The 243,793-nt window shown below is 33.9% G+C and overlaps 14 protein-coding genes and 1 long non-coding RNA gene across 18 annotated transcripts; 9 read left to right on the forward strand and 6 right to left on the reverse strand.

The window, feature by feature from the left end:
* Positions 1-11,802: 11,802 nt before the first annotated feature.
* On the forward strand, positions 11,803-147,990 carry LOC110994242 (LIM domain transcription factor LMO4). 2 transcript variants are annotated; one of them, XM_022260787.2, is made up of 5 exons: positions 11,803-11,932; positions 92,888-93,246; positions 113,235-113,393; positions 113,701-113,878; positions 146,480-147,990. In XM_022260787.2, the coding sequence occupies exons 2-4, from the start codon at positions 92,957-92,959 to the stop codon at positions 113,831-113,833; spliced, it is 582 nt and encodes a 193-aa protein (XP_022116479.1). In that variant the 5' UTR covers positions 11,803-11,932; positions 92,888-92,956; the 3' UTR covers positions 113,834-113,878; positions 146,480-147,990. The 2 variants fall into 2 exon arrangements, with proteins under 2 accessions (XP_022116479.1, XP_022116478.1); XM_022260786.2 differs by lacking the exon at positions 11,803-11,932 and adding an exon at positions 64,730-65,025.
* Positions 142,235-146,212, reverse strand: LOC123689520. Its single transcript, XM_045629873.1, has 2 exons — positions 144,443-146,212; positions 142,235-142,295 (listed from the first exon to the last, which is right to left on the reverse strand). Exon 1 carries the CDS (start codon positions 146,200-146,202, stop codon positions 144,877-144,879), a length of 1,326 nt encoding a protein of 441 aa, XP_045485829.1. The 5' UTR covers positions 146,203-146,212; the 3' UTR covers positions 142,235-142,295; positions 144,443-144,876.
* A 6,256-nt stretch (positions 147,991-154,246) lies between the features above and the next one.
* LOC110994250 (cuticle protein 7-like) lies at positions 154,247-155,635 on the forward strand. Its single transcript, XM_045629874.1, has 3 exons — positions 154,247-154,355; positions 154,756-154,833; positions 155,031-155,635. The coding sequence occupies exons 1-3, from the start codon at positions 154,338-154,340 to the stop codon at positions 155,526-155,528; spliced, it is 594 nt and encodes a 197-aa protein (XP_045485830.1). The 5' UTR covers positions 154,247-154,337; the 3' UTR covers positions 155,529-155,635.
* Positions 155,636-156,165: 530 nt separating this feature from the next.
* LOC110994262 (endoplasmic reticulum transmembrane helix translocase) lies at positions 156,166-164,195 on the reverse strand. The gene is made up of 10 exons (XM_022260810.2): positions 163,723-164,195; positions 163,561-163,650; positions 162,996-163,202; positions 160,945-162,894; positions 160,294-160,546; positions 159,740-159,936; positions 159,269-159,411; positions 158,091-158,223; positions 157,701-157,844; positions 156,166-157,086 (listed from the first exon to the last, which is right to left on the reverse strand). The coding sequence occupies exons 1-10, from the start codon at positions 163,987-163,989 to the stop codon at positions 156,976-156,978; spliced, it is 3,495 nt and encodes a 1,164-aa protein (XP_022116502.2). The 5' UTR covers positions 163,990-164,195; the 3' UTR covers positions 156,166-156,975.
* Positions 164,196-164,883: 688 nt separating this feature from the next.
* Positions 164,884-166,712, forward strand: LOC110994175 (DNA primase large subunit). Its single transcript, XM_022260694.2, has 2 exons — positions 164,884-166,336; positions 166,422-166,712. Exons 1-2 carry the CDS (start codon positions 165,106-165,108, stop codon positions 166,661-166,663), a joined length of 1,473 nt encoding a protein of 490 aa, XP_022116386.2. The 5' UTR covers positions 164,884-165,105; the 3' UTR covers positions 166,664-166,712.
* Positions 166,647-171,342, reverse strand: LOC110994174 (Golgi apparatus protein 1). Its single transcript, XM_045629875.1, has 8 exons — positions 171,021-171,342; positions 170,072-170,857; positions 168,304-170,000; positions 167,803-167,950; positions 167,502-167,728; positions 167,245-167,428; positions 166,984-167,090; positions 166,647-166,897 (listed from the first exon to the last, which is right to left on the reverse strand). The coding sequence occupies exons 2-8, from the start codon at positions 170,823-170,825 to the stop codon at positions 166,733-166,735; spliced, it is 3,282 nt and encodes a 1,093-aa protein (XP_045485831.1). The 5' UTR covers positions 170,826-170,857; positions 171,021-171,342; the 3' UTR covers positions 166,647-166,732.
* Positions 171,343-177,426: 6,084 nt separating this feature from the next.
* Positions 177,427-181,888, forward strand: LOC123689521. 2 transcript variants are annotated; one of them, XR_006750472.1, is made up of 4 exons: positions 177,427-177,559; positions 178,254-178,336; positions 179,268-180,392; positions 181,448-181,888. It is a non-coding gene; the product is annotated as an uncharacterized LOC123689521 (long non-coding RNA). The 2 variants fall into 2 exon arrangements; XR_006750471.1 differs by having other exon boundaries at positions 179,268-179,473.
* A 1,575-nt stretch (positions 181,889-183,463) lies between these two features.
* Positions 183,464-190,972, forward strand: LOC110994212 (transmembrane protein 18). Its single transcript, XM_022260747.2, has 4 exons — positions 183,464-183,827; positions 184,007-184,124; positions 184,661-184,809; positions 186,910-190,972. The coding sequence occupies exons 1-4, from the start codon at positions 183,771-183,773 to the stop codon at positions 187,021-187,023; spliced, it is 438 nt and encodes a 145-aa protein (XP_022116439.1). The 5' UTR covers positions 183,464-183,770; the 3' UTR covers positions 187,024-190,972.
* LOC110994187 (L-threonine 3-dehydrogenase, mitochondrial) lies at positions 190,486-194,887 on the reverse strand. Its single transcript, XM_022260707.2, has 4 exons — positions 194,643-194,887; positions 193,177-193,701; positions 192,608-192,874; positions 190,486-191,653 (listed from the first exon to the last, which is right to left on the reverse strand). The coding sequence occupies exons 1-4, from the start codon at positions 194,740-194,742 to the stop codon at positions 191,517-191,519; spliced, it is 1,029 nt and encodes a 342-aa protein (XP_022116399.1). The 5' UTR covers positions 194,743-194,887; the 3' UTR covers positions 190,486-191,516.
* Positions 194,888-202,819: 7,932 nt separating this feature from the next.
* LOC110994186 (protein artichoke) lies at positions 202,820-210,051 on the forward strand. Its single transcript, XM_022260706.2, has 4 exons — positions 202,820-203,179; positions 205,054-205,250; positions 205,634-208,257; positions 208,343-210,051. The coding sequence occupies exons 2-4, from the start codon at positions 205,111-205,113 to the stop codon at positions 209,842-209,844; spliced, it is 4,266 nt and encodes a 1,421-aa protein (XP_022116398.2). The 5' UTR covers positions 202,820-203,179; positions 205,054-205,110; the 3' UTR covers positions 209,845-210,051.
* Positions 208,953-211,316, reverse strand: LOC110994189 (inosine triphosphate pyrophosphatase). The gene is made up of 2 exons (XM_022260710.2): positions 210,396-211,316; positions 208,953-209,050 (listed from the first exon to the last, which is right to left on the reverse strand). Exon 1 carries the CDS (start codon positions 211,018-211,020, stop codon positions 210,439-210,441), a length of 582 nt encoding a protein of 193 aa, XP_022116402.1. The 5' UTR covers positions 211,021-211,316; the 3' UTR covers positions 208,953-209,050; positions 210,396-210,438.
* A 153-nt stretch (positions 211,317-211,469) lies between these two features.
* LOC110994188 (26S proteasome non-ATPase regulatory subunit 7) lies at positions 211,470-213,109 on the forward strand. The gene is made up of 2 exons (XM_022260708.2): positions 211,470-211,838; positions 212,237-213,109. Exons 1-2 carry the CDS (start codon positions 211,664-211,666, stop codon positions 213,043-213,045), a joined length of 984 nt encoding a protein of 327 aa, XP_022116400.1. The 5' UTR covers positions 211,470-211,663; the 3' UTR covers positions 213,046-213,109.
* Positions 213,110-213,290: 181 nt separating this feature from the next.
* Positions 213,291-223,592, forward strand: LOC110994185 (myosin-VIIa). The gene is made up of 11 exons (XM_022260705.2): positions 213,291-213,411; positions 213,477-213,734; positions 214,277-214,461; positions 214,583-215,790; positions 215,900-216,141; positions 216,955-217,779; positions 218,075-218,419; positions 218,941-219,149; positions 219,441-221,770; positions 222,043-222,536; positions 223,011-223,592. Exons 1-11 carry the CDS (start codon positions 213,388-213,390, stop codon positions 223,206-223,208), a joined length of 6,318 nt encoding a protein of 2,105 aa, XP_022116397.2. The 5' UTR covers positions 213,291-213,387; the 3' UTR covers positions 223,209-223,592.
* A 5,451-nt stretch (positions 223,593-229,043) lies between these two features.
* On the forward strand, positions 229,044-230,730 carry LOC110994194 (inactive peptidyl-prolyl cis-trans isomerase shutdown). Of its 2 annotated transcripts, XM_022260715.2 has the most exons (4): positions 229,044-229,221; positions 229,314-229,611; positions 229,694-229,893; positions 229,971-230,730. In XM_022260715.2, exons 1-4 carry the CDS (start codon positions 229,178-229,180, stop codon positions 230,692-230,694), a joined length of 1,266 nt encoding a protein of 421 aa, XP_022116407.2. In that variant the 5' UTR covers positions 229,044-229,177; the 3' UTR covers positions 230,695-230,730. The 2 variants fall into 2 exon arrangements, with proteins under 2 accessions (XP_022116407.2, XP_045485816.1); XM_045629860.1 differs by lacking the exon at positions 229,971-230,730 and having other exon boundaries at positions 229,686-229,824.
* A 687-nt stretch (positions 230,731-231,417) lies between these two features.
* LOC110994195 (protein l(2)37Cc) lies at positions 231,418-233,213 on the reverse strand. Its single transcript, XM_022260716.2, has 5 exons — positions 233,056-233,213; positions 232,809-232,893; positions 232,559-232,720; positions 232,170-232,351; positions 231,418-231,980 (listed from the first exon to the last, which is right to left on the reverse strand). Exons 2-5 carry the CDS (start codon positions 232,891-232,893, stop codon positions 231,588-231,590), a joined length of 822 nt encoding a protein of 273 aa, XP_022116408.1. The 5' UTR covers positions 233,056-233,213; the 3' UTR covers positions 231,418-231,587.
* Positions 233,214-243,793: the final 10,580 nt, after the last annotated feature.

The raw sequence follows: 243,793 nt of genomic DNA on the forward strand, positions 1-243,793 counted from the left end.
CTCAAAATTTCGTAGGGTGCACGGGTTTCTGTTATATTAGCTTTTATTTCAATTTAAAGGGTAAAAAGTCAAAATAAAAGTGATTTTCTTGTCGGCGATGACATGTTCTCTATTACTTGATTCTTGAATTTCGTTCTTAAAACTAACCGAACGAAATATAATTTAACTTGTTATATGAAGTTTTAAATTAAAGATCGATTAAAATATAGCTGATTAACAAACACTTATTTAAACCGAGATAAGTGTGTTTTGCGTGCTGTTTTGTTTACACAAAAGTGAACCACAAATACTAGCGTTTTGCGGGACATCAAAGGATATTTTCGACAACGGGTTGATCCGTCTGTATATGAAGTCTGAAAACAAAAGAATTTAATATGACCGTCAGTAAGCTTATTATCGTCTGGTTTCCCGTCACCAAGAATATTTGTTTTGTACATGTTTGGACGCCAGTTGCGGCCCCCGAAGAGTCAATAGCGAGTTTGTGCACCCGTTTAAACATTAAAGAGCCTCGCAAAGGCGCAAATTAAAATAGGCTTTATGCGAAATCTAATTTGCGAATTAGGGAACCGAGTGCTGAGAAGTACCTGCCGTAAAGGTGGATGTTTGTGTTGGTAATGGAATTAATTCCACTCTTAGCTGAGAAGAGTTTGCTTCGCTAATTTCAGAGCTCCAGTGTAAGCCTTTTAAAACGTCTATGACAATCAATTCGTGTTTGTACAAGCTGAGAATTGAAGGAAAATTATTCAATAGGAAAATCGGTATTCTGGAAAACCAGACTATTTAAATATCGAATAGAATATTTTAGTCACTGCGTAGTTGTCATATCAAGTAGGTATATATTATCTTTATATATTTATATAAATCACGTGTCAACTTGTTTGTCCACGATGGAGTCCTAAACTACCGAACTGATATCAACCAAATTTGTACACCGTGTGCAGTTTGATCTATCTTAAAAGATAAATTATCAATTTATACCCGCAAAATTATTTTATTGCAAATATTTGCTTATTATTTTATAAAATTCTAACAGATGGCGCTGTGTTAAAGGTACCAACGTTTCACATAAGCTCCTACCGTTTCCCTTGAATAGTTTACTACGGCAACGCTTGTCTGCTAGTTAACATATAAATTGATCATATTTCACTAATAGACACTGTTGGCACGTTGCTTGCGAAGATTATTGGTAGATGGACTTTGATTCTGGACTTCTAATAGCGTAGAACGGCGGCACACTAAATTTTTAATTGTTGTGTTTTTATATGTTTTTATATTATATGCCTTGAGAGTGGTATATAAAACGAAGAATCAGATTTTGAAAGCACAACACCATCAGACACTAGGATGCAATAATAACACACAAAATATAATTAGCTAATTAAAACTTTATATTAGTGTTTATGAAGGCTAAAGAGTGAATTTCTGAATTCATAAGTTTTCATATCATCAGAATTCAAGTAATTCGAATTCCAATTCACTTTTTTTGCGTAGTTTTCAAACCTCCTTCAGTTGGACCGCTGTCACCTATTAATACGTTTTAATAACAAAATTAAAAGCACAAATTGAATATCAAAAACTTCCTGATTAAATATTAAACGAGTAAACATTAATGGAAGTTTAATATAGTTAGAACTAAAACATACAATACGAGTAAAATTAACCCTTCCCTTTCAAAACACGGTCACTTTCTGAATGCTTTCAACGTTGTCGTTAAGCATTCCGTATAGAGTATTTCAAAGTTTACAACTAGCATTAAATGAAAATGTATTAAAGATTCAGAGAGGTACGTTAACACCAACCGCAGAACTACTGCCCTCTGAATTAGTCGCAAGCTTTTTAGAAGTAAAAAGACGTATAAGACATTTACATAAACTCAATTTTATTTGGATTCAAGTTGTAAATATAACATTTAGAACTCTCGATGATTCATGTTTTTTTTATAGTGCTGAATAATAATAATCTTTATTTATTCTCTCACATATATGTGTGGTATCGTATATGTTGGCACATAACCAATATGTGAAGGAGAAATATAATTAAACATCCATCTCAGGCAAGCCTTGGAAAACGACACATTATTTAATTCATATTAAATATAATGTAAATGCTTACAGGGCATTGACTTAACCTAGATAATAAATGCAATGTAAGAACGATTGCGCCATATATGTAGGTATCTACATATACATACAAGGTTATTATGATTAAACTAAGATGATAACATTTTGATGTGTATGTGAGAGACTGGTGTCTGTAACAGGAGACCTGAGTGACAGATTGCCAGCCTCTTCACCACAGATGCGGAACACATACAATAAGGTCATTGTCATAAGATACAATAGAAGAAAATAAGTAAATGCTAAAATATTAGTACTAATACCTTTTAATATTTAGATTAATTAAATAAGTATCGTTTTATTTACAAATTAGCCTACATTGCTATACGATAAAAACTATCTAAAAATAAAAGCTTTTTACCATCCTTTTCGCTTAGATTGAGACTTTTTTCTGTATCTGCGTTTGTTTTATGAGTGCACTTGTATTTAAATGTTTATTAATTATTTACCTCTAACTTAAGAGTAATGTTATTACCACTTCAGAAGTTGATAATTTTCTACAAAATCAATTTTCATTAGTTTATGAAAGGTAGGAAATTTAATAAGTTTAGGTGGGTCTTGGCACGAGCCAGCTAATCGGTTTATCTGACCACAGACCGCGGCTGGTTCAAAGGACCTTCGCAAAAAGCCTGCCTTTGACGATGTCTTCAAATATTTGCACTGAGCGCCGCAACCGCGCATTATTTCAAAATAAATATAATAATCCTTTGTAAAATAACCCCGGAGGTAATTACATTCTCTCTTGAAATAGCCAATAACATTTATATGTATGTAAAAATAACATAAGATATCATAGCTAACTTTCGTGAGTTCGGAATAGGTGATTTAGAGGAATATAGTCCCAGCAAATCAAAATACATACAATATATTTTTATAATAAAGTATATTCCGTGTCAACTTTGCTGTAATTTTTCCTTACATAGAATTGTCTAATCGTTTTTGATGATCACATTAAATGTTATTTAACTTAGGTTTTTTTTAAATAACGTAGTACCTTAATTTTATGGTAAATTACACTAAAACACTTAAATCTTCTACAAACTATCTAAGTAGACTATTCACTTAACTATTAATTACTCAATTCCAATGCACGGTGTGAATTTACCGACGGAATTACAGCATATAAACACATTAACTCGATGAGATTTAGTTAATCGAAACACGAGTGAACTATAAGCAAGGTGTTTATTCGCGGGATTTACTTTAGTTTAATATTGATAGCAGATGCGGTTCTGTGTGATAGTGAGGTGCGGTGAGTTTGTCTCGCAACTAGTGGCTGTGAGAACATTATAACTAGTGAGATTTGTTACTACATAATTAGTCAGAAAAATCCCTATTAGATTACGATATATATGTTCATATATGTATGTAGTATTGACTCAGTTTCCGCATTTATTCCATTTCCCATTTGGTCCATTTGTGCGTTACGTTATTACTTATAATTTTATTGATTGATATATTTTTATTATTTAAAATACACTGTGTACAAAAATATATGGTCTTCCCTTCTATAGTTGTGTGAATTCATTCATCAACCTAATAGGTAGAGAGTCTGAATCCTTACAACAGCGTCACAATAGATTAAATTATTTAAACATGCTGGCAGGACATGGGCTGCTTCCCGGGCACTGTCTACCTACTAGAGAGTCGAACTGCCTCGACCATGTTTTTCTGAAATTCGATAAACTTAAGAGCTCTGCTTTTGTGGCTGTCTTGACTACAACTATCACGGACCATGCCATGGTAGTATTAAACCTAGCACAAAAAACTGTAACTAGAAACTGCCATAGGTATTCAACTTCTATTGACTTTGAAAACGCGTGTAAAGACTTATTTAACTCAGACATGTCATTTTTCAATATTTACAATGATCCGGAGACCTTGGCTAATAAATTTATCCATGAAATAAAAACCATATTACTTTGTAACACTAAAACTAAGACAATCTCTAATAGCAAGCGAATTCTTAAACCTTGGATATCACTAGGAGCCCTACGCTGTATTAAACTTCGCAATAAAATGCAACTTAAACTAAAGAAAAATCCTTTTAACGTAATCTTAAAAATAACATTTAGACGCTTTCGTAACTTCTGTTCAAACTTAATTAAAAAACTTAAACGACAATTTCATAAAACTCAAATAGCTAACTCAGTTAAAAATCCTAAACAGCTTTGGATAAAAATTAATGAAGTAACTCAATTTAAAACCCCCAAATCCTCAAATACATGTCTACTGAATATTACTCCGAATCCGCTTGACTCACTAAACCGTATCAACCAATTCTTTGTTAAAATAGGGTCAACTTTAGCTGAGGACATTTTACTTAACTTCGGTAACCCAACAACTACAGACATTTGTTCTCGGGTGTCTTCGTTTGTTCTTCTTGAGACTAGTCCTCGTGAGGTGGATGCTATACTCATGGGTCTCGATTCTGGGAGCGCACCTGGTTGGGATGGTATACCCACAAAGTTTTTGAAAATGTCCAGAGACTTTATTGTCCCGCTCATTAGCCAGCTGGCTAATTCCTGCTTCAAAACAGGAATATTTCCAGCCGTATTTAAGAGATCGTTGATTACGCCTGTGCATAAGAGTGGGGACCTGAACGACGTCAATAACTACCGTCCTATATCCGTACTGCCATGTATCTCTAAAATATTAGAAAAGTTACTGAACAATAGACTGGTCAATTACTTAAATAAATTCAAAATTTTATCCAACACACAATACGGATTTAGGAAGGGCCTGTCTACACAAGATGCCGTGACTGCACTTACTAATGACATAATTGATAATGTAGACAGAGGTATTAAATGCGTAACAATATTCTTGGACCTTAAAAAGGCATTTGATACCGTTTCCGTTCCCATTCTTCTGCGCAGGCTGGAAGCCATAGGAATTCGTGATACAGCTCTCTCCCTTTTTAGAAGTTATCTACAAGGTCGAAAACAACAAGTTAAAATTAATAATTTGATAAGTGAAGAAGAAACCGTGGAATATGGCGTCCCGCAGGGAAGCGTGCTTGGCCCGACATTGTTCCTGATATATATAAATGACCTTTGTAATATTCGGAGCAATGGCGGACGGATCTACTCATACGCGGATGATACCGCGATTGTGTACACGGGAGCGACTTGGATGGCTGTGAAATCCGCAGCTGAACTAGGTCTGGCTGAAGTAGCTGGCTGGCTTAATACCAACTTACTTTCACTTAATGTTAATAAAACAAATTTTATATGTTTTACTGCGAATCAAAGATCTCAGCCGGGTTACGACTTTGGAGTTAGGATTCATAGGTGTGGTGATCCGATTGCCCAGAATTGTAGCTGTCAGACCATAGAACGTGTCAACTCTACCAAATATCTTGGAGTTACAGTGGACCAAAGGTTATCATGGCACTTACACATCGAAACAATTATGGCCCGGGTTAGAAAACTTATTTGGATATTTAAAAACTTACGCTACGTCATGCCCGCGTCATTGCTTAATAAAGTTTATCTAGCCCTGGCTCAATCTATTATAATATACCGCATTCCCGTATGGGGAGGAGCAACTAAAACTAAGTTTTTAGATTTAGAGAGATCTCAAAGGGCCCTTATTAAAGTAATGAACTACAAACCATATAGATACTCTACCGATGACCTTTACAGAAATAGTGGCTTATTGAGCGTTAGAAAATTATACATTTTGCATATCACCCTACGTATGCACAAAACACTACCATTTAGTCCAGGTAAACTAAAGAAGAGACGTAAAGATATTGTAGCATACGCCCCACGCGTGCACACAGTTTTTGCTCAACGTCAATATACTACACAGGCTGCCTACATCTATAATAAACTGAATCAGAAATTAAATATATATCCGATGTTATTATATAATTGTAAGAATACCGTAACTGGGTGGTTGAAAACTATCACATATGAAGAAACAGAATTAATTTTGACGAGAATCAGATAAACACACACACACACACACACACAAACACACACACACACGCTCGCACGCACACACACACACACACACACACGCACACACAAACACACACACACACACACAAACACACATGCACGCACTCACACGCACGCACGCAAAGACCGTGCGTTATTATTTGTTTAATTTAGTTAGTTTTTAATTCAAAAATAAATAAATAGAAAAATAATATATTTTGTAACTAAGTTTGTCAAGTCATATTTCAGTTGTTTTGGTCCAAACATTGTAATCTATAATTTAAGGGAAGTTGCGAGGTTGCTCCATCACAAGTATTATTTAACTTACTGGGGCTACCTCAATTTTACATGTATGTTAATGTTTGTGATTCAATAAAATACTTTTTACTTTTTTTTACATATAATGAAGTATGATGGCCCCAAGATTGATAAATATAAGAACCGTTAAAAGGCACAATTAAAAATCATGTTAAAAATCATGTTAAATCATGTTATGTTAATTCATATATTTTGACTTACATTTTAATTAGATTATAATTATTTGATTACATTTTTGTTTTGAAATACGGGGGGTGAACATTTGACAAATTAATTGAAATAGTGTGTATGTATGTAATTTAATTTAAATTAGAATATATAGAAAATAAAAATAAAGTTTTATATATGCCCTTGCTGCTACAATAACATGTCGTTGAATATATTATTAATAAATTGTTTCAAGCACATATTCCATAATACAAAACCGCACACCAAAGACTGACCGTTTGTTCTCAAGAATTTCTCATTTTTCCCAAATACCGCCATAATTCAAAGGATAAAATCCACTTCACCCTTCACTCAAACGGATGCCTCGACATGCCAACTTTCATAAATATCAAAGCAGGCCAAAAACAATTTCTATCTACGGTTCACACGTCGCTCCATTGCCGGTGGCTAACACAATTTTATTCGAGCATAAAAAAGGAGCTCATCATGCAAACGCCAAAGTAGGACGTGTCTCCCGCGGTAAAACAATTTATCTGCATCGACTGAATTACGAGCGGCGGCGGCGCTGCGATCTGAATAAAATATGTCGCGAACTGTCAGTCAGAAGATGACGCTAGGGGTGCTTGATTTTGCTTAACAACTTAAGCTTACGGAAGTTTACTAGAACTCTACTCTAGACCTCTACTTACTCTAGAACTTTAGTTTTGTCACAACATTACGAATCATGATAAAGTACGGGTAAAATAATTTACACTATCGAACAAACATAATTTTTGTGAATTGATGAAAATATTGTTGATCATAAATTTGTAAAGTAATTAAAACCTAATTTTTATTTAGACGGTATTCCTGTATACTGTCGGAAAACCTTCAGTGGGAGGATTAGGAAATTTAAACTTAAATCTGCTATAAAATTAAAAGATAAAAATCTAAATTGTAAAATTCTTAGATTACTTTATTCGATTCAGAGTTCATAGCAGCATTACTCTTGCAAATATATTTCACTAATAGAGAATGGTTGCAATAACAATCATCTCAGGATGTGAGTGATAGCCCTGAATAATTTGATAGACAGTAGGATCTCGAAGAATTACATACAATATATTCACTTTATTTCACCCAAAGTTATGTTTCGACAATGATGACTTTCGGACGTGGACATGACATTTGACTTCCGTAAGGGTCCTAATGTCTCCGGGGGTTACATCATTTGGGTAAGAGCATTCATAAATATTCTTTTTGCTACATTTAAAAACATTTTTAATAATCTTCTTGTGTTACAATTTTTTTGCTTAGCTTGTTTTACCGAAAACGATAGCGGTATATAAAATAAAGCCAGTAGAAACATAAACAAAGCAATGACTTTAAAAAAAATATTTTCTATGTTTGTTTAACATTTCAGTATACCTACGTAAAAATACGATACGGAACACGCTTTTCCGTTTTTGTTTCTTGTTGTTTATATATACATATATGCTATGTACAGATATAATTCGATATCAGATTTTCAAATGTTGTTTAGTGTGTAATAACTGTATGTAATCAATCTGTTTTCTGTTTTTATACGTAAATGTAAAAATAAATTATAGTATATTTTAGTAGGTATATATTATAATTAATTTCAGTACTTATTAACACTGAGCGTTTGCTAGTACCAATAATAATTAATATTAAAAGCTTAATTTTGTTATCAATTTTATTAACTCACTAGAAAAATACTCCATTTTAAACGCATTCACAGAGAATAAATCATGCATTAGTTATCCCCAATCATAAATGCGACGTTAAATATATGACAAGTGTATTTCCCGGTCGATTAGACCGCCGCCTGAATGTCAATCGTCTACTTAGCATTCGGCGGCGAACTTCACGCGGGACTGAAAAAAACTTCGCTTCGAATTGCACCTCGTTAACGTATTATGTTAATACTTGAATGAATGGAATGGTTTATTATTATTAATAAACAATTCCATTACTTAAGATTATTAACATTGTTAAATTACGCACAAATCAATTAAGGGAATGTGATGAGTTTTTTTATGAAATTCCTTTGAATTGAAATAATTATAACACTCGTTATACCATAGAATCATTTAGAGAATATAATTGAGAGAACACCATAGAGTATGTATACTAAGAGTGAACAACTGAAAAAAAAAGACAGGCGGGGGATTTAAAAATTAGTCTGTTGAACTAATTTTATTTTTGGACTGCTTTTAAACTGATAATATGAAATGGTATGGAATTTTACTGTTTTCTATCTTTATTAATTAAAAATGCAGATTTTATATATCGTGTCCATAATACAAATGATCGTCTCGAACTCGTAAGTATCACTGATATTGTTAAGATACTATCAAAGTAATGTCTTTTTGTAACTTCAATAATCTGTCATTCCTTAAAATAACAGAATTGTCAAATAAATCAAGCGTAACCTCGCAGCTCAATGGCTCTAATATTCAGTTGGTAGACTGACTTCGTAAAGCGTTTGAATATTGATAAAATAAATATTGAATTACGTGACCGAACATTTCATTGTCTACCTGCTGTTTGATCACGGTGACACAATGGAGTTAAATTTTATAGATATTCAGATTTGAATTGAAGCATTTGCGAACTCCAAAGAACGGCTTAGATAAATAATAAATTAGAGACTGTCTGTTTAGCCGCTTGTTTAAAGACAATGTAATTGTATTTTATTTGAGTATTTTCACTTGCATTGCTTGCTCAAAGCATAGCGTATCTGTATATTAAGATTTCGATTCCAAAAATAAATAGGACACAGAACAACTTGCCTGAAAACCTAACATAGGGGCTGATTCAAAAAAATGATTAATGTAATATTAAACTATCATATTATTATTCAAAAGTCAGGTAGACTCAAAAATAATAATAATATCGGTTAGAAAGGAATAATCTTTGCAATAAAAAAATGCCCAGGACTTCTGGGTTCGTATATGCATTAGTTAAAAAGTCATATTTCTTTAAATTTAAAGTATAAATTATATATCTATTCGAATTCGTTATCGAAACTAAATTATTTGATAAGGATCTTTTATTTTGTACCCCGCCATCTTCATTGTAATATATATATATATATATATATACTATTATAAAATGTGGGCTATCAAAATATTATAACCAGCAAGTCCCACGAAAATTAGTAAAATTAACCAGAATTTTCATGTTCTATAGAATATTGGAACAAAGGCCGCTCAATATACAAATTGCAAGGATGTTTGTACCATAGTTACAATAGCAAGTTTAACATAAATATTTCGAAATAACAATGCCACACAAAAGCTACAATAAAATGAAGAAACAATTTTCCAAAGTGATTTAAAAGCCTTTAGATCGCAACCTTAAGTTTAAAGTACCTCAGTATTATGTAGTAAAATGTATAATATGTTACTGTTACTTAAGAGAATTATACTGTCTTAGTAACGACCGAGTCAAACAGTTCATCGTCATAAAGACTCATATTAGAATAATCTTTAAAGGATATGCTTTATTCATGGTTCATTTAATTATTTTATTTCATAACAGTTTATTGCATGTACATAAATATATATATTTTTTATTTATTAACACTTCGTTGCATTACATGAAAGAAAAAAAAAATTGAACATAATTTAATGAAAAGCAACTGGCGGCCTTATCGCTTTCGAGCGATTTCTTCCAGACAACCACTGTGAGTAAAGGAAAAAAAAACATGGATTAAATTACATAAGGTAGGCAAGAAGTGCAAAAATACATAATACAAATACAATAAGAAGGAAAAAACATACTTAACAGAAACAAAAAAAATAAAAATTAACTAAATTGATATAGGATAAATAAAAAAAGATACATATACAATTCGGTTCAAAGATACTTTATTTCTCAAGGAATTACATTCACTTAATGAGAAATTTTAAATAATACTAATAATGTACATCGTTTTGTTTAAAAATAAGCTATATAAAATAAAAATATAAATTGCTAAGAATGTTCGATACATTTTACAAAAGTGCAGGTAGGTTGCATCGATGTTACAATGCACATTGTGTGACTAATTAATAGTAATATTTTTAAGCGCTCGTTCACAGATATAAATAAATGGTAGAAGTAAATCTTTTTATGTTTAGTTAATAGGTACATATTTATGCTATTAATTTATATTAACTGTTTTATTGCAAAAATAAAATTATAAATTAAGTATGTAATTACAATTTTGTCGTTTCGAAGATATTATATTTACAACTGTAGAACGTATATTATTCTATTATTTTAACGTGCAAATGTTACTGTCTGTAAAATATCATACATTTTTTCGGGTATAAAATATTGCATTTTAAAATGCGATAGTCTACCTGCTGTAATTATATATTAAATTGAACTGTCCATCGTAATTAATTTCATGTCAGGAATAGTATAATACTTGGAGATCACACAATTACAATCTTTTATAACAAAATTTGGGACGAGAGAGTCTCTAGGCATTTCTTTTGCTCTACTGGTAAGCCTTTCGTGAACTGGTTGCACATGAATTTAGGGAGATATTATCAATGTTCAATGTACAAAAGTTACCTGTATGAATAAGTGATATTTTGGTTCATAATTTAGCGAGCATATAACATAGTTCTACTTTCTCTTTTCGATTTCTGTAGGAATTGGATCCGAAAGTGTAAATCACTACGGTTCTGCCAGACAGCTTCCGTCCCACTGTTTGCCCTGAAATTGAACAGATATTTTAAGTGGACTAACTATTTACACTGACCAGATAATCCTTACACTCACTGACACAAATGTATACCTATATACGAAAGTAGTTTATATTATTATTTTAGTTACATTATCCTGTATTATTTAGTATATTGTTAGTAAGTCAGTGAAAGTAATAAAGTATTGTAATCTAGTAAGAATACGAATATAATATTAATAAACAGATATATTATTCATATCAAATAAAGTCAAGTGAAATATAGATCTGTGGTTTAATTAAACACGCACGTACCCTCCAATTTTCTTGTCAATGAGACATTGAGGCTTTTATATCATGTCCTCGATTCTAATTGAAACTATTTTGGACACAGGACAATGCTGCATTGTCCGCGTGTCCAGCGGTGTTTGCCACCTTTATTAATTCAGGTGGGCGTATTCGCGAGTGGGCGTGGCGTGGGCGTGGCCGGTGAAAAGTTCGCCCACCGGCGCCGTGTAGTTAGCGTTCGTTGTGATGTCTCTCAGTCGCTGAAGTGACGCGGCCTCCGGTGCTCGTTACGCGGCCGATTGTTTGAGTAACTTCGAAACGACGTCGATATATAATAGTTTTAAATCAGGTGATTTTGTGGTTAAGACTATAAGACAGTACCAAAAACTTGCACAGCCACCCACACACGCTACGTAAGTAGTTTATGTATAATACCGTCCTTATAATGTGGAAAATACAAAAGAAAACTTATGTTAATAATTTAACGTCATGTTAAAAGTTTTCAAAGACCAGATTAATGTTTATTCATAAAGGTGATTTCATTATGTTAATAAATAATTATCTAGAACTATTACACTGATACAAAGTACGATGGTAATAGAACTCTAAATATTTACCTTAATTTGCGTAGTAAATACTTCGTATTAGAATTGTAAACACTTTAAGCAAAATCCTTGGCAATAAACACAAAGTAATAAATAAATCACTTCAAACATGTATCACAAATCGAATTCCAATTCCACAAATCAATCGTCATCTATTCCAATCTATTGCAGTTTTTCCGAGCGCGGGATAAAAATGTCCTCCCGCCCAAACCGTGTTATTTCCCCCGCCCGTCCGACTCACCCCCGCTGAAGTCATTGCTGACTCTGTAGAGGTTTTATTGGCTCGACGATCTTTTTATGGCAATTGCGGTGATCGCTTTCCCATTCGGTTCTAATAATGGCCTTTGAAATTCCGTTTTGTTTACTTTTGCCGATAAAGCGGTTTCAGATGTTTTCATATATAAAAAGATTATTATTATATGCGAATTTATGTTGAATTTCATAAATTATATTAGGACTTACCTGTCAAAGGATTATACTTACAAGTATGACTTTTAATTTGAAATTAAATGAATGCAATAAGATACCTTTAGCAATTGTGTATGATTATCAAAATATTTTTTTTATTTCACAAGTTATTCTATCAATAACATTTTCGTCGTCCGGACAATTTTCGTGGCAATTTTTTATATTTTCGTCTAATGTATTAAGTGGAAGGTAAATTCAATTTTAATATTTTGAATTAATTTGAAATAAAATTTTCCTATATTACACAAATTAACTACAACATATAATTATAATCAAAATCTATAAACATTATATTACTTAGTATAGATTATAGAAACACGTTTTATTCACAATTTTTTTTTACTTAACACATTAAATTTAACACATTTAATTCTTTGTTCCATATTTTAAAATAATCAAAACGTTCCTAAACATTCGGCAGTTTTACGAGGACCATTTAAATTCAATAGAAAACCGTGCAACGATATTATCGTATAATGAGTTTGCGATAACGAAGCCGCTCGTTACGCGGATTAGAGCGAGCGTGACACACTTAGTGCTCACCAAATACCGATCTGATGCAAATTGATGCATTTACACGGGAAATGCATGTCGAATTATATCTTGTTTAGGCTCCATAGTTTCGACAGACATCTTTGTATGGTAGATAATAGGATTTTTGTAGATCCAACTTATTGATAAGCGATATTCGAAATTTTAAGAATCGTAAGTTGTAGACGTGATTTAATTTATATTTTTTTAAATTGTGATTTTTAAAGTTTTATAAATCAATTAATATCTGGACACTGATTAACCTCAAAAACAGAATATATTAGAAGCCAAATATTTATTATATATCATTGCAAGGCAAATAAAAAAATATTTTATGTTATTTATAATTAGTATCGAAATCACTTTTAATAATTAAACACAAACAGCGAATTGTATAGTAAACAAGGTAATATAAGCGAAGATTTAAAAAATCATTAAATATAGAACATAAATTATAATAAAAATAATTACACGTCAACACTTTCGTTTCTAAAAAAACCCTTTGTCTGCGCGTACGTAGTATGTAAGCAGCGTTCCCAGACATAAAAAATACAAAAATATCCTTCACACGTAGAAATAAATTTAACTAAATTCATTTGATAATTTAGTATAATTACAGCCCGCATTACCATTTTAATGTTATGTTTAAACATGCACACTGTATGATCCCATCTAATACTTGATCGTGACAGTAATGTTGCGGGGCTCGTGAAATATGCCCGAAGTGCATTGTTTATACTTATGTAAACGTCCAAAACGAGAAGGCTTGTGGCTTCAGCGTGCGACTCTCATTCCTGAGGTCGTAGGTACGATTCCCGGCTGTGCACCAAGATACTTTCCTTGTGGACATTTATGATTCGCTCGAACGGTGAAGGAAAACATCGTGAGGAAACCGACTTGCCTTAGACCCTACAGTGTGTGTCAGGCACAAGAAGCTGATCACGTACTTGTCTATTAGATTAAAAAATGATCATAAAACATATTCCGATAATTATACTTCTTTGGCGTAACAAGATAAAAATCTTGTAATAAATTTTTGAAAACTAAAAAAAACTTAAATGTTGACTATAGCTAAATTCATGGTGTTAGATTTTTGTAACCCTGTGCGCGCGCATCGTAAAAATTACACTCATCATTTTTCTCTAACGCGCCAAAAGAAACTAACTTCAAAAAACTTTGGATACTTCCTACTGAGAATATAATATACATGAATACCAAACGCTACAAATATAGCGTTATTATAATAATCCATGGCACAGAGCATGCCGACAACCTAATTGAAGTGATTACGCGGAGTCATACTTTCTATAAGTCTGAATTGGTAAAGTCATTTTATTCAACCTTAAGAGGGAATTATTGAACCGTTGAATGATACAGTATAGTTGGCGTAACTGCACCTGTATGAGCTAAACAATTTGCTCAATCAGGCTTTTTTACTTTTATAAGCGTGGCGATTTCCTAAATCGTCGTAGTTAAGCTCCGAGAGTATAACCAGACGAAGGCTCTCTCTTCATTGAAGTAAGTGCGTCTGGTATCGCATATGTAACGAATGAATGTAATGTAACAACTTGTATTGTTGTTGTTACATTGCATTCATTCTTTACATAGCAAGAAACATTTCATTATTTAGCCTTTATTCTATTGTCGTACGCGTGCGGTTAATAAAATCCTCACTACAATGACCCAGGCAACCGTACAGCATCAGTGGCAAAGTCTAGATGTTGGCTAAAGGATCGGAAACACATTGTCAGCGCGATTCAGGGTTTGACGTCGTGTAGATTGAAGGTGTCGCTACAGATTTTTGAAAGCTGTATCCGTGGTTGGTGTTACGTTTTGTGCTTGTCGTACATTTTTTCAAGGTACACAAAGTGATGATAGCTATATATATCACATATGAACGAGTCGAGTGAAGGAATACCGTTCCTTTCATAGCACAATATGTCTTAATATTAAGTATGAAGCAAATTGTAGTTGGACGTTAATAAAAGGTCTGAAATTATAAGCGTTAAATAGAATTCTAAACTATTCATTTAAAATGGTTTAAGCACAGAAAATGAACGAGATGTCGAACACGATTACAAGAACAATACAAGTCATTAGAAATGGAAAACTAAAACACGATATTCTACCTGATTTTGCAGAGAACTGCACCTAACAAGTGAATACGAAAGGATTCCCGGGCACATTAAAACTAGATGAGGGATAAAAGTCCCGCAAATGATGCTAAATGATGCCGCAGACCGGCGGTTATGGTGCGGTTTTATAAGTATTTAGTACACTGAACAAACAATATATATTGTCATAAATCTATGTTTTAGGAGTTTTGTTTAACTAGTTTAAAAAAATATATTTCTCCTGTCTAGAGACTATTGCGACGTCAAAACGTTTTTTTTCGTTACCTGTATAAAAAATAATTTAAATAAATAAAATATCGTACCTAAAGCAAATATCACCAACAACATCTTCATAAAAAACGAATTGCAGTTTTTAAGAAAAATACTATAAAATTTATCACACCCAGAATTTTTAAGATCAAGTCGCAATATATAAGTTGTACAGTACAAATTTTCAGCGCGTTTCAAGCGATCGAAACGCTCGTTTAAGCGTCCAACACGGCCGATTGGTTTAGTTAGCAGTGAGCGTGGCGCCTCATTTGCTTGCCGCGACAACCCGCGACTTTGTTAGCACTCTTTCCATTCTAACTATCTGTCATATCTTTACACTCTTGTGTAAATCGGTGTCATATAAACGTCGTTTTCGATGAGCACGTGATATAATGCTTTGATTCAATGCGATGTTCTATGCCCTGGTAATTGCTAAGGAAAATGTTAGTGTATGCAAAGCTTGTAAGGTTTTAGTTCTGTGTCTCAGGTTTCTGTATCTGCTTCGTAATCATTTGTTTTTTTCTAATAGGGAAATATTACTTTCGACTTGGATCGAAGCTATGCCAGTCTCCTAGCGAAGTTTTTCTTCAACGTACCAGAGTTTAAATCGCACATAGACGTCAAGTCAGGGTACACAACCCGGTTTCGAATCTACGCTCAGAGTCGCACAGCCACCACTAGGCCAACACTGCTTTTCATGTAGTAACTATTATATAAATCTATATTTTTAGTTTATTTAATTATTAATAATTACTTAATATGTCACGTGTTGTGTAATGGTTGCAGCTCCTTACAAACGTTGTGCAGAACAATAAACTTGGCGATTAAAAATAGTGGTGAAGAGTTTATTGCCAGTTGTTCTCTTCCGTTCTACACCCTTGATTTGAGAACTGGTAGTAAATGTAAAATTAGCAGCATTTGATATACATTTCTGTTTTTGACGTTCATAAATGTACATTGTGTTACCTATAAGTTTGAATGTTTTATTGAGGTGTAGGGAATTCACATAATTGTCACAACACACTAAACCTGGTTTTTGACTTACTTAAAAAAACTTGAATGAAGACGTAGTAGTTATTAGTAATATTATTTATTATTACTAATATTAAAACCCTATGTTGCAATCATAAGCAATAGTTTTTGGAGATTTTATATGAGAATGAGAACTTTTCACTGGACTCGAATAATAGATTGAAAGTCTTTCAGCAATCTGTTTCTTTTCAGTGTTGGCCAAGTGGCTTAAGTATGCGACTCTCATCCCTGACGTCGTAGGTTTGATCCCCGGCTGTGCACCAATGGAGTTTCTCTCTATATGCACATTTAACATTCTCTCAAACGGTGACGGAAAACATCGTGATGAAACCGGCTTGCCTTAGATCCAAAAAGTCGATGGCGATGTCAGGCACAGCAGGCTGTTCACCTACTTGCTTATTAGATTGACACATGAAATCTGAGGCCCAGGCCTAAAAAGGTCACTGATTTATTTTATTTTATTTTTACCCACGCTTAGACCGTTTTTGGTCAAGTATTTTAATATTATAACGCTTTTGCAAGATTTACAAAAATACTCATACTAACTATCGTATCACTATCCCTATTTTTAAATAATAAATAAGCAACATTCACTGTAAAGGAAAAAAACACCTAGTTATAAATAAACAAAAATTCGCACATATAATTAATTGATTCCAAAAAAAAACACATCCGGTGTAGGTTAAATAAAACTATAGCTTTTAAATTTAAATTTATTCGTTTTTGCAAATGTAATTTAAATATGGAATTGTCTTGCAAATGTAATTTAAATATGGAATCTTTTAAGTGCTTACTTAATAAAAATTAATTAAATAAAAGTCGGTGTGATTATGCAAATAACCAACATTAAATCCAACTTAATTATAATTTATAATACTTGTATGTAATTACTCGACTCGTATTATAAGTGATTGTGAAAGTTACCACATTTTTTTGCACTCGTCATTAAAACATAACTGAAAAAGCTTTTAAAGTGAAATTCTCAGTCATTCATCGGCATGCATGTTATATTAGTTATATTAGTTAATAAATGTTTAGTGAAGATTTATGCTTCCCCTTTAATTAATTAATTTTTAAAATTTAATTAATTATTTTTAACAGTCAAATAATGTGTATTGTTAAATAAATATGAGTAAACGAAACATTGGTAGGCGCCTATAGTGGCTACGAGTGAGTCAAGTCAATAGAACAATTGGGGGGAAACTATAGCTAAGTAGTGCTTACAATTTTCTTATTTAGTGATTACGTCATCAGATTTTTTTTTCTTTTTTACCCACACACATTGTCTATGCTTGAAAATGAAATGCATTTCTGAGGAATCCAACAAAAACAAAATATGTTTATGTAATATTATTTTTGACAAGTTTTGCTTACTTTTGCTGACATATTGTCTATGCTTGAAAATAAAATGCATTTCGAGGATTCCTACAAAAAAAATATGTTTATATAATATTATTTTTGAGAATTTTTGCTTACTTTTGCTGGCAAGCGGAGGAGGGGGGGGGGATTTATTGCAATAAACTTACTGCTTACTTGAACGGCCCCTTAAAACGAGGATTACAGTAATTTGGGAGCCACAAGGATGAAGTAAAAAATTACAAAAGAGAAGTACAGTTGGTGTTTTGTTTATTTAATGTATGAAAATATTTCTCCATTTTTATACATAAAAGAGTTGAGTTTAGCGAGCCGTGATTAGAATGAAATGGCGCGCCATCGGACACGAGGGTTGTCGTTAGCGTTTAATGATTCCTTAATGACCCCAGACCGACCCCGGACTCTCCAACAAATCTTTTTTTACATTTCAAAATTTTATTTTTTAACTATGAATCTTAAATATGCTTCAGTCTATCGTAGGGTTATATTTTCCAGTCCATTCCTAGAATAAAAAAATAGGTAATGCGAGTTGCAATTCCGATTCTTCCTTGACCATATTATTTTGACCATATATTGAATATACACCATACAGCGGTATGCTGTTGTAGCAGCCTGAATTAATTATACAGACAGTTATCGAAGTTATATACTTTCAAATTAATATTATTTATGAATTGTCCATTAGCCAAGGGCTCTAATATATATCACAACACCCCAACCAAATAAACAAAAAATGACAAGGAAAATCGTGGGACACATACCTATTTTATTAAAATTAATAAGAAAGATTATATTTGTTTTTTGTTAAAGAGGCGTAATCCATATTGTAACTAGATTTTTGAAAATTTATTATTTAAAAATTTGCAAAAACATACACCGGTTTAATAATTGAATCTTGAAAATTTTAAATAAAGTTAATTAGGATTCTAAATTCAGTTTGATGCTATTATAGGCTTAGCATATTGAAACTAAAAAGATTTGCTTACAACTTTTTGGATTTTATTTTATTATCCATTATCAGTAAGGATAATGTTATACGTTATGTGATAAAAAAAAACACAAAAATGTCGGCGATCACAATACGCATACTATATTGACTTAGCTAAAATAAAGCAAAAATGTGTTAACGAAAACTCTAAACATTTAAAGTATTGTAAATATTGAAAAATGTTTGGTGCTTGTAAGCGGGATGCCCATGGCACTGGGGCCATTAAAAATAATCGATGCCTGCGAAAATATCGAGATTTTTCCACTAATGACATTGCGCGAGAAAACAAAGCGAACGGGGTCGCTTCGCGGTGCACCTTCCTGTTGAATTAGAAATGTGTTACCATTTTTTATGTACTTTTCTACAATCATCTTTATAAAAGAGTTTGAGGTTTTATATAGTTTAAAAGGAAATTATTATTACCTACTAGTGTTGTGAAATGTGATTTGGTTAAAACCTGGTTTAGCTGTTACGTTATTTGTTGCAGATGCATAGACTACACAATTCTAAAACGTAATTTATGAGCACTGTTGGCTTAGTGGATTAGGCGTGCGGATTCCATTACTAAGATTCAAACCTAGGACTAATGGACTCTCTGCACTTGCCTGTGCGGTAAAGGTAACCATTGTTAGGAAACCAACGTAAGGCTTAGACCTAAACCGATGTCATGTGTCAGGCACAGAAGGCTTATCGCCTACTTGTAACGCACTAAAGATGCGCGCAAAGTAATAAACTGTACAATCATATAAATAACTAAAAAGTTATATAATATGATAATTAAGTAATTACTGTCCTGTTATATTCGAATTTATGAGTAATAACCAAAGTTTATTATCCAAATTCTGTGTTTAACAGATTAACTCACTCGAATGATACCGCGCCCGGGGCTCGTTGTTTTTCTTCAAAATGAAATTATTACGCGAATAAAATATTTTACTGTCTGTCAATTTTGCGTTATATTAAGCAGGGGTTACAATTTTATTTGTTGAGTTACTGCGGAATGCCGACATCTCGTAGTGATGTACCACAGACTAATGCAGCGGACTAAATATTTTCAGTGTATTTAGTTTAATTTTTATTTCGATGAGCATAAATTATTCAATTTAAACTTTACAAATAATCAAAAACAACTTAAAATATATATGAAACACCGTAAATATATAAACATGGAGTGTTTTCTAAAGAAACTTTCTTGCTTTCTCGTTTCATCAAACGCAACACTTCCAGGTTTCCGCACCACCCTGATGGTCTGTTTCGTCACAGTCCACTTAACAATAGATTCTCTTTAACAACGTAGCGAGCTTTGCTACTATTTGAGATGTCTTCCCTATGAGATACGATCTCCAACGATTGACCTATAGATCTTACTCCTTCCTCAAAGACTGGAAACGCGGCTAAAACTGGGGCTGAGATAACTGTCTGTCACGCAGCCCAATGGGGTCCGTATGTTTAAACGTATATTGATTTTAAAATAATATATATCAAATCCGAATGCGAATCCGAAAAACACGTAAAGTATATTTATCGGTTAAGGAACATATTTGTTGCTAAACCAGCACTGACCCAAAAAGTACTAGAATACCCAATGGTCAAATCGCATATAGTCCTCAAAATCTTTTCCATAGGTTAGAGAGCATCGTATTGAATCCGTGGGCTGCGATAGAGCAGTTGTATGCAACAAAGCTGATGTAATTGGTGCATTGTGCAGCCCCGGGCAGGCATCGTTAGCCTTTCTTTCGCAGACGCGGTTTTGTCCGCCTGCTTGCTAATTAACTATGAAAATTAATTGATGCAGCAAAGTTTCCGACTGAAACTTGAATTAATTGGCACGTCCGACTTCAGTCTAATTAGGAGCCTGAGGCTTTTCAGTATCGCACTCGTTGAAGCCGTGAAAAACACACAAAAGTGTTGTGAGCGAATGGTTTGTGCGCACTGCGAATTTTCGAATCGGAGTACCTGCTCTCTTCCCTAATTGCGGCCGCTCAATTGCTTCCATCTAATTGATAAATATCATATTCATATGTGTACTTTTTATATAACGAACGTCCAGTTTATATAAGACCATTTCATTGAATTTACGGTAGGTATTAACAACGAGCTCAGAAGTATTTCTGTGGTAATTAAATGGAGTAAAAGGTCCCGTTGTTTTCCTCGCATCTCATTTTTTGATTCAATTATTATTTTGTTCCCTTTAGAGTAGACTGCTGGGCCGTAGGGCTTACACAAGTGGTAATTAAATATTTAAGCTGGGGCCTGGTAGACATTACCGGTGCCCTCATACAAAAACATATTCTGCAGTTATTTAGTATTTTGACGTGACAACGTCTTATTATTTGATGGAGCCGGCTGCACGCACGAAAAAACATGACGCATGCGGCGTTACCTCGCTCTAAGGCGTTCCATTTAAGGCTTGATGTGCAAGCGAGAGCGCGGAACGAGCGACAAAGAGGCACAATCGGCCTCCGCATTCGGTAGCGTTTCTTCGTTAAAAAAATGACGTAAGTGTATTTATGCGTACAAATAAATGTAACTTGATCAATTGAATTGAAAATGATTTCTATTGACGGATTGCGATTAAAAAGTGCGACTAAAAAGAGTGGCGGAGCGTTTATTGCCAGTTCTTTTCTTCCGTTCTACGCCCTTGATTTGAGAACTGGCAGTTAATGTAAAATTGGAAGCATTTAATGTATATTTCTTTTTTTAAAGTTCATAAGTGTACATTATGTTAGCTACATGAATAAATGATTTGAATTATCATCCGTACCATATCTCTATTCTCTATATCCATACAAAATATCTATCAAACAAATAAAATAAAATTTATTTTTTGAAAAAATGCAACCATCCCATCAGTATTTTCATGTTGTCACAACTTTACAGACAACCGATTTTTTTATCTGGGACAATTGAGTGATACAATTGAGTTTTTAAAATTACTTGAAGTTTTATAAAACAGCCTTAATATATAAAACATATCTATTGAATGCAGCACGTATTTTCGTAGATACTAATCTTGCCAGGGGTGTCCTGGGGCCGAGAAGGTACCATAATTAACATACATTATGAATTATCGAAACGGCCGTCCGATAGCCGTAATAACACGCTTGTGTAGTCGTAACAAATATGTTGTTACATTCCTTCAAATTACATGGCTGTTGTAAAATTATTGTTTTATTACAAGATAATTTAGTTTATTAGGTACTTGGATATAATCTGTATAAAAATATACAAGCTACGAAATATAAAATATATACAGATAAAAAAAAAAGTTTATTGTAACAAGTTCTCAAAGTCTTGCACAATCGAATGGCAGTGACGGTGAAGAAAGAATTGAAAAACATAGATCTATGGGAAGGGAACAGAAGTTACCGGCTATGAGATAAACGAAAGAATAGATAGTTAAATATACAGGAGTCCTCCTATTTCTTTTGTATCAGAAATAGGAGGGAAATAATATGACAGCTACGACGTTGACGGCACTTTAGATTCTTACGGTATTCCAAGATATTATCAAATTTATGGATTCCATAAATGAAACATATGCACAAATTCTGAAGACGTTCAAGGGCGTAAAGTTGACTTTTATTAAGATAGCATAATTCTAGTAGGATAGAAACATTTATGTCATTGATTTTTGTCATTGATTTTCTTAAGCCACACTTCGTCGTATTAGGGTCTAGGTTCCGGCTTTATAAGAATGTTTCTCGCTATAACAGCGAGTGTTAATAGCGCAAAAGTAGACATTGGTGTAAAAATTAATTTAGATTGTAATTTTTCGTAATCTGTGGGATGATGTTTCAGACTACTTAAACCCTAAAGCCTACATAAAAACGTGGTCTCAAGTTAGTTATGAGTATTTATTTGTTACAATGGTTACCATTTTTTAACGTCATAACTATTTGTAACAAACTTTACTAACTTCATGTAAGTTTAATAGGCCCCGTTAAACTTCAATTATTTTCAATTCAATTGTTTAAATTAAACTATTGAATTTTACAAAGATGAGCACAAAACCTCGACGTTCTTAAGAACACCAACGCTCCTGTTCAGCGAGTCGAAATACGTCTTATTTAAACGTTTCTCACTCAATAATTTTAATAAAAATATCATTCCCTCGATTCGTGTTCCACAAATATTTCCACATGAGGTGAAACATGGAATAAGCTTGTGCTCACAGTCGTTGAACATTGACAATGATCGACTACTTTGCTTTACGGTCTTGTATCGGCGAGAATTTACTTATCACATTAAGGATTAAACTCAATAAATGTTTCGTATCTTGTAGAAGTAAAATCATCTTGTTTAAATTTGTATATAAGGAGTATATAAATGATCAAGTGAGTAAATATTATCTTTTATACACACGTCACAAGAACGCTTTATTGAGATTTGAAGAAATGAAGTTTTCTTTGAATAACCAACAAACTTTTTTTTATCATTTAATGTAAGTGCGTGCTCCTATTTCACCATGTTTGGTGATAGATAAGCGTACTCCTCCCTTAAAGGCCGGCAACGCACCCACTAAAAATGGGTGTCTATGGGCTGCGACGACTGTCTTCTTGGGCGTCCCGCAGACTCGTTTGCCCCTCCATTATATAAAGAAAATATGAAAAATCTTTGTTATTTTATTATTTTTAATTAACTATTCCTTATTTAAAATGTTATGTGGAACATGATGCACACTTATGCAATGGTTGCAACTCCTTAGAAACATCGTGTAAAATAAAAATTTGGCGTTTAAAAAGAGTGGCAGAGAATTCTTGTTTTCCGTTCTACGCCCTTGATTTAAGAACTGGCAGTAAATATAAAATAAGGATTTAATGTAAGTAGAATAATTGTAAGTGTACATTGTATCTATGTAATTTTTCATATCAACTCTTTTTGCAAGAAGCGCATTCGAAATTTAAATCCCCTCTTTCAATTAAAGGAAGCTTCGTGCGCAATCGACAGTTTCCGTAATGAAAGCAATATTTTTATAATAAAATAATCACCGCAGTGTAGTGACCGTTAATGACCCTCGGGTTGCAGAATCACCTCGTTAGTCGAGAAGAGCCTTTGTCGAAGAGTTCTCGATTCTTACCGAGATAATGCACTCACCATTTCAAGTCAAGATTTATAATTATTGTTAACGTTTCGTTCGTTTATTATAATCAATTATTACAATGTATACAAGCGACTTTATGTAAGCTTGTCCCGGCTTCACACAGATGAGAATATGTTTAGCCTATATTATTCAATAATATACATTCAAATGGTTAAATGGATTCAATAAAAATTAGAATCTTTGACTTGAACATTTCTACAATATTTCTTCTACTTTATAGTTTATAGATTTCACGACAAAATGTAAAGTGAAATGTTTACATTAAAAGATATCGATTCATTACTCGAAAGGTAGAAATAAATCGATATATTTATACAACCTTTCGAAATTAACTTACTGTCGGTATCGATCTGAACACCACACTACAGAGTAATATAATATTCATAATTAACTATTATAAAAAAAATATTATATTATTTAGTAATAAAAGAAACGACACTAACAATAGAAAAAAATAAGTCAGAGTGTCGGTTTTTGTGACGGAGTGCGCGCGCATCGTAAAATTTACTCTCATTATTTTTTCTATAACGCGTCCAAAGAAGTATATATAACTTCAATAAATGTAATATATTATAACAAATAAATCAAATCGTACAGTGTGATATGTTAATTAAATTCAAAGCGAGTACGAACTAGTGCCGGTAAAGTGTGCTAATGTATGCGGGAGTAAATATACAACGAAGTTCCCATAATAATATTGAATGTCTAACAATTATTCTATATGGCGTAATAGTTAAATTTCATTCTAGATATTAAGAAACTTTTATACTAGAAACATTTTTTTATCTTACCCAATTCGTGCTTTTTACGTCTACGAGAATTTTAAAGTATTATGGCGAAAGACATCGTTAATAAATATTAATGTTTTTACAATTTTCATTCAAAATGTAGCGTTTGCGAGGGCAAGTATCTGTAGCTGTAAATATAATAAATAAAGTGGTTTACCAATGTTCGATCTTTTTTTTCTTTTGTAAAGCGATGATATTAGTATCAAATAATGCGAGCTATCTCTGGCCCTTGCAGTCTTAATTTTTAGGTCGCAGGTTCGATACCCGGTTGTGCTTTAATGTACTTTCTGCGCATTTAACATTGGCTCGAACAGTGAAGAAAAACGTCGAAAAAACGGCTTGCCTTAGACCCAAAAAGAGACCCAAACGGCTGAATTTACTTGTCTATTAGATTTACAAAGTCTGTTATAGGAAGGTCTATTATATATCCACAAAGTTGAAATAACAGTTAAATATATACGAAGGGAAAATTTGTTTGAAAGTCGAAACGTCCAGCGTTTCAGGATTTAAATGGCACTTAAATTTTAAATGACAACACGACACGCCATAATAACAATAAAATAAACACAATAAGCCATTAGACGAGTTGAAGAAATTTTCCGGTTATTTTCGATTCACGATTGTTAGCGGCGTGGCTATTCCGAGAGCCATAACTCGACTCACGCGCCGAGTGGGGTCCATGGCCTATGACACCATACAATACCATGTTTGTACCATTTGCGATAGTTATACGTTTAGAGATTTATTACGTGCGTAATTAATATTAAATTTACGTGATTTATTCGGTCTAATGAGGAGTGCCGAGCGAGTTATTTTTAGTTTAAAAGTCGTATTTATTGGCTCGGAGCAGTACTAAGTATAATCGATGTTTATCTGTCATAAATTAGTATAAATATGGTGGGGCGAGTGCGCCGGCGCCGCGGGCCCGCGTAAATCACGCGCAACCGCTTATTAAGTTGTTAGGCCGCCATGTTCGGTGCCCACGCGCGGTCAATGCAATATGTCCACGCCCTTATATTTGTGCTGGCTATCTTGTACCTTCGCGGATATTTACAATGTTATTCCGCTTCATTTGTATTGAGAATTCTTACTTTATTACAGACTTTGTTTGAGAGATTTCTTAAGTTATTATCATCATTATTTTTTTGCTTGGTAATGAAACTGTTGTATACTGAAAAGTGTTCTTAGAATAGCTGTTGTTGACTTGATAGACTTTGTTATAGATTTGAAATTTGGATGAAAATGAACATGAATTTTGTTTCAATTACAATGTAATTAAAAGGATGGTAAATAGTATTGAATAGTATTTAAGAGTGATATTATTCACATTTATTATTATTTTTATATCAAGGCAAACAAAAGCGTGAAAATAATTTGATCTCTCTTATCTATAAAAATATTTTCAGTTTGATCATAGGACAGGTTCTTTAATTATTCATTTATTTTTTTACACTTCGTTAACTTAATAAAAAAGGATACAAACGTTATCAGGCAACGGCCTTATTGCTAAGAAGCGAATTCTTCCAGGCGACCCTATAATGTAAAAACAAAAATGAAAAAATAAAAATACACCTTCTAAGAGGAGACAAGACGTGCATCAATAATGATCATACAATTTTAACAATAAAAATACACAAACTAAAACTAAACTAAAGTATTAATAACATTATAAAAATTAAAATTAAATTATTTATCAATCGTAATTTTTGTGATAGAAGTAAAAAAGCTAAAGTGAAAGCTGACACAACGTTGAATAACTGAAATTAGCTATTTCTTTCAAGTTAAGTATGAGGTATTGTGCATCACAAAGATCCTTTGTACGGTCACAAACAATGAGCCATTACGAATTAGCGATTTATCTCCGAATGATTTTCACGGCGCTGTTTCAATCCACGCCCAGCGCTGATGGAATCGATTTTAAATGTTTATTACTTTAAACTTTCTCGGAATAAGATTCTTGTGTTAAAATATGAAACAAAACAATAATCACGAACTGTTTAAAACAAAACAATTAATGACCTATAAGTTACCGTTATTTGTATGAACTTGAAATAACGCCGTCTCTAATTTGCATATGTTAAAGAATACACAGACAGATGGAGTTAATGGAATTAATAAATAATTATTAAAAAATATAATCTCAAATAGTTTTGCTTTTATCCACTATTTCGTTTTGTAATGCAAATATACTAGTACATATTTACAAAGCAGGTACTTCATTATACATGATTAGTATACAAATATGTATATAATAAATGCAATATACAAACATGACATTAGCCTGAATAAATAAGAGCCCACACCTAACAAATATATATTAAATAAAATGACTGTAAAATAGTTAGATAAAAATCTACGTCGACTTCCTAGGACGAATTCTTACGGATCACCGATTTTTAACATATCTAGAATCCTCTTATAGTCCAAAATGGTAGCGTAGATTAAGTACATACGAGGAGCCTTTCTCGTATTTCTGTTACTGTCAATAGAAAATCATTGTACCGCCTAAATAATTGTACTCTCAGAAACTTCTTACGACGCGGACGTCTTGATTTTACCTAAACTTGGAGGGAAACTCCGCAAGATAGCATCACTGAGTCATAAGTAACATAAGTTTGTAGCAGAAGTGTGACTGATTAAGACCTTTTTATACATAATTAGTTAAAAATCGGTGATGATCCGTGAAAGGATTTCTTCTTGGAAGCAAGTTGACATGATAAGAATCTAACTATTTTACAGTCACTTTATTTAAAGATATGTCAAATAATTCGAAAAATTTAAACTCCGCATCCCGAGCGTGGGAACCCTCATACTCCCAGAGAGAAAAAACCTTATTATCTCGTGAAGTATCGATCATTGGGCAATTGAGATTGACCTCGCCGATTTGTTTAATATCTGATACAATCTTATTATAGCCGTTATACGTGCTTTAGAAAAAAAATAAGATTAACAATATTCGATCAACATTATACGTCAGAAATAAATGTATGTCAAAATACAATATATTTTTCACATATGAATGTCGTAAGAGTGGCAGTGACGCTTACGTCAAAAATGTATTAAATTTTGAACCTTAGTTATAAAGTACTGAATTTTGAAAAGTTACCGGCTTACGAGTTCAGGCACAGACAATAGATATCTTTTTACACTCGTGGCGTTTAGAAGTGTAAAAAACGTATTATCAAATTACAAATGTGGTGGAAGAGTGTAGTACAGAATGTAGATGTTATTGTATGACTAGACTTATGATTTTAACTGTCCAAGTGTTTTAAAAACAAAGAAAGATTTTAGAAACATTCAAAAAACTAAATAAAGTTCATCAAAGCAATAGCCCACTCAAAAATATTTCTATAGACACGAAAAATGTCATAACCCTAATGAAGATTCACTACCATAGTAATACGCGATCTCAAATCGCATTCACTTAAATTTAATTTCTTAATTAAGATTAAATTATAATTAGGTCATTAAAACACGTATTCTCCTTACATGCCTCTTTACTCCGCCAGTCATCGGTATAAAAGAGCTATTTGACGACAACTCGTCAGCGTAATCAGGCTCGTTACACATGTGACGTCATTACGCGGGTTTTTTCGCAATTTGTCGAGGAACATTAATTAAAACACTCCCTCGGTATTTGAGACACTGAAGCGACTTGCGTTATACCGGTTTCACAATGAGCGCAAGTGTAAAAAATTCCATTTTTGAATTATTCATTGCATTTTATTATTTGTAACTTTTTACTTGTGTTTATAATTGACGTCATCAGTTATATAAGTGCAGTAGTTGAAGAAATCGCTCCTTTTGTGGTCATTGTTGCCATTGTACTCAATTTGTTATGTTATCCGACATTTATGGTATGAGAAACGTTTTGTAAGATAATGCTTACTTCCTTATCTTTAATATATTTTTATTACTCCGTTGTGTTGAGACGCTTTAAAATATATATATATATATATATGCCTGAATAGAAAAGATATTAGTAACTTATTGTAATTATTGATGCTTAATAATAATAGTTTATTTGCAAGAATATGAGACAAACAAGTAATGGTGGTCTAAAATAAGCCTTTTCTGCCACACATAATGGCGTGCAAATTAGTCTTAAAAGGAATTTTACATTGAAGTTACATACATTATGAGTCATATCATTATAGTCAATTCTTATATATTTTGTAGGGAATTTGTGCCGGCCTTTTAAAAATTGGCTCTTGAATAGTAGAATTAGTTGGGAAATACTTCAATGGGCAGCTACGTACCTTTAAAACATCAAACAAAATAAGTTTTATATTTACGCCATACATCGCCGTTGCAAACAGTATTAAATATATATTTCAGATTATATTATTCTGTAAAATAAATAATAAAACAATGTACATGGTTGACCCCTTTTGAGGCTTCTTCTGATAATTTTAATTTACGGACTAATTAACAAATGCTGGTCCTAAGTCTCGGTGTACCCAAAGCTTAGCACATCGTCATTTCCTCGAAAGTAATTCAAATGGAATCGTGTGCGCCGTTATTAAATATTTCATAACTTACCTCGTCCCCCCCTGCCCGCGTCTCGCGACCCCCTCCCGCCCGAAGACCGCATATTAAAGTCATAAAAAAGGGTTGTTTGATCTATCCCCTAAAACAATTTACATATCTCTGCTCAGCCCGCCGCTAAATTATTTAATTAAGAGAGGCATAAGTTTTTATTATTTTAATATGGTGAACATAAAATTGTGTTAATGGAACAACGCCGCTATGGAATTTTCCTGTAGAGTGGCTGGATTATGGAGGCTGATTTCGTTAAATATATGGATAGGTTCATTACGTTATATGAGTATTGTATGTATAGCTAAAATTAATTAAGAGAAAGCTTTCCATTTTTAATTATTATTATTACTATGAAGGTTATGAATATTGTAAATAGTCTTCAGTTAATTGTCATTGGTATTGTAAATTTCTCTATGCTTCTATGATTGGTAGTAAAATAAATTAAGTGAATTGTAATACATAGCAAATAATAGATCACCATACTAATTTACAATTTATTTGAATTTCTCTCTGTTTTTGAGTTTCAATAGACGATAACTTTTACTATGTATTATTGAAGCTGTGGAAGCCATTCGCCCCAAGCCGAAGACCAAGTCTCGTAGGAGACGTTTTTGAACATGTAACGGGAAACGTCAGAACAGCCCGAACTGATCTGTCAAAGCCCTTCGGAATAACACCGCGATTACATTTATAAAAAGCAACTGGGTTCTGCGGCAAAGTCAGGGGTTTCAGGTTAGAAGGACAATACAATATCCTTCCTCCACAGGCTTTTAGACCATATTAAAATACTTATGTATGGCCATATTTTACATTTAAATCTAACAATTGGTTCGTGTCGTTTATTCTATTGAAAAACGGAAATGAAACCTTAAATAACCTCGTCACCTGAATAAAATTTCAGTTTTCAAAGTTTAAAAAAATAGTTACAGTGTTTTAGGCGGTTAGGTTGGCGTCTTTTAACTTCTCGTTATAAGCTTTGCATATGTATTTTTCTTTGTGCATTACACTTGTTGGTACGGTGATTGTAAACAGCGGGACTAAAACATCGATAAAGAAGCCTGTTAAATAACTTTATGGTATACATTTTTTAGTATGTTTTATTTCGTTTAAAAATGTATAACTTACTTTATAGTTAGGTGACATTATTATTTTTTTTCCACTGTCGTTGACTGTCCAATTACCAACATTCATCGTTGTCAAAGGTCGCAACGCAATCGCGACCCCATGGGCGGCAGTATTACTTAACATGGTTCTCTACACACATTACAATTATATAAAAAAAATTATACGTAATTAATTTGTATGATATATATAATGTTCTGTTACCTATTCATTTAAAATAATAGTTATCAAATAAACAAATGAAAGGTCAAGTTCTAGAAAAGATTTTCATCGCCATTAGATAATTTATTAGATGCGAAACAATAGCACTATTTAAATAAAATATTTCATTTGGCGAGGTCGCAGGGGATAAAAACTAAAAGTACTAGACACGTGCTGGGAGGAATGTGAGGGCACGTGAAGTATGTTAAGCAGACTGTAATGAAAACAGGCGCCAAGTATCGAATTACGCTGCACCCAGATCTTTGGGCAGCAGGTGCTACGCTACGAACAGGTGCGGCGTTTCGCTTATGTCGCACATTGACATTCATTTATATAATTTACATGAAAAAATATCAACGATAATTATTTGTGATATGGTTTTGATATTGTGACATAAATCTTTAAATAGTAAAGACATTTTTGACACATCCGTGCATTATGAAACAGGATTCTTCAAATGACGTCAAATAAAGAGAAGAAGAAAAAGTTTGTTGTTTGTCTACACTAATATTATAAAGAGGAAAACTTTGTTTGTTTGATTGTAATGAATAGGCTCATAAACTACTGGACAGATTTTAAAACTTCTTTCACCATTCGAAAGTTACATTATCTACGAGTAATATCATCAAAAAATCAACGAAAAAAGTTACTTATTTTGCGTACCCTGCCTAAACTATTAAAGATAGAACTATAAAATGTTTTAAGTAATTGTAGATCTTATAAATATCTACAAAAAAGTCCGCGACACACTATACCTATCTATGTCGAGTGAGGCACTATAACCATAAATGATATACATGGCAAAACGACGTTTGCCAGTTCAGCTAGTTAAAAATAAAGAACCTATACATGAAAATTATGTTTGCATTCGTTAATAAACAGTTAATTTCTTGTAAAAAGCCATTGAAATCTGAAGTTAAAGAACTTCCACTGACCTGCTTAAATCAGTCGTATAAAAGGGCTATTTAATTTCTTAATTATATGTTACATTAAAAGAATGACGGAAAGTATATTGCCAATTCTTCTTCGTTCTAACTCTTTACTTGGGAACTGATAATATCAATTTAAAACATTTTTAAATATTATTTTGGTATATTTCTAAATTAATTTACGATAACAATTAGTAAAATGAATCGTTCTAATAATTACTCAAACATACGGTCAAACGTTGCACAGTATTATAGCGAGCGCAGAATACACGAAGTGGACAAAGCGGGTGGCAGTTTCTGACCACCCCAGGTTAATGAGAGAATTTTTATGTGCTTTAACAATGAGGAATGCAAATTTGGCGGTGGTTAGTAGCGCGTTACACTCGCTATTGTTTTAATGTCTTCGCTTTACTGACCCTGCGACTATTATACGTTTAAATTCATTAACTCGACGGTATTATGCGGTATTTAGGACTTAGCCTTTTGTTCTGTTTTTATGGCTTTAAATGTAAACAATGTTTTGGCTGTTTATGTACAGCTTAAATGTGGACTTTAGAATCCTTAATTTAAGCGCATATAAATAAAAGTTAAATGAATCTAAATTTAAAACATTCTCCGTTTCAATGTTGGTTATATAAAATTTACTTACGTTGCATTTTATTTACATTTAAAGTAATATTTTGTATGAAATTTTGATCTGAAAGTGATAGCGCCGCACGTGGTCACTACCATTGCCAGAGAGCGAGTGCGTTGCTGGCCTTTTAAGAATTGGTACGCTCTTTTGAAGGGCCCTAATTCGAATTGGTTTGGAAATACTTCAGTGGGCAGCTGGTTCGACAAAGTGGTGGTGCAAAAACTGCCTTGAAAATCGCTCAGTTGTGGAACGGCGGGTTCAAGGCGATACGGGTGGAATTTCGTATTCTGCCTCAACTAAAATAAAACGTCAAATGGGTCTAAGACATCTCCGTTCCTTATAACGTTCTTAAGAGCGTATGTTAAATGCGCACTTAGACAGATCTTTATCTATATTTGAACACCAAGGCTTCAAACTAAAGAACTAGACTGACCGCGTGGTTAAATAATAAATACAAATGGATAAATGAATATTGCGTGTCTATCTTTATATAGAACATTTATAATAATGTTCTTCAAAACGTCAATAAAAACTCCGATCACGCAACGAGTTGTTTACTATCATCATATATAGACAGTTACTTTCACACAAATTATTATTTTATTGTAATCAATCAGTGACTTGTGTTCACCGTGTCATGGCTAGGGTTGTCACTATGAAAATATGATTTTATATTTCCCGTAGTTGGCAAGACTAGGTGAAAGTTCCCTTAGTAGTAGAGTAGTAAAACCATATCTACCTTCATTAATTTTTTTAAGAACAAAATAAATATTAAATAAGAAATAGTGATCTCAAGTTGGTGCTGCTGCAAAAAACGCTGGCCCCACAACAGTTTTTGGCCTGGGCCTCAGATTTCTGTATCTGTGTTATGATCATGTAATCTCTCAATTTAATAGACAATAGGGTGATCAGCCTCCTGTGCCTGACACAGGCCGTCGACTTTTTGTTGGGTTTGCCAAGCAAGTTCACCATTCGAGCTAATGTTAAATGCGTACATAGACAAAAAGTCCATTTGTGCACAGCCGGGAATCGAACTTACAACCTCGGGGATGAGTGTCGCACGCTGGTTAACACTGCTATGTAAAGAAAGCTTTACTAATTTGTGGGAGGTTGATAGTTAAAGAGCAGTTTTATGCTTCTTTCAAGAGATATCACATATAATGTTACCACGACGACAGGAGGCTGATACTGATACTACTGAAATGATACTGCATATTTTCCGTAGCTTCAGCCCTCTGGAGCGCCAAATTGCTACAGTTTCCGCTCGTAACGCAGTTTTCATTTTTTATCTACAACTGTTTTAAATACGAACGTGCTATTTATTTCAAGCGAACGATTGGTTATGCTTTTCGATTTTATAACGAGTCTCATCATCACCATGTTTGTTATTTTATAATTCGGGAAGTAGTTGCGTGTCATTTATAAACCTTCGTCACGGTTCAAAAACACATGTCGAAAATCCTATGACGGAAATGATTGGCGAAATCGATTTCCAACAATTTCCACAGAAAAAGTTGGAGAATTAGAGCCGGCAGAGTTGTGAACTGCCTCGGGGCAGGTTCAATTACGCGAGTGCGCAGCGCAGCCAATAATTGGCACCAGAGTCCGCGACAAAGCGGCCACAATGGGCTCTGATTAATTTTCGAACTACACCCGAATTCTAACTAGCAAACACGCGAGTTCCATGAAAGGGGCCCGGGAAAATTACTTCGCTTCGCTCACCCAATATGTGGACCCGACATTGTCTGCTCAGCTTTTTGCTATTTTATATTTATTACTTCATTTTTAACGATTTACTTGATGATCTTTATTGTAACTACAGCCAATGCTGCGATAATGCTTAGACAGATTTCAAATATAGAATTTATATAATACTTTAAGAGAGAGATTTATTTCTTTTAGTAAAGTAAAACTTGACTGTATTTAACCAAAATCATTTATCTTTGTTTATCGTGTGTTGGATACTAACAAATAAATTTTGAGACGAGAATTAATTGGAAAATATTTTTTTTTATCCAAAAACAACGAAACATTACTGCAAATCAAACACGTGCGTTAATCATTATGTTTTGAAGACAAAACCCCAACGAGAGTTTAGGAAATTAAATCAAGTAGTTTATTAGTTAAGTCTACTAAACTGTTTACCGATATATAGTCTATTGAGTGGTGTTAATTAAATCAGTATCAGATGAAGCCACGACGAGTTTCAGTTCTAGTTCAGTCGCGCAAACTGTAGGAAATTAAACGCCGCTTTCTTCCGACTAGAGAACAATGCTCATTCTATTATCTTTGAGATTTATCATCTGCTATCAATAGGATATTGATGCTTTTAATAATTAATGACTTGAGACCAAAGTCGATCAAAGGGAAAAGTATAAAAGTATTATGTAAAGACAGTTAATATTTAGAATAATCATTTATTATTTGGACTAATAAATATGCTTTGCTTTCTGTAGTAGTAATTTTATACAATAACTGGCTGCCCCTACGAACTTCGTTTCGCCTTAATATTATGATTATTTAAGTCTACCTTTTTAGTATACGTATATTATATATTACACAATATGAAGCATTCTTTTAACAAATTTTCATTCCATAAAAATCTTATCTTCAATAAAATACTCAAATTGGTCCAGCTGCCTTGAACATTTGCGTTTAACAGATTTTGCGATTATTTTTTATTTATATAAATTTAAACGATTCATCGCATTTTATCCGGTATCCTATCTGCGATATTTAAATAAAATCAATAATTAAACATACCTACGTTTTATTAATATGCAAATTGTATGTTTAATTTTATCTCTTCTGTTCTAATAAACATATATTTTATCCAATCTACGTAAGATAATTTAGATCTCGTATCGTCTCTGGAAATTATATTACGTACACAACCAAAGATAAGATTGTCTTATATAAAAAAATATCAAAAGACAAAAATTCTTAATTTAAATTTTAAAAATTAATTTGTTTTTAATTTAAAAAATTCTTTGTAACCTATTTTTTTTATCCGTAATTGAAACTTTCTGAACAAACACTTGTCCACGTTGCTAAGTAAAAATTTGGCGATGTGCAAATCTAAAACGTTATTTCTTCCCTCAGTGAATTGGTCACAAACGCTTGGCGGCGTCACCAGGAAATTAAAACGCGTGAACATCTCTGCCTTGTCACGTCACTACGGCTCTATTAACTAATCGACTTTCAACATTCTGTTTCGATTGTGCTTAGAATGTCTTTAGAAATTCTAGTAGTGAGGACACGGAAATACTGCACTCAGATAAAATTGATCTACTTAATATTGAACGTATGTTTTGTTAAAAAATTAAAGCGTAGCAATACCTTTAGGCCAGCAACGCACTCGCGACCCTCATAGAGAGTGTCCATGTATCACTTAACAATTTACTAATAATTTATTTGTTGAAGTGTGTGTGGAAATGTGGGAAGATTTATAAGTGTGTTTTTATGTGATTAAAATTCTTAAATATTCGTTATAGATACATATTGTCAAAGCGATTTTCATTGCAATATTTATGTTGCTTAGTTATTAGTAGCAATAATACGAAACTATGTAGAAAAGACTTAATTTTTTATACTTCGTAAGATTGGTTTTTAATCATAATCAACCAAATGCTTTACCTGCAAATTATCAGGCGGAATATGGAAAAAAGGAATTAATAATAGGGTAATAAAATAAATTTTCGTAGTATGCAAGCAGGTATAAAGGTTTGTAGACGCGTGTGCGATGCCCACATTTCTCCCCAATTAGAGAAACGAGCGGTTAATAGGCCGTTAACACTCGCTACATTGCACCACAAACCAGCGCTTGCGCATCTTACCGCTGTTTATCTGGCCGACTAGATAATTCTCCAATTTATTGCACTTGTTGCTAATCGGTGTCCTTATGCTATTAAATTATACAGTATCGGAATGTTAAAAATGTTTAATGACTGGAATCGGTATTTTAATTGGATTAATGGATATAATATTTCTTTTGATGATTCTTCTTCTTTTTCGTAGTCTTCATCATCACTCCTCCATACCATTACCATTTCATTACTGTTTATTCGAGTGGGTTGTAGGTTATAAGTTGGTGGACTCAGTTTTCGCACTTAAAATAATTGACTAATAATAATTAATTGGTGGACTCATAATTGGTCCGTTGTGCGTAAAGTCCTGGCTAATTTAGCCAGCCTAGCTCCAGAAGCACAGAAGTATCCTGGGACTTCAAAGGCTTTACGGAGCGACCTCACAGCTCCGAGGATTTATGTACGTTGTGTAGCCACAGCCTCGCTTTACATGACTACATGGATGACGCGCTGAAACAACTTTGCACAAGGGTCTGTTGTGTCTAGGAAAAATGTTTATTAGGGAGACAATGGTCCGTGATTGTCCCTATCATTGTTTTGAAATTGATTCTATTTAAGCTAAGAAGTCGCTTTGGTTCCCTACTTACAGAGCCACTTTGGTCTGTCTGCAGTCCACATTTCGCGACCATCGCTGATGTTGGAGGTCAGCAGATTTCTGGCGTAAACTAGCAAGAAGGGCATTGGAAGGAGCGCATACGGGCAGCAGGCATCATACCGGAGCCTCTTCTTGCATAATCGAGTGGGTTAGCAATAGGCTCTTTTTTTTAATAATTTTTGTTGGATGTTCATCTGATGTTAAGTAACACTCACATTGCGAGAAGGCTCGCAAGTGTGTTGCCAGCCTTTAAAAAAATCTCTTAAATATTTGCTAAGAAAAATCGCAGTAACATAGGATTGAAATAGACAGTCTAAGTATCACGTCAGTCACCATTCACCCCATTTACGGAAACGTTCGAATCGAAAACTGTTGCGCTGAGCTAGACTAGCACGCGAGGAGATCGCGATTCGAGAGTTTCGCGTTAATTAATTGGATATTTTCACACGTCAACTGGCAGATCTAACCAAATAGATCCACACGCCGTCCTTAATTAGCTATATCTGTTGGCCGGATCGTTTCGCCCGTACTCCACGCCAATTTGGCTCTGCTCTTCGCTAAGGAATAGCTGATAAGGGCTAGAATGCTAGGCAATAACCTCATTATGAAATAAGTGGGCTTCTGCCGTTCGATTGTGGATAAAATCTCGTTCGTTTGTAATGATCGCTGTTTCGTGAGCTTATCAATTGTGGGAGTTTACAATAATTATTGCGATCTTTTTGGTCGTGACCGTATTGTACCTAAAGCAGTAATAACTAACCTGTTCAGTAAACAAAGGACTTACAAACGTCATAAGGCCGTAGTTTAAAAGCCGGCAACGCACTGGCGAGTCTTTTGGCATTGTGTCCATGTGTGGCGGGGTGGTATTACTTAACATCAACTAAGTTTAAAAAAATTTACAATAGTGTCGTTACAAGTTAGTTAAAATTGTAACGACACTATTGTAATTTTTTTGATTATGTATACAGTTAATTAATAATATTAGGTATCCCGCCCATTTACCCGTGTTCTATATAGAATACATCGTTCATAATTATCTCTACAAAAAACTGTGTTATAGAGAGTGACTAGCGGCATTGCGTCGCGTTCGCACGTGTTACCCACACCATTGAGTTTGTTCAGATTGATAGCCGTCGGGAAACAATTACCTTTTTGTCGGCAAGACGATACCCCACTAATTACAATAAGTGATCATTGGCTTTTTTAATTACGCCATTCATTGACGCGTCGATCATAATTGCTAATAGTTGCCAGTCAGTGCATTTAATAAAGCCCGCAGCGACTTCGGAATGTTCATAGTTTCGCTCGCGGAATTCCTATTATAAACTCAGACATTTCAAAGTATTTTTCAATATCGAAACCGACGCTGAGATTACGTTCTGACGAAAACGATAAACATTTAGCTGAGTCGCGACAAAAAGTTACGAGCATTAAACGTGTGTATTTTATGTGTGATGACGTCATGTATGATGGCGGAGTTGTAACCTGTTTTTGCCGGGCAATGGATCGGTGCATTCCTTTCATAAATACGTGAGATGCGTCCCGGGCCGCGGCCGGTACGGATCGGGGCATCGCCCGCCCCGTGAGAAACGTATGTTCCCCGACCTTTAATTACGTTTATGCGATATCGCCATTTAATTAGCAACATGTTTCCCATTTCGAAACATTAATTAATATTTTCATCAGAGTTCTCCGCATTTAACTGTGCTTTTATTACTCGCTCGAGATTTTAATAAAGATTCTCGACCACCCTCGTTGGGGTATTGTTTGGGAAGTCGTTATTAAGTTTTTTCTTTGTTTTTTATTGAACTGTTAATTTAATTGTTGACAACTTGACTTGATAATATGTGTCGGGATAAGAAAACCTCACAACGCAGTATACTGCTCAAAACGCCGCAGACACTCCATATTGCGTTGCGGGTTTTACCGGTTTTTGTTACATTAAATACGCGAATTCAGCTTATAAAATAACTATTTAAGAATACGCCCCACGCGCCTATTGAGAGTCGGATGCGGAAATTGAGTCCACAAACCATACCAATAATTTAATAAATTAATTAGTAATTCTTTTTTAATTTATGTGTTTATATTTTTAATTAATTTTCTGCCAAATCAGTTTTAGCCATCTGTAAATTTTGAAAAAAAAATCATTTTGCTAAGGCATCATCTATACTAATTCCTGATAGATTTATGTTACAAGTTGTGAAATGTAAACTTGAATATACTTTAAATTCGAAGGTTATATTGGCTTGAAATTTCAAGTATGAAAATAAAATCAAAAAAAAGAAAGTCAAAGTCTTGGCCTCAGATTTCTGAATCTGTTTCATGATAACACATACTTGCTTAATGATAAATCTATTAAGCAAGTAGGTGATTAGCCTCCAGTGCCTGACACACGTCTTCGACTTTTTGGGTCTAAGGCATGTCGCTTTCCTTATGGTGTTATCTTTCACCATTCTAGCAAATGTTAAATGTGCACATAAAAAAGAAAGTCCATTGGTGCACAGCCGGGGATCGAACCTACGACCTCAGGTATGATAGTCGCACGCTGAAGCCACTGGGTCAACACTGCTATAGTATAAAGAACAACATTATAATTAGAATTCGTGTATAGATAAACAGAGTTGAGTCGACTTTCGGAAATTAATAAAATTGTAAATGAATATTACATTATGTTAATAATTCAATCAATGAACCTCAAATAACTTCAAGTATTTAAGGAGAGCGTGAGAACAGAACTCGTAAGGAAACTAATTACACTGAATGTGGCTACGGTCTTCAGTTAATTAGAGACAGTGGTTCAACCCTCCTAATTAATAGACATTTTGGCTAGACCCACTAAAGATTACCTTGAACTCTGTATAACGAATAATATATACTGATAATTAAGTTAATAGCTTTTAAATCAGGTTTAAACACTGTAGTTATGTTTATATTTTAGATAAAACAGCTAATAGTTCATTAAAGTATGGATTGTACTAAAAATTTGTAGATAAGTTTGACAACAGAAACATATCTTTTTATCCTGTAAAAATTATGTTTTATGGTGTAGATGTGTTATGAACTGAGTTATTTATACTTTTGTTAATATAAATGACGTGTACGTGTTTAATAAATAGTTTCCATACTACTTTTTAAATTAATATACTTATTAGGGTTTATCAAAGCGGCTAAAGCGGGCTCTCTCTCACCGTGGTCGTGCTTTCAAATTCAGGCCGTGCTCAATTGCATTTTTGTATAACATTAACACGTTCAAAAAAATTATAGAGGAAATATCCACAATAAAGCAGATGCAATCTGATATACGTCATAGGGTTGTAGTTATTATTCTAAGGGTTGTTTTGCTGTACAAAATATTTTATTTTATAACTAGCGGACCTGACAGACGTTATCCTATACACACATCTTACATACGAAATTTCATACTAAAATCATACATCTATATAATGATGTATGTATATTTAAGTATAATTGTAACAAATTTCGGATCCACCCATTTATTGCATTACGGCTTTGTCGCCTTGATCGTGACATTGTTAATGATAATATCACTACGGTAAGCTCAAAATAAACACATTAACCGGTCAACTTCAAAACTTCTAAATGTCCAATTTTCTATTAACTTATACTTAACCATATTTAATTATACTTAACCATAGACAGCATTACGTTGTAGCTGTAAACGTCTGGTTATACCATTTTTAACAAATGAATGGCTAGACTGATACTTTGACTAATAAACTTTACATTTTACTGTTTGTTGAGTGTTTTTATATCACGTTTTATGTCACGTCGCACGGAAATAGGATAAATCGTAGCGTCTCCTGGTTCTAATCTTTCTCCGCACCAATTTTCAGCCAAATCGGTTCAGTTCTATTTGAGCTATAAGTGTAACTAATACGACATTATTTTATATATAGTCAAATTCAAAATAACTAATATCACCGCATACACGAATTCAAGTACGATTCAAGATTCAAGCACCACAAGTAGGAACCCACCATTTTAGAGAGAGTGACAACCCGACGTCGCTACAAGCAAGCACGACGATCCTTAAAATATGAACTTGGCCTACATAATAAAATAATTATAATACTAATTAAACTGAAATAATTTGATACAATAAAGACAATTCTTAACTTCGTAGGGGAACATGCGTAGTACAACACAACTTGTCTAATAAAACAAATGTAACAACTTGAATTCCTTGTACATAGACGAGATTGAACAAATCAATAAGTGAGGTATTTATGAGGTGTCAGTATAGTCGTAAACGTGAAATTGTCGTGGCTAATGCCTTTAATATATTTGTGTGTATCGTGTACCGTATTTAAACCTGTGTACATTTCAAGAACATGGCTCTTCGATTAACATAAAATCGAGACGGCTGAGCGTGGGCGCAGGATCTGATAGTATACGCCGAAATGTATTAGATGTAAACCACATAATTTAAGGCTTTTACGCGGAAATCATGACCTAGGAGTATAGAGATTTCAACGAACAAGTTGGATGTTACCCATTACCCATAATACACATATTACATAGTTGTTTTAACAGCGAAATTTATGACCGTGAATCAATAAAAAGTCTGTGTAATTACTAACAAAAGCAAATATTACTTATTGTGAATACGAGGAGAAATACACTTATTCGAAATTATATTCATTCCGTTAATTGACATTATTATTATTTGAGAATTATTCAAAACGTTTTGTCTCATTCTTTTAATCACAAAGTAACATAAAGTGATAAGGATAAAAAACATTGTTCAACAAGTTTTTAGAATCAAGCGATCATTTGATTTGTTCCATTAACCATTTCGAAATTCAAAACTCAGTTATTTTTATCTAAACCACAAATTTGGTTGTATTTTAACGTACAATAATGTTTAGCTAATCTTTGAAATTACGGCTTAAAATGAAAAATAATTAGGCCTTATAACTAAAACCGCACTGAACAACATTGACCCGTCTTAACTTGCGAAATCCTACTTTGTGCATTATCGTCATCATGCAATAAAATTAAGAGGAAACTCATGTAACTTCATATCAGAGGGATATTCAATCGATATATAATATAAAGTACAAAAATTAATTTTATTATTATATAAACCTGTGGTCGTAAATGGTTTTTGTTTCTGAATATTAATTCTTGCTTGATTCGCTTGCTTTGTATGAAACCAGAATTTTTATATTGGTTCAGACTTATCAACTATCAGTTATTATATCCATTAATATGTTTTATACAATAATTATAGTAACATCAAAAGTACTGTGCAAAAAAACGATTTTTTTTCAAACGACCCATTTAAGGAAATAGGAACTTTTTCTAGTGATCTTCATTAAATCTTTAGAGATTTGTTTATGATTTTTTAATATTATTTACAGAGTGTAAGAGTACAGATTCCGCGCACCATTTATGGAGGAAATAATTTAAATACGAGTAACAGTAATTACTTCGCTGTTTAAATGTCAACGTAAAACATAATGAATGTTTTTATAACAATAATTTACAATTACGTGCCAATAAATCATTTCCAATTAACTCATTAATGAAGGATGCGATCGTGAGGAACGAAGGTATTATGTTTAATGAATGTGTTCAATAAATAGTGGTTTACAATCATCTGACATGTCTGATGGTGAGTGCCGATGTACTGATAACATTCCGGTCTGGGATTCGAACACGAAATTCTCGACGTGGTCAAATCTGAAGCGAGCTTGAGGTAACGTTTGATTGAATGCTAGGAATTCCCGGTAAATTTGAAGTGCGTCTTCCATCGATCTAGAGCTGCCAATCTAGGATTTCGATCGGCTAGTTAGCCGCGCAATGTACCGAATTCCGTTGCTTGACGACGTGGCATATTGGATGAGGCCGTTGGGCGATAGCATCGTGACAGAGAATTCGTCGATCGGCTTCTGGAATGCGAGCGTTAATTGATTTGTCCTGCGTAATCGACGGAGCCCGATTGACGGCTATCGAGACGTCATCACTCTTAAGCTCGTATTCCGATGTTAGTTAAATTTACTTAGAACTCTGGCGAAATATTTTAGTATGGTCCCCTGCGAGTCTGTTAGGTAAGTATCAATTGATTTAGCAATGTCTTTTATGTGCTCCTTAGTTTCTTAGTAGTAAAAGATGTCGATGAAAAAACTTGAAGGTACCGTTTAAGGAAACAAATTTTATTTGAGGCCTACACACAAACATAAGACCACGATAGTCTATGAAAGTATTTGTGTCTAAGCCATGCTTCTTTTCTTCATATAACACAGGGAGAACAGGGAGCAAATAGGCAGGAGATGTACATCACTAGTGATAACAGCCATTTACACTCACATAGCTAGAGTGCTGCAAGTCGTGGCCAGTCTTTTAAGAATATTCTAATTCATTGAGAACCATAAGAAGAATTGGTTTGGAAACATTTCAGTGTGGTACGGGGCAAAAACTGCCAAATGCTACAAAGGACAACAACCTATAGGTATTTAAGTATGTTGAACTTATAATTAGATTGTGGTACGTTTTCCCATTTAAGTTGGCCATGCCAGTCTGACCTTTGCGATACTTTATTACCGTGAAATTAAAATGAGCAATTACGAGCAATAAATACTAACAGGGAATAACTCATTAATAAATTAACACGACCGTTTGATTAAGTGCTTAGGGGAAGTGAAGACGTTCTTATCATTTATTCATCGCCTTATGGCCATATTAGTTTTTAAAAGGAATTTTTAATTTCTCCTGAAATGACTGTTACATTCATGAGATAATGGAAATGATGTTTTACAGAAATCTTAATAAACACACATGAATAGTTTTCTATCGTTTCGATAATCAATACTTTATATTAAATAAAGAGTATTAGTAGTTAAAATTAATATTATAAATTCCTGCTTAATATGAGCCAAAACAAGGCATACATGTTTTTAATGATTTAATATGTACTGTGCTAGTTTTTAGTGGTATAAGATAGGTATTTGATTTTACGTGAATTAAATTTATTATACAAATATGTTTTTAAAACTAAATGATAATAATATAATGTAACTAGAGTTGAGGTCGTAGGTTTGATCCCGGCTGTGCACCATTGAACTTTGTCTGTGTTTGTCTTTATACGCGCATCTAACATTCTCTCGTCAGGTAAAGTAATACATCATAGTAACAGACGGAAAAAGTTGACGGCGTGTGTCAGGCTCACTTTGTCTAAGACATAAAAATGATCAAATATTATTATATTTTTATTTGTTTTGAAATAAAGTTGCGGGTCCAGCTAGTACAAGGTTATGGCAATTTAACGCACGCGATTTAACTGGTCCAGGCAAGTCGTGGATGTAACGAAGCGAAGCCAAACAAAATTAATATTCATAGCCGTTGTATTTATTGGCTTTCAATTAGTATAATCTTAATGGAGCATTAACATATGCGCGGGCGGCGCGTTCGACTCTTGTGTTGCTAGTATTAATGGGTTAATATTTGTCTGTTCGATATTGAAAACACAAATATTTTGAAGTATAGAAATGTATCGTTTGTTAGTTTTTCAAATACTGACATTATTATATATTAAATACGGCATGACTTCAGTAAAAAGGACTAATAAAGAGGTGATGGAGATTATTGATGCATGAAGATGATTGATATAATTATTCAATGCAATGTAAATAATGTCATACATTGGGTTTAAAACAACGACTATGTTGTACGAGTGAAAATGAATATGGAATATACTGGATTCGAAATTTAAAAAAGGCCATGCCTGCTTACTGCTATATCCCGTAAGTCTAAGCGACCGTTATCTAACTAGGTCTGAAGTTCCAGATCACACGAATAATTATATAAATGGGTAAGTCAATGAGGTCTAAGCTGGCAGCCCAAGGCAGACGATGACCTCAGACCGGTTCCCAAGCCGACCCTCCCTCCCAGCCCCCTCAACAAGCGAGACGTTTAATTACGTTATTATTATATTAAATGCTATAATGCACATTGTACGCATTAGTCCGAGACGGTTTGAGTGGATAATTCTGCGCTTTTTTTATTTCTTTCTAGGGAACTAGTAAAGATGGATGGTAAGCAAATCTTCTAATGTGATTAAGTAGGTGATTAGGTAGGTAAGGTATTAAGTAGGTAATCGTAAGTCTGAGGAAAAATTTCCTCAGACTTACGATTAATGGAATTAAATTAAAATTGTCATTATTGTACGCATTCTATTATTTATTATTCGAGTCCAATAAAGCACACTGCATATATTTTTTTATTTTAATTTTAAGGATTCTATTAAATTATAATTGAAGTTACAATAAATGATATTGAATTAGTGCTAATTGAGTGGAATTTTAAACAATTTTTTATGTACATGCTATATTATTATTATTATATACTAAGATTAATTAAAATTGTAACCTTATTTCAATAATATTTTGACATCTTTAATACATTGAAAGGTTTTCGACATTTACTAATGTCTAGATATGTATGATATATTTGAAGTTAATTTATTATATACTTGTGATGAACAAGTCAATTACTCCTGATCAACCTTAAAGTATTATAAAAAATCATTTAAAAACCCATATACAGTGCCAGTTAAATAAATAATTTATGATTTTCTGTTTAGAAAGTTATTTTTGTAAAAACCAGCAACAATGTAATTTTAACCTTTGATTGTAATCTAAGAACATATTTTTATTATAGAGGAAATACTTTATGTTTATCCTCTATATATATTTATAGTCTGGCTTTGTCTTTGCGAATTAAGTTAGTAGGCATGAGAGATCTATAAACTTTTGGGTGTGGCAAACTGGTTTCGTTTGTACATAAATCGTTACTCAATAAAGAGTTAATTTTTGTTTAACTTAAGTCTTTTCAAAGACCCATTTGCTCTCGAAAATATTATTAGATAATAATAATAAAATCACAAAAAACATAACAATCAAAAGAGAGTGTTAGTATTGTTATATTTTCCCTTCTTCATGCATACTTCGTGTATCGCAGTATTATTTCCTTTTGGGTAGAGGTGGCCTTCTGAATTTTCCATTTGAATCAGTTCTTTGCTTCCTCCTTTCATTTAGTTATTAAGACAAATAACTATTACAGCAACTTATAAAAATACAAATGAACTATTAAATAATGAGCATGATTAAAAAAATATATAAACTTCTCACAGTTTTTTAATCTAACTCCTCTTAAATGGCATGACCGGCTTTTCAACCTTATTATCTTATAATTAAGATTGGATTTATTTTTTGGATATGGCATTAAAACCCTTCATTGTCACCTTTCAAGTGATATTAGTACTGTCTTTATATGGCACAACAACATTTTTCGAAGTTTATTTATTCAGTGTCTAAATTGTGTTAATTATTTAATTGTACGATTAGCCTCGGTTCCATATTCATTATAGACTCTCACGAGTCGTAGATTAATCCATTAAAACAGAATTTATTCAAATAAAATTTAACATTTAGCTAATTGGTAAACTAGGCTATAAAAAATTATATTTTATCGACAATAGATTTCTACGAGATAAGTAATTTTTACACTCTTCTACAAATTTACACTGCCTTTATATACATATAGTAAGTACAAGAAAAGATATCTATACAAATACACATACATCAATACAATATACTGAGTGTATACTGAAAAAGTTTTAAAAAAAGGTTTTTATATTCAGCGAGAGATTTATATATAGTTAGCAGCAATAGCTCATACCTACATATTTTTTTAATAGTTTTGGTTGTCAAAGGATCTGAATGACAGAAGCCGAAATTGCTCAAATTGCCGTGATGCCTAGTGATGCCAATTTCAGAACCGTAACTCGCCCTTTCCTTTCTCATATGAAAGCAAAGAGTAGTTTTCACGATAGTTTGAAGGATTTTGTTGCAGCCATCAAAAATAGGATTGGACAAATATATTTAAATTTTTAATTATTTAGATGATATAAGTATAGATTCTTTTATTTATGTATTAGTTTCATTTTTTTGTTATTTAAGGCAAGTCAAGACAAAACATTATATTTTATGTTCTAGTGTTTTAGTGAACAATTTTAAGTACAACCTAAATTAAACCTAAAAAAAAGATCTTTCATTCATTTTCTCTTTCATGAGCCGTCACGGGACGTCTAGCAGATGAAAGATCAAAATTCTTTTTATTCTAGTTAACGTGTATGAAGGAATAGATTACGAAAAAAAATGTTACGTTTTTTTACAGAAAATGATTTCAAATTTAAATATTTAGTACCCAGTACATAGTGCATATACACACATACTGTTAACACGCTTTATGTTTCAGATTAAATAATCTTAGTTTCACTATTAGGAAACTGCTACTTATCCTACAATACTTTATCAATCATTGTAATAATAATAATTAAAAATGAGAAAAAAAATTACTGAATTTAAAAAGTAGTCCTGTACAATAATCACCCAAACGATTAATGACTTGTAATGAACAAAATATATACTGTACTGTAAATAACTATACATTTATCCTGAACACTGTGAAAATAAATCTTACTTAAACTAATTGATAATGTTAAATCGTAATCCCGTAATTCAAGAACACAAATTAATCTTTTTATGGGTGACGTATTGAGACCATAATTGACGTGGAATAAGTGATACCTAGATGATCTTATGTTCCAAAAAAAAAAAACATTTTTATGTTATGGTTAGACACGGACCGCATCTTATACTTAATGTTACTACAGATTATCCACTTCTACGAAGTTAAAAATAAAGGCTGTAACGGGTCATGAGGGAGAGGGTTCAAAATGAAGCCTAATATCAAAAGTATGATATTACATCTCCTTGATCTCGCCGTGAGTTATTATGTTCTTTTCTTTGTGATTTTTAGAGGTCTGTGGAGTGTCAATTTTCATAAAACAAAATGTACTATCAAATAATTAAATTAACCTATAATTTGTATAATCTGGTTTACCTTTGTTTTACAATTCTATAGTAACGTTTTCCTTAGAAACATTAAAAAAAACATTTGTTATGGGGCCTTTTTGAAGTATGTAATAACTTCTTATAGAAGGGTAAACCGCTTCGTTACGTAACGCGTTACGTCGCCAGTCTTTCTAGATGCCTTTTCTCTAACGCACACGGCAGCGGTAGGCTCCACCTCTTTTACTAACACGATGTTTTCCTTCGTACGACCAAGTAGTAAATGCGCACATAGCAAGAAAGTCATTGGTGCCGAGAATCGAATCTACGACCCCGATGAAAAGCCATACGTAAAAATCGCTAGATTTACTATTCATCTGCATTTATAATGTGTATACGGAACTCAAACCGCACTGCGTTTTCTTTTTGTTTGTACCACTGAGTACGGGCCGCTAAACGCACGCCGCAAACTCGGCCACAAAATGCATCTTATAACTCGTGTGTAACCATCCTTAAAATCAATACTCGGTTTAAGTAATAACCTGTGGTTTGTACCAGCTTATATTAAGATTGGATATTCAAGTTTATTCTATCTACTTTGTGGAACGTATTGTAAAAACCATCCTTTTTTTTCAAAACCTCACATTGAGCGTAAAAAATCGGTCACATGGTTTTCATACAAAATGGTTCATGCAGTAATCATTAAAATTATAACCTGTATCTAAAGGTTGTATTGAACGACAACCAAGATGCATTTATTAAAAAAACATTAACGCAGTATCCTTTGTATATTGGAGTTCCTACTTGCTATATTTGCATAAATAAATAAATATAGTCTTTATTGAAAATCTTTTATTATACATTTTATCTTATTTCTACTTTATTACTACTAATACTTATTAACGAAATTTAGTTAAGGTTAATGTTAATATTATCATACTATTAGACACCGGTTTCTTGATTATCTTGCTTTTCAGCATAGGCAAGTGTTGTCCACAAAGATCTATCTCTTGCTTTCTTCATCCATGTGGCTCCTGGCTTCTATATATGCATAAATACCGCTTAATGTTCACAAATGAAAACAGAACATAATTTTCAGTACATCGCTTTTAATATAACCACTAATAACCAATTACACAGTTAAAATATTAGTTTGTACCGCAATAGAGTGCGTGCTACCGTTTCGACCAATTTATTCGCCGGGACGTCAGATTTCGAGTGCCTCGTTACGACTAAGCCTCCAATTAGACTTATCCCTAATTAAGAGATGCCAATAAATTACCCTCCATCACGGGCTAACGAAGACGCGTACTAATAACGCTAATTGATTTTGAGTAATGAGCCCGAGTTTTGATGGAGCTGATTGGAGAATCGATATTATGTACTTCACTATTTCTTTATGTTTTAGATATTTCGATTTGGTCTGTTGGAATTTAAGATTTGCGACCTCTTTAGTGGTTAATTAGCCACTTTCAAATACGTAGTTGATTATACGCTGGGTGTGTGTGCGTGCAATACATATTCACATACACTCACGCATACTAACACGATTTTTGTTTTATTGACGTTATGAATACTTTTTATTAAAAATAAAAAAATAAAATAAAAATAAAAAGTTTCTTTATTTGACCCAAAACAAATACCACATTACACATATTACAACATTAATTTATTAAACATTATTTATTTTTTACATTGTTTTTGTTTTAAAGATGCACAATTTAGATCATAGGGGACTTCATAGTTCGGGGACTGAATCATACACATAAATCTTGTATACCATGAAAACAGTAAAAAATAAAAAAATCGGGTGAAATCCGTTTTTGGGGTCAGGAGACGGAGCCGTATAAGATATTTAGATTGTTTCTAGTAAAGCAGTGAATATTCTGAAGTAGTTGTTTAGTTATATGACCACAATAATTTAAAATCAACAATTACATTTCCTTGACACAAAATATATCTGCGTGTGTTTTACCGAATTCGTTAGGTTTTTGGAGAGGTTTTCTTATTTTAAACAACTTAGCGATTAATCAAAGACACATCTAGCTATGTTATTGAACAAGTCACAGAGGCGAACAAAAGGCTAATATAGTTACTAAATTTCTACAATATTAAAAAAAATCTTTAAAAAAGTAAATGGCTTTACTTTGTGTAAAATTTTTGTGATAAACTTGGCAGCCTAAATATTATGGGCTTACAATTTTCCTGACATAGAAGGCCTACCTCTGAAGTAAACGTAAGAAAATTACTTTGTACCTATAGCATTTAAACGATAAAGTCTACGAACAAAATTAATGTATTAATTAAAGTTTCCATGATACAAGAATTGCTCATTGGAGTGATAAGATAGGCAGAAATTTCACGCGCAACCTGCTTTATTAAAATACTGCGGAAGAGAGCAATCGTAAGTTAGTATCAACAAGTACGCGCAATTTCCTTTAATTGAATATCATTACCATAGTAAAAGCTTAAGTTTAATTACTGAGACCGAACGTTGGTTTCGCTTGAAATATTTCCTGATAGGTAAATATCATTTAATATGCAAATATATAATTAGATTCATTTCGGTGCGGCCGGATCCGCGTTTTATTTCATTTAATTAGTTTTTTGTTAATACTTTTTGCAGTTTAATTTTCCTTGAGATGTTTATGTTAATGTAATTTAAAAACTGTAAAGATTGTTGTAGATATGATAAAAGGGGTTATGTGAACCGAAACGGTGCGTTTCGCTTCATCGTGATTGGCTTAACGAAATTACAGATTTTGTTGTGATTTGATTAAGAAGCCACTCAGAATGAATCAAAAACTACTATAGTTTTGTTTTCTTAAACACATATCAGACATCATACCGAATACGATTCATCGATGCAGTAATATTCTAAGTAAAATTATATTTTGTTTTTCTTACAAAAATCGTATTGAGCTTTCAAAACATTTAGTACCAATCTCATGTATATTTATATCTACGTCAATAAAATGGATTACGTGTTAGTTTCTAATCGCTTAGTTACCAATAACGTTTAGTAATTCATTTAGATAAATATGACCCAAACAAGTACTCTTCAGTTAAACTATGCAAATAACCGTGTCCCGAACAAGCACGCATAACTGTTTGGACCACTATCATTGTTTATATGTATTGTGCGTACATGCGTTCTTGGTGTAATTTAAAACAATAATAGCTGTACTCACAGTTGTCCCTTAAATCATGTTAAATCAATTACGAAATATTCATTTAAAAAAAAGAAAAAAAAACATAATTCCTTAGCTTCTACATTTAACGTATTTCAGTCTTAAGTATGTTAACTCTTTATGAAGGATTAAAAATGCCTGTGCAGTAGAGCAGAAAGATATAATGTAACTAAACCTCAAGTATTTGATCCTAGTTTAATGTTATATTCTTGCCTTCCTTTATGATTGTTTATCTAAGACCAAGAGAATATCTTAATTCACCTCAAATCTAAAGCAATTCAAACCTGTAGTTCTTGAGATTACCGCGTTCAATCAAACAAAGAATCAGCCATACCACAATGAATAAAGATATAATATCAAACTTTTCTGACATACTAGCCTTAAGTAAAAGCATCGGAAAAGCATGGTCACGTGTCATATACGTTAATATGTACAGCCATTGACGCGACGTTAGCCAGGCCTTAGAATTCTGTATCTCTTTAGGCAAGTATGGAAGCAGCCTTCTGTGTTGACACTTGACTTGCCTCCACTTGCAATGGATTTAGAGGTCTAAGGCACGCAACATTTGTTGTGCACTCTAACAATGTGTTCTTTATACGTACGAGTGTTAAATTGCGAAAGAAAAGTCAATAGAAAGGTGCATTGCCCTGATTCGCTACTAGGCTAAAAAATTGTCCTGCACAGGTATTGTTAATTCGAATTATTTGTACAGTCAGGGCAGATAGCAAGTTAAACATAATTATTACATTAAATCTTGTACATGAATATCCATTTATGAAAGTTATGTGCAAGGTTTGCGTGTTGAATAAATAAATATGTTAATATAAGTTATTATTGGCCAGTGGGGTACAAGATAAATCGATTAGTGGAGTTAATATGCAGTGCGGCGAATTAACAATAATTTTTATAATGAAATAAATCGACATGTACCTCCAAGCTCATGCTTAATTAAGGATAATAAGTCTTCACAAGTAAATTATTTAACCAGAATTTGGTATGATCAGATTTTTTTTAGATATTTTCATAATCAAGGAAGAAGATAACTTCTAGTTTAAGACTTGTTGAAGAGTTGGTGCTGCATTAAAATGAAAAAAAAAACCAATAGGATATAGTTTCACCCGTAACTGATATATTTAATAAATATACCTGTGAAATAATTGATCTATATAAGTATAATATATACCGATCAATTATTAAACAGTTTATCGCTGACGAACATACAATAGTTTTAAAGAATGTCTAATTAATTTAACTTCTTGAGACCCCAGGCATAGTGAGGCCAACCATGGTGGTGAATCATGCTGGTTTAAAAAAAAAGATGTCGTTTTGTCGGTAAAAGTATACCTTTGTGTGACACATAAAATAAATAACCCGTCCAACAAATATTACTAGATTCTGTAAAATGAAACCACAGAGATGCTAAAACAAGGTCTAAAAATACACGACATAATTATTGACGTCCGTTATAAAATATTCTTTATAAATTGAATTTCAAAAGATCGTAAAAGATAAAGTTTGCTTTTGAGTGCGTTTATTTCGTTATTGCATTTATATTATGTGTAATCTGATATCTTTGAATCTATACTGCAAATTGATCTTATAAACAACTTCTGTCCAATCTGGTTTTATCTGATTAACGAACGTTGTTTTTCTTGTTTTTGTTATGAATACATTTTTAATAACTCTGTGACTATGCTAAAATATGGCACAAAGTACTTAAGTGCATTCTTGTTATTAAATCTATACATTTTATCTAGGATCGATGAACTTGTAACATTACCTTCGTAGTTAACAATTATATACAATTTTGTTCCTTTTAACAGATACTTTCTTCTGTATGTCTATCTGTGTGTAATTTAGTAGAGACTGTTATTTTCTGTGTAGTGATAAGTGTAAATCGATCGATCAAGCATACAGTAACTAATCAAAGATATATTTCGGACGATATAAGTACTTATTTTACTTTTAAATTGTAATTAATTTCTTCACTTTTGCATTTATATTAAGCTCTAATATTCTGTAAATAATTACAGTCAAAATAAAAAAAATCAAAAAGCTGTTTCTAATTTTTTTTTAATAATTTTTATCCATTAGCGTGTCATTTTTTATAGTAGGTACAAGGGGCAAATGGGTAGAAGGATGAGCTGATGTTCAGTGAAACCGCTGCCCATGGACACTCAATGCCAAAGAGCTCGCGAATACGTTACCGGCCTAGATCGAATTGGTTTGGAAATACTTCAATGCACAGCTGGTTTCACATAGTGGTGGTGCGCGGCAAAAATCTGCACTAAAATCGCTGCAGATATTAATCTGAACAACTCCACTGATCACTGTTCATGGTAAATGCGGTAGAAGATGCAGAGTGACCCTATAAATGCAATCACAGACTTTTTACCCGCACACTTTTACACATATTAACACACCCACAACAATTCATACTTTAGTTATGTTTGTTACTTTAGTTAAGTCACAGTACGTAGTTATGACTGATCTCTGTCCAAAATGGAAGACTGGTGTCTCAGGACTTCTATAGTCCAATTGAGAAAACCCCTAAAATGTAATATTGTGAAGAGGTAAATAAACAAGACTTTACAGCTTTCATTTCTTGGTAGTTTATTGCATTAACGAACGGTTAAATACATAGTGACAATCCTAATTCGAAATTCCTTCGAATAAGAATATCGCGTAGTATTTGACAACCCTAATCTAATACTAACAGAATGGGACCCGATCTATGACGTTAAATAATGAAGCATCCGTTCGCAGCACTTACAACACCATTACTTACCATAATGAGAGGGCTTAGATAAGCGTAATGTACTTAATTGGATAAGTTAATGTTGGTTGTAATGAATTTTGTGCTGACACACTATCGGAGTGAAAGCGATCTATCATTTTGATAGTGGATGGATTACAAAGACGAATAGCTATTGTCTAACGGGCTTCGATTTTTGAATTAACGAAGACATAATATGCTTGTAATTTGACTACGATGACGCGTTTGATTGGTTTGCAGTGAAGAAAGTTGACTGCTATATAATAAGAGTAATTACAGATGAGACTTACTAATTACTATACTCTACTGGCTATCATATCATAATCGGCTTTTAATTTTGATCTAAGTTGACTTTGGTAAATAATTTATTTTACGGTATTTTTCAAATTTTATACTAATCACACGTGGTTTTGTAATTTTACAATGAAATGTAAAACCTCTTTTCGTAAATTGTTAACAATCCGTGTTTGCTTTAGCCTATTAATCTGTGCCAACTTTCGTCATAATTAGTAGAATTTTTATATAAAGACTCTTTTAAGCGAATGAAAAGAAAAAATATTAAAAGGTTTAATATTCAAATTGCGAGATGAGGTTAACTACCCGCTGTAGGTAAATTAATCGGAGGTTTTTCTCGGAAAAGTCCGAGTCTTGCCTGTTTCAATTACGTTTACTAATGACTTGAGTTGTGCTGCTAATTAGCATCGCTAATTAATCAACGAGTTTTAACATGAACGCTGCCTAATAATGAACGAATCACTGTACGCATTGAAATTATTCTTAATTTACATTAATTAAATATTTAAGCCAATTCATATGAACGAGTGAATGAATACTTTTGACGTCTAAAGTATATAGAAAAATTAAATAGGATGTGATTTTGTAGGAATTAAATGAATTTTCCTTGTAAAATATTAAATGTCTTTTTTAATAAAGATGGAATCAAAAGAAGATAATATGATCTTTTCAAAGGCATTATGGGTTTTTGTAGTTGTAATATAGACATAGAAATAACATTTCTGTTTGTAAAATACATTTTACTGACTGTTTTTGACTAGAGAATAATAGCTGTGAAATCTATATCAAAACCATGGCTGATTCGGTTTAAGATTGAAGCGAATATCAAATTAAAGTGCAATAGGGTGAAGGTATAAAAGCAAAAGATTGCATACCTGTGGCACTTTGCCGAAGGATAGGGATGCGACCCCAGTATCGATACTCTATAATTATGTCACTTGAGTTTGGAAAAAGATCTGTCAATAGCGTTAGATCAATTTTGTCACAGCAAATTTTTCTGTGTTGAATAAAGTTTTATTGTTATTATTATAAACAAAGTAACAAATAATTTTTATAAATTAAATAAAAAATATAAGTACGATGTACTACTGGATATGTCAAAATTTTCAACCATTGAAAAGAGGAAACAATTATTTCACTCGAATATGATTCACGTGTTCAATGTGTTAATTAAAAATTTTATGGAGTTAATGCAATAAACTTCTAAAATGTAGTAGCTCGCATCTTTATGGTTCTTTTAATATAACAGTAGTAGAAGAAATTTATAACATTAATTAAGATGTTAAACAAACTTTAATTAGACGTAATAATGCAAAAATCTTAAATATGTTGTACGTGAATTATTGTGTTTTTGTTAAATAACTCATATAATTACAACAATAAAACTACACTACTTACAACACTAGACATTAATAACCAGGCAAAGCCTTAAAATATAAATTGTTGAAATACAACAATTCCTTAACCAAAATGTTATAGCGTAAAATGACGTGCTCTATCAAAATTTGCTCTTTGAAGTTGGTCCACTTATCGAATCTCGAATGGTCCCATCCCTACGGCCGCCCGGCGGGGGGTGTTCAATGATTGATAGCTGGCCGGCTGCACGACGTACTAGAGCAAGACAAAGATACATATTGGGATCGGATCTCTCGTTCTCACACGCAGCGGGCTCTCTTCGTAATTGAATGGCAATTACCTGGGCTGTAAATATGACACAAGCGCGTAATTGTAGGAGTGGGACGCGTGAGGCCGACCGCTTTACCACGTAGGACTTTGAGATGAAATATTAACTCTATCCCAACTTGAAGTTTAGGATTTAGTTCAGTAGTTACAATGAAGGGCGACGAGTATTTTAAATTTCAAGTTAACAGTATTCCAGTTCATACTTAACAATGCGCTTGTAGAAAACCTTGATTTTTATTACTCTGCTGAAAAAAAAGATAAGCACGTTGTAATGTCTCTTGTTTGTTTTCTTTTCTTAAAGTCGGAGGACTCTTTGAATTTTTTTTAGTTATCAAAACCTTATTATTCTATATTAATATTGACACTATGAAAAATAATTTATCAAAAAATCCATAATTAAAATATATACGATTTGTTTAATTAGACACAAATTAAAAATGATAATTGACACGTTAAAAGTCATCTTGCGAAGAGAAGCTTTTTGGCAATTTCTTGAAATTATGATTGTTTGATTCCATTTTTAAGCCTATGCGTAACAAACTAAAATTAACAATTATCGTAGGTTTTTCGCCACTAATTATTACACTGAAATTAATATTATAATACTTTTAAATAGCCAATTAAACGATGATATTTTATAGGCCAATTAAATATTTTTATTTAGAAACACTAAAAAAATAAAAAAATCATTTATTTCAGACCAATCAACAAGTCCATATGTTGTTAGTATAGTAAAACTTATAAGACTTATAACTATGTCAGTAAAATTAATTATTATTATTAACTAAAGACCATTTATGTATTTCTTTGACATGGCATGACTATAATAATAAATAAATAGAATATTTTTTAACAATCAGTGTTGCATGACCGCTGGTGTCAAGTATAAACCAGCGTATTCAGTTTCTTTTGTTTTTTACACAGAAACAATAATACTTTTGGTTTTTTCATAATACTCTATTGTCATACACGAGTCTCAGACCTTCGTTTTAAAAATGTTTCATAGCTACTTCCTTCATAGACACTATTTGTATGAAATTTCAAAATTGTAAATTCTATTTTGAATCGATTATAAGGCGATGTTATACAAATTTTACTTTTATTCTTTTACATAATTGCTTAAGAAAAAACAATTTTGTGATCAACGGCCTGCGATAAAATTTAAACAAATAAAGAAGAATAAACAAAGAAATGGGCACACTTTTTCAAATTTGCGTTATGGCTAAAACTGACTTGTTTCCGGATAAATACGCGTTAGCTACGCGTTAGCGCAACACTAACTTTAGCTGTCACTAATTGACAATAATTAACACCTTATTAATTTTAAATACCACAGTCGGTACAGATTTACAAAAATATGAATCTTATTAATCTTAGACATCTAGACCAAACATTGCATATGTTTTTATATTATATTTGTGTGAGTGAGAAAGTAATAAAGAATACTGTGTATTCAAATGGAAATTCACGAATGGCGGTTTCGCCTGCGGCCACCGCACCTGTCTTCGTTCAAATATGTAATGAAGACCTGTAAATAACTACTCACATTGTTTTTATTACGCCCCGACCTACTGCTACTAATTTAACCATTCTTATTCCAGCCTGTAATTGGTATGAAGCTGGCATTGCCAGTCATTATTATCAAACGTTGATCAAAACAGTTTGGTTCATTAAATTGAAGTTCGACGCCCACAAAATTATAGCCGCGAATTTTTTTTCGCTCTAAAAATATATTAGAATATCCAAATTTTCTAAACATTTTTCCACGAAAGCTAACATTATGCTTTAATGTTGCTCTTAAGTTAAATCTATTTGTGAAAACCGCGTTTTGTAGCAGTGTTGGTAGCTATTGCTTGACCCTGCTATTTTGCCTAGGAATCGACGGCTCTAAGCAAACGACTTTTTCGTTGTCCGTAAATAATACACACAACATTGATCCCACAATGAAGGCAAACATTGTGAAGAACCTAGTACGTCGTAAACTCAAAAATCGACAGTAAGCGTCAGGCAACGACGACTGATCGCCTACTTGTCCAGGGAACATTGTAGCGTCAATGAATGATGATTCTGATTTAGAATGCTATCAAATATGTGTGAGATTTTTTTTAATAATATCATTAAGTATAACATATATTTTGTTCTTACAAATTATTTGTTTGTAACGTGAGTTGGTGGCGGTTGTTGTATGTTTAGATGAATGTTAATGTAACAACTGGCTTTAACTAAGATTACATTAGGGGTGGAGGTGGGACGCAGGATTAACAGAAAACTAACTTGACCTATTGAAGAGTTCATAAAAGTAAGTGACACTCGAAACGAGAATGTTAAATTACAATTCATGAGTGTGGTAAAAACTAAAGGGCTCATATTGCCTTCAAGAGTGCGATGATTGTTTACATTTTGTTTACGCCTTTAACTATATCTTATATTAATTATACAAATATGTAATTAGCAGTGTTGGCCTAGTTGCTTGAGCGTCAGCGACTTTCAGAGGTCGTAGGTTCGATCCCCAGCTGTGCACCAATTTACTTTATTTTCTATGTGCAAATTTAACATTCGTTCGAACGGTAACGGAAAACATCAAGAAGAAACCGTCATACCCTTGACCCAAAAAGTCGACGGGGTGCGTCAGACTTGTCTATTAGATAGATAGATTAACAAATGATCATGAAACAGATACAGAAATCTGAAGCCCAGACCTTTTACTTACCAATATATGTAACTTAACTAATGTTAGGTTACATAGCTCGTGTTATTATAAAAAATATAACTATTTTTGTAGATAAAAAGATACGTACTAATCAAGTAATGGTATAAAATTACTGTCAATTCGACATTAACTTTAACAGACCTTAATAACAAGTGACAAAAATAACATATGTTTATTGCGTATAAAAAGTCCCAGTAAAAAGTAATTAAGCAAGGTGCAAGAGAATTCGCCATTAAAAATATAGCCAATCATTAGCCTGCTATATGTTTTTCTGTTTATATTAAGTCGCAAGTGCGTAGAATTATGACGGAATGTTAATGTTCCTAAAAAATATGAGACTTAGATTTTGTTATAGCGATCGAAATTTTAAACTATTCTATATATGAATAGCGTCGATAGCGTCGTATTTATCTATCTGTCATATTTCTCTATAAACATTTAGTAGCAGACAAATATGCAGTAGTTACAATATTTTAACCTAATTATATAGTTATAATAATAACAGTTATTACAGGTCCCTGTAGTAGTGTACCTTTAATGCTGTAATTTCCTCGCTGTATTGCGATACTTATTCGTTAAGCGAGGAAGGCACCAATTCTGGGAGCACCGGTACTATCTACCAAATTGGCTCTTTAATTAATGCCTATGCACTTAAAGCCCGCTGCGCAAGAGTCTCTTCTTCAAATGGACTAGACTTACTTATTAATAACGGGACTACAAAAATGTCACTAAAGATTATCAATAAGACGTGTAATCCTAGCAACAAATTACACTTAGGAAAGTGTTAACGTGGTGGCTTTGGGTGTGACTCTCATTTGAGGTGGTAGGTTTGATTCCGGGCTGTGCACTTGATAGTTGTATGTGCGCAGCTTAGAGTATTAAGCCAGAATTTCTGGCTTAATACTCTAAGGTGCGCAGGTAACAGTCGTTCGTATGGGAAAGCTTCGCTAGCGGCCGTAGACCACAAAAATCGACAGCGTGCGTCAGGCAAACCTTGCGTATTAGAAAATGAATTACAAGACTAAAACTCAAATCCAACACACTGATTGTAAAGATTGTAATTGTGATGGATTTATTTGTTTACTATATATTAAATCATAGTTATTTTATTATGTATTAATGAGAATTTAGATACAAAAATGGAATTGATTCTTAAAACACAATTCGAATATAAAACAAAATTCAAATATAAAATTACTTGTGATTGGAAAAAAAACAAAATTTTACTCTAAAATCGAAACGATGATATTGAAAATTCATATCATTAAATAAAACTTCAATTGGATGTGCTGTTATGAGTGTGTCGGATAACAAACTAACGAGTAACTCTAATGTAGCCAGCAATATGACAAAAGCTCCCATTCACGTTTTAATTGGCGCGAGCCGGGTGGCCTCCATCCAATTTTTCTCACACCCTCACGCCAACAGGTGGTTAGATGAACTGACAAACAGTCATACATCGCTATAAATAATTGCATCTGATCTTAGTTTAACTATTGCTTACCAACTCGAGGCTTTTATTGTTTTTTTTTTTTTTTTATAGAACAGGGGGCAAACGGGCAGGAGGCTCACCTGATGTTAAGTGATACCGCCGCCCATGGACACCCTCAATGCCAGAGGGCTCGCGAGTGCGTTGCCGGCCTTTTAAGAATTGGTACGCTCTTTTCTTGAAGGACCCTAAGTCGAATTGGTTCGGAAATACTTTGTTTTGTCGAAAAGCAGCTCGACATCCATCGTTAGACAACTTATCGTTTTTAAAGGTAGTATTTGTCGCGTACCACCACTATGAGGAACCAGCTGCCCACTCAAGTAATTCTTAAAAGGCAATTATTTGCGAGCCTTCTGGCATTGTGAGTGTCCATGGGCTGCGGCTATCACTTATCATCAGGTGATATTCCCCCCGTTACATAAAAAGCAAAAAAAAAAATGTTCGTTCTGTTCACTAAATTACATTGCGTAATTTGTAGAACATTACTGTAAATTTAGCCATCTAAGAAGGTATTCTATCTGTGGGACACAGTTTAGAAACAGGTGAAGCATGAAAAATAACGTAAGATAATTATGTCTTAATTAAAATGTATGCCGTGACATAAGCCAGTTGTATATAAACCCTTCATTAAAGCGAGTCCTGTACAATCGTTCATTTAGAGCGTTCACACGCCTCATTAAAGTCTTTTTCGTTATTCGGCGACCGCGTCTGCCGTTTCCCTGAACACAATGAACGAATGATTCGGTGGCGAATAACGAGGGCATTTTGTCCGCCGCCTCTCACGTCCGACGCCTTCCGACGCTCAATGAAAGTTTACCTGCAGCCGTAACGAGCGATTTGTCCCCTGGCCCCGCGCCCCGGGCCCAAATCAAGGCCCATTCACATCTGCATGCCAGTACAATGCTGGCAATTAGGCCGCACTGGGCCCTACAATCGAATATAATGTTCGATTGCCGCCGAGCCGGTCGGTCCTGTCTCGGATTCCGACTTTCTTGAGCTTGTTGCTTATTTGGAATACCTGCACGGTTATTACGCGGTGACAAATTCGCTGATTGATTAAGCGAGTTGGGTAATGGCGGCCATTCATCATTTCTGATAATACTCCAATTAGGTTCACTGATCACGACGAAGCTTTACTTTACAATACTCGCTCCATTTGGGTTTATTTATATTTCAATGACAATACAACGTAATGCTTTCATTTCCTATACCATTACTAAGTGGTACTTTAACCTCATATAGTTTAAGTGCTTGCACACTAAGAAAATGTATGATTCTATTAATAATAATATAATAGTGTATTTTTTTATTATTTATATTTTCCAAAATTATATATGAATATGAATATGAATATACATATTGGCTTGTAACATATACTGTAGATTTGTATGTAGGTATCATGTTGAAAAAGCTTTTCATTTGTCAATTACATTAAAATTCATGAAAATTAACTGTCAAGATAAATTTATTTGAATTTAAAATCAAAATCAAAATTTATTTGAATTTAATTATAAACGTCATGTTTCTTAAATCTAATAAAATAAAGTAAGTATGACATATGCCAATTGAGCTAAATAATTATAATCCAGAGTTCAGGTTCACATGAGCTAATTCAAAGTAAGAGAAGAAGGAAAGATAGTATTGCGTTTCCTTAGTGTTATTATATGAAGAGGCTAAGCGGGGTCAAACGTTTTGTGCGGCGTATCATCGCTCCCTTTGTGAAGGTAATTTGCAGCCAGAGGTCTGGGTCAACTGCACACAGTAAATCTTTCCACCTGCCTGTGTTACAGGTGTTGGAATTTCTACGTAGTTCTTTAATATGAGAACCTTGTATTAGTGCAGGGAAGGTGTTTTGCAATTTGTGGGCCTAAGCGTTATCTAAGAGGTATTTTTGACTTACAAACTAAACTATTATATAACTATGTCTACGATAAAGCAACAGCTCTCAACTCGAAGCTATATTTAAATATGTCACATATTAAGGTGTTAAAATGAAATTAATAGTCTTTAAGACTTAATATCTAACGGAAGCCTTGAGAATCGACGTACAATAATGCTAAATTAACAAGTTAACGCAAGTGTGGGTGATGCACACACAGGCACATCATTAAGGAGTATTCAGAGAGTCCGACAATATTCTTCATTTGCGTACGGCCGTCATTTGGCGCATTGTGATGGACGGAGCTGGTACCCTTGCAGATGCAGCCTTAATTGTACTCTTGTTTGCATGCAGGCTGCAGAATTTACACTTCACTTATGTGCGGTTTAAGCTTAGGCTCAATACAAGAGATTTGTGTTGGGAATTCTGTCTGGATGAGATTAGTGTGAACATTAAAATAATTCCTTGGAAGTTTTGAGATAGATTTTGCGTTTTTAGAAAGAATTTACAAATGTATATTTAAATGGGTGCATAAATGCATTCAATTATACCTACATTGAATTATTTTTATTTAAAAGCCAGTGTTTGCAAAAAAAATCTTCAAAACTACCTATTGTTATATGAATTTATATATATTTTTTTTATTTATTTGTCCCATTTGGTGTCGATTCCCTTGGTCCGTGGGATCATAGCGCTATAAGATTTAAGGAAATCGCAAAAACGTAACTCGACACCACTGGAGACCGAAGAGCTGGCAGCTACCTCGGACAAAGAATTGGTCTAACTTGGCAAAGACGGAACGCTGCCAGTATCTTCGGAACGTTGCCTGAAGGGACTCCTTTTAAACTCTATCCCTAATTTAATTCAAAAAGAGGTGAATATATAGATTTCTCGTTTCACAGTGTTTGTGAGCTTGACTGATTTTTATGATATTTTTTTAAGTTTGGTCGATCTAGAGTAGGGTAAGTTTTATACCCTAAGTTTTCTCCTAATTTAAAATATATTTTTTGTAAATTCTTTTTTATAATTTGGTACCAAAAATTACCATTCGGTTTAACCATACCCACTTCTACAGGTCAGGAAGTGGTTATTTAGAAATAAATCAGCATAATATGTAAGCCATAAATTGGACGCACATATATTGTTAAATTATTACCTAACAATTTATCCAAACATTCAATGACAACTCTACTAAACGCTTTGTATAAACAAAAAATTGAAACAAAAGAATTACCATCAACCAAGGATTCCGTTACTTTCCATAACAATTTAAAAATGTCATACATTGCCCAATACTGCATTAGTAATGATTCTTAGCTTCAATGCTGCCTGCTTCCAACCTTGACGTAGAGGTCATACTAAATTTGAAAACAAAACATCATACAATGTTTTTTTGTTAAAGAAATATGTCTACATTTCTGTATCTGAAAGCTCACCACAACTCCATATTAATTTCGATTTAAATGCTAGCAAACCACGTAAAGTTTGCGCCGAAAAATATTTTTTTTTTTTATGATGATCCGTTATGATCATTGTTAATGAATTCAAAGTCAAAAATAACATTGATTGAATGTGTTCTGTGGCGATTTATGCTGTGACGAATGCACGTATTGATATAATTAGTATTTTGCGTAATCCAAACAACCACCCAGAGCTATATTTAATTTGCTTTTGTATAACCTTAGGTACGTTCGAACCGTTAATTATTGACGTCTCCTGTATCGCTGTAATTAGAATTTTAAGTGAACTCCAAATATCCTGACGAAAGAGGTTTACAATTCGACGTGTATTAATTATTTTGTTAAAATATTACACAAAAATGTATGTGAGTGTTCTATAATGAAAGTCTCGCACGTCAGAGTTTGGAGCCCTTTTTTTTATTTCCATTTCAGTTGGGAGCTTTTTAAAGACCCAGCTACCAAATTTTTAATTAAAAATCCCTTGGTGAACAACCAACTTCCAAGCTGCTTTCATAGACATTAATGCTTCATTTCATAAATTTAAATATCAAAAACCATTTAATTTATTAAAATAAATAGAAGGTTACAAACGTTGCGCTTGCGCCGAAATCAAAACCATTGCTTTATAATATTGATAATAAAAATTAAATGCCGGTCTTGTAACCTGAAGCGATGTGAGGTTTCAAGACTCAACTTTTGTATCGCGAATTTTTTATTTTATTATTTTAAGTGATTTTGATGACTTCTTATTTTTAAACCTGACTTCTCTGCCTATATTATATTCTATACCACAGTTTGTGCAAGTAAGTAATTTTTAGGTAATGTACTTAAAAACTGAAGATTAAAATACTTGTCAATTAATCGATTTGAGTCCAAGAAATTTATGAACCATAAAATTTGATTACATATATACGTAAAGTTAACATTTGTTACATTATTTATAAACGGGTTTCTCAAAACTATATATGTAGTAATATGAATTTATGGCGATTTACCTAAATACTGGAAGGTCTTTATACTGTGTCGCGATCAGAGTAAGTAAGAAAATAATATTAACGGTTGATCTCAGCCGTAATATGTTTGCTGATACCTGATTTTTAATTAAAAAACCTCCTTCAGTAACAATAATTGAGAGAAGCAATTACACATAAAATCATATTTCTCGTTTCATAAACTGCATACGTAATAATTTCACCGTTACTTTATTATATTACCCGCACTTTATTATACTTTCTTTATTAACCCGCCATTTGCCGGCATTCGCTACGTCAAAATAACTCACTCAGACTTTATTTTACTTCAGTATGCAAATGCACTCCAATTAGCGGGACTTATGTTTCTTCGTTGGTATTACTCATTATTTCAAGCAGGATTTTTTGCTGTAGTATCACGGCCGCCGTAATTAACTAAGAACGGGACGGATCCTTCAACTTTTTGCTTATTATCGTCTAATCTCGGCCGTTGTCAGGCGGTTTTAATTAATTCAATTAAATAATTAAGCAGTATAGGTGAAGGCTCTTATTCAAAATTTAAAACTAACGTTCATCGTCGTAATGACGACTCGCCGAGTACAAGGGGAATTAATCAAATAATACGGTGCGGTGCGGGGCAGGGTCGGCCCCCTTCCCGCAGCTGCCCCGCGCCCACCCCCCGCCAACGACCGCGTGCTTCAGTCGCGACCGAAACGCTGGAGGGGAAGTGTCGTCATTCCCCGCAAACAACTACTTTTTTCGAAGTTGTCTTCATACACAGTTATTGTTTTAAAGTTAAAAGGAAAGTTTTTGTGCTAAGTCTTTTGTTCTGTCGAACTTGACGAATACAAGACTTCATTCTGTGTAGTTTGAGTTATTAAGTTTAGTGATTTTTTGTTGTTGTTGATTTTTTTTGTTTGGTGCATCGTGCCGATTCGGAGACCGCCGGCCCCACGAGGCACTAAATCTGGACTTGCAAGTAACGGACCTTTGAGAACAAAAGCCTTCAGGTAATAGTCATAAATAAACGATAGTTTTGCCATTACCTTTAATGATGTTTTAGTTACAGCTGTTTTGGATAGGTATACATAGATTTCTATAAGTTTCTATAAATGCTTCAGCAGGTACGCCTAGAAGTATGTAAATGTGTACACGTTTATACAAGAGATAAAAAATTACCACGTGCTACAGTAACATATTTCATTTCAGGGTCTAGTCTAGACTAGACAACAAGGATTTGGTAATCTCGCACGTTGGTGCATATTAACCCAAGGCAAACACCACGTACATTTATTAAACAATAATAAATATGTATACACATTCTATTTTATAAATGAATTTTATTAGGTTTTCCTTGTTTACTTTTGTAGCAATAATACTTGTACTTAATATTAGTTATTGAGGTAGTAAGATCTTATCTGCAACGGGCGGGCATACTATTATTACTAGGTCTACATTCCTTAATCTTAAAATTAATCATAGATTTAATTAACCTTCTAATAACAAGGTAAAACTCAATTACGGAAAGATAATTAAACCATTCCAGATTTATTTACTCTGAACAGCATTTTCTTTAAAATAAACCTACTTTTAATTAAACAAAAAACAAATAAAGACGGGGTCTTGTAACCCTTCAACGTTAGCTTAAATCGGGGACTGCATTAAAAGAATTTTGCCAGTCTTTTTAAATTATATAACATCAATATTGGTAACATTAATAAAGCAAAGTGCAATAGTTATCTTATTTACGAGATAAGTTAAAATTATTTTTTACAATGTATCTAAGTAGTACCACTTCAATTCATAGCAGCTTTAATTAAAAACGAGTGCCCGCTCCCCTCCCCCTTTTCGGGTTGAGCAACCCCCCCCCCCCACACCCGTCTCGCTCCGCTTATATTTAGATAATTGTACAATCATCTAAATTAATGAGACTCTCGTCCGGTCCTAGAATCTATTGTTTTATGTTTACTCTAGCCATAGAGTAAACAGTGACGTTTCGATATTGATTTTGACATAATTAGTTATTTATTTATATTTTTTTTTTACACGTACAATTAATTAGCATAATATGCAGTTTTTTTAATTATCTATCTCTTGTTTTATATTTCCTCTAAATCATAATAAATCATTTATTGGCAAGGATTTGTTAAATATAGAAAAATTTAAAATAATATCTAAATAACATATCGTAAGATAACTGTATAATTATAGAAAATTGTCTCAATTAAAAATGCAACCAGGGAAGAGGCTAAAGTAGATCTATTACCTTTTAAGTAAGTTTTAAACATTTTTATATATTTAATGAGTATAGTTTATAACTTTGTTGACGACACTGACTGAGCTGAATGCAATTAAAAGTTTCACTACGTGCGTGGAAGCCTGCGATACCTTAATTTATGCCGGCGATAAGCTCGAGTTATGAGAGTCAATTAATAACTTATTTTAAGTAAGACTAGTGGCGGACCAGGCTTCTCACTCCTTAACACACTATGTAACTATTATTAGTCTTAAGCATTTGTTGCTGGCACCCTACACATTTCTTTTAATTAAATAATACTAGTGCTAACTTAATGTTATTAATATGTTTCGTGATCATCGCTCCCTGCGACACAGGAATCTTCTGCTATCATTATTTTCTAATGTTAGCTCTTCTTGTCCAGAGAAGAGAAGGTAGACAAATACATACTTATAAAAACGTTTTATAGATTAATTCTTAATAAACAATTTTAACATGTGGCCAGTATTTCAACAACAATAATGTTTGAATAAAACCGTATTTATTGTATAGTTAGAAAATTTAAACAAATTTAAAACGTTTTGTACTTGTGGCAGTATACTATTATCGCTGCCAACATTTTCTCGCTGTATTGCTGTATTCGTTGAGCGTGGAAAACATCAGCTCTGGAGTCACCTGTACTATAAACCGGGTGATTATTAATTAGCGATAAGTTACATTATAAAACTATTAGAATTGTACAGACATTTTAATAGATAAAGCTATTTTCGTTTAAGATGCACTTCCTTAACTCAGAATTAAGATTGAGGAAGTGTATGAATAATGATAAGCGTTGTTATTATCTACATAGCTATATTATTTCCGCTATTAAATGTATATATTTGTTACCAATTTTAAAGGAAAATTTTAATATTACTCTTATATAGGAATTTAATAAACTCTTGTAACCCTACCCTATTTTAATAGAGTTGATTTATTAACAATAATTGCGTCAAAAAATCCAGGATCGATCTTAGGACTGTACTATACTGTACTTTAAGTTAGGAGTCTCTTAAAGTATTTATGTGCTCCATTTACGAGCAAGAATAGACCGTATCTCCAAACACAAAAGATTACAATTGAAAAGTGTTCAACAATAATCTTGCAAATATTAACTATGTATATAAATAATTTCTAACAAACATAAAAAGGTTCCAATTATATAATGTATATCAACAAACGTTATGTTTCGTATTAATTGATGTACGTGTTTTCTTACCAAATTAAATGCATGACCCGGATGGATGAGGGCAGAGCCCGGCATGCCCCGGGCGATCTAATGAACCTCCCTAACGTCTGATTTATTAACAAAATGCAATCTTATGCATTACTTCGTAAATGTTAATTACATTAATGAAGAATTTTTACCCTGATGTTTATTTAATTAAGAATTGAAGAAAGTATTTATCTGAAATTCGTCGACAATTTGCAGAACTAGGAATGTTATCAAAATCATCTTGTCTTTTAGAAAAGTGATCTATGGAATATTGAAAGGTTTCCTCGTGCGACATTTTGGAATAAATTTTGATTTTTCAGATGGCGTAGTCGTTAAGATGTCATTTTTTCTATTAATTGTCTCTGCTTTTTTAATACATAAATCTTACAGTTTTATGTATTAAAAAAGGATATTTAACATATTCAAAGTGTATAACAGTTCTTATAGTCTATTAAGGGAAAGATACTCTGTTCTTGTGAACTATTTTCTGTTATTAGATAAATTAATTAATTTTAATTCAACTTATATTTATAGTGATAAGTCAATAAAAATTGGTACACGAAATACATTAGGGTACATTTAACTCGCCAAAAAGTACAGCTGCACATTTTTCCACAATAGCAGTCACTTCCCGTAGGCAACGCATAAATATTCAAAGATTTATTACTTAATAATCCAAGTATAACGCAGACATATGCATGAAAATATTGAGACGGTCCCATATTATTGTTGCATCCATTATTCAAGCCGGCCCGGCTCGGGACCGCGCGGCTAAATTATTAAAGATGCGTTATAAACACGCCACCCCAAAACTTGTTCCTGAATCTATAATAGATTCCACTTGATGGGAGAATTATAGCCGTCTAGGATCTATAGACATTTTGCATATTTTTAATCTGTACTGTTATATTCGTTTGCACATTTTTTCCTTTTTTGAATAAATAATTAAATATTAACATCATAGTTACAGTTTTGTAATTGAATTTAATATGCCAATATTCTTGCATAGCGAAACACAGACTTCAATTTGTCGTAGGTCTATTGTATAAGATATAGATAATGCACTAGTAGTCGATTGTAAAAACACGCTCTGACAGGAATCGTGAGGATCCAGTTTGGTAATATAATTTTAATTTTATCAATTTAAACATTTATTTGTATTAGAAACATTTAAGCGCGCTTACAATGCCGCGAAAAAGTATGACGCCTATTTTATTTTGTTTGTAAGTTTTATTAATGTAGCATTTTATGCTTTCCCGAGTGGATGGTTACTTACTAAAGTAGTTCATGAGTCATTATATTTCATAAGTACAGGGTACATAATATATTAAGTACATTCACATAAATATACGAATTTGTACTGATAATAATCAACATGACGGAAGCTAGTACATTTAAATTAAAACATTACGGAAGGCGGATATAAGAATAAAATTCCGTCGTACACTCGTAATATTGCACAAATTGCATTATTTAAATGCAACGAGCAAAATAAATCTCTTAAACGCTTTATATGGTTGAATTGGAATTCTCATTGAGTCAGTAGGCTCAGGTACACCTGCTTTGATATCGCATACCCTCTCTCCGTATAACCGGTTTTGAGTACCAGTTACCATACTTAACTAAAGTTTTAAAGCGAATCTTATTGATTTAATTTTTCAAATGTTGATAAGTTAATTTAACACAGGTTAAGATTATTTAAACTATAATGGCATTATGTTTGAATCACCTTCAAATATGTACACTCAAAACTCTTGTCAATTCGATGGATTTTCTATAGGTTGGTGTAGTAGACCTACATTGTACAAAATTTGTTTCTTTAAACAACTCCGTAATACAAAGAACCGAAAATAGGGAAATGGAATCCACGTTGTCCATGGCAGGTAAACCATATATTTACTTAGCGATTACAGATTACCAAGTATTCTCAGAAGAACCAATTTAGACTTAAACAAAAATAAACATTCACCCACAGTTTATTTGTTCTGTTTGAATGACGGTCCCCTGTTACGGAAACTAATAATTGTTCAAATAAATTAGGGTCCACGAAAATTGTATTTGAAATTCATTAGGATGATATAATGGGATGATTTCTGAGCAAATGTTTAAAATAATTTGGTAAATTATGTTTTAAAATGCGTTCCGCTATTTCAGAAGTTATTCATTATACGCCTTAAAAGATGTTGAATTATGTCTATGCACAATACCAGGTAAAACCGTTGACGTCAATGTTAATGTGTCAACTGTCAAGTCAAAATAAGGAAATGTGTGGACTCTAGTTTTATTTATTTATTTAGTTTTTGTGTTCTAATTATTGAAATTTTGTATCCAAAACACGATGATTTGATTACATAAAACCCAGATAATTGAAAAGGAACAGGAAGTGTCAAACATGTTACCACAGTAAACATACTGATGATAATGCTATGAAGAGATGAATATTTGGCGTACGATTTCCTTCAACGGGAAAAGTATACATCATCGAATCAGTCAAGAAACTATAACTAACTTGTCAAAACATTTACAACGTGCAAACATGTATTGAATAATGCCCTACGTTGTATAGAAGTATATTATACAATCTTTATGGATATATGACCTGCATGTTGACCTTCGTAAACTATCCGAGCGCTGGCAAATTTTACGCGGGAAAAAGCAATGATCCGTTTTGACAATTGACAGTATGCGTTAGAGGATTTTATGAGGTTGTTTTTTAAAGATATGTCTAATCAAGTTTATTTACAATTCGTGGAAATTCAAACGGGATCATGTCTGTTTTTATTTATTTATTTGATATTAAGGTAGTTTGATTCGTAAGACTATTTCTATTCGATAAGTAACATTTTATGGAATATATACGCATTGGTTCTGATCTTCGTTTGAACACATGATTATCGAAATTACAGAAAATTAAACCGTACTTACTTAATTGATTTTAATAAAGTCTTAATTTGATTATCATGGTCAATTGATACGTCTCGCATAATATGTGTCCTAAAAAAATAGTTTTTAAGCGCGAAGGTTCACTATTTTCAAGATAGTTTTCGTTTACGACATTCTACCTAACCATATTATAATAAAATAATCAGTAAAAAAAACTATAAATTTGTATCAAATAAATCAATGAAAGAATTCTAAAACTGCGTCACAGCATTCACAGCATCAAACGTGTGGGGTCAGTCAACTTTAGCCAGTCATTCTATTTGATTGTGGAGTTTAGTATAGTAATTGCTATTAATTATCATTTTGAGGATCAATTTGTGGTGACGGTTAATCAATATAATGGATGATTTTAATGAAACATAAGAATCATATTAAGCTTCCATGGTCAGTATTTGTGAATCATGAAGGACATATACCTTTATTAGAATTATGCTTAGTAGTTAAAATAGTTTTTTATTCATTGGCTATAAAAATAAATCTAGGACTCAGATTCTCTACATCTGTTTTATGAGTATTTGTCAATCTTATTGGCAGTCTAACTGTCTCCTGTGCCTAAAACACGCCGGTTCGATCGAATATTAAATGCGCACATAGAAAGTCCATTGGATCACAACCGGTATCAAACCTACGACCTTAGAGGTTGGAGTCGTACGCTAAAGCCTCTAGGCCAACACTGCTCTCTGATTAATTGACTATATTCCCTAATAATAAATATCGATTCCAATAGAACAACATGAATATTTAATTAAACTTCAAACCTCAAAATGTTTGTAGACAGTCGGTAACTCACTCGTTGCTATGGCAACCAGTTCCAAAACATTCTCTAGAAATGGCCAAGTAGGGACAGCAAAGTAAAAGTTTACTTACGTATCAATAACTCAATATAATTATCAAATTTTATTATATGTTTGTTATGGCAATGGCACCTCGTTCAACGCACCTTGAGATAACCGGTATTCTAAAAAAAACATAACCGTGATCACGATTAATACTTTAATCATTCCAACTATTTCGATCAATTTTCGTGAAGCTCTCTTTTCTTTATTACCAACAAACGTAAAACTATTTCATAAGTGTAGCTTCAATTTTTAACTAATATAAACCGATAAGGTCTATTATAGTCTAAAACCATCAAATTCGCTTACAAAAAGATGTATCCAGCTAGTATATCAATTATACATTATATTTTTTTATGTAACAGGGGGCAAACGGGCAGGAATCTCATCTGATGTTAAGTGACTACCGCCCATAGACACTCACACTGGTCACAAGTTCGATTGCCTTTTAAGAATTGGAACGCTAATTTCTTGAAGGAACCTAAGACGAATTGGTTCGGAAACATATCGGTAGGCTATACTTATTATAGAACTAGTCTAACCAATCTTTTTTTATCATCATTAGTGAGAGAGCTTTTGTATAATTTGTCAATACAGAGACATCAGTCACGGTCGCTAGTATCTTATGTATGGTGCACGCCCCTAAGTTAACGCGCAATAAATAAATCTGTATGTACCGTCAATAAAATCGTCATTTGCAATATGTAGCTTCATTATCGCTAACAGCAACTAAGTAGATAACAATCAGCTTTCAGGCTTGTTCGAGACACGAAATTAATTAAAACAAGTTTGTTCGCGGATCCTATGCAGGGTGAACAAAGCAGCGCTGAGTCACTAGGTAATTACACTGGCAGACGGCGTCTCAAATCTAACATTATCTTTAATGTAGCGAAGTAATACAACACGGTCACTTAGATAAGATATTAATAGGCACTTTGCGTAATAAATCGGCAATTAGAAAAATATATTGGTTTCCATTAGTTACAATACTGAATTAATTTATAATTTAGGAGTACCCTCAGTGATTACCATCACAAATTATATCTAAACATAGTTAGCAAGTCACTCAGATAATATATTAAGGTACTTTGGGTAATTAATCAAAAATTTTAAAAATACATTGATTTTTCTTAAGTACAATAGTGAATTTATTTTTTATTTAAGGGGTAAATACAAATTATACCTAGAAATCGAGCTATATTAATACTAACTACCCGCTCAATTTTGCGTTTAAAATCCACCTAAAATCCTGTTTAAGCATATAGTTCGCGGAGATACTATGTAGACACTAAACCTTTCTTTTGTAATATTCATAAAAACTGTTCCGTGGTAGATCGAAGGGTACTGCGGCAAGCGCCCTATTGGTAAACCTATGTAAAAAGATTGTCTTTCTTTCTTTTTCGTCAGTGTTTTTCCAATTTTCCGCAAACACGAAGACTTCTGACAATTTACAGAGGGTAAAGGATTGAAGTTTTTCATGTCATCTAATCTTTAACGTGTCATCGAGAATTTTTAATTATAATGATAAATTATCTTATGAATTGATTGATGAGACTTTTCAGTGTTTCATTGTCTTCCGTTAATTGCGATTTTAACATCATACTTTGTATTCCTTACGACTTTTCACTGAGTCATCTTCGAAATTAAGCGAAAACAATAGTATTAATGTAATGGGCTGACTCATTGATAACCTCTAATTATTTTGATGCTTATCTAATTAAAATTTATTAACGTGCTAATTTTTAACTTCCCGTCCCCCTTTGATTTAAGAATATTTTACATTTAAAAGCCTTTTTGGGACTTGGTATAAATGTCCAATTATAAAATATGGCTATGTTAATCTTGTTTATAAATACAACAATGTTCCAATAACTAATCTTAGATATTCTGAAAACCGAAATTTTTTGATGTGATATGATGAAACTGTTTGATGACGCGTGTTTTGGGTACCTTCTAACCTACCACCTTCAAATATTCTAAGCATACTTTCCATAAAAACCAAATACTAAACCAGTATAGTACACGGAATAGTAACATCCAGGAGATCCTTTTCAGCCAAGCAATACGACAGAAACATTTCCGTTTTGATAGCATTACCCATTATTCATATTAATTTAATTTATGCTATATTATATTAGCCTAATGAAAATTACCTTAAAATATCTGATTTAAAACGTTTAATAGTCGTTTTCCTTCGAACTTGAGTTTCGCGTCATTATTATAATCTAATCTCAGGGCGCGATATTTGCACGTTGATAATGTGGCAATTGACCCATAAGTTCTTGTGATTTTATATTTCTTACTAAAAGTCTTTCATAAGATAATTCGAAGTAATAAATTAATGTTAAAAGAAATCGTTTTCAGTTATATTTAGAGGTGCTGAATTGTACTGTTTAATACCCAGCCCTTTGGTAACATTAACCTTGTGACATTGATATTTGACATGTTAGTTAACTATAGACAATCTGACTTCGTAACATCGTAGTCTCTTCAACAATCTTTAGTCCAACCACAGAATCTGTTAACCAAAGACAATCAAACGAAATGCGACATCGTTATGTCTTTCGTTTTATATTTATAAATTCCTTGTGTAAAGTAAATATTTTTAATAATGAGTTTATTAACGTGGAAATTTTAAAGTGCTCTTTTAATTCTAGATGGTTCATTGGCTCACTCACTCACACTCACTTTTATAAAAATAACTACTAAGTTTATTATGAAAGAACTGGAAACCCTGACAGGTATTTTCTTACTGAAAAGGGTTTCCAAATCTTACTTTTTATAATGAATTGTTGAAATTATAAAATTAAATTATAACTAGTCATGAATGTAATTCTGGTAAAAATAATACTAGAATCTATATTTTCTGTTTCCATTTTAAGGCTTATTAACTGTTATTACGTCATATATAATTTGACTTAATGAATTGATTTATATCCTCAATGTTTTATAATATTGGAACACTGATTCCAAATGTACGTAGGTAAGGTAGGTGTATATTCGAACTGCGACCGCACTTCAATGTTTGCCTGCGCATGATTTAACAAGAAAACGCATAATCCCCACAAATTTGCTCTATTTCTGTTATTTACTTGTAGTTCGAACACATGGCATTTATATAAAATAAATTATTCTTAATTAAACAATATTCAAAAACTGAAATGATTTCCGGAAATATTAAGTAATTAGCCGCAGAAAATTATCAATGCCTTATTGGTATTTCCAAATAATAAAACTGTTGTAGTTTTATTAATGTAAGTTCAATAAACGGAACCCCGATTCCATAGGGTGTTGTCTAAATTGGCAACGTTCACAAGGGTGCTTCGCGCGCGTTAAATACGCAATTTGGAGTCCCATACAATCAACTAAATGAGCGAGTGTCAATGTAATCAATTACGCATCTTTTTACATCAATATATTTTTATCTTTCGCATCACCTTATCACAGTTTCGTTTTACTAAAAAAATAGTAGATACATATTTTAGATAACCGTTTTTTGGGGTTAACTTTGTTTGTTAATATTATACAGAGAAAAATGTTGCGTTACAACCTTTACTATGACACAGATTTTTGTATCCGTTTGTGTTTTCTAAAAGGCATGTGTCGCCCTACTGAACCTGACACTGTCTAAGGTATCCCGGCTTCCTCACGATTTCAGGGATTATAGTCGCACGCTGACGTCACTATGCGAGCACGGCCCAAGCCGAGGTTCGAGTCTCACAGGAGACGCCCTTGCGCGAGTCGCGCAACCCCCCTTTCCGGCTGAGCTAAGCTCGCCAAACAGCCCGTGCTGAGCTGTAAAGGCCCTTAAGGCCAACAGCGAGATTCCATTAAAAAAAAAAAAAAAACGATGCGAGCGCTGGTGAACTGCATCATAGCGCGCAAATATTTGGAACTTACACTCAAAAATGCTAAAAAAATTCACCATTACAATGATTTATAAATAAATATCCTTGCGTAAACAGCCACTATTAAATTGTAGAATGTGTTAAATCATGATAAAATGTATTTCTTTACGCGTAACTAGAACATGCTTATTCCAAAGTTATATAAAATTCGGATTGTGTAATATTGTGTAATTAACGCTTACTTGCTAATGTATATATCTACGCATTACATAATGTGGACATGCGAAAATTTTACCTACTTTAATGGGTATTTTTCACGTATACTTGGTCAATAATTTAGACAATTTTTCTATCTTTTGAATAGCCTGCAAAGCGTATGTGAATGAGGTCGGAACTGGTATGCATATAGCAGTTACAGGCTTTATAAAAAAGCCTGTAACTGCTAACTGCTAACTGCTGCTTTGATTTCTTTTAAAGAACAGGCGGAATACGGCTCTTCTTGTGTTAAGTGATACCGCCGCCCATGGACACTTAATACTCTCGCGAATTAGATTTTGTTCCCGTAAGAGTAGAGACTCTCAGGGCTTAGGGTTCAAGAGCACAGGCCCTTATTAAAGATTTAAGTTGGCACCTGGTAGATAGTACCGGTGAGCCCAGAGCTGGTTTTTCCTCGCTCAACGAATAAGTATCGCAATACTTTATTTCCTTTTGTTTTATATTTAACCATTTTTAATTATTGTTTGTTTGCTATGTAGGTTTGGATATTGTAAATACTCTATATTTGTTTGTTATTAAGTAAGAGAATTTATGGACTATGCCAATAGAATAAACCAAGTCCGTTGTCGCTCTTACTGTATCGAATTCAATTTTATTTTCAAAAATGATTAAAATAATAGTAACGGCGTCTCATAGTCTATGGGGGAAGCGTGGGGTGAGGGAATCCCGCTGTGTTGCTCGTTAACTACACAAACACAGATAAATTATTTTTATCTGGCAATTTACCCCAATCTACTCTATTGTCAATACACGATGACAGCTATCGTTTAGCGACAATCGATTGTGAAGTTTATCTCGAGAATTAGCGCTCTTAAGTGGTATCTTAATGCCCTTTTTAAAGAACAGGGGTCGGCGTCTCATCGTGGAGGCTCACCTGGTGGTTAGTGATATGGACACTCAATGCCAGAATGCTCGCGAGTGCGTTGCAGGCTTTTTAACAATTCGTACTTTCTTTTCTTGAAGTACCCTAAGTCGGTTCCACAGTGGTGCGCAGACAATACTGTCTTAAATACCTTACTTCAGGAACGACGGACGTCGGGATAATACGGGTGGACGTCCGATGATGACGTCAGCTGCAGGTATTAATCCGAATAGAGCAAAGAGAGATATAATTGAGACATTAATTTAATGGTAATTTTATTTTCTATTGAAATATGCAGAAATTATCCACAATTTGTAAAACTTTCTAAGAGAACTTCAGACATTTAATAAATTATTACAATAAGCTAATTGACAGGATTCCTATCGTTATATTTTTTTAATACGTATATAAAGATATAACAATGTCAACGTATGATATAATGGAAATCCGTGAACTTTAAGAAAAAAACATTTACTATAAAACCTATTACAATGCAAAATTTCCTTAAATATTAGCATTGTTTAAATGCAACATATAACTGTAATCATTTTTATAAATTATATTATATAAGGATTTGTAAATTATACCGTCCGGTGCCGCAACCTTACACCATTGTGCGAATATTTCTACGTCTCTATCATGAAATATCTATTAATAAAGTAATTGATCAACCCTTACAAACATGTATCATATATATTAAGTGATAGACGTTAAGCTATTTAACTAATAAAGGGAAAATTACTAATAATAAACAAATTATCCTTCATTCAGTTCATGGGGGATAATGTTTAAAGAACATTTTTAAATCGGCCCAGTAGTTTCGGAGCCTATTAAATGCCAATAAATATGATATATTTATGATATGATATATTTTTTTTATAAAAATGTCTCTGCACAAGGACATCATTTAACATTACGCTCTAGCTTAACTTAGGACTAATAAGTAATATAAACTAACCAAATTACTAAAAATAATATTAAACATAAGAAATTGTTCAATAACACTACTTAAAGTCTCTCTGTTCTTGTAAACTTACCACTGTTTAGCACTTAAGACTAACGTGCACTCATACTAATTCACTCATTCGAAGTTTTTTATCCTTTTCCATCTTCTTCTTCACTACCCATGGTGTCAAGAAGTTGAATAGCCTTAACATTTATCAGACAGTAAACGTAAAATTAGAAGCATTTAGCATTTGATGTGTATTTCTTTTTGACGTTCAAGTGTACATTGTGTTAATGATTTTGAATTGGTTTGCTTCACATCTTGGTGAAGTATCAGTATAGAAAAATGATTGTCCTTTTAAACAAAGCTTGAAAAATTCTAAAATATTTAATACATATATAATTATATACTAACGCATTTGTTGAATCGGACCCTAATTCTATGATCGCTACGGGCGTATGCGCTTAAATCAACCTCACGAGCCGTATCTCCTGCCACAACAAAGCCTTATCTTATCATTACTAATAAATTAACATAACACTCATTTGCATGTACGCGTATTATTTACGAGTGGGAGATGACGGATTTTCTTCCGTTTCCCGGTGCGGGGGGGAAATTCCTTTGTCTTTTTTACCCTACAAAACATTGCTCAATATAAAATTTATATCGTTGCATTCGAAGAATTTTTTAATAAAATTTTGCAGTTATTAAAAATATTGTTCTGTGCCGGTACAAATGTTATCATACCGGAAATTAAGTGATTTTATTGTTTGGATAAGATTATATATTATTACCTCGCTATTACTGTAACGTTAATCCTCACCACCAGTAGATAACTTTACTATACAGCTGAAAAATAATTAAAAGACATATTATAAGACACATAGACATATTATTTATTATAAACAAAACACACACACATTAACACAAAATAACAATAATCAAAGAGAAACATTAAATAAAAGATATAATGAGAGGTATATAATTTTTTTTTCTTCCCATTCGGTTCGTCTCAAGTATGTAAAGCGTGTGTGCTGTGGCTGTAAATTGGCTCAGCATTATGTTGAGGAGCAGAATGTTCCACAGCGCTGGTCATTCTGTACACCTTTGTGTAATGCTAAAAAATGGTCTTACATAAAAAAAATGTTAATCATCAACGCGGTTCACAGATTTCGCGTTTAGCCCAAATATTTATTCAACAAAATTATATTTAAGGTAATATAAGACAAATACATAGTGTTATTATTGCGATACGTACAAATAATATTCACCTCGCCGGTAAAGCGTTTAAGTGCCGCTGACCGTATTGTGAAACAAGTTGTCGAAACAAGTAGTTGCCAACGAAACTATAGGTATATACCTACTTATAACGGGTAATGAACTTTATCTAATCATTCTGAGTTATAATTCCTATAATTATTCCTTTTCCTATGTACTCCAAGCCTCAGTACAGAAATGATTAATACTTTTCATGTTTAATATTAGAAAACCGTTTTAACGAAAGTACCCAGTCTTCTTTCATCACATCGTAAACACTATTTGACAGAAAGAGACGACAGAACACTTTGTTTATATGAGAATTTTATGAATGGATAGTTTTTATAAAATTTATTCGTTCCTGTTGGCTTGATAAATCAAAACTCCTGCAACATATTGAAACTAAATTAGATAATTTACTTGCAACGAACATACAAAATGTTCAGTTTGTAACACCTCTTTGAATCTGTATTTTTTTAATTGTATTACGTAACCAAACACTATTACACTCATTATATTCGTAATAAGTAGATTTCATTTGATTGCACTGACAGATATTAAGGCATCATATGACTCATTACGCAAACACAAAAGTATTCTGCAATTTCACGTCAAAATATTCTACGAATGTTTTTATGCCCCGAATGTTTAGATTAAACATTAAAAGCACTCAGATCTATACTCCCGTCATATAATGTTTTAATGTGCACTCAAAATTAGGGAGCACTGATAAAATGAAGCAAGTCTTAAATTACTCACTTACAGAGTAGTTATCCGAAAGAGCTTTTAAATCATTCACAAAACACTAATGGACGTAGGGGGTAGAGGGGTGGGGTGGAGCAGATGTAGTCCCAAGCGAGCAATGAAATGGAATGGAGATATAACAATATAAAGGTGTGTATGAATTAACGTGGATTGCATTCGCAGGACGCGCGAAACCTGGGGTTGTTACACGAATCAAACGCTTCACACAAATCTCTCAGCTTAGTTTATTTCGCATTTAAGTTTAAATCGTGCGTATTCTAAAATCTATAATATGTATATATAGGATTTGTTTTATCTGTTTTAGGACCCAAATTGTGTTGTAGGTCTAATATGTTCTTATTTCACGCATTTGAGTGGAAATTAAAATGTTTAATCTTCAATTAATAAGTATTAAACGTAATTGCACATACAATCCTTCATTTCCACGTTGAACAAACTGGAGAGCATGGTTCCGGGGTACAGTTGCAGGAATAATAAATGTCGAGGGGTCGACCAGGGGAGGCCGAGTGCCATTATTATCGGCGGCAATTTAATTAGATCCCCTACGTTATTACCACTGATTCGTTTTATAATACCGCTCTAATATAATGTTTGTTATACAAAATACGATTCAAATTACTGTTATTGAAAACTAATTAGCGGGTATATCGTTGAGTATCCACGATCTCACGTTAGTCCGTCTTGGAAATGATTACTGTAATTTTCCAAGTTAATAACTCACATATTTGCAGACCGTATGAATATATTTGTCATTTCTAAAAGCCGGTTGTTACATGGCGTTTCACTAGCGTTGCAGTAATTTTTGACTGAGTGTTAAACTATCGCGATAATATATAATCAACTCTGATAACCGAAATTGTCTTTAAAAAGCATAAAATTACTTTCCGATCTTCGGAATTTGTTCAGTGGATGCAATCACCCGCGCCGATGCTTCCGGCTCATCGATATTCGTAACGAATCGGCGAAATTCAATAATTATCCCGAACACGACTTCATTCATGAAAAAAGACTTATAAAAAGGTGTGAATGAAAGGAAATTCGATCGAACCGAGCTGCGGGCACTTTTTGTGAACGATCGTTTGTAGTTTGTTGTTTGGTGCCCAAACCGTGCTCTCCTAGATAAGATTTTAAGTGGCCAAGTTATCAGTGCATGACCAGTCTTTTCAATGGGTCTCCCATTGAAGTTCGTTCATTGATTGATATACTTCGTAGTTTTATATAGTAATCGAAGAAGTTTCTCAATCTACAAATACACAGGTTACTGCAGGGTAAAAAAGACGTGAATAATCACGTAAAAAATTGAAGAAGTAGGGTGAGTGAGACAGACAGAAATGTCTGCCCTGTGTTATATGTGTTATTGAAATCCACATACTATTAATAGTACGTCGACTAATAAAAATAATAAATAGAGTAATAAAGTTAATTGTTTCAGGGACCTGCTAAATAAAGAATTTGCTTTACAGGATTATAGAATTCATATAATATAGAAAACTTCATTATGAGTTAACGCTTCGTGATTTAATTATCTTTATATATCCCCTTTGATCTTAAACAGGTCAAATCAAAGAGTTGGAAATATGTTAGATGTATTTTTATTGCTCGTAATAAATTTACGACTTGTAGGTATCCCTATGCGCCCACGCAACTCGCTTTGAAACTCGGAAATGTGTGCAAGGACGCGATCGAAATTCAAACATTTCATTTAAAATTATTTTGTTTAAATAAATATGTATATTAAAATTCGTTATTTAATATCAATAAAGTTTATTAAGAGCTGCAGAAATACGTTTATTAGTGTTATATACGTTAACAGGTAAATTATACTTTTAAATCTATAGGTACCCATTATTAAAACATCTTACGCTCGAACACAGCAAATATTTAAAAACGTTTATTAACTATGCTATATCCGTGAAATTAATGTTTACATAATGTCATAAAATACACACAGTTCTGAGCCAAGTGCTAGTTTATAACATCCTTGGCCTAATATTAATTTTACGCTGTTTTTCGTCTAGCTAACATTTTTTCTAAATTCATCTTATTATAAATAGTAATTAGCACTAGTGAAAACAGGCCGCGGAACTGTTTAATTTGTGTTGAAAAATTAGTTTTTGATTTATGTTCTATTAATGGGTAAAGTATTATGACTCACTATTTTTAATGAAATTTGTCGATAATTTTAACAGTAATAACTTAATGGTAGATTAAGTTTTTAATATCATATATGAGTATGGCATTTAGTCAAGGTGTACACTTTATTTATTACGTTAGCTATGACAAACTGTCGGGTGGGTTCAGGAATGCGGCCTACCTGCCATGGGACCACCACTAATCAATTTAGCTTTTATTATCACACAAATAACGCTTTATTACAATTTTTAATTTGTTCCTTAAACAAACCTCATTTTTAATAATGTTAGTGTGTTTTTTAATTATATTTGCTAAAATAATTTTACAAAACTTTTTAACAATATATATCAAAATTTTACATTTAGATAATGTATAATTAAATTGTCCGTTTGTCTTGCGTCACAGCTTGAATGATCATACGGAATCCCTCTCTACCCAGACTACACATTTTTCACAATTTCAACGAAAACATCCCAACCATAAAACCAATAAAGGTCTTAAAGTATAAGTTTGACATACATTTCTATGTAAGTCTTTTTAAAATAGTTTCTGATATTGAACTCAATTTTTAAATTAATTAGGACGCTAAGTCGGTTACAAAACTGTAGGGGCCACCTGGCAACCGCTTGTCAATCCCATCGCCCCATGTATTGTAACTACGTTTTAATCCACACGTCAGACGCGCTGAAGCGTAATAGACAATGCCCGCTGTATGCTAGATTTCTATAACAGTTTTATTTTATTGTTATTAGCGGTCAACCGCCTCTGATTTCGCTTTTTATGAGGAACCATTTTAATTTATTAAATGGTACTCTCCTAAATAATGTATTAATAGTCGAAGAACTTTCCCGTAGATTAACTGTATAGGAAAAATCACCTAAGTTGCACCGATTTATGTATCCATGTATATATATCCAGTTCAAATTAATATAACGTTCAAGTCGATTTGGACTACTGTCTACTTCTCTCTGTCACTCCCTATCAGACATAAGTTTTCGGGTACAAAGACACAACGCAGAGATCACCAGAACTATACTTTGTTGGCGTTTGGAAGTAACATAAAAAAATTACTTTTTTCTTAAAAAAAACGGTCATGTACTATGGACGGACAGGTACAGGGACTCCCTAGCGATAGATGATTTTTCTCATAACCTATTTCTGTTATGAATAAAGTTTTTTATTTATTTATTTAATTTAAAATTAAACTTCATATAAAGTATATCATATAGATTTAATGACGTACAGAACAATCCTAGATAGTAGAACAGTCTATTCCATACACGTAAAATATAGATTATAGCACCAGGAACAAAAAGCTACCTGCCAATCTCGGGCGGTTAATCTGACAGCTCAAACGGATTTTCAGTTACGATTGAGAGGAAAATAGTAAATTAGAAACAGTTAATATTCCGGACCACCCACCAGTTAGCCGGTGTCCATCAATGTCACTGTTCATACGTAGAACAAAAAATGCCCATCATTCTTGCATTTGTAAAGCTTGATTTATTTTTATAGTCATTTTATGATATACATCATTCAGGTTATGTAATTTTTATTAACATTGTAAATTAGTTGGGTATTTATGGGTGTCGGAAATGTACTAATTATAATTTTATCTTGAGAGGTGAGAGGCTTTTTAGCTTCATCTGTTTGATAAGCGTTTATCTTTAACTATATTAATAATTAAATCAGTATCACTACAACCTTTTTAGGTCTGGGCCTCAGATTTCTGAATATATTTCATGATTATTTTTCAATCTAATATTCAACGTAATCAGCCTCCCGTGCCTGATACACGCCGATATTTTTCTGGGTTTGAGACAAGCCCTTCACGATGTTTTCCTTCACCATTTGAACGAATGTTAATAGAATAAAATAGAATGTCCATTGGTGCACGGAATCGAACATAAAACTCAGGTTTTAGTCGCACGCTAAACCCACTAGGCTAATATTGCTTGGCATCATCTGTATTAGTTTTTTAAAATGTACGTTTTGAAATAAAGTGTCGCCATCTATTATCAATGTACTACAAGTATTTCATGAGTTTTGACTAAACTAACTTATTGTGTACCTATGATGTCTTATGTGTATGGAGAAGCTGATAACATTGTGTACTAATTCTGTATGAAAAGAAGTGTTAATAATAATTGAATAAAAATAATTTTTAATTTCTAATATCAGCTGCTGCAAATACCAAATAACAATTGTTTAAATATAAATTAATCTCTGATATAATAAAACACGCCAATTATACGTATAATGACGCAAAATATCCATCTTACAACATCATTATCTTAAATATCAAAGAAAAGTTAGAATTTCAAAGGACCACAAAGAAATCATAACTTTCCATACACGTGTAGCAATTATAATGGTAGAGAATATTTAATGAGTGTTGTAAAAACAGACCCGAAGTATAATTAGTTTAAGAACAAAGCATTACGATGAAATGACATCGGTGCCCCTCGGCGCGAGCTAATGATCCCCGATTAATACCGTTTTGATTTGAATCGTGTGGGTAGATGTATTCAGTTCGAAGCGTCGAGTTTAAATCTATGAGCAACGTTTAGCCGAACTGACTGAATGGGATTTGTTTCTATTACGATTTGCAGGTTCGTGGCGTGAGGAACAAATTTGACATCCACAAAACAAAGATTAGGTCCGTTTTTTTTGAAGGTATACTTTTGGCGCGATGGAGAAAAATGATGAGAGTGAATTTTTACGATGCGCGCACACACCAACACCTAAATTCATAGTAAAGTTAGGTCTAGGTGGCATGGGAATCGATAACTATGTTCAAGAATCTAGTATTTTTATATTTAGAACACGTGTTTTGTAACAGCACAATGAAACAGGGTGAATAAATGAATGTTGTTTTGGTGTTTTTAAATCAATTTCATATACGACGCTGATAGTATTACTTACTAATAATTTATTTATTAAAAAAAAATCTTTTTGATAATTTTTATATTCATCGTTAATCACTACTGCATTTTAGTTATTTTAGTCAAAGAAGTATAACTTCTAACGCGTGGACATAAGTACACGCACTCTTTTTATTTATAAGGCCTAAAATAACATGTATGCTAAAAATTTACACGAAAATATGACCACCAATTTTACACACACATAAATATAGTATAAAATAAATATTTCAAGTTGACAATGAAGAAATAAACAACAAAAAATTAATACGTCATTAAGAGCGTGATTCACAAGTTGCGGTAAGTAGGAAGTAAGAAAAGATTTTCATCAATGTACTAACATTTATTATGTTGTAAGAGCGAGATAGCCTATTCACTGGACCATTAAAAGTAGCAGATAAGTGAGTCGCAGTACATTGATCACCTCGTTGCCTTACAATGCATTTCATTTTATTTATTTTAACTTCGCTGTATTAAATTAAAAACAAATAACATAAATTTTTAGGGATGCAACAGGCGGCCTTATCCCAAACATGTGATATCTTTCAGGCCATCCTACTAAGGAAATAAATAAATAAAATGCATAACCACATTAAAATCAAAAAAATTACATGTACCGTATATTACAGAAATGGTCCGTGCAAGTCAATTAGAATTGAATTTGAAAGTAGATTGATTGCAATGTTGCAATCGTAAATCTTAATTTTGATAGTTGACATACAGAACTGTCACATCATACGAGAGACAAATCAGTGACTTTTGAGGTAAATCGTTAATTAAACAAAACACGAGTAGTTTACTAGAAATGTTTTAATTGTTCTCATATAAGAAATTTGTAACATTCGTCAATGTCCGAATATACCGAACCAATACAAAAACCTCTTATACTGAAAAACTCAAGGATACCTGGGATAATGAGATGTTAGAGTTTAAAAATGCTAAAGGTGACCTTTAATAATGAGGCTCGGAAGATTTTTAATCCTCTCATTAATTAAAAGTTTAAGCCTTTGTAATTACAAACTTTTTACACGTTTTTTTATAAAACGATATTGTTGATTATATTTTAATGTCTTAACAATTTTGGGTACTACATTTTTCTAAATAGCACTTTTTGTGTGTCTTATATATTTATATTTTGTCTTGTTATAACTGAAGCAATGTTAAACTTAAACAAACTACACATAAATATCATTAGGCACACACAATTTGATAGTAATGTCCAGCATACCTTTTTTAACATCTTATAAAAATCTATGTTTATTATTAATCAGTGAAACTAATAAAACACAGAACAGTCAATAGAGACTGCAAGTACATTGGATATTAATGTTTAAAAGCCAGAATAGTTAATTATAGATTAATCCTAACCTTGACGAAAATGAAAAACCATTGGCGGTTATTAAAAAAAAACACCTTATAACAAATTAAATTACCGCCCATACAAATTTTAAATGACACTTATATTACTTTTAATGACTTCGCTGTCGTGACTACACCAAAACGATAATGACTACGGTAAGACCAGACATTAACAACACCAATTGAGTCATTTGTTAAATCTCAAAGAACGCCGATGTCAGCTAATTAGTAGTATTATTTGATTGAAATTAGCTACATTTATTATAATTGAACCTTTTATATTCTCAATAGCCGCGGGCAATTCGATCTCAAAGCCGTGTAATTAATCGTTCTTTATTAATAAATTGTATCCCATAAATTACAATATAAAAGATATGAGAAAAATTGCCAGCGTATAATTTATTTCTGGTATGTATTAAGCTACAATTAAAATGAGATTTTGATTTGTGTTTTATGAATGGGGTATTTGAGATAAGGATAATCGTTGCTGTTAAAAGCTGAAAGACATTTGAAATGCTTCTTACTCTTTCATCTGTAGTTTAGTATAGTATTTATAAGGAACTTAAAAAATATAGTTTATATTAAGTTGCTATAACAGCATGTATCAAATCAATATAGCGTGCGGAAATTTAGTTGACACGTAAATTACTTAACATTTGATATACATATGTCATATACATATAAATAAATGATACACCTACTATAGATATACTTTGTATTTTAATTCTCACATACAAAACGTTCGATATTCAAAAATAAAAAGACAATCCAAAAGCAATATAATTCTTAATTTCTTAAACTTTCTTAAATAAAGAATGAAATTTAATTCCAAATTTGAATTGTCTCAGATTTCAAAGCCCCAATCCAGTTATAAGATTAAATATCGCGGTTGACATCGCGCGCGCAGTAACGGTCGAACGTCATTTACAGCGTAAAAACTGTAATTTTGCAAATTTGTCTCTGATTTGACTATATATAGACGTATTGTTTAATTCAAAGTGTTTATGGCATAGATAATACCATTTTCCACCTGTTGTTTTAAGATCATTTTGTTACTTGAGCTTAATGTTAAAAACTAGATTAGTTTAGAAAGCGTTCGACGGCCTCCCTGGTACAGTTGGAAGGAAAGTGGTGAATGCAAAGCACGGGGAAGCGGTCATACTAGAAATTAATAGAGATACAGCAGTGAACGTTTACAGCCTGAAACAAACGAATGTTTCTGCTCCCGTTTAGTCAGCTTCTCAATTTTTCTCATACAAACGGATCGAGTTTATATGGTAATGGTTATAAAATTGTGCTAAGTGCATTGACTGTCTGAACAACAGATGCACTGTTATCAGCTCGATTTCATTTCGGATATTTGATATACCTTTTAATAATTAAAGTTTTATATTATGTACATAAATACTTAAAACGCAAATTTCATACGTTTTTGTCGTGTTTCAACTCTCGAAAGCGTTTCGTATTTACTTAATAAAAAATAATAAATGCAATATATAAAAAAATTTGATTATTGAAAACGTTTAACCTGTAAAACCTTTTTGATCTTTGTGTGAGACGCAATAAATATCAACTACAGCAAGGTACAAAGATTTTTTAATTAAAATGTAAACAAATGCTCTTAAAGCGCAGTGTTTGCCTAATGGCTTGAGCGTGCGTCTCTCTTTCTTGAGCTCGACTCTCTTTCGATAACCAGGATGTAAACCAATGGACTTTATGTCTGAGCGCTCGCATTCGGTGAAGGAAAACATCGCCAGGAAGCCTAAGACCCGAAAATCCGATGTGGCGGGCACGAAAGGCCCATTAGAAAAAATAAATGATACCGAAATCTGATGCCCAGAGCCTAATGTTTCTCGTTAAATTTTATGATCTTTTTAAGCAACTGATAGCTAGCTTCTAATATACTAATACAATTCGTAAACTTATGATGACTGCGTGAATAAATAAATCATTAAATTTACCTTTTTAAAAGTAATAATAATTTATTTTTATATACTGCTTTTACATAAACGATTTATACACGAATTTATGTGTGTCCTGAATGCTTTTCAAAATTCGTGTTTGTGCACATTTCTTAAAAAGCACTCATAACGTTAAATAGGGTAAAAAATGCAATCAATTTGAGTTTATATTTTAATGTGCAATGCCAGTAAAAACCAATTTTAGGTGACCAAGGCTGGTATAAGCCTTATCTATAAAACAAAGATAAAATACGCCTCGGCCCTTTGTAAATATGAGTTATTGTTTGCATCTATAATACGAGACTATAATATAAGGTTTTAAAATTATTCTTTGTTAGTAATGTCTAAAAATTACATATCTATTTCACATACATTTTTCTATGCTATATCTCTTCAGAATTTTCCTGTACTATGTGGGTGAATTTAAATAAACTTAAATAATTCTTGTGTCGTTAAAAAAACATAAAACATCAAACTTTAAAACAGATTTATTAAATTCGCAAAATACGCTTTTAAAAAACGAGGCGATAGATCGCGTCGCTTGACTGTGATTGGTCAATACTACACCAATCACAATCAAGCGACACTTTCTGTCATTTCCTTTTTACAGTTAAGCCCCTGTCTTCTTTCGTAGTGTTCACTGGCTTTTATTTAAAGAGACGATATACATTCTTTGATAAATAACTGATTTAGTTTCTAATGAATAAAAGGTGAAGCTTGCCAACGCTTGGCACATTGATAAATTAATAGAGATTGAAAAATAAAATACAAGACTTAATGAGAGAATTAATATGACAAGCACTTAATGGCAAACTTAACAAAAACGACGAGTATAATTATATATCGATTCATGAATACTCAAGCAAAGAAAATTTTATCAGAATGATCTGGATATCGGTTAGCTTTAGCCAAAATATGTTCCTTTGAGAGGTGAGGGAAATGGGATGCCTAAGGTAATGATACGTAATTTATGGGTATACGTAATTTAGTTTAAAATCAACAAGGCAAAATCTTAAACAAAAAAGATTTGTCAATTAATTTCCTACTATCCTCCAATGACAACATCTCAGTGCTCCAACTGATCGTCTTATGGCAACTCTTTTTTCGAGATGCCACTAGAAAGAACTAGATCCCAAATTATTTATATTAAGTCTAATTATACAGTTTTAACTACACATAAGGATTTTATCTAATTATATTTAGGTCCTGTTTCACAATGTCCGGATAAGTTCCAAATAAGCTATTTATTATTTATTGGTAGGATAAACTAGTGTCTGTTGCGTTTCACGACTGTCAGATAGCGCTATTCGTCATGAAACGCGAAGTATTTTATTCGGAACTTTTATCTTCCAAATAATTTATGTGTTGCATAGATATTTGGTACTTTATCCATACATTGTGAAACAGGCCCTAAAACTATAAAAATATACTAGTACATATTAACGTTAAGATTAGTCAAACATACCAATCCGACGTATGTCTTGCAATTACGACGAATTGCAAGGTAGGATAAAATATTAATTTAAAAAGTCAGCGGTATATTCGAACGGTTCTTAGCTGATTCGAGGTCACGTCCGATGAATAATGCTCGGGACATTAGCGGTCATTATATGCAAATAATATAATGTATATTCTCTGAATACAAGTTCATTGTATGGTGTAAATAAATTGAATAATAATTGCATGTACCTGTGTTTAATTTTAGAAGAAATTGGTGCACCAACTGCCTCAGTTAAACTTCTTAATATAATAACTAAGGTCTCTGAGACAGGGTTAGAGGTACTAGGAATTCATAAGTATGTCAGAAGGAAGAGACTGGCTACCCACGATACAGGAATATGTATATCCCCCTAATGTGGAGAAACTAATGCGGAAGAAGCCATGAGTAAACATATATAATAATCTCTGCCCATTTATATATTTATTTGTGACACGATCTATTACGTCGTTAATTTTTCGGGTGTAAAGGAAACCAACTCGCTGTCCGCACGATATATTTAGAGTAATTTTTAATTACGCATTGAAAAACTTATAAATTCAGTCTGAATTGAATGAAAATTGAAACACTATTGCTTTAAAAAGTAAACAACACAAGTCGCGTTTATTAATAAAATATATTCGCCTCAAAAACATTCCTCCTACGAAGAATTACACACTCGTATCGTACAGAATTATTGAATAACGGACGAGGTCCTCAATGCTAGATATTTTATTCTCGTCAGCGGAGAGTGGGCTCCAATTTGTCCGCAGTTTTTAATTAGTATGTGAGAGAAAACGAATTGTTATGCTTGTAGAGCGGTTGTTTGTGAGTACGGGTACTCAATTGTTGAATAGCCTGTTACTTAATGGAATAGTTTTTTCAATCGTAGAATTATGGAAACTACGTAGCTGAATATTTTTATTCTATTGTAATTGGAAAGGCCGATTTGATGTTTAGGTAAAAACTTTTTTTAAACAAAATTAGTACATCTATGTCATTTGGAAGAGCTTTAGAAATCGCGTGATACTTGCGGTGTTCTTGTCATTTTCACACCCTATTTAATATGTATCTATTACCTTACTGCATTGTGACAAAATTGGTTTACGGTTGGTGCTGAAAAGCACTTAAAACGACGTATATATATTTCCATACATTAATGATGTTTACTTCCGTTAAAGATTTTTTTAAATTTCTTAACCAACTTTTCGTACTGATATATCTCTGTATAATATAGCACGTCCCCGTGACCTGTTGGATTAGGGGTCACAAGCGACCCCATAGCCCGCGATGAGACGCGTCTTCCGCCCCAGGCTCTAATTAGCCTCACATTCTCATTCCGTTTTCGAGTTTAATTTCGCAGGCGGTTTCGCCTTAATTATATTATTCGTACGCTGTTGTTCTTAACTGAAGGAAACTACTGTCCGATTACGAGGATATACTTTTATTCAAGAAATTTACACTACTTTGTGTGACTCAATAATAGAAACTGCCTATTAAACAACTACTTAATAGATTAAGTTAATATAATAGGTATTATTATTGAATTGCATAAAAACTTAGGTAAACTCATTTATACGCCAGCAAGTTTATTAAAAAATATTTTTGAAAATACAAAAAATCTAGTACAAAATATGTATGTACAAACATAAACACCTAAACAGTTACATCAGCAAATGATTCCAAATTCAAATTTTAACCTTAATAGAACACTAACAAGATGACTTTCAAAACATTCAGGTGCAGTCCACAGTAATTGAAAAAATCACTTAGGAGGGCGAGGAGTGCCTTTGTCCGGTGGCTAATAAGATTTTTAAACGCCAACAAAGTATCCAATCAATGGAGCTTGAATAATGAAAATGGCACCTGCCCAGGTTCCCAGGCCACCCCCAGTCTAAACACGCATAGGAAAATCTACCAAACGATTCACGACCTAAGTAATAATATATAAACATTAGTTTTCTTTGCACGTTTTAATGTAATTTGTACTCAATTATATCATTCGAAATTTGAATTTTGATAGATTTTTACCGTAAAAATAGGTTAGTTATGATAGTTTTATGGAGTTCAGGACATACTATGGAAGCCAAAAACAAAACTGGTCTGAAGGGCCGGCAACTTATCCTTAACTTATCGGGCATCGAAGGATTTATTTGTCCTTGTCTTCGTTTCAATCATTTAAAGTTCTAGAATAATAGATATTTATTATCTGTTAGTCACACTGTCACAACCAACCAATCTGATGTTCTGAATTTTATTGAAATAAACTCAGTGTAAAGAATATTAAGTTATAGCGACCTCTTGCCATACAGAAATGTTCCAATCACAATCTCCAAGACACTTGTAACCGAACATGTGTTCACAAAATTAACAAAACAGACATAAATCTGGTGTTTTCAGGGTTGTCACAAATTTTTCTTAAAAATAGAAACATATGTAATAAATTTGTAGAAATCCTCAATATGTAAAATAATAATTATAGCAACATGTTCGTTACTGTTTAACCAGACAGTTCAGTGTCAACTGATAGAATTTAACACTACTAAATTTGACTAAAAATAACCAATTGAAAATATATTTTCATCACGGCTATCCGATACCGATGCGTGCCATATTTGAATTTAACTCGTTACTTCCAACATTCCTTTGAACAAGTATTGGGATGATTTGGCGGGTTAACAAGTGGCAAGTGGCAACCCTGTGCGTATCCCGGGTGCGATTTAACGAAGTACGATAGGCGCACGCGACGCCTGCTCATTAGTACGCACGCAACTCGACCGTGCTGTACACGCCATCAATACTAGGCCCTTATAACCTTCATTAGACATACCCGACAACCAGTAATGACTTGCACCTCGCAACAGACATGTCTAGATCGCTCACGAACGGACCGCCTTATTATTCCGCACACGTCAAACATAATCCACCTACCTACAAGCTTAGTACGACGGACAGAAATTAACCAAATTAGATTCAAAGCAAATCGCTTCAAAAGAAAAGGGCTACTGAAATAATTGTCTACTTTACTCTCGGAGAAATAGAATTACAATCTAAATTAATTACGCTTTTAAAGCGTCCGTTATTCTTAATTAGTTTCTGCACCGCAGCGGAAGCTCCGCGCCCGCCTCGCGTTCTCTTAATGAAGGGTAGTTTCAAATCAGTGCGTTTGATCAACTCTGTGCAGTCTTAATTACGGCACCCGTTCTGCGCGGGACAATCCTGTTATTTATGACTACATAAGCTTGATTATTCTTTAATGAATACTTGTTTTAAAACGTTTAATTAAGTTTTATGGCGACGGGATGGCTCAGACGTCCCGCCGCTACGCCGGCCGCTGGCTAATTGGTTAGGGTTGACACCGCCCGAACCCCGCAAAGGACCGAACCCCGCTACGGTTCTAATTGTACGAAATTGTTAATTGGAAAATTTTATAAACGCGCCCGTCCGCGGACCATGGACGATGCCGCCCGGAAGGTCAAACAGAAATTAATTTTCGGCTGAAACGCTTCCAAAATAAAAAAAATATAATTAACTGAAATACATTTCTGTATTCAACTCTGCATTCGGACAATATTATTTAATATTTATTTCTGGTCTAAAATGTTTTTTAACACTTACTATGACCTACTATGTAAAATATATTAACTTGTAAAATCAATTACAGATTTAACAAGTTAATATATTTTACATTTACGTAATCTGACTAATTTATAAATATTTACATTGTTACCTACTTTCCTAATAGTATTTATACTTGTATTATAAACATCTAACCTAGATTTATTTGTGAACAGGGCGTGTAGTTGCGGTGGTACGTGCGAGCGGTCTCCGCTCCAACCGTCAAGCTGGCGAGCGCCCTGAGTATGAACCCGCACTATCACGGGTACGCGGAGCTGAGCTCGCCCCACCCCTCCTCTCCGGAGGCGGCCTTCGCCAACGGACACGACTACCCACACAATAACAATAACCCAGCACTCAAAGAATGCGCCGGATGCGGCGGAAAGATCGTAGAAAGATTCCTCCTCCACGCCCTTGACAGATATTGGCACCATGGTTGTCTCAAATGCACGTGTTGCGGCCAGGCTCTTGCGGATATGGGCAGATCGTTCTACTTCAAAGGAGGGATGATATTATGTAAAAGCGACTATACAAGGTGAGTTTTATAAATAATGTTTTTATTATAGTTGAATTAGTCTAATAAAATCATTATGCTCTGTTATCATTGATTCTGTGTACAAAAGGGAGAACTTAAGAAAATAATTGGCTCCTTAGTAAATCTAGTTATCTGATTTCACAGAATAAATTGTTGCTACACAGATTTAAAATTGCACTTCCCTAGTTTTATGTTCGGTAGTGTTATAATATAATTGTATGTATTGACTATTTAAAATCATTAAGTAATTGATATTAATGTTAAATTTAATCGTTTCTATGCAGTTAGCATAAATATAGACATAACGTTTATTACTAACGAAACACACTCACAGAAACACAAAATAATAATAAAAATTATCAAAATAGAAAAATAACAAAAAATAGGCAATGAATAAAAAAGGAATAAGGTACTTACATTTTAATTGTTTGTGCGTTGTGGTTGTAACTGACCCTGAGTCAGAATTATATTGTACGTGTTCCACGTCTGCTCCACAGTACAATTCAGCGCTGGTAATTCTGCCAGAGACCACGACAGTTATTTTGCGCCTTAAACGCAAAAAAAAAAATATTGTTATTAAAAATAGTAGAAAAAACAATTAACAATGGAAGATTTGTGTTTAAAAGTATATATGTAAATAAAACAAGTAAAACATAAATTGAACATCATTACACATTTCATTGTTTGTCTAGGCGATTGAATCTATAAAAGTCTTGTTGTAAAAACGACAATAATATTGCGTGTCTTCTCATTAAAGCGTAGATGATCTAATGAGAACATAAATTTGTTCATATTACGCCATTAAGTTAATAAATTCTGTCTGAAGCCACTTTAAGTGATCAAGGAACTGCGTTCCTTTACCATGTTTGAAAAATGTTCATTAGTGGCAGTCTACTCTGGCATTCGATGTCTGATTCCCATCGATTGTCAATAACTTATGTTTTTAGTTCAACATCTAACCATGACAATTGCGTCTGTCAAACGTTTTGACCGAAAAAAGTATACCGAGAAAGCCGCGGGCGCATTGTTATGAAAATGCTTAGAGCCGTATACCTGGGTGTGTCACAAAAAGTACTTTTGGGCCGATCGACGGAATCTCTAACTAAATTGGGAATTAAAAAACGCTAAGGGCTAATTTCGATCGACAAACGAAGTTTTTAGTTTATTTTCTCACTAATTAACTGCTGTTGTACCGTCCCGCGTCTGTTCTCATTTATAAATCACGATGCGTTTGTAATTTATAAAGAGAAACAAAAGAAATGTCATGTTTTAGTCACTTTTGACTTATACAACGAAGATGCATATTTAGATTGATGAGAACTGATATACAAGTGAGTCTTACTGTCAACTAATTAAATTCTCCTAAATTAAATTCAGCCTGATTCTATTTACAATGTAAATAAATGTTTTAGTCCCTTTATCCTTTACAAGCATCCCATTTAAAACTTACCATTCTCTTGCAAAAATTGTAGGGAAACATTAATTAAAGAAGTTGTTTTCTGAACGTCAGACTGAAGATATTATGAGTTATAAAGTTTTAGAAGCATTTAACTTGTTCTTTTTAAACTGTGTATTTAATAATTGTACGGCTTACGTGCGTTGTTAGTTGGCAAATCGCACGTGGACCGCAGCTGCCTTCAGGCGCCGCCCTGCTAATTAGTGGAACGCAAGGAATCCATCCCAATTAGCTAGTCCAACTATCTCTACCTAATTGCGTATCGCAACGTATGTACTATGCCACGCACAGTGAGATTCCGCTAGTCTAATTTGGATTATTTGAGATGAAAATACAAATTCATTTTACACTGATTTCCCTTGTTTACCGGTGGTTGTGAACCTAACTAGGAGAGAAGAGTGGGCCAACCGCGAGGTTCGTGCGTCGTAGATTCGATAAAGCTCGTCTCTCAGTTGACAGAGACGCGGCCTAACGAGTGGGGGTGAGCGGTGCGGGGGCGAAGGGGGATGAAGAAGTGCGGTTCCGTGCATGTCTCTGCTGATTGACCCGCGTCACTCGGCAAACAACAACTAACGAGTCGACCCCCGCGCCTCCAGGTACGGTGATTCGCTTGAATCGCTCCCGCGGCGACCGCTCGACTTTACGTACACGTCTTCCCTGATTGAGACTCCTTAACGAAATTAACGTTCTCTCACGCAAACAGCCACAACCCCCTTTTGTCCCGATATGATGGATTGCGGCTCCTAAAAGACGTGTTACTGATTACTGTACACACAAAATTACGCGATGTACTAACAGTGTTATAAATAATTTGATGCTGCTTAAAATAAACATTTGTATATGCGTTAGATTAACTTTTAAAATTCGTAGCAATCAGAAAACTCTGCGCTTCGGGACTTTAAATATTCAACGACATGTTCAGTCCGATTTAGTCCTTATAGACATTTCACATTTAAGTTTAGCCGTATTGCCGTTTCTATGGGTTATTAGATAACTAGTGAAAAAGATGAAAAATTCGCCTACATCTAAAAGATCGAGACGGTGAAGCACGTCCAGGCTCTTGAAGCAGGTTCGTTAAGCTCCGTCAATCAAGGCAATTGCTGCTCAATCGGCAATCAGGCCCGCCGCTAACGAGCCGCCTCTAAAACCAACTTCTTACTCCCTCACACTTTCGCATTGTTAACTCTCGCGCTCGCCACATTTGCAACTTATAGTCCAACTTCTTGAATATCATTTCTGATTATAATAATATTGAAGTCTCTCAATTTTACTTGTATCGTATTTGTATAGGTAATAAAAATTGCTCCACATAAAAAGCCTTAAAGAATGCTATCGACTCAATTATCGCCATAAATATATCAAATGTGACATTAACGAACCAATCAGGGAGGTCTTATCATCAGATAATCCGCATACATGCTATTAAATGGGCAATCAATCACTAATAAATAATTACATCAGTGATATTATCGTGCTAAATATTTATTACATTTTATTAAGCTCTTGTCCGAGCTTCCAATTTTGGTCGCTCGTTAACGCAAAAGACGCACGGTTTAATTGCAACCGCCCGCCTCTAATGAGGCACTATGTCCCAGAACGTTTCTCTTGTGCAAATTGACATTGTACGTAAATTGATGTCGACAAACTCTCATCAAGATGCCAAAGGTTTATATTTTGCTGGCAATTTATATTTAACTAAAAATTTATAGTTACATATAATATGTTAATTTTATTTCAATTTTTATCACAAAATCTCGTAGATTTAGAAAACTTTTAACGTTTTCTGCCACTCTCCTCATAAAAATGCATCTATAATTTGAAACTCTTCAGTTTTTAGAACTGGTCCCTCGGTATCTTAGTAAATCAATCAAATCAAAATATCTTTATTCATCTAGGTAAACATGTACACTTATGAACGTCAAGAAAAACAAATAAAATTAATTGTAAATTTACATTTGCAACCAGTTCGCAAGTCAAGGGCGGGTAAGAAGAACTGGCAAGAAACTTTCCGCCACTCTTTTCAATCGCCAAGTTTTTAATACAAATTGTTTGAACTGGAGCAAATCAATCCCAAGGATTAGGATCATTTAAGTATTCGTCACATTTATAATTTAATTTACTTTTAACAAGGGCTTTGAATTTATTTAGTGATAGTTCTCTAATTTCGCTTTGGAGTAATCTATAGATGTCACTACTTTGTTTCATTCTAAGTCAGAAAGATCATTATGTGTATAACAAATATCTATATTCTATGTGCAATTAACCCATAGTATGTAACTCAAGCAGACAAAGTCCGTTTGATATTAGCATCCACAAAATCCATGTGCAAGTTTTGATAAAGTTTCTTGTGTTCGGTTTATTGAAGTAAAAGGCGTGTGCCGGACTAACGAAGATTGGATTACGCCGACATGACCCCAATTAATTTCGTTTGTCTCTTTGTACCGTCACAAAGACTAAACATCGATGTTAGTCCACGATCTGTGTGTGTAATTTGATTATCGATGACCACTTGTAAAGGCTGTCTATTTCGTCTATGATCAAAGTTATACGCAGTGATATAATATCAGCCTGGTTTTAGGTTTGCAACGTTGTGTTGCAACAGTAATTTGTTGCCGTTCAAAACCAAAGTTTGTCTTAAACAATTGTTTTATTATATACTTAATAATTTGTATAATAATTTCGGTATATATATATATATAAAATATTATAAATATAGTCTGTAATATATTTTTGTAACAAATAAATAAATGTTGGGACAATTTATTTATTTTTCAGAATAATATAATAAAATCATAAACTGTTACCTTAGAAAACCGATGTGGTTTGTATAAATGTAACTCATTATAGTTTAGTTACTTAAGTAGTAACCAAGGAAACCACGCTACAACCCTATTTAGGTGGGTCAGATTTCAGTACCTGTTTCATGATCATTTGTCAATCTAATAAGCAAGTAGGTGATCAGCCTCTTGTGCCTACGCACCCTCGACTTTTGGGTCTAAGGCAAGCCGGTTCCCTCCTTTTGTTTTCCTTTGCTGTTCGAGCGAATGTTAAATGCGGCCATAGACAGTAGTCCATTGGTGCACAGCAGGGTATCGAACCTATGACCTCAGGGATGACAGTCGCATTCTGAAGCCAACACTTCTCTTACATAAGTAATAACAATAATAAATCGGTAAATATAAGATTTTAAAAATGAGGTCAATATTAGGTAAATATGTACTGTATATTTATTTGTGTTGTACATATATTTGTGTTGGAAATAAAAGATAATATTCAATTAAACATGTAAATCTATAAAAGTATGAGAAAACATAATATGTTATTAATACTCTTTTTACGAAGGCTAGAATACAAGTTAATTAAAAAAAATCATTAAGCCTATCGTGTACTGGCGTTAATTAAGTTTTCCTTTGACCTAAGCTAGCTCGTTGACCTCGCAATATAATAATTCATAACTTCCGCCACACAGGAAATATCATTATTTCAATTATCATTTTTAAATCTCATTGCAATGTAGCGTAACATTGTATTTCCTTATTTCTATAAATAGTCATCAAATACATATCTATTTATGTAATTAAAATTAATAATTACGAAACGTTTATAGACGCATAATACAGACAGCATCTACAATATATTGAATAGGCTGCAAATATCTACCCGATTACCGTTCATAAGTTTATAATACCAGAGTTAGAGATTCTCCTAAGACCTAATATAACCTAACCCTCATTCAGTCAAATGCAACACACTCATGCACTCGCGAGTGTTACACGTCGCGTATACTTTTACTAGAACAGTAATTGCAAGAACTATTTTTTTAATGGAATAAACTATTAATTTTTTTATGGAAGCGCTGGGTAACCTGAGGTATTTTAAACTTAAAAGGGCGCCCAAATCTTACACATTTTAATGCATTATTATAAATAAACACTTTTTTATATTGTATTTTAAACAAGACAAATTAATCACTTATATTTTATGAATTTACGTGTCTCCGATCCCGTGTCGAGCATTACGATACTAAGACAATAAAATTCCTTCATAATGATTCCTCCTAGTGTATCGTTCGCTTCTGTAACTTTAGCCACAAATCCTGGAAGATATTTTTTACTTAGTAATCTTACCATAATAATTAATAACTTAATGAAATTAGAATAATAAAAATACGTTTAATTAAAACAATACGAACATGGGAAGGTAATAAATACTTAGTTTAATGTAAAATGTGTATCGTTATCGGATAAGGCCTAAATGCGACGGGCATTTGTCAGTGATAATTTAGCAGCCAGTCTGGAAGTGACATCAAACGGCCATACTGCACTTCAATAAAACAATACATGAATTTGCCTAGTAGTTATTTATTCAGCTATTAGAGATTTATTTGAATTAATAACTAAATAATTTGTAATCATTTTAAAGTGAAACTTTTATTACATCGTCTCAAACTTTTTGGTCTGTGTGGCGCATGTCGCGTGACGGTCGGCCGGGGAGTAGGGATAAAGTGAAAAGCGCTCGTCATAGCAGCCAAGAGCAATATGGCGGCAGTGCACCACGCTATTTCGTTTGTCAGTGTTTGTTTATTTTATATGTGTATATAATCTATATTGTTAAATATTATGTATATCGTACTCTCAAAGACACGGAGTTCAATAAAAATATTCGTTGAAGACTTACTTTTATTATTTCCTTTTTTCAAATTTTCCAAGTATAACATATAGATTGATAAAGCGATTTTTATACCCTTAATGGAATATTATTCACACTATCCTTTTTTTCTCTGCCCTTTTCTCTATATTATACACTCAGGCTTGTTTTCCCTTAGAGGCAGAGACATGACCTCCACTTAGTACGGTGCTGACTCGTCCTTTCTGGTATCTCCTCTCTCTCTCCGCTTATATGTTCGTCGGTTGTAGGTTGTCTAGATATATATAATTTGATGTTAAGAAGTTTTGTTCGTAGTTTAATGGAATAGCATTTCAACATTATCAAAGGCCAAAGCTTCCACGTCTCCTTTCAAATTGAACATTTATTTTCTTATAAAGTAATGAATTATGTAAGATCTAATTCTCCCATTTAAAATATTAAGAGGCACATCAAAGAATGTTTATAAAAGCGAAAATCTTGAAACATATGTAGTCAATAGAACGACGAGAGGGACATGTATTTCCTCGTGGAGTTGACGATCTCGTGTCTCTGGAGGTAGGAAGCACCCATGTCGCTTGTACTCAAGGCTTTGTTACATAAATTGACTTCGGCTTCTTAATTGAAATCTTGTCTTCAAACATTCCACGACATAATACCAGAGATTTTTATCCGATATAACTCTTTATTGCTTAATTAAAAAGTTTCATTGCACACAATGTCAGTTTTAATACGTCACTAAACGTGATAATAGATTATTAAGTTTTCCAATTAATTAATATCGTAGACGAGAGGATCCTATGCACGCAGAGAATGGGGCAGTGGGAGGGGTATGTGTGCAGGGGAGGGGGTGGAGTGATGTTAATTAATAACGTCTGTCTCACGAGCGCTAACGACGCCGTCACGACTACATTATTTAGCCACCTGATTAGTTCGCAGGAGGCACCTAGCCCGCAACTCTAATTAGTGAGCGGCTCGCACAGGACTCAGTTAAATTTGATTTGCCTGCACTATCTCTAATTGGAACTCATTTGTAATTAATGATACACCATTGATGCGGTCGATCAACGCTACGCTTCAATATTTACATTTAAGTTACGAACGGCTAATTCATCAAATATTCGCGATACACCGTTTTCATGTGCAGATGCATCTGTCAACAGAATCGAATTTTTTCTATTCTATTATTAAAGCGTTTAATTTAGGGCAACAGTTTTACACACAAAACGATCAAAACGCAATTTCCCCGTGCCAACCGAATAGGATAGGAAACCTTTTCGAAATTGATATGGGTGGAGCACGGCGCATTGCTGCGTCGCGCCTATGCAGCCTCGTAAACGATGCCCGCTCGGTGGAAAACAGAGCATATACACTCTACCAAACGTACAATATAAAACTTTATCGCATTGTTCTAGAGCATATATTAGAACAGTTCAGATCGCACGGAGTTCCGATGGGTAGAGACGAATTTGTTAATAAATAAAAGCAGTGCCCGGCGTCCAGCCGTCAAAAAAAATTAAAAACAACCAAGCGAAAATTTGGCGCAAGTATGACAGCGGTACTCGTACACAAATCATTGATAGCCATTGACAAAGGAATTTTTAATACAACTAGCCGAGATTCGCCGGAATGCCAGTATCAAGTTGTCAGTTCAAAATATATGGAAGATATGTATCGAACTCAACAGGCTTAATTCGTTTTTCATATTCTGTTTGTGTTAAAACTGCGTTTTCCTTTCAAAGCAACGTTTTTCCCGCAGTTTCCATGTGTGAATGTGTAACAATTAAACAAGTAGGTTCATTGCTTTCGGCGGATCTTTTGTACCTTTTTGTGTAAATTCATTTTCACTAGACTCGTTTTCACATAATTAAAATTAAAACAAAACGGATTCGTTTTAATGAACAAATGTCGGATACGTAATTAGGCTTTGTTTGAGTGAAATTAAATATTTGGTACTCTTTTGTAAGAATGTAAAGACTTGTAAAGGATTAACTTGTTTTGAAATTTAAATTTTAGAGCAAGTTTTTATAAAATAACAAAAACTATACAATGACTAATGAGTAATGTATCCTCGCTGAGAAAAGGTAGATATTAGGAGTTTTCATATTCATCGTGAAGGGGTACACAAGAAAGTTAGGATATTCAGTAGCAAGAAAAAAAAAATTTAAAATAAAAATTGGGCCTTAATATTTTTATTTAGGCTCAATTTATTATTATATATATTATATATATATATATATTATATATTATAATATATATTTATAAACAAATGCAATGTATTAAAAAAAACGTTAATAAACTTTCGTAGTATAGCGAAGATATATGATTAAACCCTTCAGTCAGTGACGAGGATCAAATCATGTCAATTAATGTCTCGGTAACTCGCGTCAAGTGGTAACTGTTTCCGATAGCTCTGATCTTAATTAACCTCATGTGTTAACCTTGGCTTACTATGTTGCTCAAGTTTATATGATGCTGTAATTTTCAGTTTTTTTTTTTCATATATACGGAAATTATGATCTATATTTTTTGTGTTTCTTTACTTTTTTTACGCGTAAGGAATTTTAAGAATCATAAAATTATTATACCTGTGTACACACCGCATATCCAAGTTGTTATTTGACTAAGAAATTCCGGTATTCTCATGATCCTTTATCGTACGAACGGTGTTAAATGTAGACAGAAAGTCCATTGGTGCCCACCCGGAATTACGACGCCAATTGGACAATGAAATCATTAGACCTGATGGTATCTAATCTGCTCCAAAATTATATTAGTACATACAAAAAATAACGAACTAAATAAAAGGCTCTCGTGTGTGTTGGCGGACTTACGAATCTGTAAGGTCTTTCAAGAAGCTCCTAGAGCTTCTTGAAAGACCATAAGTCGGAAATACGTCGACGGGCAGCTGGTTCCAAATAGAGGTGAAGAATAGCTGAACCAAAACGATTTAATTAACTACCGTCAATTTTATAGAAAAAGTTTTGTTATAATACATTTATACCGTAAAGAAGCGATCGAATTTCGTATTAACTGTGTAATTCTTATCAACGATTAATACTTCGTTTAAAGGGTAAAAACACTAATTGCGGACACCTTACCGGCAAAAAAGTGAGTGGAAACGTTCGCGTGGAATGTCAGCGCGTTCGCTTTTAGTGCTCTCCCATTTTTTCAATTTAATGTGTAGTATATTAGTGTTGTTATTATTTGCAGCATCCCTCGCGTGCCGCCCCACCTGCCCCACTCGAATTAGTAAACAAACGTCTTTACGAGCGGTTTTACGATCCCCACGATATTTCGGTCTCGCACACGCTCTTTTACGACATAATGAATTTGTTGATGAACTACGTACTAGAAAGTTTCGAAATAGACGCGTCTGGTGACCGCTACCGTATGAATCTTGGGAGATTTTTTTAACGGTCCTAAAAGAATTTTAACTGTATGTATTGGGTTTTTATGCTCCCACAAAAACAATACAGACGTCAGAATATCGAGAGTGATAGTGTGAAGCGGGATCTTTAATAAGTCAGACGGTCGCGGTTCTTTAAATTGCCTCCACTGGTTACAACTTTTAATGAGGCAAAATTCCCCGTCCGATTCGATGACGTCGCCTTAACCTGTTCGTTAGCGCAAAAACGGGCTTCACTAACGCAGCATTAGAATACACCCCCAGGCCCTGGGTATACCGATGACAATATTATGTTTAACTTAGTCATAACCTAAAAAACACATACATTTTTAAAATATGTTTTTTTACATTTATAAATTTTTCGTGTATCAGTCGTGGTGGTCCATCACTTGATTACAATAAATTATAGCATGACTTAAAAATTTAATTATTAAAAATGCTAAAAAAATCGTATTATACTTAAGTGGTTTATTATTATTAATTTTATTAGTTTGGTTGATTACTTTCCATCCAGTGTATCCCAGCCTTAACCCAAAAAGATGGCCCCTGATTTGTGGCGGACTTTCTCTCTGTTGTTGTCACATTAGCAAATAACTGCGAGGCTAACTTTGCCGATACGTTAATGATGTCGACGGGATGTCTATTACGAGAAAAAACTCTTTTGTGGCTCCAAGATGCCGAGTCTCCTCTATTAACGGACAACCACGTGACTTGACTTAAACGCGCCAAACTTTTTCAAGTTAAATAAATTTAAAAAAAGAATATATTATATTTAGTAGACTGTTTGAGTAGCTTTTTAAATAAACATTCAAAATTCAAAATGTACACGTACATTATCGATCAGGGCAATTAGGAGTTTAACGGGTACAAATAACGGATTTATTAGGAAACAATTCTGAAAAGGTGGAAAAGGTCAGAGGGGTGTTAAAGGATGGGTGTCTAATTAGGGAGGGGTGCAGGTAATGAGCCGCGATCGCCGAACCGATAGAAGAATATTTACGCGGTGGTCGCTCTGAAAATTGCGAGGTTTTGTTTTAAAAGCGGTAACCGTTTGAGTTTTGCGATTAAGGAGTTTAATTAGATCGTTGTTTACAACCTCATTACTGTAGGTATCCGTAGAATGGGTTCTGATATCGTCTGATATAATTTATTACAATGAAAATTCAGATTGTATAACGTAATCAACATTTGCGTTACTGTTTATTCTGAATTAATTAAAAAACACTTATTTAATTATGTTTGAGTACTTACTTATTGAAATCCTTTTTAAGTTCAAATTCAAATAGGGATGGAATAAGCATTTGTTAATGTAATGTATTTGATTAATCGACTTAATCAAAAATAATTTCCAATTGATTCTCATTTCCAGTCCTGTTAGGGTGCATGCACAGAGCACCTGTGAGTGCACTGCATCCGGTCTGTCCAATTACTGAGCCCTTTACCCTAAATAAAGCACCCTAACGATCCTCGCCGGACACCGCTTAAATGTACGTCGAGATTCATTAATGATGCAAAAATATGAATACCCTCTAAGTGCTTTTACTGAGCTCTCATGAGCAAATTTAGCATCAAATTTTACTACAAAATAAAGCGAAGTTTCTCACAATTATTCAATCCATGCCATCAAGCGTGTATCGATGAAGAATTAAGTGCTCCATCCCGATCCAGTTACCTAGCGCCATCCATCTCGGTCCTATCGTGAAGCCATACTAACGAGACACGTTGGCCACGCGAGACGCGATCAAAAAACAATCGAAATAAAGTTCGATATCGTATTGCGGGATGAGTTCGCGCTACCGATTAGATAGCTGCAGTTTTTGTTTGATATAGCAATTTAACGCTCTTATTTAGTCTGTATTAAAGGTCATTTTAGCTATGTGTATATCGTTAATGTCGCGAAATCGCGATAAAGATCAACGCAATCGTTTCGCATCGGCACCCTTTATTTATTTAATCAGTCTGAGCGACGGACAATGTGCTATTGTAACTTTTGATATTGTGTTTACCGCTGGTCTAAAATAGGAGCCTAGACCGCACTCGTTTTATATGACAGATAACAAGCAGGTATTATTTATTCTCAATATGTCCTTACACATTTCATTAAATAGTAACAAATAATAATTTATTAATACATTTTATTACAATCCATTTATCAAATCCAAATCAAAATAAAACATTTGAATGTAAATTAATTACAATAATCCCATCTCTATTTATTTAATATTCAGTTAACGTTATTTTATGCTTAGATCTTAATTAAAACTCGAAACTCAGGCGGGTGCTTCAATTATTACCGTAGCAGCAATAATAAGCATATAAATGATGAATTTATTTTATTAGCATAGAAATGAGTTCGATGGCTAATCGGTGCAGCGTCAAAAATGTTTAATTAAAAAGATTGATGCTTACCGGTACCGGGGCGCCAGAAGTACAGTGAAGTTGCAAACTTATCTAATTAGTTAGCGCGCACCCAACCACCCGCCCGCCCAGCGTAGGGCGGGTGACGGTGGGCGCGCGGGGGCAATTAGCGGTGATAGTCGATTAGCTCATCGTATGAGCGCGGCTTTTGACAAATGTTATGTGCAATAATTCATTATTATTTATGAGTGTAACAGATAATTGGTGTAATTAATACGCGAGCTCGTGGCCAATTAATTTTGATGCGTTTGACCGATGCTGTTAGTATAATTATAAGCGTCTATCGTAATTAGTATTTTATCCTTTGTTTACCTGCAGTATTTTACTGCAACACGCTACACATAAGATAATATAATGTTCGGCTGTTAATAGTTTTTATTCGTGACACAGAACATTGAAAAAGCTCTTCCTCCCACCAAATAGTTGAACATAAGTTTAAGATTATTAATAAAGTTGGCGATTGCGAGTAATAACTAGATAATTGATTTTAGCAAGTTGATGGATAAATTAACATTAATTACAAAACTTTCTCCCGGCTCTTCGAACAACAGGTTTTATTAATATAACTGTTTGAGCATTTATACGTATACCATGTTTTAATTGAAACTGTAAATGAAATAAACGCTTTGTAACGGTACATAGTATCTAAACTAGCAAGCAAAGGACAAGTTGTAAGAACATATATAGGGCGTCTAATTGTCTAGGAGAGCCGCAATCAGCAGGACCCGCCCTTAACACTTGTTAGGTTTTTCCTCGCCGCACTAATAGTTTCGCTAAGCGACCACTGGAGTGGAACAAGGCGTTTAATTAAAGAACGCTCACCTCACGGCCCGTTGTCGGCCGGCTCATCGCATGCGCCTTAATTAGTTTCAGACCGCCCTAACGGGCTTATTTTGTTTTTCTCGGATAATTTTTAATTAAACGCTTGATTAAAATGAAAGTTTGCGTAAGTAGCGAGCGAGGAACAATCGGGCCGGAGTTTAGGATAATGAATTGATGGTGTTACTTTGCTCGACGCTCGCAAGGGACTTAATTAAAAATCGCCGATAGAGTGTGTAGAGGGGAGTTGGAACGAGTTTATGGAACTTAGTCCGGAGCCTCTGTTGTTTTACTAGCTATGTCAATTTGAATACTAGATTGCTTCACAGCTACGTGTTAAGGTTTGTTGATGATATATTTTGAATTTTTCAAAAATATCGCGTCAATCAACATCGTTTGTTCGAAGAAATACCGGCCGCTTAAAATATTTATTTTATTAATATTTAAATATGCATACGTTTTCTACTAGGAACATGTATACATTACTTTGTCTGCCAACGTAAAAGCAATAAATCTTTACGAATACAATTTACTGATTAAGTATTTACTACTCCAATAAAGCCAACAGGGATTATAAATTGTCTGGTCTTTAGCTTTCGATTTCACACATATGTTTATTAGTAATCATAACAATCAAATATAAAGTACATATTTACAATTTCCTTAACCTACATACTTAATAGAAAAATAATTACAACACATTTAAAAAGTTTAGTCCCTGCCGTGTTGTTTCCACGAGTATGTAAGTGTGTGCTCATATTTCACCATGGCTCCTCCTGATAGAGGACAAATGTTTGTTTTTAATTTATTTTACTATTATTGAATACTCAAAATGTCACATGGAACATGGTGTAATGGTTGCAGCTCCTTACAAACGTTGTATAAAAAAACCTGGCGATTAAAAAGAGTGGCGGAGAGTTTATTGCCAGGTCTTCTCTTCTGTGCTACACCCTTGATTTGAACTGGCAGTAAATGTAAATTCACAATTAGTTTAATTTTTTTTGACGTTCATAAGTGTACTTGTTTACCTATATGAATAAAGATATTTTTGTTTATTTGTTTGAATGTACCTTTTACATTTTACCGCTCAGTCAGACAATAATTCGTAATATAAATAACGTATAAGTTCAATAGTCTAAAGTTATTCCTAAAATTAGCACCTTAAACAAACACCTCAACTTTATAATATTAAGTGTATATAAATTTAATTTATGATAAAACATTCGCTCTCGCGCATCCTATGAACGTATCAATCTCGCAAGTTAAGACGGCCCGGGCGGCATGCGTCATTAGCAAATTCTTGACTTGTCGACGCCACGCGCCCACTAACGAGTTTCTTGCTAACGACGTGCTAACTTGATACACCTAACATGCATTGTGATTATAACGACATCCGATAACACCTCTACTTTATGCCTAGTTGCCGTAACTAGCGTAACACTCGTTAAATCTTTGCGATTTCGCGACTTGTTAGGGATTCTAGAAAACTTATCCTGCAGTTCTGCATTTCTTGTTTTGAATATTGTAGCTGAGTTAACATTGTCAAAGGATAAAGGTGTAAATCCTCTCTCAACTTTCAAATCTCAGTCGCTAATTTTGGTTTTACGATAATAAAGTTATCCTATATTGAGTTATAGTATGATTAGAACTTGAACATAAATGGAACATAAAAAATTGATTTCGCAAAATGGGAACATAAATTGGTTGTTAAGTATACATTTACCTATAAATTATTACCTATATATTATGCTATTTTCCGCAACAGGTGTCATCAATATAAAAATACCTAATTGACTGTACCAATAATGTTGTCAACATTTTCTATTGTTACGATGTCTTCTCAAGACTTCTTGGTAGGTACTATGCGGTCCTTTCACTATTTTGACAATGATATATACATAGTTGCTTATTTGTATACAAACATGATTTTCAAAATCCACAAAAGTTGATAATCTTGTAAAGAGAGTTTGTTTTGTTAAATTTACAATTTGACTGTAAGATACAATAATAAGCGGTACATCATAGTATGATGTACCTGTGTACATGTACCTACATGTGTAGTTAGTATGATGATCATACATACGTTTTGTCCTTTTAACAGATCAGTGTTCTGTTAGCATTTGCTAACTAAATTGTGATACTTAAAAGACTTACATGAACGAGCAACTGTTTTGGTGTCACCAGTGTTGTAGGCCCTAAATTTATTCTCAAAATTTAAAAGTCTTATTTATTTGAATGATTTTACAATCGCCCCTAAAAATACAAAAGCCTCTTAGCCATTATAAAACACTTTCCTTTCCACCAAGCGAATAAGTGGCCGTAGATTGACAGATGACTCTGCTCCCGGTTGAGGCGTCTTCGAATCGACGCAACAAGTACGCCCGAGAACACGATAGATTTATGTATAGGCTATACAGTATAGCACCTATTTTCCTACCTTCGATTAGAGTCTGAATTTTTTATTAGTCATTTGGTAGATTACGTTACATACAGAACACATTGTACTTTCGTTACAGTGAAGTACCCGGGTTTCATTTGTTTTATTTCATGGTTTATTGGTAGCTAAACTATTAAACTAAAACGTGTTTTAGTACATTTATTACGTGTTGGTATATTTGTTAAATTGCCATTCAAGAATTATTTGCGACATATTGTTGTAATGGAAAAAACGAAGTACATGCATTGTAAATCTATTTAAATAATTGGCCACGCAGTAAAGTCTTTAGGTAGACTAATTTCCTCTTTAGATAAAGTTTTAAAGACGTTTTAACTATTTTCAATGAGAACAGTGCTGGCCTAGTGGCTCCAGCGTGCGACTCATACCTGAGGTCGTAGGTTCGATCCCCGGCTGTGCAATGGACCACCAATGGACTTTCTTTCTATGTGCGCATTTAACATTTGGTCGAACGGTGAATGAAAACATCGTGAGGAAACCGACATGTCTTAGACCTAAAAAAAAGTCGATGACGTGTCAGCCACTGGAGGCTGACCTACTTGCCTCTAAAAAAATGATCAAGAAACAGATTCAGAAATCTGAGGCCAAGACCTAAAACTATTTTCAATAGACTTTAAAAGAAGAGGATATTAAGAGCCGTTGTATGATTATCTTAAAAACGTTTAATATGGATTGGTCATTTGCATTTGGACCGTAAACATTGCAATTATCCTTCCAAGAAACGTTATTAACTTTTAGGTATAGAGGTTAACTACTCAATAAAACTTCAATACCAATTACTTGGAAACTTATTTATTTACACTAGAATTCATTTATTCACACTTAGGATTCGAGCAATATTATACAGAATCCTTTCACCTTTATTCCTCTCACTAATGATCTCGCTGAGAGGTTTTAAATTATGTTCCTTATAACAATCTGAAGTCGACGTATACAACATTCAGAACGGGAACGTCTCCGTAATGAATAAAATAACGCGTCAAGATACAGTCTTCATCTTAAATTAATGAGAATTCACGTATTCAATTTTACACGTGATGTAAGGAAATAAACTTCGACGAAGTTTATCATACAGGATTCTAATTAATAGACCTAAAAGTTTTCGATTAGGAATTCTTAAATAAATCACGAATGCGAAAGGATTCCCTTTATCAGTTAGATTAAAGTTCGAATGAGATGAAAACAAATTCATGTGTCCTTTAATGTAATGAAATGTTTCAGATTTTGAAAGTTTCTTAGTTTGGTGTAATTTGTCTAAGATGTTCAGAGTTTCGATTTGTTTAATTAAAAACATCGTATGTTAATATATTCACATTTCGTGATATATTTTATTTTAAAATTGTCAAACTACTGAACTTAACAGCAATATACATTCATATGCCTAAAGTTAACTTACACTTAAATATATAAATTAAACGTTTAATTATATTTTGTTCTTCTAATCTTAATTCTCTCACATTAGTGTTCACATATAGTGTAACCACACCTGGAAATAAACACGACGAATTTGACTATTTAATGAAAAAATGTATTAAGTCCTTCAATTCGAAATATTGCGGTCCCGATAGAAAGCAAGAGCAACTCCGGAGCTTCTGTAACATGGCTTTGCAGGAACTACTCGATGTGATTTTAGTGGGTATTGCTCACCCTACCCTAGTCCCAGGTACCTGTGATTGAGTGGGTACGACCCACATATCCCTGCAACTTTTGGCAGGTATGCGCATTTCCATCTCGGATGTAAAAAAAAATATATATTGTTGTAATTGTTTCTGTAAAGTTGATACTTTTGTCTTCGTAAAATGCGCAGAGGCAAAGAACATAGAGAAACTGGCGGTGGTTGGTAAAACAGACGGCAAAAATCACGTGGCCGTTCACTAACCAGATGGACCGATCAAGTTAAAGCATCATCCTCAAAGCTTTACACTACAATAAGATAGGCGAGGACAGAAATCGGTAAAACACATAGTCCGTCTCAGATGTTTTCCTTGCTGATCTCAATGCTACAGATTAGGAGAAGGAGATACTTTTTAAACATCGAACATGGTAAATGATATCTTTGAAGTGTGCAATTTTACATAAGGGTAAATACGCGCAAGAAAATAACTCCGATAGGCTTGACAAGTTTCACGAACTCCAACATATTTGCGTGTATCGGCTCCCGCGACCAACACAAATAGATTCGTATGTTTGTCTTGGCTCGGTTTAATTAATTTTACCTTCATACACCGATACCTACTGTTTGTCGGTCGTTCCTTAATTGAAAACGCTCTTACCGGAGTAAATGAAATCCTATTTGCTGCGAGTGATTGAAGCGAATTTATCTTTTAAGACTTTCAAATTTATCTTTTGCCACAAATAATTTTCAGCACGAAGAGTCAGGTAATTAAATTTTGATTGCTTTTGGGCTGATTGTTTCGATTTATTAATATTCCGTCCGGCTGTAAATAATATGCCGTCCGCTAATGGCTATTGCAATAATTACTCATTAAGTATTAAAGAGGAGTATTAAACGGAAACAGCTGCATCGGTGTTCTCGGCCGTGGGGTGACTATGAGCGAATCGACATGTATATTGTATGTACTTACGTACAATTTACATCCTAAATTCATTCCATAAAATTATAACTAAAATCATCCGAAATTATATTTAAAGGTTATATTTAAAACAGTAACTATTATAATTACTGATTGTCATTTCAACAAAACAAAAACATTCGACGATCGCTCATAACCAAAAAATGTCGCCTCGTATAAAATGATATAACAAAACCCGTTCAACACAATACATGCGCCTTTTAATCACTATGGTAATAACCAAATAAATTGAAATCATTTACAATAACTCTGCAACACGATCAGTTTAATTTGACAATACAATTAAAATTCAATCTTTGCGAGTAATTAGACTGTCTGTTGAATTCAAACATTAATTGTACATGGATTTTAATTAAATAATTTTCTCCTACATTATAATCTAAATATGAATTATTTTACAGTTGTGTTCGTAACATAAAACTATTAAGAAAGATGTAAAGAACAATACATATAAATAAAAGCAGCTATATTTGGAATACTGAAGTATCATCGAAGTATCACAGAAGAATCATACATATAAAAAAATATCTTATCAATATAAGTAACCTAAAACGTTCCGAGTTAAGTTCGGTGGCGTTTGTTGTATATACTCAAATATATAAAAAATGAAACACTTTAGTGGCTCCAGTGTGCGACTCCATACCTGAGGTCGTAGGTTCGATCCCCGGCTGTGCACCATTGGACTTTCTTTCTATGTGCGCATGTAACATTTGCTCGATCGGTGTGGGAAATCATCGTTAGGAAACCGACGTCTTAGACCTTAACAGTCGACGACGTGTGTCAGGCACTGGAGGCTGATCACTTGCCTTTAAAAATGCGAAATCTGAGGACCTAGACCAAAAGAAGTTGTAGTGCCGCTGATTTATTTATTTACTTGTCATTATATTATTTTATGAACAATTTATCAAAGTTTAACGGGCTATAATCGTGAGCTTGTTACCCGTTACCGCTATCTTAACATCAAGCATTAAATTTAGAATTCTCAAGTGAACCGATAAATTGAAAGCTTTCCTTCCATATTTCTCTAATGCGAAAGCTTTGACCGATCCAGTTCTATTTTCCTCATATATTAGAATGTACAAATCAAAAGACCTTGGGAACATTTAATCTGACCCTTTAACAAAAATTCCAATAAATCTTGCAAAATTTCTTCAAATTGTAACAATAGAGAAAGAATTCTTCATAAATTATTTATTGATAAATAACTTGTATTATAGAACTGTTTTTCACATCTATTGATATGAATAAAAAGACAGAGGGGACTGGATACTGTAAAATTTTATTCAGATATAGGAATTTTATTTAGAATATAGGAATATCGGAGTTTTAACTTTTTTTTATAATATTACTGATGTGTCGCATGTGATTTTCATTATAATTTACATGCAATATAATACAATATTTAAATCAACTAATTAATAACAAAACAAACAAAATAACCTTGAAATATTAAAAGAAGTCCCACTAAGCAAGATTCCGAAGATGCTGGCAGCGTTCCCCCTTTGAATAGAAAACCATTTTTTTTAAACCCACAGAGGTCAGGTGTAGCTCATAATTGCCTTTAACTGAATCGGCTATTAACAATATCCAATATGCACATTTACATACTTTCAGTTTATTCTCGTCTTTCTAGACATTGTATGTGCAATTACTTCTAAAGTTTATTGATATGAGACGTTTGTTATTAGTATCTTAACGTATTTATCGTTCACTTAAATGTCAATTAAAACGAAGGCGTGACCTATTGGCTATAAATTCGTGATCGTGTTCTAATAATATATTCAATGGAATAAGGACATCAGATCTTTTGAATGGCATCATCGGAAAACACAACAATCAATATAACTGTTCATATGACAATATTTTATATTTAATTAAAAATAAAATTTAAGACTTAGGGCCTGTTTCACAATGTATGGATAAAGTGCCAAATAGCTATGCAACACATAAATTATTCGAAAGATAAAAGTTTCAAATAAGATATTTCACATTTCATGACGTATAGCGCTATCTGACAGTCGTGAAACGCAAAAATACTATTTATCCTACCAATAAGTAATAAATAGCTTATTTGGAACTTATCCGGACATTGTGAAACAGGCCCTAAAACTGATTAATGTCTGGTTATACTTTGAATAAATTATTTGTCGTTATTAAATTGTAAAGATTTACATTTGACTTCTCTACTTCCAGAATGTTCGGTTCCGGCGGCGCGTGCGCAGCGTGCGGGCAGGCGATACCCGCGAGCGAGTTCGTGATGCGGACGAGTGCACCCCAGCAACCTCTACACGTCTTCCACATAAAATGCTTCGCATGTTCTAAATGTGGCTCACACCTCATGCAGGGCGATAGGTATGTTTGCATTCTCTTCATCTTTCGAGAAGTCATTATTTATAATATTTTCCTCGTAGCTGGTGTAACCCTTGCTGCTGGATTTATCCTCCCTTATGTCACTGTTCATCAAAGATCAGCAGACTCCTTTGCCTGAACCGCAAAAGCAAGCGTAGAATGCGCCATCTGAGAGACACTAATATGGAGACAATTCAACTTACCCATCCAAAACTATTGTTTCGCTGAGATTCATGATCAACACATGATCACGAATTATATGCCAGGAGTGATAATAAATATACTTTAACTGATTATACGCCTACGCCAGGTACTACATGCTGGCGGGTTCCCTAGTGTGCGAGCAGGACTGGCAGAAGCTAATGAAAAGTGCGAATGCAGCAGCGCCAGGGGCGCCTGTTCGCAAGGGCAAGGTGGGTCGCCCCCGGCGGTCGCGGGAATGAGCGCCGCCTGCCCCCGCGCAACACTCGCACAGTGATTTTGAACAGGTACGTTTTACTACTAAAAAATTGGTTGCCTGTAAAGTCGGTATACGGGCGAAAGTTTTACGTGACAACGACTTTGAGTGGTAAAATAATTTTAATGTGAATATTCACTCGTATAGTAGGAAGAAGGATGAATCACTTTTTATGTCTGTCTCTCTCGCTCTTAGGCGGGCTAACCATGCCCCAGTGGAAAGGACGCGTGCCTCTCACTCGCTCTCATTGTGAGCGCATAACGTGAGCGGAGCGTAACGCAGTTTCTTGAGTGTCACCCGGCAAACCAATTTATAAGATGTTGTCACGTCAAAACATAATGTCTTAAACATTTTAGAAACTGCCTAAACTATGACGAACAACTCTACCGAGGTATAGATGTGTAAACGATATTGATCGCTAGATGGCGCTATGTTGTATCTGTCTAAAATATTTGTTATCTGTTTAAATATAGTATGTGGTCGATATTGGCATTGTAAATAAGGAAATATTCACAATGAAATATCTTTAACAATATGTTATTGTAAATAGCTATTAATAAATTATGTTATCGGTTGCTTTTGTTATAAATCTTGTAACTTTCACTGGGCACTTTCTATTTGAAAACAAGAAATATCTATTAGTAATTTACACTTATACAGGTGGACATTTCTGATAGACCACATTATTAAGCTTTGTTTTACTAATAATAAATATCCACTGAAATCCTTAAAGATTTCACATTTTTTATCATTATGGTGAGACACGACCACGTAGCTCTCTACAGAGACTCGTAAATAGTATTTGAATTAGGATCGTAAAAACGACTCAACAATGACGTACGTAGAATATCAAATTTACATAAAATACTTATATGTCATGCAATTTGACACAGTTTTGTTTTACAAAATAAAGAAGAATTTCCATAGAGATTACACGCCACATCATAAATTAGTCGAAAGGCCTCATCCAGGTACAAAATGGCAATTTCTATAGTCTATAGCAGATGTAACTTACCTGTTACTTAGTATAGTCATTTGCATTATGATAGAGTATGAAAGTGTACATGTTTTTACACACTTTCATAATAAATACACGTCAAAACATAACAATACAATTTCCTTAACAGATTAAAAGCCTATATAAAGTTACACTTTAACAGCCAATTTGCCGTTTACTATCTACGTTACATTGAAATAGGCCAATTGGTACTATTGTTATTAGTAATTATAACAATACTAAAGCTCAGTTACGTAGATTACACGTAACGGAGACTGTGATTAATTGTCTGTATTGATTAGCCGGTGATAGTGATGATAACGCGTCTAATTAATTGTAATGTATATTTATATTTAATTTCATAGAACATATCGCAGTATTTTTCTTAGATCACATTTTTTATGTTATACTTTTAAAGTATATTTAAAGTATAACATAAAAAAGCTGTTAGCTTTTAGCTTTGCTACTTTAACGTTTTTGTAATCGAAATTTATACTTACGTTTTAAGTAACTGCTGTTAATAAGTGAACATATTTTATATATTATCGTAGTAAGTGTATATACTTAGGGTATGTTTAGCCATAGCGCTACTCATAAACGTATTGGATTTGACGTAAGGGAGTGATACTACTGCTTAAGTTCGATCTTAATTCACTTAAAGATACTGATTGATGTTTTAAGTGCATGTAAAAGCTTATAAAACTTGTGTGCGTACAGCACGGGCTTGAATGTCGTTGTAACTTCATATTCAACCATTTTTATATGAATACGGGTCTGTACACGTTATACATTAAATATATGCCATTTTTAAACACAACGTTTATAACATGAACGAAAAAAATATTAAATATGCTACGTTTTCCTGTACACCATTTATACACAAGTGAAATACATCTAATTATAAAGCTTAATTAATGTACACGACAATTAAAACCTTTGAGTACATCTCAACTAATGATCGCGTGAAATGTAGGAACACGGTCTGACCTTTAATTAATTAGCGTTTAAGTCGTGACTGAAAGTTTGCTTCAAGAAATAATTAATATTGATCGTCTGTTACGCTAGATCACATTAATTAGTGTGACATTCTGATATATTTGCCTATATTTTAAGTGCCAATTAGCTTTAAATATTGTAATTGATTTTGATGTTTTTGTTAACAAACTGGGATCATTTAAACGCGTGAATGCAGGATAACAGTTTAAAATAATTGTTTCGATAGATTTTTTATTTCAGTAGTCAACAGCTTTTTTAGTAATCACAAATGAAATATAAACTAAGAATTGTCAGGAATGGCCTACCCTAGTTAAATACAATATTGGTGTGGCTGAGCGTATGTGTTTGTGTGTGTATGAAAGAGTGTATGTGTGACTTAATATATTATTAAGTATATCATTTTCTAAGATAATGAATATGTATATCATATGTCTACTGATTGAAAAAAAGAAAGGGTGGGAGTCATTCTTCAAATCTCTGTTTAGTGCCAACTGAAACCATTTTTCTACTTGACTGAAGTTTCGTAACCATGTCATTTTCGTTTGTTTTATTTTTGTTTGTTGAAAAAAAAAAGTGAGATATATAAAGTCCCTGGACACGTATCTACTTTACAGTAAAGTAAAAAATATTTAAAAAAAACCATGTCATTTTACTCGCGGTTAACGTTTACCCGCAATTCTTGGTCTTCTAAAATGGATATACTGGTTACGTTGATATATAGACTTTCCACTGCTTCATGGTAAGGACTAGTTCTGCTTATGAAGGAGATATGTCGGGATGATAATCACAAGTCAACAATTACTAGAAATGAGAGATTTTTTAGTGTAAAAATATGACAATTTTGCATTACAAAAAAGTATAAAAACAAAATTAAATTTAACTGGAAATATTATTGATTTAGTTATATACATGAAGCTTCCAAAATACAGTACATAATACTGCACTTTACTTGTTAATAATAAAAATTTCTAATTACCACAAAGAAATGGCTAAGAAATCCTATTAATCTGTTCATTGAACATCAGATCGGTCTTTGTTTACGAGTTCCTTGGAGTGGAACAAACATAGTATTCTTATTTCATTTCAGCCTAAATATTTCATTATCCATACATTTTATTTTATTAAATACTTCATTTATTAATTTTCATAACAATACCAGATTCATTTTTATTTTGTCCGTAACGGGCGCGTTTATGGTCAACTATATGTTTCTTGTTTAATGAATGGCAAAAAAAAATACAGGAAATTTTAACATTATCAGTCGCATTGTGGTACATCATACTTTGCATCCGTTTCAGCCTAATTTCTATCATATGAACAAACTTTAACTATAAGCGGCTCATTCCAAGGGCATTCACATTTTGTGTGAAATAAATTTTTTAATAACCTATCAAAAAATATTAAACCAAAAATATGTTTAATCTGTATAAATGTAGAATGGTCTTGGAATTTCTCCCTGTCGCATACTCGAAGAATGACTTTCAACGCCCACGTCCGGTTATTCTGTCGGTAATTATGTGTAAATTTAACACAATATTGACGGAAACATTATACAACCTTCATTATAATAAATCTTCAAATAAATTATTATGTATGTTCGAAACACTCACTCCGATGGCTCTGTGACCCAATAAGTGTCGTAGCCTATTAATTGGGCTTTCAGTTACAGCAGGGCCACCTCCTCTGTGTCGATCCAACTTTCCTTAGGCCGACCCACTGGTCTTCGACCATAAGACCAGCTCTTGTAAGCTTCCTTCACCGCCCGATCCACTGGTCTTCGACCATAAGACCAGCTCTTGTAAGCTTCCTTCACCGCCCGATCCACTGGTCTTCGACCATAAGACCAGCTCTTGTAAGCTTCCTTCACCGCCCGATCCACTGGTCTTCGACCATAAGACCAGCTCTTGTAAGCTTCCTTCACCGCCCGATCCACTGGTCTTCGACCATAAGACCAGCTCTTGTAAGCTTCCTTCACCGCCCGATCTTGGCGTTTGCGCTCCCAAATTTAATAGCAGAACATAATAAACGTAACTTTGAAGTATGTACATTAGTAGGTTAGTTAAAAATAATATTTCAGGATACGTTCGTTAACAAAACGTCGTATCGAATCGCTTGATTGTGATTGGTCATCAGCGACTCAGACAAATCACATTCATAAGGTATAAATCGTCTCTTTCTGTAATTAAACAATTAAACGTATAAACTTATTATCAAGTATCTATATGCGTCATAAAAACTTGCATACTCATGTAAATAAAGCGTTTAACTTCTTTGTCTAATGTTTATACGTAAACCAAATAAAATCTACTATATCCTAACATAGATAATGATATTTATTAGGGCTTTGAAGCGAATTCTAATTGGCGTACTTCTCGAGGGATAGTTCATGAGTTAATTATCTCGTAGTGGCGACCAACGTCCGAACGCCGCGGGCGCCACCCACTCGCTTACGGCGTTTCACAAAATGCACTGTTAACCATTTCCAAAGTTTAAGTACTCTAAACTTATTTTGGAAACTAATAAAACTATTATCTAACTCTTTAATACATTTCAATATATATTAATACATAATACAACACACCAATCAAACTTTTTATTAATATAGTATATCAGATGATAACAAATTCCAATTGATAAACAATTACCAAAGTCATTAAATGAAACTGTCACTAACAATGACACTTTTGTATTTATAATTTAACTATTTTATTAAAGGTTTCACAGCATATAGGGAGGCGCGAACTACTGCTTTGTGCCGGTCAAAGCGAGTTAATTGGAAACCATGGCCATGACAGCACCTTTGCATTTGGTAAAAATGAGGGCTCAAAGACTTGACCGTTCACCAAGCTTTGTAACACGATTACTCGGACTTGTCGAAAGTTAATTAAATAACGTTTTTCCAAATTACCCCCTGGGCCCGACATCAAAGTGGTCTCACTTGCTTTGGGAATCTTTTCACAAAGGGCTAGCTCGGGGCTAGTCCTGTCTCTGATCTCGTCTGCCCAGGACAGGTGAGAACTCACGTCAAAGGCTAAGTGAGCGGGTAACAAACTCACTTTAAACAACAACGTTTGTAATTTTAAAGCAATCAAAGGCTCGAATTAATTTGAGTAAGAAACGTTTAATATAATGTACTCAAATAAATAACTGTCGAAATTTTACTTGCTTAGGCAGTGTTTGTACCACTGTGCCTTACGTTTAAATCCTAGTAATGTTTTCACTTAATAAACTTTAAATTTCTTCATCAAAAGGACGGAATTGAGGACACTTTTTGTTCATTATAATAATCGCCCTTCGTGACGATCTCACGGGCGTCGAACCCGCTACCGTTGCGTGTTGCTAATGGTCTACTCTCGCCTTAATTATTTTCGTACTAATTACTCGTTTCTAGCTAAAAGTAGTTGTAAACAGATTCAATGTTTAGCGTGCCTGATCGATTACCGAGATAATTCTTCGGTTTACTCTTAGAATTAGGTTTGTACCTCTAGAGCTCTTAATGGGTGAGTAAATTTAAAATTGATACTTTAAATTAATAACCTTCTTTAAAATAAAATGCGTATCGTAAATCACATAACCGTTACTACTACTACGTCTACGCCTAATTGAGATAAAGAAACATTATACATAATAAAAAAATAGTTAAAAAGAAACTACTGCAACCTTCCAACCCCCCCAACCCACACACACACGCACACACTAGGATTCCCTGCGTCGGGGGCGGCTAGTTTCTTACTTTTAATCACGAATTTGCTACTAATATAATCCATGAGCATGAAAAGTATCAAAATTAAAACTTTATAAATTGCATTATGGGCAAGGTAATCCGCTTCAAACAAAGTATGTCAAGAAATTAGTATTTAATTTATTCATTGGACTCCGGTTCGTGTCTGGTTTAGTTATTACGATGCTAGTTAAAATGAGGTTTAGAAATTAATCAACTCCTGACAGTAAGGTCATAGTATACTCATTATTTTATTTTCGTATCGCAACATCACTGATAATAATAAATTAGACACTCAAGGCTAACGTCATTGGAGAACAGAGACGTTTCGCTATTTTTTGGTTCGTAAAGTATATTTTGCGTATAAATAAAAAATACACAACTTGGGTAGATTAATTTAAGCATTCAATGTTACCGGTAAAGTATTACCGTAAGATAAATAGAAAAAAAAAAATCTTTATTGTTTATGAAAAAAATCATCTATATTTGTCTAGATTAATGCGTGAAACGTAGCAAAACGTTAGAATAGAATTAAGAATTTGCCTGTTCTTAATAACAAGCAGTCAAAAAAGTAATAAAAGATTAAAGAATTAATCTAAACTCGGAAACTTTAATTATCGCCAATCGTTCACATGTGGGCACAATTTACGTCTCAGCCTCTAATTTAAAATTAATACCGCAGCGCGCCGCTGGAAAATTTGAAAAGTTTGTACAACGTCGCCAGCGGGGCAGAGGCCCGATTGCATTTTTATACGAGCAAGACAACCTCTTAGCTTATTAGGGAAGCCAGTTAATAGACGTCAGATATTCCTCTGCGGGCGCGCGGTTTTCAAACATAGCTCCAGTTAATTAGTTAAAGTCATTCCATAATTACGACTACAATAAACCCACATTCTCTTCTTTGATATCGAGATCGAGGAAGCGATTTGAAGCTCCCAAATTGAGAGCGCGCCTCGCCGCAATCGAGCGTCCGAATGGGGCCAGTGATGCACTTATGCACCGGCACATTTCCCACAGCCTGCGCCGGATTCGCTGCACGCGACAAAGGACATCCGGCCACAATAGCTCCATTAAAATAATGCAAGTAAATGAGGATTTGCGGACTCGAGTTCCCGAATCCCTTCACAATGCCGGGAAGGCCTAACTGCAACGACGCTCGGAACACTATGCACGAACATGTTTCATTAGCTAAGTGGGAGGCTTTTGGTGGTTGAATCTGTGTAATGCACCTAGCTAGATGCAGCGCTTTTACTTAAACGCCGTAATTAAAACGTCCCCTCTTCACTAAGGGTGCAGTCCAAAACTCTGTTAAAGTTTGAGAGGCCAATCTAGCTTTAGTGTTCCGTGTATTAATTGTATCTACTTAGCGGCATTGTTGGGTCACAATGGCACTCCAGCAGGTTTATTTAGTTAAGGAGTGAATTGCTATTTCTATGAAAGCATACCTCGAGATTCTAATAACTTTATTGATCGCTAACGAGGAAAATTGATCGACATTAACGATCTTAATCGTGGCTGGCAATCGATTCATTGCGTGTCGATGCCCGTTCTCGAGTTAATTTAATTGAAACCGAGTTGAGTAATTAATTAGTGTCGAATGAAAGCTTTCAGTCGGATGAAGGCCCCTACTACTGTTTACAACTCATACATATTGAGCGAGACGCAGCGATGTCTTCGACAAATTACACCGGTTTTTGCTAAATGGTTTTCTTATGCGATATAAAGAACGAGTATTAAATTGAATGGACCTTTATTTTATTGAACTTACGGACCAATCATTTATGTTATGTGTCCTGTTAATAAATATTAAGACATCTTGTAAATAAAGGAACACAAAAGAATATTTTATTTTATTTCAAGATTTTATATTGAAAAGTTTATTTAAACTTACGATGTGTAATTATGTTTATTTTCTTATCTTCACTGTCAATCTAATCAAATTTCACCAAAACCTATTTAATCATATTAAATTAGTAGTTTCCATTATAGATAACTAAATATCGTATCTAGAAAAGAGCAAGTGAATTCGAAATTCGATAAACACTTGTTAGGTAATCGAATATTGCTATTAATGTTAAATACATATTCATGTCATCTTGGTACAGTATTTGATTGATTCAGTGGAGAGCATCACATCACAGATAATAGCATTTAATCCCGCTAAAACGCTACGCGAACCGTCATAATGAATATTTATTCAGAAGTCGGCGCATACTTTTATGACGAATACATATTTTAGTAGCCGACGTAATTCCGCTGATTACTTTCTTTAATTTTTCTGAAAACGTTATCTACTGGCTTCTGTGTAGATAGGTGAGTGTATTAAAGCCGGGTAAAGCAAACAGCCGAATGGAACGTTAAGTAATACATTTTATGTTCATTAACTTAATTGTAAATACGATCGTGGCGCTTTTCTACTTTATTTCGTTTATTGATGTATTTTAAGATTTGCATCATATGAGGGTTGTGCGTAAACGATTTAGTGGCGTCTCTTTTAAACTCATATATCTCTCTGTTTTCCTTTTTAATTTTACTTAATTCCAATCGCCCTATATTGTTAACAAAGAGCAAGAGTCGTGTAAATCCTATGCAAGAAATTAAAAAAGTTTGTATTATTAAACAAAAACGAAGTGTAACTTTAAATTATGAAAAAAGTGAATAATTAGTAGGAAGTTTGGGCTGTCACAGGAGCCATTATTCACCAGGCTTATTTATTAATTAATTAACGTAACAGCCGCTCTATGCGGTCTCTGGCCCCAACGGTCGTGTTTACATTAATTTCATCTCGTTAACACTCATATTAAACCCATTAAAATTATATAATAATTAGACTTTCATTGCCGACTAAAATTGAAATTTATGAGATGGAATTTGAAAATGGAATGTAGAAATATTAAATGTTTTTTAATTTCTATCTTTTATCGCATGATAGATACATCAGATACCCGTAGATACATATTTAGATAACAGATTCAATAAAAAAATGTAGTAACTGATTAGATTGTAGATGTATAAAATAATAATAAAAATTCTATTAAAAAGCTCATTTATTGCTTAAACTTAAAACCAGTATTTCTTTGAACGAATACGCGTCTCAAACTTTATCTCGAATTACTTAATTACTTCAAACATCGCGTGTTCAAACACCGTCCTTAGTAAAATAATCGCGAAAATGTCTACACGTTTAATAAGTTCGTCGCCATACCGAGATCAATTAAGATAATTTAAAGATCGTGTTCCGCTCACAATAATTGGCAAGATAATCTCACAATTGCCGAGGTCACCCTAATTATAATAGACTATTAATTACGGCTCTAGAACATTCTTTCGTAAGCTTTATGTGTAAAGTTTTAATTGAAAGTAATAAAATAGAATTATGTATTTAATTTCACTTGATACGACTTCGTAATCATTACGTTTATGATATTTGACATTGCCAATTGGTTTAGTGAACGTAACGCACTCATGGTACGAACACGTTCGTAAAAACTGTGGTACAAAGGGCTGCCATACTGGATTTAACTCTCAGTCAATCAAATAACTGATTTTTATATTGATATTGTTGATTGCAATAAGCAGATGTCTGTATTTAATGTGTCCCCGTCCATTAGTTATATGAAACATGTGCCAATACAAATGATATGGAGGTTTATGAATGACGGGCCGGTGGGGCGAGGAGTGCGGAGGGCGCCCTGAGGACGGTAGGGCAACACTAATGGATTACATTCGAGCGAGTGAATTAGGATATTGTCGTACGATCTGTTCCAATGCACTCCTTTATAGCCCCTTCATACGTTCTAGGCCGCTGATAAATTAAATATTTACAAGACGAAATTAGATTTTAGCTCTAGTAATGTTAAGATTAAAGGTAGGTACTTACCAAGGTCTGCGTGTATCGCATTGCATCGGCTATCGGCTTTAAAAATATTTAAGTTATTACAGTATCGAAGTTCAATAAACATAATTTGAATTTAAAGTAAATTTGATTGAGGGACATTTTTTTAATTAGAAAATATTTTAGAAATTGTTATAGTCAGTATATTGCTATAAACTTTTTGTATATTGGCGGTGTTTTAAACCCTTACAAGTGCTGCGTAACGTACGGGATTTAATAACTAGAAGAGATTTAATTAAAAATTATTATCGAGTTAATTTCTCATTTTAATTAATGTTATAAGTACAAAAATACTTCACACACACGTTCGTATCACATTTAATACGTGTCAAATATATTGTAGGAAAGTCCTTTAAACATTATAGTGGTTTAATGAAAAAATGTGTTTATACCATATATCCCTATTGGCTTAAGTGATCGAGAAATTTTAGTATTTAATAGAAATCATAAAAAGTTTAGGCATAATGTATTTTTAGTATATTTAAAATATTATTTAACTAAATCAAACCTCTCAGGATCTCGAAATTTTATTTTAAGCTACAGAGGTGAACTTATATGGTTGCTGTATAATACATTTTTTCCATTGATTCAATTTTAAACGTGTTTCGTATTGTGGAATATTTTAATGTTCCATACAACACAATAATTTTCTAAACGCGCGAGTATTAAAATTATACTTCAACTAGTAATAAGGTTTCACTTACAAGAGAAAGCAGCGTTCTCATAAAATCGTACTTTCGACAATCCATCATTTTCTTTGAATATTTAATGTAATTCTATTAAAAAACTTCTATTATAAATCGTATTAAAAAACTACCGAAAATTCTTTTTCGAAGAAATTAAACTGAATTTACTTTACATATCATTACTTCAAATTATACAAAAAATACACCATTATGATAAATAACAGCTAACACTATATATTAATTAATGTGATAGCAGTCGTGCATTCAATTTTTATCACTGATTACTTATAAACAAAAATTTAAGGAAAAATAGATGCGGAAATTTTTACCATAGAAAATTGTTGTACCTGTGATTATTATTAGAAAATATATGAGATTATAGTCTAACTAGTATCAAAATACTGTGTATCGCTAAAAATATGAGATGTAGGTAGAAGATAGGATGTGGGAACGACGCCGTAGCAGTGGCAAGTGGAGGCTACAAGGGTTTCAACTTATCAATTACACCGTTCGCTACTTACCGCGCGGAAAGGGCCAATTGATTTAATGTTACCAGAGTGCTTTGACGAATATTATTAACGTCTTTTTACGGCCCCTCCATTGGAGACGCTTTTGTTTTGCTTACACTTATCCGTATAAGCATTACGAATTTTTGTTTTCGTATACTATTTTCAAGTCGTGATGGACTTTATAATTTACTTTGTATATTTGTAGATTTAGTTAGTTAACATTTATTCCCAATTGAATTTATTAATTCAGTGGTGCTAGAAGCCGTGGGCCTCGGTATGTGGAGGTAGGATTTTTGGATGAAAGGCCGGTTTTCTCATGATATTTTGTTTCATGTCTTTAATGCGCTTAGAAAATGAAAATTATGAATAGCTGTGATGCGAACTTTCGAGCTTAAATTATTTATTTATTCACAAAAATATTACTATCCATCAGCCAATACGATAAGTTCGATATTAATATAATATTTTTTTTAGTTTTAATTAGTTCTTTTTTTTATTTTTATTTTCACTAGATTAAGGTTCTATAGATTAACATAAATATATATATAATAATAAAATATACACAGTATCGCTGCTAGGCTAACAGCACTGCACCTATATATTAATTAAAAGCAAGTAGTGGAATGCAACAATAAATAGCCGTCAATAATTGTCGGGATTAATAAATACGGATTGAAGTGATCTCATTAGAGCGCCATAACTCCTCATTAGCGGGATGCTAATTAATGCGACGTTTACGACAACTCGTTACACTCGAGCCTTACCTATTTTTTACGTCATTTTTCTCTTAATTAACATTTTTTATCTCACAGCCGCTTTCTTGAATTATTCATTGAGCGTTAGTATAAAATATCTCTAAACACATTTGACTGCATTTATCTTGAAAGGTACTCTTAAACGGTAAAGATATGGCCTCCGTGTTAACATATTGAATAGTGTTTAAGATGTGAATGACTGGTTCTACTGATTGAAGCATCTGGTCTGACTTTGAAGATATTTAAAGGAAACTTATCTTTAGTGAATACCAATGAATGTATATAAAGTCTGGACTCTAGAACTTTGATCGATTATATACTTGAACCAGCGTCGCTATGACACCCATTACTTAATCTAAGTAGCATGTTTAATTACTTGCAGTGTCTACCCTATTTTGTAATATGTAAATTGAATTTATACAATTCACATATCAAAATTTAACTCAATATTAAAACGCCTTTGCCAAGGAAAAGTAATAAAATTAAATTTATATTACTTTGTATACCTAACACCAATATTATTAATATTATTAATCTAGACATTTTTTAAGTTTAGATTTGCAAAATAGCAATAAAAGTTACCCCCGGTTTTCTATCATGAACCAAGTTAAAACATTTTTGTTTGGTTGGAAGGTAAAATCGCTGTGGCGTACGCACCATACATTCGTATTGTGTTCCACATTCAGGCAGTACCGAACTTAGTATTAATTACGACTTATTATATCAAATACTATCTAATTAATATATGAAGTACAGATCCTTCAGTCGTGCTCTTCATTTCTGAAAGTCGTTTTAGTGGTGCCACTTCTTCAGTCTCCCTTGTCTTCGGCAAGCCTCGGCGCATGGGTGTGCTGTAGGGCCTTTACTTGATCTGTCCAGAGAGTAGGTCTCGGCCTATAGGTCTCATTCCCTTCTGCCAGTCACGATATTTTTTTCTAAATTAATAATCCTTTCTACAGAACATTCTAAGTTTTGCAATTAAAGCCGCAGTCATTAATCTACATAAATTCTAGATATATACAAACATTGATTACAAAGTTTTTATATGACAAGCTATAACATAACTGCGTAATTAGAAAATATTCTCTCGTCTTTAATTAAAAAGCTGAAATAACGATAGCTATATGAGGCAATTTAATTCTTTTATAGATATGGTACTTAAATGGTACATTTGATATATAGATATTTGAAAAGGCCGGCAACGCACTTGCGAGCCGTCTGGCATTGAGAGTGTCCATTGGCGGCGGTATGACTAAACATCAGGTGAGCCTCTTGCCCGTTTGTTCTATAAAAAAAACGAAATACGAAAATTGTTAAAGGTTGAACTTATTATGGAATGCATAGAAGTTTATCTACATGAAGAAAACCAATTATAGATAAAATACTAGTACTATTGTATTTGCTTTGTTTAGGCTAGAGGAATTTACTCTATAGTAAACGTTATATCAAATAAAAAAAATTAAGGAGTAGATATATATATTGCATCCAATTTATCTATTATTATGTTATATTACGTAAGCCATAATAACGATGCAATTTGTTGGGTTAACCGTAAATTATTTAATGTAAAAATTGGAAACACAATAGAATAATTAATGAAAGCGCGCAAGAAAACTTTCCTACTACTTGTTACTAAACTTCCGTAAGTTAGCGCTTTTCCTCACAATCTTATACGTTTTTCAGTTTCCAGCTCACTTGCTATTTATTCCATTTTCTAAGCAATTTAACTTTTTTAAAAACTAACGTATTTGAAAAAAAAATCTTTTAATAAAATATTGGTTGAAATTGCCTGGAAATTCATTAAAAAAATTGCGATTTTCATAACCCTAATTTCAAACAGTAAAAACCTAAATAGTTTTAATTTATTTTGGTTATGGAAGATTTACGCCTATACGAGTAGTAAATAGAGGCCTGAAGTCTGAAGCCTAAACAGATAGCGACTCAGTTATTTTTAATTAATAGTTAGTTTAATTCGTATATCGCAGATACTTCCTAGACAAGCGTCCTCTCCGATCATCTCCCTTAACATCTGGTAGTCCGTTCTTTTAATAGAGATACAGATGTTTTCCGATTAGTATTAATATATAGCTATATATAAGCTTTACAATTAAAAGTTATAATTGAACATAATAATGACGTAAATGAGTTCAAGGTAAAATAACAGGGATCGGTATAATTAAGCTTAGGGCGAGACTTGCACGTAAAGATTGTAATCGCTGGCATAATTTAAAATCAAATTAACACTTACCGGAGGTCATTACAATGAAAGAATATGGAGTCGTGACCGTACTTGTATATCTAAATAGGCTGTACTTTGAACTTGGTCCAATCAGACTATAAACAACTATAAATATAAACGCATTTTATTTTAACTTATTATACTTACAGTTTACGTCAGTATTTTTTTTTAATTATAGTATATCTAGCAGTGTTAGCGGTTTCATCGTGCGACTCTCAATCTTGAGGTCGTAGGTACGATTCCCGGCCGGGGAATATAATAATGGACTTTCTGTCTATGTACGCATTTATCCTTTGATCGTATAGTGATGGAAAACGTAGTGAGGAAACCGGCTTGCCTTAGACCCAAAACGTTGACGGTGTGTGTTAAGGAGGATTACCTACTTGCCTATTAGATTGACAAATATTCATGAGGGTACAGAAATCTGAGGTTTAGACCTGAAAAGGTTCTAGCGGCCTTTTTATTAAAATCTATGTTAAATGCGGTTATAGAAAACTGACAAAAACTCAATTATTTTTCGTACGTTACGTCATGTTATGTTTTGTAGGGTCTAAAACAAATAAATGAAATAGTATTATGTTTAAAATATTTAAATAGACTGTGCCATGATCTTATCTCCGAGTTCGACGGCTGCATTATAATTAACAATAAATTTGGGAAGTTTTTCGAAACGGTCGATGAAACCTCCATAGCTCGAATTACGATCGAAATCTTAATGGTTAATCCTTTTGCGCAGCGTAAATTAACTTTGGTAAGGTTATTAAAAATGGAAACGCTATACCAACATTAGCATACCTACTATACAACAACTTTATTCTTTAAAGGCCTGCAACGCACTCGTGAGGCCTCTGACATCGAGTATGGGCGGTATTATTTAACATCAGATCAACCTCTAACCCGTTTGCCCCTATTTATAAAAAATAAACTTTTATGTCTTACATAGACAGAAATAGCTACGCGGCCGATGTGTTCGGTTTTCATCGATTGTTTACGAAATATGTTCTGCATTCATTTTTGTATGTAAAATTAGATTACATTAGATAAATTAGTTGGAGTAACCTGACCTTGGTTACTCGACCTTCACAACAAGAATTAGCCAATTCTTAGAAATCTTCATATGAAAAACACCAAAAATTCACCCTACTCGAGCTCAGCTCCGTTATCTCGTTATCCTAATGAAGTCTACGCTAATGACGAGTAGGTAAATAATAGGGCGGCTAATGGGGGCTTTATCATTCTCGAGTGCGCTCCAGGTAAGGGCCAATTAGAGGCCGCCATCGGCCCATATTGTTCGGCGCAATGTTCGCTTCGATTACGATTATTTCCCAACGACTCTGGGCAGAGATAAATTGGACAAACTATAGTGAAATGACGTCCGCGGTTTGCGGCTCTACTTTAATTTTCTGTTAAATTGTCGAATAATACGCTTATGGTTGATTTCATAGCCACTTGGTAATTGATACCGACGTGTTTTGATGGTACTGTGTGCGGTGATTTAATTCTGTATCGTGTTTTTGTATGATTGTATAGGGTTGATATTTTTTCTTATGCAAGATAATTGTGTTTATGATAACGAAAAGATAATTAATTTTTTATTTAATTAAAAGAATCGATATTCTTTTAAATTAAATAAAAATCTTATCGATATAAGATCTTGAGCTAGTATATACTGAAGATATATGAAGTATGAAAAATACTATAAATATATATGTGACATATATTTTCTTACTTAAAACCAAACTAAAAAATTCTTAAAATTGTAATTGCTTTTGTCAATGTTTACAGTATTTTTAAGGTCGCTTTACAGTATCATTTATTTAATTTAAACTATAATCTTGTCAGTTAATATTCCCGTCAATAAATTTGAAGGAAATTCTCGATATTTTCACATTTTAATTAATTCTCATTTACACAAAAAATATGCATGAATTGGACACAGCCCACTATCCGAGGTGCGGTGATATTATGCAAAAATGTTGTTCGAAAACAATGCTATCACCTCGTACAATCACTTGTGGAGGTTGAACTAATTATTACAGACTCGATTACGGCCCATAATGACTCGAAATATTCGACATTTTATTTACGAATATTACTGTAATAAGGAAACGCTTTTACAAGTAATATTGTACCGCAAATGTAAATTATTTTCTGTTTTTACGGTTAACAAAATTAAACTCTTATTAATATTCATACATAGGCAATATTATAAAGTTAATATACCGGAAACTTCTCTGGTAAGTTTGATGTGGAAATCACTGACCTACCCTTATTACATATTATATTGACGTCCGAGTATATGAGAAGCTGCGGTATTGTGACGCTTTCAAGACTGGTCAGACGATTACTAAATGTGGAAGCACATTCTTTAATTTCAAATTTAGTTATGGTCATGCTATGTGAAAATTACCTGATTATTCGTAACTACCTACTAAACATTAAATATATTTTATTCAAGGCCTAATAGGTTTAACTTTAAATACAAAAACTAAACAGGAGAGCCAGTTCCCGCCAGGTCTGTGTGTTAGAATAGATTCTAGTAAGATATACAGACTTGCCAATATTCTTGCAGTTATGTTATTAAACAGAGACACTCACTCTTACTCTCACAAACACACTTATAAAAATATTTTCGTAGTATGAACAAAGTTTTATTTCATAAAACTGAAATAGCATTATGAGAGCAATAAATAAGTGTTCAAAGAAGTACGAAGAGCGAACACGGCAATCCTTTTAGCTAAAAACTATTGGAGGAAGTCAATCCGTGGTGAAATTGTAACCAGTCCCTAAACGTATTGTCTTGTCACCTGACCTCATCAGCTGTTGAATGGAAATCGCTTGGAGCACTTCACCCTTTTACTAATTAATAGTTAAAACTTCAAAATGATCCATCGAATTGTAGCTTAGAATTTATATTTTAAATCAAAATAATGGTTTTATTAATAAAAAGGAAATATGTAATTTTCAAGTTTTATAATCTTTATAAGTATATCTGAAATAAGGAATATGTCAAATTATAATTTTAAATAAATAGTGTTTAAAACGCTTGGAAAGTATTGAAGCTTTCTTATCTTAGTATATACCAAAAACCAACAACAGAACAAAAACACTTAATAAAAAAGTTAAAATTCGAAGTATTGTAGTGCCAAACAAAGACCGGTAACGCGGCATCCTGGGAATCCAAAGAATACGCCAAAATGTCTCAAGTTTCTTCGAGCAATCAGCTCTTAATGTAGTGAAGTTCAAGTTGGGAAATTATAGGACGCCGGCGGGCGACGGCCGCGTGTCATCTCCTAACATCAAAAATGCATTTAAATTCTGCGCAATAAAAAACAGCGTTGAGAAGTTTCACTACGACCAAGGGATTGAGGCTTCCAACCCGCTACCACACTTTGCAATATAAAATATGTAGTGACTGTTCCTGATCGTACTGTGCGACCTATTTAAATTCTGCGGTAAATAAAAGAGATTACTTCGTATCTGTCTCTCTGTCTTATGTCTCTTCATATTGAACACTATTTTGTCTTTTATCTTGTGAGTGGTGCAATCTATCTCAATGTTTTTTGTTACACATGAAGATTTAGCTTTAAATATATGTTTAACGCCCATTTTCATTGCCTCACATAGACGATCCTAACGATTTATTAGGCTAGCCTAAAATCAAATGTCATAAATAAAAGCTGTGTATATTAGTCAGTGAGTGAATTGTAAAGTGAAAGCTTACATGTCTACTAATTAAAATTAAAAAAAAAATCTACTAATTATAATTAAAATTATAACCAGAAGTAATAAGAACTCGTAAAGGGGTGCCTGTAAGGCCAAGTATCCCGCGAGCATTAATTAGTGTTGAGGATTCATCAAAGTTCACCAGTTAATTAGCAGACCCCGTCTCACTCACCTTTTGTGATTGTGAAAATAGACTACTCGATCACGTATATCTTCAAACTTTGCATATATATATTTGAATAATTAAATATATTTTTATTTCGTGTTTTCAAAATTAAGTGGTAAATAGTAAATACTTACAGTAAAGGAATCGATGGTTAATATTTAGACAAATATTATTCGGATACCTCAAAAAATATTCAAATCCGAACCACTAAGCATTATAAAATTAAACAAGCAAACTCCATAATTCCTTTTCTATCCAGTCGAATAGCGTGACGTTAACAAAGAACGTAGTACCGCAACCGACGTCAATTAGGCTAATGGACACCACCCGACCTGCATTCATACTCGAAATCTTCCAAGCTACAGCTAATTTTCATCTTAAACGTCTCAATTTTATAAACGGACAGCTCGAACTTTATAACTCGAGATTTTATCAGATTACAAATCATTTTTTTAAGATCTGGTGTGTTTATATAGGCTATAATAGTAGCAGTTAAAGGGGGTAAGGTGATTGTTAAGGTCAACTTGATTGTTAAAGGGAGCAAAATAATTCTTGATTCTAAAATTCACTCGACGTTTTTTCATGATATATTTTGAAAATATAGTATGTCTTTCGTTAATAATTTGCAACAAATTTCATTTAAGTTTCTTATTCTGATTTCACATGCTTACTCTACATAAACCACGCTGCGCTTATAAAACTAAGAAAGCCTGAGTGAGCAAGTGCAACCTTGGCTTGTTAAGTTACTTAGTTGTAAAGGGTAAGTCAGTCACTCTTAATTAGCTGTAAACGGTATTAAAATAAATGCATTAATAGTTTTTATTTCTGACTATTAAGGACATGACTGAAGCATTTAAATTATGTTTTAACGCCTTATTACGCCTTCGATAAGTAGACTACAATTTACGGAATGTATGTTTCAAAAGGTAATTTAATTAATGAAACAACTTTTTATTTGTAACACCTGTATTGTGCGTCGCGTCTTTGTTTCAATTGCGTTTTCTAAGCGTTTTTAATTCGCTCGTCTAACAGTTCAGTCCCGACATGCATCGCGACTCATTACTCCACTAATGGAGGCCTTAATGAACCAATCTAACAGATTGCCCTCGAATCTCCTACTTAGAATGTTGATTTGAAAGCTCTGACGCGTCACGTATCTTTTCTTAATTTAATTACACATTTACATTAGCTTAATTAGATTATCTTTTTAAATATATGTTTACTTCCTTACTAAGGGCAGACGAAATATTTAATTGATTGAGTGACTTCAAGATAACAAAATATTTTAGGATGCAACATAGTTCCGAGTACCTAAAGAGTAACGTTTTCAGATCATAAAAACAGCAAGTGTTCGTTAAAAAATAGTATAACAAAGCATGTGCGCAAATATTGATTATAATCAACTCCGGCATAAAGTTGCTCCGGCAGTGATATTAAATTAAAACTTGCTTAATTAATGTAGCTCAATACGCTTAATGATCCGCATAATACAGCGGCAAATTAAATTTGTTCGCCAGTTGACACGCGGCTACTAATAATCGCTAAGGTTAAAGCGTGACTTGCGAACTTGTTCAAGAACTCCAATTTGCGTTTGAGCGACTAGAAGTTATATTAAAAGGTCTACAGTAATTTGCTTGACAAACACAATGAATAAAGAATGCGTGTAGTTATATAAAATTCGGAGATCAAGTTCCGTGCATTCCGCTTCCACTGTTTGTCTAGCTTAACTCTGTGTGTTTTTGCTAATTGTGTCACGTATGCTCCACACATGCTCATTATAAATATAGATTTCAAATCGTAAGGAAACTCTTTTCCGAGTTTAATCAACCCGATTTGAACATAAGGCGCAAGATTTATGATCGACACAAATCGAATTCGCTAACAAACAATATCGTATTCGAGGCGAGGTAGGATACGATACGAGTATATCAATATTGCAGGCGCTATTAATACGTCCGTCTCATGAGCTGAGGGGGGAGAACCTCCCGCCCGCCCGCACTCGCCGCTCTTAATTGAATGAGGAGCGGGAATTGTTTCCCAAAATGAAACAATTAATTGTGCAACGGCTATTCCGCCTTACATGGATAATACGTTCGTTTATGGCCTCCTAACGCGGCTGCGCGTCGTCCTTTATTGGACCGACTCTAGGAATTTGTGTTCATTGGCGCTCGTATCCAAAATTTAATCGGAAATTTATAAGATGCGGTCTCGTTTGGAGAAAATTGCAGCTGATGCCTATTTAAAAGACTTGTAACTTCGCGGCACTCGAAATGCTCTCAGTTTGAATTGCGTTTAAAATTTTCATGGTCAGATAGCATGTATAATGCGGTTTTCCGTGGAAATTCAACACGCGAACGTGTAGCGCATTCAACTTGAAGACGCATCGTAAACTTTACGCCTCGCTACGAGAGCCCCTCAAAACTTTTCATATTCCCCGACCGTAAAACCAACCAAAAAATACGAGCAGCCAAAAACATTGTAAACGTTCGCCGGTTATCGACACAACCAGCTATTACCCTGAAATTAGTTTTAAAATATTGTCTTAACGATACTCGTTGCACCAGCATTTTGTATTTTCAAACATGCTTACTTAGTTTCACTTCAAATTAACATTCATTGGCTGTTCTATTTAAACTTACACTAGTTAAACACTGCGTGAATAGGATTATGATTAGTCTTGTATATAATTGAAGGTTATAAGTACTTATTATTAAACAATAATAGCTATGTTTAGAGATATTTTATTAAAATCGGAGTTATGTTAACAGTAGCTAAGTAACATTTGTATGTATATTTAAGTAATAATTAGAAGCGCAAACGATATTAATAATTACTAACATTTGGTTAGCAATTAACGCACACTTGAAGACAAAATGAGCCTTTTAGTTTTAAACACTCATAAATTGATATAACATTCTCCTTTCCGATAATGTCTAACGTCGACAACACTTATAATATTATTTATAGGTAACATAAGTGTTACTTAGAGTGAACCCTTCAACAAGTCAAGTTAGTTTTTTATTAGCATAGCGTTTGTACCACTACCTTTATTATTATACATCTTAAGTATAAGCTAAACTTTTAAAGCCCGTTGACACCCAGCTTCAAACAAATATTCTCATTTATAAAATATTTTTTATGATTCATATACATAACTGCACTGCACAACCGCCACCGAACATAACTGAATTTATGAACTGAACTGAACTGAACATAGCATTTAGCTTATTATGAACTTAATCATGAAATTGACACAGAATTAGACCTTTAAAAGAACATAGGCAAACCAAGTAGCTCAGCTAGTTTGCTCAATTATCCGAGAATGAATCTAAGTCATTACTTAGCTGAGCGAGAGGAATGGGACGGGGTGCAGTGGAAATTGCATAGGGTGGGACAACATTCATTTCTGGTGCAGACAACTGCATATATGATTGTGTTACTGTATCGTTATACCATTAGCTTGCGAAGTTGAGAACGCTTCAGATGTTTACGAGATAAACATCCAATTTGTAATTACAACTTGCTAACTAAATTGTATTATCAATTGTGATGACTACACGGACTTATGAACCTTCGTTAGTTACAATAATTCCTAAAACATGAATGTGTTAGGAACAAAAAGATTTAATATTTTGAGCCTTTGAAATATCTTAGATAAACCCTTTAATGTACTTAACAAATCTGTCTCCGACAACAATTCAAACCAAACCAACCTAAAGCTTGTATGGCGTAAATGTATTGAAAAAACTTTGTAAAGACCTTAGTGCGATTACGAATCTATTTTAAAGACTAAAGTGTTTTGTAAAATGCTAATTCAAAAATGTTGAGTACGCGTATCACTTCTTAACGCATATTAAGCAAGCACTTAAGTATTCACTAATAGCTTATTGCGAGGAAAAAGATACCGCGCGGCGGGCTCAATCACAGGAAGTGCGCCATCTCATCGCGGAAGTGGTTTCTCTTGTCGTCTCACTCTCACATGCCTCTGTTTTGTAAACTCGCACGTTAATGGACGTATACGATGCGTCCCGATTGAATGCATTTCGCAATGGAAACGGGCCGCGTCGAATTCAATCTTCTGAGCATTATGGAGCGTCACTCGATTGCTGATGTTTTTAATCAAAATATTGAGTAACGCGCTGGGTTTATTGAATTATTCTTTAGTCTATTCGGTGTATTGACGGAAAATTTGTTCGGAATTTTAAAATTACAAATGTACTTTTCCTTTAATTTTTCAATTAGCTAAAATACACAACTGTTACCTTAAATATAGAAAAACGGGATTGGTTTAAATAAAACAACATTAAATAGGTAGATGGATTTACCTGCTGTAATCTCGCTGTAAGATCTTTTGATTCATCTTGCAACAGGTCTGCATCCCGCGTCAAGAACTATGTCAGAAAGTCATCATACCGAAAGTGAAACTGTAAGGCTTAATCCGCGGCGCAGAGGAGGGCGCTCGATTAAAATGAATCACAACGGTGCTAATTGGGCCTGCCTGGCCGCTAGCTCATCCAATTAGCCGCGACTTAGAAACCCCAGGCCGCAAGCCACCCTGTAATCTACCCAGGCCACCCCACCGATATGAACTGATGGAATGTTTCATTCACGTGCTTATGACGCCAGCACTGCTTGCGGTTTGATATGGCTTAAACCAATTAGGCACAGAGTACTCTATATTTATGAAACATGACTTTTTAACAACGTCTAAACGTCTGCCAGCGATCAAATTAAAATCACTACAGCGTCCTATCTTAGAAGAGTTTGTTTGGAAAATAATAGCGCAGTTGTTTAGACAAGCGATAACGACTCGCGTAGAGACTTCACAACGCCTTTAATGACATCGAGGGCAGTAGGCTTCGCGTGCGCAGTTCTTGTTATATCTTTATTACAAAGGAGTGCCTCATTAATTTGGCAGCCCTTCAAAGTTGAGAGTTGCGAACCCTTGACCTCGTTCACGAGAGCGATACTGAACCGTTTCGAATTGAAACGCACCTTGCGATACATAATTAACGATGCTCATTACTGCGTAACAAATACTCTTCCTCTGGGCTCTCCACAATAACGCTCTCGGCTTCAAACGAAAAGAACATAAACGTCCAAGTTAGATCATTCCAGTAGAACACATAATTTCTTGACTCATTCTAGCTAGACAGTTTCTATTATCCTTAATAGTGGTCGTAAGAGTTTTAAAATGGTTTGGATACAAAACTTGTTCCGCTCAGGAAGTGTTTCCAGGGCACAGGGAACGGTTTGCGGAAGTTCGATATTGAATGTCGCATTTTATTGGGTAAATTCGATAATCACGGTCCGCGGCGGAAGAGTAATGTGCATCGGGTTGCCGGTAATAGAAAAGTTGTGTCATCGAGACGTATACTTTTGCGATTTACTTTGGAGGGCATGTAAAGAGGCTAATGAACACATTGGACCGTGTCCGCGGACTCGTGCATTTTTAATGGCTCACGCTAGCACACTCACTATTAATATTTACCGAACACGTCAAGAGGGTGCACTTTACCTTTTAGTTAACTAGCGTCCGGCCGTTCATTAAATTTTCACGCGCGTCAGTTTCGGCCGAATTTTCCGCGGCGCTGACCGCCCGCCCGATAACGAGCGGGCATCGTTACCGCGTCTCGCCCTGCCTTCCCACCGATGGCACCACACAAAACCGATCCCAATTTTATTAATAATAAACTGTTACTTGGCTAGTCAGAGTAGCTTTGATATAAAACCTTCACCTTGCTACCTTCAAATATTAATATACTAAGTTTTATCCTATATTTTCGATATTCTATAATTTCAAAGAGTATACATATATATGTACTATTAGTAAATTATATATAAAAATATTTCACGCAAACAAGGAGACATATCAATGAAACGATTAGCATGCACCTGAAACTGAAGACGAGCGATGATTAATGCGTGGAGTTGTATCGCATCGCGTGCATGCCCAGCATGAATAAGGAATGAACGCGGGCGCACGCGACGCGACAAACGGCCAAATCGCACGCTAACGCCGCCCGCCCTACGCCGCCCTAATTTATTACTCCACCCTGTATTATCACTCGCCTATCTCTCTATACCATATCTGCGAATGTACGGATTTTCTTCACTAATTCGTAATTGCACGAACGGTAAAACGAGTAATGATATCGTACTAAATAAAGTTTGTGCATAAATAATACGATTAAGAATATTAAATACATTCGAAGACAAATGACAATCATTTGACTTCAGCACAGTAAACAATGTAAACCACATTTATATTAATTAATTATTCAAATATTTAATCGTTCAATAACAGGCGATTGTTTGCTAACATCTATGAGCTTAGGACTATTAAATTATTTGGCTGTGTTCAATGTATCTAAATGTGGGTATTGTCTCGCTACGTCCCGCACTCGGAACCTCCAATATAAACAGTTTTGTTAGTCCCTTACGTTTATCTCTATTAAGAGGTGTGCCCACTGTTTCAAATTTTGCTTAAAGCTAAATTTATTAAACTTTACAAAGCACGTTTTCGTCCGATGTTTAGTTTCTTGGCTTGCTCACTTAACAAGGCGCTGAGGTTCTAACAAAAACAGTCAGAGAGTAGGTAATATTGTTATCACTCTTATAATGAGTACATTACCACGATAATAATACTAATATAAATACTATCTATATACATTCATGAATAATTTTCACATCAAGTTTTCATACCACAATTAGATCATATAAAAATAAACAATAATATCAGAACGAAACTTTCACTTAATAATTAGGTTTTCCAAATTAGAAAAGGAAACAAAAATATAATTCCTCCAATATTTCTAAATTGCAAAGCCCTGAGCACTATTTGTGTATAGTCCCTCTTATTTCAGGGATGCGTCGGGCATGTTTGTCGAACTAGTTAATGGAATGCCGATGGGCTGTAGACCATTGTACGCGTCCAACCACTTTCTATTCAATATCTACATAAAGCTAAACGCATTGATTGCCACATACCAAAACCTTAATCCTTCATTGGCTTTGCACACAAATCATATTTGACATACGAACATGATTCTAGTTTTCAATTATGTCAACCTTCGCCAAAAACAAATGGTTACATTTAATTACCGGTTTTACTGCTATGATCAAATTATTCCAGATATCTTAAGCAATAATTGGTAATAAAACGAAATAACAATACACAAGAAAAAACACGTTGAAGTTTTGTTATTTTTTCTTTTGATGTCGGCTACTACTACTACAAAAAAACATTTGCGATGTATTTTTTCAATACACATAACAGTATTATTCAAGTATTAACAGAAATGAAGGCCCATGCAAAATGAATACAATTTATTTTGTTACTGACTCAGTAATCAGTAGAAGCAATTATGAAAGTTTATAGTGGTCAGGATCCGGCCTCTACGGTCTTGAGTCTTGCATAATGATCGAAATTCGACTCCTTCACTGACCAAGATACGCTTCGACGTTACCTACATGTAACGCTCTTCCAATGGTCTTTCTGGAAATTTCTAAATCCAATCTAAAACGATACAATTTTAGCTGAAAACGTGAATAACTGAACAAGGGTAAATAGTATATATATAAAATATTCGTGTGTTAATTTTTTTTATTTATATTTTAACAAAATAGGCCGGATATTATTACTAAAGAAAATAGAAAGGAGCATGGCAACGTAAGAAGCGGCGTTTTTTGTAATATTCAAAAATTATCTGAGACATGTGTACAATAAACTTTCTTTTTATAATTTCACTGCCAGACTTACGATTTTATTTCCAAAAATGAAGCTTTACTTGGTTAACGTTGCTCGTAAAAGCCATGTAGGTCATTCAGACTTTTACAATAATTTTTATAAACAAATTACCACGACTAGGTACGATAGGTAGTGTGTCGGCTTGAGAACATAAACCACTTTTCCAATCTATACTGTCTGATAGTTTGTGAACTAAACAAATTGTTGTTTATTAATAGGAATGTTCATTGGAACATTCCTATTAATTCGAGTTTGCAACAATTAAGAGTATTTCTAATATTGAAGAGAAACATTTATGAATATTTAAAATTAGAATAATGATTAAACTTGCTGAATACCAGCATTATTTAAATTCAGAACATCGTTCTATTAAGAACACTGTACATCAAAATGACTATTAAGAACAATCCTAACTATAAAGAATGTCTTACCCAATTATACCTGTACAAGACGCCCGAGGGTCTTCTTAACTAATTAAATTAAGCGTGTAATGAAATGGTTTACCTCTGGGTAAGCTGTATTGATGTAGGGGCCGCGTCTAGACCAGAGATAATTAATAAATAGGCTCGAGAATAAATGAAATGAACAATCGTGACTTCCATTAGTAGTTTAAATCCCTTTCTTTATTGTGAGTAGAATATAATTTTGACGTGATATTTTTTATTTATAGGTACGATATGCACAGGCGTAACAAAGACTATGAATTCCATAATTTCTCGATTTATAAAAAATCTGTACAAATAATAGTAACAAAATAAAATGTTTAACAGATATATGATAGTACTAACGTAAAAGCGACACGCTCGGTTTGTTTTAGCTCTATTATAGAATTCAAAGCAACACACCGCACTATGCTTGTCTAATTGATAAATCATGTAAAATACTCAAATTCCAAACACAAACAGATAATTTCCATGGAAAGCTTGTACTGTACTGTTTCCACGGAGAATAGCACATACGCCCGGCTAAGTTTCAATGGCGTCCGTATTAGTTTGAAACCTAATTGTTACGCGAGCCCGCGGCAACCGGGGCCGCGCGGGCGAACGAAACGCTCGCCCACGAATATTATGCATGTTTAATTAACGCCATTTCTAATTCATAATCCGACAGTGATAAATTAAAGCCCGTCCACCCGTAATTAGGTACGCAATTACGGCCCGTTTGAATTCATTATTGCCGAAAGTACTAGGTAAGCGTGATTTATTACTATGTCTCAGCGTAATTAATATCGCGTTACACGTGCGTTATCGACCCGCGTCGCCCGCAGTATCAATCAAATGCCAACTGCTTCCTGCGGACTTGAGGTGTTATAATTAATCAGCTACGAGATCCTCATATTGTTCGCCGGTATTATTAGACAATAAGCGTTCACCGCGGCCGCGCGGACGTAATTGGAAACTCTATACGGCTATTTAATTTACCTAGCGGGCCGCGCCACCTGGCTCGATGGCGAAACAATTGCCGAGCGCCTAATTATATTTTAATCGCAACATGACCCCCGCCCTACGTAGACGGGCGGCCGCGGCGAGCGGGGGACGGCACCACTAATTCATTTGTGCGGCGAAACTCGGGACGAGCCGCCTGTAGCGATTGTTTATTCTCATAGGAGAGTTTAGGTCTCCTAAAGCAATAGCGACACTTAAACATATTAACCACGTTTACGTGAACAGTTAATTATTCTCTATACGCAGCGCAGACACAATAACACCGGTTTAATTAAGTTGTACATATTGTCTGAGTCGCTTTGATGAGAAACTTCTGGACGCTCGCTCTTTTTAATAATGAGCATGTCATATCCTCACGATTACTCTCGTAAGTCGTATTTTACGTAGGTAATATTACTTGCACTAACTTGCCCGAAGTTCATCAAGTGCAATAAATATTAAAGTTACAATATCATTGTTAGAACACTCGCTATACGCGCAGCTGTTTCCGCGAACTATTGCCAATTGTGTGGGGACCTTTGTTCGCAACATCAACTATGAAAATGTTATAATAGCCTATTGAGCCCATAAATTGTTAGGAATCCTTTTGCTACCACAAAAAACTTTTAGTTCGCAATGTACAGGCTTATTATTTGAAGAGATCTTAAGAGCAGAAGAAGTTTGCATAGATCTGTGTCAAATTTTCATTATACTTTTGTTTACACTAGTGTGGAAACAATTTTTGCGATGCAGATGTGACAGCAAACTGGTCGGGCGCGTACCACATTAGCTTGAAAGCCTTAAGAACGGGAGAGGAAACTGCGTATTGGCCATTAGCGTGATTAGAGGACCCCAAGCCACTCGCGAATTCTTAAGGCCTACTCATCTCATAATACCCACCTACATATTTCATTATTTATAATAAATAATAATATAATAAAATCATTTATTTCAGACCAATCAACAAGTCCATATGTTGTTAGTATAGTAAAACTTATAAGACTTATAACTATGTTAGTAAAATTATTAAAAACATTTAGTTCATTAGTCTACGTTGATTTGAGACACCCGGCACACGGGCATGTATATGAACCCAGTGTCTCAAAACAGCACATTCAGGCTTATTTGCTATAACCATCAGGATATTGTTGGTACTCGCACGAACCCCACGCATCAGTGAGGCGTAACCACTGGTGCTTTCGGGACAGCCAATCATAAGACTTGTCGAAGATGCTTCCATCAGGTTGGATGCACTATACACCAGCCATCTTACACAGATTATAACAATTTCTATTTTTATTTTAATTAATTAAAAATTTATGTTCAACCATATCCCATATTTTAATTATAAATTAAAACTACTTAGCACAGCGGTTCGACGCCATAACATGAGATGAGATCCAATGCTTGAGAATCGAACCGTCCATTCTTTGAGCGACAACTTGCAGAATGCTGCTCACACTGCCACGCACACGGCACATCAGAGACGCCACTCGTTTACGAATTATAGATGGAAAATCATCTATTCGCGCTTCCGCAAACATGCCTGATGCGCTACAAAAACGCGGCAGCCCCAGCAGCATCCTGAAAGCATTATTATACTGTATGCGAAGAGCGCTGAATGCCCGTTGAGTATAGTCGGTCCACAAGCTGCATGTGTAAAAGCTCTGGCAATAGGCCCTAAATAGTGTAAGCTTGACATTTTTAGAGCATTTAGCAAACCTACGAATCAACATGTTACTCCTGACAGCCAGCGCCCTTCGCTCCCTTTCAACATCCATATCGTCACTCAGTGAATCAGTGACCCAGTGTCCCAGATACTTAAAACTAGAAACTACTTTGAGTACTCTGCCTCCAAGAGAGACAGGCGGTATTTGTTGGTGCTGTTTAGTTCCCGCCTTAAATATAAGCAACTCACTCTTAGCAGCGTTGTATCTGAGACCATGGGCCTCCGCATAACGCTCACAAATGCTCAAAAGTTTTCTTAGGGCACTGATTGATGGGCTCAACAACACCATATCATCAGCGTAGCTTATATTGTTGATGATCATCCCATCTATAGAGCATCCTACCATGGAGTCATTGAGCTCACCAATCAGCCTGTCCATATACAGATTGAAGAGCTTTGTTGACGTTATCCCCCCCTGTCTTACTCCACACTCCATTCTGTATGTTTGTGATAGTGATCCTGCCCACCGCACAACATTTTCTTGAGACCCATACCAAAACTTAAACAATTCTATAAGCTCACAAGGTAAAGTTGTGTCTTCGTACAGCTTCTGCCATAGCTTTCCATAAGACACTAGGTCGAAGGCCTTGGACAGGTCAAGGAAACATGCATAAACAGGTGTTTTCCTGTCTGTATAATACCTGACAGTGTGCTTAAGACAAAGCACAGCTGTTTCAGTGGAAAGTCCTGTCTTAAAGCCAAACTGCGCATCATGGAGACAAAGATGTTTATTAAGGTGTTTGTCCAGCACACTATCCAGCACCCGAGCAACAATGGTGGCCAATGAAATGGGTCTGTAATTATTGATATCGGACATATCACCCGTACGATTTTTTACAATTGGCACCACCAAAGTTCTCATCATACTACTAGGCAAATATGTGTGCCGCAGACAGAAGTTGAAAAGCATGGAAAGCACTCGAGGCAAATGAACACCCGCATGCTGTAGATGTTCAATGCTAAGAGAGTCATGGCCCGGCGACCTGCCACGTGCCATACCTTTCACTGCAGCATCGACCTGACTACTAGTGAAGAGGACTTGAGGCTTATTAGTGCAATCTCTAGAGTATGACAGTTCCTTAAATGATTTCAGCGTGGACTCTACTTTGAAATGACCTCTAAAAAGTTCTGCAATTTGTTTAGGATCACTAACACCTCCCACGCTCACAGGCAAGCCCGGCTTAAGATTAAATTTATTAGCTTCTTTCCAAAATTTTGCAAAATTTTTATTTGAATGATGTGATGCTATGATATCCATCTTTATCTGTTCTTTATTATTCTGACACCATTTTAACTTACTTTTAAACTCTTTTCTTGTTGCCAACATTGTTTCATAGACTGGACCAACCTTGGGCTTACCTTGTAAGTCCCAATTTTGAAAACTTAACCGAGCCTGCATATGAGCCTGTCTAACGTGCTTATTCCATCCTATCACATGTTTCTTATTGGACCGAATGTTGTAACTAAGTTTTGATGACTCCAATAATATACTAATAATTTTGTCATATAAATTGTCAATAATTTTTAAATGCTCAGAATTGTCACAAAATTTGTCACTGCATTCTCTTAACTCAATCGGGAAGTCAAGATCTCTTAATTTACTATTACAATATTCTTTATAACAAGCTATTTGTTGGGGGTTTCTATCGCCCCACTTAATATGATTATAGGTTTCTATATTGCTCATCATTTTAGAACCTAATACATTAATGTCACAATGAATTTCAAATGGGATATGGTCAGACCAATAAATGTCATAACAAATTTTAACATTTTTTACAGCCTTCCGCGCAACCTCTGACACCACACAGTGATCTAACCACCTTGTTGTGCCATGTACATCACTTACATATGTGTAGTTGTTAGAATCACGACCTAGCAGCTCTAAATCTGCACATCGCCACTTTTGTTCTAAACAAAAATCATCAAGTTCCAAACCAAAACGTTCACCAGGATGAGCATTATAATCGCCCAAAGCAAATACAGAGTCAATATTACATACCTCCACAATAGCAGCAATCTCACCTAGGCATTCGGTATACTCAATAAGATTTTCAGCCGAGTCCGTAGGCATATATACCGAAAACACTAGAAGCGAATGCTCAGGTAACACTAATTTTATGGCCGCTAGACGATCGCTTTTACACTGAATCACTGACACAGATGAACATAAGCTTTTACGCCAGAGAATAGCGACACCACCATACGGCCTACCTCGCACAATACCCGCACTAGTATCCACTGCAGACTTTCCCGTGTATTCAAAATCTTCGTGAATACTGCCCAGGAACGGAATATCATGTGGCATCAACCAGGTTTCTTGAAGTGCCACTATATCTGCGTTTTGACATAAACCCCTGATGCCGTCCACCGACCGAGTCACAGATTTACAGTTGAAACTTATGAATTTCAGCTTATTTTTTCCACTTGAATCCATTAAACAACTTGGTTATGCCTGGTCTTGTCATTCTGTGTCACCTCATCACTTTTCTTATAATTACTCTTAGAATAATAATTACTTCTATTTAAGTAAACAAATCTACGAAATTGAATGCCTTCCGGCCACGTCGTATCGTCCAAAAATAATCCTAATTTATTTTCTGGTACAAATATTTTATACGAGTCATAGTGCTTTTCAACCTTCATGTTTATCTTTTTAATTAAAACAGACACATTTGTTTTTTGCTTTATGTACTCAATTATATCACCCTCGCTAGTCTCCTTATGAACTTTGTTTACGAAAAGCGGAATTTTGAGGTCGGCAGCTTTAAACTTCACATCTGGTAATGTCGTTGCTTTTCCTTTTGCACCTATAAAGCGGTTTCTTAATCGTTTTTTCTGCACTAGGAGCCATTGGTCTTCCTGAGTAGGCATATCACATTTATTGCACGAAGTTTTGTTTACTTTAACAACCTCTGCGCACGACCTTGACGCGGATTGCGTTGACATAGTAGACAATTCAATTTCGTTTTGTTTATCTTTCATCTCGCTCACTCTCCTAGTGTCGACTTGTTCTGTTCCAGCTGTCACAACGAGTGAATCCGATCGCTGCACTCGGTCTGTTGCGTCAATGATCGGGTTTTGTTGTTTCACTCGCTCCCTAGATGGTGAGGGAGACGGCGATACTATGCGCGCAGGCGCACTCGATTCAAATTCGAAACTCTCAGCCGCTGGCGCCGAATTTGGAGATTTATTTGAAATTGGAGGTAGTCCCATGTGTCCACTATCTAAGCATTCACTATCTAATAAGTAAACACCTCCTCTTTTTCGATTAACGTTAAAATCAAAATTATTAACGATTGATGCTTGCTTTAGATTCTTTATTTCACATTGTAGCTCCTTGAACTGTGTTTCCGTTACGTATGAATTCTTAATATTTCTAAGCTCGTTCTGCAGAATTAAAATGTCCTTTAATAATCTCGTCGCATCTATGTGGTCAAAAGTAACCGGTGGAAGTTTTTGCAAGTCTTTTGCTACAAATATGGGTACGAACTCGGGATCAGTCTGTTTGAAAACAGATATGACATCGTAGAGATCTCGTTGGGATTTGCCACTTCGTTTTCTTGTCACATTTCTTTGTGTTGTCGTAATCGAGTCAAATAATAAGTTCTTTGCTGCTTCGATGTCACCAGCCGAGAATGATGATGTACACAATCTCACCAGGCTTTCTTCGTCCATCACATCTACCTTGTTTTGTATAAATGCTAACAGCTCACATATCACTATATTACAACTTTTACATTTTACAACACTGGAGGCCATTGCCCTCGACTTAAAAAAAATGAAAAAAAAAAAAAAAAAAAAAAAAAAAAATGTTTATGTAACCACTGTTTTACTTGAATCTACTCTCCCGGAGATTGCGTTCACAATATACATAAATATGATCTTTGACTTGCCAAATTGCGCTTCTAAATTATAATGGTACACTTTGTTAGATTATATTGTCTTCTTTTTTGTGAAACAGTTTTGTTATACAAACATACTTTATATATAAACATACTTTCTAATGCGATATAATGAATGATTTAAATTGTTTCAGATGATGGCCTGCTCATATTTAAGTGCAACGACTTTTAAGCCTGAACCCTCGGCAAATTCCTGGACTCCCCCGCGTGGAGAGCCAGACCAGAATGCGTTCAGACTTGAACCAGAAACGGAGAGCATGGAGCCAGCCCTAGATCTTACAACATCGTTCAAGTCCAAGCCGCCCAGCGATGACTCCGAGTGACAGTGTTGTGCAAAGACAATTGAACTTCAGTCGAAAAATACCTGCGGTGTCGACTTAATTTAATCATGATTCAACAGTCTTCGTGTGAATGCTACTTTGATATCAGCAGCATTCACAAATGTTGAATATGGCGGTTGTACTGGTATTTAATTTTGGTTGTGAAATTGCAATTTATGTAAAATTTAATCTGCTATCATTCGATTCTCCTAACTTGTAAGATGTGTTTAACACGAGCGTGTTGTTTCTATTTAAATTGATGATGTATCGAAACTGCATATCGTAATAATATCTGTTCATGGAAATTGTAATATACCTAATAAGTAATCGGATAAGACGCTTGTACTTTTTAAATTTTACCCAATTTTATATTCCATTATCGAACAAAGGCAACTTAAGTATTTCGGAGTATTGATTATTTAAGGAACTTACGTACATTTGGCGACGTGTTACATCATGTTAACTCGTTTTAAGTTTACACATACGTTTAAGGAGCACACTTTTTTCAGTGTCTCAAAACAGTGATGTACTGATTGACCATAATCAAAGAAATGTTTTATTAAACGTCGTTCGTTTCGTTACAAAACATCAATGATTTTATTTTATACATATTTTGAATGCCTCTATGTAATTCTTGCCAGTGGTGAAAAAATCTTAACGCAACTCTGTGATTTCCAATCTTTGTAAATATTTCTCGAATATTGTTATTTCGTTTTTAATTGACGACCTGTTATTTTAACTTCGAGCCTGTAACAATTTGTACATAATAGTATACATTTTAGTTGTAAGTAGACACATCTTGTACCTTTTAAGAAGCAAAGTAGCAATAATTACGATGCCAACATCATGAATTGACGAGTTACTATGTATATATTACAATATTAACGTGTTGATAAAATCAAATTTTAAAATATTTACAATATGTAAGTAATATTAAACGCTAACATTCCTTAGGTTCATAATTTCAACAGTTATATTAATCATATCAAAAATACTGTTAATACTACGTAAAAAACAAAAAATCCGTAAATGTCTATGATATTTTTCTGAAGTTTAAATATAGAAATGTATAATTTTCAGATACAGATTAAAAATCACTAAATATTTTTAATCTGTTATAGTCGTAGCTTCATTTGTTCAAAGTAGGTGTTTACATGTCTAATGTTAGCGTTTATTCTTGCCATTTATTTGAATTCAACTTGATGGTCTCTCAAGTATCTTATAACATTAAGCAAATACACGTAGAATTGCGGTGTTACCAGTTTAACAGAAACTTTCATCTAGCCTAAGTATGGCGACGGGAGAAATTAAATTTTGTAAATTAATATGTTGTTTTAATTGCTTACCTAAACTATTACCTTTCACTACAAATTGCGTAAAAGCAGTTAATTATTTACGTAAGAGGAGGCAGAATATGCTGTATCAGAAAAAGACTAACCTAAACATATATATATATTAAGGCCAGGATTCGGTTTTGAACCATAAAACTAAAACTACTGTTTCTCTACACAATGAAATTCAGGAAAGTTGATATTTTGATTTGTTTAATTTCATAACACCGTAAGCTTTCTTAATATTTACAAAAATATAAGTTATTCCAGCAGTGGTTTGCTAATTCAAATCTTTTTTTCATCTCAGAGCATGGTTAGAAGTTGCCTGCCTTAAGCAAAAAGCTTTCTCGTTTGCCTCTTATAAAACAAAATGTCAAGAAACATTTTTTTTATATTATTACTTACGACAAGTTCCATATTGTCATTCAAAGCCAATCAGCTTCCATAAAACATGTTTAATAAATCTTCTTCATACTTCGTTTCCAGTTACGATAAAAAACGCCTATTCAATTATTATTAGCAGAATTACCAACAGACATTACAGTCTTAAACATTTATTACCGTCTTATTTATGTTTATTGTTCGCTAAAGAACTTAATAAAGCCATAAATAAAACGTAAAAGGCAGAATGAAAATATTTTTAGCATTTAGCGTGTTCCGATACAGAAACGTCGCAAGGACATACCTTTTTGGCAAATGAGGTTGAATCTCTTAAAAAATTACAAGAATTTAATTTTATTGAAATGTAATGCAACAGCAGTGAACAGAGAAAAACTGTATTGAATTAAAAAGTAAGAAACCAGATGGCCAGCGCTGTTTAACATTGCAAATTGAATGATTATGTAAACAAGCCCCAAAGAAGCCTTTTTAACTGGTGTCATGGTGAAATTAGTGGACTTTTGATTCAATAACGTTTGGGTTTAATTCATGTCTGGAGTTGAATTTAATTTAGAAAACGATTCATACTTAAGGTTCTTAGTACGGAGGACAAAAAAATAACAATTTAATAATAAAAAGCGACATTATACAACAATAAACTTAAGAGAAAAATGATAAAACTAATAAAAAATTGTTTCCTACTTTTGTTTTTATTTCGGAAAAGCGAACAGTCTCAATGGGATAGCATTGCAAAATGATCCTATCTTAGCGGTTGAGTCCGCGGGGGCAGCTTGTTTAATACACAATACTCACATCAATTAAATACATACAATATATGAAAGCTGTAAAGAAATGCACAGGAAAGGTATGCTGAAATATTGTGCTAATTGTGTACCTACTTTGTTATTTTATAAGTACAAGATAATCATATTTTTACCATAAATTATACATAACAATACTATATTATAATGCTGGGTTTTTTTTTATTCGTGACAGTAATTGTGAAAACAAAGTATATAAAAGTTTATCTATTTTTAAAGTTCAAATTTTTCGATTATTAGTCGTATTTTGACTTACGTTTCATATTGAAATATATAGTTCATCAAGCAATGTTTAGTAGAAACCTATATCCTACTCCTGGGATCTCTATCTAACTGTAAACAAATAATACACTACGTTGGCCCTTATATCGTTGATTAGAAGGTTCAACATAACATGTCAGGTGTCTTACGATTTTGTCCTTCGCCCTTCCTATACTCGTAAGTATGTGTTAAAAAACATATACAGAAAAATGCCACATAACATTTGTTTTATTAGCAGAGGGATCTATTGGCCAAAATACTTAAATAACGATAGAATACGAACAGATTTTTCCATTCGAAAGCACTCTTCGCGCATTGAACACGAGTTTTGGACATTGCGACAATTGGATTATCGTGTTGTGTGATCGCTTCACTGAATAAACACTCAGGGGAAAATAAATACGACACAAGGATTTTAATACTCACATATCTATTTATACTGGATAGTAGATTGATTGACTACCTAGTAGTAATTGAGTATAGTAGGTATTATTGAAATTATACTTGTCAAATGTCGATATGGTATTGTCGTTAATATTATTAACTATACGGTTTAACACTATCTTTGTCTCAGTATACATCTAATAAGGTCTGAGAAAATTGATATGTACGATTCATCCAAAATTTACTTTTCATAAAATTACTACATATCTCTATGTATTTATTTAACCTAAATCTAGTTCTAATAACCATTTCTTTCGTACTTCTAAGTTTGAAATAAAGACTTCGTCCTAAATACGTCATATTTTATAGTTGTTAGCCCCAGAAAGGACACTTTCTGAGTCGGTTAAGGAAAACTTTGTGAAAAAACCGATATAACTAAGACATTAATGTGATCAATGACATACAGAAGTCCTTACCCTTACACTCAAAAATCGACTTTCTGTGTTAGGTTCAGACAGTTAATACCTACATACTTGCTTTAAAAACAACTGACGAAATGTGATGAGATAAAAATAAATAACTTTTAGTATTGATAAAAAATCTTGAACAAGTTTAATTGGACAAACCCAGTCGCCACAATGTCACTTCCTTCCTCACATCAGCCATCAAATATGCAGTCCCACTAGCAACGCTGAAAATAGTCGAAAAATGGTGGCAGACGTGTGGACGCGATGAATGAATGATGGGCAGGCACTGGGCACTAATCAATATCTGCCTCAGGGTACATTGTACCTTGTTATATGCACCCACAGGGGCCTGTTAACGTGTACCTTAATAAACACATAAGTTTGCAATGTCGTTATTAGCATAGCCAACGTAATAAATAATTTAAGTATACATGGAGATGTCTATCTCATTAACGGTATAATTCATAAAAACCCGTTACTTAAGTAATTTTAATCAGTTCACAAGTTCATTTGGAAGTGGTTATTATTTTACTGAATATTTCACCACACTTTTAAAATCTCCTTCATAAACTATGTTTATATAAATAAAATATGCTTCATTAAATCAGTGACCTTTAATATCATATATCGTAGGTTATATATGTTATGACCATTTTAACTATCTCAATATATATAAATCTCCTGTCACGATGTTTGTCCGCGATGGACTCCTAAACTACTTAACCGATTTAAAATTTAATTGGCACACCATGAGCTGTCTGGTCCAACTTAAGAGATAGGATAGCTAAGATCTTTAATTATACCCGCAGTTTTATTTTATTGCAAATAATTGTTTATATTTTTTTTTACCCTTCTAACAGATGGCGCTGTGTTAAAAGTACAAACGTTTCACATGAGCTATCTATCTACCTTTCACATTAGTTCTCCAACCGTATCCCTTAAATAGTTTAGTACTAACAAAAACCTTAGCCACAGCAACGCTTGGCCGAGTCTACTAGTTTACTATATAATTGTGGTTATAGATAGCCCGAATAGTCACCGAATATTCGTTGCAAGTCTACTTCAGATACTTGAGATTTATATTACATTGGCTATTTTCTGTTTTCTAGTTTTACCCAATTAGCATAAGGAAAAATAGATTCGCGACCTAACAGGTTCCACTGGCCCCGAAGGCTTGTTATGTTGTTAGGGACCAACGTAATGTTTCAGGACGGATGGACAACGTATAATGATGTATGCTTACGGGGTATCACAATAAGCTACATAAAATTATATAATGGTCAGTAAATTTTCAAATAAATTAAAACTTGTATAGCAATGTTGCTTGAATCGATTAAATTTTTAACATATTCTATTAAATATCGTTAACTGTACCATAAGTATTATTTTTAAATATGAAGTATTTTAGGACATATCTGAACTTACTATATTTTACGTACAATTTGTGTATCTGTGCTCATTCCTGATTAGGTTACGTTTTTATATTTATATGTGTTAACACAAAGCATGCATAAGCACTCATTAGTAGTGATTACAAAAGTATAACAATAAATATTATAATAGTAAAAACTTATTCATTTACACTTTCTATGGAGAGCAGACATCAGTTGGTTAATAACAATATTTTACGTTTATACAAAGCATTAATTGCATTCTTGCCGCTTACTCATTTGATAGTCATACAGGTATAACTATTAAAGCAAGGATTTTAGCATTTCCCGCTAAAACCACGCGTAATAATCTAACAGTTTCATTTCTGTGTCTCCAGCAATAGCTAATTAAGCATATAGCTACTTCTATGTACATTATTATCAAAGCAAATAAGATAAAACTAATTAATGAAAGCGTTTCGTTAACTAAGACTCATTTATTTTAGAGTTTTAAATACTAAATAGTACAATAAAACTGCTTTTATGGAGATTTCATTAAATTAATACATTATTAAAAAATAATACTGACACCAAATTAAAGTAAGATCATTTAAATGAAATCTATATAAATACATATTTAAAAATGAATACCTATTTTCCTTGAAAACGCTATCACGCGTGAACGACTGGACCGATTTCGTTAATTCTTTTTTTGTTGTTTGTTATTGTCAGGAGAAGGTTCTAATTAAATAAAAATTAAGAATAATTAACCACAATATAAAGTAACCCTAACTTTTTTTGAATTACTTTTTTTCGTTGCATAGCGCTTTTTCAATTCAAAAATCTAACAACTTAAGGTAATAATGATTGCCGTGTTTGCGAATGTAAATGATCCATTTATTATCACTGACAACTTTCACGTGCAGCAAATACTTCCGAATTCCAATAAATTACCTAAATTTTAATTAACATATCCGTTACGTTACTAATTATATAATAGTAAAAACTGTTAACAAATAGTTTTCAATTACGTATCGAAATTTACATAACAAGTGAACGAACCAAGTATAGGCAAAGTTTTAATAGCGCGTTTATCCCGCAATCAAGTCGCTAATAAATTAATGCCATTACTAAATTATACTTGGCTAGATTAATCTAGAAGTCGGGCGCAGTCCGTGGCGGCCGCTCTTACATTATTACAGCATTCATTAGAGTTCGCTAATTACTCCTTGCTTTAATGAATAAGCTCTAATGAACCACTTTCTGTTAATTAAAGGCGGCGTGGGGTGGGTTTGGGCGCGGTGCGCGGGGTGGCGCCAACTTTTCTCCGAGCTCTGATTGCAAATGTGAATTTGTGTAAGTCTGAGTGGAAAGAGTGTTTCTACTGAAAAGAGGTAATGAGGCGGTCGAGAGAAGCCGAATTAGTTGCAATTGCATCGTATAAATTACAATTCGCTCGCTAAAACTGTTTAATTATAAGCTTATTTCGTGTGAGATGTCATTAAAGAATTAGATTTTTCACATGATTAGATGATTCACAAACCAAGTAAACATCCTTCAACGCAATAGAATTAGCATTTATTTTTGTTTATATTATTCTGAAATCGCACCGTACTTGCGTGTAAATGTATACGTATTTCTTGTTTTCCCGAGTGGCGCATGGGATTATTTTTATGTCAATGTTTTTAGGTAGAGATCAACTTACAATAAACGTCAAGTAAAAGTTATATATGTCAGAAATAATATAACACACGCTGGGCTTTCTTTCTTAACACATATTTACCATCTACTTTGTATGTTAAGTTTTCTTGTTGTGTTTTTACTATTTGCTAAGTTCAATTGTAAATTCTGGTGCTGTTGAGAATTAATTTAGTAATCACAAACCCTATCTCTCTAACAGGCACACTAACAAAAAAATTAAAATGCTAAGAAGCGGTTGCAGAAACTATTACAGTGCATAATTTGTAGCGAGGACCTGAAACTTGGAATAAATGAATAATTTCATTGAGTGATATTTGTGCAACACTTTCGTAACACAGAAACCTAATTCACTAATTGGTTTATTAACTTGACACGCCAAATTCATTGCACATACAATAATTACTTCAGACCTGCCAAAAATCAACCAATCGGAGATTACGTATCCGATAATTTAAAATACTTTGAAGTATGAAACTCTCCAATTAAATATTGCGTGTTAGCTTATCTATTGCGTTCTAATAAAATACAATGTTTAATATTACGATTTTGTTTTTTCCATATGTTCGAATCAAATCATTACAGATCATTATTAGAATGCCTTCACCAAACTAAAATTTCAGAAACTGTTTTTTTTTACAAATCTCGATGCCTTGTTCATACGTTTAAGATTTCTAAGATTTAAGACTAGTCTGACACGATATCCAGTTAATCGAAATGTTACTCGTAATCACATCTTCATCGCCTGGACCTTTGCGCGAAGCCCGTGGAGGACGCGTTACACAGCCCGGGCATTATTAATTTTATGACATTACGAAAATAAATCGAATAGTCAATAAGCGTGAACAAAGGATAGATTTACCAACGAGGAGCTGAAGCATGTATAAAACCGGACCAATGTTATAGTACAGTACACTGCTACTGAACGTTTTGTTACGTTACTTGTGTGAAAATTGTGTAAAATGTTTTCATTTATCGCGGTAAGGAATTGTTATATTAAATTAGTCTTAGGGTTCCCAAAGCAGACAAACTGTGTTCAGCAATTATGTCTAGCATAAGCCCTATGTCGAAGGTCAGACTTATGAACTGAGAGAAAAAACAGTTTCTGTCGAGTTAATCATTAATCTAATAATAAATATGTTAAAAGACAGCAATAATTCACATTGAAAATGCGAATAGAAAATCGCGAAATTATATTATTAGTTTCATATTCCCTAGTATTAATTATAAAATTATTATTGAGATAATTATCCTTCCTTGCTAATTGGGTTTATCGAAGATGCGCGAATAATGTGCGTTATACGGACTTCAGAGTATTATGGTGTTTATTATAAAAATACACGTGTTGTGTTAGTAAGTCTTTACGAAAAAATCTTTCAGGTTTCTTGCCTCATCGTGGCAGCCACAGCAGCACCATATGGAGCTGCGATTGGGGCCATTTCAACCATAGATAGTGTTGTAAGTATACTTTTTTTTAATAAATAGTATTTGTAAAAGTATCGCTCAATGAGTATTCATTCTATAAAACAGGGATTATAAAAAATTTAACAAGATTAATAATATCCTTAAAGATTAGTCGGGTTTTCCTCTTAGCAATGTTCAGTTGTACTTTGATTTCATGTTTGATTTTATAATAAAAGTGCTAATTGTTATAGTCCGTGCCTCGTTACAACTTCAACTACGCTGTAAATGATCCCGTAACCGGTGACAACAAGCAGCAATCAGAAACCCGCGAAGGAGGCTATGTCAAGGGCTCCTACTCTCTCGCTGAGCCCGACGGCACCATCAGAATAGTGGACTACACCGCCGATCCTGTATCAGGCTTCAACGCTGTGGTCAGGAGAGTCGGCCACGCGTCACACCCACAAGTTATCCGACCGGTCGTCACACAAGTCGCCACACCAGTCGTCGAACAAATCGCTACACCAGTTGTATCACAAATCGCGCACGCACCTATCGCCACACCGGCTGTTGCAACCAGCCAGATAGGATACGAAAACGTTGGCTACAGCAACCTCGGTTACGATAACTATTTAGGAGGAAATCTTGGCTACAATGCTGGATATTCTGGATATGACTTGGGGTACAGCGGTCATGGCTCATGGAACCTAGGTCACGGAAGCTCATTCGGACATGGATACTACAGACGCTAAGACCCCGTACAACTTAGTGATAAACTATTGTTTTTTCGCGTAAGCCTAAGGCCAATTGTGAATGACCAATAGTTATTAATGGTCCTAAATTAAATGTACATACTGCGTATGACGCTTTTATTTGTCTTAAATACCATTTTCTATGTACAGCTCTTGTAATGAACAAGGATTATATAGCCCAATATGTAACAGGCCAACGTCTGTGAATTTTTATATATGTTGTTTTTTTAATCGATATAAATCGACGAAATGTTTTAAAACACTTCGCAATCACCTCAAAAAATTTGGCAATATATGCATAAATAAGAAATGCTAAATGCGATAAACCTGGACTTATTTTAAGATTCAGAAATGAAAGAAGTCTGACTCCCCTACGTCAAAAAGGGAATTTGTTCGGAATTCGGAACTTCACCCATAGATAGTTAACAATACTGCAATCACATTAGCTATTATAGGTTCTTTTATGAATTCCTGTCTATAAAATTGTTAGTCTATACAGTGACCTCAGTTTCTTAAGACCATGTTCTCATTCGTATCTCAAGTCAAAGTTCCTACAGACAAAATAGTTTGACAGCTCCTTAACCTAGATTAACGTTCTAGACTGTACTAAGGGGATGAAAGAATAAAACTCAACTCACTCAATTAACTACACATTTATTTTTTATAATATACCATAAACACATCCACACAGTAAATGCACGTCTTATTTGAGCGGGCGTTCTAGCTTTCACCAAATATGGTAATAAAAATAATTTATCTACATACATTTATACATAGACGCAGTGTTCATATTAAAAAAAAATCTTTATTAATATAATTTTGTAAAAGCCTTGAGAGATGCTCCAAATCAAACGCGTCACAAGTCCTGCCAAATTAGGTTTAATATGAAAATTTTAATATGCCTGAAGACAATTATAGAAAAAAGTCAAATAGATTATTATGAATTATCCATTCTATTTTTTAAATTAAAGTTCTAAATAATGAAAAAAATATAAACGTGACAAATGGCACCCCCAATCATTGATATAACAAGTCACAAAAGGTCTTAAGCGCCTTATCACAATAAAATACTCATTTCAAAATATTTTTCTTTGATTTGTGACTTTCTGATTCGGAATACATATTTAGATTTGAAATTTCGTTCCATTTTGAAATATTATTTAAAAAAATTACATAACGGTTCTAATTTCAAATGGAAAATCATAGTGTCATTATGTAATGTCAGTGTACATTTTGATAATATTGTCTATGTCCAGCGAAATTATGGAATTAATTTATTATGGAAAATAGAATGACTCAAAGCAAATTATTATAGTATTGGTTATATTGTATTGAATAAGTATTTTATTAAAGTTTGACAACTAAAAAATCAGAAGAACTGTCTTCATACAGAAATTTACAGTTTGAAAATCAATTGAACAACTGCGTATTATAAACATTATGTACGCTACGTTGGTGAGCCGACGCGACCTTCACCGAACAGCCAGAGACAAACCCGGTCTGCCAGATAGGCAAACAACATATCCGCTACCAGCACTTGTACTACGATTAGTCGATACTGAAACAAATATAATAATTTAATATAACTTTATACAACAACTTTAAACAGATTATACTGAATAATTTCATCCTGCAATGGATTTTTTTATATTTATTTGACCTACTATATACTGTTACTTCGCTTCAACTTTATTTTTTATAACCTATACAAATATTATAGGTTTGTGAGGTTGTAGGGTATAACAATCTCTGGATCTATTGAACGGATTTCGAAAATTCTTTTACCAAGTCACATCATTATCATAAATACTAGTATAAAGTCACATCATTTGCGACTGTCATATAGCTATAAATTAAGCCGAAAAATTTAAAGACTTTTTCGTGTTAAATATTTGTAAACTCGGAGGAAAAACTTTCTTTTCGTTTCTTATCAAACGCTGCCTTATACGTACATATATATAATTGAGTTTTAGCGATAATACCTAAAAAAGTATTTTTTTAATTCCTTCGCCGCGTCTTTCTGTTTAAACATGTATAATAAAAATTAGAAAAAAAAATAATTTAATTTTTTTTTAATTGTCATCTTGTGAAATACATAGATTAAATTAATGCATTTTATAAAAAATAAACTATTCAAATCTATATGATAAAATTAGAAGCCAAGATACTTACGTCAGGCGGGAAGTAGACAATTTCGAAGAGGTTAGAGAGGTCCGGGAAGATACCAGCGGCCAGAGCGAGGACAGCTGCGCCTGAACACATGATGCTGTACATCAACGGCTTGTTATCACGCAGACCTTCCATAAACGGCTCTCCCTGGAAACAGTTTTTGTATAAATTTTATTACACTTTTTTAAACCACTCATTAAGTTATGTCTATGACAAAAGTCTATGGCGGCACTAGTTCTTACTAGACGACAGCTTTTAAGATTTATAATTAAATGTTTTTTTTTGTATCTAAAATGAGTAGGACACTCATTTTAAATACAAAAAATATCTATTCAGATTTTAGTAATCCACTGAAGCCTGTTAATTAAATTGTGATAAAACAACAATATTTACCCTATAATTTATAGCGAAAGTAGATATTTGTAGAGCCATAGAGATAATGTAGACAGTACTATTAAGAAGATCTGGCTTAAAAGGACGTTCTTCATCTTCCTTTAAGTCCATGTCCAATTTTGGTGTATTGTCTCTGAAAGTGTCAAGAAACTGGTAAAATAAAAAAAACAAAATATGTATATTGTAAAGGATAGTGTGGTTTTATGAAACCACGGTAAAAGTGAAACTTTTTTCATATTATAGACATTTAACTAAAAATTTTTTAGAATAATATTCCATTAAGGGAAAATTGGAATCATAATGGGAAATAATAAGTAGACTAAGTTACCAACGAATATTTTTATTGATGTCTGTGTCTTTGAGAGTACGACAAACATAATACTTAACAATTATTAAGATTATATACACATATTAAATAAACAAACATATTAAATGAATAATAGTGTATACACTACACGGTCGAGCGCCGCTCTACTGGCCTTGGCTGCTATGACGAGCGCTTTTCACTTTATCCCTACTCCGCAGCCGACCGTCACGCGACATGCGCCACACAGACCAAAAAGTTTGAGACGATGTAATAAAAGTTTCACTTTAATAATATTTAAGACATAAAAACTCACTGAATTTCAGTAAGGGTCAGATCTAGACTTAACTATGTATGTCCAGTATATCAAATACAATATGATTATATGCAACTATAATTTTGAACGCTGTTTCAACTATTAATACTACCCTAAAAACCTTTCTACCATTTCTATAGGAGCAAGATGGATATAGGATTTGTTTCTCATCAAAATTATATATGTTTCGTGTATTCATAGAAGGCTGACTTAAGCATTTATATGATAATAAAATATTGGGATATGTCAATAGTGTCATTGACTGCGTTTATTTCTTAAAGTGTTATATAAATATTATTTTTGAGTCAAAACTTAGCGCGTCCTTTGAATTTAATTATTTAATAATAATTATGAATTTATAAATATTATGATTTTCATAGATATATTATGACAAATTAATATACCACAAATGTTGTTAAGGTTATACCCATATATTAAAAAAATGGCGTGCAGTCAGTCGCCCTACGTTTGACCGTTTCTTTCATACAATAAAAAACAAAAGAAATCTATAAAAATAGTCAATTTTAGTGAAATAATGAAACATTAAATACTACTTACCTATCCGGTGAGCGGAGTGTGGCCTCTTGTACGAGGTAAATGAGGCAGAGGAAATGCACCGCAAACTGAGTCAACACAGTCATTATTGTATACATATTAAAAATATTCGGCAGAGGGCGCTGTTTTGATAATTCTTTCAACGGCTGAAAATAAGAAAAAAATATATCAATCAATGTAAACGAACAACCAAATGACAAAAGTTCATTTAATTTTAATAAGAATGATTATTAAAAAAACGTTTTAATTTATACGGGGTTTTACCCGTGAATGGGTTCCGATCGACTGTACTGAAGGTAGCTAGGATATATTATAGATATGATAACCAGATAAAAATAATGTATAAAATGTAAAAAAATATCTAAGCTGTATATATTTCTTTGTCATGATGTGAAATTAAACGGGCTTTATTATTATTATAAATAATTATATATTTATAAGGGTATTTATTTATATATAGAAATAATAACTCACTTTAGACCGTGATATGAAGAGGAAACACGAAGCAAGCAAAATACTCTGTAGAGTCGCCTGAGTGTCACTGAATTTGATACCATCGAGATACAACACCGACTGGCTGTACGCCAGTATTAGGGCATTGAGTGCCAGAATTTTAAACATTTGGAGGGTAGTCACTAAAGTACAACGACCCTGCTTGATTATGTGGCATACTGGAAATAAATTATAGATTTGTTAATAGAACTATATGAGACAATTCCGTTAAGTATTTTTCTTCTAATAAAAGCCAAACATGAATCCAAATACGCGAATCGGGCGCGATATCAGATAAGGAAATTTGTTACTAACTATAGACTATAGAACCTCACTACAAAAAATCACAATAGAAACTCCTTGAATACCAACTTCGTGGCCTTTGACCGTTATGAACATTATTGTTTGTTGTCTTTGTCAATCTAACAGACTACCTACAGACTAAACCAGGCTAATTCAACAAAATCGTTTTGTGCTTTCAAGAATTATTATTATTAATTACTTAGGGGATTAAACTTAAAAAAAACTGAACTTACTACAAAATATGCTAGACAATCTGCTAGTAAACGGCGCGGCGACACTAGCGTCTCCCAATCTCACAAATTGCGGTTGGTCTTCCTCTTCTAACTTCTTCATGGCCCTGCGCAGACGCATAGCTGCTTCAGCCCTAGCTTCAGCGCGAGGGTCTCTGGGCCCCGTCAACCGACGTGGAAGTTCAGGTTCTGGTTTTTCTTCTCGAGGTTTCTCCTTGGCCCTTTCAGGTGCGTTTGGCAGAATTGCAACACCCACCTGAAGCATTAATTTTATATAACGAAATAACACGCCAAACACATTCTTTTTTAATACCTTTTATAGTATATAGTATGTAGTATATGAATTTATAGTATACAAACATAGACATAATCAAATACATCTTAAATTCCATTTTACAAATACATATATACATCTAAATCTAAACAATTCTCGAATCCTCTTAAAAATTTCAAACTCACTCAGTCGTTTTTGTCGACAAAAGATGGCGTTAATATAGCAACATTTCCATAGAAAAACTTAATAGAAATGAAAAAAAGAATTCGAAATGTCAAGCTATGCGAATATTGAATCAGGTTCGACTGTAAATCAAAGATAATATTACCAAAATATTTTTTTATTTTATTAACTATATAGACAATTAAGGGTCTACTTACATCAGCATGCTTCAGGGCACCAACATCATTTGTACCATCCCCACACATTAGTGTCACATAACCAAGAGAATTCAGAGTCACTATAACAAATTCTTTTTGTTTTGGTGCAAATCTAGCAAAAACTTTAATATATGGAATGATATCAATCAAGAACTTATGATATTGTTCAATTAGGAATGTCAAACCCTCCCCTGTTATACATAAATCATATTTGGCAGTCAAGTCTTTGGGTGTTTTAAAATGCTGCACTGGCAGTTCTATACTATTGTCAATAGACTTCCAACCCCACTCATTATTTGTTTTGCTCAAAATAAGCAGGTCACTTTTCTGAGTAAACTTTAGTTCTTTAGCCACATGACATGCTGTCAGAGGATTATCCCCTGTAATCATTACTACGGAATGAGATGCATTCACTATCTCTGCTATTGCCTTCTTAGAGTCAGTTTTCAGAGGACATGATATTATTACAAAGCCAACAAATGTTAGATCTGATTCAACATCATCCCTTGATAATTCTCTTATATCTTGAGAACTCATTTTGCCTAAACTTCTATAACCTAATGCTAACACTCTCGCGCCTCGTCTGGATAAGGTCAAGTAAACGTCATCATAATGTTCAGGAACTTCTTTAAGCATAGTTTTTATAGTTTCTGGTGCTCCCTTGACACTGCTTATATAGTGTGTTTCTACAAAACCTCTTTCATTGACCTGATAACCTGCTACTACTGACATCCTTTTCAAAGCACTAGCAAAATGATTTCTGTGAACAATCTTCAGGCCTGGAGATTTTCCCTTCTTTGGTACAACAGCATCACCTTTAGTTAAATTCCATTCTGCTGCCTTTAAAGTTGCTTTTTCTAGAGGATCACCAACTACTCCATCGTCTAATTGAACTAGGGAATGACAAGTTGCTAAGACTTGAATTGTCTCCAAAGGTGCTTGTGACAAAGGAATCACAGTTGCATCAGTGTGGTCTGCTACTCCTGCTATGCCTTCCACCACCAAATTATCACTAGTTAAAGTACCAGTTTTATCAAAGCAACAGATTTCTACTTTTCCAGCAAAAGGAATTCTAAAAGGCTCAGTACAGAACACAGCTAACTTCGATAGAGATAGTAGAGAAGTATTAACAGCCAATGATAACTCTATGGGTAGTTCAGGAGGAACAACTGATGTCAATATCAATGCACATTCCAAAAATAATTTATATCTATTTCTTTCTGGATCTTCAGATCCCTTAATCCAAACATAGGCTGCAGCAGCAATGGCGAATATTAACAAGAATAATATAAAACCAAAAGTTTCTAAATTGTTAGCAGTTACTCTTTTAACTCCAAATAAAATGGTCCTCAAAAGTTTTCCTTGTGATGTATTGAAACCGTTACGTATAACATAACCTATACATCCATTGTCTGGTGCTTTAAGACCAGATGACACATTTTTGCTAGGTGAAGAGTGTTGTACAATTTTTGTGCCACCAAAGAGAACATGCAATTTGCCATCTCCTTCTGGGTCTAAACATAGTTTGGTGTCCTTGTTGTTTTCTAGAGGTTCTTTCATTTGAGGCACACTTTCACCAGTCAGCATTGATTCATCAACTATACAGGAACCTCTAAGTAAAACAATATCACATGGTACTAGGTTATCATTGACAGAACGAGTGAGAGAAACAATATCTCCGGGCAGCAAGTGATCACTCATAATTTGGCGCCATCTCCTATTTCTATAAACATTTATATTATAAGGTTTATTACCCATTTTTCTTATTTCAGCCATATTTCTTAATTGTTGTTGGACTAATGTGCATTCAAACATCACGAGCATGACAAGGGTAAATATAGAATAATACCAATATTTGTCCAAACACCAGAGTCCAACACAAAAAACTTGAAATACAAAAAAGGGTGCAGTTGCCCTTTCTTTAAATAATTCCATAAATTCTGGTACTACCTAAAAATAAGAGTAGGCAGTTAATTTTATTTATAGTATTCACAAACAAACATTTTAAAAACATAAGCACAGATAGTTTATTTCTAGAAAACATATTTTACCATAATCATTTCATTTTTTCCAAACTCTTTTTCAGCTAAATCTATAGATTCATCATCAGAGTATCCTTTTGAATCTAAATACTCTTCATGGGGTTTGTTTACAGGAAAAACCACAGATTGAAATGATTTTTTATCCCAATCGTAAAGATACTTGCTCTTTTGAAAAACAAACCACACATCTGGTTTAGTCTCACCTCTTTTAGTTGACTGAAAAACATGTTTAGTCATACAGTTATAAACAAAACTAAAAATTAATAAAGTATTGTCGGAGTCTGGATAAATATAATATGAAATTCATGGATCTTGGAAAGTAAATTGTATATTAATAGGCTGCCTTTATGTTAAACGAATTAAAATATAAGTTGAAAAGATACTACTGTTTTATTGATGTTCTACCTTAAAAAGATGTAACTACAGTCAAAATCTGTTATACAGACACCAATGATACATTCTACTAAAGAATGTTGTCATAAACAGTTTTGACTGTATTTTGATTAAGGTACTTAAAAATTTCAAAATTTCATCAAATTCCTCTTGTTTCTCCTATATCAAAATCATTGCATACCTTTGTATGATGAAGTCTAACAATTTCTGGAAATCCATTGTTAGATGTTGGTACCACTTTTACAATCTCGGCACGAATGGGATCACTTTCCTTAAAATTTACAAATAAATAATTATTCATTTATTCAATATTTAAAGTTAAGGAATGATTTGCGCAACTTACCGGTGAGCATGAAAGAAAACATTGTATGTGAACACTCCAGTAACAACATAGGCATATTAAAATTTGTATGCTTGCCACAACAGCAACAGTTACAAATCCAGCCTCAAAGTTTTCATCAAAATTGTATACAAATATCCAACAATAAAATATTATAGGATAGATGATTAGAAACGGCAATATAGTTCCTTGCAATACTGTAGCTACTGGTTTAAATAACTGTGTATATTGAACTAAATCATCGAGCGATGACTGCTTATTTAATACCATTTTTTTAACTTTGTGAACTAAATTAAATTTGAGATAAAAAAAATGTTTACACTAAAATCAATACTAGCATTAACATGTTTCTGCACTTTACGCACCTACTTTAATTCAAGTAAACTATAAATCATGAGGAATTATAATTGAAACGTATCCAAAACCTATCTAATGTGTGACAGTATTAAGTGGTAGCCACGGTATGAAGGACGTCTATATTTGACTTATGACCACTGAGTATTGACATGACATGCACATGACATATACGTAATATATTTCGATGCGAGCAGCAGTTCCGCACAAATAACTACCTATGTCGACCAAAAGCAAACTACGACAATCTGAAAAGAGTGCGCCATTAAGAATAAGAATAATTGTACCAAGTGTAGGTATTATTTAATGTCATGACCTACAACTTTAGGTTTCAATTTACAACAAATAGTCTAGTCAGGCACTTCACATTCACTACTACTAGTCTAAAGTCTAATCGTAGGTTAGTAGAGTACGGCCCCTCCACACTCTACGAGGCTACGCAAAGGGACCCAAAGGTAAGACTGTGGACAGCGCGCAAGTATCCTCTCGTCTTCCCTCGACACTTTTTTCTGTAGTTCCACTTTGTTTCGGATTTTCGGGCGCGAGTCAAAGGACGTGAGTGGGCTAGGCAAGAAAATCAACCACACTCTTGCGCTCGCTCATTTTACACAACGGAGTGCAGTAACGCTTTAAGTACTTACTTTAATAAATAAACTAAAAAAACTCTATTATGGGTGTCTTTAAGGACACCTAAGAAAGAAAACAGCTTAGATTATATATATTTTAACCTGCATTATGTTTTATTTATTTTTTATATATAACCAAGCAAGACATTATAATTTATAAGGCACTTAAAACGAATGCAGTCACTCCAATCATGGAGTATGATTGTAGATGTAGCGAACAACTAAATAAATCGAGTGTGCTAACGTGTAGCGTGCGTTTTTAATATGGCGTTAGCCACCTGTGGTCTCTTAATTCGTCTGTGCACTTGACGTTTGGTACAGAAAAGCGCGCGAATCGTAGTTACTACAAAACAAATGTCAAGTTTTGTAAAAAACAGCAACAAGATATTATTCTAATCACAAAATCATGGATTTTAAAATAAAGAGAAAATCTACAAAATCTGCTATAGCAAGAGGGCTTTTGGAGACTTATCCGCATGATCTCCAAATGTATAAACTCCCACCTGTCGGAGATATAAGCTTACAGGAATTTGAAACTCTAGCTTTGGAAAGACTAACATTGTTAAGATGTTTAGCAACTGCAACAACATTAAAGGGATTGAGACTATATTCAGAAGAATGGTGCGATTTTATTTTGGGTGATTTAAGAAGTCAAGGATTAAAATATTATGTCAAACTTTGCGAAAAGTCAGGTTACAGCACCCAAGACGTAGATTTACAAGCAAGGCGAAAGGATCATATCGCTCACTTTATTTTGAGGCTAGCTTATTGCAGAACAGAAGAATTGCGGAGGTGGTTTATTTCTAGAGAAATAGAATTATTTCGCATGCGTTTTATGACTATGAAAGGTGATTCTGTAGATAATTTTTTTACTATTAATAATTTATGCTACACTAATATATCAGAAGAAGACAAAAATGAGCTTATTATAAATTTACGAGAGTCAACACAACATCCAAATATTGATATGATGAAATTCTATAAGGTAAAATTTTTTGAAGTACTTGATTTGGTTAAAACAAGGAAAGTATATTTAAAGGATGGGTATGCATATATTCCACATAAAGATTTTATATCTGTATTGACAGCGCAATACCGAATACATTTAAGACAGAGTCTTGCCATTGCATGTCACCATCTTGGTGAGGTAGAACAAGATGAAAGGTTAGTATCTTTATTAAAAGGATTACATCAATCATATACTGGCAATGACTACAGTGACTCAAAGGCCGTTATTCCTATAGAAAGTCTTGATTCATTGTCTGTAAAGTCTTTTCCACTTTGTATGCGTCAACTACATGAGTTTCTTAGATCAACACACCATCTTAAACATGGAGGCAGATTACAATATGGATTATTTTTAAAAGGTATTGGTGTGACACTGGAAGATTCTCTTAAATTCTGGAGAGAAGAATTTACAAAAGTTATGGATTTAGATAAGTTTGAAAAACAATATTCATATAATGTAAGATATAACTATGGTAAAGAAGGAAGTAAAAAGAATTATTCACCATTTAATTGTTTGAAAATAATAAACAATAATGTGGGCCCTGGAGAATGCCATGGGTGTCCCTTTAAACATAGTGATGCAAATGTTTTAAAAAATAAACTGAAAGGATATGGATTTGAACAACAAGGTATTTTATATAACATTATTAACATTTTAATGGAATAGTTAAGAAAAAAAATTATGTAATTATTGATTTATGTTAATTGTTCCAGCTCTACATGATGTGGTTGATTTAGCAAAACGAGGCCATTACCAAATAGCCTGTAGCAAGTATTTTGATGTGGTACATAATTCTACATTTGGTTTAGGTATTAATCATCCCAACCAATATTTCGAAGAGAGTCAGAAACTACTTAAAGGAGATTTAAAATTAGAGCTCAAAAAGGATATTAAACCTGAGGCCAAAAAGGAGAAAAATGACATAGAAGAAATGGATTTTGATGAAAACTTTTAATTAAAGTAGTTATGTTTTTAATAAAGATTATTTGTCTTCAATTACTTAATTAATTTGTGCCTAATTTATCTATTTCCTTTTTACATACATAGCTCTCTTTGTTATTCTACCACAATATAATCCAAATATAAAAATTAAACCTATAATTGAAAAACCTACAACTAAGAAATACTTTTTTGAAGGTGAAGATGAGATTTCATTATAAACATCTCCTATATTTTCTACTACATTTACCTGAAAACGAAAAAGTTATTTATTTAAACTTAAAGGAATTTCTGGAACAACTATATAAAAAGGATTACAAAGACTCAATTACTTACAGCTGCCACATATCTGTACATTTCTAGTCTACTTGACAATTCTTTTTGACATTCTGATTCAAGCTTTCTACTACTATCATTTAAAATGATCTTTAAGCATTTTAAACCTGAAAATATGTATTATTTAAGTTTATAATAATAGTAATAAAAAATATTATTTAGTCATCCTGCTTATAGTCTTAAACAGAAACTTAAATTTGATACAATAATTACTTTAGAAGATAATTCTCTAATGTATGTATTAATATAAAATTTGCTTACGTCTTCCTGCTCCATGCTCTAAATCTTTACAGTACTTGAGTAGGTCTAAAGCACAAGCTCTTTCCAACAATGGGTCAGCCTCAATATCTACTTCTGTTTCTTCTATAATTTGTACCACCTCTCTTGCACACTCTGCTGATACTATTTTGTGATTTAAGAGAGCATTCTTTAAACATTCTTCTACCTGAAAATATAAAACAGTGTTCCTTCCATTAAATCCTTTTTCTATACTAAAAATATAAAAAAATATTCACTACCTGTCCATCTGAATTTGTTATTGAATCATTTGGAATAGCACAAATAGTTTGAATTTCTGCTTTACAAAGTTTTCCAAGGAGAGGATCAAGACGGTAGTTTAATGCTTGTTCTTTAAGAACATTTGCAAGCTCATTCTCACATGTTTTCTCCAATTTTAACTCTCGAAATTTTTCTTTTAAACAGTATAGTACTTTTCCTTGTAATTCAATATCTCGTGGCTCATTTACTAAAAAAGAAAAAGTTACAATTTGAAATAGGATATGTAACATTAATAATTATGCTTCTATTAATATTACTTACATATAATTGGAGAGCAATATTTATGAATATCTCCTTTGCAAGCATTTTGTAAGTTGTTGTTAAACCGATAATCCAAGTTTTGTTCAATCATTCTGTTTGTTACAACATACTTACAGTTCTTATTGAAATCTGTTTCATCACGATGTGCCTTAAAATGAACAAAAAGCTAGATATACTTTAACTTAACAAAATAAAACTATTCTTAAGTTGTCTGTGTATCCTTTAGGATACAACATAAAAATATTTAGGTGTACCCTTGCACAAATTACTTATTTCTTCACATGGAAATTAAATGTAGCTTATTAAGCTTTATACCGTTCTTTGTAAGAACAATTCCTCAATGCAAGTCCTCTAAGATTAAGTTACAGAAAAAAATGTATATTACATTTCATTCAACTAGTAGTTACTGTCCTGTCGACTTATTTTTTACTTATGCCCTAGTAAGATTAAGCTTTATTATTTTAATACATATATTTTTGATTGAAAACAAATTAAGTATACCTTTAAGCAATCTAAAAGAACTGTAGGCTCTGTATTATGACAATATAAATCTATCATATCGCTACAAGTAGTTATTAAATGATAGTCTATTGCATTATCTGTAAATTCTTGTTTTCTTACTACAAATATTGCTTTTTTACAAGGAGCACTTAATCCAGACTTCGCTGTCTGGAGGCATTCTAAAGCAGCTGATTCTCCATGAGGAATGTTAGAACAATATGCATTTAAGTCTTTTTTACATGCTTCTTTAAGTTCTGGATCCAGGTCTACATTTTCTTTTTGTTGAAACAGCTGACTTCTTAATTGTTGACGACACTCTTTATAAATTGTATGCTTCCTTTTGCTCAATGTGTCATTTCTGACTATTTCACTTAAACAAGTCACAACCTGACTTTTAGTTTGTGCTTTTGGACAAAACCTTACTACGTAAGACTTACAAGCATTTTTAAACTTTCTGGTAAATCTGTAATTTTTCAATGAGATCAACTGTTCATGCTCGATTGCTGCCCTGCACTTTAAATTTGCTTTTATTTCTGGATCATTCTTATGCCTGATGAGACAGTCTAAAACTTCATCATCGTCTGATTTACTTTTAAGTTCAGATGAACATAGCTTTTCTATGGGAACTCTACAGTTTGTACCAACTATGGCATTCAGTTCAATATGACCACTTTGAGTCTCAGTAAAATTCGTCACAACTTCTTTACATTTAGATGACAGTTCTTTGATTTTACTTTGTAAGCATTGTATTTCTTCTCCTTTACCTGTATTTTCATAGCAAAGATTTGCCAAATCATCCATACAGGTATCTGCTATTTCTGGTAGAAGATCAACACTCACAGCTCTTTGTCTCATAACTCTTCTAATTTGTTGTTCACAGGCTGGTTGTAATATTCCTTTTAACTCTGAGTCATAAGCATAATTATATAAGCATGGTAAGATAAGAGGGTCTTTTTGAGACTGATGTTCGCTGGCATCAGCCCACTGTAGTTTAGCCTTACATTGAGTGACTGCATCATATCTACAAGCCCTGTATAATTGTGGATCCAGCTTAAAATCTCTTGATATAAAATATTGTATCTGTATCAGTGCTGTTTCACATTCTGCACTCATTAAAGCTGTGCCAAGTTTTTCCATAAGGCATGACATTACTCTACCATTTCCCCCATTAACTTCTCCACAAACTTTATCAACAATTGGTTTACAAGCTTTGCGTAAAATTGGATCTACTCTCCAATCTTCTCCTGGGTTGGCCTCTTGTACTAGTATCTCTAGTGACTTTTGACATGTAGCACTTATTCTTCTTTCTTTACGTTTCCTGGGTCTTGCATGTTCCATTAAACAATGTATTGTCTTACCACCACCTTCAACTCCTTTACATAGCATTGTTATATCATTCGCACAACTTTGCATCAACTCTGGAGATAGTCTATAGTCATCCATAAGCATCTTTCTGTGGTCTGTCATCTCAGCCACACATTCTTCCACTAAATTAATAGTGCCATTCCTTGCAACATTTTCTAAACAGAGTAAAATTTGAGCAAGACGCACATCTTTATCATCAACAACCCCTTTGCGACAATGGTATCTTCTAATATCTTCTTTACAAGACTTTACCAAACCTTTGCTCATTTTATAATTCAATACAATATTTCTTTGAGCATAAAATAATTGATCTTGACATCTTTTTGTCATACCTGTAAAAAAAAATTAACACTAAGAGTAACAATTTTAAGTATATTTGGTTTTATAACAAATAAGGTTTTACCTTTTTCATATTTATGTCTTATGAGACATTTATACATTAAAAGGGATCCAGGAACTTCATCGGAACAGAAGTTTCGTTGATCAATATTACATACAGCGAATACTAATTTATCTAATAGTAGAGAATTGTATTTAATTTCTTCAAGTGATGTGATTTCAGATTGACATTCAGGTCTTAATTTTTGTTCATGATTTTGAATACATCTTAATGTATGCATTTGAGAAAGTGTTTTTGGGTCTGGAGGTATTCGACCACATGATAGTGCTTGTATATCATCATAACAGTTTTTAACAAAGGTATTTGTTATCTGCCAATCATTAAACATCAAGACCTCAATTTTACTAATTGTTTTAAGACATAATTTATTGTTCACACTTGGTTTTCTTTTCAACACACAATCAACAATATTTCCAATTGAATTTAAACAATCTAAGATAATGGGTTCCTGCTGACAGGCTTCTTTCAATTTAGTTTCAAGAAAATTGTTGTCATGTAAATCTAATTGATGGAGCCATATCTTGTGTTGGCATATAAATGGCAACTGAGTTTTGTTACTTCGAGTAATGTTTATAGTACACGACAAAAGAGCCAAATCCTCCTCTAAATGGGAACACTGTTTATCAAAGGGTCCACAATCTCTTAAATCTTCCTTATATCTTTCAATGGCCGATTTCAGCGTTCCATGCTGAGCACTCAAAGCACATAAAAAGAAATCAAAAAACAGAAAAGACCAGATATTGAAATAATTCTGCATCTTATGGAGCCGGCAGGACCCTATTCTTACGTCTGAAAATTAGAGATCATTACTTGTGTGATAAATATTTTGATTTTTCGAAATGATAAAAAACCTATGCTTCTTTTACTCTAACTACACGATAATACTTTTAAGAAATGTAGAATGAAAAATTTATTTTCATAAATATTAAAATACAAACACAACTATACTAACGTCAAACATAATATTTTGCTAAATTGTATTTTTTTTTTTTTTTTGGAGTTTATGGCCTGGTATCTAGACCTTTAGGCCAAGTCTTGAGTAGTTTTATTTGGTTTATTATAATTTTCCCACTGTATTTTTGATAAATTTATATAGAGGCACGTAATAAGATCTATTTTTTAACATATCACTCAGGCGGCGGGAGGGATCTTGCACTATCACTTGATTTTTCTCTATGTCATTAATTTCACTTACAAGAATCAATCTGTCAAAAGAAAAGCACTCGCATACAAATATGAAATGTTCGATATCACCAACAGGATTATTGCAGAAGGTGCAGTGCAAAGAGTATATAATCACTACCGTTTTAAGAGACGGAACTTAGAACATTGGTTTTTTATCAGATTGCGTGCAATGTGCTACCAACCTCATGGTATAAACGTCAAAGTGACAAGAAGTAGTGATGTGCAGGCTTTATTATCGTAACTAGTGATGTGTATTAATATATCGATATCGATGGTTATATAAATTTTTTTCGTAGGATTGGATGAAATCTAAGAAATGTTATTTCAAACTTGAGAAGAAAAAAACACCAAAACAATATTAATAAATCTTTATTTTCACGAGACTAGTTGAACGTTTATATTAAAAATTAAAGACAATTTCAAAAACTTCGTATTCTACACTAATATTAAGCCTAAAGCCTAAAGGTAGACTGGTAGATAATGCCTCTGGCATTAAGTCCGCCCCTGTACCATTTTGTGCATTAAGTTAAATAAATAAATAATTTTACAAAGAAGAAAGATTTGGTTGCTTGTTTGAATTGGATGGGCACCGAAAGTACTGGACCTATCTGAAAAATTCTTGCATTTTTCTGGGTAACACAGGCTAGGCCAGCAGTTTCGCCCACGTGTAATTCAGTCATGTCGCGGTACGTTAATCTCTACGCGGGCGAAGCCGCTGGCGGAAAGCTAGTATATGAATAAACTAAGATTTTCGCCTGCAAATACGACATTCACATTTATCAGGAAACTGTAACAGCTCTTAACTCAAACTTTCATCAACAGTGGACAACTATAGGCTGGTGATGATGATGATGATGTTCTATTTCAATAAACATAATTGAAGAAAAGCTGCTGCAAAATATTTGTATACTAAAGTACAATTTCAATATAATTCTAACTAAAAAAGTTGTACATCTGCAAAATATTAACTGTATTTGTGATTTACTAATTAGTGGATGTGGATACATACATATGGATAGAACATACATCCTATATTGTGATGTTAGATAGAAATGTACTAAAAGATGAATGTTTGAGAAAACAGAGTTCCCATTTCATTTAAGGAATGGCTAAAGAACTAGTCGTTTATATTATAATATGACAGTCACACTGACAACCTCCTTTTTTTGAAGTCTATTAAAAATAGGAAAAAGCAAAATAATAAACTATAAAAATAAATTATTTCGCTTTTCCCTGTTGTTCAGCTCTTTTATTTAAATTTGCCAAGTCTTCTTCTTTTGAAGCTAATCCTTGATTAATTCGCTGACATTGCCTTCTTATAAGTAATTTGCTGGTTTTTTCAAATAATAAATTTCTTACACTTTGTGCATGAACATTACAACTTAAAATTAAATTTGGACTGTGCACATCATACAAAGTACAACCCAGGAGACTTATATTACTTTCATGCATATTATTAACCAATTCACTTTCTGTTTTTTCCACTAATACTTTTACAGTTTCACATAAATTATACGATGGGTAGGTTAATGACATCTTATTTTGCCACCATTCTCTTAACATAATGTAACTATACATTGGGTTGTCTTCTGGGTTGTTTACAATTAAATATTTTTTGCACTCTTCACAATCAATTTTTTTTATTATTTGTTTAGCCATGTAACCAGCTACATAAACAACAGGTTGTTCACAAATTAATGAGAAATCGGTCTCTGCCATTTCATTGTCAGGTAAACTATATATGATTTCATTTTCTTCATCTATGTTAATTGGCCCTAAAAAAATTTCTTTTTCTTCATCTTCAATATCTAGTGTATCTTCATCTTCATTTTCAAATACGAAATTGTGAAAGTCTGTCAACAGCTTTTTATCATCTGCTTCACAGTTGGCCCCTCGGCTATGTGGTGCAGTTAGGCCTGTCACAACCGCCGTCTTTAATGCTGCAACAAAATGGGCTGCAGTGGGATTTCTATTTGTTGGGCTATGTTGCCTAATAACGCCAAACAAATTTTCTAGCGCGTCCTGATTTAAATTTCATAAATTTAAATATTTAAATCCTATTGATTGCACTCTCTGCCAAATGGCTCGTAGACTTTTTAATGTTATTAGGTAACCTTCTATGCATTTAATATTTGACTGAATTCCTTTATTAAGGAATTTCATATTTTCAATTTTTTTAATATAAGCAGCCCATTGGTCCATATGATTAGTTTTTAGGGAGACATTTGTGCGAATTCCCTTTTTTTTATCTTTTGGACCAGATGGACCATTTGTAATATCAAACAGTTGGTCCAATTCTCGCACTACTTTTGCTGTCTCTTCAACCTCCGCCTTCTTTTGTGGTGTTTCAGCACGGGCCATCAGGGTTAGCACAGCTGCTGTAGTATTGCTTAACAATTGCGCTGCTAGCTTTACTTTCATTTTACCTCTGTATTTAGGGTGAACATGAGCTGACGTTATTTTACTTAAAAATAAAAATTTTTTATTTTCTTCTTCCATCTCCACAAGGTGCTGCCACTTTGCTGTGGATCCGTTAAAGGTCATGCTTCCCCAGTTAAAAAAATTATTTCTTATAGATTTAAACAGATGTGGCACATCATAAACAATAAATACATCATTTCCTTTAACTTTAAAATAATGGTTTGATCCATCTTCAGTGGGCCCGGACGCCTCTCTTAAAATTTTTAAAGCTCCCATGTTTGTTGGACCTTGGTCACACACTGTATTTATAACATTAAATCCACAATCTGCTACTTCACTTATAATATTTTTAATTATAACGGCTAGTTGAGTCGATGACACAGTGCCTTTTGCCAGGTAAAATGCAATAGGCTGCTTAAATTTTCTATAAATCCCTTGTAATAAAAAAAGTAAGGCATGATCTGCCACATTATTTTTTCTGCCGTGCTCGCCAAGGTCTTCAAAGCCTTCAACTTTATCGGATGACTCATTATATAAAAGTCGTGACTTTATCGCCATCTCGTCAAATACCAAGCAGCACAACTTTTCTTTATCATTTTTTTTGCTTGAAATATTTTTTAAATGTTTTAAAACAGCAGGGTTGATTCCAGTCTGAATTGGAATTTTTTTAAGTATATTTTGCAAGGTTCTTGCGCTGGGCAATGGTACAGCAGAACTTAAATATGCATAAGTTTTCCTTGACCTCTTCATTATGGCCAAACATGACAGTTTATGCTTGGTAGACCAGCGACGTCCTTGAGGTCTCTTTTTTTGATTTTTACATGCATTTACAATTAGTTCCCTTAGTACAGGAGATTGAATTTTCTCTATAAATATTGCACTCTTCTTAAGGGAGTTGAGTGTGCATTTGGTTTTAGTGAGTCGTTCTACCAATTTTTTCTTTCTGGGTGTTAATTCTGAAAAATAAATTTTTATGTGAATTAAAATAGTCAAGTTACAAAATAAATTTGTACCCTAAAATGTGGAACCCTAAATTATACGTATTTGTGGCCGGACACGCGCCTTGTTGGTTTTTTATTTAAATATGTTAGTTGTCTTACCTTCATTATCTGGATGCTGTCTTTTAACACCCCTCGATTTTTGTGGGTCTGGTATGCTATCTGCTTTTATCTGCTGATTTGTAGACAGTACAGGTTCAATATGTGTACCTGAAATAGAAAAAAAAGTTACAGACCCATTGTTTATAGTATAAGACGTCACTATAGTTGTTTGTTGTTTAGTGAAAAAATAGTTAATTCCTTTGGCCATGTTGGAAGGTTGAAGTATCTAAATAAAGTTAAAAAATTAAGTCAATGTAGAGAAAGTTTTTTATACACAGCACAGTAATTTCTGTTATTTTTACATACCTATAGCACTCTGTAACAATGCAGAAGTGACTGGGTTAGCGGCAACCAAGGTACTTGTGTCACAATGATCTTTTGAGCTGGTGGAAGGTGTAGGTTCAGTATGTGAATCTGCAATATCATAAATATGAATAAGTAATAAAAGAGAGACTTTTACAGCGATATTAATATTTTGGAATAAAAATAGTATTGATTTTTTACCATTTGAGAAATTAAGCCTGATTCTGTAGGGTCACAGTATCCATGTTTAGTCTTGGGCCCATAGAAAATGAGGTAAATCATACTCTGATATGAAATGGTGATTTCACATACCTATTCTATCCTGAACTGCGCCAGGGACAGAAGTAGCCGTAGCTGTAGCACTTCTACTAGTGGTTTCAGTAGGTTGAACTGAAATAAGTTAGAGAGATGAGATGAGAGAGATTTAGAGAGATGAGATGAGAGAGATTTAGAGAGATGGCACTGAGGTTGCCACCATCTCTTAATTATCAATTGCATTATATAATGAAATGTTACATTAATTTCAGAATTTAAGTAATTGTTTACTTACACACATGAAGTGGGAAATCAGTCATTTGGCTACTGCTTAAAGGGGATGCTGTTAAGTTTAAACTGGGTACAACACGTCTCTTAAGTCGGTTTCCAGTTTTAGTAAAATCCTTTTTTCTAAAATGGCGTTCACACACATATTTAGTTCTGTTCAACTTTTCTATTGGCAAATAAACAAGATCCCCATTGCCTGTTACTCGTACCCATTCCCTGCATCTGAAAAAACAAAGATATATAGGTATGTATTTAAGGTTATGTCCTGGTTCAGAAGGCTATGTGGCAACCTAATGGTTTTTAATCACAGTTTTTTTGCCACATGGACATATTAATGTCCATGTGACCAAAAACCTTTAGATTGTACAAAGAATAAGTATGAACTTTTGAAGTGTAGATGGAATTTATTAAAGTACAACTTTTTACGAAATTTAATAGAACCAAAATCAAGACAACACTTTCTTTTAAAATCATATAAATTTATGAAATAGTTTATTTTTATTGAACTATAAAAAGGCAAGCAAACATTATCCCCACTCCGTCTTTAGTCTTTTGGTGTAAGCAGACAGAAGCCTATCCTTATGTTGTTGAATCTGCACTGCATTCAACAAATATTTAGTGAACATTCATATCTCATATAGAGCGTTCTTGATTGTTTCGATGTGCTTGCTCCCAAACTTAATATGTTCTAACGCTTCATTTTTACTTTGATCTCTTGGAGACAAAATTAACATTTGTGACTCCGAGTCAAGAGTAGTGGGACGATTCGGCGTTGTTTGTCTTATACATATGTTTGTAACGCTATAACTCTCGAAAGGATTAACCGATTTGGATGAAATTTGAAACACAGATAGAAGGCCCAAATCGAAATCGATTGTCGTGGGGAATTTTTGATAAGTGGGGTATTTTTGGAGATACTGGGGGTGACAGGTTTTTAATATTTTCGCTCGATCTACGTTCGTAAACGGCGAACACCTAGTATTACAAACCAATTAAATTTTTCAAGGTATTAGTCAGTGAATTATTGGTATTTTTGTTTGCAATGGACAGATGACAGAAGAGGTATAGGTACCAAAGAAGAATTTCTCACCGCCGGTATTTCTCCCCTTACCGATTTTCATCCAACGGAAAATTTCCGAAAAACAGTGGCTCCGGTGTATGAGCTTCTTTGATGCCACATATTTCACATGTTCTGCGAGCTCCTTTCTTCGACATCCTGACTATATTGACGAGATCACACGCTCATAAATATAGAACACCAGTATAAAATAAAAGTACTTAACAAAAGAATATTAACAAAAGTACATCGGTAATTAATGGAGTCTCTGTCTCAAGCACACACAACACTGTGTAGTAATAAATGGATTCGACGGGGGAACAAATGCTCAACTCAACGTCTGAAACCCAAAATTAGCAAAGCAAACCAAATAAACCACTGAAAAATACACAAAACAATAACTCATCAACCGCAACAAGATACTGATGACGTGTCAGACATTTTATGCAGTGTTGCCATTACTAACTTAAAATTCATTCACACTCGTCAATCTTGTAAAATTTAGATAATCTTTTGATTAATTTTATAAAATTATGTTCAAATATGTATAAATAAAATATAAAATACACACTGCATATATAAAAGTTGATTTTTATCTCACTAAATGATTTATAAATTCTGCGTTTAATTTATTTTCAAACTAATGAACTTGGTTACTGGCAACACAATGTTAATTTCTCTAGGTTGGCACATAATTGAACACAATCTCATGCAAAATATTTTTTGTATGAAGTTTCCAACCACTGGTGCAGTGGCTGCTCGCCACTATGCCCAACCTAGCCAGGTGGGCCGGGACGGTGGAGTGACCAAAACGCAATCTGTTTATAGTCGTTATAAAGTCGCGACTGGCCATTTTCAGTTTGTTATACCATGGTGCCACAGGTAGATTTGCTTGAATATTTCCATACCATTTTCCTTTCTGTTCTTGGTCTTGTTTCCAAAATTCGATCCATAAACTGTTAACCTGGTTGTTAATAGATTGATAACAGTCGGTCAAAGGTACTTTTACTATGGAGCTAACATCCAACATGTTGATTCCATCACGTGCAATTTTATCTACTATCTCATTTCCTGTTATGCCCCTATGTGATGGAATCCACATGAAAGAGACCTGTATACCTTTTTGTTCATAACTAAATAACAAATTTTTAACATTATACAAAATATAGTTTTTTTTATAGTCAAATCTAAGATTGGTTAAACTTTGGACTATACTTAAACTGTCTGTTAAAATTAAGAAATTATTAAAACTATTTATATGTGCGATCCTCTTCAAGGCCTCGAGGACCGCATATACCTCTGCAGTGAAAACACTGCATTTAGGGTCCAGAAGAAAACTTTGACCAAACTTGGATTGGGGATCATAAACAGCACTGCGCACAAAGAGCTCACTTTTACTACCATCTGTATACAAAGTATAGTAATTATTTTCAGAAAGAAAACTTAATAATTCACAATTGTTAAAAATTTTTTTAGTAACAATATTGATCTCAAATATAATACAGGAATATGAGTATGAGTAGCATGTCCACTTTGATTGTTTAATAACTTTTTTAAAATCTTCATTCATTTGCAGTACAATGAGAGGGAGAACTGGGAAATAACCTCGTAAGAGCTCACCTCCTGAAGTCAGCTGGGCCGAGCATTGTACAGGAAAAGGTACTATTTTTTTGAGAACATTATCATTACCAGATAACAGCTTTAGTAAATATCTCTCTATTAGCAGAAGTCTTCTAAGACAAAGTGGCATTATTTTGGTTTCAACTTCCATAGCTCGTATGGGAGTTGAACACATAGCCCCAGAAATTATTCGCAGAGCTTTGTTTTGAATTATGTCTAGTTTTTTTATACAACTACTATTTGAGTAGGCTAAACAACTGTAGTCAAAGTGGCTTCTGACTATAGACTTATATAACATACTTAAAATTTTGGGGTCTGCACCCCAGTTCACACCAGCTAAACATCTTATAATATTTAAACCCTTAAGAGAGTTAGTTATAATGTGATTGATGTGCATATCAAAACGAAGTTTGTTATCAATGATAACACCCAGGAATTTATGATTAGATACAACTGAAATTGGATGATTATTGTAAAGTATGCCATTAGAGGGAAAATCTTTACTAAAAATCATGGTCTTGCTTTTATTGGGGTTAATCTGTAGAGCCAACCTGTCATTATAATATATGTACAATTGACCTAAAGCATTATTTATACTATTTACAGCTCTATCTACATTATGGTCTGTACAATATAATACAAGGTCATCCGCAAATTGTAAAATATTTACACCTTCTATATTTACAAAATTAAGTATTTGACTAGTATATATATTGTACAGCAATGGAGATAATGTAGCTCCCTGCATAGTACCCTTAGAGACACTTCTGGGACCATGAAGATTATTATTATGCCTTATATACAAAGTTCTATCTGTTAAAAAATTAAATAACCACTGGCAAAGTATGCCTGGTATACCAATGTCAGAAAGAACTTGAACCAAAATGCCAGGGTCTACATTATCAAACGCACCTTGAACATCCAGAAAAACACAAACACTGGACTTATTATTATTATTGCCATATTTCAGATCTGACAAGAGAGAGATGAAGCTGTCAGCACAACTTCGCCCTCTCCGGAAGCCATATTGAACATGTGGAATGATGTTATTCGCCTCTACATAACACTCAAGGCGCATCTTTATCATGTTTTCATTAAGCTTTCCAACACAAGATGACAATGATATGGGACGATAAGAGTTAGGTTCTTCAGGTGGTTTGTCAGGCTTAAGTATAGGTATTACACACTGTGTTTTCCAAGATTCTGGAATTTTTTTAAAGTGCCAAAGAGCATTAAGATTAGCTAATAGTTTCTTTTGAACGGACTTATTTAGATTTTTGATCAAAATGTATGGACAGTCATCTAAACCAGGGGTTGTGTTTCGTCTGGATTGTAAACTTGTACAAAGCTCACTCCAAGTAAAGGGTTCTATAAGAAAACTAGACTTCTGAAGGCTATTATTAATTTGAAAATAACTTTCTAGATTATCAATAACCCTACATTCATTTTGAGATAATTTATCTAAAAGAGGGACAACAAATTCGTCTTTATATGTTCTATTATTGCATTTCATTCGTTTAAATAACTTGATGTATTTCCAAATAATACTAATCGGTGTAGTTCTGTTAAACGTATTACAGATGTTTGCCCAACCATTGCGTTTATGTTCTGAAATTGTCTTTTTCTTAACAGCATCAAGTCTTTTGTAATTAATGTAATTATCAATGGTTGGATCACTTCTGTACTGTTTTAAAGCTGAATAAGTTTTAATAACACTCTGTTCACATGTGTCATTCCACCAAGGCGCTGGAGGTTTGCAACGATAGTTATTAGCTTTGACAAACTTTGGCACAGTATCCCTCTTAAGTGTATCAAGCCTTTCGATAAATTCGTCATATGACTGTAATGGATTCTCATTATTAACTTCAAAATTAGAAAACGCAATTATAGATAGCTCATTGTATTTTGCCCAGTCTGTCTTGTTGTATAAGAATTTTTCAATGGGAGGATTAATTTGGTATCTATCAACGGACAATAAAACACGAGTAAGTGTAGGAAAATGATAGCTCCCCATACAATCATCGTGCACCCACCATTCGCATAGTGGGGTGATTGGAGCACTACAAAAGCTGACATCAATAGCTGATGGATTACGGTTAGGATAATTAATAGTAGTGAAGCTACCATTGTTAAGGACACATAGATCAAATTCATCAATTAAATCGTATAACTGATGACCCCGACTTTTCGTGGTCATACACCCAAATGCCACATGATGTGCATTGAAATCACCAGCCACATATATTGGCTTAGGCAAATCTCTAATTATATCACGCAATTTATTTATTTTGAAGCTACCATTCGAGGGAGGACAGTATACACATAAAATCGTTAAGTGATTACCACTTACATATAATGATAATGCTATAGTCTGAATTTCTTGGTAAAATCTGGTCTGAATAATGTTATATTTAAAATATGGTTTGATCAAAATTGCTACTCCACCATGCTTGTTTTGGGCATTATGATAGTGGGAATTATATCCAGAAATTTTAAAATGCTAATGTATCTTTCAGCCAGGTTTCATTGAGTAGACAGATATCAACATTTTGCTCAGCTAAGAATTTAGACAATACCGGTTTTTTCCCATGTATGCTTTGAATATTGTACTGAGCTATACATAACTGCTGTATGTTTTGTACTTTACTATCCATTAATGTGACAGATTTTTTAAAAGTAAGTCTTTAATGAACAGAGTAGTCACGGGCTCATTGTCTGATTTATTACCCAATTCAACTAATGTTTGAACCATCGCCATCAGAATATTCTTATTATTTACAATTTCAGACTTGAGTTGTGCTTGATTCAAGTCGGGTTCAGGCATTGTTTTATTTACATTACTTACAATTTTTTTATTTTTATATTTATTTACATTTTGGCTTATTGATGGTAGAGTCTTAACAACATTGCTCGACTGTGCAGGTAAAGATGGAAAATCAGTTGATGTAATTGTATTAGCCACAGAGGCATAAGTAATGTTACCCTTTTTTTCAAGTATTTTTTTCATTTTTATTGGGCAAGATTTGGATATGGCCAAGTGAGGGCCACTGCAATTAACACAACATAAGTTCTCTTTTTTATCACAATCTCTGAAATTATGCTCCCCAGCACATATTGAGCATCGTTGTTTACCATTACAAATTTTTGCAGGATGGTTGAACTTGAAGCACCGGAAGCATTGCTGCAAGGGCGGGACATATTCAAACACCCTGAACGAAAATAGATCATATTGGATGCTGTCGGGCAGAACATTTGACAAGAAAGTTATACTGACAGTCTCGAGACCTACAGTACTTTGACCGACCTTCTTCGTAAATCTTCTCACTGAAATAATTTCATAAATCGAAGACAGTTTCGTATACAATTCCTTGTTCGAAATGCTGGTAGGCACATATCGAATGATTCCAGTTTTTTCTATCTGCGCTGCTGGAATATGTGCCTTTAAGTTGTGCTTTGTTAAAAAGTCCGTATTTGTGATGAAATTATTTGCAGTGTTGTATTGTTTAAAAACAACCGCAATTTTGTTGGCATTTACTCTATGTAATACTACCACACCTTTCACCTCCGAAGTAAAAATATTATTTAAGTAAACTGGGCTTTTATTTCCAAGTTTAACCTGTTGGTCCTGGCTTTCAACAAAAACTTTGAAGTCGGTATTAGTACAATGTTCAGGATAAAGTCTCAGATAACCTGGCTTAAAAAACGGAATAAAGTCATCCTCACCGCCGCCTATTTCAGGTCCACATTCCTTCGCGCCTCTTTTACGAGCAATTTTGGGTCGCTTCAGGGTTCCACCTGGGTCCTCTGGTTCATTCATTTTAGTAATTAACAAAATGTACAATTATTTACACTGATTAAAATAAGTTTTAGTATTATTTACACAGGATATTTTAACGAAAAACAATTTTAAAAAATTAAATCGACCGCCACATTTGGAGTTCCCGCCAAAACTCCTAAATTGTATTTTCAAACCAGTAATCACAGATTAATTATTAGCGAAAACCAACTACAGAATGTAGTATCATAGACTATATATAGTTTAACCACCTATTTATTCAGAATGGCAACAAAGTAGTACTGCATCAAACTGATCAAACGCAGCTATTAGCTGATGGGGATCAGCTTTTCGTTGCGACGGAAGAGGCTGCGTCGAGACCGTGACCGGTGACACATCACGGTGTGCGTAGCGTACGGCAACGTGCTCTCGCTCCTGCTATACGCCACGTACACGGACGACGTCCCGTGCCTGGTAGGGTGCACTCTGACCTTCTACGCCGATGACATGGCGTTTGGGCGTCGCTGAAAACCGCGCACGCTGCGTCGAAGCTCCAACGCTTTCTGGACCGGACTGGACTCGATGGAAATCCGAATAAGACATGAACTAGGCCTTTTGTGTTTAGCCAGGGTAGGCCATCACCTCTACGCTTCCAGGATCCAGACGTGCCGTGGAAGACACCGGTCACCTACTTAGGAGTTACCATAGACTTAGATTATGTTCTGTTGAATTGTACTATTATGAAACACGTGGTCTAAATATAAAAATACTAGAAAATACAACTTGAACATAGTTATCGATTGCCATGCCACCTAGGCCTTACTTTACGATGTCGAATTTGGGCGAATTTGTAAATGCCTCGCCTTGGAACAGGATCCGAACCAAAAGCAGTGCGTGGTCAACTTGTAGTTCCCGCGCTTACGGCTCGTCGTCCTTGCGCTTACGGCTCTCCGTACCCGAACTCACGTCTCTTCGTCCACTCTTGCCCCAATCCCCTCGCACGACATTCTTGCCGAAACCGAGCCGGAAGCGCGGCGTTCCCTAGCCGTAGCCGAGTTGACGTACAGAAGCTGCTGACACGCTTTGTTTACGTGCATATGTTAGCCTGACGCCTGGTTGACGGCAAGGCGAAGGGCGATACGGTGGTGATCCCTTTCCGAATTGATGTGTGCTTTTAGCTTTAGACGTTTTTTGTTGGTATTTCCAGTTCTCTATTTTTATTAGTTAACCAAAACCAAAACTGATTGACTGGCTAGTATACTAACTATTACTTAAACTAATAAACTAGTATTCTGTAGCTCGAACTTCGAAGGACTCTGTAGTCTAGTATAATAGCATAGATAATAAAAATAACGTAATAAAATTACTTTAAATATAAGAGATATCTGTAGTCTGTACACACGTCTCTTGAGTCTTGACTCTTGAGAGGCGTGATTTTATTTAGTGATTTGTCATTAATATTATGTGCGGTGATACAGTAAATAAAGTTAATTACAGAAATCCGTTGACCGGTGATAATATATAATAAAAAAACATCAATTAATTGTCCAGGCCTAACGTCTAGTTCAGAAAACCTCTATTTTGATTAATTGACAATAATATCCTAATATTCAAGATTGCGCTTGTGTAAATATTAAAACAACTAATTTGATTAATATATATTTATCGATAAACAGTAAACTGTATAGAAGCCTAGAAATGGACGGAGTTGTTGAGGTCAATGAGATTTCGGATTTTGTGTCCTACATAAAAAGTGTAAGTACTTCCTAACTTGTCGCATTTGTTGTATGTATTTGTAAAAAAAACGCAGTTGTAGTGTATTTGCAATTTCTAGAGTCAATAAACAACGTATTAATTTGTTTCTAGGTCTAAATATTTATAAATAAAAAGTAATCTTTTGTTTAATGATGATCTCTTATTATTTTTTTTTTCAGATTGAATGGCGTGATCCTTGGCTCATAGCACTATTATCATTCCATGTGTTAGTCACATTTACCTGCTTCTCCACACGAAATTATGGAAATTTTCAAATTATCCTCTTTATCACACTATGTGAGTATGACTATAACAAAACTAAAAGCTTATTTAGTTATAAGACATTTAAAAAAGTACATTCTTTTAGATATATTTGATTTTTACAAATACAACCTAAACTATCACAATCATATTTAAATAAGTGGGTAGAGTGAATTCCACATAATCCAAAGAATTTAATGAAATTATAATACTTGTAATGTGTTGCTAAGCAAAAGTAAGCAATAACAGCATGCTTCATACTAATAATTTCTATTACTCAATATTGTAAAACTGTAATTATATATATGATTTAACAAAATGAAAAATACCGACTAAGACAGGTAGAATATTTATAGTAAAAACTGTGTACAACAACATTGTTTAGCACACTGTTTATATTGACCAAAATCAAAGGTCCCAGCTGAGTTCTATTGTATTTGGTATTTTATAATGTGATCAGCTGTTATGACTATTGGTTTTACAATCAAATATCAGTAGTCCCTTTAACGTTGTCATATCAGAGTTGATTGTATATTTTTCTTAAAGGAATTAATCTTTTATTATTATTTCAGTGTTATTGGTATACTTTTCTGAGAGCATTAATGAAGTAGCTGCAAGAAATTGGACATTATTTTCAAGACAACAATACTTTGACAGCAAGGGTCTTTTTATATCAGTTGTATTCTGTATACCTATATTATTAAACTGTATGATTATGGTGGTAAGTAATTTATTAATATTTTAAGTAATCTTGAGTCTTAGTTTGCAAAATTTATTTACATACGACTATCATATGTCCTGTTATCTAATATGTTGTATCAGATAATGCTTTTTATTTGTGTTACAGTACACAAAACCTCATATAATTCACAAGCACCTGTTGTATTATTTCTGCCAGACCTAATTTAAATCATTTGTTAATTAATTCATCTATGTTCTATGTCAGTTATAAATAATTTATTGGCATGCAGATAAATTTATTGGCATGCAGATAAAAAACCAATATAGTGGAAATATATATATGAAAGTAACTAGTTTAAATACCCAGACTGTCTCTGGCATGGTTATGGCATATTCCTGCAGCATCATAGACCTATAAACTAAATTTTCCTATAACCTTAAGGTTTCGTTTTTTCTAGGCTTTTTTTAAATAGCCATTAAGTTTCTAACTTCCACTGTTATCTGTAAAATATGCATATCAAGGACATACTGTACTTATCCAGCTACTATTATTTTAAAAAATCGGATGGTACACCATATTGAAGCGAAGGTCGTAAATGTTTCACGACTATGTTGTTATCAATTATGGCAAATATGTTATAAATAGGTTCAACAAAATCTTTCTTAAAATAATCTTACTTATAAATATACTTTAAGCTTAGATAGTTTTGACAAGTTTATTTATGTTCAACATTATCATGGTGTGTTCATCTGTGGTAAGGTCAAACCAGTTTACCTTGTAATTTAAAATATCAATTGTATGTGTAAAGTGTGTATTAAAATTCTTCAATAAAAAATATAATCACAATCTCAATGATTGTGTAATTTTCAGATTGATAATTATGTACATTTTTATACAAATAGCTTACATTAAATGATGTTCATATATGAACAACATATAGAACACATTTGTTTTACGTTTCAACCTTTTAATCACGACGTGTGCACTGACCGTTACAAACCAAGGTTAAGACTTTAATTTGATCAAGCAATTACATTTTAAAATCAAACAAAAACGCAACAGATCTTTTTGAATGTATAATATGTGTTTTGTTTTAAATTTTCATCACTTTTGTAATGAATTTTGCGAATTTGGCGAAAATTCGCAAAATTCATTACAAAAGTGATAGGTATTAAAAATAGATTTACTACTAGACTGTTTTTCTTTATGTAAAACTTTTTTTAATAATTAAGTTCAAAATAAACCTATCTCTGAGAAGCGATTTCTTCCATAATAATGTTAGATATCACCAGACACCTAATTTTCGAGATAAATAACTTGAGAATTCCTACTATAGTAAATAACTTATACTTTATTAAAAGTGGCAAGCTTTCATTATTCTATAAATTTAATATAGACCACAACAATTATCAAGACCTTGGAAGTTATAATCAATACTATCTACTTAAGAGTTGTAATCGATCGGGTGTACGACCTTGGTAATCCTGGTTTACCAAATGTGGTTATTTTGCTTGACATTCACATTGCTACTAAAGTATCGTACAAACATCTTTCTAGAATGAATGCGTTTGACTACATTATAAATATTAATTATTTTTTAATTGTATTTATTGGATGGTGAAAATGTATTCACCATATAGATGCATTTACTGGTTTATCGTCTGTGAAATGTTTCTAATATATATATGTAGTTTTGTTTCGTGAACTAGATGAGTATTTCTATAGTATAAACCCAACTAATAGTTTTTTTAATTATGTATTCTGTAATTTTTTTATTGTTTATGCGTTTATGTGAAGGTCATTCATAGCTGTGTAGAGAAGTATTCGTCCCCGTTGGTTTCTGTACAGCACGTCTTCTGTGTTTGTGGATATATATTTGTATTGTAATGAAATCGATCAGTAATACATAAACATGTTGCATAAATAATTATAATACCGAAAATTGTGGTACTTACATTGTATTCTATATCGGTATTTTAAAAGGTCAAACGAAACTATTAATCATTTATTCATACTATCATTCAAAAATAATCATATCAGTGTGGTATTCAGAGTGTGATGTTTCAGGTTTATTAAATCGAAGTCTTTATCTATTACATATTGTAATGAATACAAGAAATATGGTTATTATTTTTACAGGGCTCATGGCTTTATCAATCAACACAAATTATGACGAATCTTAAGAAAGCACAACTCCGTCAGCGGCTTAAAGAGCTAAACATGAACAAGGGAAAGATGACAAAGTCGGATTAGGTACCAGTCGTTGAGGTGGGAATTGGTAAGATTATTTAGGTTTGTCCCTTGCCTCAATCTGTGGTAACATGTCTATGGGTACAGCCCCGTAGGTAGAACAAATATTATTTTGTTATTGACGTAATGTTGCCAGGTGAGACATGAAATTAATTTTGATGCATCTGTCTGTAACCTTGGCGAGAATTTTTGATGCATATAAAGATTTCTTCTATAAAATTAATTGTTCACTTCTATTATAAGAATGATACTGTCCACTATCTTTATCCATAATTTGCTAAATAATAAAAATTTAAACGCATTTTATACATATTTTTAGAAGAATATTGTATGTATAGAGTTCCTATTTTCACACATTCAAATTTCAATACAGACTTGTATAAGGACAGATTATTTCTAATGTAGGATATTTTAATATTATAAATGCGAAAATAAAAAGGTAGCAGTACCTATTTATAGATGTGATTTGGAAAAGAAACAAACATTCGCACATAGAAAATGTACGAACTCGCGGTCACGGCTAGTGTTAATAATATATGTATTGGAACTAAATCAAGAAATGTCTATTGCTATATTAGGAAAAGCTATCGAGTACACTTTCAGATCTAGATTTCATATTTAAAACTCGTTAGACCCACTACATAACATTAAAAGGAACACGATTGTGTTTCACTAAGAAACTTTTTCGCTCCTACAATCCTAAATTGAACTTTTAAATTTATCCTTATTGCCGTCATTGCCGTGAAGACCCTAATTTATCTATGATAATAACAAACTTAGTTTCATTTTACAAATATATTTGATATGATAGCCATTGTCTCTAATCATAAAGAATGGCTTATTCGAAACCTAATATATTTAGTTTAAAACTCGTAATATTGTTCTGTATAATTCCATCTAAAAATCAGTGTTGGTATAAAAGATTAGTCTTTAGTTTGTGAATCCGTTTTCATCTAGATATAAATCAACTTGTGACCTTGAATAAGATTGTGCCAAAGTGCACTGTGCATATAATAATTAACACTACACGTTTATTATCATCAACGTTTTGAATCTTATGTAATCATCGCAGTGAAACAACTTAAAAATAAACATTCGACGTTACGCAATTATGTTAATGAGATATTCAAGGACAGTATATTTTTGTGACTTTGACAGATAATTTTCCTCAAAAATATAAGTGTATGTTCACAGAGTAGAATAATAATGGTGTAAAAGAGAGGTAGAGATGTGCATAAACAATTTCATTTCACACAAGTAAATAGTCACGTAGTTTAATACGTAGTTAATTAACCTAACCATTTTTTTATCGGCACAGTACAAGACACAGGAGAACAGACACATTTCTTTCATTAATCGGTTTTAACGGGGTGGACTATCTAGTTACTGCGAAACAGTTACTGTTTCGTTGGGAATCCACGACTTTCAGTACATTTGCAATGTTCTCACTGATTGTTGCTTGTTTTTTTATCATTCTTCTCTATTTCCTTAAATAATTGTTCGGAATTATTTTTTATAACTAACAAGAGTCGTTAAGAACGTACATATTAATGCTAGAAATGTTTATTATGAAAAGAAATAAGGTCACCAATATTACTTTTATTGGATTAGGTTTCGTCTGAACTGGTAGGAGTAGGTATATATATGCAGCTCAGCAATGCATGCATATATATTTTCATATATTATTATACAACAAAAATTGACTCGCGGGATTATTCACTTTAACCTTCAATGAGCTAAAGAAAGTTTTGTTTAGTTTAACGTGTATGTGATAAGGTCAAACACTCAATAGCAATTCTATTTCGAAATTAGGTATGAGCGAGAAGTCAAGAACATGCAAATATGTGCAAGTCCATTGAAGTATTCCATTTTATAGACATTACCTTTAAAACAAAATGGAATTAGAAATACGCTAATCGGATTTACTATTATCATTGATTATATAATTTGATTAAACTGGATCTTATTGGATTAATGAAAACATGTCGTTTTCGATAATACGTAGCTCCAAACGGAAATTACTTAAAATCTTTCAGCTATAGCCACGCTTTGAGATTATATTTGGTTTAATGTAAATTGTGTAGGATCGTGCGTTTAAAAAATATAAAGAAATTCATGAATTAGGTAATATAACACGGGATGTAACATATTTTATTCTCCTTAAATTTGGAGAGAAAACCTCCAAATTGGCAACATAAAATGAAACCAGCGCGTTTGTCAATCGTGACAATGTCATTTTTGTATGACAATTTACATTTACAGCTAGGTCCGCGATTTCGTTTACGTGCAATAGAGCATTTTTTAACATGATCACATCTACCTTTATCTTAAAGAAGCAAACACTTTCGCATTTAGAATATTAATATAGCTGTAATTTTTATTAACGCCAATGTTTTTGAAATTCTATTTTTGACACAAGTTTTGTGACGTTACATATTAGTATTTTCTTTTCCTACTTTCTACAACTGGCGATCTACCCTCAGTGCCTGAACTAATTTATTAATTTTTGTACAATACAATACAACGTACCGTATGTACTTTGATAAATTAGCTTTAAAAAGCGCGTTTGGCATTAACTCTTTCTTCGTATATCATCAGCAATAGCTTCGCTTCTTTGTACTTAATATTGTTAATAAATGAATGTTGAATGCGCAAATACACGCAATTACATTAAGGAGCTGCTCAAAACTATTGCTGTCTCTATTTAGCATGCTTAGAATTTAAATAATTGTTAGATTTGAGTGGCCTTTGAGTAGAAGAACGTATGTAGATGCCATAATAATATCATTATATTTAGATATAAGCATTTATGTAACGAGCTTGACGAGGGAATGTTATTTGTGCTGTAAAAAGTGATTGCGGACAAAAAATTGTATGTTTGTATGATGAAATTATTCCTTGATTGTATGTTCGTTTACTCAGTTTAAATCTTAACCATCAAGTTGATTTTGATTTTAAAAATTGGAAATGCGTTCCGTTTCAATATTTTAATTGCAAATTAAATGTGAAATATTTTGGCAGAATATAATAAAATAAATAATACGAAGAACCTTAAAAATATGAGGACAATAAAAATTCCAATTATTCCCAGTGACGTACAAGTATCTAAACAATAGATGAAAGTCGGGTTTGATTACAATTCGTCAAACGAAAAGCGGATGGTGTCGAAAGTCTGTGGTGCGTAGATACTGTTGACCAAAACATACGAAGGAAATGCGGAAACATTTCGATTATCCCTCCCCTAACCCCATACAAGACAGTTGTTTGCGACTCTCAAGATAAATGTTGATATTCATTTGAATATTATCATGGACTAAACCAATTATTACCTGCACATTGACAATCACATTAGGCCAGTTTGATATAGGAAACTACGTCATTTGTACATCACATTTTGCCATTAAGATTAGTCCATTTTGTCTAGCACTTGTTACTAATTTATGGAAGACTGAATGTGTGATTTGAATTTTGGTTTCGTTATAGTCACGCTAGTTATTTTATTTAGGTTAAGAGACATGGTCGAATATTCAATCCGCCGGTTAGTAATTTTCAGTTAAAATATTTTTTTTTTGTCTTATTTCATTGAGTATCCGTCCATGAAGTCAGTGCAATATGCTTTTTTAATTTTATGGTCGTTAACGATTGACCTTGTAAAAGAATATGGTCTCATTTGAACCTAAGATTTATAGTTCTTAGTGCTAAGTGTAACTCAAATTCGTTTTGGACACGCCAGTTATACTTAGCGCTGGGCCTCGACTATGAATCTTATCTTAAGACTTGCAAAATTCTGTATTCAATTTATTAATTGACACGCATATGTATATTGTAGTTATTGCGTATATGTGATTTTATTTAATAGGAATTAATATTGTGTTTACATTATAGTAGGTATGCTTACTAACATTGTAAGCTAAGAATTGGTTATTGGATAAATAAAGTATTTGTTTGAAAATGCATTTTAAATACAACTTAAACCTAAATAGAAGTGAGTTTCTTACATTATTTTCATAATTTCACATTTTGAGTGCTATTCAGTAATCAGTAATCATAAAGATACTGCCACAGATACCACATTAAGTTGACAAATGACAATTTGTATATAAAAAAGTTGCCATATTAACTGCATTTGTTTCCCCGAATATATTTTTATTTAACGTAATAATTGCCAGTGGCTTTATGATTTGCTAATTGGGCTATTTATAAATGTAACAAACATTTAAGCTATATATCTAGTCTTTGTATTAAATTTCCTGTGACGATTTATTAGAGATTCAGCTTATTGTCAATTAAATTAACACAACTTTGATTTAATAAAATTACATAAGATTTTTAGATCAAACATTTACAAAATATCTATCTATGTTATCTAAAGTATGTTATATAAATTTCCATGAGCACGGCTGATTTAGGATTTTTGCAATTTATTGTACCAGGCCCTGAGGTTAAGTTACAATAAATGTGTTCCTTTTATTAAAACTAATTTTAAGTATGCAATGTCAAAAGCCGTTGCTGGCAATTTTCTCTTTGACTTCGCGCATCATAAGTTCAACTAAATTGTCCAGGTCCACTTTGGGGTTCCAATTCCAGTCTCTTCTTGCTTCGCTATCATCAAACACTTGGGGCCAACTGTCAGCTGAAAAACACAGTTTCTATTTCTTAATTTAGTTTTATGTTATATTAAAAATAAAAATAAGTATACTAACAAACTTTATAGAAAAGACGTAAGGTGCTAAGAAAAACATCTACAAAAAAGTCTGTTTACATACATTACTCTTGGAAATAACAATTTTAAACGTCACCTTACATACCAATAATCCTCGATATTAAATACCGTGAATTATGAGCGATCAACATAGTATGATTTTATTAGGGCACTATTAGACTGTAACTGTCTACGTCTAATACGGTGTTTTCCAAATTTATTTTAATATAAAACCTGTCGTACTATGTTAGTTTAATAGTTTATGGAGTTTTCTAATAATTTACTCAAATTATTATATTTGCCTTTATTTATATGCAGGCGTTATAAAAGTAAATAGTGCTTTTCAATCGTGTATAATGATATGCATTTATTTGATTTTTTGTGGCGGAAATTCTTTGTATATATAAACACAATGTATGAATAAAGTACCAAATAGCTATGCAATACATAAATTATTCGGAAGATAAAAGTTTCGAAGAAATTTCGTGCCATCTGACAGTCGTGAAACGCAACAATACCGTTTATCCTACTACTGCTGTCACAAATGCCACATAACAGTCCGTAACGAAGAATTGGTCTATTGCATCTTTCACTAATTTTATTGACTGCGAAGATGTATAAATAAAAACGAAAAACTACTTCGACAAACAATAAATGGATCTGCAACCTTCTACGTTAAGCCTTTTTAGAATACCTAAAGACTTTCAGCGTGACCCGCGTACTATAATACTAGAGGTGACATTTAAATTTTAATACGTGTTTCATACACATTATTTCTTAGAGGTTTTATATGCAAATTTTGGGTGGGTGTTGCCATATTAATGATCGTTTAAACATATAAAACTTACGTTTACACATACATAATTAAATATAATTTTATCTTACCAATCTCCTGTCTTGCGTCCGGCATATATGTGATCTTAAAATCTGGTATATATTTAATCATTTTGTCGGCCAGTTCTTCAGGTGTGAAGCTCATCGAAGTGACATTATAGCAGCGTCTATTCAGGATTTCGTTTGGGGCTTCCAGGAACTCTGAGAGGGCTTTTAGTGCGTCCCTCACATGCATCATTGGTAGCCTCGTGTCTGGTTTTAAATAGCATTGGTAATGGCCTTTACGTAAAACGTCATGGAAGATTGCTATGGCGTAATCTGAAAAAAAGGGCTTGGTAATGAAAACCTGTGCTCCAAAAGTAGTTATAATCTATATATACAGTCAGACACCCATACATATAGAATGCATATTAAGTAAGACATAATAATTTTTTGTATATAAAAAATATTATGTCAAAAGTATTATGTCTTGTTCATTATTGTTGCACTAACAGTGACAATTCAAGTCTTTTATAAACTTCTTGACCCGGCCCTTCTAATTCGGTACTCTATCAACTGATGGAGCGTTTTAAAATTTTACTTAGAACTATGGTCACAGCTAAAAGTACAATTGGTAATACCTGTTGTGCCTCCACCTGGTGGATCGCTGGAAATAACACCAGGAAATCGTAAACAACGAAAATCAAGCCCGAATTTATGATAATAGTACTCTCCCAATAACTCCGCGTGGACTTTAGACACACCGTAAATTGTTCTTGGTCTTTGAACAGTGATATTCGGGGTTGGGTTTCTGGGAGAGTCTGGGCCGAAAGCACCTATTGTACTAGGAACAAAAATCCTTAGTTTATACTGTTTTGCAAGCTCTATAACGTTGTGCATGCCTTCGATGTTCACTCTCACAGCCAGTGGGACGTTTTGTTCACCTATCGCACTTAACAGAGCAGAAAAATGTATTAACCAGTCTACTCTGTGGTCGACAACAATTTTCTGGAGTCCTTTAAAATCTAGAATGTCAGCGAAAATATATGGACCATCATTAGCCACATCTTGGGTTGGTTTTATTATATCTGATAGAATAACATTTTGTTGGCCATATTTTTGTCGTAAATATTTCGCACATTCCACGCCTAGTTGACCCAGACCACCTGAAATATAAGTTGTCGAGTTTAATCTAAATCAACGCAAGACTCATGACGATAAAAACATTTAATTTATTATTTAAATTTAAAGATGTTTATTTTGCGTCATAAATATACCTACGCGATGAACAAATAATAATAATAAATTTCCATGAAAGTTATTGTTCACAACGCCATTTCTCCGATAGGAACAATTGTAGTATAAACATGTTATTATACACGTTTAATTATGTAAATATTTTACTAACACACATATTTATCAAGCAGCTTGCAAACAGTTAAATATCTATTTACTATTTTTAATAGATATTTACGTAACATTCATGAAATATATTAATTTTAAATACAAATATTGTTACTTGCAATCCTCTCCTAAATCCTTTTGACTAAAGTGAATGTTGGTGTGCAGAGGTTTACATACTTAACTATAGGCACATTCGTATACCCGTAGTATCGTATTAATCCTTGACCAATATAAATATAATAGTCGATTGCAAGTACTATTGTTTTTTTTACAGGTATTAAAAACCCTTTCTGTATTGAAGATTACAGAAAAAATAACAAAGTAAAGACGCACCTATTCGGAATTGGCAAATTTGCGAATTCAAGGTCACCTATAATTTATTCAGATCCTATTTATGTAATACGGCAAAAAAGAGGAAATATTTACATACAGTATGTCAATTAATTTTGTATTATTAACGATTGTAGTAGTGAGGTATATTTAGTTACGGGAGTAATTTAGGTATAACTGGGTTCCAACCGCGTGTAGTTCCTTGAGATTTATTAGCGAAAAACTAAATAAAAAAAAAACTTTATTACAAAACTTTGATACAAAAACAGGTTTATCTTCTCGCTCCAGATATTAAACTGTGTAAAAGCATGAAACTAAATACATTATGTAGAGTCTTAAGCAGTTACTCCGACTCACATACATAGGGACTCACCAGTAATTAAAATTTTAGGTGGTTTTTGTAAACTTTTCACACTGTACGCCCGCAGATTCGTCAATAATGTTTTCTGAAATAATTTTTGCAATAGCGCCATAGTATTCTAATGATATCGGTTTTGATTTGTTCCGAATAAGCAACACCTTAGAGCAACGATAACAACTAACTGAAGCCAATAAAGATTTAGATGAATTAGAACCTCGGAACCTGTTATACTCGACGTCACACCTAGAACGCTTGGTGAGATTTCTGAAATAGGAAAATGAACTTTATGTGTAGTCAAAATCAAAGTGATGTATACTATATTTATTTGATACGGAAGTGGGTGTGTAGTTTGACGTAGATCACAGATGCCTACTTTAGTAGGTAAATTTTTGCCAGTCTGGCCTTGAGATCTCGTTTTCAATTTGCGAAAAAAATAAATCAGCATACCTGTTCCTTCTAACACAAATAGTGTCGAATTTGATTAAAATACATATCATTTGTATGATATAAGAACAAGTATAATCTGAATAAATATGCTCTCTTCCAAAATAATACTACCGTGTGTTAGATGGAAAAGAAATTTTATTTTCCTTCCTTAAAAGTATATCAGTATTGTATCAAAATAACAACAAACTATAGCTAATAGCCATATAGGCAAACAAGTTTTTAATGCGGATATTCGCGAAATATTTGCCACGTCTTGATTTGGTCATGCAAAACAAATCATACATAGTGTTACGAAGACGGGTCAACTGCAATGTTTTTAGATTTTTCCACTACTTAGAGAACTTTTCAGCAGGCTGAAATATGATTTATGACCGTTTCAGGAGAGGGTCAATCACATATTAGAAAATCGAAATTTACATAATGTTGCCGTAGTTTTCAGGAGGCTGAAACATTTTTTCAGTCGGTTTCAGAACACGTATAGACGAATAGTACACTTTTCAGCAGACCCGTTTTCAGGCGTTTTCAGGCCTGGTTATAGCCCTTCGATGAAGGAATATTCTAGAACGAATTTTCTAGGTGTGGAACAAGCTCCGTTTGATACGCGAAAGAGAGAAAAGATAAGAACCTTCTCGAAGCTAGACCGAGAACTCTAGAACGTCGTACGACAAGCACGTAGCAGTGTGCGAAAGAGATAGCAAGTATGCGCGTTCTAGAATTAGGCGATCGCTACTCAGTAGCGCTCCCGCCTAGAAAGTTCTCGTAAACATCGGAAACATCGTTCGAGATTCTTCCCAGGGATATATAAGCGAGCCAAAACGCGACCACTCAGTTCAGTTTTGAATGCGATTCCAAGCGATAAACAGCGAAGAGAAAAAGTGCGATTAAGTGATACCAGTGATAAAGTACTGAGTGATTTAAGTGATTAGTGACAGTGTTTCATTGTGTGTGTTATTAGTGCTTTTCTGTGCGTAATTTCCAGATACTAGTGTAAACGAATTCCTTGTAGATTTTATTGAAATAAACCCTTGAATAAATCGACGGCAGTTTCTATCCGATCCCCTAGCTCGTAACATTTTGGTGTCAGAATTGGGGATAGAAAAATGCCAATAACTCCAAGGGAGAGTCAAGAGGAGTTTGTAACAGAGTCTTCAGCTGCGGAGGGAGTGCAGACCAGGGCACAAGCAGCACGCGACGCCGCCCGGAGACAGAGTTTCGATGCGAACCGCGGGATAGGTGAAAGCAACGATGCTAACATCCTCCTTGCTCTGCGACAAATGATGGAAGAACAGGCAAGACGACAAGAGGAACAGGCACGACGACAAGAGGAACAGACACGACGTCAAGAAGAACAGGCACGACGTCAAGAAGAACAGGCAAGACAAATGATGGAAGAACAGGCACAGGCACGCCGATTGATAGAGGAACAGGCCCGTCACCAGGAAGAACAAGTTCGGCGATTGATGGAGGAACAGGCACGCCAAATGGTTGAAGAACAGGCTCAGACACGTCGTATGATGGAGGAACAGGCTCGTCGTATAGGAGAAAAATTAGGAGATCTGAAACAAGAAGTTGATAAAAAAATTGAAAATTTGGAATCTGACGTGGATAGCAAGCTATCGAAACAGGACAAACGGATTCTCGGATTGGAACATGAAATGCAGTGCTTGAAGACCACGGGTGTCGTAACGTCTGTAGCACCATCTGGAAATCTAAAAGTGCCTCCCTTTGATGGTAAATCTTCTTGGGGCGCGTACAAGGTACAGTTTGAGACTGTAGTAGAGTCAAACGGGTGGAATGACGATCAAGCTGTCACCGCCCTTATTATGGGACTGCGAGATGAAGCCCTCACCATACTAGATACCAAGACAGGTAAAGTGACGTTGAAGCAACTGCTGGATGCCCTGGAATCACGGTACGGAGATGCACATTTAGAGCACGTCTATAGGGCTCAATTAAAGGATAGGATACAGCAATCAAATGAAAGCTTGCAAAAATGGGGAGTAGAAATAGAGACGCTGGTTAGGAAAGCCTACGCATCCTCACCAGACGTTGCAGACAAGATGCTGGTTCAAGCTTTCGTCGACGGTATTCGTGACCGAGAAATTCGAATGGCTGTGAACCTAGGACATCATAAGGACCTCAAGAATGCTCTTGCCCATGCGTTGGAAGTGGAAACATTTTGCAAGGATTCTCGACCTAACCGTATTAGGGTTGTCACGGAAAAACGTACTTCCCAACGTGGACCCACTTGTTACCTCTGTGGAGAAGTAGGGCATATGAGGTTTTCATGCCCTAAGAGAAATCTCCAAAGTGAAATGAAGACAAGACGTGGGGAGCCCGAAGAAGTGGATGTGACTGCCGCTGAACAGCGGCAGGGAAACGAATAGAAGCCAGGACCACGGGGCGGGTGCTGGCCGGATCTGTAAGGAAGGCCCCAAAAGTTATGATCTCTCAAACTCAGGATGGGAATACCATTGTCATCGACGGAGAAGTTAACGGAACTAGGTGTGAGTTAACCCTTGATACTGGAGCTTCCCGGACAGTTATCAGATACCAACTTCTGAAATCATTTTACAAAAGTCTTTCTGGTGGAAATGTACAGCTCCTTACAGCTACTGGCCAGCACATAACCGTTCGAGGAGAAGGTATCGCTACCTTCAAGATTGGTGGGAGATCATACAGACACAAGGTGGTAATTGCTGACATTGTGGATGACTGTACTATCGGTTTAGACTTCATGAAGCATTACAACTGTAAGATTGATCTGAAGAACGGCACATTCAAGTGTAGAGATGAGGTAGTTTCTCTAAAGGGCAACACGTTGAAAAGTGGGTACGACGTCTATAGAGCTATCACTGCAGATGATACAGTCAGTAAACAACGTGAGATAGTTCAAGCAGTATTGGAGGACTGTAAGGGAACTTTGACGAAAGAAGAAATTGCGAAAGCAAAGAAACTATTGAATACATTTTCAAACATGTTTGCTACACACGATGGAGATTTAGGAAGAACAGGAGTAGTCAAACATCAAATTGAGACTGGAAGTGAATCACCAATACGTTTGCGACCGCGACGAGTACCTGTCGCATATGAAAAGAATATAGACAAGATGATTGCGGAAATGTCAAACCATAATGTCATTGAATCATCTTCTAGCCCTTGGTGTTCTCCAGTAGTTTTAGTCAAGAAAAAGGATAACAGTTTAAGGTTCTGCGTCGACTACCGTCGTCTTAATGATATCACGAAGAAGGACAGTTATCCCTTACCTAGAATAGATGACACCTTGGATACTTTAAGTGGGGCCAAATGGTTTACAACTTTAGACTTGAAAAGTGGCTACTGGCAAGTGGAGATAGACCCAAGTCATAAAGAGAAGACAGCGTTCTCAACTGGAAAAGGACTATGGCAATTTAAAGTTATGCCGTTTGGGCTTTGCAATGCACCTGCCACTTTCGAAAGACTAATGGAGAAAGTACTGTCAGGGCTGATAGGAGAAGCCTGCTTAGTGTACTTGGATGATGTAGTCATCGTTGGGAAAGACTTCGATGATCACATACGGAATCTTCAACGGGTGCTCACCAGACTGCAGGGAGCCAACCTGAAACTTAGTGCTAAGAAATGTTTATTTTTCAAAAGAGAAGTCAGCTACTTGGGTCACATTATATCGCAGGATGGTGTTCGAACAGACCCCAATAAGATAGTTGCGGTAAAGGAGTGGCCAGTACCTAAAGATAAAACTGAAGTCCGCGCTTTCTTAGGCTTATGTTCTTACTACCGACGATTCGTGAAAAATTTCGCGGATATTGCAAAACCACTTCACAGACTCACCGAAGAAAAGAGGCGATTCACATGGGACAAAGAGTGCGAAGATGCGTTCAATGAGCTCAAGAACCACCTATGTGAGACTCCGATACTAGGCTACCCGGATCCAGATGGCGAATTTGTGGTAGATACAGATGCCAGTGGAATTGGCATTGGAGGTGTATTATCACAAGTAAAAGGTGAGCACGAGCAAGTAATAGCCTACTTCAGCAAGTCGTTGTCGAAACCAGAACGGAACTACTGTGTCACTCGGAGGGAACTACTGGCTGTTGTGAAGACGCTGCAGCACTTCAGCAAATACTTGTTAGGTCGGAAGTTCCGTCTTAGAACAGATCATGCTGCATTAAAATGGCTACTTCAGTTCAAGAATCCGGAAGGACAAGTGGCTCGATGGATCGAACAACTGCAAGAGTATGACTTTGCTACCGAACATCGCAAGGGCAGAGCCCACGGGAACGCAGATGCATTGTCTCGAAGGCCATGTGAGGACGATTGCAAACATTGTACAAGACACGAAGGTAGAGAGGTTGCCCATATAAGGATACTAAGGACAGACACCATTAGTCCAGATTGGTGTGGGAAATTAATTCAGGAAGAGCAACAACAAGATTCTGACATTAAACCAATTCTGGACTGGATGCAATCTTCAGCTATCAAGCCGCGATGGAATGACGTTGCATCTACTAGCACCACGACCAAGTGTTACTGGGCTCAATGGGATAGCTTAGTTCTTCACAATGGAGTATTATGTCGCAAATGGGAAAATACTCGAGGGGATGCATCTCATCTGCAATTAGTTGTGCCAAGATCCAAGGTTCGCAACATATTGGAAATGTATCATGATGGCTCATCAGGCGGGCACTTAGGAGTGAAAAGGACTCTTCTGAAGATTAAAGAGAGATTTTATTGGATACATTGCCGCGAAGATGTAGAAGACTGGATTCGGAAATGTAAAGCTTGTGCAGCTGTTAAAGGCCCGCAGACGAGAACTAGAGCGAGTATGAAGCAATACAATGTTGGAGCACCGTGGGAGAGGATAGCAGTTGACATAGCCGGACCATTTCCGTTAACAGAAAAAGGAAATAAGTACATCATGGTTGTCATGGATTATTTTACAAAGTGGCCCGAAGTATTCGCTATTCCTAATCAAGAGGCAGCTACAGTAGCTGAGATACTTGTAAATGACGTATTCTCTAGATTTGGAGTGCCCTTGGAGATGCACAGTGATCAGGGTAGAAATTTTGAGTCTCAACTGTTTCAAGAAGTATGCCGGTTAATGGGAATTCATAAGACGCGGACTACTCCATATCACCCACAGTCAGATGGAATGGTGGAACGTTTTAATCAAACCTTGGAAAGACATTTGGCAAAATTGGTGGACAGCCAACAAAAGGACTGGGACAAGTATATTCCGTTATTTTTAATGTCATACCGGTCTGCGGTTCATGAAACAACGAACGTTACACCTGCTTTAGCCATGTTTGGGAGACAACTTAGATTACCAGCGGATATTGTAACTGGACGACCACCTGACACCCCGGAGAGTGTTACAGAATATGCGGCGGATCTGCGTAATAGACTGTATGAAATCCATGAACACGTACGAGCATCACAAAGCAAAATAAGTGAGACTACGAAGATAAGGTATGACAGGAAGACGAATCACATAGAATTTAAAGAAGGCTCGCAAGTATGGCTCCATAACTCGACAAAACGCAAAGGAAAATCACCAAAGCTTCAAGCCGACTGGGACGGTCCATACACGATAGTCACGAAGATTAATGACGTTACTTACCGGATAAAGAAAATGAGTGTTCTAAGGAGCAAACCGAAAGTCGTTCACATAAATCGATTGGCGCCCTATAAAGGAAGTAATGATGCTCGGGACGAGCATGTCTAAGGAGAGGGTAGTGTTACGAAGACGGGTCAACTGCAATGTTTTTAGATTTTTCCACTACTTAGAGAACTTTTCAGCAGGCTGAAATATGATTTATGACCGTTTCAGGAGAGGGTCAATCACATATTAGAAAATCGAAATTTACATAATGTTGCCGTAGTTTTCAGGAGGCTGAAACATTTTTTCAGTCGGTTTCAGAACACGTATAGACGAATAGTACACTTTTCAGCAGACCCGTTTTCAGGCGTTTTCAGGCCTGGTTATAGCCCTTCGATGAAGGAATATTCTAGAACGAATTTTCTAGGTGTGGAACAAGCTCCGTTTGATACGCGAAAGAGAGAAAAGATAAGAACCTTCTCGAAGCTAGACCGAGAACTCTAGAACGTCGTACGACAAGCACGTAGCAGTGTGCGAAAGAGATAGCAAGTATGCGCGTTCTAGAATTAGGCGATCGCTACTCAGTAGCGCTCCCGCCTAGAAAGTTCTCGTAAACATCGGAAACATCGTTCGAGATTCTTCCCAGGGATATATAAGCGAGCCAAAACGCGACCACTCAGTTCAGTTTTGAATGCGATTCCAAGCGATAAACAGCGAAGAGAAAAAGTGCGATTAAGTGATACCAGTGATAAAGTACTGAGTGATTTAAGTGATTAGTGACAGTGTTTCATTGTGTGTGTTATTAGTGCTTTTCTGTGCGTAATTTCCAGATACTAGTGTAAACGAATTCCTTGTAGATTTTATTGAAATAAACCCTTGAATAAATCGACGGCAGTTTCTATCCGATCCCCTAGCTCGTAACAATAGTAATTGTAGAGCCACGACCACTGATGGAATGTTAATGTGGTGATTACGTATTTTTTTTTATTGGTTTTCATTTTCGTGTGAGGCCTATGACCGGATATGGTCGGACAGAACTTAAAATTCTTCCTTAATAATAAAGTCCGTTTAATTTCCAATCGTGACAAAAAAGATAATATGGCTTATATTTTTACATTGTATACATTATTTTATTTATCTTGTTATAATATATCCTATATCCTAGCTACATTTAGTTCCGTCGATCGGAACCCTTTCTCGCGTAAAGGCTTCCTCCAGCTTTTTCCAACTGTCTCTGTGCATGGCTTTCTTTCTCCATTCGCTTCCTGTTACCGCTTCTATTTTGTCTATTCTACCTTTTCTTCCCCCTGGTCCTTTCCATACAGTTGTCTTCCTTACACTACAAATAAGAATCAACTCTTTGTAATATAAATTTATAATATAAATTGGACGTCAAACTCCCTAGAACGATGAAATTAGTCAGATTCAGTTGCTTTGCCGTGCTCTGAATAAAAAGAGTGGCGGAGAGTTTATTGCCAGTTCCTCTCTTCCGTTCTACGCCCTTGAACCGCCGTATAAGGGTACATTATGTTACTTACATAAATAAATCATTTCTGAATTTTCTTTTAATATAACATTTCCCTATATGTTACGACAACTCTCCTCAAAACTATAAAAAAAACCCTTCGTCGGTATTTATAGTTAACATATAAAATATTTATAAAATTTTATGTTTACGAGTAAATTTTTGAACAAATGAATAGCCATGTCTATTGCCGTGTCTATTTCACTATAAATTACGGTAACAATGAAATTTTTGTCAACGTTTATCGTGTGCATCAAATAATTAAACGCATGTCTGTTTCATTGTACGACCCTTCCTTATTACAACATCAAAGGATTAAATCTTGATCACCGAATGTGCAATCTGTTTTGTAATTTCTTCCAAAGATTAATAAAATAACAGATACGTAAAATAATCGTTCGTCAAATGCTAAGTATCATTACAAGTTAAGCAACGATTTTTTTCTTTAATTACTTAGATATCATTGCGGCTACATTCCTCTTTCATATGTTACCTTGCTAACTTTGAAGCTACAGAAAGTACTTTAGGTCTTCTAATGAGTCATTACTTTCTTGTCAGGACTTATGGGAAAACACTTAGTTAATATTTCATTCGATTTCAATCAACACAGAAGGCAACATACTTTTACTTAAGATATTTATAAAATTAATTTAAGAGGCCTTTCATGTTTTTTATTGTCCGTATCTATATTAAAGATTACGTGAAGTGGTGGCACGCGCTACAATGGTGAAAGATAAGTTACTTGGTGCGCATCGAGCCATGAACCGAAAGTCTGGTGTTTGCATGCGAAATCCACCTCGCATCCCAGTCTGTATTTGTCTATCATAGCTCTAAGAAGCCTCTATTAGTGCATTACATTATAGATTTATTCACCCCCATAGTTGGTAGTTCTTCGCATTAATCTTTGTGAAGTGGCTATTGCGAATTGAAAAAATTTGGTCGGTTGTATGAACGAAAGTAAAAGCTATTACAACATTTCACGTAAGTTTTAGATAATATATCATTATGTCATACATATATTATGCGTTCTATGTAAATCACCTTCTATAGGTACATAATAGTTTTAATATTAAAAAAAGCAATAAATTAATTTATGATAAAAAGGTTTACATGTAGGTTGTGGGTAACTAAATAATCATTATTACGTAGTACACGTTTGAAACAGTTTTTTTTTTAGAAAAAGTAGTTTTAGTGTTACACAGGTCTTATAAGACATTAAGTGTAGATGTATTTGATTGTTAAAAACGTGTGCTGTATATGTGTTATTATTGGAACAACAAAAAAGTCAACACAAGAACAAGAATCGAAATCTACATGCTTAGTTAATTCAATAGTAGGTAACTTGTAGCAATTTTAAAATTACTTTTTACATTAAAATCATCAGCTTTTTTGTATAGATGTTACTGAAGGAATCCTACACCCGATAGCCTGAAGGTTCTGTGTTCATATCTCGTTGAAACAATAATTATCTATCGTCTGCCCCAAACTGAACTAAGGGGATCTTAAACTATTAATCATATTTTAAGTCTAATCTAAATTAAAAAAAATCTAAAAAAAATAAAAGTCATATCTTAGTAAACAAAATAGGGTATATAATGTATTTTAGAAACTTATATATATTTTAATAAATATAATCTACAGGCTTCATCAAGAGCAGTTCGTTTTGGGGGAAGAATACTATTGGGTTCGACAGCACAGAAGGCTGGCCTGACCTATTAATCTAATAAAACATATTATATACAATTGTTCGCAAAACACAATATAAGCAACGTACATAGTATTGGTTTCAGACAGGCAGTCGTATTAAGTTACGAGTTAATATTATTTCATTAATTAAATATAAATAACTTAACGATAGATTCAATCGGAAGCAAAGAAATGGTGATACAATATCGTACGTCTTAGCTATTTCATTATTATTGACATTTAATGAGTGACTCTTAGGGTAAGATAGAGTAGCCAGACTTGATCATAGAGCATATTATAGTATAACGCCCAGTCACAAATGGTATTGAATATACGTACGGGGGTGATACTTAGCACTAATTCACTACTAACTTCAACCAATCACATCTAAATAAAGGTGGTATAATCATGTTTATCATATTCACGGTTGGTGTACTTTGTCTCTGTACGACAGTTATTTTCGAGATAACTGCATAACTGTACCAGAATGATTCGTCTCGATGGCTGCATATAGGTTACATTATCTGGTTTCATATTCATATGCCGTTTTGAGGTCAAGACAAGGTTCGGTGTGATTGATATCCTTCTCTATTTTGCTTATGACTCGTATTCCTTTGAGACCGTCTTTTGTTTTTTTGGATCTTGCACTTTTCCATACTTGTAAAGCGTTGGATTTTATAGTTGGTTGTATGCGATTGTAGAAAAGTGTTCGTTAAATATTAGCTTTGATATTACGATTAGAAGTGTATGCAACATACGTACAGCTTACTTTTTTTAAATATTATATATGTATGTATCAATAGATATGATCTAGGTGAACTAGAATATCTGTCAGTACTCAAAGCACAGGTATCGTTAGAAAAAAAATTGTTTACAAAATCGTACCGCCCTATGGAAAACGTCTACATTAGTTGCATCATTGCTGTAATTATGACATAAGGTCCGAATCCTGAACTGTTAACTATTAGAGAACAATAGCGATACAAGTGAAAGTAGAGCCATGGTACTTCACAATCATGGGCCACGCAACTATTGTTTCCCGATTTTATTGTTTTAATCGGCACTGTCCTTGTTGCAACCGGATTTGAAATCTCTTTGTTTAATGGTCACCATAAACAGTAACAACGCAGCTATCGCTGAGAAATAGCTCATTCCAGTATGAATTTCAGACAAAATTAACTTGAAGAAACAAAGGATGATACCATGACAATCCAGGCAGTTAAGGTATGGATTCCAAAACGCAAAGAGTTCTACTGTGTCTCACCTTCCTTATACCGTCATTAAAATCAAATGAGGGAATATGTCCGATCCCAGAAAATATACTGCCATGTATATGTTCAACCAGGAACGAAGATCCACAAATATGGTATGTTAAAACATAAAATAGAGTAGGTACTTGTATATGTACTACAATTTGAAGTTTAACGTTGGCCAGGCTTGGCTTATGGAAAACTTGTAATTTCTTGCTTAGTGTTATCTTAGTATTTAAATATAGGTTAATTATCACACGTCCGTCGCGTCCAACACCCGAAGCGATAAGAAAGCGGTGAGATAGTCTTAAGTCAGCAGGCAAATATCCTCTAATTGTAAGCTAGATCTTGCGGTGTTATTCAGAATTTAGAGGTTGCGCTAAGTGTGACTCCCGTACGTGGAAAATGTAATGGATTTAGACATACGGGAATCTTATTTCGCGCTCTGAATTACACTTTATAAATTACAGTTTATTTTATGTTGCTCATCTCATTCCAGGTGTACACACAGCGACTTGATGCAAGTGACAAAAGGCATACAGAAAGTGGGACGATTCGTTCAAAAACCAATAGATGAACTTATTGTAGAAAATAATTATTTACCGTCTTTACCGGGAAAGCTGTTTCAAGGGGTTAATGTTGCAAGATTGATGCTAAGACATAACGGGTTGGAAAGTGTATCCGCAGCGTGGCTTGAAACCCAAGAACAAAATTTGGTCGAAATATTTATAGTTGAAAATGATCTAAAAAGCTTGCCAGCAGAAAGTTTTTCAACATTGCACAATTTACAAGCTTTAACTATACAGTCCCAGAGCTTAAAGCGCATTCCATCATTAATTAATCTAACAAGACTACGGTACGTTAGCATTCAATCTGAAAGTTTAACGAGCATAAGTGAACATACGTTTGAAAATTTGCCTAGCTTAGATAAGATTTTTATTGAAGGGAGTCCTAAGCTTCACAGTCTTGAAGAAAATGCATTTTACGATTTGCCTAAACTTACGAAACTGCAAATTACAAACTGTGGCATTATGAATATACATATGAGAGCATTGTCTTTATTACCAATGCTAAATGAATTATCTTTAAGCAATAATTTTATTTCGGATGCTACAATGATAGGTAGAGCAATTAGAGATTTGCCTATGCTCTCAAATTTAAATCTCAATCATAACTACATATCGAAATTAAATGAAGGTGCATTTGTTGATCAACCTATGTTAGAAGTGCTGTTACTATCACACAATAGTATAAATATTATTCACCACGGAGCTTTCCATCTTGTTCCAAAGTTAAGAGTCGTTGATTTAAATTACAATGAAATTGTCAGAATACATCCCGAATCTTTCTTACAACCTTCGGGTAGCGGTGTTGAAGAATTGTCACTTATTGGAAATAAAATAATGCACATTTCGGAATTTCGGTCTCTACTCGACGCCTTGCCACGCCTAAAGTTTTTAGATATGAGCGAAAACTTTCTGCAAAATATTCCTCGAGGAGCGCTGAGAGGACATCCAAGTTTAGAACGACTTCATTTAAATAAAAATAACATAAAATTTATAGAGTCTGAAGCAATCGTCGCTATGCCAGCTTTAAGAGAACTTCAATTAAGTAACAATTCATTGAGCGATATGAATGAAGGGCCGTATTGGAATCTGCCTGCTTTAAAAGGTTTAGATATATCTGAGAATTTTTTTCGAAGATTACAACCCAAACTATTATATAATCTACCGGCTCTACGACGAATAAACATAAGTGGGAATCAGATATCGATCATTGATCCACTAACATTTATGGATTCTCCTTTTTTAGAATACATTAACATTTCGAATAATGCTTTAATATCAATACATCCAGCAACGTTTAGGAATCTGGCAAACTTATATGAAATTGACGCGAGTTCTAACAGGCTTGTGGAGTTTTTGCCTGGACTTCCACGAGGATTGGAGCAATTGTATTTGCAAAAGAATCAGATAACATCATTACCAACTCTTCCCTCTCCTGACTTAGAGTTGCCTTCTTTAAGAACATTAGATTTATCTAATAATGGAATACAGAAAATACCACACGGAGGGTTAAATATATTACACAATTTGCGAAGATTTTATATGAAACGAAATGGCCTGAAACAAATTGAGGCTATGACGTTTAGTGATTTACAACACTTAGAAATTTTAGACCTTAGTGAAAACCAGATAATTTCTATACATCCTAAAAGTTTTGACAAACTTTCACAACTGAAACGAGTAAATATTAAAGGAAACCATATAGAAAATATAGATTTTTTTGCAATAAAAGATAATATTGTATTAACAGCTATTGATTTAAGTAAAAACAGACTTAAAACCATATCAACTGATAGGATAAATCAACCTATAAATATAGAATTACTAAACATATCTTTTAATAAGCTATATGAACTGCCGAAAAGTTTAAACATGTTCTCAAATTTGAAAGTGTTAGATGTTAGTAACAACAATTTAAAGCATTTCGATGGTAACTCTATAAATAGCATTCAAACACTAAAGGAAATAAAAGTACCCAGTAATAAAATAACAGAGTTACGATCAGGCACTTTAGGAAATCTACAGGACTTACAGACTATTGATTTTGACAATAATCAGGTTGAGACCATTCATCCCTTAGCTATAGCAAATTTAGCGAACCTGACCTCTGTTTTCTTAAGTAGAAATCATATTGTTGATTTACCTGATCGAGCATTCTCAAATCTTCCAAGATTGCGTATAATTGAACTACAAGGAAACAGACTACAATTTGTATCTAAACGCGCCTTTGATAACATGCCTTTAGTGCAGTACCTTAACATGAGCAACAATCAGATGACTAATTTGGAAAATTCTGGGATCAGACAATTAACTTCACTTGAAGTTTTAGACCTTAGTTTTAATAAAGTGACCATGATTACAAGAGAATCTTTTCAATACATGGAATGGCTTGTTGAGCTAAATCTTGATAATAACCATGTATGCTCTATAAATGGCAATCCATTTGATTTTATGCCTAGATTGAAAGTATTATCTTTACGCCATAACAGATTAACTACGATAACTGAAAACAATTTCATGAAATTAAGACATAATATAGCTATTTTTGATATAGATGGTAAGAAAATTTAGATATTGGCCTTTCAATAGTTCAGTATTTAAGAAGCTAAATCTAATTATAATCAAATCTTTTTAATTTACAGGGAACCCTATAATATGCAACTGCGGCATTATTTGGCTTAAGTCTTGGCTAGCTGAATCAACTTCAATGGGTCCTAAATGTACGGATGGTACCCATGTAAAACATATATCTTTTGGCAGAGATGATTGCAAAAATCAACCAATACGAAATGAGGATCGAAGTTGTTTTACTCATGACAATCAAGCTCTTCTGCCTAGCATTGGCACTTCAGTACTCTCTTCCGTAAACAAAATAACAGATTATTCTATAGACTTAAAAAACAACTATCAAGGAAATAAGATAAACAGACCTTCTCCAGAAGAATCAGATTACTTTTATGATGATTATGTAGACTATCCATACAATGAGACGCTAATGGCTATTAATAACGATCAAACAAATTATACAAACAAAAAGGTAGGTAATACTCCAACCCTTTATGCTTCTATGAAAAATGTTACTGATAAAAGAACATCTGTTATTACTTCTTCTACTGCATCTCCTCCCAAGACTGGTTTTACATTTTTTGGTCTTCCATTACCTTCACTTGACATGGGAAAGTTGTTGACCACGGGCCGTAAAATAGAATGGTCTGAGAATAAAAACACACCAAATTTGAAAAAGTACCCTGTAACAGATCTGCCTAAATTTGAAACTGGTGGATTCACCCCTATGCTTCCCTCTACATCAAGTGGTTTCTCTCCAATAGTAAGTCCAATACCCAGTCCAACTGTAAACAAAACACATACTGTAATAAGTGATGGTGGAAAAATTAGATATGGTAACATGGGCATAATTAATAATACCTTTTTAGCACATGACATTGTGCCGCCAAAGGCTGTTGTAAACAATATAACTACTCATAGAAATATGAAAAGCGAAGTTCATGAAGTAAAATCATACTTTGGTAAAGATAATAGTACTCAAATTGCTTACAATAAGAAAAAAAATGTGGAAGAACAAAAGAGTGATCCAACAAACTTAAGTAAATATAACATGATTGAATCAAACTACACAATCACACATGTTACTGAAAAAAAGGGAATTATAACTACAGATAGTAATGATATGTTACAAACATGGCTAGATACAACTAGCAAACCTACACCAACCAGTTGGCCAATAACTACAAGACCTACCAAAAAGCATAAAATTGATAGCCAACCTACAGCTTTATCAGCTGTTCTTGCAACAAAGAATGACGATTTCATATGGAATGGTACCAGAGCTGCAACAATTACAAAAGTCAATTTGCCACATGCTGAGCACTATGATTCACATAATAATTATGCTCCAGTTACAAACAGAGAAGCAAAGACAAGATTTAGTGACTTACAAGTAACAAGTACTAAGAGTACAGATACTAAAGACTGGTATTATAAGAATTATAATAAATCTCATTTAGATCCTTATATTGCACCTGGCATACATCAATCAACTTCTGCATCAAATTTTTTACAGAAAACATTATTTTTAGATGTTAGTGTAATACTGTATACCCTGTATAAAATATTACATTTTTAAATTAAACTTGAAATAAACTATGTAATTATATATAGGTATATTGAATAACCTTTGTAAAAATTAAATAATCAGTCATGTATTCCCATAAACTTACCCTAAGGCAGAACTAGCCACAAATAGCTATAGATTGTCAAATAACAAATGGAATATACTCTTTTACTTACTAAAATAATGGCGATTATGATAAGAATAAAGTTGTAAAATATTTCTACTGTATTGCAAGTAAATGATTTTTTATCTTGAAAAGTTTAACTTAGTATTTTTATCTCCTGTCTATTTTGGTTGAATGTGTCTATATGTAAAAGTTAGGATAGATCATGTTGTATTCATGGATCAATCAACATGTAATTGTTGTTCATGTATTTTGCTTTATTTGTGTTCTATATTTGATTATAACCTTAATTTAATGTTCAATTTACTTGGGTTAAACAATGTATGTACATATGAAAAATTAACAATTGTTTCAAAGATCATATGTTATGATTCAACTTAAGAAATGATAGTAAACAGCCATTTTAAAGCAATTTAATCTTGAGTAATTTACTCTTTACCTGTGAGTACTATGTACTGCTACATTGTTCTAAAACACCATGTTTATACTTCAGCATTTTGATTTTGAATAAAATATGCTCTTAGCTTATCTAGTGCCTTATATCTATGAGAAATTTTATTCTTTTCTTCCTTAGGCAATTCGGCATATGTTTTATCATAGCCATCAGGTTGAAATACACAATCCCAACCAAAGTCTCTTGTTCCCCTTGGAGAGACAATTTTTCCAGAAGTCCTTCCTTGAAATACTAAAACTTCATCATTAGGTTTACCAGGTGAGTAGGCAAATGTACATACAGCTTCTGCAGATTTATCTTCCCATCCAGCCAGTAGTTGGTGTAATCCTTCCGGTTGTAGTTTATCCAAAAACCACTTAATATAAGGTCCAGGCAGACCCTTCAAAGCGTTAAAACATAATGAGGTGTCTTCAATGAAAACAGGACAGTTTATGCGGTGGGCTGCTTCTTGGCATTTCTTTATAGAAATCTCTTCAATTTCACCCTGTAATTCTGGAAGATCTAATTTATGACTAGTAACTTCTAAAGGAAAGCTGTTTCCCAGTATAGCTCTAACCTCTTCTAATTTCTTTATGTTACCCGTAACAAATGTTAATGTTCTTTGGGACATTTTAGTGATTGTTATATGTTTCAGAGGATAAAGTATTAGGTTTAAGTGAGTGAGAGTCTAAAATAACTCAGTAAAATCTCTTATGTTGAATGTAAACAGCACTATGGGTTTACTATTAAAGTTAAATTTGTAAACACTAAACACTAAACAGTGAAAATTGGAAATAAATGTAAATTTGAATTTTTTTTATTGATTTTATGGCCTGGTAACGAGACTTTTATACCAAGTCTTATTTTCGGTATTTAACCGAAATTGTAAGTACTAATAAACATATAGACGATAGAGTAGTGTTGACTATACTTTATTACTTTATTGAATGTGGAAAAACGGATTGCCTTTACAATATTCTATGGTATATATTACTACAGAGTACAGAGTATTTTATTCTTTGATTTTCAACCTACGCAATCGGCAGTACGCACGGCTGCCAAATCCAAAAACAATAGAGTTGTGGTTTTTGACATGATGACACTCAAAATTTGTAACTTTGAATAAATCACAATTTCTTAGTATAATTCACTTTTAAAATAAACACGATTATTACAGTGCTTATAAAATCAAGTTCTGTCTCTTTAATTCTGAGTTTAATAAATTAGAAGTTTGACTTTAATCCTTAACATAGAATTTGTATAAATCTAAAAAAATGCCTAGTCAAGAAGTGGTAACTACAAAGGTAGTGGTTCATCCACTGGTTTTGCTTAGCGTTGTCGACCACTTTAACCGTATGGGCAAAATTGGTAATCAAAAAAGAGTAGTCGGCGTGTTACTGGGTTGCTGGAGGGCTAAAGGAGTTCTTGATGTATCAAACAGCTTTGCAGGTTAGTCCAAAGATATTTATTAGCTTAAAACGCCGGTGTTTTATGGAATACTTTCTCTAAAGATTGTAAAATAAAGAAAATATAATGGCCCGCAATGCTTTGAGTTATTTATTTCATAACATGCTTTGTTTACATTAATTTAATCCTTAAAGAACCAAGCTTTAATTAGATGATATAGACTTCAGGAAATAAAATCTAAGAATAATAGTGTCTTCTATCAATCTGCATCTGATGGAAATACTGCATATAACCTGAGTTCAGATTCTTTCCTTCATCGTTAAAGAGAGTCTACACCTTGCATATTGTAGGAGTTGTGAATCATTACTACTGTCAAGCAATGGTGTTAACGTTAACTTATATTTGTCTCATGTCATTAAAAAAAATTATTCATTTTTCAGTTCCATTTGATGAAGATGATAAAGACAAATCAGTCTGGTTTTTAGACCATGATTATTTGGAAAACATGTATGGCATGTTTAAAAAAGTTAATGCGAGAGAAAAAGTGGTGGGATGGTACCACACTGGGCCTAAATTACATCAAAATGATGTGGCTATTAATGAATTAATCAGGCGTTATTGCCCTAATTCTGTTCTCGTTATTATTGACGCCAAGCCCAAGGACTTGGGATTACCAACTGAGGCTTACAGAGCCGTTGAAGAAGTTCATGATGATGGAAGCCCTACAACACGGACCTTTGAGCATGTTCCAAGTGAAATTGGAGCTGAAGAAGCAGAAGAAGTAGGTGTTGAGCACCTACTGAGAGATATTAAAGATACTACTGTTGGAAGCCTATCTCAGCGTATAACAAACCAGCTACTTGGTCTTAGAGGACTTCATTCTCAGTTAAGTGAAATAAGAGATTATCTTGTTCAAGTTGGACAAGGATCTTTGCCTATGAATCATCAAATTATATACCAACTTCAGGATATTTTTAATTTGCTGCCAGATATCTTAAGCGACAACTTTGCTGATAATCTCTATATTAAAACAAATGATCAATCCCTAGTTGTTTACCTTGCAGCTCTTGTAAGATCTATAATAGCTTTACACAATCTTATCAACAATAAGATTACAAACAGAGATGCTGAAGAAGGCAAAAAGGATGAGGCAAAGGACAAGAAGGAAAAGAAAGATGATAAGGAAGAGAAAAAGTCTGAAGATAAAGGAAAAGGAGACAAAAAAGATAAAGATGAAAAGAAGAAATAATTTAAATAATGCAATAGTATAAGTTTGTAATTTGATTGTTCTAATAAATTAATTTTAAATAATGTTTCCATTGTTTTCCTTAGGTCTTATTGATCTTGTCTGATTGTTATAAAATTTGTTATCAGTTAACTTGAAATATGTATGTTGTATTATCATAAATATTTCTAATAGGTAGCCTTACTTTATCGTGATAGTCTTTTCTGATTACTTTAAACTTATCAATACAATAATGATAAGCAATCTAGTGTATTGATAATGGTGTCAGTTTCTATAATGATTTCATATAGTAAGGTTCTTATGTTTTGTTGTTTAAATGGATACTAGTGTTTAAAACCATTCAAAATGGCAGGGAGAGTGCAGATATCAGTAAGTAAATACATACCCTTTTATCCTTCACCTTGGACAATAGTATTGACCATCTATTATTACAGGACTTGATCTGGTTAAAACCTGAACGGCAATCTGAGTATGATATCCCCATAGCAGTTAAGGTGCTTAATAGTTCTGGGGGTAAATTAGAAGTCAGGGACGATGACGGAAGGAAATTCATTACTGATGCTACCAATGTCATCAAACCTCTTCATGCTACATCCGTTACAAGTGTTGAAGATATGATAACGCTGGGAGAGCTGCAGGAGTTTACTATTTTACGCAATCTTCATATTCGATACAATCAGCAGTTAATTTATGTAAGACATTTTTTTATCTGATAATAGATACGCTTGACTAGTCATTTGTTTAAAAAAAATTGCCATAACCTGATGTTGGTCCCTCCTTGAATTCTGGGAATGACGAAAAAATACGTTGTCAACGCTTCCATCCATAATCACATCTAGAAATACGAATTTAAATAACATGTTAAGCAGATGCATTAAGCTTGGCCGGGGTCGTAATTATCTAATTTATAAAGCTTATTTGTTGTTGCGTTTTTATATATCTCATTTGTTTAAAAAATTGAGATATTTACAAGCTATCGTATTTAATACAAATATAAAAATTAATTTTGTATTGTGGAACGCGCTTTTCACTGGAACTACTAGGTATCTCGAGTAGATTTTATTTTTGTTGAGAGTCCATATCCAGGAAGGTAAACAAGAGACTACGATCGAATTAACGTGGGGACAGCTAGTTCATTATATAAGTAATATACACTTGCATGGTCCAATCATCCTCTGTTTATTAACTTAATTCAAAAGCTGTAGTATGTATTTAAAACATGTTGTTGTTTTAGACCTATACCGGATCTATGTTAATAGCGATTAATCCATACGAAATACTGCCGATATACACAATGGATCAAATACACTTTTATCAAGATAGAAATATAGGTGATATGCCTCCACATATATTTGCCATCGGTAGTGATTCATACAAAGAGTTACTGGATACATCTTCAAATCAATGCGTCGTAATCAGGTAAAATATGAATACTTCATTTGCACTTATGTAAGGATCTTAGATTTTTAGGGGGGTTCTCAATGTCTTTACCATATTTATTCGAAAGAAGGTAAAATAAAAATCTACTTATTATTTACAGTGGTGAAAGTGGAGCAGGTAAAACTGAGAGTACAAAATTACTTCTGCAATATCTCGCAGCAGCTAGTGGTAAGCATTCCTGGATCGAACAACAGATACAAGAGACAAATCCTATACTTGAAGCTTTCGGAAACGCTAAAACAGTAAAAAACGACAACTCTTCAAGGTTTGGAAAGTATATTAATATTTACTTCAATAATCAAGGCATAATTGAAGGAGGGAATATTGAACAGTATTTATTGGAAAAGTCTCGTATAGTGCGCCAAAGTAAAGGAGAGAGAAATTATCATATCTTCTACTCACTCGTCACAGGCCTATCCGCGGACGAAAAGAAGAAACTTGAGCTTACTAGACCTCAAGATTATGAATACCTTAACTCTGGCAGTATGTTAACATGTGATGGAAGGAACGATGCAATAGAATTTTCGGATATCAGATCAGCATTCAAAGTACTCAACTTTTTAGACGAAGATGTTTGGGGAATCTTTAACTTACTTGCTGCAATTTTACATTTAGGAAATCTTAAATTCAAATCATATAGCTCAAATAATATAGAGTCATCTGAAGTGGCAGATGCAACTAATGCAAGCAGAATTGCAACATTACTTGGTGTTAATAAAGTGCATTTTTGTGAAGCACTTACTCGCAAGACCTTTATTGCTCACGGTGAGAAGATTGTTTCAAATGTATCCGTTAGTTCAGCTACCGAAGCAAAGGACGCTCTCGTAAAAGCTATATATGGATCAATTTTTGTCTATATAGTGGAAAATATAAACAAAACGTTACATAAAGATGAAACTCTCTGCGGTGGATCGATAGGAATATTAGATATTTTTGGTTTTGAAAATTTTAACAATAATAGCTTTGAGCAACTGTGTATAAACTATGCGAACGAAAACCTTCAACAGTTTTTCATTAAGCACATATTCAAACTTGAGCAAGATCAATATCAAAAGGAGGGTATTACTTGGACTAATATTAATTATGTCGATAATCAAGAAAATTTGGATGTAATTGGTTTGAAATCTATGAATATATTGTCACTGATTGACGAGGAATCTAGATTTCCCAAAGGAACAGATTTAACGTTGTTAGATAAATTAAATACAAATCATGGCAGTAAAAAGTGTTATGCGGCTCCAAAATCGACGAGAGACCACACCTTTGCAATACGACACTTTGCAGGAGACGTTTATTACAATGTCAATGGTATGTTTATTTATTATTTATCAACAATAATTTGCTGATAATTTCTTAGAATTAATAAATCACGTATGACTCTTTTATTGTAAGACTCTCAAAAGACGTCCTTTTTCAGGATTCCTTGATAAAAATAGGGATATGCTCACGACTGATTTGAAAGAACTTTTAATGGATTCAACAAACAAATTTTTAAAGACGATATTTCCAATTGACGTTACGCCGCATAGTGGTAGTCGAAAACCTGTATCGTTGAGTCATCAGTTCAAGACGTCCCTAGATTCCCTCATGAAGACCTTGTATGCTTGTCACCCGTTCTTTGTACGCTGTATCAAACCAAATGAACTGAAAAAGCCTCGGGTAAGACTTATCTTATCTTGTAATGTTTCGCAAACAGCGGTCGGTTTGTTATTAGTCACCCTAAATAATATTCGGAACTTACGTAGACTTCTAGACTAAATTTAGCTTTTTCAAATCGATGAGAATGATGATCATCTTTGAATAACAGCTAGTCACCTGCTTACAATCGGTGTCTTCTCCGTCTCTCCGTAGTACTATACTATAAATACATTAAAGGAACATAAAATAATGTCAATTGAAGCACATAATATATTGCATTTTAAAATATAGCCAACTTAAAACATTGTTTTGACCAGTGTTGGCCTAGTCGGTTCAGCGTGCGGTTCTCATATCTGAGGTCGTAGGTTCGATCCCGCCAGCTGTGCAACAATGGACTTTCTATGTGCCCATATAAAATTCGCTCGAACGGTAATGGAAACACTTAGACCCAAAAACTCAACAGCGTGTGTCAGGCACAGTAGACTGATCACCTTCTTGCCAAATTATCATGTAACGGATACAGAAATCTAAGGCCCAGACCTAAATTGAATTGATGAAAAAATTGTTTGATGATTTGCTTTTTTAAAAGAGTACCGAGAGTTTTTTAAGCCAGCTTTTTCTCTCAGCCTACACCCTCTATCTTCTTTGCCGATGAGTATGAGGATGCCTACAGGTTCAAATTTAATTACTGGAATAAGTCATACCTGTCTATCTTATGTTCCATAATAAACGTATTTTTTTTAATAGCTTCATTTATTATTTTATTTTGAAACATTGTTTAAAAAAGTAGATCAATGATGTTGACGTAATTATGCTGTAATTTGTCAATTGCAGATTCTGGATCGACCACTATGTGTCCGTCAACTAAGGTACGCCGGATTGATGGAAACTGCAAAAATAAGACAAGCCGGCTATCCTATAAGACATTCATATGCTGAATTTATTAACCGGTACCGGCTTATTGTACCAGGTATTCCTCCCGTAGAAAAAGCCGATTGTAAGGAAGCTGCCAAAAAAATATGTGTTCAAGTCTTAAAAGACCAAGACTTTAGGCTTGGACATACGAAGGTATTCCTGAAAAATCACCACGATGGAATTCTGGAAGAGCTAAGGCACAAAGTTGTTATAAATGCAGTTATCAAAGTTCAGACTAATGGAAGACGGTTCATCTACAGACGAAGATTCCTAAGACTACGAGCCGCAGCTTTAACGGTTCAGAAACATTTCCGATCTCGAGGCTATAGAAATAGATTCTTGGTAATGAGAAGAGGATACTTGCGTTTACAAGCCGTGTTGAAATCCCGTGAACTTAGAAAAACCTTCTTAAATCTAAGAGTTTTCTTCACAAAACTTCAATCTCAAATCAGAGGATATTTGCTTCGAAAAATGCTACAGGACAAGCGTTCTATTATAACCGCGCAATTAGCACAGTTCAGAAAAGAAAAAGAACAGAGTAATTTGGATACAGAATCAGCAGAGGATGAATATGAGAAAAAATACACGGAGTTTATGAGAGCTGTATGGATTGGAAAAGATGTGGGCGTAGAAGCTGCCCAGAACGCTGCGTTTATAGATGATAGATATGTTGACGACGTGTTTGGTTTTTTAAAGGATACTGCGACTCCGGCGGGGACTGTTAGAGGAACAGGATTCGGAGTAGTATGTATATTTCTGTATTTGCCTTTGACTTTAACCAAAATTCTTAAACGTAATAAATGCTTTTGTGGTCCGCAGTAGTTTTGCGGCTGAAGCACATTAAAACTTGAAAAATTCGGCAAATTAAATCTTATATTTGAAATACGCTAACTTTGACAACCACAATCTACATTTATTAAAGCTGTATAAACTATAAAAGCTTCCGAAATAGTCTGATGTTTGTAGTACTGTGTGTGCCTCAAGTTCCAAGCGAGGTTATTCCACTTGCACACACATCACATTAAATTGTTTTTTTCAGAGTGCAGTCGAAAAACCCACAGCAGTAGATGTTATTAATATACCCCTTCAGAAAGAGTATGAGGATGAGGCATTCGATGAGTTTAATTTCAAGAAGTTTGCGGCTACTTATTTCTTAGGAAACGTCAGCCACCAATACTCTCGTAAACCTCTTAAGCATCCCCTTCTGGACCTGCCGTCGCCCGTAGATAAGGCAGCATCACAGGCTCTATGGATCACTATATTACGGTTTATGGGCGATATCGCTGAACCTAAATATGTCGATGATAAGAAGGATAACACACCTATAATGACCAAATTAACAGATACCGTTGGTCGGGCATTCCAAAAAAGCAAAGAGTTTGAGGTGAGTTACGATAATAACATTTTCATATACATTTAAATTTCTATCATATAATACGAGTTTATTACTTGTATTCATTGAATAAATATTTTTGACAGATTTTCGTAGTTTAGGAATTTGTTTTATTTATTCCAAGATTCGGGGATATAAATTCTCGATTGTTATTTAAAAAAAAAGTTATTTTGAAAATTCCATCCAATCCATATCTTCGTAGTATCACTACGAAGATATGGATGTGCTATGTACTATTTGCGGTTATATAGCAATAAAAAAAACCCGTTTATTTTTCTAATACATATAATGATTAATTTTGTTATAATATTTGTTTTATCCAATTTATGTAAGGTAATTATTACTATCAATTATTATATCCTGTGAATACATATTGATTTTATGTGTATATAAATGTGCTTGTCTGTAATTAACTATACACGATTTCGATAGTTGCATTTCACGACTAATAAAAGACTAAGCTAAAATCGAATCACTTATCATATAGCACTAAATTAATATTTTTGATTTAGGAAATGCTAAAAGAAAACAACGATGGTAGGAGAATGATCCAACGGACTCTAAAAAAACAATCGAAGTTGAATGATGAATTTGTCAAGAATTTAATGAATGATGAACAAACTACAGAAATGTACAGCGCATGGTTAAATACCAGACGTAGTTCTAATTTAGAAAAGTTGCATTTCATTATCGGCCACGGAATCATTCGAAAAGAACTGAGGTATAAAAGTGATGAAATTGTTAATTGCAAACTTATAATATAACCCTGGCAGGGTTCGCTAGCTTATTTAATTAGTTTAGAGGTTACTGAATTGGCTTCTCCCAATAGATAAAGAAATGTGATTATAATTTTGCAAATGTTTAGTTCAGGCAACTTACAAAGAAGTCTTAGTTATATTTTACCATTTCAAGTCTGAGATAACATTAAAAATTATTATAATTTTGCTAAATAATGTTTTATAATATGTTCAAAATTTTTCAATAAAATGTTATCATGTTTTGTTTCTTCCAGAGACGAAATATTCTGCCATCTTTGCAAACAGTTATCAAACAACCCATCGAAAGCCTCTTTCGCTCGAGGGTGGATTCTACTATCACTTTGCGTTGGGTGCTTCCCACCTTCTGAGAGGTTTGTCAATTACCTTCGCTCCTTTATCAGAGAGGGACCTGCTGGCTATGCTCCGTATTGTGAGGGACGTTTGATGAGGACTTTCAAAAATGGCTCCCGCACACAACCTCCTAGTTGGCTGGAACTGCAAGCTACGAAAACGAAGAAACCCGTATTACTCACAGTAACTTTAATGGATGAGACTATGAAAACTGTACAATCCGATTCAGCCACAACATCTGAAGAAATATGTCAGCAAATAGCTGATAACGTTGGTCTTAGTGACACATTTGGATTCTCACTTTACATAACACTCTATGATAAAGTTCTTTCCTTGGGTAGTGAAGGAGAGCACATTATGGATGCAATTTCACAATGTGAACAATACGCAAAAGAGCAGGGGACACCAGAAAAAAGCGCTCCATGGAGGTTGTTCTATCGGAAAGAAGTATTCACGCCGTGGCATAATCCAGCAAATGACCCTGTTGCTACCAACCTCATATATCACCAAGTGGTTAAGGGTGTCAAGTTCGGAGAATACCGCTGCAATTCTGAATCAGATTTAGCAATAATTGCAGCACAACAACATTACATAGAGTATGGAGCGTATATAGAACCAAACGTTTTAAGAAAAGTCATCGCAAACTACATTCCAAATCAGTTTATTCAGAGCAACGATGCAGCGTTAACAAAATGGGAACATTTAATTACAAAGGCATTTGAAACGTCGCAAAGTATTCAATCTAAGATAGAGCCGTTGCGATGTAAAGAAGATATTGTTATATTCGCAAAAATAAAATGGCCTATGATGTTTTCAAGATTCTTCGAAGCTGTAAAATTGAAAGGTGATTCAATCAACAAGGATATCATCATTATAGCAATTAACTGGACCGGAATCTACATTGTCGATCAATCTGAGCATATTCTCTTGGAAATGTCATACCCCGAAGTCACATATGTCGCATACAGCGAAGACAAAGATTACGAAAATATTGGTAGAGTGACTATCAAAACTATACAGCAAGAAGAATTCGTATTTCAGAGTGTTGAAGCAAGCGAAATGAGTTCATTAATAATATACCTTATAGATGGTTTAAAGAGGCGCTCTGTATATGTCATAGCTCAAAGTGATTCTCAAGGGTACAGTGACGCTGCCTCATTCTTACAATATAAAAAAGGTGACCTAATCACTCTTTTACAAGACTTCAACGGCGAAACTCTCATGAATGCTACGTGGGGCCACGGATTGTGTAATGGAAAAGAAGGTTTGTTCCCCACCGAACAAGTATATATATTACCTACACTGTCTTTACCACCAAGTTCTGTATTAGAGGTATTCAAAAAAGGTAACATAAACAACGACAAAAAAGTTACCTCTCAATATAATACTTTGCAGAGAAAGAGAATGTATACCTTAGAAAAATACGCTAAAGAACATTTTAGAGAAAACTTTGATATTCAAGCCACAATATCCAAGCAATCCACTATAACGTCTGCCAAGAAGTCAGTGTTGGGCGATCTGTGGGCCCATACGCGTGAACCTCTCCGCCTTCCTTTACTAAATAAATTACTAGACGACGATAGGATTTGTAAAGTGGCAGTTGCAACATTTTTTGCGATTTTGAAATACATGGGCGATATGCCCAGTCCAAAAGCACGGTCAACAACAGAATATACAGATGAAATATTCATGCCCGCATTAAAGGATCCCATATTACGCGATGAAATTTATTGCCAAATAATGAAACAACTAACTAATAATAGAATACAACTAAGTGAGGAAAGAGGGTGGGAATTGATGTGGCTGGTGACAGGAGTCTTTGCCTGCGGACAAACTTTAATGAAGGAATTAGTAGAGTTTCTTAAAACGAGACCGCATCCTATAGCTAAAGACTGTTTGAAACGGGTATTCAAAATTCAAAAGGGAGGCGCCAGGATGTATGCCCCATATGTGGTGGAAGTTGAGGCGATACAACACAGGAGTATGCAAATATACCACAAAGTATATTTTCCTGATGACACTGACGAGGCATTTGAAGTTGACTCGTCGACTAAGGCAAAAGATCTATGCGAACAAATTACTGGTCGGTTGAATTTGAAAAACAGCGATGGGTTTAGTCTGTTTGTTAAGATTATAGATAAAGTATTCTCTGTTCCGGAGAATTATTATTTCTTTGACTTTATACATGAACTTGTTGAATGGATGAAGCAAACTAGACCGGCGCGAGTTACAGGTACGATTAATATTTTCTATCCATACCATTTGTATATTTTCTATTTTATTTATCCTATAAATTATTCGCGTCGAACATGCTCTCTTAGTAGCCTGTTGGTGGTAGCCACGTTTCTGCAAAAGCTGGCTTTGGGTTTGTATAACATATAATTTCATATGTAATCTTCCGTGCTTTTTATTTCGTCCCGTTAGTACTAGTATTTTTGAACTTACCGCCAATACCTGCTAACTACGGAGCTGGATAAAGACCAACACATCATAATATATTTTCAGGTGGCCAATTACAAATGAACTACCAGATATTTTTCATGAAGAAACTATGGATCAACACATTGCCTGGCAAAGACAAGAACGCTGATGAAATATTCTATTTCCCCCAAGAGCTACCCAAATATTTGCGTGGTTATCACAAGACGTCTAAGCAAGATTTAGTGGATTTAGCAGCTCTTATTTATAGAGCCAGATTTGGCGATGATCAGGCGCTATTGCCTCAAATCCCACAAATGCTGGAGGAGTTCATACCACCAGATATGCTAAAAATTATGTCCAATTCTCAATGGAAATCTTCAATAAGTGCAGCATATCTTAAACATGGCGTCATGAGTGAAAACGAAGCTAAGGAGCAATTTTTGAAAAAGATCTACCAATATCCAACATTTGGAACAGCATTCTTTGAAGTTAAGCAAACTTCTGACCCGACATATCCAGAAATGGTTGTCATCGGTATTAATAGGCAGGGCGTTAGCGTCATTCATCCACAAACACGGGTAAGATCTGACTTTTTAATGGCATGTAAAAATTGCTTTAAAATAAATTTGTATTAATTTGCACAAAACATTAAGCTCTGTATGTTATTTCTTATATGTTATTTAAGATAGACTCAATTGACCATTTTCTTTAAGAGGCAATTCTTGTATTAATTTCACCTCATAACTTTAGACGGTTGAACTGTATATTAACAGCTAAAACATTTAATTATTATTTCACAGATTACTGTAACATTTAACAATAACAGTATATTTCGTAATTCGGTTAGCAAAATATATACCTACTTCGAATTAATCCTCCTTCGGATTCCTTAAGTCGGTTAAAATGGATCTATAGTTAAAAACCAGGTCAACAGCATCGACTTGACCCTGAAATACTGAAAACTTTTATTTCTTAAATACACAATAATTTTCGTGTACCATGTTATAACTCCTCTCTGATTCGTATAACAAAACACAATTTCATTTTTTCAGGATGTTATGGTGACATATCCATTTTCACAATTATCCAATTGGTCATCAGGAAATACATTCTTTCACATGACAATGGGAAGCTTCATGAGAGGAACAAAAATACTTTGCGAGACTTCTTTAGGGTATAAAATGGATGATTTAATATCATCATACATAGCTGTTTTGCGTCAATCAATCAAGCAAAGAACTCGAAACTAAATATTATATTATCTACTATAAATTATAATATCCTACGTTTATTCACAATCTAATGTTTACTCTATCTGATGTCGAAGGATTTCATGGTCCATATCTAAGTCGTTGGGGTATATTAGTTATACTTGATATGAAGAACAAATTAAAAATATGACAAGAGATTAAAATTGTAATATTATTTACTAAAAGTCGGACGAAGTACTCTTCAAATTGATATGTAATTAATTATTTATTAGGATTAGATTAAATCAAATTTCATATAAACTCTAAGTCAAGTTCAGTTTTTTGTTATGTTAAAAATATAAATTTTAATAATACAATTTAACTATCATGTACTAAATCTTTGTAAAACAATCAAATAACGCATAATAAAGTTTTATACCAGAAGATAATTTTTATTATTAAGAAAGAAAGAAAGAAAGAAATAACTTTATTAGACACAAAATACAATAATTGTTTCTATAAAGTAGAGTGCTCTGGCCCCCACACTAGGATTCCCTGTGTTGTGGGCAGCCAGTCTCTTCCTTTTACAACTAAACATTACTTAATTAATTAATTTTACTTAACAAATTTATACCTATTCTATTTTTTTACGATAAGAATATTTTCTGTGTTAGTATATGACAGCTTAATAAGATATTTTTTGAGTTTTTTAGTGAAAGTATGAAGTGTGATTTTTGCAAAGTTAGTAATAATTTTATTTTTAATAAGGTGGTTAAAGATGAATGGACCTCGGAAGGAGAAAAAGCGTTGAGCGAAGAAAGTGCGTTTTTTAGGATGCTTATATAAAGGTTTGCGTTTGGTTAGATTTGGTGTAGGGGGTGTTTGTTTCCAAAAAAGCCTGCATATTGCCATTAAATAAAGTTGTCTTACAGTTAGGAGCCCTGCTTCGCTGTACAATTTTGAGGTTGAGTATCGGAAAGGTTTACTGAAGGATATTTTAAGAATGGCCCGTTGGGTGCGCTCAATTTTCAGCATCGAGGACAATGCCGCTCCACCCCATACCGATATGCAGTAAGATAATATCGACTGGCATAATGCAGTATACACTATCTTGGTTGTATGTGGGTCAGAAGGTTTTCTAAGGCGTTTAAAAACATTTATAAGTTTGCGAACTCGTGAACATAGATAGTTTATTTGAGGGCTCCAACAAAGCCTTGAATCTATAATTAATCCCAGGTATTTGGTTGTTTTCGTGGGCTCCAGGAGAGGACAGTTACATTTGTTGCAAGGGTTCAGACATGAGTGTAATTTAATAGGGGGGATAGGGTTTGGTTTTCTTGTTTTCGAGATGTGAAAACATATGTATTTGGTCTTGGACGTATTTAGAGATAGGAGATTATCTAAAAGCCATTGAGAGATTTGTCGAAGACCTAAATGAGCTAACCGTGAGGCTTGTTCCCAAGAGTGTGAGTAAAAGACTATAGCTGTGTCGTCAGCGAAAGAGAAGAGTTTAGCATTGGTGAGCTGAAGTGAACATAAATCGTTAATGTATACTAAAAAAAGCGTTGGACTGAGGGCACTTCCCTGTGGCAAACCGCATGAGACGTTTTCTAGTTGACTGCTATGCCCATCAACTCGAACCCTCTGCTTTCTATTGGATAAGTAGGACTGAAACCAACGGAGGATATTTCCACGAATTCCTAGTCTTTCTAATTTTTCAAGTAGTAATGGCCTTGAAACAGTGTCAAAAGCTTTGGCAAGATCAAGAAAAACACCGATACATCTTTGTCCTTCATCTAATTTGGAGCTTATGGTTTCAACCAGTCCTGTGGTAGCATCTTCTGTAGATCTACTTAGTCTGAATCCGTATTGATTGTCGGCAAGGATAGATTCTTTTTCCAAATAATTCAGTAATCTGACGTTAATGATTTTTTCTGCGATTTTAGCGAGGGTTGGGAGAAGAGAAATAGGACGATAGTTTGAAATTTCTATTTTATTGCCTGATTTGTAGATAGGTGTGATATTAGCTATTTTCCATGATTCGGGGAAGATACCTTGCTCAATACTAAGATTGCAGATATAAGAAATTGGTGCAGCAATAATGTTTTTTAGTAGAATGACCACTCGATTACTAATATTATCATCACCTGGGGCAGAATTTGGCTTAAGAGAACTAATGATTTTTATGACTTCACGCTCGTCACAAGGAAGAAAAAGAAAAGAATTTAAATTAGCGGAAATTGACACTTTGGAGCAAAGGTCTTGTTCAGTCTGGTTTGTCTTAGACAATATATCGGAAGCCAATTTATTCCCTACCGAACTAAAGTAATTGTTTACAATATCGAGAGATTTTTCAGGGTTTTCCTGTAGATCAAGAAGTTTATTAGAATTTGATTTAGTTGGGTTAAGGTGGCATATATTTCTGATAGATTTCCATAGTTTCCTACTATTGTCTTTGTTCTTAAGGATGGTGTTAGCCTCATGTAAATTTTTAAGGTTTTTAAGTATGTTATTACAGAAATTTCGGTATTGCGTATATTGCTTTTGGAGCGGTTCGTTGTTAGGTTGTTTTCTTGATAAGCTATGCAACTGATCTCTTCTTCTCACACAGCGTAGCAAACCAGGTGTTATCCATGGCTTTCTGATACTTTGAGAATTTCTTTTATAAATGATTTTTGTGTTGGTGTTAACTGCATTTGTAATTGTACTTGTGAAAGCACCAACTGTTTCATTTATATTTTCGATGTTATAAAGAAAGGTCCAATCGACCCCTGATAGATCTTTATACAGTTGGTCGTGGTCTATAACTTTACTTATCAAAAGAGAGGCTTTGACTAAATTATTATTCAGGTGTTTAGTCTGATCGATTCCTATAATGACAGACATGTGATCATTCACTTGGGAATGGCAGACAGCCACGCGTGATTGTGAATGGGATCTAATGAGTGCATGATCTAGACAATTACCTCCACGAGTTGGTAAGAAGTGTCCTTGTATAAGACCGTAGAAGTTCACTAACTCAAGAAACTTATGAGCTCTTCGATCGTCGGTCGTCTCCTTAATGTCGATATTAAGATCCCCAACTATATAGATAGGGTGTCCATTGTACGATAAAATGAGGTTTTCGAGTGAGTCGAGAAAATTATCAACATTATAGAAGGAAGGCGATCTATAAATTGATATGATAACAGCCTTATTATTTAAATGACTAACTAAGCAGTTAGCATCTGTAAATGCCGGTTCAGTTATATTAACGTTAATGTTATTTTTATGAAAAATTACGATTCCGTCGCACTTGTTAATGTATTTGTGGGAGAAAGTACATGAATATCCATCTATGTGAATACCTGTAAAATTTTCATCAATCCAACACTCAGTTAGGACAATTAAATCAGGATTAAATTGAAGCCTCATAAGAAACACTAGAAAGCTATCAAAATTTTTATTAATGCTACGGATGTTTTGAGTAACAATGGTGAGGTCTGTGGATTCGAAAAAAACTTTACAGTCTTCCGGATAATTAAAATATTGGTTGGTTATGAAATTTGTATCATCTATGTCGCGAATTAAACCCAAATTATCGAATTTTCAAATAGATAGAAAAAATGGCATAAAAAACGATAAAATTGTATCTAAATGTGTTTAGGATTGTATTACCGATTGAGTCATATTTGTCGAATAATATAATAGGGAAAAGTAGACAATTGTATAAGGTATATGGCCTATCACAATCATAGTGGTACTTTGATAAATTTGATATATTCATAATCATAGCAATAATTAATGGTTCAGTTATTTTGCTGTCATATCTGTGGAGTGGTTCTGTATAGTGTATTTTTTGTTTGTAGAACGTGTTAATCTTTGAATGGAATTTTGAAAAAGTAAGGAAATTAAATATAAACAATAACAATAAAAAACATATAACTACAGCTAACACCAGTCATGCTTTACTTAGCGAGTTAAGGTGATCTTCATTTTTTATTAGAATGTAAGGAAAGCCGTTCTTCTTCCTAAGATATACGTTGCCATTAGCAGACCAGCAGTACTCGTACTGTTCTGACTTCGCAAACTCCCTTGCAAGAAAATAAATGCGCTTTGCTTTAGGTGTTAGGTATTCTGATATATAAATAGCTTTATTACCTCCGAGTCCCAAATGGCTGGCATTCAGCTTGTTAGCTGTATTCCCCACGTTGTACTTACGTGTCGCACTTAAAATATTGTTCTTTATAAGGGTATTCGAAAGTTCGACGGTGAGGTTCCAACACATGTTGTCTTTCCTGCTGGTGAATCGGCTAACATCTCTAATATCACCTGAGTGTATCTCTATGTTAAGCCCAGAACAAAGTTGCCTTATAAAACCAAACAGCTCCGACTTCGTTGGGGTTGGGGTTTGTTTAGGAACGTTACGAATCTCGATGCATGTCTTGTTCATAGCTCGAGCTAAGGCTTCCTGTTTATCCTCCAGGTCACTAATTTGAGCCGAAATTGCCGTCCAATCTTTTTTAAAACTGTCGATTTTTCCTTGTAGTTCAAAGATCTTTTCGGAAACAAAATCTACTGACTTTCCAATGTCTTGACTAGTGTTATTAGCAGTTGTTAATTTAGCTGAAAGTTCGGCAATACGACCTTCCATGGCATCCAGTCGGCTGTTCTGTTGGTCTTGCAATTTGTCGAGCCTGGCATTTTGGTCACGTTGGAAAGCTCGCAGCCATTCCCTGATTTCGTTTTTTAGAACGAGGAAATCGTCCTTCTCGTCGCGCGCAGGTCTTCGCTTTTGCCGCGATTTAGTATTGACGTGGTCGCTCTCCTGTGTTGAGCTATCACCTGCATCGCGTTCCAACTGAATATTTCCTTGTGTTGGAGAAGATTTTTTCATTATGTACTTCAGTTGTCAAAGCTAAGGTTCAAAATTCGTTGGAACAGATAAAGATGTCAGCAACAAGTGTAGCAGCCCTGATTGGCGAGCGTCCTTCCCGTATTGCGTAAGCTGATTTGCGTATGCGCAAAGAGGGACAGAGCAATGTGATGTGGGAGGGGCTAACGCACCGGTGGAGGGGCTTACGGTCGTCTGATGGAGGCACGGTACCAGGATCACAGCACTTAACGGAGACAATTTTTGCGAGTCTCAACGAAAAACTAAACCTCCCAACGTTTCATGTGAGCCGGGTGTCGTTACACAATTTTGATGCCAAATTTATTTAAATTTTGGAAATAAATAATATTATTTAAACTGCACTTTCACTTAAAACACGTCTAAACTGTGCGGCGCCGGAGGGGAAGAGGTTATTAGATTATTAGGTATTAAAACTCCGTTATTTATACCTTGCGTAAGTAAAATATATTTACGTTTAATAAATTTCCATCAAATTTTTATATTCTTTTCGGTCGCTTTATATTACTAAGTAACGCCAAAAAACGCTCCAAGATTTTTCGTTTTGTGATTCGCATAAAGCATTTTTTGTATTTTTTTCTACTAAATTAAGCAAGTGTACTATCAAGAAAATTAGCGCCGTGTCAAAATTGTTTTAGATTAAAATGTTTCCCTTTTGTATTTTTAGTACAAATACAGTCTACTAAATGTTGTTATTAAATAAAAAATTAAATTATTTACTGTAGTTATAAAGTGAAGACGGCGATCGGTATCAGAATCAATTCGAACAGCATGCTGCTTAAACAATAAGTATCTGAAAATGTATTTTTAATCATATAAGAAACATAAAACAGATCATTCGTAATTTGAAACTGATAATAAAATTATACATAAGTTTAATATTAAAGCGTAAGTAAGTAGTAACTGTGTAAATTCTATTTTAATCAAAATCGATTTTTTATGCCAAAACATCGATTCGTCGAGTTTTGACAGACTGTATAGGTTAAATTTTAATATAACCTGATCTGTGCTTAAGTCATTAATTCTCTGCACTTAAAGTTATATCTCCGATAATTGCTTATTAAAAACAAAAAAACCCTTTAAAATATAGGACTATATAGAAAGTTAATTATAATAAGGGGTCATTAAAATATCTGATATGGAAGGTCCTCCTATCGTTTTGGAAGATGGGCTAGATCTACAGTTTAGTTTTACTTTTTATCTAATAATAATAGGTTTTAGTTGATTGATGATAGGTTTGTAAGTTACCCTATAATTTACCTTTCGATTTACAGGAAACTAATTACTTCAAGTTCTATATTAAATATAAACGTAGATTACGATGACTTGGATAATTTTCTAGAAGACGATGACAACAACAAGTTTGATCTCATTGGTGAGCCTGTTGAATCATTTGAAAGCCTAGAAAGAGATCTAGCACCTATTGATGGTAATGGCTATGTTAAAAAGAAAACGTTAGAGGAGGGTGGTGGTATGCCTTTACATGAAGGATGCACAGTTTACATTGCCTATTCTGGATACTGGGAAAATAGTTTAGAACCTTTTGATATTTGGAAACCCAATAAACCCCTAGTAAGTTTTAGTTCAAAGTATTTCATAATTAATGTAACATTTTATTCTAAACTGTTATTTTTACATTTATTTAGCTTTGCAGGTAGTTGATTTAAAGGAAAATGGTTTGTTACCTGGAATATTATTGGCAGTAAAATCCATGTTAGTAGGAGAAAAATCTATTTTTCTACTATCACACCAAGTGGCATATGGAGATTTAGGTATACCACCAAGAATTAAACCAAGAGCTAAATGTGTCTTCTATATAAAACTTATAAAAAGTATACTGACTCCCAAAGAAGGGTAAGTAGTTATTGTGTTTGGAATTAATATATTTAAACTAATTCACTATTTACTTGTTCCTTCATTTTTACTTTCAGGCCACTAAATTTCTCTGAACCAAATATGTTTAAGAGAGTTCTTCATGAAGTAAAGATGATTCATGTGTCTGGTGTTACTTTGTATAAATCAAAAAATCTGTCTGCTGCAATCCAGTTATTCAAAAAAGGAGTAAACATGCTTCACAAATGTCGTTTGGCTGATGAAGATGAAGAAATGCAGCAACGGAAATTATTAGTAAAATTGTACACTAATTTAGCTATATGTTATAACCTCACAAAACAACCACTTAAGGCTTGTATATCATGCAATGAGTTACATAGGTTGGATAATTTATGGAATAATAGCAAAGTTTTATTTCAAAATGCTAAAGCATTAAGAATGATAGGACAATTTGAGGAAGCTCATAAAAAACTCAAGAGGGCTCTGAAATTAAGTCCAAATAATAATGGAATCAAAGCTGAAGTTGAATTATTAGAAAATACCAGCAAAGAATGTTGTATTGATGTGTGTTTAAATAACGGCAGGAATTTAATAGACAACAATTTCAAAAGGGAAGTAGATAGCTTAGTTGTAAACTTTAAACAAAATCCAAATGTTTGTAAATTAACATTGCCGCCTGGTATGAATTATAGTGAAATGGAGTATGTAAAAGAAGCTTGTTTAAGAGAGAATTTATTTTTCAACCAAGTTCAAGAGACCTATACACTGGATAAAGAATCAGATGATGTTAAAGATTTTATTAACTTTGTGATAGATTCATAGATAAATTTTAAATAAAAAATATATTTTATTTGATGTTCTCTTAATTCTGCAGTGTTTTATTAAAAGTCATTTAATCCAAAATCCTTAATGGTCATATCACATTGACAATAAAGTCAAGTAAGCTACATAATTTTGAATTGATATTGAAGTCATAAAAAAGTAAGAGAATTCAATGGGGTTTCTCTATTTCTTTTGGATACAATTATTTATTTTTAATTTAATAATTAACAAAGCCTTTTCTTCAACTACATATTTAAAATTATACATCAAATTGTAAATTTCCTACTTTGAAGTCACTAAAAGAAATTGCTCTTAAACTTGAGTGTTCAATGATAAGTGTATATGTATTATAATTAATTTATTGTAGTATAATTAATTTGATATATTTGTTTTAAATATTGTTTGATGATTTGCTTTTTTAAAAGAGTACCGAGAGTTTTTTACGCCGGCTTTTTCTCTCGGCCTACACCCTCTGTCTTTGCCGATGAGTAGGGATGCCTACAAGTTTGAATTGATTGACGTGGAATAAGTAATACCTAGAAGATCTTATGTTCCAAAATAAACGTATTTTATTTATTAGCTATGGATACCTGAATCTTTACGAGTTGAATAATGAAATAATTTTAACTAATTTAAATGCTCAATGCTCCTTACTGATATGTGGGAACTAAGTTTTGCTTTGATTAAAGCAATGGGTCCTGGGTGTAGTAGGAAAATTGTAAATAAGACTTAACAACAAATATTTTATTGCGTAATTATAATTTTTGTAAAGCTATGTAAACTAGTCTATTGATGGAACCATAACACCTCCAAAATGCAGTTTTCTTAACATAAATACAAATGCAACTGCTTTGAAGCAACCACACTGTTTTACAAGTTCAACAAAATACTTTTTAGTTTTGTGTTGGCAGGTTTAGGAGTACATTTTGTCCTTGAGGTAAGTAAGTAACGTTGCGTGATTTGGATAGTTGGTATGCAATGTCTTCTGCTGCTTCAATACGTCTAAGTTCTACAAGACCTTCACCAGCAGATCCAAATGATTTAGCAAGCAACACAGCGGCTTGAGCATCTCCCTCTGCTGCTATAATGGCTGCTTTCTTTTGTTGTTCAGCCTTTTCTACTAAGAATCTAGCTTTTTCAGCTTCTTGCTGTGCAACTTGCTTCAACTCAACAGCCTGTGTAAACTCCTTGCCAAATGTCAAGTGGGTAATAGAAATATCATCAAGAATCAAACCAAACTGTGCTGCTCTTTCTGTTAAACTTTCACTTACTTTTTGTGACACAATCTGTAACAACAAAATTAAAATGAAATGAGAATATATTGTCATATGTATTTTGTGTATATAATTAGGGAGTTTGAAGGCAGCTAAAATTTTCAAATAATTGTATCCAGGTGAAGTGTCAATGAAGAGTACAGATTATGGTATGACTAAAGTAATATTAAAAATAACACAATAAATAGCAATTAAATTGACCTCTCTTTGCGTAATTAGTTCGCCTGCATCAAATTGGGCAACAACAGCCTTTAGAACTTCAGCTGTTATAGATGGTAGTACTCTTTCATCATAATCAATACCAAGAATTGTGTAGATCTTTGGAAGCTGATCTGGTACTGGTCTGAATAAAATACGAAGGGTGATATTGACATTTTGCAGATCTGAAACATAAAAATACAATTGTTCAAAACAGTTATCTTAAAAACCAAGTGTGTCTATAGAACATTTTATTTCAGAAATGTTTATATGATATTTAAAAATGCCATATATTTGTATTTTACATATATATAAATAAAAATGTATTGGATTTTTTAGATTATTTCTTTTCCAGAATTATTATACTAATAAATAATAAAGTATAAACTTACCTTTACTTCCAGTAACAGTTGGAACATTACGAGGTCTAGACCTTATATCAAAAACAATCGGTCTTTGAACCCAAGGGATGAAGAAGTGAGTTCCTTCACCAACTACTAAGTTTTTAACACCAGCAAATCTGTCAAATATTACTGCTCTGTGGCCACCATCAACTGAACAAGAAATATATAATTTATTTCATATCAGTCATATAAGACACCATGAAAGACCTTTAAGATATATATACCATATATTACATACCATTGTATAATGCTGAATTCACTACTCCTCCAACCAGAGCTACTCCCAATCCAAGTTGGCCAATGCGATTGAAAAGTTGGGCCATCTGTAGTAAATAATATATCGCATTTTATAAAAATACTATATATTAATTTATACATTCAAGTTTACTTTTTGCATTAAAATTTTTTAATTGTTATCACAAAATAACCTCAAAGATACATGAAACGAGATAGCTGATTTATTAAAATAATAAGTATGGAATTACCTTAACAGCCTTTCTTCCTATATCTCTCAAGTTTGTATTTATTAATATATGAACTAATATATATTTTTAGGTTTATTACACAAAACGTACTATAATCACGTAAGAATTATTAAAATTGAGGAATTTGAGCACAATTTGCCATAGATAAAGAGAACTTAGGTAGAGATAGTTAATTATGGATTCTATACAGAGTATATAAGATTATATTAGGATGCACAGCTTACATTTATATTTAAAATATGTATTAGCTGTGTTATGTGTACATACGAATACCATATCTTTTTTTTTTTTTTTTTTTTATATATAATTTTCAATCTACTCCCCTGCCATAGTGTCCAGGGACTTTATATTTCACTGATATTATTTAACGCGTCGGGAATTACGCCCCGACTACATCGGTAATATTTTTATTAACAATATTCATGGGCGAGCCGGGGCGCAATTCCCCGCGAGACCCGCTCTTTCTGTTTTATTTGCCGCCTTTATATGTACAACTATTTTTTCACAGAACCGTTCCAGGCACGGTCTGTGCTTTATTAATATGTCCTGTAGGCCGTTACGGTCTACAGTCATCTGTATTTGTTGCTCCAGGTCGTGCCTGGACGATGCGAATATAGGGCAGTGTAGAAGCACATGTTCCACTGTTTGCTCTTCATTACTGCAGGCACATGTTGGGCTTGTCCTAATTTTAAATCTGTGCAGGTAATATGCAAAGGCTCCGTGCCCTGTTAGAATTTGCGCCATCTGGGGTGTGAAACGCTTCTCTTTTACCAATTTATACGCAGTTTTAACATTGCCTATAAATAATTTTGTAGTTCCAGCTGTTTCACCCCCCAGGTAGCGCTCATTCCATACTTCCAGAGTCCTTTGCCTTATCTGATGTTTAATATATGACAGGGGGTATGCAGCGTATTCAGGTTCTGACCTTAGTTTTTCCGACGCTTCTTTTGCTAATGTGTCCGCTCTCTCGTTCCCCGGCGTACCAACGTGCGCCTTTATCCAGAAGAGGCTTATATGAGTTCCTGTTCTCCGGCACTCTTCCAGGCTCCGGCGGATCTCGGCTACCTGGGGATCGAGAGATCGTCCACTCACTATAGCATCTAGTGCTGACTTTGAGTCACTGTATATTTTAACGTCGCGCTTGTTTTTATCCACGTGGCTAGTCGCGTTCCGTAGTGCCATCAGTTCGGCTTGAAATACTGTGCAGTGGGGCGCCATCTTCATTTTCTTGCTGTTTATTTCCATTCCATCTTTCCATTCTGTCCAAGCGGCGCCCACTCCTGTACTTGTTTTGCTGCCGTCCGTATAGATTTGTGTGCCGCCGTGTCTTGCGATTTCTTCCGGATTTGTGAGCATCTTATAGTCAAGTTTTGTTTGTTTCGCCGGGTGTGGGAGATCCACATATCGCACTCTCTTCTCTAATTCCTCGCCCTCCTTCAGTATTTCCGTGCTGACTCCCCTTTTTATCTCGTATAAGGCAGCGGCTTCTTGAATACGTAGGTCTAGAGGAAGTATCCCGGCCAGTAGGGTTGCCGCGTGTAACGATGTCGTCCTATAAGTTTTGGCAATTTTTTGGGCAAAGCCCCTTTGCAGATGGTTTAGTTTTTTCCGTACACAGATTTTATTTGTCGCGGGAGCCCACACCGCGGCCGCATACATTACGATTGGTTCAATAACGGCAGTGTACGTGGTCGCGATAACCTCCTGGTTTAGTCCCCATTCGATCTTCGCGGCTTTAGCCAGCTGTTTATATATCTGAATGGCTTTCCGGCATACTCTCTCCACATGTCTGTTGAATGTGAGTCTAGAATCCAGATCAACTCCGAGGATTCGGATGTGGTTATCCATCTGTATCGGTACATTATTCATATTTAGCCGTGGGGTGTCATATTTTAGTTTGCGAGTCACCACCATGGCTTTGGTCTTGTGTGGCGCAAATTTCAGTTTGTTTAGGATACCCCATCTATGTATCCGGTTCAATGTTAGGTTGAGTTTCTGCTGGATCTCGCTACCGGTTTCTCCTTCCGCTATCAAAACGATGTCATCCGCAAAAGCCTGGACGTACTCACCACTATTTTGCAAGTCCTGGAGGAGCGGGTCCAATATTAGATTCCACATTGTTGGTCCCCCTATTGAACCCTGAACGCAGCCTTTGTTAGTAACTTTTTCAACCGTGTGTCCAGCGTAGGTTAATTTAATTTGTCTTTCATGTAAGTAACTATCCATAACTTTCCTTAGTTTTAATGGGCATTGTTCTTCTGCCAGGCGGACTCTAATTTGCGGCCACCAAGCGCTGTCAAAGGCGCCCTCTATATCGAGTGATACGATGGTTAGTATCTTCTTTTGTTTCAGCTTTGCGCGTATATGTGTGACTGCGTCATATAGGGCGTCCTCAGTGCTCCGCTGGGGCATGAATCCGTATTGGATTTTCGAGGTTTTCGGGACTAGATGCCACTTTAACCGAACGATTAGCATCTTTTCGTATACTTTACCTAGAAGAGGTAGTAAGCCTATGGGTCGATAAGACTTCGCGTTTGAATAATCGGCCTTACCCGGTTTGCGCAATACAATTATTGTAGCAATTTTCCACAATTTGGGGAAGTACCCTAGCTCCAGGCATTTGTTTAGGACGGTGAGGAATAAGTTAGGCGCCGCGTTTATCGCGTGCCAACTTATGTCCGCCGTTATGCCATCTTCTCCGGGGGCCTTTCTGGGGTTGAAACTGAGAGCGGCAGTTTCGAGTTCAGTCATTGTGAAAGGGGTATCATAGACTAAGTTATGTTCCTCTTTGTTTACTGTGTTTGCTCTTCTTCTTACCAATTCGTGGTCTTCAGTTTCATCCTCACTAGTATCTTCCGGGAAGAAAGTTCTTGCCAGGGTCTCCGCTGACTCCCTTTCACTAACATATCTACCGTCCCTGCAAAGTGGTATATCCTGGACTCTGGTCTCTGTCCCTCTTATCACTCTATATATACCTTCCCACATTGTCTCTTTTTCCTGTTTCTCACAGAACTTCTTCCAGCTCTCAGTTTGGGCTTGTTTGATCCGGTTTTCATACTCTTGTTTTAATGTAAGGTATTCACCTACGACCTCTGGCCTTCTGCGTGCTGCGGCACATCTTATCCTCCTCTTTCTAGTCTCAACCTGTTTCTTGAGCACCTGTAGTTCTTCGGTCCACCAAGCCATTTTAGTTTTCTTCCCGGTTTTAATTTTTGGAATTGCTACATCACTTGATTTGATTACTACTTCTGTGAACTTTTCTACTATTTGTTCTAAGTCTTCAACTTTATTTAACTTTCTTACGACTTCTTCTGTTAACTGAAAATTTTCTATATTAAACAACATTTCTTCCTCGAACTTTACCCAGTTAGCTTTTTTACTATTGTAAATTTTTGTTTTACTCCTTCTATGAATTCCTTGATGTATGTTTGCATTAATTTTGAATAGTATGGCATTATGATCCGAAGAAACCATTCCGATGTCCACTCTCCAATCTTCGATCTTTCCCAGTAGGTCACTCGTGCACACTGTTATGTCTATGTGGCTGACTATTCTGGTTCCTCTCCTTATTACCTCAAATGTTGGTTGCTGCCCATCGTTCAGTATGTGCAGACCAAGCTCAGTTACCAGACTTCCAAAGGCTTGTCCTCTATTGTCTATTTTCGGGCTTCCCCACCACGGACTTTTGGCATTTGCATCACCTCCTAGGACTATTCTTCTCTTGAGCTCATTCACCGTTGTTTCCAGGTGCTTTAGATAGGGTTCTATATCCGCTGGGTCTGGTTCCATGTAGTATGAGATCAGTGCAATGCCAGACTCCGCCGTGGTCTTCAGTTTAATAGGCACTATATTGGTTGTTGTTAGTGCGGGGTATTGGATAATACCAATATCCTCGTCAAAAATCAACACTGCTGCCTTTATAACTTTACCTGCCGGAGGATTCTGGCACTGCACCACTCTCACTCCACTGTAATCTTTCACTCTGCCCAGGGCTCCAATGTATGGCTCCTGTACTAGAGCGACTGTTATTTTTCTAGATTGTGCCTCGTAAATAAGTTCGCTCATTGCAAGGCCTTTCCTTTGCAGGTTAACCTGCACTATTTTTATCGGTTTAACCTTTTGCTGGACCTTAGCAATAAGCTATTCTGCTTCTGGCCAAACTTTCCCACCTCTTCCTTACTGGACAATGCACGTCGAAGGCTCCGTGGTCTTGTCTCTCGAGACCAACCCTTTTGCAGTTTATACAGGTGGGTTTTTCATCTGCTTTATATTTAGGACATTTCTCCTGCATGTGGGTTCCTCCACAGTAGGCACAGGCACAGGCCAAATCGTCTTCTTCCGTGCAGTGCTTACGCCCATGGCCATATCCCAGACATTTCATACACTGCACCAGGGGGGACTGATCCCCAACCCACACCCTTTGAAGGTCCACATGCACTTTTCCTGCACTAGTCAAAGCTTGCCATAGTTTTGGTGAGACTTGAAGAATGACATGACCCTCATGTGGGTTCCTCGCTGAATACCATATCTTACCCTATTCGACCCTAAAAGTATTGCTTAACACTCTTTTTACAGAAAATTAAAATTCACTTAAACGGTTTTAAATCCCTTGTGTTATATGTATTAAAAATAAAAACATAAAGTAATTAAATTTTCAGGAAATTGACAAAGTGATTTGAATGATTTTTTGATTTTTATACATAATTTTTTTGAAGATTAACTAAAGTTTCTAGGCATTGCAACCAGTAAGTATTATTGTAAATAACGTAAGGTACCTTCTAATTAACAGATTTTTGGAGAACCGTCATATGAGTATTGCTATGAGTTTGTACTAGGCGCTTTTTATTTTAATTGCTTTTCAACTGAAAGTATATTACTTAGGATAAAGTTTATAGCAAACTAGCGATTTATTTGCATTCTTTAAGTAATTTATTTTATTTTGTTTTTCCGGCTATTGTTAATTTTTTTACCCGTAAATAAGTGATGTTAAGGATATAAATTAACACTAAATAACGTACCTCGTCAGCTATATGCTGATGTTGTTAACTCAACGCGGACTCGATTAGCCGAGTTAACTTTGGCGGGAACTGTTGGTAATTGAACGAAAAATAAACAAATAAAGGAATAATTGCAAGTCTGTTGAGGGTCGGCTTTGGGTGGCTCAATTATACAATAACACCAATAAACAAATTGTGATTATCGAATTAGAAGAAATTATTTATCCTTGGCGACTTTCTTTGAATATATTGGACTGGAATTTTTGAAAAAAAAAAACAGCTTGTGTTATATTTGTCTTTTGAACTATAACTAATCTATTTATTTTTGTACTTTCATAGCGTAAATAGTATGTTTAAATATATAAATGAATTTGTTTAGTCCCAACTCTAAATAATTAAGAAATTATTATTGAAAAACAATAATAAGTTCGACATGGCATATTTCTTCTTTATAGTAGTTGGTGTTAGTGACTTCACTACTATTCGTATATTAAAAGCCTAACCTAAGAAAATATTACAAAGAAACTTATTATTAATAAGGATTTGATTTGCATGGCCATATTGTGTCAAAACCGTCTATCTCAAAATAATTTATAAACCTATTACTTAATTAAAACAGTTGTAATGAAATACTTAAGTTAATTTGCGTGTGCACTAAGATTTGCAAGACTTCGCAATGCACTTGATATGTCGATGAACTTAAAGTTTATTATATTTTTGTTTAATGTGGTGTGGGATGAATATTTACGATACACAAGTAATATTAAATTGTATATACAAATATGGCACTTATTTCGATACCGGAATAATGAATTTTCAATAATCAACTAGTTTTCATATAGTTAGTTAGGGTTTTGTTTATTTAACTTAATTGCGAAAACATAGTCATTGTAAACTGTTTATACTATAAGATCGCTAGTGTATAGTTCCAATATTCTTCAGAATGAAAGTTCCAGATGTTAACAGGTGCTGTTTTTGCATTCCTTTGCGTCCGGGAATTATAATTTTTGCATACTTAAATGTTGTAAGTACTATTTAATAAGATTTTCTACGTGTGTTTAAGAATTGTTGTCTTTAATGGTTTTCGTATCTATTTGTTTTGTTAGCGTAGTCATAAATTAAATTAGTTACAGACGTGATAATTTTTATCCGTATTTTATTTCCTAAGTAGTTTTTTGACAACAATATTAACACAACATTTTTGTGTTGTTTTTTTTTACCAAGCTACATTGAAATAACAAAAATTCTATAGACATAGATTTAAGCCACATCCCAAAAAGTACTAAAACCAAAAATGAAGAATTGTTTGGTTATTCGTGCTTGCTTCAGACAACAAAACCGTACTTTTTTAACTATTAAAATACTTATTATGTTGCAAGCATCATTGCGGAATATAACAGTGAATGATAATAAATTACCAATCATATGTTCATGTTTCGTTTCTCAGGTATTTTTAGCTGCTGCCGTGACGTGTCTCGTTATCAGCACCGAGCTGCAAAAGACTTCGATAATACGTGACTCTGCAGTCGAGGTCCTGACCTCCACGATATTATACAGTATTCTTGGCATGGGACTCATACTTAATATTCTCCTTTTTGTTGCCGCTTATCAGGTATATGATAATCAGTTGAAGTTTTTATGGATAAAAGGTTTTTATAAATAGATTAAAGTTACTTATTACAAAGAATAACAGACTAATATATATAGAATTACTTCTACCATGATGGTAGGTTTGTATAATACTGCATAAATAAAGATAACACGGTTGTTACACTGCTAATTTTTTTTAATTTCTGACCAGCAAGGTTTTCTCCAACATTTATTATTTACACCTTTCTTGCTCAACCATAACCCATGTTACTCTAACTACTCAAGTTATAAAATATATCCGAAGTTACTTCAATTTATCCAATGTACCTACTCTGTGGTTTATGTACATTTGGCGCCAATTTTCTTATTGTATTGTATTTTTTTATAGTATCCGTAAAATAACTAATGATGTTTATTTTGTAAAAAAAAGTAATAAGAATTGACCTGTTAGGCACATAGAAAAAAAGCCACCAAAACCCATAGATTATATTAGTAGGTACTTCATATTACGGACATTCTGAAATCTAAATTTTGTAATGTCTATTACAGAAAGACATATCTATGCTACGTCTTTACAATTACTACGCTGTGGCGACATCGCTGACTGCGCTGGTACCTACGTTCTTCCTGCTTTCCCGCCGGATGTACGTCGACTCGATAATATCCTTCTTGGCGATAGGTATCTTAACCATAAATACAATAAACTAGATTTTTATAAAGATATCACAAGCCTATACATATGAACCTTAATTATTATTGTAATGTTGAACTTCAGAAAGACACATATATGTTGGTTTAAAAAAAATTTATAGGTAAATAGGCGATCATTCCGATAGTCGTATTTTGTATATGGGAATCGAGTTCGTGATAAAGCAAATTATTAACTAAGTCTTCTAGAATTACGTATAAGTATAAGTACATTTTTCATAAAATAAAATCATTTTAAATAACTTAGCGTTTCTTAGTTCGTAATAATAATTAACTCGATTCCAGGTCTACAAAGTTACGTTGTAATGCTGGTGCGAAGTGAGGTAGTGAAACTTGAGGAAATAGAACTGAGACAGAATACTGAAGAGCACGAGAATTTGCACGAGGCAATTAATGTACCTGACTGCGTCACTCTTTTGTAGGATGAAGCCTCGTTTGGGTAGAATAAAAAAATATAAGTTATTGTAACAACACATACATTAACTTAATAAAAATTATTTATACAAACGGTCATTGTTAGATGGTTAATTTAACTTTTCAATTTTAGCAAATCTCATAGGATATCCCATTTCAGTTCATTGAAAGCGATAAAGCCATGCCTTCCTCATTACCTTTTTACTATTCTAATTTTCTTAAGAAGTCCTTAATATTAAGATAATTATTATGTGATCCTAGCAAATGAAAACTGAAACGGTATTAAATTCACCTACGGTATGTAAACTTATGTGTAAATTCTGGTAAGAACTCGTTCTGGTAGCCCAAACACATTGCGCACTGGAAATTAATGTTCGTCTGGCTCTTTAAGTAACCAAAAAACGGCTCGTTCTCCAAATTGCCTTTACGTAATATCAGTGAACAGATATTAAAATTTCATTAAAAACCTTACTGGATTCTCGAAATTTCGATGTCTTCAAAGTAGCCGCTCGGTGCACGACCCTGTCGTGTTGCTGTAATGAGTTAAATTAAAGAGAAATATAACATTTTCGGGGGCACAGGTGGGCGCCCGCAGGAATCGTGACTTACTTTGTTGTTGCTATTGTTATATAACGCCTATTGAATTCATGAAAAATATCATTAAAACGCTCCATTTTGAGTAAGCGGCCAATTAAAGAATGCAACATAACAATTTGTAAGCCTTATTATTTTTAATTATTGTGTTAAATAAAATTTTTAAAGTACTTGTTTTTTTACTCATTGACCTGAAACAAAAATAGACTAAAAATATTAGTCTTAGATTTCTGTAATAATGTTTTACACAGACTACTAAATATGAAAATGGCCTTATTCAGAAACGATTAGATCAGACGTTCATAAGTGTACATTGTTACCTACTTGAATAATTAAATTTTGATTTGATTTGATTAAGTAAAGACGTAAATAAGTTCAAAATTAAATTATAAGCTCAGAGGTTAACAAGAAACATTAGGGATATGTTAAATGACTGGGTGTTCAGCCGTAAGTGTTTTAAAGCTGCTTAATAAATATAAGTGACTATATATGATGCATCTAAATTAAGCGGATCATATATGTACCTAAAGGACTACCTTAAGTCCTCGTAGAGGGGATAAACATCGTAACAGAATGGCGGGTCTGATTACTGTAATTATTGATACGGTAAATATTAAGGTTGTAATGCCACGGCAGCTGGTGTACGAGTGAGAAAAGACAGAAAGCCACAACCGTTTGGTGGGGGCCTATAAAGTATTATTTTAATAACGTATGTACTATATAACTTAGTCTTAGATGTCTATGATTTCTAGAAATGAATTAAGTATTTTTGAGATACATAGGTATTTAGGACGTCATAACCTAAGGGTGCCTTAATATATTTCGTACAAATGATAAAATCATCGTATGGAGTTTTAAAATTATGTATGTACGAGTATTTCATAAAACACTATTTTTAGGTCTGAGTGGGATAGATATCTGTATCTCTTTCTAATTTATTTCGAATAGTGCAATGCTATTTGTGCCCGACAAATGGCGAGTTTTTTGATCTATGGTATGCCAGTTTCCTCTCGATGTTTACCACTAGGTACTTCAATCAATGCTCAAGACACTAGTTGAACAATGCTACGTATTTCATAAGTAATATTAAATACAAATTTGTACACTTAAGTAGCTAGGAAATGGAATGGAGTTTATGTATACACATACGAAAATAAAATTTAAATTATTCTTCCGCGAGTGTGTTACTTATCTTAGTCAAAAATGAGTTACTTACTACGACTAATACTAATACGTACTTTTGAAGTGGCCTTTCCTTTTAACTACACATTTGTATACACAAAAATTGTGTGCTATTATCACACACAACTGTAACGTTTCATTTAAGATGAAGGAATAGAAAATTAGACTTCGGGACAAAACTAAAAATGAAAACTCACTCTCACGACGCCACCTACTCAGATTGTAATTGAAAAATACCTAACTATGTGCCATTACAGCGCACACCGTCACTTTATTAATTACTCAAGCGACAAAATAGCTTAATGGCGTCAATTAAACAATCCGTATAACAATTTAGCTTTCGCGGAATGGTTTCTCCGGGCATTTTTAAAAACTACGTGGGTAAATGCCACTAAGGAGTCCTGTAAAGCGAAATGCACTTATTAGCTGAGGAGGGCGCGGTGAGTGCTCCGCCTAATGGTTGCTATTCATGGGTTGAATGGAGACATAAAATTGCCAACAATTATATACTCTCGCAATGATAACTGGTAGATGCCTCCAAACCGTCTCGGAATGGAGCCTAGCTTAGGGAATTTTTAAAAATCTTGGAATTTTACCTGGAAAATATAAGCTTCTTACGCCCGCATTCATTCAATAGAAAGAACTGAGTGATTTCTTAAAGCGCATCATGGCGTACAATTATATTCTTAAAGGTTTATAGAAAGCTGGTTTGATTGCTTCGCTATCATACTAGATTTGCGCTGCGCTAGTACGATAACCTAAAATCTATATTTCTGTTACATGACCCTGTTTGTATGTATGTATATATAAAGGGAAACATTATACACATGAGATGTGATTGATGGATATCACATCTTTAAGATATTTCAACCACATGGTTTTATGTTTACCAGTCCATCATGATAAACCGTAATACACACATAAATTTGGAACGCCCTTATATAATAGTAAGGTAATATGTGCTATTGTTCTGTGTGATGCCGAAATCTATCAGCGATCTGTGAGTAGGAGCGTGAGTGACGTCACAACATGGCGGCAGGTAGGCAAGCGGAGATAGGATCCGGTCATCCTGGCCATTTCCGGTCTTCACGCGGCCGTGACGCTTCCGGGCGCATGTCGCCGCCGCACACTGAACTGATGAATCTAGAATGGACACGCTTTGCCAGACAATTGGGTGATAGATTTACTGAAACGAAAAGCAGCAAAGAGTTTTTGCTGTAAAACATTATTCATGAATTATTTTTTTTAAGGCT

The sequence above is a fragment of the Pieris rapae genome, chromosome 10 (assembly GCF_905147795.1).
Source record: "Pieris rapae chromosome 10, ilPieRapa1.1, whole genome shotgun sequence".
Taxonomy (NCBI): Eukaryota; Metazoa; Arthropoda; class Insecta; order Lepidoptera; family Pieridae; genus Pieris; species Pieris rapae.

Bases quoted from the DNA above. Each gene is read 5' to 3' on its own strand.
- LOC110994242 (XM_022260787.2), top strand. From the start codon at position 92,957: ATGAACCCGCACTATCACGGGTACGCGGAGCTGAGCTCGCCCCACCCC. The intron at 93,247-113,234 runs GTGAGTTTTATA...CTCTACTTCCAG, and splicing joins TGTAAAAGCGACTATACAAG to AATGTTCGGTTCCGGCGGCG. The intron at 113,394-113,700 runs GTATGTTTGCAT...CGCCTACGCCAG, and splicing joins CACCTCATGCAGGGCGATAG to GTACTACATGCTGGCGGGTT.
- LOC123689520 (XM_045629873.1), bottom strand. From the start codon at position 146,202: ATGGCCTCCAGTGTTGTAAAATGTAAAAGTTGTAATATAGTGATATGT.
- LOC110994250 (XM_045629874.1), top strand. The intron at 154,834-155,030 runs GTAAGTATACTT...TAATTGTTATAG, and splicing joins TTTCAACCATAGATAGTGTT to TCCGTGCCTCGTTACAACTT.
- LOC110994262 (XM_022260810.2), bottom strand. From the start codon at position 163,989: ATGGTATTAAATAAGCAGTCATCGCTCGATGATTTAGTTCAATATACA. The intron at 163,651-163,722 runs GTAAGTTGCGCA...GTAAATTTTAAG, and splicing joins GTTTTCTTTCATGCTCACCG to GAAAGTGATCCCATTCGTGC. The intron at 158,224-159,268 runs GTAAGTAGTATT...TGACACTTTCAG, and splicing joins ACACTCCGCTCACCGGATAG to AGACAATACACCAAAATTGG.
- LOC110994175 (XM_022260694.2), top strand. From the start codon at position 165,106: ATGGATTTTAAAATAAAGAGAAAATCTACAAAATCTGCTATAGCAAGA. The intron at 166,337-166,421 runs GTATTTTATATA...TAATTGTTCCAG, and splicing joins ATATGGATTTGAACAACAAG to CTCTACATGATGTGGTTGAT.
- LOC110994174 (XM_045629875.1), bottom strand. From the start codon at position 170,825: ATGCAGAATTATTTCAATATCTGGTCTTTTCTGTTTTTTGATTTCTTT. The intron at 167,729-167,802 runs GTAAGTAATATT...TTTCTTTTTTAG, and splicing joins ATATTGCTCTCCAATTATAT to TAAATGAGCCACGAGATATT. The intron at 167,091-167,244 runs GTAAGCAAATTT...ACATATTTTCAG, and splicing joins AGAGCATGGAGCAGGAAGAC to GTTTAAAATGCTTAAAGATC.
- LOC110994212 (XM_022260747.2), top strand. From the start codon at position 183,771: ATGGACGGAGTTGTTGAGGTCAATGAGATTTCGGATTTTGTGTCCTAC. The intron at 183,828-184,006 runs GTAAGTACTTCC...TTTTTTTTTCAG, and splicing joins TTGTGTCCTACATAAAAAGT to ATTGAATGGCGTGATCCTTG. The intron at 184,810-186,909 runs GTAAGTAATTTA...TTATTTTTACAG, and splicing joins TAAACTGTATGATTATGGTG to GGCTCATGGCTTTATCAATC.
- LOC110994187 (XM_022260707.2), bottom strand. From the start codon at position 194,742: ATGGCGCTATTGCAAAAATTATTTCAGAAAACATTATTGACGAATCTG. The intron at 193,702-194,642 runs GTGAGTCCCTAT...CTTATATTTCAG, and splicing joins ACCTAAAATTTTAATTACTG to GTGGTCTGGGTCAACTAGGC. The intron at 191,654-192,607 runs GTAAGATAAAAT...TGTGTTTTTCAG, and splicing joins GGACGCAAGACAGGAGATTG to CTGACAGTTGGCCCCAAGTG.
- LOC110994186 (XM_022260706.2), top strand. From the start codon at position 205,111: ATGGATTCCAAAACGCAAAGAGTTCTACTGTGTCTCACCTTCCTTATA. The intron at 205,251-205,633 runs GTATGTTAAAAC...ATCTCATTCCAG, and splicing joins AACGAAGATCCACAAATATG to GTGTACACACAGCGACTTGA. The intron at 208,258-208,342 runs GTAAGAAAATTT...TTTAATTTACAG, and splicing joins AGCTATTTTTGATATAGATG to GGAACCCTATAATATGCAAC.
- LOC110994189 (XM_022260710.2), bottom strand. From the start codon at position 211,020: ATGTCCCAAAGAACATTAACATTTGTTACGGGTAACATAAAGAAATTA.
- LOC110994188 (XM_022260708.2), top strand. From the start codon at position 211,664: ATGCCTAGTCAAGAAGTGGTAACTACAAAGGTAGTGGTTCATCCACTG. The intron at 211,839-212,236 runs GTTAGTCCAAAG...TTCATTTTTCAG, and splicing joins TGTATCAAACAGCTTTGCAG to TTCCATTTGATGAAGATGAT.
- LOC110994185 (XM_022260705.2), top strand. From the start codon at position 213,388: ATGGCAGGGAGAGTGCAGATATCA. The intron at 215,791-215,899 runs GTATGTTTATTT...GTCCTTTTTCAG, and splicing joins CGTTTATTACAATGTCAATG to GATTCCTTGATAAAAATAGG. The intron at 218,420-218,940 runs GTGAGTTACGAT...TTTTTGATTTAG, and splicing joins AAAAAAGCAAAGAGTTTGAG to GAAATGCTAAAAGAAAACAA.
- LOC110994194 (XM_022260715.2), top strand. From the start codon at position 229,178: ATGGAAGGTCCTCCTATCGTTTTGGAAGATGGGCTAGATCTACA. The intron at 229,612-229,693 runs GTAAGTTTTAGT...TTAGCTTTGCAG, and splicing joins GGAAACCCAATAAACCCCTA to GTAGTTGATTTAAAGGAAAA. The intron at 229,894-229,970 runs GTAAGTAGTTAT...TTTTACTTTCAG, and splicing joins ATACTGACTCCCAAAGAAGG to GCCACTAAATTTCTCTGAAC.
- LOC110994195 (XM_022260716.2), bottom strand. From the start codon at position 232,893: ATGGCCCAACTTTTCAATCGCATTGGCCAACTTGGATTGGGAGTAGCT. The intron at 232,721-232,808 runs GTATGTAATATA...TTTCTTGTTCAG, and splicing joins GAATTCAGCATTATACAATG to TTGATGGTGGCCACAGAGCA. The intron at 231,981-232,169 runs GTCAATTTAATT...TTGTTGTTACAG, and splicing joins AACTAATTACGCAAAGAGAG to ATTGTGTCACAAAAAGTAAG.